Genomic DNA, 223637 nt, shown 5'->3' on the forward strand with positions numbered 1-223637 from the left:
AATATCATGCCATAAATATTCCATAGTGTCATCTTGCCACGATGCTGGTTGAGGTTAAGGAGTTGATCCAGTTTCTGGTTGAGCAATGGACATTCCTTCCACAAAAAATTCCTAATGAGAGGTGAGGAAGGTGACGGACAGCCCGACCACCAGTGCTGGTGAAGCCAGTGCATGAGTCCTCACGAACAAGAAACTTGGGATTTTCTTCTTATCAACAGTGTAAAGGTCAGGCTTGTTTTTGTTTCTCAGCTGCACGTACAGAACAATGTCGGTTTTCTCTGCTGAGCTGTCCTTCCACCTCCTTCCCCTGTAGATTTTGCTCTTAATTTAATTTGTTTGCAGCCCAGCCTTTGGTAGCTGAGGCAGAAACACTGGCAGAGACAGAGTGTGAGACTGGAAAATATCCCAGAAGCGGTTTGATCCTGGAAAATGCTGGGGCTTTTGCTTTTTGGATTGAATGTTGGGCTCTTCTAATTGGAGGGGGTACCTGGTCTCAACTCATTTTAAGAATGATTGGTATTTCTGAAGCACTTTAGGAACTGTGGAATCATAGAATCACAGAATGGTTTGGGTTGGAAGGGACCTTAAAGATCACCCAGTTCCAACCACTCTGCCACAGTGGACACCTTCCACTAGACCAGGGTGCTCAAAGATTTAAAGGAAGCAAAGTAGTGTCTATAGAGGCAGTGGAAGTATTTGTACTCTCTCCCTCCCCATATCACAGTAACTCAGAGGAGAAGCACGTGCTCATTTACTGAAGATGAGCTATAGAAGAGTTATCACTCATCAGAGGAGGTATGGGCTTAATGCAAACAAGAGCCTGAGATTGCAAAGATGCTCCACACAGCCCGTAGCTGAAACGTGTTGTGATACCCCTGGGTAAAGATCAAACTGTAAAGGTCTTACCGACATCTGATTCTCCTCAATTTTAGTTGGATCCAAATCTAGCAAAAGGGCATTTTTTGTGTCTGGTCACAGTCCAAAAAGATATAGCAAAATCACCTGGAGTTACAAATGTGTTGCAGAACCTGTCCCTAATCACATTAAGGGCTCTAAACTGTAAGGCTCGATTGTTTGCCAAATGAAATATTCTCCTCTGGTATTTGCAGAAAGGAATTACAGTCTGTGAGTCATGTTTTTCATTTGGTATTGAAGTGCAGTTTCTGTTTTATGGACCCAATCCTGAGCTTGGGGAAGGAGTCGTTAAAAGGGCTTTGTTTGTTGGGAAATAAGGGTGAGGTGACTCTGTCATCACACCCGCCTTGGGACTGGCATCCAGGGCCTGGGGACTGCCCCACCAGTTGTCCCCACTGGGCTGGTGTCACCTGGCCTGTGTGAAGCTGTGGTGTTGGTGATGCCCAACAGCAGCAGGTCTCAGACAGTGTATTTTGGGCTCTCAGTTTCCAGCTGGGCTTTTGAGCCCTTGAGGTTCACCATGTCAAGCTTTGTTCTGTGGTTCTGAGAGAGAGATCTTGGTGGCTGTTGGATTTGAGGTTGTGCTTAAGTAAATGGAAAGGCTGTGTAGTCATGGGGCTCTGATCTTCAGAGCTTCAGTGACAGCCCCTAAGGTTGTGAAGCTCACTGCAGAAATACCTGGTGGGTCCCCACTGTCCCTCTGGCTGCTTCACTGTCACAGTGGCCACTGGACTCTCGCTCCAAGCTTGAAGTGCCTTCGGCTCTTCCTTTTGGCCCACTCTGATATTAGTTGGCCACCAGCCACAATCTCTGGTCTGGTGGCCAACTGTGGTTTGCTCATGAGCTCCTGGCCTAGTAGAAGGTGTCCCTGCCTGGGGCAGAGGAGTTGAAATGAGATGATCTTTAAGGTCTCTCTCAACCTAAACCATTCAGTGATTCCACAACTCGATATCACCCAATAAACTGATGAATTGGGTGATGTGGAGTTTTTGCAGTGGGTAGAAAGTGGGGAAAGTGAAATCAAAGAAAGGAAAACATTCCAAACACCAAATCCCTGCTGAGAGGAGAAACAAGGCAAGATGGTTCAGAGAGCTCCTGTCCCCCAGCCACAGAGGATGGACCTTGCCCAGACTTTGTAAGTACAAGCCCAGAGCTGTGAGAGCTGAGCCAGCTCCGGGGGCAACGGGGAGATGCTCTTGACTCAAACCAGAGCTGCTGCTAAATGAACTGCCCATCACACCACACTTAATTACGCTTAAGCTGAAGGAAACGCTTGCCCAGAGTCGCCCTGTGTCCCGCGGGAGGGAGAACCCAAACTGGCTTTATACCACCTCATCTTTAGAACTGGGGGCAAGAGGGATGGGCAAAGCTCTGTAATCCCTTGGGAAAAGGGGAGCACACCCCCTGGGCTGCCCAGCAGCCACAGCCTGCCCCCAGCGTGCCCCCTCCTCATCCTCGGGGAGGAAGGAAGCGCAGGGCCAGGTCAGCGGTCGTGCCTGGGGGATTTTGGCCTGGCTTCTTGCAGTGTCTTAATATACCCCAGCTGGCAGCAATAATTGGAGAGTTATTAAATAACTGTCTGCAGTGACATACAATCTGCAGAGCACTGTACCAATTATTTTTCATTCACTTCCCTCTATCTCAACGTGTCTCTATCTCCCCATCCTGCCCCGCCGCCGTTCCCAGGAACAATTTACTGTAGTGATTGGAGGGCAGTGAGATCTTCTCCAACAAAGAAACTACTTTATTTTCTGCCATGGTTAATGCCCCAGTTTAATGAGTCCTTCATATCATTCTCACCACCCTAAATTAAAGGGTAGCCTGTGCAATTAAACTGTTTAGCTTCCAGAATGCCCCTCACAGTTATCTGCAAAATGGGTTGAAATGCAGCTGCTACTAATATTGCTTGTATTAAAACTGGCAAAGGGAAAGCCACTTTCATCTCTTTATTTTTAGTAGTGTGCCTTTACTTTCAATTGAACTAATTATTTGCACCATCTTGTTCCTGATCATTGTCCCATGAGATTTTCCCAGCCAGGAAATATTTCATGCAATACATAACTGTAGATGCTTAGACCTTCACGGCTGTGTCTTTTGGGAATGAGGAGAGAGCTGGGATTTGCAGCTCCTAGACTAATTTATACCAGTACTAATCCAGAGTAAAGCTGTAGTTTGCAGTGGATTTACTCCAGATTTAAGCCTGGTTAGATGATAATTGCTCTTTCTTCTCCTTTATTTTTTAGATCAGAATTTGCTCCTTTTTTCCTCTATTTTTAAGTGTAGAAGTTTAATGAAGAAAAGAATTCCCTTAAAACCCTTCTCCACAGATCTCTTCTTTGCATCCAGAACCTACTGGTGTATTCCCAAGGGTCATATAACAACCTGCATTACAGAGCATCCTTGAGGACCTCCCAGTTCTTTCCATCAGGAGCTGCTTCACCCATCCCACTTGAGATGAAAAATGGCTGCTTTTTAAGAACTTGAAAGAGGTTTGTAACTGCTTGGGTTGGGAGCAGAGTGGGGACCCCCCAAAATGTCAAAACAGAGGCATGAATTGTGGCATAAAACTAGCTCTTCTCTGCTATTTAGCTGAAAAAGGCTCTGCAGCAATCCAAGGAATTCTGTTTGGGATGCGTCTGCAGGGAAGTCTCTTTCTGCCCCAAACCTGTTGAGTTCCAATATTCATTTTAATGATCTCATTTTATAAATAATGGAAAGAAAAACAATGCATTCAATAGAAATGAGATTAGAAATAGGAGGGGAATGAATTACAAATGCAAGAGTCTGTAGTTATTCCAAGGAAGATAAATCTCATTTTAAGTGGTCTCCAGTGAAACAGTGTCTTGCTAAGACTAAAACAAAGTAAATCTGGTTTTGTTGATAAATAGAAGTGTGTGGCAGTGGCAGGGAGTGTTTTCCAACACTCTTTGGTTGTCATAGTATCCTGGGACTAACAATACCTGGAGTTTACTCTTGGCCTCACCACTGTCTCTCTGCAGTAAATCATTTTACACCCTGTGCTGGAATCGCAGCACAAGCTGGAAAATCAAACTTCAGTGAACAAATGTACAAATGACATCAGTGTGTGACCCTCAGTAAAGCTGTCACTGACAGGCTTCTGCCTTAGCAGGGTCATGGAGTTTGAAGTGGAAAGTGGAATTAGTGGCATTTCAGCAGCCCATGCACAGTTTGCTTCAGACTGTTGTGGGAAAGGCTGTTGGTGGGAGATCTTTAAATTTGGGACTGGATCTGGCGTGGTGATGCCTCTTATGTGTCACCCAGTGTAGACATGATGCCAGCGGTGGCTGGAGAATTCTGGTTTGTTTTGGTTTTTTTCTGCTGAGATTTGGTCAGATTTTCTGTCCACATGAGTGACAGGCAGCAGAAAGGGTGTTTGCTCTGCAAATCTCCCCCCAAGTCACGTCTCCATCTGGTCCTTGAGCTGCAGGGAGGAAGGGTCTGAACTGCAAATGCCAGCTCAGCAAGGAGGTAACACCACCACTGTGATCTCACCTGACTGAAAACACGCTGACCCTTTCTATCCCAAACCTGGTGACTGGAAGGGAAGTGCTGGCATGAGCCATGATGGGGTGGATGGGGTGAGGTATCCCTAGAAAGAACATCCACCCAGGAGCTGGCACGCGCCGGGACGGGTATGTAGAGCTGCACGACACAACACCCCAGTCAGCAGCCACGTGGGCTGGAGCTGGAGAGTGGCCGACCCTCCTAGCTGGGAGCTAATGATTCCCTTCAGGATTGCATCATTAGATTCAGACTGAGTCATTATGAGGAGATTTGGGAAAACAAGTCGGAATTCATTACTGAGGAAACGCACTGGAGCTGTTGCAAGGGCCTCCTGTCGAGTGTCGGGTGCTCGGAGGCACGGCCAGAGCCTCACTCCTGGGGCCCAGCACTGCTCTGCCCTCGGTGGCAGGAGCTGAGATCCACAAGATCCATGTCCAGCGTGGGCTGGCAGGATTGTCCTCTTATACCACCCACAGCTGCTCCTGCTGCCTCCTGCCATCTGCTTTCCCCAGGACACCTGTTACAGGAATAAACTGGCCTAGGGCAGGGGGAGACACTGAAATGGTGAAATTTGCTCCCATGCAATCCTGGGTGCAACCTCAGGAGCAGCCTCAGCCTCTGCCAGCAGTCACAGCACTCTCTCCTCTGGTGTCCAGCTGCTGGCAGCCCCTTTGCTCCAGCTGGAGGGATGGATATCTGCCTGCCCTGCTCACTGCCTGTTGCTGCTGTTGTTGGCACAGCTCTGCCTGGGTGAGGCTCTTCTGCCATCAGCAAAAGCATTTTTGACATGTGATTTTGAGGTGTAGTGGAGGGGCTGGAAAAGGGTTACCTGCAAATTGCTTCCTCTTTTGTACAGAGTTCAGCATTTTGTTGGAAACCCAAAAAAAGCACACTGCTGAGATCATTTGTGTTTGGGCTACACCTCGTTCTGTGGAGCTGCCACTGAGCCACAGGATTTCTACCCCAAGGTCACAAAGTGTTGGCTTCAAAATGCTGGATGAACAGCAACATCCTTGAGGAGGGAAGAGAACGTGGTGTGAAGGATGAGAAAGGTTTTAGTGAGCAGCAAGAGAAAAGGAACTTGGGGAGCAATCCAAGGCTTGATTGCAAGTTGGCACTCAGACACTGACATGTCTGATCATCAACCAGCAGAGATCAATTACTCAGGAAGCTTCAACACCTACCAGGAGTGCAAATTAATATCAGCCTGATGACTAAGGAAACAAGGGTAGGGATAGAGACCGGAGTGGATGGATCCAGGACTGTTCCTTGCCTCTGCAGAAAGGTGTTATCCCAAAATTACTGCTGGGAGAGATCAAGCTGTGGCCGCTGAAGGTGAGCTGGGGTCTTTGCTAGTATGTTCATAAAGATGTAAGGCCTGGGTGTTTACTGAAAAAGAAGTCCTTGCAAATAAAATAAGCAAATGTTTGCCCAGAAAGGGAAAACAATGGTTCAGAAATATGTTGAGTGATGGTGAAAATCCTCAAAAATCAAATATGGTGAGGAAACATGACAGTGAAACCCTGCTGAAGTGAGCCAGCTCGTGGGTAGTGAAGGCAACAGAGGACAGACTGCTGAGCATTTCCCATCAGACACTTCCTAGGGACCTCCATGCCACAGCTGCTTGAAGAAATGATGAACGGCTGATCTAAGGTAAAACCTCTACCAGCTCAATGTGACTCATCAGGAATGAAGAGGTTTAAAGGAATAGAGCTCAGAGCATCACAACCTTTGCTACCACTGCCCCACAGGGTGCTTACCACAGGGCTGGCAACAGAAAAGGCTTTGCATGTCCTCACAGCTGCATGTGATGCCAAAGCCACACAGCACAGGTGACAAACTCACCAGTCTGGGGCACTGGAGTGGCAGTTCACCCTCCTCCCAGTGGCTGCAGGCTCAGGATTGGCTCTACCAGGTGACCCTTTGAAATTAGAGCCCCAAAATCAGGTCAACTTTGTGAATTAGAGGTGGTTGCACCTCCAAGAGTGGTTTTTTTCCCCCCAGACTCCTACCAAAAAGCAGCAGCTCCCTGCAGGGTCTATTGTTTGCGTGAGGGAGAAATCAGATAAAAACTTGGTGAATTTGGGTATAAAGGCTTTCTTCTGCTTCCTCAGCAAACAATCTTACTGCAAGTAGCTTCAAACCCCCAGCCTTGTTCTGTCCTAGGTGATGCTTAAACTGTCAATAATCCTGAGGCTGCTGTCACAGTGCTGCTCAATGGGGTTGACAGATTATATCTCTAAAGTCCCTTTATTGGACCTTGTTCCCAGAAAAGCTTGCAAATTGCTCTGATCTTACCAGACAAAGGCGTTGCTCACTCTCGGAGTCCTTGGATATCCTACACAATAAGGTAGGAATTGGTGAGAATTACCCGAGATAAAATATCCCTTACAACATCAAAGTTCCTGATCTCTTAGCTGTCAGCTGCAGGTATGTGAAAGTCCCGACAGGCTGAAGATAGAAGGAAGAGATAAAGCAAAAAGAGAAGGGAGGGGGAATGGAGAAATTCTCTGGATGAAAGGTTATATCGTTGGATTTGGCACAAAGATGTCAGTGCAGCGGGTCTGCACGGCCAGCTGGGGTGTGAGCAGGGCACTGGGCTTTCACTTCTGAAACAAATCAGCAGCAGCTGATATCAGGTGACCAAGGACAGATCCTGATCCTTGTCACATCAGGGGTAAGGAGTAGAACTTCGATGATCTTTGTGAGTCCCTTCTAACTCAGCATATTGCATGATTCTGTGATAAAGGAAGCAGGAGGAACAGCGACCGGGGCACGGCTAAATCATGATCGTACAACCCCCACGTTTTCCCTGTCTCCAAACACTCAGCTCCTGGTTGGTTTTGCCCAGTTAAATGGCTGAAGTGGGTCAGTCCCGAGGGGGATTCACTGGTGTAACACAAGACACCATCCTTTTGCCATCGTTGCTCTGCACATTTAATAATTGACCTCCCTGGGCTGTTCACAGGAGCTGGGGCAGGAGAGCTGGCATCAGACTTCTTCTACCCAATGCCACAGTGGATCACTAAACTTGTTGCAAAAGTCCAGCTCACTGGCAGCAAAGCCACAGGTAAGTCTGAAACTGATTTTCACAAAAACAGAGTCAAAGAGGTTGAACTGAAACAGGATCTGGCTTGTTTGTCTAAAATCTTGCCCTTTCACACCACAGAGATCGGACAGACCTTCCCTCTGCTCACTGCTCCTGCACACCTAATCCTCCTCTAAAACTGTGTTTTAGGGCAGATCAAATACCTTTAGGTTCTTAGAAAGGGCTGGTTTTGGCAAACGCACAAAATACTTTTCTCAAATGACATAAATATCGTATGTGATTTGCTGCCTTGCCAAAATGCAAACACACACACATGCTCTCCCAACTAAGCAGCATTCTTTAAAAGTTAAGATCATTGCTTAAAAAGAAATATAGAGTATTTTATAAATCCAAATTGATCACGCACCGCGTGTGTTGAAAATATGTACAAAAAAATGGAACCCCAAAACTCCATTAAACCACTTCTGAGACAATACATCACTGCACCTTTATATTGCACCAAGGGGTTTAACAACCCTTCTCCAGGAAAATATTTTACTAGGTAACAAAAAAAAAAAAAGTTATTGAAAGCATATATTTGATACTTTTGGCAATTCATTTTACTACTTGCATTTCCAATTCATTGGTATAGTTCATGAAAAAAAATATTTTCGCAGTTGGGTCATGTTATTATTTCTCTAATTTTTTTTTTCTACTTGAAAGTCATGATAGGATTTTTTTCTATGAAACAACAAAGACAGACAAAATCTGCTTGCTTGGTGATCCTGTAGATGTTTTAGGGCCTGCTGGAAATGCAGAATACACACAAACATGCCTACAGGGAATTATGGCATCTTTCTGCTTTTCTGTATAACCAACTTTATATCTGAATAAGTTAAAGTAGAACTGGGGAAGAACCAGTAAGTTGAATCTTCTAGGGAACAAAAAGAATATATAATTTATTAGAGTATTAAAATCTTTTAAAAAATTATATGATTTTGCTTCAGATCACCTGAACTGTCTCTAGCACTCACCTATGTTGTGACTCATCCTCACTCTCCAGCACAGCTCCTCTCCTGGCTGGTGTGAATGTGCCTCTCCAGGGGAAAGCCTGGCTTGAACTTGACCTGCTCACAGGATTCCAGAAGGCAAAGGAATTCCAGGAGAGGAGGAAATAAACATTTCCTAAGTCAGACTGACAGCAGATCTTCACTGCAAACTTAACTTGGGCTCAGATTCCTTTTCCCATCTAGAGAATAACTTTTCACCCAAAGCTGTTCATGCTTTAGCCCATTTTATCTGGCCATCATGGGAATGTGGGCATGCACGGGGTTTTGCTTTCCCTTGGGCAGAAAACTAATTTTGAAAAAAACCTAAACCATAGGTGCAACCCTTCTTGCCTGCCTGCAGTCCATGCTCCCTTCTCCCTCCCCACCTGCCCCTTTCCTTCACATCTCTCCAAGAAGACTTTGACGGAGAGGCTCCGTGGAAGGACCCAGGCGACACGTGCCCTTGGAAGCTCTGCAGGTCTGTTGGTCTGAGCATCCACACAGGGATTTCTGATTATTTAACCAAGCTGCTCCTGGACCATATGTGTGTTCTTAAACCACTACAGGTAAGTGTAACCTTTGCTTTGAGAGAGATCCCGTGAGTACCCGCGAGCATGTTGTGTCCTTGTTTGCCTGGAGAACGGTGATTTCCCATTTTAATTGTTTCCTGTATGGCACATTTCCTTAGATCCCAGCTTCCTGTCAGCTCTCCTCCTCACTGCATTTGTTTCCTGATGTGTGTGTAATTACAACCACAAAAGTCCATCAGCAAAGGCAACATCAATTTGAAAGATTAACGAATCTCACGCTTTCCCTCTCTCCTCCCCCCAAAATTAGAAAGCCCACTCTGTAGTTTCCAGCACACATCTATCATTACACACTCCTGGGTCTCAGGTAAATTAGCAACCTGATTCTTTTCCCTGCTGTCACTTAGAAGAAAAGAGCTTCTTATTTGCCATCCAAGGAAAAGTACAGTAAACCTAGAACTAGATAAAAGGGAAGTAATCAAATATATTTAACTGTAGTCAGCCAAATCCCATTGTTTGTATAGATGTTAGCTAGTGTACTGCAAGAATTAAGGAAGCTTATTTTTTAATAGGAAATAGTACTGCTTGATTGAAAAGTGCAATGTCTAAGCTACTGTCCTTCTGCTTAATTAAAAGGAGATGTTCAGCTTTATGTATAGATAATTTATGTAAGAATGGCAGATATTTTAAAAGAAGTTTCATGTTCTTGCTCTTCCATTAAGCATGTCCATTTGGGGTGAGCACAGCATCCCTCTGGTTTTCTTTCAGAGATGGGAAATGCCTCCTCAGTGTTTCCTTGGATTGTCCTTCTCACTTCTATCTGAAGGAAGTGGGCAAAATAATTTCAGATAAGTCACCTCCTGCATATCAGAGGGCACCACCTCCCCACTGGGTGAAGAACAGCTTACAGGGTGTGGGGATAATGTAGGGGCAGACTGAACATGGTGAAGGAACATCCTGGGATTATCTCATGGAGATTATAACCCTGGAGGGCTGTAGGAGAGCACGAAAGCCTTCAGCTGGTGCTGGTTTTGAAAATATATGGACAACATCACGGCAGTGCTTGTACAAGGGATGCTCCTTCCCTTGGCAGCTGGTTGTGTGGGAAAGGGAGAATGCGCCACCTCTAGACGGCTGCGGTCGGTGGTCGCACACCACCTCATGGAAATCCCTCCAGTGCCAGAGTACACAGAGTGCATGGACCAAGGCTAATCTCATTGGGAAATAAACCCAAATATACCCAGACCCACCTCCTCACCCTCACCCTCAGGACCAAATTATCTTCCGGGTATCCTGTGCAAACAGTGCGAGTTTTGCTGTGGAAATGTTTGATTAAGATGTTCCAACACAAGCACTGAAATTCAGGTCCACGGATTGAGGGAAAACCTCCCCTGGCTTGTACTCTCACCAGCACATAGATTTTCTCAGCTCAGTTTTGTGCTCAGAAGACACTGATTTCTGTGCTAAACAGGCAGGTAAGTGACTGGGACTCTGCAGGGAGCCTGATTTCTCCAGGATGATGAACCAGCTCACCCTGATGTCAATGGGCATAGCAAGACATTATGATCCCAGACTCCACTTTTACTTTGCTTGGATGAAACATCACAGCTCAATGTTGTTTCAGTTCTTTGGGGAGAGGAAGGAGGCAGACAAGAGCCCCCACAATGGTTTTTTACATGCCCGAGTCAAATTACCTTCCCTTCTGCGGGGCTTCTTCTGAAGTAACAGATCGTACTGTAACCAAATATTGCCATGCAGGAAAGCCATTTTCCATCCAGCAAGGAGGCTTCTTCCTTCTCAGCAGCCACTGAAAAGGGCCTTTGTTCTCAGGTTGAACACCTGGAGAGTGTTATCAGCAGTGGCCTCTCCGGGCTGGCGCACTGAGCAGCTGTGACAAGAGCCAGTGGCATTGGCATCGGGATCGGCAGCAGCATCTGGGAGCTGCTGGCACCCAAAAAACATCCTTTTGAGCCATTGCATGGGTAACTCTGGGTGGTTCCCCTCTTGTGGGGACTGGGGAAACTAGTCTGGTCTGTATTTTCCTTCTTTTTCCATCCTAAAAGGAACAGCCTCACTCCAAATGGTCTTTAGACAACCTCAAGGATGTGACACCTCTGTGGGGAATGGAGAACAAGACTTGGGCGTCACCGTTCTGGAGAAGCTGGTAATGTGAGGGGTGAAGGGCTGACTCAGAGCACTGGTGTCCTGGGCACAGGGTTTGAAACTACACCTCGATGAGTACAAGGTGGAACTGTTGCCTGGCATGAGGGGTGGGACATCCAGCAGAGAGGGAATCACCTGATATGACTGAGGACAAGATTGCACAGCAGCTGATGTGACCCTGGGCACAGCTTTCTGCTCTGTCCATACAGTCAGCACTACTTCTGTTTGTGTCTGTGAAAAGACAGTCAGACCCACAGCTGCTCAGAAACTCAAGGAAACCCAGTTCATTTGGCCCATCAGGTAATTCCCTGAAGGCAGAGGGTGCTTTTCCATACACTGCACTGTATAAACCATCACTTCCACAGATGTCAACTTCAAAATCAAAAGTTTTTAATTCTTTTGCTGCATTTACGTGACAAAAAGAAAAATCTGCACAGGGTGAGGAAAACTTGAGAGTCAGAAAGCAGAGGCTGTCAGTGGATGTTCCGTGGGGTAAACTGGAAGCTGAGTCCATCCTGGGTCTGTGAGTGTTTTACCAGTGGCCTCAGGGGGAACTGTATCTGCAACCTGTGAGTTATTTAGCAGGTCCAGATCTACAGACCTTTCTCAGTGTATTGATTTTCCACTGAAGTCACAGGTGAGGCAGCCCAAATAAAAAAAAACAAACAAACAACAACCCCTCCCCCAAAAACCCCCAAACCCACAACATAATTCTTCCTTTCCTCATAACCTGGATAAAATTTTGACTCCTACAAGGGAGTCATACATTGGGGGATTTCAGCAATGCCTCATTGCAGGATGCACAGCTCTGCAAAGTATCTGTTCTGGGGCAGTTCTGCCAAATACCAAGAGAAAATTGCATAACGTGAGAAGGAGCAGACCACAGCTGAACCTTCATCATCCGCAGTGGCAGTTCAGCGTGGACGTCACAAGTTCTTCCATACCCTGTGGCATCGTTTTCATTTTCTTTGGACTGGAGCAGTGAAAGAACAAACATCTCAGAAGGTTCAAATGAGACCTTTGAGTGCCAGCGTTGAGTCCTTGTGAGGTTCAGATAAACAGGCAAATTAACATCCTGCAGAAGCTTTGCCTGGGACAAACCACCATTTCTGTGTCCCTGTTCCTGCGGTTTGTAGCGTAGGGGCCACTTTAAACCTTGGTCTCTGTCCAGGCACCACTACTAGCTCTCCCATGACTTTATGTTTGCATCTCTTTCTTCCTCGCAAAGGGAAAATTTCCAGGTTTGTTCCTTTTAACTTTGTTTGTGGTAGCGCTCTTGACAGAAGGACTTAGTGTCTATTTAGTGTCTTTGCAAGGAAAAGGGAGAAACTTCTCGGTTACATAAAAGTTTGTATCAAAATTCAAGAATCCGGATTAATTATAGAAGACTTGCCTTGTATCATTCAATTTGTTTGAATAGCTTTAAAGATTAAGCAGATCCAAGGCCTAACAGAACCAGAGCCAGTAAGACAATAGCTGAGATTTCCCTTTGAAACAAAATATACAGGTGGTTTCTGTGAGTTTCTGTGTCTATCTGCCCGGCTTTTTTATTTTTATGTCGTATCCAATATCACAGAACCTGGCAGTAGAAATCATATAGCAATTTGTGAAAGCTTGTTGCTGTTCTAGATATCATATAGTCTGTTCCACACCAGCAAAGACAAAACCAATGCCTTTACTCCTCGAGTTTTCATTCAAAAGGATAATGATCTCTGGTAACAAAATATTTGGCAGTAGCATTATTTAAAATGCACAGAGGAAATGTTTGTCCCTAATTCAAGGGACTGTGGTCACACAGTCTCTATTCACTTGGTATTTACCAGCGAATGCCAAAGACTAATCTGCAAAAACCCCGGGAACAGAGTTAAGTTTTATCACACTCCGTCCTTAACCCATCCCATTGTAAGGGAGGAAAAAATAGTAATTACTGAATTTCTTTGTGGCCAGAGAACTTATAAACCGTGTTATACCCAGCAGGCTCTAATGGCTCCTTCGGTAAGTATCTAATTAAGCGGTTGGGGTGTTGTTGTTTTTTTTTCGTTCACCGCATACTTCTGTGTTTTAAAATCCCTTTGCATTAAACGACTTCTCGAGCTTTCCAAAGTTCTCACACGCACAGGAGAGGGAAGTAAGGAAAAAAGTGGAGGGGAGATTTCGGTCGTGGGAACAGGAGGCAGAGAGGAGGATTTTCAAAGGCTAAAGGCAAATCCTCCCCGAAATCTCCATCGAAAACCGCAGCTACGGTCTGCCTGGGACCGCTGGCTGGCTGGAGAGGGGGAAATAAAGCCTTCCCAGGGGGGATGGCTGCGTTGGGTGGGTGGGGGGACACCTCCCCAAAGCCCAGAGCGGTTACAGCACCTCGAGGGCTTTGAACGGTGCAAATGCGGACTTCGGGCGGCTTTGCCGACCCCGCTCGGCATCTCCCGCCCGTCGGTCCCCGCGAACCCCCGTCCTGCCCCGGAGCAGCGCAACGCGCCGAGCGGTGCCGGGAGAACGCACTCTCGGGCTGGGGAGAAACTGCCCCGGGATGGGGGCAGAGGAGCCGAGCATCCACCCCGCTCCCTCCTGGCCTCTGGGAGGGATGCTCGGCTTCGGCGGGGACGGCGGGAGGTGAGAAAACTGCAGATCACCGGCCCGGAGAGCCCGGGGAATGCTACCTGATCCCGGGAAAACTTCCTGCTCCGGGGAAGCGCCTCGCTCCGAGCCACGGGGCCGGTCCCTGCCGCTGCCACCGCGGTGCCAGCGGCCACCGCCTCCCCGGCAGCATCGCTGCTCCTCCGAGCACCCCGGGGACACCCCCGGCCGAGCTTAAACTCGGCGAATCGTTTTTTTTTAAATGGAGCCACGTCTAGATGCCGGAGGTGGGCTGGAAGGGGCTGAGCCCCCGCATCCCGGCTCGGTCCCGCATCCCGGCTCGACCCCGGGCGCACCTGCCCCGACCCCGGGGCTGCGGGTCTCTGCCGGGGCGGCTCCTCCCCTGCGCCCCCGATCGCTCCGGCCCCTTCTCCCTCGTTAGGGAAGTGTTAGAAAGTTGCTGAAGTGCGAAATGAGCCTGCGAAACCTCGTTGTCCTCATTAAACTCTGACAAGGAGGGTGACAAGAAGCAGCGGAGGGGAAACAATGCGGCAGTGTTGGGGAGAGCCCCGCGCCGGGGCAGCCTTTGTGCCCGCACACAAAAGCTCTTGTTTGCATGTGTTAAAGTCCATTAAACCGCGGCAGCCCCAGGTGCAAACGCCAGCCCGGAGGGGCCGCGCCACCTTCCGCGCCCGCTGAGCGCGGCGGCCGCTCCGCGCTCGGCCCCGGCACTGGCGGGCGGCGGGGCCGGGGCACGGCCCGGCGGGCTCCTAATGAGGGCCCGGGGCTGGCCCTTCATTAACAGGCATGGGTGGGTTTTGCTCTCTGTGCCCCCAGATTCGCCTGTCCCCCCGCCTCGCCGTTAGTGGAAGCGACGGGACACAATGTCGCCTATTGTGCTCACCCGAGGGGACACGGATGGGACCCCGCGCGCAGCCCAGGGTCGTGGATGCTGACCTGGTGCCAAAAGCCTGGTGGACAGGGGCCGTGGTCTGTTTTTTTTCCCACTTTGACTTGTAAAGGTACCTTTGGACGTTGGAACATCATCAAATCCTTATAGAAAGTACCCCCAAGCAGAGCTTCCAGCTTCTGGTTCAAACAGCAGAATTCAACCCAGAAGGTAGAAAAGGGAGGAACTGTGCAGAGAATAACCACAAAAAAAAGCTTTGCACAGGTCGAAGCCTACAAAAACAACCTCATCAGTGTTAGTGTTTCATATGACTGGCACAGGGCTTTGTCCAAGAAAAAGTATTTCCAGGTTCTGTTGCAACAAGTCCACATCCCTTTATCCCCAGTGGGTCTGCCAGGGATCTGCCCCACGGCTATTTTAAATTGTGCTGTTAATAGCAATTCATTACAGTTGATAGAACTGGGAGAGTTGCCTTTTATTTTGCAATTAGACATAAAGACTGATCTGGCAAACTCTGCTCTGTGAGAATGCGAGTAGCTCTGCTGAAGTCATCTGGGACTGCTCATATGCTTAACATTAAGCCCGTGTGGGTTTGTAGGATCAAGGTCTGAGACAGGATCATCTTTAAAGATGTTTGTTTACCTGCTCTGTTCTGTGTTTCCTAGATTCGTGACTGTGCTCTGCAAAACCATTTCTCTGGGAAGACCTGGAATGGCTCGAGTCAGCTGGGCACAGCTCACAAGTAGCATTATGAGGGCAAGTGATTCTTCCCGTAAACAAAAATTGTTTGCAGGAGCTTGATTCGGGAAGACATGACGGCACCGGGTACGTTGCATTGCAAACTGTTCAGCTGTGCGAGCCTGTGTGTACTGAGGCGTTAATGCAGAACTGTTGGGCACTGGGCCCAGAACAGATGCGAGGATGAGTGAGAGCAAAGAGACACTGAGGAAGAAGCAGGAGAAGAAAGCACATTTTAGGCTCCTCTATTCCTGTCTGGACAACCGCGGCTTTGGAAACCTGGGCACTGGCCCCAGATCTGTCTTATCAGGAGAAAGTGGGAAGCAACATGATCTGTGGAGAAAACAAACATATTTGTTTTTTTTTTAGTTATCCAATCCTGCAAACAATAGCTGTTTGTAGGCAAATAATCCTCAGGTCTGCATGGCTGGATCAATGCAGGGAGTGGTTCCCATCAGTTCCGTGGTGCCAGACACACTGAGTGGTTTGTAAGGAAACGGGCCCTTGAACTTCACAGCACAGACACTATCTTAGTAGGTTATCATGCACTTGCTTCTGTTCCTGCTCCCACTCTCCTCATCTTCCAATGCTTGGCCTGGCAGGGAGAAGTGAAGGTGAGAGGAAATAGACGTTGTTTTAATAGAAAAGGCTTCAAATCGTTCAGCTGTTTGTTATTTCCCTGCCACTTACTTTTCCAATTTACTTTTGGAGCCAGGCAAGCTAAAGGAAAAGCCAGTCCTTGTGCACAGCCACAGTTTAGTACCTATGATATGCATGAAGAAAATTAATTTGACTGAGGATTTTGCTTCATGAAGTAATTACAGTGCAATACGTAAAAAGGCTGTGTTTTCTCTTGAGCCGCCAAAGTCCTGGTTTGCATCATGAGGTCATGTTTAGGACTACAAATGTTTGCACAAATCGCATCTCACAGAGTCTCACATCACTTCTCCTCACCTTTATTGACAGGATTTGTGGAGGTGGAGAGGAACAGGGAAAGAAAGTCTTCTTTAGCCTCAGATGTGTTAAAATGGAAGCTTTAACCCACAGGGCACAAGAAGGGTGATACAAATTCCTGGAGAGTGCTGAGTTCACAGGGTAAGGCTGCTTCAAATTCCAATACATATCCAATGCCTACAACCCTCCTCCACTACTACCAATGGGGAGGGATTGTAGGCATCAGAATAGCCCAAGTAAGGTTGGGTTGACTCAAAAAAACTCATGTAATGCATACAAATTGCAAAGTATCATCTGAACAGTCTGATTATTTTAATTTTGATTTTGATTTTGATTTTTTATGGCACCTCTCTGAATTCAAATCCTTTTGAATTGCACGTGTATACTTTGATAAACTGCATAGACTTGTCTTGGTATAGAATTTGGTGTGATGTCTTTCACAACTGAAGGCAGCACTTCAGTTATCACTATTTCGCAGCCAGAAAATATTTGGGAAAACAAAGCAAATCAAAATGCTCTGGCAAAGCACATCTCACTGCCTTTACATATCAATTAAACAGTCACTACTGCTACCAGGGAGTCCATAAAATGCCAGTCATGTCACAATTGAAACCGATCCATTCTGCCGCCAACCCATGTCGTGGAAAATTTGCTCAACAGTGATGAAATTTATGAATTTTAAGTTTGCTGAGAAAAATGAACTAAAACCCAAGAAAACTGCCCACAGAAAAAAAAGTTACAGGAATATTAGGTTTACAAAAATTAAGAAAATTCTCAGATTAAAGTCGCTGGAGAGCAATGCCCACTCACCTGCGTGCTCTGCCTTGCCTGGGTGTTTAGGTGGGAGATCTTTAGATCCAGTTTGTTGTACAATCACTGCTGGAGCTGAGCTGAGTTCTGTGTGTCTGTCATCACAGTTCTCGGGCTGTAGGTGACTCACATGGAGAATCCAGAATTATGAAGACCCTTTCTTTAATTCATCGCTGCCTGTCTTCTTTCCTCACTGATAATACAGGGTCAGCATCCTCTCAGAATTGCTGGAAAAGGAAATGGTGCATGTGAAACACTCAGACACTGCTGTCATGAGCACTGTGGAAAAACCACACGGAAATGAATAATTTTGTGCCCAAAGCCCAATTTGAATAACAGGCAGTAAAAAGCCCCATTGCTGCACGTTAAACAAGAGGAGAATAAATCATGGGGGGAGCTGCTCCCTCAGGAGCAGCAACCATTGCCAATGTGGAGTGAGGGGATGCCTGTAGGAAAAGGGTGTGGATAACTCAATTACAGTTCATCTGGATGAGGAAAACCAGGCAAACTCTGGACACTGCAGGCTGTTGAATGCTGGAGTGCACAGCCTCAGTAGCCTTTCAGAGTATATTGTTTCACACACGTATTTATGTTTGTGTGTGCTTGGGCTTCGGGGTATATGGAAAATAAGCAGGATAAGCTTTGGCTCTGTGCCAGGTTAACTGCTCTACACAGCAAAGGGACTGCTGGTCAACTGGAAGCACAGGCTGAGGTCTAGATGCAAAAAAATCATTGAATTGTCAACTGATCAGCTTGTAGAGTCACTCTCAGATGCAAGAACACGTCCTGTAATTGCCCTTGGCACAGAGAGACAGACCAGCACAGGGAACCGTGGTCAGGTCTCATTAATGGCATCAGATTTAGGAGTGTATGTGTCTGATCCAACAGAGGGAAGGCAATCTTTTTTCTGGATGGAAGAGGACACCCTGTCTACTCAGTTTAGGAACTTATGTGAGATACAGCTCTGCAGAGCAGCACAGCTCCAAGGAGTTCACAGCCATCACCATCCCTTCAGCAGGTTAAGGACACATACTGCAGAGATCTCTGCAACAGGAGAAAACAACAGGGTGACTCAGTAGTAATGTGACCTTTCATCAGCAGATGCTTTTCCTCTTGTTTCTGACACATTTATCAACTGCTGCAAACTCAGGTAAATCCCATTTTTTCAGTGCTTCTATCTGAGTGGTGGCATGGCCCTCTAGGAGCACGGGAATGAATGTGAAATGTCTTGCATTTGTTCTTATCAGGGCTCTATTGTTGCTTTTAGGGCATCTCCCACTCAGCAGTCTGGAGATGTGAGTATTTCCACCTCTGTGGACCTGGTATAAGCACCAGTGACAAAAGACACATCTTTCCTTGGTTGGTGGAGTTCCCGTTTATGACAGGATTGAGTTTGCCTAACAAGAGACCAGTCAGTGTCCACAAAACTCTTTGACAATGAAACATTTCACTACTCTCCTTGTGACACTACTGGTGGAAGCATTGCACACGCTACATATATCAGTTAAAGTTTATTATTTCAGCTCTTTCATATGTCACTGACTCACCATTCATTAGCTTCGGACAACCTTTTAAAGGTCTTACACATCCCCGAACCCTGTATATGGAATTTCTGCCTTAGATATATCTCATACTGCACCAACATTGACTCAAAGGAGCAATAGTTTTCCCAGCAAAGTCCTGTATAAAATCTTCCTCATGAGAGATAAGAAACAAGGTCATTTCACATGAGACGGCCCACTGGAATGACTCTTTAGTCGCTGCTTGTCCCGGAACTTCTTATTCATCCTTCTCCTCATCCAGATATTTTGTCTTCTTATTGCAAGAGTATTTTCCACTTCAGCTGAGGGTTTCTTTAGGCAAAATACAGATAGAAATGGATAAATTCTATTAATAATGTGTCATCTCTGTAATGATTTGCTCCTTTGAACTATCAAATTGTTGCCTATAGGGTTGTGATGCATTCTGGTAAAAATAGAAATGGTGAGTTACTAGAGGCCCAAAGAAGTTCTGTTGCCAATCTGGTAACTGTCATAAGCCCTAAAATGGATCAGTGGCCACATCTTTTCCAGAGATAACAGAGAGAAATATTTTCCATCTCAGACTTCGACTTGCACATCCTCTCAGTCACCTCGTACAGATTACACCTAAGCATAGCTTGAATCCAAACTCCTCTTCATTGGGACTAGGAACATGTTGGTATTTGTTTAAGGGATTCTTTGATGCTTTTGTGAGAAATAGCAGTAGTTAAAAATGGAAGGAACATTTCTGCACCAATCATCACCAGATAGGTTTTAATCTGGGCAGACGACCTCCAAGGACATCGCGCTGCAGGGAGCAGGGTTTGATTCAGCAGGGTACTTTCCCTTCTGAATCAGCACTAGCTCTACGCCACTGTGATATCACAGGCTATCTGCCTTTGGAAGCGCCGAGTATTTTTGAGTATTCTAACAGCAAAGTGCTGACTATTGCTGGGGATTACCGATTCTGTGAAACATTTTGTAAGATAACTTCTGGCATCTTGCCACTTGTTATATGGAAAATATGTTGTATTATCTTCCATGTGTGTGGGGGTGTAAGGGTGCTCCTAGTGTCCTGGCCCCCAGCCTGCAGAGACTTACACATATTTTATTCAGAATGAAGTTAAGCAATACATGATGAACTTGTTCAGGCGCAGAGCCTAGATCTGTCACTTCAGACATGTTCCATATCCTGTAGGACTTCTCGAAAGACAGCATCTTTCTCGACGTTCCAAGTATGCTACTATGAACACCACACTGGAGATTGGCTGGGTGGGACACAAATATGTTGGTTATCAGTGTAAGACATTTCTGTGGAAGGCCCTGGTTCTGCCCTGGCGGGCTGAAGTCCTTCAAATGGAATAGTCAGATTGGGGTGGTCAAACTGGTCCCAGACTCCTGTACACACACAGGATGCTGTCAGACGTTGCACGTCAGACATTTGATGTAATGTTCTTCTCTTACTATCAGTCCTGGGAACCTCTCCAGAGGCTCTGTGTGAAGGATGGGGTGTAGCAGGTTGGGGTGAGGATGTCAGGGCACCAGGAAGAGCAGAGAAAGGCCCTTGTTCTGGAGGTAGAGGGTGTAACATGACAACTTAGGGGAGAACTGTCTGGACAGTCCAACACCGTGCCTGGGGAGGGTGGTGGTATTCCCATGGAGAGCCTACAACGGTCCTCCCGTGACTGACTTCTGGGTGCATTTGAGTGGGATGCGAAGGCAGCAGAGAGGGCCCTTCCTCCCCAGACCCATCCCGCTGCCACACTTTAGGAGAAGCCATGGTGGCTGCTCTGCTCCCCAAAAGGAGCCCTGTGGGAGCCCCAAGAGATCCTGTGGAGAGCCCCGAGGGAGCAATGTCAGAGCCCTGCAGAAGCCCTCTGGGAGCCCTTGCAGACCCTTCGGAAATTCTTTGGAAACCTTTTGGGGAGCTGCAAAGGACTCTGTGGGAAGCCGTTTGGGGAACCCTTTGGGACTGAGGGAAGCCCTGTGGAAGCCCTTTGGGGAGCCCTTTGGGACCCTGTGGAAACGCTGAGGGGAGCCCTTTGGAAGTCTCGAGGGAGCCCTTTGGGACCCTGAGGGGAGCAAAGGGGAGCCCTTTGTAAGCCCTTTGACAACCGCGAGGGACCCTGAGGGGAGCCCTTTGACAGCCGTGAGGGACCCTGAGGGGAGCCCTTTGACAACCGCGAGGGACCCTGAGGGGAGCCCTTTGACAGCCCTGAGGGGTTCCCGCTGTCGCGCGCGCGGCGCGCGGGCGCCCCCGTTCCCCGCGCGGCGGCCGCGCTGCCTCGGCGGGGCGGCGCCGCCCGTCACCTGCGGCCGCGCGAGGGGCCGGGGCGGGGCGGGGCGCGGGGCGGGGGCGGCGGCCAATGGGGGGCGGGCGGGCGGCGCACGCGGCGCTCTTAAGGCGGCGCGGGCACTGTCAGCGGGCAGACGGCGCGCGGGCTCGACGGCGCGGCCATGGCCGCCCTCAACGGCGCCGTGGAGAACGGGCAGCCCGACAGGAAAGTGCCGCCGCCGCTGCCGCGGCCCCTGCGCAGCCTGGAGGTGAAGTACACCAAGGTGAGCCCGCTCGCCAGCCGTGGGGAGGTGGGCGGCGGGGCCGGGGCTTGGTGGAGTCCCGGTGGCGGTGAGGTGTTAGGTTTTTAATACAGAGTTTTCACCCTCGGTGTTGTTTTTCTTAAATTCTTTTGTTCTTCCTGGTGCCTGAGACAGTAGGTTTATGGGGATTTGAGGTTGAACGAGCAGGTGACAGTGGCATTTCCAATGGAGCAGCTGTTGCCCCAATCCCTAAACCCCAAAAACTAAACTTTTTTTTTTTTTTTTTTTTTTAAATAAAATGACCCCGCTGAAGCTGTTGTGCTGCCCCAGGTGCTCTGTGCTCCTGTGGTGCCTGACACCGTCTTCCATCCCAACCCACTGTTGAACGCCTCCAGCCCTGCAGTGGTGCTCAGTGCAATCCGATTTGGATGGGGTGAGCCCGGGCAGGGTGAGGAGGGGGGTTTATCCCTCAGGAAGCTGCTTGTTGGAGTTGTGTTCAACTGTCCTTGTCCCGGTCTGCAGCTCCTCTGCTGGGAGGGGGCTCAGTGCCAGGGGTGGATTTGGGTTCTGGCAAGCCTCGAGAAGGACCAGTGTCCAGCAGGACTGGGCCTTATGGAAGAGCTTTGCCATGAGACTGGAGCCATCCTGCAGCTCTAGAAGTGGTGTTCATGTGAGTCTTGTTGGTGACTCTCTCTGTCCCAACAGAGCTCCTCTATGGCCTCTCTGTGGGATGAGGAGTCAGGCATCGAGCCCACGCAAACCCTCACCTCTCCGCTCTTCATTGAGCTTCCCTTTAAATGGTTGCTCCTGACCTTTTGGATTAAACCAAAGGCTCCTGAGCTCGATAACTCCATCCCTCAGAGGTGAGGCTGGCGTGGAGCTGAGCAGGGCTGCAGAAATCCCTGCTCCCAGCTCAGCTGTAGCTCTGCGATCGCTGGGTCGCTTTTTGTTCCACAACAGCCTGACCCTCTGCCTTGCGCAGTGAGGAAAATGTCCCGGCTGGTTATGCTGCTGAGGAGCCTCAACTGCCGTAATTTCAGCTTTGTGGCTGGACTAAAAGAACTGGAGGGGCTGAATTAGTGTGTTACTGTTGCATTTTTGTGTTAAGTATTTAAAAAAAAAAAAAAAAAAAGGAGAATTTGAAGATTATTCCCTTGCAGTGAGAAGAAGTAAACAGCAATAGCTTGTCTGGCGAGGTGTTGATTTGAATTATGCATCCAAAGTAGTGAAACAGATTAGCAATTAGTAGTAATCACTGGACTAGATTAATTTTTAACATCCCAAGTTTATCTGCCCTTTATTTGTGAGATAAACTTGTCATTTAGCAGCAAATTGGATCTGCAGCTGCTGATTGCAGAATGGCGTAATGCTGCACAAACAGCTCTTTCCCGCGTCCAAAATGGACACGGCCATTCGAGTTCTTCCTAAACATCCAAATGTTCTGGTTTTTGTTATTTTTATTGTTGTGAACACTTTTAAACACTCCTTAGGGATCTTATCCTGCAGCCGTGTGTGTTTTAATACATGCAGTTTTGTTCTCCAGAGTTTTGCCAGAGACTCTGTGTGCTGGAAGTAACAAGGTAGTCTCTTAAAAGTGGAAACCAATGTAAATTAAAAGGGGGAGTTTGATGTTTGATCTGATGCTGCTGGTGCATCTGAGTAAATAATGAGCAGCAGTCAATTTTCATAAAACTTCGAGGGGTTTTGTACAAGCTCTGAGTTTCACCAGATGTTTACAGCTGACAGCGTGTTTTCCTCTGCTTAGAGGAGATTTTTATTTTTGGTTCTACCAGTTATGGGGTTGGGGGAGAGGAAAAAATTTTCAACAAAGATCTTTCTTATAAAGCAGCTTAGTGCTTGTCATGGATGTGTGATGGAAGTGATCTGTCCACAGTTCCTTGTCTCAAATCCTGGGTATGCAGCATGAACAGATGATAAATTATTCGATTTGATTTCAACTCCTGGCACCAAAGACTCGGGATATGTGGTGCAATTCCCAGAATGATGCCAGTGTATATGTTACATTTAAAACAGTCTGATCCTGTCACTCTCGTGTTTTACTACTTGTAGGAACATCATTTTCCCACAGAATTCATGTTGAATGTGAAGGAAAGACAGTGTCCTTCCCCAGTCCTCAGTTTATGAGCATATACCTGATGCTTTAATTTTACAGTCATATCTCTCGTATTTATAATGTGACTCTTCTTCATTAGTGAAACGAAGAAAAACTGAATTTAAAATGTGTGAATGTTAAAATGGAGCACTTGGATAACAAAGGTAGTTCAGGAGCATTGGTGTCTTAAGCTGGAGTTAATATTTCTAACATAGTATCTTTTCTTGTGACTTCCCTTGGCAACATCTTTGGCAAAATGGTCTTTTTCTTGGCCTGTGTGAAACAGGTGGGTCCAACTGTGCAGCTTCTACACCAGTTACATTTTGCATGCTTTGTGAAGAAATAGTAAGAAAAAAGCCCTTTCAGGAAGAAAAAACTGCCCAAGGAAAGAAAATTATGACCCAAAGCAGTGGGAATTCCGAATGTAAGAGATGCAACATTAATCTCCTGGTGGTGTGTAGAGACTCATAAACAAGATTGCAAATGTGGATGACTTCCAAAAAAAAGTACTAGCTTACAGCCACTAGCAGGCTACTAATAAAGATTACTTCATCTAATCTTACTTGAAGTATATTTATAAAATATAACACTGCCAAGTTAGATCACAGCGTGGATAAGATGCATGTTGAATCAATTAATTGTATATAGGTATTCATGTTCTGTTTACAGTGAGTAACAACACTCCAGTATTTAATGCATTTTCAGTTACGCAACGCTGGGACTGTTTGTTCTTACTCTGGAAATGCAATATTTTGAAACACTTAAATCTTGTCACAGATGACTCCAAGTGACGTGGGAGGCTTGATCCAGCCTGTGACAAGGCATGGTGGGGTAGAACTGAGCCAGTCCCCACCCTCCTCTGGGTGCTGCCAGAGGGGGGAGCAAGATGTGGAAGTAGCTCAGGGAGGATACAAACGGCCAAGGAATATTGTGCACTGACATGTAACAAGGGGCTCCTTTTGCTTGAACCATGCAAGCTTCTCTTGGTGTCTGCTTGGTGTTCCCATGGAGATGTATTTCAAAACTCACCTGTTTCTCATTGCCAGATCATGATGGTGTGTTGTGTGAGCCCTATCCTCTGCCTTCCTCTTGCTCAAAACCAACTGGGTGCACAAAGTTTGGATAAATGCTTCTGTATTACAATCTCCCTGGCAGACAGACTGAGCGCACTTGACTCGCCACCAATGGAAATCAGAGCTTTGGGGCCTTTGAAAAGCACTTGTGGGTTTTTTTTGTCTACATCAGTGTTTTCTTTCTCCTGCCCATCCCGCTTCCCTTGCTCTCTCTCTTCAGATATTTATTAACAATGAATGGCACGAGTCTACAAGTGGAAAGAAGTTCCCCACCTACAACCCTTCAACGCTGGAGAAGATTTGTGATATTGAGGAAGGAGATAAGGTGAGTGCTGTTAGAAAAGCAGTGCAGAAGACAATTTCCAAAGCACTTCTTTGGAAGTGCTTCTAGGGAAGCACACAGGGGAAAAGCTGGCTTTTAACAACAACATCCATCTGGCCAGACTGATTTGAAGGTCTGGGGCACTGAATGTGCTGCTCAAGAATTACATGGGCTGGGTGGGATCAATCCTGTCCAACTCGTCAGAGGCACTTTCCCTGGTAGGAACTGGCTGCTGAGCACTGTCAGAGGAATGAGATTGAGCATCATTCTTGTGGGATGGACTGGAAGGGAGCAGCCAGCCTGAGGAAACAGTAATGATGGTGTATGCACATCCCTGACAGGACTTGGGCCTTGTGTTGGGAGTGGTTTATACACCAGCTGCACAGCAGCATGTTGGACACACCGAACTGAAACTTGTCTCTTTATAAACATAGTCAGCAAATAACCTGAGTGCCTGGGGGGATTTGAGGTCAGTCGTGCAAACACTGACCGCTTACTGCTGGAGATGTGGTGCTGCTTTTCCAACTGGTATTGTGGGTTCTGGCCTCCTGCACAAATGTGGCAACTCCCAGTTAAAACCAAACCAGTATCTCAAGAGCTCTAGCAGTCCTTGGCTGGCCCTGGTTTGCTGTAGATCAGCCTGGGCTGTAAGAGGATTTGTAACAGTTTGAGGTGAGGAACAATCAACTGTGACACTTTTTGTCCAAAACGTAGGGGCCAACTGGTCTGACCTATGGAAGAGGGCTGGCCCAAGAGCTGGCTTCTTGCAGGGTGTCATGGAAAGGTGACTCAGCTGCTGTGCTGTACCAAGGCTTTGGCAGCTCATTGCTATGGGCAGTGTGGCCATTTCTGAGATCTTTTTCTTTGTGCCTAAGCTTGTCCAACACTTTTGAGGCCCAATGCCTGGTTTCCAGCAAGGTAGCTGCCTTGGAGATCCTTTCCTAGTAGGACTGAGACTAGCTGAGCAGGGGCAGTGTGTTTTCTGGTATTGTACTATGTAGAGTATAAAGCCTGACCCTCTGGAGATGGGAGCAAACTTGCTTAGGAATGCAATGCAGTGTTGTGTAAGGTAGCTGTGCTTTTTTGGATGGCACTAAAGCAGCCTCCAGGATTCATTGCCATGGGGGATTTGTGTATCCATAGGGCAATTACAGATCCAGGCAGAACCAAACATGATGTGTAATTTCTTTATACTGACTGGGTAGGACACAACTGTGTTTAATTGCAGTGGCATGTAAACAGTGGAGTTCAAGCTCTGATGCAACTGTATTTTGATAGGCACAAACCATGACATTGTTATTGTTCCCTGAGCTAAGTGTCTCCTCAAGCACCTACAGAGGAGCATTTCGTGCCTGCCTCTGACTGGCTTAAAGAAAATTGTTATGCAGAATTAAAAGCCCAGTTTTGCAGCTTGCCTCCTTGAGATTTGTCCCTGCCTGGATTTGGCTTTTAGCTTGCAGGAGAATCACTGTAAACCTTTCCTTGGGGTCAGTCAGTGGATTCCTGTCCCTGGATACTCAGCATGGGAGGCTGACTCCTTGGTGCATGGAAATTGCAGGAAAGAATGTAGGGTAACTCTGGTTTAGTTACTGAAAGCCTCTTTCACCCCTTTTTATCATACTTTTTAAAAAAACCCAATAATTGTTTGCTGTAAGTAGGTTTTTCCAAGGAACTGAGTGGGATTAGACCTGGATCTGGATTACTTAGAAAGCAATCATGGGTGAGAACAATCCCCAAATAGCTGTTTGGCTTCTGGTGACACTTGCCATAGGACAGTGGGATGTGGTCAAGCTAGGTCCTCTGAGGCTTCATTTGCCCTGGTTGGACTTCCCTCCCTGGATGTAACTCCAGTCTGCTGGGCTCTCTTCAGGAAGTGGTGAGTTGTATTTGGTGGTGTTTTCCAGTGTCCGTAAGTGCCACCACACTTGTGCTGCTCAGTGCCACCCCAGGGATGTCAGTTCCTGGTACTGGCTCTGGCTTCAGCTGTGCTGTGCCAGGTTTGGCTCTGCCTTCAACAGGCTGGGGGCAGAACTCCACTTTCCAAGCCCTCAACAGAAACCTGCCCCTCCCTGGCCTTGCAGAGTGTTTTGTTTAGGCTGCACGTGAGGGGTGGGAGTTTGGCAGCCAATATCTCAGTGATGACAGTTCAGTCTGGTGTTGAAACTTGGCCAATGCTTTATGAGCCTTGAAGGAGAAGTTTTGTTGTTTGTTCTTTAGTTTACAGAATTGTCCTTGATGGGACAGTTGAGGGATAAAGAAAAGTCTGTGTGGAAAAAGAAGCCCTGGAAATAAAATGGCAGATGTCTTCACTGGATGTTGGGAGGCTTTTTACCTTCCAAAAAGTGTCTTAGTGTCCAACTGTTTGCCAGGTTGATAACAGAAAAGGAATAACTTTCTTCATTAGTCTTCTGCCTCATGGGAGTGGTGAAGCCCCAGAACTTCCACTCTGTCTTGATGTTACCATGTAAAATCAGGAATACCTGTGCCATTTTAATGTTGTTGGTGCTGCCAATAACAATTGGAGACAAGCTTTTTCCTTCCAGCAGCTTGCTGACATCCATCAAAGGCAGGGGAAAGGTGCTCCTTCCTCAGAGTGCCCAGCTCAGCTGGTGGCCTCAGAGCACGGGCAGCGGGTCCACAGCTGTGACTGTCGAGCAGACTCGTTATGGAGTGTCTGTCATGGTCACCTCTAAACAGTTCACTGCCACACATGGGTCTTTGAAGGGTTGTGAGAGGGATTTGTCCACGGTCAGCCTGTCTCCCTCAGACTGTAGTGGCAGGCTGAGGTAAGAGTCCAGCAGACTCCAATGCCCTCAGTAATGATTTTGGATACTTGGGGCTGTTAAGATGCTCTTTGTGGCTGTTTTGAACTCACGTTCAGAAGTTAAGCAATGCAACATGCTTGCAGGGAAGTGGATCAGGGAGCCTCTTTTAATTGAAAAACTGTGACATGCTCGTGCCCTGTGTCAGAAAAGTGCCTTTCCAAAGATGTGCACAGTGGAGGCTTTTTGAGGGAGTTGTAGTTGAATTGAACCAAGATGGTCTCCACTGGTTGTGCTCCACCCTTGTTCTCCTTAGTGAGCACAATGAAGCACTGTGGGACTGAAGCAGAGTGAGGCTTTCTTGCAGGTGTTTTTCCCACTCACAGAGCCACTGGATCTTCACTGTGAGGAAGACACAGGAGAGAGAAAAAAAGGGCAGGGGAGAAAAAGGGAGCAGCAATGAGCAAGACTTGAGGTGGAAAATGGAAGTGGAGGAGGTAGCTTAGAAAAAAGAACAGTGTGATTTTTTTTATCCAGGGGGGAAGGGTATGTAGCTGTGTAACTGGGGGTTGTATCATAATGCAAACACCAAGGTGGATATGAAGGTTTGCAGGCACTTCCAAGGTTGCAGTGCTTGACTTTGCAATCCTAATATTCTCTTAGTGGAGCTTTTTGTGTAATACTCAATGTGTTATAGATCCAGACTGAGCACCAGGATGCACAGGATCTCCTCCTCCTGTGGTTTTGTGCCCCACAATGTGTTCCTGGCACCTTGACAGTTACGAGTCCCTTTGTCACGCCTTGTGCCTACCTATTGCAACATGCCTGCAATGAACATGCCATTCAGACTCCCCTAATGCCTAGTCATAACAGGATGGATTAAGAATGGCATTTTGGCCTTCCTGAAGAATTTCCTTGTTTTTGCTGGTCTCTCAGCCCTATTGAGGCTGTGCAGGCTCTCAGGATCTCACTTGGTGGTGCTACCCCGAGGGTGTTTAGGGAAAGCCTGTTTGCTTGTGTGACAGTGACTGCAGTCCCTGAGCTGCTATTTGTACCCATCATGTCTGAGAAAAGAGACAAGAATGAAGACAACCATCTACAGAAATTGCAGCAGGACTTGTGCTCTCATGTTTCGAGGATGGGGAAGATCTGGGCATGCACTGCAGTCCTCTGCCCACACAGCCATCTCACCCCTGTTCTCTGAGTGCCAAGATGGAGGGAAGACCCTCAGTAGCAAAGGCATTGTGCCACTGCAGACCCAGTTCCCTGCATGTCAGTGCTCCCAGGCTGGTACAGAACTAATTAATTACTGCTAAGGGAAGACTTGTTTAAACCTGACAGGCTTTTTATGTTCCTTTACCTGCTTTGTCACGTAAAATATTGCTGCCTTTCAGCTTGAGCCTTCATTCCAGCAGGCAGGATGGGGAGTACCTGAGTGAGCAGTGGCTGGTGGTGCCTTCTGGCTTTCACGATGTGCCAGTTTGAATCCAGATCAACTCAAGTGGAGTGAGCAATTTTGAAGGCCTGTTGTGCCTGGGGGTGACGGGCTCCAGGCAGGATGTGCCTGTCTGCACTCAGTGGCTTCTCACCACCTCTGCCTTACCAGCACCCTTTGCTAGACCAGAGCCGTTCCGTAGCAGCACAGGTTTCCTCCAATAATTCCCCAGCAGTGTTCTTCCAAAAGGGTGGATTTCTTCAGTATAAATCAGGTTATTTCAAAGCTGTGTAATGTGTTTGTAAAGAAAAGGAGCCAACTTTAATCTAAGGTGCCATTGCCTTGGGTGATGACTTGCTGTTTTGACCAAGAACTTTTTGAGGTGGCAACATGTCTCCCTATAACATTTTTTCTTGGTTGAGCACCACGCATCTCCCCATGAGGGGAGAGTGGCCAGATCTTACTGGATCAGTGCAGAGGCTTATTTCCTAATTGTGTCCAGACAAGACCTGGCATTAGACATAGGTGAGAGCAACTGATGAAGTTCTGTGAGGAACAATCAAGGCTCCTTTCCCACCCTTTTGAGCCATATATTGCAGTGAGGTGCAAGTTCTCCATCAGCTGAAGTGATGCACAGACTGTGCCAGACATTACATACAGCAGGAGCCTGTCCAAAGCTTTATGTGTGCTTGGGCTACAGCCTTGGCCTTGTGGATGCTGGTGGCAGTGTTCCTGTTGATTCCATTGGATTGTGAGGTTGCCCTTGGCTTTGCTTTTTTAATCAATGTATGTGAGATGAAGGGAGGAGTTGAGGGTCTATTGTGGCCAGACCAAATGCATGAAGCTTTGGGGGAGTGGTGCTGTGAAAAGAGAGGGAACTTGCTGCCCACTTGAGTAGTCACTTGGGTAAACTGAGTTAGATTTGGTTGAGAGGATGGTAAAGCTGTAGGGAGATGAAGGGAGAATGGAACCAAGTGTGTGTAGGTGAAATGCCTTTGTCATGTTACTGAACAGCAAACCCTTTCCCATCTGGTAGAGATGTTCTGGAAGTGTTTTAGGATCTAAGAGAGCTTTTTAGTGTGTTAACTGCCATTGGCATGAGTTCCAGGGGGACTGAATGGTGGGATCTGAGCTGTGATTGTTCCCCTAGATAAAACCTTGATCTCACTGGGGGACTTTCCTGCCCACACTTGTTTAGAGGAGGCTGATTCATGTGGGCCAGTGGCCTGTCATGCTTGTTTCTCCAACTCCCCCAGTGTCACATCCTCTATTGGCAGGAACACGATTCTGGATTATTTTATAAACAAATCAGTTACATTAAATTGCCCTTGCAAGACCCTATTGGTACTTTGACCTCAAGGTTGTTTACGAGCCCAGGCCAAACCTGAAACATATTCCAGGCTTGGATTCAAATCCAGGAGTAAAATGGGAGTGGTTTTGTCGGACAACTTGGTTTTAGCCATCACAGCATCAATAAGGAATCAGCCTGAGTGGGGTTTCTGTGCCATTGTCCAGCTCCTTCCTTGTAACCTGAGGTTTTCTTGTGTATGTGGTGCTGCAGCCTGATGTGGATAATGCAGTGGAGGCAGCCAAGGCAGCATTCCAGAGGGGCTCTCCGTGGAGACAGATGGGTGCCCCAAGCAGAGGACGACTCCTGCACAAACTGGCTGATCTTCTGGAACGAGACAGAGTCATCCTGGCAGTAAGTACTGGGAGCACTGATAGACCAGCAACAGTTGGCTGATAATTCAGCTCCATCCCTCTGATGCATCCTCATATACCTGATATTTTTCTTTTTCTCCTTTTTATGAGGGGCAGAAGAGTCTATATAGGAATCATGACTTTCTTCCTCTTTCTGCAAGTTGACTTTATATAGTTGACTTCTTCAAAACTTTAGCTAGTTATTGAAGTGATTACAGATATTAGTACTCAAATTTTCAAAGCAATAAACACACTTTTTCTTAGCTTAACAATCATTAATGTTCATAGCTGTCTTCCAGCTCTTATCTTTTAAAAAAACATACTAAAACAATGAAAGAAAACCAACGAACCAAAACAACCCCAAACCACCACAGCTGACTCAGTCTTTATTACAAAAATGCAGGGCCAGTTTAACACTTGTGCAAATTTCTTCCCCTAAAATGGGGAGCTGGAAAGAAAATTTTTCTCTTGCTGAATATCATCCAAAGTTTAAAATGTGTGTAAGTGGGAACCATTCCTTTCCCTGCTGAAGGTACTGGCTCAGGAAAATCTGTCCATAGCTGTGAAGCTGTGTTAACTTGGACATCTGCACTGAAAAACTATTGCTAATGGTTCCATGGTCCTGTCCTGGAGGAGTCCTGCTGGTGCAGAACAAGGGGATGAGAACCTGAGCTAAAACACACTGCAGTTGGTAGGAACCTTTAGACTCCATGGGCATTGCACATCCTTCCAAATCAGACTCCCAGATCCTCAGCTTAGGGCTGCTGTCCCTCCATAACCAAGCTCTTGAATCTGAGCACTCTCCAGTTCAATGCTGCACTTTTATCTTTGTGGGAATGGCATTTATGACATTCTGTGCTGTTAGAGGTGCAGGTTCCTGAGCCAGGGTCCTGCTGAGGTCAGTAGGAATTACATATGTGGGATGTGCTTAGGAGCCTGTACTTGCATGACTGCTTTGAGCTGAGTTTTTTTCCCCATCACAGTCTCTCTCAACCACATGACAGTTTTCAGTTTCAGCAGGATAAAACCAAACTATTTGGATCTAAAGGCAGTTCTGGCCAGCAAATAAAAGTGGGGGAAAAATGTGTGTGCGAATAAACCCTGTTCATTTTTGCTCACTTTTTGATGTGACTTTAGAGGATCCTGCTTTTTCCATAACCAGAGCACTCACTTCAAGCTTCCTCTGTCCTTCTAGTCTGGGAGGGCTTGTTTGGCATTGCTGTTTGCACTGCAGAACACCAGCCCTTAGCTGCCTTGGCTGTGTGCTAAGTAATGACTTATAAAAATCAGTTGTTTTAGCAGACATTCAGTGGATAACAATCCCAGTCATTCCAAGGGGAATGTCTGTTCGAGTGCTGTTTGGACCCTAATGTCTGTGGAAGATGACAGGGTATGACTTCATGTGTAAACAAAGATGTTCCAATCTACCAAGGGATAGTACTTCCTTTATGGATGTGCTGGCCATTTGTACCAATATCCCATGTAATGACCTGTGTGGAGAACAAAGCATTCCCTGAGCTAATGTCCAGAACAGTGCAAAGGACACAGGCTGAGCCTGGACTTTGTTTAGGGCTGCTCAGCACCGGTGCAGCTTCAGTGGAGCAACTTCTGCCTTGCCTTGGTCTCAGCACAGATCTGAGCCCAGAGGTTACTTCACCAGAACTCTGTGAAAAATGTGTTTTCTATCACTGGACAAAAGAGGCTTTTCAGAGGTTGGGTTTAGGGTTATGAAGTAGAAAAAATAGATCTTTTTTTTCACATAAAAGGCAAATGGGTCTGACTGATTTCAGTGGCACCATCTGGAATGCAGAACATCTGCGTTGGAGGGTCAGTTATGGTGAAGTCATGACTGGCTTTGTTTCTGACCAGTGCCTCAGACCCCCTGTATCCCACCCACACTCACCTTGTGGGGGCTTCTGGAAGGTGACCTTTCATCACAGCCACTGGACAAAGCAACTCCTGCATGGATCAGGGTTATCTGGTCTAGTCTCCCTTCTGCCTAATTTGTGTTACAAGCTCATTCCTTAAATATAAGAGGAGGGAAGAACACCCTGTGTCTTCAGAATAAGACAAAATAAAGCTGAGAAAGAGTTATTCTAAAAGCTTTTTTTTTTCCCCAAGAAAAAACCCATTAATTTGTCTTTTTAACTTGTTTTTTTCAGACTCTGGAAACAATGGACACAGGAAAACCTTTTCTTCAGGCTTATTTCATTGACCTGGAAGGCTGTATAAAAACACTTCGGTATTACGCTGGATGGGCTGATAAAATTCAGGGCAGAACTATCCCAGTGGGTGAGTTGTGAGTTCCTTCAGACCCAGTTTTAGAGCTGGGATGGGATTGGGCTTTAGGGGGTGGGAGGGAGATCTGTGGAAAGGCTGGCTTCTGAAAACCTGCAAAAATAGCCTGCTCTTCCTTGCTATCCCAGGATGCATTTTAAGCAGAGGTGTTTCAATATTCAAACTAATGGAAGAACTATGTCAAGGCCTGTATGGATCTCAGAAAAATAATGGATGAGTTCTTCTGCTGCTTTTTTGACAGAGAAACCTTTTTGGTTTTGAATCCAGATTAATTCTTAAAGGAAACACCCCACACATTATAGGGGAATTTATTTGTAGGTATCACTGAAATAAATTAAGATGCCAGAGAGTGTAAGGACAGAGTTTTCTGGGGAGAATGGTATGAAGGCAGCAGAGCTTGTGCCATTGCAGGTGCCACAGAGATGTGGCAGAGGGTTGATGTGGAATCCACCAGTGTCTCCCACCTCACTGACATTCCTGCATCCACGGTATTGCCGGCTCAGATGTTCAGAGAGATCATGTGGTGCTTTTTCTTAACTTTTATTGAAGAGGAGGTCTGAGATGTTGACTCCTCTCAGGAGTCAAAGCACTGAGCTCTTTGGGGGACCTTGTCAAGTTTTCTGACACTTAAAAGAGGTTTTCAAAACGTTTCCTAGGCTGCAGAGGCAGAGCGGTCACACAGAAAGAAGGCTTTGGTTCAGCTATATAAGTTGAAGTATGGTTTTGGGGAGAACAAATCAAGACAATGAATATCCATGTGGCACAATGGGCAACGTGGTGTATTTTCAAATTCAACCTTTTTTTGTCCCTGTGTGCAGGTGATCACTGAGGCTGTAAAAATGACAGGCACTGCAGACAAAAATTATTCACCAGGAGAAGGACTCTGAAGGGCTGACTGGTTCAGTCTCTGCAGGCAGCAAAGGGAGTCATGTCAGCCTTATAAACAGAGATGTCACCCTCATTCAGAGTAGTGTAAAGCTTTGCTTGCCTGGACACTGCTTGTTTGTCCTGATTTGAGATCACTCCCAAAAACTCTCATTAGAAGTGCTCATGTTCTCTCTCAGATCTTCCCAATAAAACGGGGTGTTCAGCAAGAATGAATTTGAAAGGCAAATGTCCTTCCTGCTTTCTTTTTGAAAGAGTAACAGCAGTATTTTAAGATGAATGGTGTTACTTTAATCCCAGAGTTCTTACCAGAAGTGCAATTCCTGTTACACTGAACATGATTCCTGTACAAAATGGGTTTTAAAACACTCCCCTTCAGGGAGGCAAGTTCTTTGCTTCCTTCAGTGAGACACAACATGAATGAAATTTGTGCTTGCTCTTCAGTGTGGTGAAGAGCTCAGCCTCAATGCAGGGATTTAGCAGAAGGAATTGAATCCCTGGTTTTGAAAGGCTCCACTGTAACCATGAGCAGTGTTTGGCTTTGGAGCTGACACAGGACCTTTACCCAGAGACATCTTCATCCATCTGGGATGTCCCAGAGGCACGAGTTAAGAGGAACAGATATGGGGTTCTTTGTCTAACACAGGTTTAGTTCTGTCCCCAGCCTTTTAGGTGCAGTTGTCTTACACATTTTCTGTGCAGGTGAGGATTTTGACTGTTTTGTTGTCTTTTTATCCTCTTGTCTTGCAGATGAAAATTTTGTGTGTTTCACCCGGCACGAGCCGATGGGTGTCTGTGGAGCCATAACCCCAGTAAGTACCAGTGATGCTGCCCTGCATCTCCCACAGAACTGGAAAAGTCCATGTGCACTCCCATCCTACACTGCAGCCTCCTGCTCCCTGGTTAAGCACAGCTGTTCTGCAGGGAACTCCCATCTCAGTGGCCTGATGTAGTTTCTTGTTTTACCCCCATGCCAATTGCTCTTGGCAGCAGAAATCCCCTGCAGTGGAAGGGTGGGTCTCCTAATCAGACGCTCTGTTCCTCTCTGAGGCTGACACCAGTCACCAGAGACCAGTCAGAGCTCTCTGACTCTCACACTGCTGGGACACCCATCTCGTCATTACGTCTGCTGGCTCTTTGCTGCCTCGTGCTGATGCATAGTTTTGAGTTTTAAATCATATCCATTATTAATAAAGCCTGACTGTTCTCTGAGCTTTCTGGGATTACATCTCACTGAATAGAGTTTTCTTTTCCTTGAGGTCTCATTCTTTGCTGAGGGGACAGTGTGGCTAGTTCTTGGAATACCTCCAGTATTACCATGTGTTGCTTGCTCTCTTTAAACAGACAGCCAGGAAGACTTTACAGCTACATGGAAGACATAATTTGTTCCTGTCTGGTTGTAAAATGCTTTGAATGTGGTATCCTATAAGTCATGAGGTAAATGGTGCTGTGTCAAGATTCTCTGTTTGGATACAGCACCAAGCCTGCCAGAGTTCAGGAAGCCTTTGGACAATGGTCTCAGGCCCATGGTGGGATTCTTGGGGCTGTCCTATGCAGGGCCAGGAGTTGGAGTTTGGTGATCCTAATGGGTCCCTTCCCACTCAGGGTATTCTATGATTATATGATACTTGGATCAATAAGAGTCCATGGAGGATTTTGACCTTTGGGATAAGGAGAGACTGAAAGAAATGCATGTGGGGTGTTGAATGCATGTGGACCCTGGGAATACCAGGTCTAGACCACTTCCCAAAGATGTCTGGGAAAATTCTGCTTTTTCTTTCAGCAGGATTGAATCTAAGTTACCAGTGATAAGAGGACATGGTCTATTTGGCAATGTGAGGGTGAGGCAGAGTGGGAGATGGTCAGTAGGATTTATCAGACATTTGTCTTGGTAACTTTTGCACAGCTTTCCTGGCTGAGCAACAAATGTGACTGCTTGTGAGCAGAATTTATGACTTAAGATCAAAACCTCAGGTTCCTCACATCGATCATCAATTAAAAGGTCACACTTGTCCACCTTTGGCACTCAACAGTGCTTTGGAAACTATCCTTTGAAAAACCTACATGATGTAGGATGCTTTGGAAGGCCACTATACGGGAACACAGTGGGACTTGTAAGGTCTCAGGTTGACCCTAGATCAGCAATAAATACAATAGAAAATACAGAACCAAATTTGACTCAAGTTCAACACTGTGTTTGTAAAAAGGATGATTGGGGTCAACAAAACCACATCTGTCTTCAGTTTACTCAGAACAAATCTTTTCCAGTTTTTTTTTCCCAATTCAATCTCAGTAACACCAACAGTCCGTGGGTTTCTATGTTCCTACTTGATTGAAAAAGATTCTGTCACTGTTCTGTATATGTCTCCCTAGACCAATTAACAGTCCTCCCTTTTTCCTGTGGCTTGACTATATTTAAACCAGTGTTCTTAGCAAGGGAAGTTCTAAGAAAGTGCAGCATATGGCTGATTTTTATCCCAAGGTGATATCATGAGGCAGCCCTGGAGTCCTTTACTGTTATTTTCACCAGCCACTCTGCAGCAGAAAGCTCCTAATGGAGCTATGTCATGCTCTGAAAGTGTAGAAAAGCAGTGTAGCTGTGAATGGCTCAAGATGCAAAGTCAGGCCTCTAAGAAGGCTTAGGAGAAAAAGACAAATGGGCAAATTATGGGATGTGGCCATTGGAGAGGATCACTGAAATGGAACAGACCTGGGAAAAAGAGTGAAATGTTAAAGAATAGCACTTGAGACTAAATTCTGCTTTGTCTCAGGCTGCTGGGTTAGAACAGAACTCATTGCTTAAAAGTTACACTGCTAATTTCTTTGTAAGTGTGAATCTGTGGATTCCTAACATATTTGGCTTCTTTGTTGATAGTTAAAGCCCTTGGCTTGAGTCTTGACAAGAAGTCCCCTTACTGTTGGCCTGCTTCCATCATCCCTGAAGCAGCATTAATTATTTTTAATGAAGAAATCCTTTCTGCTGCCAAATGACCTTTTTGAGATTCATTGTGAGCTACATTTTCCACTTCTTGCTTAGGCTCCAAAATCTACAAATACACATGACCATGAAAGAGATTAGCACAGAGTAAACTGATGTGGACTGGTTCCTAATTCTAAATTAGAAAACTAATTGGAAAGGAACAATTTACAATTTGAAGGGAGGATAAGAGCTCCCCTAGATTTCCATGACTGAACCACCCACTGCAGATTCCTAGTTATAAACCTGGAACTGAATGATATTGTATAACTCCTGACTACTCAGCCAATGCCTAACAGAGAAAAATGAGGTTTTTTTCAATGAGTAGTTGCACCCTGCGATTCCCCACGTACGGATGCTGTGCAAAAGTGATACATCAGGAAACTGCCTCCAACACAGTTTCTGTGAACAGCCAAAATCCTACACGAAGTGTGATCAAACTCCTGTAAAGAATGAGGTCACATCATACAGAAATTTGTCCAACTTACAGGATTAGCGTGAGGACTGCCAGCAATATTAGGGATCTCAGGGGGAAATCAAGGAAGTTATACTCTGTAGTCCAGGCAAACACAGTATTGTAAGCAGACACTTCTCTTCATGGCTTTCCTCCCAGTTCTTTTTCTCCCTGAGCTGTGAGAAGGTGGCGAAAACACTGTGTGGAAGCGAGTAGGTGACTGTGCCAGGCTGGTCTGACCAGTGACTTGTGTTCTTGCAGTGGAACTTCCCCTTGCTGATGCTGGTTTGGAAGATGGCACCAGCCCTGTGCTGTGGGAACACTCTGGTTATCAAGCCAGCTGAACAAACTCCTCTCACTTCGTTGTACATCGGCTCTCTGGTCAAGGAGGTGAGGAAATCTCAACATCCTGTCGAGGTTCTCTTAAGGTTGTCAGCAGAATTTTTGAATTGGCTGTCCAGAGTTTTAAATTTTAAAGATATTAAAGCCTCACAAGGGAAAGTGAGAACAAGCTCTGTATTCAGTGTTTCTTCACAAAGACCTTCGTGACTGACAGTGACTGGCTGGGAGCAAAGATCACAAAACCTGTACGTTTTTCTCCTTTCTCAGGAAGCTGCAGAGAGAAAAAATGGTGCTTTTATTCCTCTGCCTTGTCTTCCCTTCTCCCAAATGAGGGAAAAACAACAGCTCAGTTTTATTAGACAATGGGACAAAAAAGAGTGTGATTAGACAGCAGTGTTGTGTTTGTTGTTTTTAAGTGGGATAATTCAACCAAGACAGAGTGTCCTGGGAAACAATTCTTCGTCATTTCTGTGGTTCATAGAACAATTTAGCTATGTCTGGCCTGTAAAGTCAACTGAAATAAAGGGAAGATCGTAGGTTGGGGTTTTAAAAATGTTGCCTTAGGGCTTGTCAGGTAGGATCTGTTGTGCCCTGTTCATCATACAGAGGGGGTGGGAGGTGCACAGAACCTTCCAGCACTGGTCAGAACATCAGCTTCCTATAGCTATGGATGTGACTCACTGAGGAAAACTAAAGGAGTTGTGGGTGTGCTTTTTCCTCTCAGCTGGAAGTCTGTTTGTTAGGCTCAGTCAAATGATGCTGATGATTTTGTCTGTTCTTGGCTTAGCCTGGGAGAAAACAGAAGGATATGTTGATAATTGACACTTAGGGCTTCTCCATCAGGAAAGGAAGTGGGGAAAAATAATACCAGTGAAATATTTCCTACAATTGCTTGACTTAATAAGATCACACAAGGTGAGTGCAGTTGTCATGGCTTTTAGTGAGCCCTGCCACACTACTGCTTTTTTCACTCTGACATGCAACTCCCCAAACACAGGCATAGCATCTTCCCCCCAAAAAACCCCATTCAGTTCTGGTAAAATTAATGTTTTGAGCTGGAATTCTAAGCTCGCTGTTTCTCACAGTTGATCTTCAAGGCAGAAGTGTAATTAGAGCAGAATAATTTTATTTGGAGATGCTCCTTTCTCCACCCAAAATTAGCTAAATTCTTTGCAGTTTTTCAGAAGAATAAGTTAAACTTTTTTGGTTTTCATCTTTAAAAGGATGCAGAAGATGTTACCACACAAGTAAAGCTACGTGTTGGGTTCAATGAAATAATTTCAGGCCAACCAAAATATTTAGGCTTTCATTTTTGCTGAAAAACAGAAAAAACTTTTTGGCTCAGGATGTCCTGAACCAATTTTTTGCTTCCTTGTGGCTTTGCTGCTTACTCCAAACACCATTACTTGCACAGTTTGACACGCAGTGTTTGCTTGAAAACTCATTAGCCAAGACACAAACTCTATTAAGTGCACTTTTGTCATTGTCACATCTAGAGAAGAAATGAGACTGCCCTTTCAATTTATGAAGGGAAAACTGGGGAAAAAAGGTCTTATGAGGATAACTTTTTGCAAGATAGTACATGAGCAATTGCTTCCTTTTTTATTTAAAAGGAAAAACTGCATTTATTGAGATTTTTATACTAAAAAGTCATAAGAAACAAGGCAAATGTTTTACATTCTGCAATTCCAACATTAGAAATTGCAGGAAAAACAACCTTGTGCTATCAGTAGTAGGGAAGGACTAACCTAGAAGAGCATAATCCTTGAAACTCCAGTAAATCTCTCAGTTCTCCTCGCACTAGAATTTCACCTAAAGTTTTGCTATTTGTCTCTTTTGGCAAAATTACTAGTTGGCTAATCTAGCTTGTAAATGTGGTGGAAACTTGCATAAGTCTGTTACCATCTGCTTTTGTATTCCTGTTTTATTAGCCCCATCATCTAGTGAGGTTTTACTGACTTCTTAATCCCTCTGGCCCCTGAAGAACCACAAACGTCAACCTTTGTTCAAAGCAAACTTTCATTCAGTTACCCCTTGGCTCCAGCTGCACTGCAGTAGCTGGGGGCCAAGTTTGGCCAAAAGACTCACTCTCTTTAGACTTGAAACTGGGATTTCTCCAAGAATTCTTACTGAAACTTGGCATTTCCTAAGCATGGCTGTGAGTTTCACCCACGTCTACTCCAGCTGGTAGCACCCAGCCAGGTTACTGGAAAGTCTGGAAAACAGGGATGTATCTGGTAAGAGCTCCAAGGAGTACAGTACAACTAATTCAAGCTCCCTGAGAAACGAGCTGTGCTCTCAAAATCTCTACAGATCTGTATTTAACCTCTGTTTCAGGTGGGTTTCCCTCCTGGTGTGGTGAACATTGTGCCAGGCTACGGCCCCACAGCTGGAGCTGCAATTTCTACCCATGACAATATTGATAAAATTGCTTTTACTGGATCAACCAAGGTAGGTGATGGATTTCTCATAGGACACCTGCTGTCCCTCTTTGCATTCTCTTCTAAACTGTCATTCACATAGGACTGGACCAATGAAATGTTGGTGATTTCTGTATAGCCAACACCTTTTTCCATCACATTCTGTGGGACAGAACTTCTCAGAAGTGTTTGGTATTTGTCTAATTCAGGTCCTTGTGCTAATCCCACATCTCTGTAAGTTGAGTTTTGCCAAACCACCATATTTCTGTCAGAACTGAATAGGTGCTCTGATCCAAGACAGTGTACAGGGCAGGCTGGCAGTGACTTAACACCATGTCATTGACCTGATGGAGCTTCTGGGCAAGTTTTCCTGCCAGTCCTGCCCTGCAACTGGAAAACATGTCAGTCAGAGCCCTGAACAATTCTTCCTTGGCTTTAGTTACCTCTGAGGAACTTAGGACTTAAACAAAAACATGGCCCCGTGCCCAAGGCTTCCTCTGCTGACGTGGAGGGGATTAACATTTCAGCCTCTTCTGAGACCTGCACAGTAAAGCACCTTCTATTCAGTTTTTTCCTGTAAATAGGTACATCTGACTTGTTTATTAGAGGGGTGGAAGTGAGGCCTCTGCACTCTTAGTCCCCTACAGCCATCCTCTTCTGTACCTACATGGGGGAAAGTGCACATGGCCTGGCCAAGTCCACGGAATTGAGCACAGCTGAGACATGCAAAAAAAATTGCCTCCAGTAATCACTGCTGAAAATTCTCAAACAAAAGATTGCTTAGAAATGTGAATGTTTTTCCACTGACTGCTTTAAATGTTTCTTGCATATCCACACCCCCTGAAGAGAGGCAGTGCCCAAAGAATGGAAATGCTGACACCAGTGGAGGCAGTTGAGGCAAATATAGTCTCTTCTTTATTTCTTTGAGGAACATTGTTCTTGTTGAGCATTTGCTGAGTTCATCCATTCTTATGTCTGTCCTCGTAACTGCAGAGTGTAATCTGAATGTATAATGATGACAAATTACCTTGAAAGGTGTTCTTGGCCGGTAAAGGTAACTCTAAACACTCAAAAGCTGCTGCATTTACCAACACTACCATCTAGTGGCTTTGTGTACATCCAAACTGCTGTGCATATCCCATAGGAAAAGGTGTGTTAAGCCTCTGTTTCTCTACCAGGATCATGGGAACAAACACAAATGCAATAAAGTAAAAGTTAACAATAAGCTTTTACTCTCTTGATAGTTGGTCTAATCTCAGAGTTTACTCAGTGTCATGCTTCTCTCCAAATCCTAGATCAGAAACTTTTAGCCCAGATGAGACTCTGGCTGTGTGAAAACAATGGAGCTTATAGACTCATCCAGCCCACATGGATCTGTTTGGGTTTTTAATGAAAAAGGAGTATCCAGTGGATTAGTGGCAGAAGGAAAATCTCAGCTGCTGGAGCCTGTAGGCAAAAAAACTCCTGTAGGCACTGTGCTTGTCTCCTAATCCATGGGTGTGCAGGAAACACCGAGGGAGACAGATTCTTTGCTAATGCATGTGTAATTTAGAAGTGTTCTCTTCCCCCTCCACCCATCTGTGAGTTCAGCTGCATCTCTGCAGTATTTGCAGCACAATGCTACTGTTTCTGAGCCAGGAAGTGAAGCTAATTCAAAATATATTTTGACTTAGTTTTTAAGCCCCAGCTCAGGCTCGGTGCCAGCTTGGAAATACTGATCTTAAACTCCATGAGAATTTTCCCATCTAGATTTCTTCTTTTCTCTTACTTTATTAACTTACTCCTCTTTGGCCAGCTAGCTTGTAGTAATGCCTCTTGCAAAGCTATGATGCATCACTTATTTCTGCTGTCTCCAGGACTAAGCTCTGAGTGACTAGAGATGATCTGTACTGCTAAGTTCAGAGTCATGCTCGAGTTACAAAGTTACATGAGAAATACAGACCTGTAACTGCCAGCCAGCTGCCCCATGCTTTCCTTGCTCACAGTTCCACTCCAGGGAAACAGTATTTTTAGGCAGTAGTAAGGTTTCCATGTGCAAAGGTAAAATACAAGAAAATCAGTTATAATAGAAACAAATTCAAATATAAGGTCACTCTTAAGAAGTTAACCTGTCCTAACAACTAAAGCTTCCAAATAACTTTAATTCCTACTCTTTCTAACAAAATTAGATGACTAAACTCTGGAAGCAGAGTAAATCCTCCCCTTCAGGAGAGGGTGGCCAGATAAATGCCAGTAGGTGGTCAGAGCAGATTCCTGGGCAGAAAGTGCCATGGCAGAGCTAGTTGGAGTTTCTCTGTTGACATCCTCAGGTGTTGCCTTGGATGGAACATGTCTCAGCTACTCTTGTGTGTGGAGCAGCTCAACCTAAACTGTCAGAAAGTATTAGTTTTCTCCTAAATGTCAAAATCACTGCATGGCTTTTTGGTGTGGGAGTGCTATCAGATAGGAACAGTGAGTTCCTATCATTGACTTGGCAAGATTTACTCTTAGAAGTTTAAATTTGCAATTTTTAAAAGTAAAACCTGTAGCCCTTGGAGCCAGTTGACTGCCAGTGTTGCTCGCTGGGTTGCACTGGGTGGGAAATGCCTTGTTCTACAGCTCTGAGTAGCAGATAACTTCAGGGTACAGATCCTGTAGCTCTCTCACATAGCTCACCCTTTCAGATCTGCCTAAACCAAACCTTAATTCTGGGACTGGTTTTGACCCAGCACAGCAGTAGGAAACTCAGACTCCTTGACTTCTACCTGCTTCAGCCTCCTGCTGGGCTCTTCCACCCTTGTCAGCATCACATTTGGCACACTGAGTTGAGATTTTCAGGGGAAAAAACTCATATCCTCTTTGTGTCTCACTGCTGCAGGTTGGCAAACTGATCAAGGAAGCTGCTTCTAAAAGCAACCTCAAAAGGGTGACATTAGAGCTGGGAGGGAAAAACCCCTGCATCGTGTGTGCAGACGCAGACTGTGAGTATGGGCTGCTGGGTTTGCTGTAAGAGGCTGAGCATGGTGGGGTTTGTGTGTCTCTGCTGTCCTTTGGCAGCTCACAGGGCTGGGGTTTGCCACCACATCCACCCCAAAGCCTGGAGAAAACCTCAGTCTTAGAGCAGGGTACAGTTCTGCATCGCTGGAGCTCTTTCCCAGGGCAGGGATCGTTCCCATGGCCCATGTTGCCTTCTCTGGGGATGGCTGCAGTTGCAGATAAACCTTGCATTTGTATTTCTGCTGTTTGTGTGCTTTCTTTTTGGTTGGCAGTGCTGCAGAGCCTGAGCCAAGCACTGGGGAAAGCAGTTTTCTGGAAAGCAGCCCCTGTGCAGGCATTCCTGTGACAGGAGAGTTTTGTAGGACCTGATCTAATCCAGCTTTCACCTCTATCCTGGCGGTCTGCAGGGCTCATTTAACAAGTTTTGTTGTGATTTTGTTACACTAGGAGATACGTGTAACCTGTGACCATGAAAATAGTTGGAAAATTGTATTTGGGCTTCAGGAAAATATTCTCCACTCTCCTGCTCAGCACAGCAGAGGTTGGAATCAGAGGTATTTGTGCCAGTTGCTAATAGGGAGCCTTGCAAGGACCTGGCCAAAGCTGGCACACTGCTTTCTGAATAGTCACTACTGCAACTAGTCTTTAGGAATCAATGCATGGTATCCAGGAATCCACATTTGAATTCCCACAGCAAGAAAAGCTGGTCAGTGCCTTCAGTGAGTCCTTGTGGAACAAGGTATCAGGAACTATGGCAAACTAGACCTTGAGACAAAAGGCAGGAAGGGGGGGTGGATACAATAAGAGATCTGGTTTGGGGGCAGTGGGAGGCCCTGTGAGTGCCTCCACTGGGTGTGGACCATCCGTCAGCCTTTTTTTGAGGAGTTTTTCCAAAGAGAAAAGAAACACTGGAAGGGTTGAAACTGTGCATGTGGTAACACTTCTCCCTCCTCCTGGGCCATCTTGCAGTGGACTTGGCAGTGGAATGTGCCCACCAAGGCGTGTTCTTCAACCAGGGGCAGTGCTGCACGGCGGCCTCGCGGGTGTTCGTGGAGGAGCAGATCTACCCGGAGTTCGTCAAGCGCAGCGTGGAGTTTGCCAAGAAGAGACTCGTTGGAGACCCCTTTGATGCCAGAACTGAACAAGGGCCCCAGGTAACTGTGTGCCTGAGAACAGTTTATTGTTTGGTTTTTGGTTGTGGTTTTGTTTAATTTTCCTTGTGTAAATATTATCCTTACGAATACGGTCCCAGCAGAAGTGCCGAGGGGTGAGTAATGTATCATGGCTTTATTTTTCCTCTCCATTTTAAATATCAATTAATCACAACTGTTGAAATGTTATGTTGTAATTTTTTTTTTAGAAACACAAATGTATTTAATTCAGTTCTTATCCAGTTCTAAGGAAGGGGCTGTCTTCCTGGTCCAGTAACACAAAGCACGTTGCACTGAGCCATAGCACTGCTCAGAAGAGTTCAGCTGAATGGCCATTCAGCTCCTTGGCTGTGCTGGTGATGACAAGTAGTTAGAGGCCAGGGACTCCTGAGTCCTCAGTTTCCTTCTCTGCTCCCTTCCTTTGGAAAAGTTTCAGCTGAATTAGGAGGAAGAACCATGCCAAGCTGCTGTCAGGACTGGCCTCCTCAATGCTTCCAGAGCCTTCCTCTTAGTTTTTGCATTTGACGCAATCTGAGCTGTGCTGGAGAGCTCTGGAGGAAGGTGATCCTTGGGTCAGATCTTCTAACAGGCCCACTGTTTGCTACCAAAAATAAAGCAGAATTCCCAGAAATCTCTAGCCAAGGCCTCTTGTTCTCAGCACTGCATTGTGAGTTTAATTTCCTTGGTGCTGTGTAGGATCCCTCGGAGAACAGATGGCTCTGGGGACATCTGCCTCCCCTTATCTGGACCTGAATCTGCACATGAATCATGCATGGCATGTCCTCCTGCATGGGGAATAAGATGATGTACACCCCCTGTTCATGCTGAGGCTGCATCCAGCCCTGTAACTGGCCTAGAAAGAGATTTCAAACTGCTCAGAAGTCTGAGAAAAATACTCCTATGCTGAGACTTGTCTGCAGAGATGAGCTGACCCTCAAGCTGTTTCAAGGTCTGCTCTTACCTTCTGTTAAGGGCTGCCAGCTTTGGGCGTTTGTTTGTTGTTTGGTATTTTTTAATATGACATCATCCTAAACCTTATCCAGCAGAAGCAGTAAGTGAGTTATTGGTCCCATCAGGACCATGTTCACCTGGCTGTGCTGACAGAGACCACTGAGTTCATGAGAACAGCCCCTAAATTCACAGGAAGTAATTGTGAGGTTTTAAAGGGTGAAACACCCTGCAGTGGTTGGAACACATAGAACTGGGCTGCTTATTTCAGTTCATCTGTGCTCCCAGCTCTTGCCAGAGCACTCCTCAGGGCACAACTATGGCACAGCACCATCCTCTGGGATCACTGTGGCTTAAGGGAGACTCCTTGCTTACAGAGCTGTAATTAAGGGTAACAGTGAGTCCAATCAGCAGTGTCTGGTCAGATTTTAAATATGGCCCATCTGTCTTCTTTCCCTGCTCTGGCTTACCTGTTACACTTGTAGCTAGGGGAGATAGCACACCCCCACACACCTGAACTCCTGTGCATGCAACTGTCAAAGCCCAAGATGGGAAGGTGTTGAGAGAGTGGGAGGAAACTGTAAATCCCAAAGCTTTTATGTGGTTGCCAGTGCAAAGGAACAACCTCTTCCTCTTCAGCTCTGGTTCCTTGCTCTCTGGAGCCTATGCTGTGGGCACACACAGGAACTTCAGCAGAGGAGAGAAATGATGCAGCGTCACAAGGACTTAAAATACCTTCTAAAGTAGCAAAGATTCACACCTGCCCACAAGTTACTGTTCAAATGTGAAGTTTCCAGTTCAATTTTTTTCCCTGTTCCTGAAGTTACCTGCTTGGCTGTGAGGGGTTTTTTTATCTTGAACTGATGGATAAGGGAAGAATCACCAGGAAAAAATAATCTGTCTTCCTCTTCTTCATCTCTCCCCATCAGGTGCTTCAGATCCAGCCTGTTGCTTTCATTCTCCTTTTGTGTAGGTCAGAGGGAACATACACAACAGCATTACAAAAATGGCCACATGCTGCTGCATAGATCCCACTTTGGGATGGTCACTTAGAAGGCAACAGTGGGAAGGAGTTGGAGCCAACCTTTAGGCTGACAGGGTTTGTAGCCCATGATCTTTTTGGTCCTACATCATCTGTAGGTGATGACAATCCTGTTCCACAAGAAGTTGATGTAAGCTAGTCCTGGAAAAGTGGTCCCATGTGCAGCTGTTTGTTCCTACATTGCACTGCACTGGTTTGGGGAACGGGCTGATTCAGGTCTAATGCAGCCTTTTTGGAAGTAAGGAAGAAAGATTTTACTCAGGTCGGTTCCCTGATGTGCATTACTGTGCACTGGCATGGGTGCTCGTGGCATGGATGTGGGGAAAAGACTCTGTCAGCTGCAGGATTGGGTTATGCTGATATAAACTGTACTGCTCTGATCAAAATTAGGTCAGCTTTAAACAGTATTAAATTTAGACAGAAATGAGGCATGCTTCTGATGAGACCTCTCCAAAACTCACATGTGTCTGGCAGTGCTGACTGGCTGGAATTCAAAGGACACCACAAGGAACCTGTGGGGTGATCAGGACTGTTTGAGCAGAGTGCCAACCCCAAATCCAGACCAAGGGCAATTTTTAATTTTGGATTCCTGGGAGCTGTATCACAGGAAGCAATAAAGTAAATCTGCACAGATGGCAAACTGGTTAACCAGGGCATCATACAACTGGGAACAGCAAACTGCATTAGATGAGACTAATGTCCTGGTGGACTAGAACAGGGATTAGATTAGAACAAGACTAGACTACTTTTGCTCTTTTAGAACCCCAAATACTGGGATTTGTGGACTGTAAGACCTAGTCTACAGGAATAAAATTAACACTAATCATGGCAATTGCTAACCAGGAGTTATTCAGCCTAAAACATATCATTTGATTTATAAGATGGTGAATATTTTCCTTTGACTGTATACATGCACCTCAGGATTAAAGTGTGAAAGTAAAATATGTAAGTAGAAAGGGTCTGTTTCCAATACTGTTGGACCCAGTTGTGGGTTATTTTGCAGGATTACAAATGCTAGAATTGGAAAAGGAAAAACTTCTCCTTGTGGTCTTGACTTAAATGAAGCAAGAGATGAAGATTTGGGGGTTCTCAGATTTTCGGCGTTGCAGTCATCCTTAGAAGCCTCCTTCTCTATTGAATTAGATGAATAAATAGTAGAATTTGCTTTACCAGATCATGTGTTTTTAATAGAAGTCAATGCTTGAACCATAAATAATAGTGGAGTAGGGGACAGAATTTAAACAAGCCTTGCAAGCTCTAGTTACAATGACAAACAGTTCCACCCTTGCATGTCATTTTTACAAATGTTTTCTTTCCCCAGTGTCTTTTCATCTAACTGTAGTTTGCCTTGCAACAAGTTACAGCTGTATAAATATCCTTGTTTTGTTTTCTGTGATGTGAAGTGGATGGACTGGATTGGTCTGGATCACAGACATGCCGGGATGGAAAGCACTTGCAGATATTTTCAAATTATTTACACTTGGCAACTAAGCAACCAGGCAAATAGACAACGTGTCTGACACCTGCCAAGCTTACTGTGTGACACTGTATCCTACATGAGGACACACATTTCCTCTTGCAGTAGCATGTATGAAGTGTGTCCTTGGGTAGCACCTTAACACTGGAGAGAACACAAGCACTTGGTACAAGCTGTCCGCAGTGCATGAGAGACACACACATCTGTGTGGCAGCAGATGTGCTGTTCTCTGTTTTCCCTGTGTAGCAGAAGTACCCCAAGGACACCCTCCTGCAGCTTTGATATTTGTCTAAAAGCATGAAAACTTGGATTGTGTGTGGCCAGGATTAACTAGGGACAGGATATAGTCTGTAATCTGGAGGAGTCAAGTGTGGAACACTCCATGTAAACAGTCCCAACTGGCAACTGGCCCTGCTGAAATAAAAACAGATGCTGAGGGAGGGGGATTGAACAGCACAAGCATCTGGAGATACCTGGCATTCAGAATAACCCCCCAGGCTGCCAGGGCACCTCAAACCAGTGGGTGGAGTCCTTTATTTAACCACCTCAATACATTTGTCAAGCTTTTTGTTAGTTTTACTCTTTTTAAAACACCTCTGTAAGAATTTTACCCTGATTCTCCCTCCCTTGCAGCAATTCTGTTGGTCAGATCCCTTTGCTGAGCCCAGCAAAACCCATCTCAGGCTGTTCTCATGCTGCTACTGAGATAAATCAGTGGTTGAAGAAGGTCTGTAAGTCCTAGAGCTCGAGTGAGGTGAGCTGTGGCAGTGCATATCCAGGACACAAAGGGAGGGAAAGTGGGGAGACCCCTCCATGTGGCAGCAAACTTAGATCAGATTACACAATCACATGCAGCTTCACCTTCTGTTTCCTGTGGCTCAGGGCTGTGCCCATGTTCTGTCTCTCACCCTGTTCGTTGCCTGACTGTCCTATCCTAAACTGGGGTGTTAACTGACCTGGTTTGACAGTGCCCTGCAAACCTGCCCCTGGGCCACATTCCTTGACTTGGTCTCTGGAACCACAATAATAAAGGCGCTGCTGTTTCTTTTCCTTTTGTGTCTGACAGATTGACCAAAAACAGTTTGATAAAATCCTGGAGCTGATAGAAAGTGGGAAGAAAGAAGGGGCTAAGCTGGAGTGTGGGGGTCTTGCCATTGAGGACAGAGGCCTGTTCATAAAACCCACTGTGTTTTCAGAGGTCACTGACAACATGCGAATCGCCAAAGAAGAGGTACAGTACAAGTCACCGGAATTTCATCTGCATTTACCACTGTAAATGGGAAAGAAAGAGGTATGGTTGTGGTTTGAAGTCAAAACTTGAGAGGAGGGTAGAAGTAATCAGTTCTACTGATGAAGTATCTGCAAGATGAGCTTCAGGTTGGACTCTGTGTGTGAGTTGTAAGAGGAGAAGGGAAAAAGCAGAACAGAAAAAACTGTCAAAATGTTTTAGCATCATTTTTTATGCAATTTATAAGTGTCTGTTTGCCATCCCTTCCTAATGCCTTGCTGCTTTCCCTCATTTTCTTTGGTTTTCCAAAAGAGAATTAGCTCTGTGAGTGTGCTCACTGGACAAGAACAAACCCAGATACAAACACAGTAGTTAACACTACTCTAGAGTTTTTAATTCTCATTTCAGGAGAATTTGATATAATGCAAAATATGAGCACATGCCTTACCTGGATAAATGCTACTTTAGTAGTAATGGTCATGGAGGGGTTTCTTTCTGAATCCTTGATTTTAAATATAAATGAGTAAAAATAATGGAAACTGTGGCAGGATGGAGCAATTCTATTTATTCTTTGTCCTAAAATTTGAAGGGTTTTCTAAAGACAAGTTAAGCTTTATGGGAAAAGAACTCTGGGGCCTGCAGCTGCTGAGGAGGGAAGGAATGGCCACTGAAGAACTTCTCTCAAGTAGCCTTAGTGTCTCAAACAATCCCAGATTCCATTCTCATGGCAAAATCCCCTGAGGCTGACCATTTCTTTCCTATATGAAAACATGCTCAAAGCCAGCAAAGTGCAGATCTAATACTCTGGCTTTCATTATTCATCTGCAGAAATGTTGAACAAGCTGCATGTGATTAGATCCTGTGATATTCCTTTGAAATAGAAGTTAATCTACTTTTCATCGTGTTTCCCAATGGAAAAGAAGTAGTTGCCAAAGTCTAACTGGCACTTGTATTTTATAGTTTAGCCTAGTGCTTTTTATGGGGCTGCTTGCTGTTCACTCCTGGCAGGATGTTTAAATGTCTCAGATCTGCCACAGAATCTCTAAGGAACCTGGGAAAGATATCAGTCACTCAGGGCATGAGTTACATTCTAAAAATAGAGGGGAAAAAGCTGAAAATCCCATGACAGGCCTTTTCTTAATGAACTGACTCCAAATCCCAAGTCATGATTCATGAAGCTTATCCAGTTTCATTCATTTGCAGTTTTGTTGCAAATGCATGTTCACCCTTTGCCTAGGATTGAGGCTCCAGTTAAATACCTGGATATCCCAAAACAGACATTTAGAAACCCTTCTGTGACCCTAAAGGTAGCCCAAGTGACAGGTGAGTCTCCATCTCACCTTCAGTGGGGTTCATTGTGCTGTGAGGCCTGGGAAGCCAAGTTTGTGGTCAAACACAGACGTGGTAAATGCAGTGCATGCAAATAAAGTGCACAAAGTGACAAAACCAGAGTAAAAATCAAGGAAGGAAACTTGCAGTCCTTGAAATATGTTAATTGCTAATTGAGTACACTCAGCTTTAGAGTTCAAAAGGAGAGTTGTCAAGGAGTAAGGATGAAGCATTTGAAACTTGTCCAGATCTAACTCTGCTTGTTTTGATTGTTAGAAATGATCCATTAGTTGTTGGATCTTAGCACTATATACAGCACATCACTGTGCTTCCTTTGAAGTTTCATTAGTAGTTTTTAAGAGACTCTATCAGTGACTTTCTAGAAGGCTAGGATGTAACATTTTAAATATATTATCCAAACAAAGCATCTGACTCCAATTACTTCAGAATTACCATGATTACCAAAGGCTTTCCTGTACTAAAGTTTAATTGATATATGCAGATTTTTGGGCCAGTTCAGCCAATTATGAAGTTCAAGAGTATAGAAGAGGTGATAAGGAGAGCCAACAGTACCGAGTATGGACTCACGGCCGCGGTGTTCACAAAGAACCTGGACAGAGCCTTAACTCTGGCTTCAGCTCTGCAGTCAGGAACAGTCTGGTGAGCATTGTGGGAATGGAGTGTGGGCTGGGAGTTGGTTTCCTGGGAGGGGAGAGGGCTTTGTGACTTGCAATCATGTATAAATGCTGGAGGTGAGATGTATTAGTAGCCTGTTTAATTCTTTATTCTGCTCAGAAACAACATCCATTCCTCAAAATAAGGTGCTGAGGAATCGACAGTCTGTCGAGAAATGGATTGGTTTTTCCTTCAGTTGATGTAGTTCTTTGTCTGAACAACCCTGGAAATGTAGGAGCTGTAGTAAATTCCACCAGACGTGATGCCTTTCAAATCCTATGTGTGTGTGTGTGTCGTGATCTTCAGGCACCACCGGCTGGGTCTTTGCTGCACAAACCAGTGTGGACAGTAGATGGCAACACACCACTGTCACAAAGAACAGCTTTTATTGCTTACAGAATTCCTTATTTTATATTAGAATCATTTTAAAGATGGAATCCTGATTTTTTTTTCCCACTCAATATAGGAATTTGATCTGATGTCTGATTTTGATGCACACAAAGGATTGATTTCAAGAGCTGGCACGTGAAGAATCTGCCTCAAATATTTAAGTCAAAATGGGATGTTGGGCTTTGAAGGACACATGTGCTGTACATGGAGCTGCAGACCTACAGCACAAGCCATAGCTGTCCCTTTTCAGTCACTTGATCTTACTGAGGTGCTGAGGAAGTGTCTGCATTAGCTTTTTCTCCCACATGTCTATAGAAATGGGCACAGTGCTTTCATTTTACTACAACACAATTGTCTAATACAGTCCAAATCTTTTTCTATACCTGGAAGCGGATGCTGGGCCTGGTTGTGGGTGTTTAGACAGCTTTTGGAGTAAACATGTTCATTTCAGAATGTGCTTCATAAGCTAGGGAATAGGCTGGACTATTTATTTTAATCACAGCTCTGAACACAGACTAAATTCCTGCTCTAGCATGAATGTCTTTGCCATTGGAGACTATGAAGTGAGATGTGGGTCAGTCTGAGTACCACTCAAAAGTTTTCTGTTTCTGCAACAAAATAAGGTTTTATTGCTAAAATCTGATTTCTCAAGTGACCGAATTGTATAAAGAAAAAACTGACAGATTTCAGCCCTTTTTTGTATTGTTGTTGTTGTCATCATCTTGTTTCTCTTTGGTATTGAATTGTCTTTTTAAAAATTGATGTTTTTATTGTAGGATCAACTGTTACAACGCGCTCTATGCACAGGCTCCTTTCGGTGGCTTTAAAATGTCAGGCAATGGCAGAGAACTGTAAGTTTTACTCAATATTTTGTTTATATGTGGGTGGTGAATAACAATTGTGACTGTGAAAACACTGTTGAATTTGCTTTTAAACTATCAGGCTTGCAGCAGGCTGCAGTGGGAGGTGCTAAGCCAGTACAGCGTGTATGTAAAGCATTCCTTCAGGAGTACCTTCATATGTTTTATAAGCTTTTAATAACTCCAGTTCAGGCAAGTCCACTTGGAAGCATTTTTCTATACTGGTTAGGTTTTTAGATCAAGGGAGAAGTGTGACACCTTGGCTGGGGACACTGGCATTTACCCCAAACCTTCTCCACCTTTCTCTGGTGGTATCTGGGTCTCCCTTGGCTGTTGTATCATTGCTCCTAGTCAGACCTCTTCCAGTGGGAATGAATGATCTCCAAAATCATTCTACATCCCACCTTCCAAACTTGGTGCTAAATTACAGAAGGACCCTCTGTCCCTCTTCCCCAGCCTGACCTGTTGCAGTGGGGCTACCAGACATTTCAGCTCTAATTAGCTACTAAAGCTGAAATTTTTAAACCAAGGTCACCCCATAAGTTAGAGGTAGAGCTGAGAAATTTTCTTAAATCCTAATTTTTTTCTTGTATAGGAGGGAGACAGGTTTTCTTACACCATTCAGCAGACTCTTTAGAGGAATCTAAAGCACTTTTTCTTTCACAAGCCAGATTTAAGTCCAGGAACCACTCCCAGTAGCTGTTCTTGGTGCATCTGCTGCTCTGGGACATTCAGGTGCCTCACTTGCTAAGCACAGCAAATGAATGAATCCTCAAATGGGACATAGATATATTGAGACCTTATGGTTTACTTTGCCTGACTGCCTGGCTAATTAAAGGATGTCAGGGCTTTATCCCTTGGGCAAGGCATGGGAATAGAGCCAGTTTCCACCAACCATTTAATGCAGTGGTGGGCTCTCTTATCAGTATGTTTCTGGAACAAATGCCATGGTAACTTGTAGATAGAAGCTTCCTTTCAGTGAAAAATTAACTTTAATTACTGACTAAGCACTGATTACTGTATGTATGTAGCTGACTCTTCTGTGGCTGCTCATTGCAGCACTCAGTTTTCGTTAGGCAGAGTCACAAGGTGTCACCTTGTGGGTTACAGTGACCAGAAGCATTCCATGTTTCTTTTACAAAAGTTGTATGTCCTTGTGTGCACTCAGCAGTTATTAGAAGTGGTGGGACAAATCAATAGCTAGTCTAAGTTGGTTCAGAACTGTTTTTAATGGCCTGATGTCTCTACAGCAGCTGGCAATGAGAAGTTAAAGTGCAGACATGTAGAACTCTCTTCTCTTAGGGAAGTACACATTAACATGCTACAACTGTTTGTCCCTCTCCCTCCTCTCTCTTCTTTTCCAGTGGTGAATATGCTTTGGCAGAGTATACTGAAGTGAAAACAGTCACCATCAAACTCTCCCAGAAGAGTCCATGAGAACAGAAGGCCTAAAATGCTGACACTCTGAATGTGACACACGGGGGACGTGTTCAGAGCAAGGGGGAGGGGAGGGGTAGGAAGGAAAATGGAAACACCTGTCTTTATTCCTCTAGAAACACTGAATCTACTGGACTCCATTTTATCAACTGGCTCTTCAAAAACTGATTTTCCTGACCCTACTGGCAGTACACTCTTGTACTGTGCAATTCCCTGGCCGTTCGTCTGCCTGCTACCTGTGGCTAAAATGATGGTCAGTCCTGGTGTTTGCAGGACATCTGCTTTCAAACTGTACCCTGAAGGACGTGGACATGGCTGGCATGTTAGAGAGATTGCTGGTACCATTAGCACGGGCTGGCAGACAACTTCAGAGGCATTTGGGTTTCACTTGGCATAGATGGACTCGAGTGGTAGGGTTAGTACAACTTGGCTGGAGTTGGTGGAGTTTGTGTGGACATTGCAGCTGGAGTTTGGAATCTGAGTGCAAGCTTTCATGGAAGGATCTGTAATGAAATTCTCTTTGAAAGAGCTATCTTAGTCTCTATAAAGATACATGCATTCTCCATACTGGTGATATTCTAGCCCTGAATGAGATTTGTGGGAGTTTCCTAGAGGACTCCTTTGGGGCCAGTATTTCACCCAACAGAACTAGACTTCCAAGTATCCTTGGAACCTGATGTTTTGGTGTGCACACACTACACATGCTGCAAATGCAAGTCACTGACTTGCTGACCCTTCTGGCTCCGAGTGAGTCACAGTTGTATCTCAAACCTTCACTACAGCACTTTTTGCAGGAGGATTTTGCACTGTACTTACCTTGATGACACCAGGTTGGATGCTGAGCATGTAGCATGGCAGATACCCCACAGAAAACACCCTACACCAGTCCTGACCTGGGGGAGAGAGCAGAAGAGCTGCAGGAAGCTGTCCTGCTCTCTCTTTCTCTGTAACTTTCAGGCTTTGTGAACATCTCTTTATTTTTTGAGCCAGGGCTATTGTTGTGAGCATAAAACTATAAGCTCTTCTCACTCCTTCTTTATCCTGTGTGAATGTAGCTTAAAAATAGATACTGGAAGTGCAGTATGAAAAGGCAGGTGCTCCCAAGCACCACCAAGTGCTAAAGAGGTGGGTGTACAAGCCAATTACTATGGATAAGCTATGGCTGGACCTAAATGTGCCAGAGCTTTGCAGTGGTTATCCCTGTGAGTGCTGTCATCTCGTAGCCAGCATGGAGTAGTTGATCCTTCACTGAGCAACCAACTGCGTTGGATTGTCTCTTGCTCACAGCTGTCCATGGAGTGGCTGTCACACCAAGTTCATATCTTAGTACCTCCTGCAGTAACTCCTTTGCATGCCCAGACATTATTAGGGGATTAATGACAGGCCACACGCTGTCTTCAGTTCCTGGGTTCACTGCTTTCCCTCCTCCTCCTGACTCTACTGGAGAACCACTGGCAAAAGGACAGCAAGTCCCATGTCTGCGGGAGCTGTGAGTGTGCAGGAGTTAGTGGTGACAGCTTGTTAGGAAGTTCAGGTGATCCCACTGGGATTGTCCTCTGAGAACAAACCCATGGAGGTTCCTTATGGTGTATCAACAGATCTCCAGGGAGCACTCATAAAGATTCCTGCCTGGAGTTTTCCAGATGTCAGTGCTTGAAGCAGAAATGCAGGTCTAACCTCTCTTCTCTGCTGCAAGCAAGGATTTAACCAGTACCTTCCTTTGCTTGGAGATAGTCAGTAACAAGTTCTGTTGCATGAGTGGAGCTTTTTTTGGAGGAGGAAGGAAGGTGGGTGGCGATAAGTAAGGAAAATGTTTGCATGAGCCTAAACTTCCTTATTAGTTAGTGAACGTTGAAATTGCACTTCAACACCACTTAACTTCTTACATGACATACCTCCAACAGTTGTAACGAGGTGCCTGTCCTTCCATGGGATGTGAGACAGGTAAATCTCCCCATCCAGTGACGAAAATGTCCTCCCTTCCCCGTGAAAGGCCAAATGGGAACATTGTACATAAGTTTTTATTTTTGTAAAACACTTAGAGTGCAAACATCTTTTCAGACAAACATTTTACTCTTGCCTACCTGAGGGTTTTCTTGGGCTGCAGCCAGACAGTAGGGAGGTGAGGCAAGCAGTAAAAGGCTGGTTATCTTGATGTATCTCTGATGTATTTTTGATAAACAGTGGTGGAAACTGAAATCATCTAAAATTCTTTAAATCCTACTATTCTGACTTTATGTGTATGATATATATTTCACTTTTTTTTCCCTTATCATGTTTTTAAAATCATGTATTTTAAAAATTTTACATTTTTCAATGTATCTCTTATTGTATAAATCAGGGTTTGACTCTACACACTGAATTTTCTAAGTTATATAACACTAGACACTAACTAAAATAACCCCTTAGAGGGTATATATATTTCTTTCATTGCACAGTTAAGGCTTTCATATGAAATACTAGTTGTTTTTTTAAAAGAAAAAAAACTATATTTATAAATTAGGATACAGTTAATCTAATGTATTTTTATAGCTAAAGGTACATGAAAATGCTATGTTTAAACCTCATGTATATATTTAGACTATGAGTATCTTTTTTTGTAATAGTTCTTGTTCCTAATAAATGTTTAACTTTGTGAAACGGGTGTGTCTGAGGATTCAGTATCTCACCGGGAAACTGTGAGGGAATCTGCACTTGGATTAATTTCTGCAATTTGTGAAGAATTGGCCTGTTTTAAGAGAGTAAAGTGCTAAGTGTGGTCAGTGCTCTGCACATAAAAGCTGGAGTGTGGGTGTGCAGCTCACCCTGCAAACAGCCACTTGTGTGAGTTGTGCCGTTTACTGTGAGTGGAGGGAGGAGGAGAGTGGAGCTGCAGCTGGCAGGGGCACGCACAAAGTCAGATGGATCCTCTTTTCCTTCTGAGGTGAGACCCAAAATGGAAGTATTTGAAGAGATCATGCAGACAGATGGGGCTTCCTGCCTTGGTCTGTCTGCTCCTAGACCCCTTTGAGACTCATCCACCACTAATGTGACTCTGCTAAATGCATTCTCATTCCTGTCTTATTTCCCTCATCTGTGATGTACATAGAGAGCAAGAACATTCCATTGTCTTTCTATTCTCTTCCCATCTGATGTGTGAGAAATACCTCTCAGCTCCTACACAGGCCAAGCCAAACTCCTTGAATTTTCCACTTGCTAACAGCATCGCTCAGAAGCTTTTAGCCTCCAGAAAGGGGAAGACTGGAGATACAAAGGAATTACTGTGAGTGACACAATCAATGGATACTTAAGGAAGAGTGGGATGAGATTTGGGGAGGGAAAAAGGGAAAAGTTAGCTTGAATGTGTGGATGAATTATTGCCTGGGGAAGTTAGAGTTTCCGTCATAATAAAGGGAAAAGTTATTTTAGTGCATTTTCAAACAATTGTGCTAAAAAAAAAAGCTGTAAGAAATGTCTGGGTAAAAGCTGGGCTGTGAGGCATAAAAGGCAGCAGGCTAATTAAGAGGTGTAAAGGGTAACACTGTTTTTAGCTGTGTTAAAAGTTAAAAGATGATGGTATAGGTGTGTTCTCGCTCTCTCTCTGTGGCTGCAGCTTGAGACTGACTGATGGGGACCCAAACACAGGTAAAAGCACCAGTGAAACCTATCCTCTCTGTCTCCATAATCACTCCAGAGAAGCATCCCAGGGATATCTCAGGCTGCCACAGTCATTCAATGAGTGGGCATGGCTTTTTCCATCCTTAAATTACCATCAGAGACCCATTGCTAAGTACGGACCAGGGAAGAAAAAACATCCTCTGTGTTTAATTTACAGAATCCCTGGGAGTAGCAGAGCAAAAGGCACGCAGAAATGGTCTTTTCTTAGTAGGTCCAATGGGTGGGGAAAATTCCAGGCTTGTCCAGGAAAGTTCCAGGCTTGTCAGAGGCTCCCGGAGAGGAACGGGTCAGTGATGGGGAAGGACTGCGCACACCAGCCCAGCGCTGGAGCGCAGCCCGGCTGACTCCTTCCGAAGAGAGAGAGCAATCTCGTTCTGCTCTTCCAGCGGGGAGCAAACTCGGCGCGATCCGGGGAAGGACCAACTTTGGAAGTCGGAGATCTCGGAGCAGCCCGGTAAGGCCGGGCCGTGCCGGGCCGATGGGCAGCGGTGCCCGGGCAGCCACACGGCCGGGGGGCGGGAGGGCCACGCCGGAGCTTGGGGGTCCCACTCCGGCCCCCGCAATTCCCAGTCTGGTTTTTCCTAAAAACCAAAACCCACTCGGCAGGGCCCGCGGGGCCGTGTGGGGGCGGGCGCGCGGGTCGGGGCCGGTGCCGCCCTGTGCCCTCCCTCCCTCAGCGCTCCGGGCCAGCCCTGCCCGCGGGGGCAGGCGAGGGCCCGGCCCGCAGGACTCGCCCCTCACCGCGGCGGAGGAGGCGCCGCTGCCCCGCTCCCTTTCCTGCCGCCTCCCTCCGCGGAGCGGGGCGGGCGGGCGCCGGAGGAGGAGGAGGAGGAGAAAAAGAAGGAGGAGGAGGAGGAGGCGGCAGCGGCGCAGCGACCGCCGGCCCGGGACGCTGGAGGTACCGCGGCTTCGCTGCCCCCTCGGCCACCTGCCCGGCGGCGAGGGGAGGCTGCTGGGGCTCGCCGGGGCGTTTCAGGTGGAGAGCGGGGTGGAGGGAAGGGGAAAGTAGCTTTTTTAGAAAGAAAACGAAAGTTGGGAGGGAAGTTTGCAGGCGCAGGGCGGCGGCGGGCGCTGCCGGTCCGCCCTCCCCGGCCGCCCCGCCCGGCCCGGCGGGCACCGCTCGCTCCCGGGGCTCACCCGGGACTCGCTTCGGTCACTGGAAAGTGTCTGGAAAGGCTTGTGAGACCCCCCGAATCGCGGTGTAGCGCCTGGGCTCTCCCCAGTCGGGAGTGGTGTGGGAGAAAGGGGTTGGGTCGCTGCGCAGAGCTCACCCAAGGATGAAGGATGCGGGTCCCCAGGAGGGCAGGGGGTCCCTGTGCTGGCACCGAGCCGGCCACTTCAGCCCCAGGTTCACCATGACCCTGCCCGGTGTGACGGCAGGCGGGTCTGTGCATTCCCACCCGGACTGTGCCCTTGGGCCTCTCAGATCCGTACTGTTCCCATCACAGGAGGGATTCTTAAAAACAACAGGTGGTTTGAGCGAAGAACTGAAGTTTTGGCAGATTTCTCATGAATTGGGAAGTGATCTCGGACAAACCGCGGTGTTTCTGGGAGCCTGGCTGGGTTTAGGCACAATACACGGGATGAGAACAGACAGGCTGGTGAAGGGGAGAGGAGGTGATGGTACAAGCACAGTCAGATGTGCTGGGGCACTGTCTGACAGCTGGCAGTAGCAGCTCTTGGGAGAGAAACTGGAAATGTCTGAAATGGATGTGTGAATTCAGGTGTATTCTGCATGGTCCTTCTTCTGAATGAGATTCTGCAGAGCTTATAGATTCCTTCTCTCTAAATCAAATCAAAACATGGTGTTTGCACGTGTTACAGTTGAGTTGACCTTGTTTAAGGTAAACTCTCCAGGTTTTTTTTGTATTATATGCACAAAGGTCCTGAAACACAGAAATCCTGCTTTCATGGGCGCTGTGTGGCAGTAACACACATGTAGTTACTTACAGTTAGAGGGAACTGATTGTCAAAACCACACCACTATTTTTCCTGAAAGTTTTTTTTTTTTTCCTTTTACTCTATACAAGGAAAGTTTCATCCTGGGGAATAAGCTGAGTAGAAGGCTAAAAATCAGGAGTAGGATGGTTTTCAAGCCTCCATGGTTTATGCTGACCCCTGTTCAGTGTTTCTTGTACAGTTGCTGTGAGTGCACATGGTTTGTCCCCATCGTAGAGCAAGGAAATGCCTCAGAATTGAGCAGGTGCTAAAGAGAGCTGGTCTGTTGGTGTGTACAGGGGGAAGTGTTTATTTTTACTGGAGCTGCTCAGTGTGTCTGCAGCGAGGGCACAGGGGAGGCAGTGGCTGGAAGCATCTCATCCCCTCCTTGGTCAGGGTTAACAACCTGGACAGCTTTTGGGAGGTGTGAGAACCTCCCTGACACCTCTGCCTGTGGTATCACACCCTTGGCATGGCAGAGATGTGTGATCCCAGCGCAGCAGCTGTGCCTGCCAGAGTGGCTGAGGGAAGCTCAGCCCAGGAGCCAAGCTGATTCCAGTGGGAACTCAGCATGTTACAGGGCAGAATCCAGTCCACCAACATTGCCCAATTCACCAGTTTTTGGGCTTGGATCTGGAATTAAGGATCACCTCCATCTTAGCCTCCTGCAGCACCCAGTGCCCAGACTGTGAGGCACAGGGGTGTGAGTTTTGGTTCCTGCTGCCAAGCATCACAATCAGGGTCATCAGAAGCTGTTTTTCTGTAAGTGCACCTAAAACTGAAATATTTGCTTAGAAACAACTGCTGTAGGATGCAGTGATTTTTAGTGTTGTTAGCTAGTGGTTAAAACACAATGTAAGAAGGGAGGACAGAAAGCTTCACAAAGATTGGTGATGGATCAGCATATTTTTGTATTCTCTTTGGCTTTTGATCCCAACTTAGGAAGCCAGCTCTGCTCAGGGAGAGTTAGGGATGATCTTGGGCCTTGCTGGTCAAAGCAGGAGGTGGGTCATGAGCTCTGCCAAATTAGAGCCTCAAATCAAAACTTCAGCATCACACACCAGACATGAGACGAACCAGTAAGAGTCAGTTGAGGGGCATCATTTTACATCTGAGAGGCATTTACTGACTGAAACTGAAAGCAGAAAATGAGGGGACGCTGATGCTGGTCTGGCACACACTGCAGTCACTTGTAGTTTTAACCTCTGTGTAAAAGAAGTTAAAAGGTGGGTGTGCAGCTCTGAAGAGGGAGGGAGTTGGAATTGCCTGGGAAGACTGAGCTGTGCAGTTTTCTGCTGGCTGTTGTGCCAGACAGTTCAGAAGAAGCCAACCTTTAAGAGCTCCTAAGGGCCTGATCTGCCTCCCTGAATCTGTTTGAAGAAGCCTGATGCTTCCAGGGTAGGAAAGCTCTCTAAAAGGGCTGGGCAGAGAGGACAGGAGATGGTGTGTTTCTCTTTGCCCTCTTTTCATTCCTGCAGAGGATTGTCTCAGTAACCACAGCAGTATTTCTCACAGTCTTACAAGAGCCGTGGTTGTCTTTGTGGATGGGAGAGGTTTTGAGGTTGCATTTAGGATTTTTCCAGCTGCACTGCATGGTTTCAATGCTCTGCCTTTACATCAGCTTGGGGAGAATCTGAAACTGCAGCTGTGACCCCTGCCCACCATCCTCTGCCCAAAGACTGAGCCGCTTTGGTGGTGAAAAATTAAGAACATTATCTTTCTATAGTGGAGAAATTGTTAGTCCCCTCTGCTAATTCATATTATGCTCTTAACAAAGCTATTATGCAAATAATTATATTTATAGTATAAGTGCATTTCTGCAAAACAATATTTAGACAACTGTGTTAAAATGCAGGGGAATGAGCAATTTCTATACTACAATGGTTAATCTGTTTTGTTATTTATTTTTAAACAGAATAAATGATGTTTCTTCAGGATGGTGCTTACTAGCTGTCTCTGCTCCTACATGTACACGATGGAGATCGTTCAGCTTTGACAACATTGTTCAGTTTGAAGTGCTGTGGAAAGTTTGTCTGTTGGACCTTCACAACTGGACCAAGAATGTACTGGTGTGTGGGAACTGAGGAATCCGCTGTTTGCAGGGAGAGCAACATGGATCCACAAAATGGTAAATAGGAGGAATTTTTTTCTTTCCTGTTCAGACTGGGACTAAAAGGTTTTAAGAGAACTCAGCAGCCACTGGGTTTTGATGAAATTTAAAGATATGAAAGATCTTTGAGCCCTAATCTTTGAAAATTTACCAAGGAATTTTACTTCCAAGGAGACTGATGTTCAACTGCTCAGGTGGTAAGAATAGCATTCCCCTCAAGATTGATGTTCTCCAAAAGGCTACAGATTTAGTCAATATATGTATCATGTCTCCCCAGTTCCTAAATATGTTTTACAAGATCTGTGCTTTTTCAGCGTGTGAATGCAAATATGTTCCCAGTCACTGATGCAGAGGGTTTTCAGGGTATGAAAGCTGCTAAAATCAGAGCATCCTTTCTCAGCCTGAACAGATATTCACCTGCTCCAGTTTTACTGTCAGCTTCGATTCAGTGCCTTGCAGTGATTTATTGCTGGGCTGGATCAGAAGGTCTGTGTTTATGTAATCTAGTAAATCCATGGGTGGAAATTCCTCTTTCAGCAGGGACATATGCTTCAGGTTGCTTCCTGTGATTTTTTTTTCTTTCTTTTTTTTTTTTTCTTTCCCCTGAGCAGCCAAATTATTTTTGGATGGTTTCTCTCGCTGCAACCCTCAGCTCCCAGGCACTGCTGCGTTTCTCTGAGTCAAACCCCAGTTATGTTTCTGCAGCAAGAAATAGCCTCCTGGTTCTTGTATAACGGTGTTCCCCCCTTGCAGCAAGTGCTTCATTAGGAGGCAGCATCTGCGTTTGAAGTGTGGGAAGAAGGTGTGTTTGACGCTCTGTAGTGAGTAAGCAGCCCTCAGCAGAAGCTAATGTTTTTGCAGCCTTATTTTGGATTTTATCAGCAACTATGAAGCAAAACCTGATAGTTTATTCAGAGGCCGCCTTGTCTTGTTTGAAGACGTTTCTCACCAGCATCACAGGGAGCTCTGGGAACTCTTTCCTTTCTCTGTATGTATTCTGCTTGTTCCATAATACTGATCTTTCTGTTTGCTTTTGCTTTTGTTAATTAGCATTGTAACTTTCTATAACACTTGGTTACTGAATATTCTTAAAATTCTTGAATTCTGTCCGCTGAGTTTCACTCTGGAAGAAATTATCTCCACTTGAATACTAAGCTACAAACCATGAGAAGAATTTTAATCTGCTCTAACGATTCGAAGGTGTTTCAAATTGCTACATTTTTGTTCTGCAATAGTGATTTGACAAGTTTTCTCACTGTTTAAAGATACAGTAAATAAATTATTTTATGAGTTAATAATGAAGTGAAGAGTGAAATAGTTACATTTTCTGCATTTTGAATTCAGGTTTTTTTCCTGAGAACTTTATTACATGTTGCTGTTATGTAACCATATTCAGTTAAACTGGTTGACTGGGAGCATACAAATCTTAGTGGAAGACTCTTCTATACTGACATGCCTGGGTTATATTGTTTGGCAAACAGCACTGGAAAACTCACAGAGGGATCCTTGAAAAACTTAAGATCTTTATACAAGGCACCAGTATTGCCTTGGTAGATTAGCTCTTTATAAGGATACTGTACATGCTTAAACTCATTGTTATTTCAGGATTGTTTGGGTCCTGCCAAGAGTAATTGTCATCAGCTAACTGGTCCACTCCCTAAGTTAGCTGGTCCTTGTTCTGCATTTGGATCCTGTCACAGGGATGGAATCAGGAACACGGTGACTCATCCGGCCTCCACATCTGAACCTATTGTTTACGTGCCTTTATGAACAATGTGGATGCAGCCTCCTGCTTCCATTCAGAGGGAACTGCTGGGAAAGGGGAGTGAGATCCCAGATCATTTCTTTAATGCTGACGACCTCATTAGTGCTTGCAGAGCCTGGAGTCTGTTTTCTGGGGCAGGAAGGGCAGCTGTGTGGCTGTGAGGGGTTTATCCAACAGTGCAGTGGTGCCAGTGGCTCCGTGACGGGTCCGTCGGAGGCACCTTCCAGCAGGTCCCCTGTGCACCCACTGCCTTGAGCATTTCAAAGCCTTGCAATTTCTAGGGCATTTTTTTTCCCTGGACAGCTATGAAGCCCTGGCCAAATGTATGTGAAGAATATGTTCACAGCATCATTGTTAGTTAGAAAATGTAATTGGTGATTCCAGGGCTCACCTTACTCTCATGTCTCCTCTACTATTGCTCCCGGCAGTGCAGGGATCTTGCCTGTATCCCAGCAGGATTCCCTCTTTCCCTGCGAGTGGGCGAGCTGTGTTTCAGAGCTGGACCCTGTCTGTCCTCCAGAGATGGTGCTGGGCTTGACTTGATTAAGCACCCACTGGTCCACAGCACAGATTTGTCTGGAGTGCAGGATAAGGTTTTGGTTTGGATGCAGTAACGTCTCCCTCCTCAGACCCTGCTTCTCTCTCCTAGATTTGTTCATCTTGTCCTAATTAAGAGGTAGAAACGAAGCACAGATACGGGGGTGGCTGCAGTCTCTCATGAAGCACAGGGCTTGGTTTTTTTTAAACTTGGTTAAAGAGCTCTGCATAATATAGTGGAGGTGACATAATGTGAATTTTATAGGAAATACAATGGAAGCCCAAAGACATCACTGTGTGAATGCCTAGAAAAGCGTAAAGATTCATCTCCTTTCTACAGACTGGTTGGTTTCTTTGAATCTTTTGAAATTTTACAGTTGGGATTTAATTTTTATATGGTTTTCTAGGAGACAGTTCCTCAAAGATGTAGGAGAGCAAACACTGTCTTCTGAAATGTAAGGGCACATCTTTTAAAGAGCTTATCTCCCTCTTATTGTGAATTTAATTCCAAGTTGCAGAATGTTCATGTGCCACTGGTGTGTGTCTCGGAGGTGGAATTGGATTATCCTTCAAACATGCCAGAGGGTGTCTCTTCTCTCCTGCTAAATCTAGAAATGAGCATTGAAAAAGGGGTGTTATCTTGGAATGTATCTAACATTACATAATTAGGGACAATGATGCCAATGATAGCTGCTTAAAATTTTGTAGTAGCTTTACAGATATTAACTAAATGAACTTTCACAACTTCTCTTGAGGCAAATCAGTTGTAAGCTGGTGACTTTCCACTGTTCAGGGAAGCACACATGGACAAGTGCAATATGCCTGGAAAAGAGACCTAAATATTAAATGAGGGAGCAAACAAGTCACCAGAATATAATGACTCAAGTTGTCATTTGGAGTGGACCAGAGGCCCTTAAAGCTGTGCTTTGAAAGTGCTGTGGTGACCCTGCAGCACACAGGGAATTCTGTTTTATCAGAAAGAAGCAACCCACAATGGCTGTGACCTTTGCAACCCCTCCTGGGCCATGGCTCAGATCAGAAATGACTCAGAGGGAAAGCTGCTGCCAGCAGAGCAGCTTCCTGAGTGGGAGAAAAGCCTCCTGTGCGAGTAAGAGTTGAACTGGAAGAGTTAAAGAGCAGTTTTAACAAGAGGGACTTCTCAGGAGCAAGTGCAATTTCATATGGAAAGTTTCACAATGGACTGAGTGGTGATAACTTGAGCTTAGCAAGTGGAACAGCTTGTCCTCCTGGGACACCCTTTGTGCATCCAGCCTCACTCCCCGTTTGCATCAGGGCAGGACAGGTGCAAGTGTGGCCGAGGCCTTTTTGGGGTGCAGCAGTCTGGGGAGGTGATGGGACTGTAGGTGGAAGGATGGAAACTTTCACAGACTCTGCTTTTGCTCTCCATTCTGTGCTCACTGATAGCCCAAGCCTTCCAGCTGCCAGCCTGGCAGTGTGAGACCCACTTCAGAAATAAAAGTCTGCAGGGAAAACATGACTTCTTTATAGCAATAAAGGCAAGCAGAGCCCGCCCACTCCTGGGTGGGCATGGACATGGCCTCCAGATTAGATCTTTGGTGGAGTGTCCTTTGCAGGGCCAGGAATTGGACTTGGTGATCCTGATGGGTACTTTCCAACTCAACATATTCTATAATTTCCTTGCAGTTCTGCACTGTTGAGTTTTTTGCCTTAAACATGAAGGGGAGGAGCTTGCAGTTGATAGTGTGAATAGCTTTGTTTAAAAATCTTTCCTGCTGAGTAGGGGAGGAAGGGAAAAGCAGTGTTGGTAGCACCACTGGTACCACTTTGTTCCCCATGAAATCCCCACGTAAACCTTAAAATCCTCACATCAGCCGGGGCCAGCAGTGAGTCTTGGGGCATGTTGAGTTAGGCTTGTTTGTGACACACTGTGCTGTAGAACAGGGAAAAAGTACTCACAGCCTCTGTCCTGCTTTTTCCATCCACACTTTACCCTGTAGTAACATTACCCTGAGTTTTTTGTGACAGCGTGGGGTGAGAAGGACAAGGAGAGCATCTGTTACGTGATCTGAGGACACAGAGACCTGCAAAGTGTGTTGGTTTTGTGAAGTTCTGTATAATCAGACTAAATGAGCCTTGAAGGTTTTCTGGTTTTCTTCCTGCTTGTTAAGCTGTGAGTTAATTTGACAGCAAACTGAAATGTTCCTATGATAAAAAGAAAAAAAAAAGCAAAAAATAGAACAGGTGTTGTCTGTGAGTTAGTCTCACTGCAGAGTGCCCTGCAGAAGGAGAAGTAGGAAATGCTCAGCAGGAATAGGAAGTACACTAGTAAAGCAGTAATAGGCTTGTATTTTTAAATATTTAAATAAACTCTTCATACAGAAGTGGTGCAATCTCACAAGAGCTGATGCGGAAGGCTGGTCTGCAGCAGAACATGCCTGTGGTTAAACCTGCTCTCTTGTGCAGACTACAGCAGAGCTGTGTGTTGCAACATCTCTCCAAACTGAACCTGGATTATCAAAAAGGGCAGTGAATGCTGAGGCATTTACAGTTTTCCTGATAAATACCATCAGAGCCAGCCTGCTCTTGAACTTGAGGGCTGTAGCAAGGAGGGCAGAGCTGCTGGGAGAGCCACTGGTGCAGTAAAGACCTTGAGAAGCTAATTGAGCAGAGAGTCCAACCTGAGAGCCAGTTTTATTTACAGGCAATAGTAAAAAAATTGATCTTTATCTGAGCTGGATCCGGCATTATCTGCTGCTTTACAACTTTCTTTTTCCACCTTTCTGTTAAAATGTATTTGTGGTTTATTACATTGAAATGTAACTTACGACAGGTCTATCAAGAAGCCTGGGAAAAAACGAAGATGAGGTGATAAGGTTGTAAAGAAAACCCTTTGCCCTTAGAACTTGTACACAGGGACTTTTTTACAACCTTAGTAAGGTGTGATTTATAAGGCAGCTTTCAGGTGAGAGTTGATTCTGGGGTCATAGAACCACTGTCTTCTGTTTCAGTGGGAAAAAGGCAATTGATAGTGTTCACGCCAACTCAGCCCTTACCAGGCCTGTAATTGATTTATTGTTTTGTCAGAGATGTTGTGTGTGATTTTATACTTGCATTAAGAAAATGCAATGAATTATGTTTTTTCATCCTCCCCAAAGCCTATGGGGGGCCTTATCCAAAACCCATTAAAGACTTTGCGCTGACATAATGGGATCTTCAGGGATCCTTACAGCATTAAGTCTGTGATTTGTTTGTTTTTCACTGCTCTGATCGATAAAGGGGCTGCCAGGGCGCTGCTTGGCAGGAGGCAGTGAGCTGGGAGGAACCGTTTGCATTGCAGATGGGGGTGTGGGGGATGGATTTTGTACCATTCAACTCCCAATATGCTGTGTAGAATCACAGAATCGTGGAATTTTTACGGTTGGAAAAGACCTTTAAGATCACTGAGTCCAAGCATTAACCCAGCACTGCCAAGCCCACCATTAAACCATGTCCCCAAGTGCCACATCCACGGGGCTTTTAAATCCCTCCAGGGATGGTGACTCAACCGTGAAGTCTGTCTCTTAATAGGTTCTCTTTCAGGTTTGACATCAAGTCAGGCTGATATTTAATTCCTTTCTTTAATCCAAGTCTGTGTGCTCATTAGTGGGTCAGGAATTGCTTATTTGCATGATTATGTATCACCACAGCAGCAGCTCTTTTATGTAAACTGCTGATAGTTTCACAACAGAAGTGTTTCCATGCTTTGAATTTGTGCCTTGCCCTCACTTAAAAAACCTTATAAAAGAAGTCTTTAAGTTATAGGGAAGACTCTCAATCTTCCCAAAGCCCTCCTGCAGCCAGAGGGGCTCTGGGGGTTGGCAGTTTGTGTTGCTCCAGACAGACTGGCAGGACTTGGGATCTGGAGGAGTTCACACCCTGTATGAGTATACAAGCCCCATTTCTCCAATATTTTATACTCATACAGGGTGTGAGTATGGAGATGCACAGAGTAGTGGGAAATCTGGTGCAGATCCTCTCTTTTTTGGCTCACCTTCTCCAGCTGGAGAGGGCAGCAGATCCGTGGTGAGCTTTGGGAACTTCTTGTCTACAAAGACAAGTCCTGTGTTGTGTCACCCGAGGGTGAGGGAAAGGGTCAGTCGGCCACAGGAAGGGCAGGAGGAAGGAGATGTGTGGAAGGAGCAGGGACCTGGGGTTGGGAGCTGGAGGAGCAGCTTTATTTCCTCTCTAATAGTCAATATATGGCTCCCAAGCATAAAGGTTGGCATTTCGGGTACTGCCGGGGAAAGCTCAGTCCCAGTCTGTCCACAACTCCTTCTCTGTGCCTGGTTGAAAATCATGGAAAAATAACGACCCAAAGCAGTGATTCAAAGAAGAAGTCTGGATAAATTTAGCTCAAATATTCTTGGTATGTTTGTGGTCACTGTGGAAATTGCATCACCACTTGCTTTAATGATCAGAATATCGCATGGCTGCCCGAGAAGGGCTCAAAATGCAAGCTTTTAAAAGCATGTGTGTCTTTGGATTTGCTTCACCTGCAGTTAATTGGTTCGGGGGATTGTTTGTTTTATTCCCATCTTGGTTAAGGAGTTTTTGGACTAGAGGTTACTGCTGCTTAATTGAAAAGCCACAAGGTTTAGAGCTGATACACTCTGCAGTGTGATTATCTGCTTCACATAAAAGTTCTGTCTGGGGAGTAGGATTCAAAAAGAGTGCTGGTAATTGCTGAAGACAAGACCTCCTCCAGAATCTGCCTGCACGTCTTTCTGTCTTGCACATCAAAGAGCCTTTGAAATTGCTTTTATTTTTGCATCAAACAGGAACATAATTTTTTTATTTTATTTTCTTTTGTAGCACTAATGGACAGGATCTCTTTTCAGATCTCATACATAGCTTGAAAAACAAAAAACCTGGCTCCTTAAGTGAGCTTGTAATCCTGGTCACAATTCTCCCATGTTTTGCACCTTGGACCTTTTACACAATGGCAGGGCGGGAATAAAAGCTGTCAAATCAAAGCCATTTGCATGGATTGGACCAGGAGTGCAATGGATCAGAGTTCATCAAAGGCTGGTGTGAAGGGGATGAAATGTGCCTTGCCTCATTTTGCTCTCTCTGCCTCACTTTGCTGTCTCTACCTTGGAGCAGACATCTAAAAATGCTGTGACCTGCAGCAGGGTCATATCATGGGCTGGAGCCTCACTTTCTCCACTGTTTAGTTGGGTTTTTTTCTTTTCCAGAGTGTCATATCCATCCTCCCAGCTCTGCACTTCCCTTGGCTCTGCTGTTGCCAAATTGCCCCTTCAACTCTTTTGATGCCAACCATATCCAATATCTTGATTGCATTTTCTTTTCCTCTGCATGCAACACTTTTACATAAACTGGTCTAGAGTGGTGATGAGTTGTTGTGGTGATGAGAAGTGAGGATAGCAAAGAGTGAGGTGTTTTATTAGGCTGGCAGGCACAGTTAAAGAAGTTTGTTGGACTGTGTCTGACATGCACTAAGCTTGGATTTTGCTGTGTGGGATGTTTACCCCCTCAAATCTCCTGAAAAGCTTCTTCCTTTAGATGTGTCTGCCTTTTCCCAGATCTGTCAGTTTGTTTAATGAAAAATATTCTCTCATTCTCCAAACTTTCCTCAAAGTAGACTGTGAAGCTGCTATAATTTCATGTGTTAGGAGTCAGTGCTTGGTAGCTGGGTTGACTCCTGCCCATGTTTAATGTGGGAACATTGGCTGTAGGACTGGAAGGAGTGTGTGGATCAGTGTCCTGGTGTCACACTCCTAAACATTATGCAGGGCTTGCTTTAAGCAAGTTGACTTGTCTGTTGCTTCTGCTTTTTATAGAAGACTGTTCCAAGCCTCATTTCTCCAATATTTTATACTTTTTTTCTAACTGTCAACTAAAATGTATTCACAGCCTGTACACAAATAGCTCTCCTTCCCTGGTGTCTCCCTCTGGATGTATTTATAGACAGGACTCCCATCTCCATCTAGATTTCATTTTTCCAAGCTCAACAAGCCAAGCTCTTCTCATCTCCATCTTGTAATTAAATCCTCCATTTCTTCCATTTGTCTTCTCCACCTCTTCAGATTCTCATAATCTTCCTTGAACGTGATAAACTGGTGTTGTGCAGGATATTTCACATACCTCTTTAACATTGTCTCCCCTTCTTTCTCCTCTTTGAACAGCCTTTCCAAAATCTTCCTATGTCCCAGCTCTTTCTCTGAAATCCCCTTGGAGGCTTGTTATTCCCAGTAGCATCCCTGGGGCTGAAGGGACAGATTTTGGCGGCTTCTGTGCTGTTATTTTTGACCAGCAGTTGAGTTGCAGTGTCGTGAATGGGTTTTCCACTTAGGAGGGTGTTTACATGTGTTATTAAAGTGAAACATAAGCTTAGGAGCTGCTTTTCCCAACTCAGACAAGCTGTGGGGTCACTGGATGTGTCTTTGATGGAGCCAGTGGAAGACTTGGACTAAGAGGAGACCTGGGCAGAGAGTTGGGCCCATCCTCCCCTCACACTCATACAGGGAGTCCCTCCTGAGCTCCTCCCAGCTGGGGCTAAAAGCATTTGCTTCTTTCTAAACCAAGCTTTAAATACATGTCTAAGGAGGTTGTAGTAGAACAGGGCTGGCCATGAGTTGGTGCCTCCCCAATGTGAATAATTAATGATTTTCTTTTTTAGAAGAATGTTGAGCAAATTGTTTCTTTGAAAGAAAGAAAACGCTGATGCATGGGATTTTTCTCCTTCTGATGAAAGCTTGAACTTAAGGGAAAGTTTCAGAAGAAACCAAAGTTAGCCATGAAATTTTATTTTACGAAGTTCCAAATGAAATCCAATCTTGTTTTGGTTTCATGGCTGTAATATTTGATTCAATTGGACAGCAGTGGTCTCACTAGAGACACCTTTCATCATTTAATAATCCTCTCTTTGCTGCCATGCCTGGAAACGAGCACAAAGAAAATCCAAAAGTGTAGTCACACTTCTGCATGCCTAATGTATATCTTCCAATTTAAAATTTGGAAAGCAAGAGTGGCATAGCTGGCCTTGCATGCAGAAGCATATTTCTGAATGATTCAAGCTGTAGGATGGGAACCAAATCACTGAGGCCAAAAGACAAAAATAGCAACTTTCACTTAGAGCTGAGTCATTCGTATTTTCAATACAGCAACTGGCTCTCTGGCCATTTGGAGCTCTCTTGGTTCCCTCAATAGCTTTGCTTTGGGGGTGAAAATTAACACTGTCAGTGCTGTCTGTGGTCTTTGCTGATGCTTTGGCCCCAAAGAGGGCATGACTGAAGGGATGTGGGGCATCCCCCTGCTCTCTGAGCCAGCCTTTGCCCTGTGCTTGCTGGAGGTCATCCCTGTCCCATTCCTTCCCTGTCCAAAGGCCAGGTGTGTGCCTGCCAGGGGAGATGGTGCCTTCATGAGCCAATCTGACCCCTGAGAAATGTGTTGTGGCCACTGATGCTCCTCAGTTTGAAAAGAATGAACATGTGCATGTGAAGCTGCTTAGACCTGACACTCGTACTCAGAGGAGAGAGTAAAACCATCACTGTCACCAACAACTCCCAGTCCATGGTGCTGGAAAATGGGATGACAGAGTTAGTGAAGGGGTCTCTCTGACCTGGTTGCCTTGCCATGGCTTTGTGCAGCCTCTCTGGTGCTTCAGCAAGGAATAACCAGCTCGCTTTCATTTTAACTTCTTGGACAGTACAAATAATTCCCAGAGTACCGGGAATCTCGAAGTTGCACACACCAAATGCAGGAGATCTGAGCCTGCTCAGATTTGGCAGAGCTTTTCAGCCCCAGCTTAGTGCTGGTGTTGGCAGATGCTGATACTGCCCCTGATCCTGCTGAGTCTGTGTTACCAGTATTTGAGGCTTTTCTGTCCCCTTGTCGCTCATTATCCTGGATGAGGGAAAAATGATTGTGTGAGGAGCTGAAGCCTTTGGAGGCGTCTGTTTTTCATAAATCAGTTCTGGAGCCCAGTGAAAAGGCAGGAGTCCAAAGCATTTTTCCATCCGGGACTTAATATTTTCCTTTTAGGTTGGCGTTAGCAAATGCCTTTTTTTCCTTGCAGGTTAAGAGTGTTTCTAAATAGAAAATTTCCAATGATTCTGGTGATAATTGGTCACTTTGCACAGCTGTACCTAAAATTGTCAGCATGCCCTTTAGGAGCTCCTGTGTGCTTGCTGGAAAATGTTCAATGCAGATCAGCACGTTGTTTGTGTGGTGCTGGCATGTAAACAATTTAAAAATACTTCCAGAATATGCGTTACCAGTGGAAAAAAAATCCCTTCAGTGCTGGACTTTGTGGCATTCTTCTGTGTTTCATATCTGGTTTCTTTTAGGGTTATAAGTTTCCTTTGGGGCAGTGAGCATTGATTGTGAGCTGTGTTGTAGATGCGGGTGGCTTTTGTACTCAGTACATCATCTTTTCCACTGCCTTGGCAGACGGTTCTTAGTGCAGAGCCACTCCTTTAATCAGCTGAAATAATGGATATTTGGGGGAAATGGAACCACAGAAAATGGGCAGAAAAAGTGTGTGGAGGGTTCCCACTGTCCTGGGAAGCTGGCACGTCTCACTTGTTGTGAGAGATGTTAATCAGGGTCAGAAGGACATGGCCCAAATCTGGCACAGTTTCTTCAATGGGAGTACTGAACTTCCCAGATAAACCATCTTGTTCCCTCTCAGTTGAATTTACTGTAACTTTCCATCCTTATCTTCTCACAGGGGGATTTATAAGTAGTTCTGACCGTTTTCTAATCCTTTCAGGGACATTTCATTGCAGAATTGGTTGAGCTGTGTGTATTGTGCCCAAATTTGAGAACAAGGTGTAGTAGATCACAGCCTTCTTGCTGCAGGACCCTCTTTTGTATGGTTCTGGGCCAGGTCCTGGCTGTGGGGCTGTGTGGGCAAGTGGGGAGCACAACTTCCCTCCTGGGGAGAGATTTTGGTCTGTGACTTTATCTTCTAAGAACTGAATGAATGACATGAATGAACAAAATCTTTCAACTTTCAAAAAAAGCAGATGAAACCTTACTTTGAAGTGTCAGCTAATTAGAGAAGGAACACAAAAGGTATCTTTGTTTCATGAAGCATTTTAACTGACTTGGGCTGACTTAAAAATGTATTGCTTTATTTTTTTATTAAAGAACCCAGGGCTTTGGGGTCTTTTCTTCCTGTTTTGGGATGGTATTTTTTCAGTATCTCAAAGATTTCCAGAGGACTGAGAAATTTTTCTTCCACATCTGAATGCAAAGTGCAGTGTAGGGCAGATCCATCATCCTTTGAAATCACTGGAGGCTTCCTGTGGGCTACTGTTCAGTTTATTAGCCTGAAGTTTTTCGAAGCAGCAGAAGATACACGAGTCTGTTGCAGAGACTCAAGAAATAACATGGCTTTCCATTAATTTTGCAAACCAGCTGGGCAAAGCTGCTGTAGGGTAGTATTGAAAAATGTTCAGCGACACTGGTGAGTTTTTAAGTGTTTGGGGGTGTTGGCTTTGAATATTCAGAGCATCTTAAACCTCATCTCTGTCCCATTTTTTATTTGTGCTGTGGCAGCACTCAGAAGTCAAAATGGCAAAAGATTAAGCTGGTAAAGGTTAGCTGTATCCATCTGGTGCTGTTGAGGAATTAATGCCTGAGCTCAGCCCGGAGAGGCCCTGCCCACCCCCATCTCCACATCCTCTGAACCAGAGGCTTGGATTTCGCTGTAATGGGACATGGAGATGAAAATAACTGTCAGGGCTAAACTGGAGTAGTTAATTCAGACAAAGAAGCAGCCAGCCAGCTGAGAGCTGTTCCATCCAGTGGCTGCTGTAGGAGCTGCTGGTGCTGGAGCAGGGGTGGGTGGTTATCAGTCCAAGGAATTAATAGCTTAATTACATTGCTGAATGGGAGTCTGTGTTAGAGCATCATCTGGATTTGCTCCCGTCTCTGGAAATACCTGCACACATTATGACAAGGTCAGTAGTGGTTTTAAGGTTTTATTATTATTGTAATTCTGTTTTGGAGTAAGTTAGCTTCCTGGGTTAAGCATCTCATTTATATCTTTCTCTGCTAAATAAGAATATCCTGCTTAGTTGCCAAAGAACTTACAAAAGGGCTTAATGTAACATTTACAAACTCTGTGAGTCTGTGTTAGAGACAGAGATGCAGTGATTTGGGAAATAAAGGTAATAATCATCTATACAGTGTGCTGCTTTGTTATGCAGCTGTTTGCTGATTCACAGCATTGACCTGCAAACCCTCCCCTTTTAATAATACTGGCATACTGTCAATTTAGAAATTTTAGAGGTTTTTTTTCACCTACTGTAATAACAAGGCCTGTGACAGGGTGTAACTACACATTCCCCTGAAATTCTCATGGTACTCTTTATTGTTAATAAGACATTTTTATTTTGTTTCTCTGAGCAATCTATTGCACTTTAGAAGTGGTACCTTGTACCCTTTTATTGGCAATGAAATAGGATTGCTTTTTTATTGATAACCTCTGTTTGCATTGGGATATTTTTTTAACGAAAAGTAGTTTTGCCCTTAGCTTTTATAAAAGGCTTTTACTGAGTTAAAAGCCAAACTTTAAAGGTGCTTCCAAAGTATAAAACATTGAAATCAAGAGTGGGAGATATTTCCATAGTTGGCTATTTTGTTACAAGCTGCTAAGGAGTGTGAGGAATAGATGAGGGATGTGTTTTTAGTGTCAGCAAATGCCTGCCATTTTCCCCTGACAAACAGCCCTGGGTTTGCTTACAGACATTAGTAGAAAGCAAGAAAAGAAGCCATGGATCTGTGAAGAGGTTAAGCAAATGCAAGGCAGAGATGCAGAGGCTGAATGATTTGGAGTAAACTCCGTGGCTTCATTTTCATTGAATATTTCATTTCATATTACAGGAATATCCAAGGAGTACTGCTAGAATATCATCACTTGCTGTGCTGCTTTGCATATAACAATGTGCATTGTTGTGAGTAATACAGACCCTGTTGTGCAAAGTACAGAAGCCAGTTCCTAAATCTGTGCAATCTAAGAATTAAAAGCACTTTGTTACACCCAGGCTTAAACGCTCAACGTGTTGATGATCAAGTCCAAAGACAGAGATTCAATATTATTCAGCTTCAGTGCTGCTCTCATGTCACATTGTTCAAGGCTGTGTGTGAGTGAGGTGACTCTGTCAGGAAAGCCATGAAGAGCTCAGGTAAAGACCTTGAGATTTGTAGGGTTAAAACCAGAGGCAGAATTTCTTTGGGTTTTGGCCCAGATTTTTGCTAAAAATGACTGATGCATGTCTTGGCAAAACTTTATTCCCAGCCTGCATGAATGCCAGTATTGATGATAGTTCAGTCATGTATCTTGTAAAAATAAAACAGTCTTTAGTCACTAAAATATATTTTTCCTCATTTTTTTTTCCTTCTACTGGTGAGTAAATTAAGATTATAAAACATGCTGTTTCTTATTTTCCACTTGTAGTTCAGAAGTCAATACATCATTTACTAAGTCACCAGGAAGTCTTCTGTGAATTGGGTAATTTATTTGGCGTGATGCAATGGATGGCTTTTGTGTTTTTTGGGAACTTGGGAATGGATGGCCAACCTTCTCTCATTTAACCTTTGAAAGCTCAGGTTAACTTAGACAGGATCTTGTGGGTACAGCTGTTGGCTCAGGGCAAGCTTTTTTATCACTTTGTATCTCACCAGTTTTGCTCTTTTCAGGCTTGTAATTAGTTCAGTCTCAAAGACTATTTTTTTCTGAAGACTTTTGGCAGCTTCTTTCCTCAGGTCTTAGGCAGGAGGTGAATTTACTCTGCAGAATGGAATCATAGAAGGAAGCTTTGATGACAGCTACGTAAGAAACTTGAATGATGAGCAGCATTATCTTTTTGCCAGGAATACTTCATATAAATATATTGGTTTCAAACAGTAGAATTGCCAAAATGTCTTACACTCAATGAAACTTTTATTGACTTCTACTTGATGGATGTTCAGATGCTCAAAGCTGAGCAGTTTTGCTTAGGTCAATAAAAATTTGACAAGACTGAAATTGAGTTTAAGAACTAAAATGAATATCCTGAAAACTCTTCTGGGAGCATATGAACTCCATGGAGCCAGCTGTTTGTGACCTTCCCATTCCTGGAGAGCCCAGAAGTCTGCACCTGACACACATGGACAGGCTGTGCTGGTTGATGGGCAGCCCATGTTCTCCAAGCAGTGGTGGTGGCACCAGTGGTTTTAACTGAGCCATTACACTACAAAGGACTTAAGAAATTTTGAGGGGGCCAAAACTGTAAGAGGAAGCATGACACATTAGCCAAGTTGTTTTGTGAAGTAGTTGTTTGGTAAAACCCAGAAGTAGTCTTGGGATTAAGAGTCTAGCATGGAGAGTTCCTCCTTCCCTCAGTTACGATACATGATCCTACTTGTGCCCCCTGGACAAGGGGTTTGGTGGTTCCCCTGCGCACAGTGGGGCAATTCCAGTAGGAGAGGTGGAAAATGCTCTTTTAAGGAGAGTTCTGGAGTGTAGGATGCATGGGAGGTTGGCTGGAGACCTCTCTACTGGAGAAGAATGTGACACCAGGATGAATAATGAACAGTGTGAATCACAAATCTCTGTGAGATACTCGTACCTCCACCCTCCCTGGCCATGATGTAAAAAGAAAGAAAGATGGCTCTGCAAAATTCTTGAGCAGAAAGGATGTGCCTTTACATCTGGAATAGCTGGAGATGTGAGTCTTGAGTGATAGTCCCCAAAATCAGGATTGAGGCTGGAAAAAAGTAAATTTTGTCCCTCCTTTCAGAATTTTTGTAGGAACCAAGTTAAATTGCTGTGCTCTTGCAGCCCTGGTTTGCAGGGCTTCTTGAGCAGGAAGCTGAGCAGTTTTCCAGCTGTTTTGTATCTCTGAACTGAGGCATTTTTTCCTCCAAGGGGAATTCCAGAGCTTCTCTCTAGGTTCAGGATTTCATCACAGGGCGCCAAACGGGGAGGCTGCATGTTCCAGTAACTGCAGGGTTTGCTTGGATTTGTACTTTTTGATTTTACTTAGTCCAGTTCTGAGTTATTTTGACTGGAGAACTGTTTAGCTTTAAAGAGTCTCCCTTCTCTCAACCTTTAAACAGTTACTTGCCTAAGAACCATTTGCATTTCCTACCTTTGGTGTCATTAAAATGAGAACTAAATCATATGCAGTATTCTCAGAGATCCCTCACAGGTGTGTAGTCTGCTCTGAAAGACAGGACCAAATGCAGGATGAGTTTCTTTTCCCATGTACTCCCTAAAACTGCGGAATTGTGAAGGCACTGCATGAACATGAAGTGAACTCTGAGATGCTGTTTGTTGTGCTGTAATTTAATCCCACTTTCATCAGCCTTGATTTCTGCTCCTTGTCCTTCACACGTTCTGCATCATCTGAGAAAGGTTATTGATGTGGGCACATTTTTAATGGCATGAATCTCTGGAGCCTTCTCTGATGTCTGAGTGATTTGAGCTTCGTTTAAATAATTGATGAGAAGTGTTAGTCAGAATCTATTGGTGAATCAGACTGCATTACTCAAAGATATTTACTGACATGTATAGGTTACTCCAAATTTACTTCTTTTTCCAGGCTACATTAAACTAAGCCCTGTGTGACATATGTGCCTGTTTAAAAAATAAAATCCTTATTAACATATGTGAAAATCTGTGGGCTTAAGGGCTTTATTTAACCTGTTGCAAATAAGCAATAATAATTCACAGCAGGAAAAAGTGAGCATGAAACCATTTCTTTTCAAGTGAAAAATGGGTTTTTTTTCCTCTATCTTACACATTGGTCAGGAGTAGACTTGAATATCTTGGAATTCAGTGACTTTCCTGCAGTTTTCCCTGTCCTGATAGTTGGAGGGGTGGGTATGAGACTTCATGGCTACCTCTTCTTTAGCCACCCACCACAAATGTCTTCTCTAATGGCTTGCAGCTTTTAATCTTTGACATGTAAAAGCTCTTCTGGCTCCTGATGGCATTTAGGAAAAAAAAAGTCTAGTCTAGGAGATTCTCCAGGATTGATTGGGGTGACACTGGGCATCTTGCACAATCTTCAGAGTAAAAATATTCCCAATTTCTTTTCTTTCGTGCTCGTTGAGGTGTATGAAGCTCTGGTTGAAAGCACTGGAGAAGGACAGTAGGGCTTTATTAGGAGTGAAATACGACTGAAGCAAGGCCAATGATACCAGAATTTTCTTACAGGTTGTGCAGATTCCTTTATTGGAGGAGTTCTGCAGGTGCCAGTCCCATGGAAACCCTTCCCTTCCCTGGTTCCTGCAGCAGGAGGGGGACTGTGCCAGGCAGCTGCAGAGTTTACATGTCTATGTGTGTGAGTTTTCACACCATCCTTTGGAAACCACCTCTGGGAGCATTTGGGGAACTCACAGTCCCCCTTAGTTTCATGTCCCTCTGGGGAACTACTTTAACATATTATCACTTTTATCAGGCTCTCTTTTTAATTGTGTGCAGTAAATATTCCAGTGAAAATAATTCAACCCTTTTTTTTTTTTTATTGCCAGGATTCACTGACGTTGCAGCTGTACATGGGTAATGAGCAGGTACTTCTTCCTGACCCCTCTTTCCTATTTTCCCTGCAGGAACTGTGGACATGGGTGGCAAACAGTCCACAGTTGGAGAAGTCTCCGTAATTCAGACCCCTGTGACAGAAAGCATCCAGGATGCCTACAAAGCTGGGGACACCAGCAAGGCCCAAGAGCTGATTAAGCTGTCATGTGAGGAGACTGCACTGCAGGTGGAGAAGGTAGGGTTAGGTTGCTGCTCTTCCTCAAGTTTTATTGGGAAAGAAACCCAAATGCCAAGCTGCTGTCATTTTTCATGGAGAAAATCCATTCAGTATGTGAGTCCCAGATGTGGCTGGTTGTGTGAGGCACTTCAGGAACATACTCAGGGACACTGTTTGCCCTTGGAAGATGAGACAGACCACAGGGAACACTGCATGTAGGAACAGGAGGCTGTGTGAGGAGGGGTGCTGCTGCTGTGGTCACCAAAACAGGGAAATACATTTTTCCCTGTAAAAAGGAAGCAGTTTATAGACTTAGCAAAACATGTATTCCTCCATCAGTACAAAGATGGTTAATGGCCCATGGGGCAGATATTGCTGCTTGTGTTTGGAGCTACATCACAAACTCTGTGCTGGCTTCTGCACTGCTCTGTCTTCAGAGCCCTCGTTTTGAGCCTGCTCTTTGCACAGAGCTGATCTTGGTGTTCTGGGAGAGCACCTGCACATCAAGTCCAGGCCACTTCCAAAATAGGAACTACTACACCCTGTAGCTGAGCTGTGCAAATGCTTTTACTGTTGCTCCATGAAAAATGGATTTACACTCACTGTTCTGTGCCTCAGGCACTTCTCTGTCAAAGCCATACCAAAAAACTGTAATAAACCCCCCAATAAATCAATACAATTAATATACCACACCAATGATTCTAAAGGCTACCAGTGCTTATGACATTCTCAATTAACCACGGTGAGAGCGTGTGTGCATCAGCATGGGCACAAATAAATGGCATAGCTCTGGAAATGCTCTTTCTCTGCCTTTACAGAAGAGTTTCTTTTGCTCTGTTTTCTTTACCAGTGTCAGCTTTTGGGAATTGCAGCAGCATATGGAGATCTGCAGGCGGTGAGGTACCTGCTGAAGGAAGCGTTGGTGGTGTTGCCAACAGAACCTAATGATGACAATGCAGCTGTGGTGGCAGCTTATTTTGGACATAAGGACATCGTGAAAGAGCTGCTGGATTCCCTGCGTGGTAAGGTTGTCTCTGCCTCTCCTCAAGCATTTTGGTAGCTGTGTGCTGGAGCTTCAAGCAGGCATTTATTTGGTTTTTTCACATTCCTTGAAAGGGGAGGGATTTAGTCATGGGAAAGTACGTGGAGGGATCTGATGTCTGCCGTGCTTGAAGAAAATTTCCCCCGTGGGGGAAGAAACACATACATAAAAATATTCCATGTTTGCAAATTGGAAGTGGAGGAAGATGCTGTTTAGACAGTTCATTCCCATCAGCCCTCACAGCTGGGTAACATTCCAGACCCTACAGAGAAATTAGGGGATTTTTGAGAAAAAGCATAATTCCACTGCTGATCCAGCAGTCCCAGGGATGCTGGGAATGAGTCGCACAGCTGATGAGGGTATTTGGGTGCACAGCTGGCACCCTCTTTGTTCTTTCCTTGGCATTCTGTTTTGACTATCAGGGGAACTCTTCCTTTAGAATCATCCTTATATTTTACTTAAATTTTATTTCAGCAATTATTTTACAGCAGAACAGAGACATTTTTAGGCTCAGACACAGTTCTTAAGGCAGCTGTAGGGGCAGGGGGCAGAGCATTGCTCTGAGTCAGGGCCAGGAGCTGTGTTTGGGTCCCCTGTTGCTCTCTCAGTGTTCTGTGGGCTTGGCAGCTGCTTCTCCCTGGGACCCTCCATGGGTTTTGGGTCCAGTGGTCCTGCAGAGCATCTGGGGCAGGTCACTGCCTGGACCTCAGACACTGCAGTAACCACAAGAGCTAAGCTGGCTTCTGCAATGTTTGACCTGCAAATAGGTCTAGCTCCTCACTAAATACTTGCCAGTGGCCTCACTGAGAACAGGAATAACCTGTTGGGAAACCTGCTTATTTGGTGTTCTGTTAGAGCACTGGTAAGCACAATAAATGTTCCAGTTTGGGGGATACAATTAAATGTAATATTTCCTTCAGCCAGAAAGAAGCTGATTAACCTAGTAGCAAAAATTAAATTATATTAATGTAATACACTGAGTAATGAAAAGTGACTTGAGTAGTTTCTGGAAACTTAGCTCGGTTTAGAACTGACCAAATTCCCTCCAACACTTGCTTTCAGGCATTATTATGCAGGACTTTCCAATTGTTTTCTTGGGAAATGACACAGAAACCAATCACAGGGCTTAGGAATAAATTGCATGAATTTGCAATTTGGCTGATGCACTGCAGTGAGTCTCTCTGGAACAGTGAGAACTTCTTGTGGCTTACAGATTAAGTGGAGCCCGTTTTTTGTAGCATGAGAGTGAGGGATTTAGTCCAGTTGTTAAGAATGCAAAGAGCCCTGTAATTTCCTCATGGATAAGCTGCAAAAAAAAAGTTGACATGTAAACTTGGGCTTCTGGATGTTCCTGTAAGTGTTTTGAAGGGGACATGAGTTTGTAAAGCAAACAGAAATGGTGCAGTGAATCAGAGGAGATTTGAGGACTCCTTACTGTTGGCAGAAATAATCTTGTCATGGACGTTTAGTTACATGCACAGAATTAGGCACATCTAGAGGACAGCTGTGTTCGATGGGTAAAACATTAGTTCAGAAAAAAAAGCAGTTTGGAAATGAAGAAAACATCAGCAAATTCATGCAGAGGTCAAAATGTGGTCTTTTAGTTTTAGCCTTACATGACATTTGTCTGACTTTCCTAGGAATTGTTAGTAAAGAGTAAACCAAAAATGAAATGTTTTAAGGGGAAATGAAATTTTTTGTGGCAGACTTCAGGCTGCAGAAAAACAAACTAAACCAGTTATTTTTTGTTGAGTGAAGCATTTATTTTTGTTTTATTCACCCAATAGCGTGAAAAGTCATCTGGTTTTCCCCATCCTTTATATCCCCTCTCATGAACTTGGAAGAAGTGGCCTACCCTGGATGTTTGGATCTAACGTCTGTTGGATCTGGATGCAAAGATAGTCCTGGGCATCCCTTGCCACCTCTGTTGGGGATCAGATGTTTGATTTATCTGCCTGTATTCTAGCTGGCATCCTCAGAACCTTCTACTGTTGCTAGGTTAAACTGGGGACATTAAAAAAATTTGCCCATTAGCTGGGTAGGTAATGAAGAACAGTTAAGCAAAGCTGAAAACTTTGTGCTTAGGGCTCTTCTCTACCACACTTTTGCAGTGCACTCTGTTCCTTTGTCCTCAGGGGCTTCGCCCTGTACCCACACCCTCTGCACAGCCATTACTTGTGGCTGTTTCTTGCACATCACAGCCCTGTGGCATTAACTAAGTCACATGCCATGTCTTTTTGGTAGGCCCCAACACTTGCCAGCAGCTCCTGAACTGGATGCTGGCCATAGCCTGCCAGCAGGGCCACCTGGACATCGTGAAGCTCCTGATCCGTGCGTACAGTGCCGACCCCGAGAGCTGTGCTGTCAGGAAGAACGAGTTCCCCGTCCTCATCCGCCTGCCCCTCTATGCTGCTATAAAGGCAGGTGTGTATTTGCATGCTCCCGAATTTTGCCCCTTTTCTGCAGTGCCTATAAAGAATGGCCTGAGTTGTTCGCAGAGGGGACTGGCTTTCCTGGCTTTCCAGTGGGATAAAGTAAAATAAAATTGGCTCTGCACCTTCTGACTCAGCCAAATGTAAGTCAGCGCCTTCTGAAGTTAGATTACTGTGAATGCTGAGAGGCTGAACTTTCCTTTATAAACTCCTAGGGAAAGGACTCTTAAAAACTAGAACCCTTGCAAGTAAAAGCATTATTGTTATGGACATTCTGGCACACATGCTTGAATTAGGCTGAATAATTTACACTTCAAAGCACAGCTGTGTGTACAGTTTAATAAGACAGGGAAAAAAGAGAAAAAGGAGCCTGGGCCAGCGCTTTTGAACAGTGTCTGTGCTGTCTCAGTTTGACCAAACTGAGTCCTGTCACTGGAGGGAACAGTCTTTACACAGTTCAGTTTCCTTTTTGTACACCCCCATGGTTTTTTTTTTTTCAGAAGTGGTTATTTCTCAGGATTTCTGTTCAGCTCCTTGTTGGTTCATTTACATGAGACAAAGAGAACAAACAATCTGCTTTTCTCTGAAGGGAATGAAGATGTAGCCGTGTTTTTATTACGGAATGGAGCTTTCTTTTGTTCCTACATCCTGATGGACAGTCCTGAATCCAGCAAACACCTTCTGAGGAAGTATTTCATTGAGACAAGCCCACTACCAGGTAGTGCTCCAGCAAAAACAGTAAGTAACCATTTATCTGTCTGAAGAGATGTTATTTTAAAGGGCATCATGTTAATAGTTGATAATTGTCTTTGTGTACCATGTGACTGGTGATTCTTCTTCTCAACTAAGAGCCTTGTGGTTTGCTATCCATTTAGAGAACAAGCTGTCAAAGTGACTTTGATGTCAGAGCTGAATTACAAGATGTAAAACATTAGGCCTTTAAATGGCCTTTAAACAGCCTTGTGCAAGACAGGGTGTGTGACAGCTTCCACGTGGCAACTCAAACACCATTGTGTGGACCAGGCATGTGCTGGGGAAAGGAAACATCCACTTTAATCTCAAAGTCTTCCAAAGGAGAAGCTGGGCTTCTTCTAGCACAGGTTTTCTCTGTGACCGCGGGGTAATCACTTCATCTGGGTTTTTGTTGTTCCTTCTGGTTGATGCCACAAGCTCTGTGCTGTCCCAGAGTGCCAATGTGGCACAGAGTGAACCCTCCTGTGTCTGATAGCTCAGGGACAGCACATACAAATGGGCTCATGAGGTTTTTGGCAATGTGGAGCATGAGCAGAGCAAACTCACATCAGCATCTTTCCTACTTGAGATCCTCATGTAGGATCTCATCCCAGTAAGAGATGCCTGGTAGGCTTCACTGTCACTTGCTAAGGACAGATGTGGCTTTCTGGAGCAGCTTGGTGTGTGATCAGATCATATTACTTGAACTGTACTTGTCCCACAGAAACGTTTTTTGGTGGGACACAGAGGCTGACAAAAAGCAGTTGAAAACTAATATTGAAGACTAATATTTAGCCACTTACAACCTTTTGACCGTTTTGGTAATTCATTTGTGTCTCTCTTTCTCCCACTGCAAAATGGGGAGATTTAAACTCCTCAAATCCCACAACTGTTGGAAGGCTTAGTACTTTGAGATGGATGCTTTGAGATCTACAGTTGAGTGGCATCGTTTTCATGCAGCGTATTAATACCTTTCATTATTATTAAATGTCTTTGATGACAAGGCTATATTCTTTGTACTCTCAATCTCTATTATCCAAATGTCCTTTGTTCAGAACTGAGGAATGTCTCACACTGTTACTGCTTTATAGGGAAGCACGTAGTATTTCATATTATTTACACTGTTACCCAGCGAATTATGATCAGGCATTTTTCATTTTCACCTCGTCACTATGTAGTTTATCCAACACTGAATAGGAACATCAGAGCCCTGAGCTTTCAATAGTTATAGTTTTCATCAGGTCATAAAATTTTTTGCAGTGCAAAGATGTCCCTAATCAGTCCAGTCAAGTATCTGTTTGCTCAGTTTGTAACATTGCAGGCTGTTGATTCTGCTTTGGTGTTAAGTAAAAATAAGCAGAGAGGTTTTCAGAGTTTTGCAAAGTTCTCCATTCTCTGTTTTCCTGCCAAAACCCTCTCACTGGGTTGCTGATGGTGTTCTGAGTGTTAGTGACTACAGGCCACATAAGCGAGCTTGACTTGGTTAGGTTCAATCAGCAGATTTAGAACCCTCCCTGTGCTGTTCTTAATTTTGTTGACAAGTAAACAAAAGGAAGCTGAATCCTAGATGTGGGATAAGAGTTGATAAAACTACATGCCTTTTAGAAGAAGAAAAAAAATCCAACTGGATAATTCAGCTTGAATAAACTTGGAATAAATGTTTGAATCACAGGGAAGAGGTCTGTTTTCCATGTGAATTTGCTGGCAATATTTAACTTAGCTGCTGTAAAAATGACTCAGCTTTGCTGTTGTCACACCCTGAGCGAAGAAGAAGAGAGCAGTCTTAAAACATCAGCTAATTGCCAGAAGGGCCAGGTTTAAAAAGAAAGAAAAAAGCAAAGAAAAAAAACCAGAAACTTGACCTTGTTTTTTCTAGTAGCTGTTTATTTTTAATATGTTTGCTTATTTAATGCTTTCTCTTTGAATTCACTTTGGCAGACTGGGACAAATTCGGGAAGATCTGTCCCAGTTTGTTTGCAGAGCTCAGGTCTCTGGGAAGGGATAGTCACACGCCCTGATAATCTTTTAAAACACAACTTCACAGCAGCTGCAAACAAACAGTCCCAGTGCTTTCTCCTTGTCTCAGAAGGTTCATGAATTCAAGTCTTCTTGTGTCAGTGCTGTGATGGATTTTGCTCTGGGAGGAAGCAGGACTGGGCTGTGGTGTGTGGCAGCGAGCTGGATGTCAGAAAGCCTCTCCTCTTGGGCAGGGCAGACCAAGCACTGAGCATTTCAGAGTGAGCCCAGAACTTCAAAAGGGTTTCTCCCATCTGTGCTATCTCTGAGTGGAAGCACTGCACAGTTGACCTCTGATGGATTTCACAGTAGTGAATGCTCCAGCTATGCATAAAATGTGCTTGGAGAGCTCGTTTTGGCTGCCACACCTTCCAGACAGCCACTGCACCGAGCAGTGCTGCCCTTGCTGAGACAAGAGGAGTTACATCTCATTTTTCTAATATCTGTTTCTCCTTTTTTTTGCCCCCCTGGCATAAATTTATCCCCACAGCAAGCCACAGTCTTGCTAAAGAGAGGAAGTGGTCCATTTTTACAGGAACAGGTAACAAATGCCAAAAAGACCCTCTGCAGTAAAGTGGCCTGGCACAGATTCCAGACTTTGATAGGTGTAGTCAGCATGGAGATAAATGTAAGTTTCCAGTGTGTGCAGTGGGAGATATATTTAATTTTTCCATTACAGAGCTTGGGCTGCTGCATTTTCCCTAGGAAATATTTTACCAATAATTTTATATACAAGCATACAAATGTGTATGTATGTGTGGGATCCTGCTCTCATTTTTTTTTATCCCCTGCCTGGTACATCCTGGTTACATCACCATCAGTATACAGATCTGCAGCAGTCCCACTCAAGATTCACAGCAGTGCTATTGATGGAGGAAGCAGATCACCATCCTCAGAATATCCCACGTATGGCAGGAGCGAGGTTCTGTTGGGACACGTCACGTCATTTAGGAGAAATGCACAACAGCCTTTTTTAATCACCTTACCAGACAGTCTCAGATTTAAGTAAATATTTTTCATATTTATAGTTGATCCTTTGCCCAAGAGCAGCGGGGTTTCCTGCTTCTGCACAATTTCCAGTCTCTTGCCTTCTTCAGTGCATCCCCTGACGTTGGTGTTGTTGAGGATTTCAGTTTAGTCTTCAGGGGTTATATTGAGAAATCCTGCCTTTGGCAAGAGAGGGGAGTCTGCAGAGGTTTTACTTGCCCTTCTGAGGAGCAGTGAGGTGCCTGGAGTCAGGCTGTGCCCAGAGCTGACATCCTCTGTCTGTCATTTGAGCACAGAGCTCCCCAGCTGATTCCAAACAGAGCAGGATTGGATTGATCACCATGTTCTGCACATTTGGCATCATAGACCTTTGGCATCAAAGAAACAGGCTTTCCTAGGAAGATAGTGGGGATGATTAAGTATGAGTTGGGGAGGAAATCCCCTCTGTGGCATTGCTGTCAGGCTTTCTTTCACTTAATTACATTTTCACTGCGGAGTCCTGTTCCAAGTAAACTGCTGAGGTAACTCCCCTGACACCAGGTCACTGGTACCAGGATGTATTTGGTCCACTGTCCCTAAGTCAGATGAAAGGGCCGATCCCCCAGTTTGCAGCACTCAGGTGGAAGAGGCACTGTCAGTCCTTGGCTGTGGATGGGAAGGAGGATTGAGTGGGAAGGAGGGCACTGATTGCTGAGATTCAAAAAGCTGCCTTGGAGGCAGGACACCAGTCCTGCAGCGTTCATAGCAGGTGCTGGATTTCACAATCTCGTCTGTGGTTTGGGGAGGCACTGTCTGAATTCTGCAGGTATCTTTTTATCACGTTAAATACCCTGAGGCCATGGCTCTGCATTTTTGAGGGAAAGGATACATAGCAATCTAGATGCAAAATAGAGGTGGGTATCAGTCTGCAAAGAGAAGCAGCAGAGAGACATGGTCCTGCTTGCACACCATAAAAAAAGGCTGTAGGTCTTGTTATTACTGCCTTAGTCGTGTACTCAAGGACAAATACTTTTTTCCTAGGCCTGGGGATTTTTGGTATGTGTTGCAGGTGAGAGGAACTTACCAAAACTACATACAGAATTTAAAACAAGAGTTTGTAAGCAGGAAGCCTTTAAGACTTGGAAAATCGAGGGTAAAGCATTTTACTGTTTAGTGTCAGTGTGAAGCTTTGCAGTGTAACTACCTTTGGATATTGTGTATTTTGCAGTAGCAATGGATACTCTGCTTAATTTGATTTCTTGTTGCTGCTGGCTTGTAATGTTTTACAGGGATGCCTTGTGGTGTGATGGTGAATGTAACTTTTAAACAAACAGCTTGTGCTTTCTACCTTGGTTTCCCCAGTGATACAATGGGCATAATATTTCCATTCATATTTGCAGGGCTGTCTTGAGACCTCACTAGGAAAGATTTGAAAAGCACTGTGTCTACACTAAGTACAATTGCTGCCAATAAGTGCAACTGTTTGTGCTTACCCTTTGTTCCATTCTCCTACACATTTGAACAGTCTGATCTACATTACTTGGAGTTCTGAGTCTCAAATAACCATTTGAGATAGACCTTTGTTTCTCTTTTATTTCTCTCCCTTCCCAAAATATATTCCTTTTCATTTTAAATCTGGGGTTTAAAGTCTTCAGAGCTAAATACTGAGCATTGGAAAGCAAATTAATTTGCTGTTGGGTCCTTGCTGCCTCCTGGTGGAGAATTAATGATCATTCCATTGAGGCTGTTTTGGGGATGAGTTATGTCAAAAATACCAAGTGTATGAAAATGTTTTGGGAATAGCATTTTACAAATGTGTATTTTGGAACATAGATTGGAATGCAATGAGGTGATCTTGAAAATGAGGCCTTGGGTTGTTTCCTTGCGTCGATGACCACTGTATGTTCATTTTTTCTTCTGTCCAAGCTCAAGCCTGGATATAAGTAGTGATGCCTTTCAGAACAGCTTCTGTTTTTTCTCAAAAGAGGAGAAAATGACTTCCTCGTCTTACTGTCAAAAGCAGCAGAACATTGTCTAGAAAGGAGGCAATGGCCAATATCATGTCTCTCAGAAACTAAAATGTCTTCCTAAATGATACTGAGCAAATTTCTAGTGTTTAGCAATGCTTTACAGGAGTTGTTTGCCTTCCCCTGCCTTTTCCAGGTGTTCCTTTGCAAAACCTAAACCTCTCCCAAAACGGTTTGGCTGCTTGTTGTTGGAAGGTTTAAGGTGGAAGAGCAGTGTCTGGGCATAGATTAATGACTGCAGCAACAGACCTCTTTCTGGAAAGTCATTTCCACACTCAGCAGATCTGTCCCTGTCCTCTCTACAGATGCACAAGGAATGATCTGTCAGAGGCTCCCTGATCCACAGGGCTCCTCAGGGCTCTCTTGGAGCTTCTGTTGGTGTCCAAAGTCCCCTGGAGATGTGGGCAGCAATGCAGACCATGTCCAAGGGGCAGAGCGAGGTTCTGTCAGTGAAGTCTGGATTCAGGATGGTTTCTGTGATCTGTTCATAACATGCTGCTGGTGTGGGGTGGAATGTGTCCTGTGGGACATCCAGCCCCATGAAAACTCACCATTAGAGACTGGGGTGTGCTGGTCTCAGGCAAGGGGCTCGCTAGAGCTGGTGTATGGACTTGGAAAGAAGTCCAGGCCCCCTGCTTGTGTGTGCTTATGGTCTTTGGAGTGAGATCATGGAGCAGATACAGCAGGAGCTGCTGATATCCAGCCATGATTTCATCTCTGAGTCAGTTTAGTTCCTAGAAGCAGATTGGAAAGTGAGCAAAATGTTTATGGTCTGTGCTCTGCTCTGCCAGATTCCCAGTGCTGTAAGACAGGCCGAGAGCAACTGGGACTTCACTAATGTGGTTTTCTCTTCTGTCTTTGATATATGCAGGCTTTGTGTGTGAACTGGTCAAACCTCAAACTGCCCTGGGTGGATCTAGACTGGCTGATAGATATCTCCTGTCAGATAACTGAGCTTGATCTCTCTGCCAACTGCCTGGTCTCCCTTCCATCTGTGATCCCATGGGGCCTGATAAACCTCAGGAAGCTCAGCCTGGCTGACAATCAGCTGACGGAGTTACCCAGTGTACAGTCATCTGATGAAATCATATGTACAAGGTGTGTGCACTGGATGCCTGCAGCAGACTGAACCCCTATGGAGAGCAGGTTCAAATGAGTCCATGTGCTCGTGTGAAACTGTGTGAGTGAAGAGCATACTGCAGGAGCTTCTTGGTTTGTTTTCTGTCTGCTGCAAGGTTTAACTCAGGATTTGCACTTTTGTGTTCTCAGTACTTCCAAGTTAGTTGTCATCAGGACAATTGTAGGGACTTTCATTCCTGTATTGTCTCATGTTGCCTCTGCTTTTCTCGAGTTCTGGTGAGCCCCATTCCTCTAAGACTGAGACCTGAGCTGACTCAGATTGATGTTTACTGGTTGATATCAATGATCTGGTCTGCTGTCTATCCAGACCACTTCACTCCCTGGAAGGGTTAATTTTCTAATTAGGGCTTTATGCTTTGCCTGGTGAGGCACATTTCAGCTGCTTTCATTCAGAACTAAAGCTGTCCTGGTAAAAAAAAAGATGTCTATGGCAACAGGATTCTTTGCTAGCATTTTATTGATGCCTGACTGACTATGTTCTGTATTCACAGGTTACTTGAGGTCGATGTATCCAGCAACAGGCTCTCTACTCTCCCTACTGGATTCCTACATCTTAAAAACCTTAAAAAACTCATCGCTTCCAAAAACTATATGGAGAAGTTATTTGACGAGGAAAACAGTACGTACAGTGCAGTATTTTGCTTACATTTCAAGGCTGAGTTGCAGAGGAGGACCCCAGACTGGTATAACAATGACTTAAAATGAGTATTAGGTGGAGATGCTCAGTGTCTCTCAGTCCTTTGTCTGAAGTACATTAAAAGACCTGGTTGTTCTTTAACCCTTATGAAATCCTTTGGCTTTTATCTAGCAAGTAAGTGTTGTTACTCTTGCTGGATCAGAGTGCTGTCATGCTTATACCAAGTCCACAATGTTTCGTGTTTTCTAGCAACTAATTGGATTGGTTTAAGGAAGCTGCAGGAGTTTGACATCTCTGACAACAGGTTGGTGGAACTTCCAACGGTTTTTCTATACTGCTTCAAGTCCCTAAACATACTGAATGTTTCCAGAAATCAGCTGAAAGTGTTTCCAGATCCCTGGGCCTGCCCCTTGGTAAGTTGAACTGCTCAGCTGAACAGAGTCAGAGGCTGAAAAAGCTGTTGAAACAATGCAAAATATATAATGTGGTGCTTGAAAAGCTGTCAAGTGTTTAAAGGGTGTTCTGTTTCTGTAGAAGTTCCCCTGCCTGATTTGGTTTATGGGTCTCAGATCAATTCTCTCTGAGGTTCTGCCCTGTTCTCACCGTGTTGATGGCCTTGGTGGAAAACTTCTAGAAACATGTCCTATTACATGGATGTATTAGTTTTCTCTGTAGTTCATATGAGCGTGATTGTTGTTAGGATCATTTTGCAGAACACTCAGCCTTTATTCAAAGCTAACTTTGCCCAAACCCATGGCTAAGTAGGACATCTATATCGACCCATCACTGTGATTTCATTCCTTGTTATTGTAACAGAACAGTATACTCTGGTGAAGTGTTTGTTTGTGGTTGAAAAGCAAATGGGGATGATTTTCAAAATAACTTTTGAAATACTTTTTGCCCACCAAAGAATTTGCCCATCAGTTGAGTGGATCTCCTTAGCAAATCCCATGTGCCTGCATGAGCAATAATTTAGCTAGATCAAAATATTTAAAAGTGATTACCTAGAATGAATTTATAAATGCCTTTAACATGTGACAGCTCAGCTGCCTCATTATTTAAAGAGATGATTACTACTCTGTGTGTTTTCTTTTATATTGTCTAGAAATGTTGTAAGGCATCTAGAAACTCTCTGGAATTCCTACCTGATGCATTGACTATTTTCTGGAAAAATCACCTGAGAGAAGTGGATTTTTCTGAGAACTCACTGAAAGAAGTTCCACCAGGACTCTTTCAGCTTGAAGTAAGTGTCATTTCTTCATACTTCACAGTATTTCTCCTAGTACTGACTCAGACCTTGAGGTCCCAGCAGTGGCTGCTGGTTAAGGTGGGGGACTGTGTGCAGTTTTGAGTTGGTGCAACTGCAGAGGGTCTCTGAGCAGCCTGGAACCACCTGAATCACTACATTCAGTCCCTCATCCAGTGTGATAGCTCTTGACACAGGTGTTTTAAGAACTCTTTGGATGCCTATTGTTTTCAGAAATTGGGAGCACAGTTTGGAACAGAACCAGAACAGCATTGTAGCTTTGAGCTCCAACCACTGAAATACTGATGTACTTGAAAATGCTCGCAGATAGTTGTGTTTTTTCTCCATCTGGCACACCAGTGTTGTGTAATTAAGAGTTAGTCTTTCTGTGCTGAGAACAGCATGTTTGAATGCCCTAAACAATGCTACTTGGGACCTTTGTAATCTTTCAGCTTGTAGATTAAATATTTCTTGCCAGTAGATGAGACACAGATCCATAGTTTTACATCAAAATTCGTCAGAATATGTGGTGTCACATAGTTTTGACATGAAAACAAGGCAGAACTTGAGGTTTGCCTCCAAGCTTCCCTTCCAGAAACTGGGGGTCGTGGAGAGAGAAACAGAGGTAAATCTTTGTGCAGAAGTTTCATGCTTTTCACTGCTGGCTCTGTGGAAAGGTTGCAGAAATGATGGATCAGTTTGGATCTCAGGAGTCTTCTGAAAAGGTGCCTTTTACTCCTGCTGGAACAAAAGTACTGAGGGTTGAACTCCCTCGTTTCTCCTCAATGATCCCTGCAGATTTGGCTTTGCTCTCTGGGAGCCATTTGTTTTCAATTGGCATTTCTCCTGAAACAGAATGAATCCTATGGACTATTGTCTCCGAAACTTGGTTTTTCTGGATGCATTCAGAATCATCCCAGTGGGTGGGAGCCACCATGACGGGTATTAAACACTAGATGGTGCTTTGAGGGCACAGTTTTTGGGTGCTGCTGCCCAGAGGCCGCTGAGGGGTGCAAAGGCACCAGTAAAGAGGGTCAGAGACCTCAGTGCCATCCCTGCTGATGGTCTGTTTTCAAAGTTAGCGAGCTTTGGCTGCCCTAAATTGTGTCAGTTTTTGTCCATACGTCTTCATAAAAGAAATAAATAGCAGATATTTCCAGTCCCCTGAGGACTGGAGTGCAGTGAGCAAATAGAAGGTGAAAGTCCATGCCTAGGTGAGCCCTGACTTGGGCTACTCCTTGGTGGTAGAGTTTTTGCTGGTGAATAGGGCTGCACTCACAATCCAGCCCTCTCCAGAAGCAAATGTGAGAAGGGGAGGAAATGGGCAGTAACATGTTCCTACATATAATGTATTATTGTTGTGTAGGAACAGCAGTGAACTGTCTTCTCCCTGGGAAAAGTGGAAAGCAGAGGAGGCCTGTGACTTGAAAGCATGTCTCTGACCTAGACTGGTGGGACTTGTAGTTTAGCACTGCCCTTTGCATGGTTTGTGGAGGAATCTTGAGACTGGGACCAGCTCACAGTTGCTGATATGATGTATATGCTAGAAATGTGGTGTTAAGGGAAGCAGAAACCTCCTCAACTTTCCTGGATGTTGCCTTCTGAAGGAACCAGCCATATGTTCTCCAAACCAGGTCTTAGTTCTCTAGACTAGTTTACTTCTCTTGAAAACACCTGACCCTCCCTGGGTGGAATTATTCCAGTAGGACTCTGGTCAGCTTTTCCACATCATGAGCTGACTGAGGCACTGTAATCTGAATGCTGCAGTTCCTTCCCTCAAGTATAATCTAACACTCTTTTTGCAACTGTGGCAGCAGGTTTGAGAGAAGTTTGTCTACCACTGCCACTGTGTCCCTTCTGGAGGCCCCTTTCTCATCCTGTAAGGCAGCAAAAATGGAGAAGTTAGAGATGAGAGAGAAGAGGCAATTGCTAAACAAGGACTAGACATCTCCAGAATTACAGTCATGAAGAACTAGAGCCAGTTGAAAATCACTAATTTTCCCTATGGAGACAGCACATAAGCATTGAATAGAATCTCACCAGCTCTCACCTCCCTGGAGAGTGGCCTTTGTCAGTGTTTGGGGGGACATGTAACACGGATACAGCTGACTGAGAACGAAGCACCCCAGCTAGACCACACAGGACCGAGTCTGTGCTAATTCTGGAACGTGTAGCCTCCCTTTCCTCCCACCCCCTGCTCAGGGATGTTTTGGGGAGAAGTCTGAGGCATTGTCATTGCACAGCCCCATGCTGGTACTTGGAGAGAGCTCCACACCAGGCGCCGAGGGCGGGCTGGGCCTTCCTTCCAAAGGGAGGTGGAGCCAGTGGAAGACTAGTGATGGTAAAAGCATTGGCTGTCAGGACTCAGTTTTCCAACCCTTTCCTCCAGTGGCTCACTCTGCCTGTCTTCAGTTCTTTTATTTTGCTCCACGTTTCCCAAATCCCAGCAAGGCCCCTCTCGCATCACTAGAGGGAGCATTTTGCATGATAATTCCCATTCCAGCAACTGCTGGTTGTCCATCGTCTCTGTCACGTGGATACCTCATATTTTTCCAATCTAAGAAAAGGGGAGGAAGGCCAACAAACTTTGTGAGACATTGTTAATCCTGCTCGATGAAAAGGGGCATAAACCTTTATTATTATGTGGAGCACATAAAACATTTAACATACTTGAAGCTGAAGTCTCTGCTGGTAAAACATGATTTCCGTGGGGTATAATTCATTAATAGTGCTGTAGTTGTGGCATGAGATAATTCAGCTGACATTCTGCTTATCTCAGTTTTCATGGGGGGAACTTGCAGAGTAAACTTGGTTGGAAACTCTACATAGAAGACTGTTTCTCAGTGGAAAATTGGATTTTCAACCAAATGAAAATGATCATTTGAGCCTCAACATTATTAAGGACAGATGGAAGAGCATAAACTTCACAGATTTGAATGGGAACTGCATTTTTTTCTTTTATATTTCAGTTAAGTGTAAAGGAGACCTCATGTTTAACCTTATTTGTGGTATTTCCAACTGAATCCTGTCTGTATGGTGTTAACTGTACAGCGTCAGGTCAGCTTCACTTGGTTTTAAAATTTCTGTCTCTGGTGGGAGTGGGGAAAAAAACTAGATGGGTAACTTGTATAGATCTTGGAGAGCTAATTTAAATCCTTTCCACTTTATTAGAGATGTAATAAAAACCCAATTAAAATCTTTCCTTGTGTGAAGCAGTTCATGTTTTGTATCTTGATTTTATTCATACACAACAGGTGTAAGCCCACTCTGAACAGCAGTTTGCACACACACACACACACACATATATACGTATATTCTCATCCGTACGTGGCATGCTGTGTTGGTAAATCATACTGTTCTTTTCCATTTGGAAAGGTTTCCTCACTTAAAGTGAAATGTCCTCTTGCATGGGTTGTTTCCAAGTGCATCTGTCAGCAAGTAGACTAATAATCTCCCAGAGCTGAGAGTGGTGCTGCTCCGTGCAGAATATGCTTGCTGGGGACAAGAAGGAAATGTTTGCATGCTGGGCAGCACGGACAGGATGTTCTGATGAATAAGATGTACTTTCTTGGTGTTTCTGTTATTTAATAGCCACACTAAAAAAGCTCTTTCTGTGTGTTTGGTGCACTCTGTCTTCTAACTCCAGGCTGTTCCTCTCTTTAGGCTTTGGTGTCCCTGAAGCTGCTGGGAAATCAGTTAGTTACGTTGCCTTCGCAGGATAAGTGGAATTGCAAACAACTTAAATCACTGGATCTTTCAAAAAACCAACTTGGGAAGTAAGTGTTTCTTTCAGATTTTGGCTGAGAAAACAAAAGCTGAAGAAATAATAGCAAACCCGATCCCTCGTGTAACACAAAGGGTGTCAGGAGAGAATTAATCACCTGCATAGAAGGCATTGATATCCACATACCATGTCCCTCAGTATATTGTGTGTCTGTGACAGTGATGAATTATCCTTTGCTAATTCTTTGGGCATTTAGCACACTATATCATTTATTAAGTGGATAGATTACTGATAATGGCACTTTAATTTCAGAGCATGTAGGAATTTCTTTAACCCAGTGTGCGGTTCATTACTACAAAAACCAGTTTGTGGGGAGCAGATCTTAACCACAAACCATCTGGCTGGACTGCAGTTTGTAGTGTGGGAGGATTGTTTTGGAAAAAAAGAAAAATCTTGAGTTTTTAAATGGAAGTGTAACCAGCTGTAAATTCGTAGAGAAGATTTCCAACCTCTGAAGGATTCTATGATTCTAAGACTGATGTTAAAAAGGTCATCCAATAAAAGAGTGATGTTCTTCTGTTTAGCAATTCCAATAGGGATGTTTAACATAGAGAGTTAAAGGTCCCTAATCTTCTCCAAAACTGCACTGTGTCGTGTCACGCTGATATCTCCTCATTTGGGTGCCTGTCCAACACATTTTTTGGAGTCCTTAGGAGCTGCTGTGTCAGCTACAAAAGACAGATTGCCATTTTTTGAATGTCTCAGTGCATTTCCAGAGTCATGTTGGTGGGTCATCTTGTCAGAGACCCTCTGATGAGGGCAGGGAATGGCAGCAGGTTGGTGCTTCTTGTGGAGCTTCTTCAATTTGCTGTCTGACAACCCACTTAACCTTGACACCCATAAAGCTGGGGGTCAAGTGCTCTCGCCCTGGGAGCTGGAAGTGCTGCCTTGAGGAGCTCTGTTGATTTGCCAGGAGAAAACCATTGGGCCTGGACAAGTGTTGGTGGAGTCTGACTCTGTGATTGCACAGCAGGTTTCAGTCCCGTCCCTCCAAGGCAGATGGGAATGTGTAAGAGGCTGTGCTGTGGATCAACAGCCTTGATGGGGCCAGACTGTCCACCATGTAGTATCCTGGGCATGCAGCTCAATGCCTTGTCCAAGCTCTTCTCTCCAAATTTCACAATTTGTCCCACAGGAGCGACGAGGGATTTAAAACAAAGCGAATTCCCTTTTTCACCACGAAGAACAGGGTGCGTGGTGGCCCAGAGGCAGGTAAGGGGGACGTGGGGAGGCAAGTAATGAGAGTGCCAGGTGAGATGGGAAGCAGCAGGAATCTGTGGAGTTTGGTTGGAAGGAAATCAGTGTAAATTCATCTGGGATTTTAAGTGCAACAGCATTTAACTGAGACCAAATATGTTTAGATAAAATTTTTCTAAAGAAATAGTGTAGCTGGCTGGTACCTTCAATATAGAAAGATGAAAAATGAGTGAAACCTGTTTCTTTCACAGAGCTTTTGTTCTTTTCATGAAGGTTATGCTTTGTAGCCAGAGTTCTGACTGGTATGTTGAAAGGAAATTAACCCATAATTACCCCTGTTACTCTTAGAGTTGTTTCTGTTGCTGACTTTGTAAATGGCACGTTTTCCCCTCTCTCTGTGATTTGCACCCACAGTTTGGGGCAGAGCAGAAGAAATGCTGTGGATTAGTGCACGTGAAATCCCAGAGAGAACAAAGGAATATCTTCAGATATTGCACTGCTTCCTGATCTCTGTGGGATTTGTCTCCATTTCTTTTGTTTATTTGTTTTACTTTAAAGCACTTAGAGAGCTTTCTTGCTCTGGCTGCCCGCAGAATGCCTGGCTCTAAAGCATTGCTTGCCAACTGCAGAATGGGATAGAGCCAATGCCTCCCTGAACACATCCAAGCAGCCCTCAGCTGCTCGTGGGAGGGAGACCCTCCTGCAGCAAATACTCCCCTCATTTCCCCTGAAAATTGTGTATGATCTCAAAGTTGGTAAATGCAGCACATACAGCCATAGCTGTAGGTTAGGGCTTGAGATCCTTACCTCCAGTCTGCTCATCTGGGAGGCAGAAGCTCTACCTGGACCTCCAGGGAAAGCTAATCCTACTCATTTTATTGTCCATGGAAGTAGAGGCTGCTGTGCAGAAAAGTGTTTGTGCACCCTAAGGAGGAGCAGAGGTTGGTCTGCTCTGTGTCACAAGTAGGAAATGCAAATAGAAATGCTGTGACATTGGTGAAGTCCTGAACATGGAACAACTAGAGAAGGAGTCTGAATCTTGTGAATCTGTGCAGTCTGACATATCCTCACAGCTTCTCTGTGAAGTGCTACAGCAGCATGTAAAAATGGGGAGAGGAAGGCAGGAACAGCAGGCAAAGGCAATTAAAACCAGCTTTAAAAAGAGAATTGCTGTCCTAATGGAAATGTCTACATGCTGCAAACTCAGCATAACCCCCTGCATAAAGGAGGAGAGGATGGACTCTGCATTAGTAGCATTTGAAAGCCTTGGCACATCATACCCTGGTGCAACTTTGAGCTGCCTCAGGTGGCCTCAGGTTGCAGGAGGGCACAGAGTAGCCCACCTGGCTGGTGCCATGATTGAATAGCCACAGAGACAGAGCAAAGCCAGCTCATCCTCTTCTCTCTGTTCCTCTGCCAAGTATAGCTTGGTGAGACTAGAGGATGTGGCCAAGAATTTAAAGAACATCAAGAGAAAACAGAAGCTGGAGTACATCAGCTGCTCACAGAAGCCTCCTGGTGAGGGAGGGGGGGGGGCAGGTTTTCATCTGATTTACCAACAAAGCTGTTTACTTAAGTCTAGATTATTTTAAGAGAATAATTTATGGATGCTCACTATACTTGATTGATAAATCTCAGAATAACTTCTTGCACACGCATGTGGCGTTGGTGGTGTTTACTCATCCAAAAATATATTTTCAAGATGGGATTTGTTTTAATTTTTCTACAGTTCTTTAAAAGAAAATTTGAGCTCAAGCCAGAGAAATCTTAAATAACTCATGAATAAATAATTACAATTCATAAACACCTCGAGCTTGCTTCCAATATAGTACACCCCTTTCCACCTGGGACTCTTTGGTGAATTCAGACCCTTGCTGCTATTTTAGGTGGTTGCTCCTACGTGTCCAAGGGGGACTAAATCTGTCTGTGCCTAGGTGCATATTGAAGAGGAACAATGAAAAGTTTAAGTCCGGCGATGAGCCAGAAAGGAAGTGAATTGCATCCATGAATAAGCCTGCTGTTCTCCTAAAATAATCCCAAAGATGATTTTTTATTTGAAAACTCAAAGGCAGACTGTGACACTCTGCCCACACCAGTCAGTCCTGTCACGTATATGAAACACCCCTGCAGACAGTGGGACTCTATCTTACTCCTTTTCTGATCACAGCTCAGGCTGAAAATGCTGTTAATATTAGAACTGGGGAGTTTTCTCCTGAGAAAACCTCTTCCATTTTCTTTTCTTTTTCTTTTTTCTTTTTCGGCTAAGTCTGGTTACAGTTCCTCAACTCTTCTCTGTAAGGGAAGGAGATCTTGGTGGAAGTGGAACTGTCCTGTCCTTGAGGAAGGCAGGGTCTCACATCTCAGGGAGTTGCTTTGATTGACCATGGAGGCAGCAGGTGGTGCTGGTTGTACTTTCCTAATCAGACTCAAAATCTACCTGGTTTTCCTTGACTTCAGGATGCTCCTTGGTAGATAAATGTGACACTTAATGCAGCAACACAATTCATGGCAGCTTTTCGTGCCCCTATCCCAGGAGCAATTTGTGGAGCAAAATGATGCTCTTTGGAACCAGCTGAACTTCCCTTTGAACCTCTCCAGCAGCAGCAACTCAACCATGCAGTTGTTGCTGTTATTACTTGGGTTGCTCCCAAAATACGCAATCTGCTGCTCAGACATGGAGAGAGTCTGACGTGCCCTGAGTCCTTGCAAAGTAAAACAGAACAGAGGGGTAAACGCGAGTGTGTTTTAGAGGCAGCATATATCAGTCTGTCAGCTGCAGTTTGGGTTTTCTTCTCTGTTGTTGTTGACTTTGATCCACCATAAATTACTCCAGGATGCAACGTGGGGGCCTGACCATAAATTCTGACTGGCTTCTGGCTTTTCTCAGGCAATATGGAAAAAACATGTTGAGAACCAGTTGTGCCACTGGCATGCCCTTTCAGTGCCATGTTGAGAACCAGTTGTGCCCTCCATATGCCCTTTCACTGCCAGCTGTTAGGCTGGAACAGGGGCAGTTCACAAGATATTACCATCTATTCCACAGTGCCACTCGTCCCCTGATGTATAGTCGTTATGGCAGTCTTGGACTTCCTCTCTCACACCCCAGAAGTCCTGGACACTGTCACCTTCAAACACAGGCATCACCGTGATATTAAAACATTGAGATGTGAACACAGATGTTTGATTGTCACTGAAGGCCATTTGCTTTTCTGCTCTTACTTCATGGTGGTCCCTGCCAGTGAATGTGACCTCATGTCCTGCCTACAAAGTTCAGGTGAAGCTCTTGGTTCAGAGCCTTGATGCCTGTTTGTTGCTTTTTTGAAGGTGCAATTTGTTTCCTGTCTTGTTCCAGGTCCTTTTTTGGAGTTTCCAGCGTTTCTGAGTGATTCTCTGGAGGTTCTTTATCTGAACGACAATCAGCTGGACTCTGTCCCGCAGTCCGTTTGCCTTCTGAAAGGTTTAACAGAACTTTATTTAGGAAAGTAAGTCTGTGTCCTGGAAAAGCTTTGCAGTGTTATTGCCATGTTGTTTTAGTGACCAGTCTTCTGTGGAGCCCCACCCCAGATGTCCAGTGCTTTTGAAATCAAAAAGCTGGAAATAGTCAGTCCCTTGTTAGAACTGGGCCCGTCGTTTGCTTTAGATAAGGAGGAGGCTGGTCTTTTGAATTGGGGAAGATGATCTAATGCTTTGAACACAGGCCTGGGAATCTAATGTGCCTCTAGTTCATTCTGGCTTTTTGCTGTCTGTTTCTGTACTGTTAGATTCAATAACTCATCATTTTTGCCTTTATTTCCTCAACTATCCAGTAAAGATGATTACATCTGTCTGCCTCAGACGATAGATTGTGGTTATACATCACTTTTAGGATGGAAATTGCTATTAAAGTGCTGAGTAGTCTTATTAAAATGTTAATGGAAGATTTCTGCAAGGAGAGAATAGTGTAATGTGAGAGTCCGTGAGAGCAGCTACTTACACACAAAGCCTGGTTGTTGGTAGATTTATTTGTTTTTGTACAGTAACCCTGGTATCCGAGAGCTTCCTCCAGAACTTGGACAGCTGGCTAATCTCTGGCAGCTGGATATCGAGGAACTAAATATCAGTAACGTTCCTGCAGAGATCAGAAAAGAGGGTAAGGCTGATCCTGTGTATTCTTTATTAAACTGACCGAACATATAATGAAAATCTCTTCCTTTTAATGGTCAAGAACAGGAACAGACAGTGTGTGCCCGAGCCCTTGTTGCAGGTAGCTGGAATTGCACAGGGAAACCTATTCACATTTGCAAGTTTGATAACCAGTGCTAAGCTCTGGCTGTAGGATCAGTTTAAGATAGATCACGTGTTAAAATGATGACTTATAAATGCAATATTTCATTTGCAATATGCACGCCAGATAAATTCCGTGGCTTGCTTCCTCAGTGTGTATATTTTAGGGTATTTAGATGGTCTTTCTAAAGACTGAAATGTTTAGCATCAGCAGTCACAGTCCCATTGAAGAGACTGTATTGTGAGCTGCTAGGTTTTTGGATCTATTACAATACTGTTTTCTTTTTTGTGCCTTTTAATCAGAAAGTCCTGTGGGAACAAAGTTATTAGGAATTATTCCTTCTCCAGCAGTATACTGTTGAAGCCTAAATCTAATTTTAACTGGAAACATAAAAGTAGAAGGAAAAACTGAGTATTTTCCAATACTAAATTAGTATTTTATGTTTCCTTTCAGCTTCTGGAGCATGTGAGCCCCAGCATTTGTTTCTCCTTACAGTGCTCCATTGTGGAGCCTCAGAGCAGTGACCTTTCTCTGGGGTCTCTGTCTCAGGTTTGTCCGCTGGAGGTTTCTTTGTTTATTCTCCGGGTTGTCTCAGCCCACAGCGAAACTGCAGGGAAAATATTAACTCAGCTGATGTGTCTGCAGCAGCAGGTTTTGTGCAGCCCTGTTTCTGACTGCAAACCCCAGATAAAGCCCATTCCCTTCCCCCCCACAGGCCCCAAAACGGTGCTGGCGTATTTGCGAGCGCAGCTGCGCAAGGCAGAGAAGTGCAAGCTCATGAAGATGATCGTCATCGGCCCTCCACGACAGGGAAAGTCCACGCTGGTGGAGATCCTGCAGACAGGGAAGGTCCCCCAGATGATGCACAGCGATGCCACCATACGTACGACAAAATGGGAGCTCCCCAAGCCAGCGGGACACAAGGCAAAGGTGAAAACCAATCAAAGATCTTTATCCTTCAGGGAGATGTTTGAGCCCTGCAGTGTCCAATTTTTGGGCTGAAATTGTGAGCCCTTTTACAAAAAACAATTTCCATTGTCTAGCAAGTGATGTGTTTTTAGACTCATTGCAACTCCTGTTTAATTTCCAGTTTTTTCTAGAGGACAGTTCTGTTTTCCTGAGCACTCAACTTAGTATTCTGAAGAGAGAGAGTGTGTGTAGACTCTTGTGCTGAAATTCTGGCTCTCCTAGCTCGGGTGGCCTTTGGACACTAATTCTGCGAGAGTGTTTTAAATCAACTTCTCAACAGCAGATTGTCCTTTCACTTGAGGCCAGAAAATGGGACATCAGTACCTAAAGCTGGAGTCCCTTGATATGAGAACTGTCCTAGGTGGGGAAGGTGGGTGGAAGGTGGGATGCCTGACCTCTGCTCTGATCCGGGGATGTCTAAGGCGTACCTTAAACACCCAGATCTCAGATGGCTCATTCAGGGAGTGTGTCAACCCATACTGAACTTGTCTGGAGAGCGCTGAATTCATCCAAGCATTTTAGGTGGCCCTGTCCACCACCTGCATGGTAGCCCAAGGATTAGAGCCTGCAGAATTGGTCCTGAGATCTTGTAGGAGCTGAGGGGGTGCAAATGCATGGCTCTCCATTCCCAGATGAGAGCCATGACCACCAGACTGTTTTGGAATGGGAGAAGGAGCCTGCTGAGTTCAGCTATTCTACAGCAAAGAATGCCAGGCCAGAGAGAGAAAGAAAAGAGCAAGCACAGGCTGGCTCCTTAAAGGGAAGACTTTGGTGGGAGAAGGGATTTGTGTGTTTTGTGTTGAAGAGTTATTGAATAAAATAAAAACATAGACAGCATCAGAGACCTGGAGTGGGATCAAGATGCTGAACAGGCTTTTGTCCCTACCTCTGAGTCTCTGTCTCTCCACACACGCACTCACAGCTGAAGGTCTTTTGGATGAATAAAGCAGCCCTTGTGCTAGTTAGGGCTTGGTTTAAACAATATGGAAGTTCTTCCAGCTGTTTTTGGGAGACTTCACACTGGGACTCTGCTGGGAGATCAGAGCCCTGCTGAGACACTTGCTGAAACCTCGTAGGGTAACTTGTTGTGTGGGATCAGACAGTACTTGGACCCAGAGCCCTAAACAGCCCACTCAGTGTTATATGATGCTCCGAGGATGGTGGCTGAGTTTTCTGCTCAGTCACAGGCTTCTTGCCTTCCCAGAGCCAAGTGATTTAGGAACAGAGCTTCCAAGGCATATAGGTGCTTCCTACTGCAGCTGGGAGCCTGAATGCCATTTAAGCAGAGAGCCATGCTCCCTCTTATTGCCGTTGCGGGGCTGCACGGAGGAACGGATGCAGAGATACTTGGAAGAGAGCCAGAGCTGGGGAGGCCTTCATTTACATATTCCCCCAGAAATCTGTGAGTCTGGTTTACAGTGACTGTAATTCTGGCCCATCTCTGGCGTGGCACACACGTCAGAAACCTCAAAGCAGCATGTAGGAGGTGTTTATGAAAGGCCTGAGAAGTTTCCCATCTTCTGATCATCCCTATTCTGCTTGGCTGGGTTCAGTCTGAGCTCAGTGGAAGTGATTTCAGCAGGGGTTTCCTGTTCCCCATGGCAGTGGCTGATAAGTAGCTTCACCAGTCCTGTCAAGTGTGGCACAGACAAGGATGAAACAGTTTCTATTCCAGATGCAGTGAAATACAGTGCTCAGAATGAGATCCTTGTTTGTACTGGAGAATCCCCAGCATTAACTGGAGATTTACCAGCATCAAGGGCACCTCTATGGTTTTAGTAGCGAGTAATTAGTCTTGATTTCCTGTGGGGAAGTGGTAGCCATGCTTAACAATTGCTTGTTGATTTATCTTTCCTGGAGGCACAATTAGGACATTGAACCCCTTCTTGTGTCATACATTATGCAGGCGTAGGTTTATACTTCAGCTATTATCTCCCAGTGATTTACTGCCACCGTTGGATTTGAACACTTCTCTTTGTCTAAGTAGGTTGATTCAGTGGAGTTCAATGTCTGGGATATCGGAGGCCCAGCAAGCATGTCTACAGTCAATCAGTGTTTCTTCACAGACAAAGCATTGTACATAGTGGTCTGGAACTTGGCACTGGGGGAAGAAGCTGTGGCAAACTTACAGTTCTGGTTGCTGAACATTGAGGTAAGAAGTCACTGGTGGGCTCTGGCGGTATCTATTTATCAAGTAGTAGGAGCTCAGCATGCAGATATGTGATATTACGGATTCTTTTTTGGTCTGCTTTTAAAAAGTCCCCAGGCTATGAATTTTGCACAGCTTTTGGAATTCATTTGCCATTATGCTGTAGGCGTATCACTATATTCAATGGTTTAAATTTATCATTTGCTTTGTTCTCCCTCACACACAGCAGAGAACGAAACAAAAGCTGATTTATAAACCCTTGCTAAGTAAGGCTGAACATACTTATTTTGGAATTAGTGTTTGACCACACTGTGCTCTGAGGGGGGTTTGAAGCATTTTCTTTCTTGTGTGGGTTAGACACACATTAGTCTTGAGGTTATATTTTTAACACTTTAGATTCAGGTAAGCCAGAGAGTATTTCCCAGACAGGTCTCAGCTGAGACTCAGAGCTGCAGTGAATTCATTGACATTGATGATTTTTATAATAACATGTACATAATTTTCTGTAAATGTTTATTATTTGGTAATTGTCTTAACATTGCATACATAAAAATGGGCTCTAAGCTGACGCCTCTCAGAAAAGAAACATCTTGTCATTACAAAAATATTGTCTTAATGGTTGGCAGCTATCAATAACCCAAACTATGTAACAAATCTGAAAGTAAAATTATGATATTTCAAAAATATGTGATGTGCCTATGTCCTTAATACATCCCAACAAGCACATAGTAGCATCAGAAAAAAATACAGAGAAAAATGAACATGGTAGGTAAAAGTATGGAAAAATGAGGAGGGCTATGTGTAGACTTAGTGGTGTAAGGAGAAAACCACAAGGGAGCCTTTGTTCATGGTCTTTTACAATAGAATTGGGAGAGATTAAGTGAAATAATGAGATGGTAACTGAAACAAACAATGGGAAGTATCCTAAACACAACAGAACCTGTGGAATTTACTGGAACTACAATGTGCTGTGGGTGTCAGAAGCTGGAAAAACAGACTGGTGGAAGAAAAATCCATCAAGTGCTATTAATTCAGAGATACTGTCTCATGCTGAGGAAGTCAGTGAGCTGTGGGCTGTTGGATAGTGGGAGAACACAGCAGGGCAAACCTCTGCATGTGACCCTATGCCTGTACTCCTCATTAACCTCCAGGCAGCATATTGAGCCAAGTGGGCCCTTTGGTCTGGCTTGGTGCAGGCACCACTCCTATTGACTTTGGTGTCATTTTGGTTGGGAGATTTCAGCAAGAATTGTAAGAGAGAAATGGACTGACTGCAAATAAACATATGTTGCTGCATCTGAATATTTGTCTGTGGTTAAAGTCATTTGGATGGGGAGTCTGATCCCTGCTTGAGCCTGTGCAATGCCGTTGTATTTGGCAGCGTGTTCCCTGAGATCTGGATACATTCCATTGTTGTAATACAGTCATGGAAGGGTTGGAAGAAACCACGAGATCATCTCATCCATTCCTTTGCTCTGATTCAGTATTCAGTAGATTTAGACTTTTCTAGCAGTTTATCTCACCTTTCCATATGCCTCCAGTGAAAAAGTTTGTGTAACTTCCCCAGGTCTCCATTCCAGAGCAGAAGGAGCCTTTTACAGGAAGTCACAGTTAGATCTTCTGGCTACAGAGTGGGTTAACTTTGTCTGGGCAAACATGGTTCCCATCACTGAGCTGACTTGCAGCAACTTAATACCACAGGGCAACTCCCTTTATGTTAAACCCTGATGTAATAAACCCAAGCTGACAGTTTCCTGCTCTGCAGTAGCAGCAGATGATTAAGTTGTGTTCTGCAGAACTTCTGTAATACCCAGATCGCTTGTTGCTGTTGTCAGGCTGCCACGACAGGTTGCCTCTATTTTATATATATATAAACTTTTATTAATGTGTGTGACTCCCTCCTCTTAAATATTATACTTTTCACATGTCCTCACTGCATTTACCACGACGTAATCTGGATGAGATCACTGACAATGTTTTCTCTTACAGGCCAAAGCTCCAAATTCAGTGGTGCTCGTAGTAGGAACACACCTTGATTTAATTGAAACAAAATTCCGTGTTGAGAGGATAGCAACTCTGAGGGCATATGTCTTGGCTCTGTGTCGGTCTCCCTCTGGATCCAGAGCAACTGGCTTCCCAGATATCACCTTCAAGCACCTGCAGTGAGTACTTGTGCCTTTATGAAGATCAGTCACTATTATGTCACTTTAAACAATTTTGAAATACTCGATCTCCTTGGCAACGGGACCGATTTAAGGACTCGTCAGCATTGCATTTCATCTATTTTTGACTGAGATAATGTAGCATAATGAGAGAGAAGGTCAGTGTTGCTCAAGGGTCGGATAAGGCGATCTGAGAGCTGCAAGCTCCAAAGTCATGACCTTGACCAGCCTGTTTACTGCTCCTGCTTCACTCAGGTTTGTCACCATTAAATGGTGATACAGTTTATTAGTCACAAGGAGAGAAGGTGCAGATTGACTAATTAATGCTGCAAAGAGTGAGAGCGTGACTGTTACAGGATGGGAGCCGCAGGGTTTGCTAAGGGGAGGCTGTGTGGGTGTTACCTGATGTGACAACACGGCTCACGTGGCAGCGTTGGCTGGACCAGGAGTGGGTCAGCCCCCTGAGCTCGGCCCAAACTTGTGCCAGCTGAGTACTCCAGTGTGATAATGGAGGGCTGGTGCTGCCTGGAAGGTGGGTGTCAGTCAGGCCATGCAGTCTGACTCCTCTCCCTCCCTTTGGCTGACAGAGAATGCCCTTGGGGAGAGGAGCAGGTCTGTCAGCCAAGGGGTGAACGTAGATGCAGCAGGCTGGCACCACACAGGGTAAAATCACCACTGCCTGGGGCAGGAGCAGGTGGCAGCTGGCAAGTGAGGAAGGGCACTGCAATGTCCCCAGCACTTCCCATCTGCTGCCTGGCAAAGTCATCAGCCACCTCCCACACACTGCTCTGCAGATCCAAGCGCTGTGTCAGGCACCCCAGCTGGCTCTTCCCTTAGGAGGAGTACCAGGGACCCCGGATGAGGATCAAAGACTCACAATGAGGAGGAGGAAGCTTTGTGTTTGGGTTACCTCAAGCCTCTTTTCCGATCACCACAGAGCATCCTAACATGATCTCAGTCATTCTACCTCAAGGGGACTTTCTTACACCCTTGCCACTCATCCTGCACATTCCTCTTCACCTTCCTTTCCCCTTGCATTTTTCCCAGTTGGAGTTTTGCCTGATTTCATCCCTCCTCCCTCCCATGCCCCATCTGGGTGGACCCCATTGTCCACCTTCAGGGGCTCCTCTGAGCAGCTCTATGTGGCCAGAGGAGTGTGAGGAGTGTGGGTGACCCAGAGTGCTTTTTATCAGTGGTCAAGATCCTCCAGCATCCCAGTGAGAACACTCTTACCAGTGCCACTGAGGACTGAGGTTTGAGATAGAACACTCTGCTTTAGAAAAGGATTTTCTGTCTGCCATGGGAACACATGTAGGATCAGTTAGAAAGACTCTTTGTTGGGAAAAGTGAAAAAGAACTGTTCTTATCCAGTCCATAAAAAGACCAAAACTAGTAGGAGCTGGAGAGAGCATGTTTTTAGCTGTTAAAGAGATAATGAAGGCCAGCTTTTAGGATCTAAGCATCAATTCCCAGATTACAGGATCCAGCTGAGCGAGGGCCGGAATGAGGGTGGGGAAAGGTGTCTGGTAGTCATCACTGTGCCTCTTTGATCTGAGGCAGGGAGAACTGGACTTGTCTCCAGAGACTGCTGGGGCACAGCGTTCTCCTCCTCCCTGCAATCCATTCCAGGATGTGTGTGGCACTGAAGGGACAGAGGGGGATGACTTTGGTCAGGCTGCCAGGGACGTCCCCAGAGATCCTTGAGCACAGGGAACAGAACAGCAGTGCACAGTGAATGCAGCACACAGAGCAGAGGTTGTCCTAATACAGATGTGGCCTAATATATCTTTTCCAGGCCACTTGAGCTAAAAATGCTCACTGACAGCCTTCCTCCCATTCAGCTGACACAGGAAATTTAAAGCCACTGATAAGAGAAAGTGAGCCTGGAAAGGAAGCCCATGTGCTGATAAGGTTTGATAATCTTCGCCCTTGCATGACTTTTGCAGTGAGCTCTCGTGTAAAACTCTGGAAGGCCTCGAGGGACTCCGGCAGCTGATTTTTCATGTCACTTGCAACATGAAGGACGTTGGCAGCTCAATTTGCTCACAGAAACTTGCAGGGAGATTGGTGAGAACTGGGATTTCTTTTTGATACTTACCAAAGTGGGCCTTTTGGGAGGCTTAGTGTTGGACTGGGAGGTGAACTTTAGGAGTTAGTTATTGTTGATGCAGGAGGCATGTGAAGTATAAAGATGGCAATCTGGCTTTGGGAAAAGACAGCCCTGTGAGATCCCTGTGAAGGGGAGATGGCAGCCAGTTCATCCCCAGCAGTGATGGCTGTCTGATACTGATCCTGCTGTTTTTCTTGTGTGGCTTGCAGATACCAAGAAGTTACCTTAGTCTTCAAGAAGCTGTCCTTGCAGAACAGCACAGGAGGAGTCAGAATGATGATGTACAGTATCTAACAGATAGGCAAATAGAACTGATGATTGAGCAAACACCTGGAAATGACATCAAAGACTACGAAGACTTGCAGACTGGTAGGTCAGATCAGACCAATAATTTCTTGGAAATTAATATGTGTGTCCAACTGAAATATTCCCCAAGTAGTAAATATAAAGTGCTCTACACCACTGTAGAGGTCACTTTAGAAATTGGCAAGACAGCAAATTAGTAATGGGACTTTGGAGAGGGGACTGGGAAGTTTCTAGGATGGTCTGAGTCTGCTGATTTTATTATTTATTTTTTTAAAACAAGCTTTGTCTCGTTTCTGCTCTGTGAAGAATGAGGGTTGCCATAGTTTCAAGGCTGACTTCTCTGTAGGGGCCCAGTCTTGTGATCTTTACGGAGGCCTTGCTCCACAGGAGGCAGGGAGAGCCCTTCCCTGTGAGGATGGCAGGAGGAGGGTAAAGGGGAGGTATCGTGGGGACAGAAATACTGCCTGTGAAGCAGTGAGATGAGGGGTTTACAAGTGGAGTGTCAGATAGCAGCACTCCTCAGATAAATGTTACTCTCTTGACTTGGCTACGTGCTGGATATATCTGGAATGCATAAAACTGCACAAACTGCCTCATAATCTCATTCTTCTGCACTGTGGTTTCCTCATGCTGGTCTATTGCTAATCTCCAACTCTTTATTTTTTGCAGCAATTAATTTTCTCATAGAAACAGGTACACTACTGCACTTCCCAGACACGAGCCACGGCCTGAGGAACCTCTACTTCCTTGACCCTGTCTGGCTCTCGGAGTGCCTACAGAGGATTTTCAACATTAAGAGCTCCAAGTCTGTAGCTAAGAATGGAGTCATCAGAGCAGAGGATCTCAGGATGCTGCTGGTCGGGACGGGCTTCACTGAGCAGACCGAAGAGCAGTACTTCCAGTTCTTGGCCAAGTTTGAAATTGCACTGCCTGTGGCCAATAACAGGTAAGTTGATAATTAGAGAGACTTAGTCAGACTGGAGAAAAATGTCCATTTAATCAGTGGGTATTAACAGGCTTTGCCACTCTAAGTGGTTGTCTGGACAAGGATCTTGCAATGAGAAAGTATTTGAGAGCGTTAGAGAGGGTAATGGAAGGTGCCCATCCATTTGGGCTGTATTTCCTGGCTTGAGCATCCTTTGGTCCAAACCAGCTACTGTGAAAGCTTTACAGAGCAGGTCTTTGTCCCCTGGGTGCATTGAGGCTGGTGACAGGCTCAGCTACCAGCCCGGAGGGGCAGTGACACCGCCGGGGATGTGGCGATGAGCAGGTGGAAGCTGTGAGCGCTCAGCCGACACAGCTGCAGCCGAGGGAGGATGTGAGGCCGTGGCTGCCAGGCCTGAAATATAGATGGGCTGGAGTCATCTGCTTCCAGTGAAAGGTTCTTCCATTCAGAGCGTGACAGAAAACTTTGGGTAATCAATTATTACGTCAGCCCTGAAAGTAGTAGTATTTTTATTTCTAGTGAAATCAGGAAAGCATAGCTTCAGTAGCAGCATGATTTACTCAGTTTTTATCCTCAATAGGTGTTGATCAATAGTTTTCCTAGAAATAGTCTAAGAAACCTCATTCTCTTTAAATGTTAATCAGTCCTCCTCCCCTCTGCCCCCCGATCTCTTTTCCTCTGGGCAGAGTTCCCTGCGATTTTTCTCTCTCCCATCTGCTTGGCGACAGCCTGTTGTTGGGTTGACGGTGGAACCAGAGTTGTATTGCACTTTTGATGTGGCATTTGCATTTCACTTCCTTGCCCTTCCAGGACAGCGCGGCTGCATCGCCCTGAGCCCCTCGGGAGCTCTGAATGCCAGCACAAGTGCAGCATTCTCTGTGCTGTCATTATGCCTGTCACTTATCCAGTCCCGGATGCCAACAAATTTTCTCAGGCTTAACACAGATAAAGCAGCAATGTTTCTGCTCAGTCCAAAATGCCTTTTGGACTCCTTGTCACTATCTGCCATTTTTCTCCAAGGCAATTACATTGTCTGTGCCTCGGGAACAAGGAAACTGCTTTTTCATGGCCTGCCCAATGTTTTTTTGAGCGATCCAAGCCACATTAGCAGAATATTCTTCCCACTGACGAACTGTAGCTGTAGCAGGTTGGATTAATTTAATGTACTAGCCAGACACAGAGCAGTTATTTGTTACTGTGCTGCTGCAATTATTGTCTAGATTGCCAGATAGGGTTTCTGTGCAGTCAGTAGAGAAAGCAGCTGCCAGTTTCTGTTCTGAAAGGGTGGATGGGGGCATGTTTCACATATTTTCAAAATTTGCATTGGCTGTTGCTCAAGAGCGTCGAATCACCATCTGTGTTATAATCCACTATATAGTTGTGGTCCAGAAGGGCCTCACTGGCCCTTCCTATACTCCTAGACCCTTTCTTGGATGTGCTGAGGAAAATTTATTGGCTGACTTATGATACATCCACTACTTTCATAGAGCAAGAAGTTTTAGTTTGTTGCACTCCACTTTTGTGCTTAAGGTGCACGTAATTAAGTTGTGTTCCTCTTGTTAAATTAGGGTTAAAAGTGAACATTCTTATTGTAATTTATAAGTGAATTTTTTAATAGTTTTACATTCCAGAGATGTTTCATGGAACGGATTATTCGATGGTGTAAGATGTCATCAGATGTTATGGACTGTGACATATGGAGAGAGCTGTTGTCTAATGATGGCTGCTTTTTCTGAGCTGATATTTCAGGTTTTACAGAATACTGCAGCTGCTAGAGAGAAAACGTGAGAGGCTTAAAGCCTTGGATTCTGACCTAGCCTTGGTTCTAGCTGTGTGTCTGGTCTCTGCCACTGTTACTTTGGTCAGGTCCCTTGGCCATGTGCCTCATTGCTGTCATTGTGCCCGTCAATGAGGAGCCCCAGATGCCAACACATTTTCTCAGGCTCAGCACTGGTAAAACAGCAGTGTGTCTGCCTGTAAGCAAATAACATTTTAGATTGCACAGGCATCCTGGGATGTATTTGGTACTGAAGAGAATCACTGTCAAGAGATTAACTGGCAGGTATTGAAAGCCAAAAGCTCATCACTTTTGAAACAGTTCTGGTGTTCCAAGGGGTTTTAGCTTCCAAAATACTAAAGAGCAGGACAAATGAATATTCTGGGCTTACTGGGAGATCTGAAAATAATTTTTTGTGGTGCCCTACACCAGCATAACTCTGTTCCTGATGACTGGTCAGGCGCAGATAACACTGAGTCTCCCCCACACTTGGGCAAAGTACCTGATAATCTGGTTGCAGGAGGAATCTGAGCAAGACAAGGGATTTCTCTGCTGCCATCAGCCTGGCAAAGTGAACTCTTGCTTTGGGAGTTTGTCAGGGATGTGGCAGGGATCTGTCAGCTGCAGTGTGGAACAGCAAGAAACTCTGCTGTGCTGACCCATGAGGTGCTCTTGTTCTGGGGCTGGGGGCACAGCCAGAGCAGCCCAGTCCCTGCAGGCTGGAACTGCATCGCTGCCACCTCCCAGGGCACCTCCTCTCCCCACCTTCTGGGCTTGTTGAACCTGAGCTGCTGTAGGTTGTTTTTTGCATTTGTCTTCTGCTCCACAGCTGTAATCCCCTGCTTGTTACCAGGACACAGTAGTACCAGAGAAAAGAGTCCCAGCATCACAGCTATTCTAATGCCTCTTGTATTTTAATGCATTAATTTGTGAGTACACAAATGCTCACTACATCAATTTTAGCCCTGTCCAAAAGCCCTGGCTGGATTATGTAATGTCTGTTTTGCCTCTGCTTGCTTCCATAGTGTAAATTAATTTCTTCATGTATTGCTGCAGTGCTTAAGTCTAAAAGCTTTTTTATATGCAGTGGGCCATGCCATTAAAAATCTCTTTGGAGACTGAATCGCCTTATTATCCGGTAACAATGTACTCACTGTTACAAGCTGTAGCTAAAATCTGAGCTGTTGAACTTGATGTGTTTCAGCTACCTCCTCCCTCATCTGCTTCCTACCAAGCCAGCATTAGATATCCATGGGCTCTGCCACCAGACCACAAACACAGTCCAAAGGGTCTTCAAGATGAGTTTTGTCCCCGTTGGCTTTTGGCAGAGATTCATAGCCCGGATGTTAATCAGCCTGGCAGAGATGGACCTCCAGGTAGGTTACTGTGTCTCTCTTCAAGCAAAGACAGACAGCTGAAGTTGTTCAGTGTAAGTGGGATGTCTCTTCATATCCAGCTCGCTTTAGTCACAGACTTCAATAGCATTATTTGAGTAAATAGGGAGAGATGAGACTCTGCAATCAGAATCTGATTCTGTTTTTACAGTAGGTGTCATTGAGAACAACAATTGGCACTGGGGAAGAAAGCCTGAGTTCTCCACAGCCTCTTTATAACATGATCCCTGGGAAGGTCTCAGTACCTCCAGCATCTTCCAATTACAAGCAATTGTAGTTCTGCCTGCGGCTCCTGTCCATGACCATCCCACTAGGCCAGACTCTGCTCGCAGTGTTTGCCAGAGGAGATCTGGAATAGCTCCACCAAAGTCAGCTATCTGAATGTCTATGGTTGAAATGGGAACAAAATTACAGGACTGTTGCCTTAATGAGGCACCCTGTTAGTGCAAGTGTTATGAATGTCATTAAAGTAGTGTTTGAAGGTTCTGAGAGCTGAGTGGATTTTGATGTTGTTGCAGACATATGTTTGCAGCAGCTTCTGTCTGAAGCTGTAATAAATACCTGCAAAATATTTATAGTACTGCTCTGGTATCTTCTTAACAGCTCTCCATTAACCTGTGGTCTGTCAGTGATTTACAGAACATGGAAAACATGATACCTGTTTTTGGAAGGTCCTCTGTGTTCCAGGCTTCTCAAACCATGTAATAACTTTACCTCTTTTAACGGGCTGTCTTGGCAACCCCTTTGCTTGCATCCTCATGGGCACTACATAATCCTAGAGCACCTTTCCTAGGAACTTCATCCAGTCCTCGTGAAGGGAATGGAAAGGTTCCCAGGCATCAGACTCGTCTGCAGTCAAATAAATGTTGGAGCAATGAGCACAGGGGAGTTCTGCAGATTAACTTTCTGGTTTTAAAACAGAAATACATTTTGCTCTAAGTGCTGGTTTGAAGTGTCTTGGAGAAGAGCCATCTTCCTCCCACTGAAACAGGTGGAAAAGTTAACTCTCTGCATTGAAGGCAGACTTTATCACTCACTAGAACATTTAGTTCTTTGGGTTTCTGCAAATGCACAATAAATATGACAAATGTCACAGTCACAAAATTAACTTTGTTCACTGATATGAAAGTGTTCTTTTTTTGAGTGGCACGAAAAACATTTCCATTGCTGCAAAACCAATTTTACTACATGTATTTCCATTCCATTGCAAAAATTTTTATGAGCACAAGTCACTTTTAGTGGAAAAGCTACGATAGCACCTGTGAAAGCCAAAAAAAGAAGCCACCTTATTGCTTGATTAAAACATCCTTGAGAGAAATCTCAGCAATTTAACGATTTCTTCGTTTTCTGCCTGTTTCAGCTTTTTGAAAACAAGAAGAACACCAAGACAAGAAACAAAAAGGTGACCATCTACAGCTTCACAGGCACCCAAAGGAACCGCTGCAGCACATTCCGAGTCAAAAGGACTCACACTGTTTACTGGCAGGAAGGTCTGTTCGTTACCTTTGATGGAGGCTATCTTAGGTAATTTGTGTTCCTAATGCAGCATGTGTGACAGGGCACTAATAGAGTGTATGAAACACATCAGCTCAATGGAGATGAATGGGCCTGACTCATGCTGTGTGCTCACTCATCAGGAGAAGAGGAGGCTCTTTAATGGACATAACTCATCTGGTAACAACTGGTGACAAAAATGATCTATAACTGATTGTTTGCCAGTTCTGAATATATCAACCTTATCTGTTATTGCAGCCACCAATTTAAGGAGGCCTGAGAACAGAAAGCGATATTCAGAGCAGGACTCTGCCAGTGTAAAATCATGCATTTTCACATGCAAAGATTTCCTTATCTCAGTGAGTTTTCCACTAAATCCTAAAACTTCACCACCATGTGTCAGTAATCCAGGTCAATGGAGCTGCTTCTGTGCAACAGGGGACTGTGGTTGCATTTGCTCTTTCAGTCCCTGCCAGGATAGGGGGGGACCACTGGTGCTGTTGCATGGCTGGAGATCAGAAGGAGACAGAGACTTTACTGAGTTTCAAAGCTCAGTAGAGGCTTGGACCCAGATACTGCAAATCACAGGCTGGAATCCCAAATTCTGGACCACGGTAGTGGTCATACTATTATTTCTCAAAATACTTCAGGGGTTACAGTTTCATAGGAATTGCGCAAAAATTATGTCAATAAACTTTTCCTAATGGTTTTTGGAATCTTTCTTATTCATATTATTATTCCACTGGAATTTCATTACTGATTTTAAAACTCCCAGCCTTCCATCATGCTGTATGGGGCATCTGTCAAAACTCTCCATCATACTCAGCTCACTTAGGCCAGAGTTTTCTCTAGGTCTGACCTTCTATAGCATTTACCCTCTGTGAGTAACTGGCATTTCTGTGCAGGAATTCTGTTCTGAAAGTCATTTGCAGAACAGACTGAATTGAAAATCACCCTCAAAAGCTAAACTGCTTTTTGTTTTGATGGCTTATGAACTACATGTTATTATGGAACTCAGTTTTCCTGACAGAAGGAAAACTTGTTGACACTGATACTTCACAAAGGCTTCACAGGTCTGTCTTTTGGCTTTCTTACAGTGTTGAGTCTTCGGATGTGAACTGGAAAAAGAAAAAAAGTGGTGGAATTAAAATAATTTCCCAGTCAGAAGTGAGAGACTTTTCAGCCATGGCGTTCATCACGGACCACGTGAACTCTTTGATAGACCAGTGGTTTCCTGGTAAGAGAATCACTGATTTTCTGTGCAGTGTTACGTCTTTTGTACAGAAGGTTCCTTAACAGAGCTCTTCTAGTGCACAGTATTGTGTTTTAACTGAAGACCCTTCAGGCTCTGACAGTCTCAACCCAGTAATATTTGATAAAAACTGATAAACCTGCAGACAGATTGAAGTTAGTTGGCAACACCCTTTGGTCTAGACATTGTGTCTTTCAGTCTGCCAGTCACTGCAGCACAGGTGAAACACTGCAGTTCAAACAGGACCCGTAGGAGTTCAAGAGACTCTTCCAGTGCTTGAAGCAGGGGCAGAATCTGGCCCAAGCATCTTGGCATTGTCTCTTAATAGATAGACCTCATTCTGGCATCAGCTGGGATCAGAATTTGCCCACCATTTCTAACATCCTACAAGTTATAAAATTGTGATGTGAGAGGCAAGAGTGAATGTGGTACCAAGGACTCTGTGCCAAGGTGACTTCCTTGACTCCTGCAGCTGTTTTTTCTGTGCTCAGCACAGATCCTGCTGTTACCCAGCAGGCTGTTTGCAACCCCAAATCACTTAGTTTAAAACCAAAACAAAATCTGAAGTGTTCTTTGTCATCCCACACTGGTCTAGAAAACACTGCCAAAGTCTCTTAATTGGAGGCTCTCTGGAGGAAACAGTGGTGCACTCTCACGTATTCACGTTCTACGTGTTTTGAAGATAAAAGAACATTTTATTTGCCTTTGGATTAAAATAATGCTAACATTAATCACTGAAGCTTGAGAAGAGTCATGACTTCAAAGGTTGCAGTCTGTGTTCACCCTGACTAATTGTGGGCATTTAACAGAGCCTGTCACCACAAAATCCCTCTGTACTTACAGGAAAGGTGTGAACCTCCCAAAGGCTTAATCTTGGTACAATCCACATTTCTCTCATGTTGCCCATGAGGGAGCCCACAATAACTGTGTTCTCAACCTGGCTGCTGCAGGAGAGTGTTTACCCTGAACCTGCACCTGCAGTGCTCAATCTGAGCTCAGCGTGCTGTGCCTCCCAGTCTGCTCTCATTCCCATTCCCGTTCCTGTTCCCATTCCCATGCCTGCTCCCTACCGGAAGCCATCTGGCAGCTTGCAGTCTGGGAAGACAGATACACCCAGCACCCAGGAGGGTCTCTCCAGTGCTTTATTCACATACTTCTAATTTTTGCTGATCCTGAATATATTTTCCTCGCCAGCCCATGCATTACCTGTGCCCAAAGCAGGGGAGGTGTGAGGTTGTGTCCCCAGTCCTGTCTCCCCAGTGCTGTCCCTGCTATCTCTGCATACTTTGGAAAAAACTATTTTCTATTCCAGTCAATGCACTGCTGCTTTCATGAGCGTGACCGTTTTCAGCCAGCGGATCCAGGTAGTGCCTGCAGACATTCAGATGCACTTGGAGCTATTGTTCCTCCTCAGATTCGGGTGAATGATGTTGTTTTCTGTTTGTTTGCTTGCTTGCTCTGAAGCCCTCACAGCCATGGAGAGTGATGGCACATTGCTGATGGAGCAGTATGTGCCCTGCCACATCTGTGCAGCTGCCAAGGCGGAGGAGAACGAATGTGGTGAGAGGATGGAGGATGCCCAGTACTTTAACATGGAGGACTGTGTCCTGACTGCCATTGAACTGGACTACATCACATGTCCCAACCACCCTGACATCCCCGTTTCTCTCCAAGAACTGGTCCCAGAGCTTTTCATGACTGATTTTCCTGCCAGGTAATGTTTTTTGAGGGCCTTTGATTAAATTTCAGTGCACCGATGTAATTCAGTTGGACTCTTTTCCTAAGTTATCTCTGCTAGAGGAACATAACTGACCACAAGAAACAAATCCATCTGCTCTCAATCCCTGCTCTGGCAATTCATCCTAAACTGCACTCCTGGTGTTCAGTGCACTTGCCTAGACAATAGCTGTGTGCTGACCGAGTCATCACATCGGGGGTCCTTTGAGATCACTGTGGTGCAATGTGAAAGTCCCTTTTTCAAGCCACAGCTGTCCTGCATTGCCCAGTTCTCTGGCCAGAGCTTTCTGAAGCTGGAGTCTTTCTGGGATCCCACAAAGGAGATTTTAATGTGGCAAAACCAAAAGGAAGTGCTGCTGCATCACAAGGTTGGCCCTGAAATTGCCTGACTTTTTCAAGGGGCCGTAGGTGAGTGAATTTATAGGCGCCACAAGAGAATTCACACTGAGTCGAGGCTCCTGCTCGGCTGAGGGCTGCTGATGTGTTGGATGTGTGGCAGTCCTAAACAGCTGAAACAGCTCTTCCCTACCCAGAGCAGCACTGCCAAATCTTTAAGCTGCTTAACTGCATTCCCAGATGGGTTTGGTCTTATACCCCTTATTACTTAGTGTGTAGAACAAGAGATCTGACAGCAGGCAGGACAGGAGACCAGGGTCTCTTTTGGTTCACACTCTCTGAGAACTTTCAGTGCCCGATGCAGAACCTCTAGACCAAACTGCCCTGTTGGCTGCTGTCAGAGCTTTCTGTGCTCCCATTGGCCTCTGTTGCTTTCTTGGGGTCATTTTTCTGGGCAGACACCCCATCAGCTTGTCAGACAGCCCTCCTCACACTGCTATCTCCTATAGATTTATTTGACGGGTGCGAGGCGAGTGGAGATGTTTGAAGTGTGAACAGCTGTAAAAGTAGTCTCTGGGAGAGTGGGGAAATGATGAATTACAGCCTGGGAACACTAAGCTGATTTGAATAATCAGGTTTCAGAGTGTGGGGCTGTTCATAAACATCCTGTCCTGCCTCAGTGGAGAGAAGAGGAATGGGAGGTAAATGAAGCAAAAAAAATCGTTAATACAGATAAATGGTACAAGTATCAGTATTTGTGTCATCTGGTTGGAAAAGAAGCTTATGTGCTTTCCAGATCTGTTTGATTCTTGTGGGATAAGTTAGTAAAAAGCCTTTTTTGCTTATTTGCCCAAGTTTTTCTGGGAGAAATCCATTGTACAACACGAGCCAGCATAGAGTACACTGAGATGACCAAGATAGGTGAGGTGATCCAGTCCTCTTGGTAGATAAGACAAGAATCTATCAAGCATTTGTGAAAATGGAAATCACATTAAAAACATGAATTTACACTGTCTTTGAAACTTTAATTAAAAAACCCCAATTTCTCCTTGGCAGACTGTTCCTGGAAAATAGCAAACTGGAATGCAGTGAAAATGAAAACAACGTTCTTGGCCAGGGTGGAAGTGGAACTGTTATATATCGGGCACGATACCAAGGAAAGCCAGTGGCTGTGAAGAGATTTCAGATTAAAAAATGCAAGGGTTCTCCCACTTCAGCTGCAGGTACAGTGTACAGAATTGGTGTTGGGAATCATCTCTGTGATCCCAAGCTAAGGCCAAAGAGCCATTGCTCTCCAGAGTGCTGGCAGCACCTGTTTAAATACAGCTTTGAAATAAATAGCAAAACTGGTGTGTTTCAATGGAGGAGGAGGATGCAGCTTAGAGTTCTGCATGAACACTTGTAGCCTTGAAGGTCACTGACACAGGAGCTTCTCTCCTGCAGATCAGTGGGTGGATTTGTAGGGTGCCAAGGCAGAACCCTGGACTGGGTGGGAGGTAGGATTTCGTCTCATGCTCCCAACCTATCTGACCATGAGAAGTGTGGATTTGCATGGGTTTGCACTAAGGACTTGTGAGTCTCCACCTTTGAATTAGTCTTTTGTCCCATCTGTGCCAGCAGCTGCAGAAAGCAAACTGGGAATTCTTCTGAGCCTGACAACTCCTCCAGGCAGGGATGGGCTCTAATGTCAAGTCCAGGATCCCAGCAGAGCCTCAGTCCATGGACAAAGGAAAGGGGAAAGTGGCTTATATTCTTCATTTTTGTCAGGGGAGGATGTGATGAACTCCTGAGCTGTGGAGGAGGCCAGCTGCTGTCCCAGTGACAAATAACCTTTGGGAAGACCCAACCTTCCTGAGCAGCCTGTGGTGTCCCATGGCAGAAGGACCATTATTGTGATGGGTCTCTCATCTGGCAGGAAAGCCAGGAAACAGTAGAGAAAGACCCCTTCCAGCAAAGGGTCTGTAGTGTGACATCCACACAGAGTCCCTGCTTGGAGAAGCACAGCATGAGTTTTCCAAAGTCATCAGGTGATATATGAGATCAGCGTGTGCCAGACACACCAGAGCCTGGTGTTAAAGGACCAAGGGAGGTTTTGCTTCCTGAGGTACCATATATATCCTGCTTATAGTCAGTGTCTGTTAGTGGCTCATGCATCAACACAAGGATTCAACTTAAAGCCTTGCTGTTGGTATCATCCCACCAGCTGCCTTCCTCCTGCAGCCCTTGCTTGGTGATTGGCACCTTCCAAAGAGTTTGTGACTTAGGTCCTGAGCTGGGCAGTGAGAAGGGGGTTGTGTCTTGCTAGATACCATGCTGAAGCACCTGAGAGCCATGGATGCCATGAAGAACTTCTCGGAGTTCCGCCAGGAGGCCAGCATGCTCCACTCCCTGCAGCACCCCTGCATCGTGTCCCTCATTGGCATCAGCATCCACCCGCTCTGCTTCGCCCTCGAGCTGGCCCCCCTGGGCAGCCTCACCACTGTGCTGTCTGAGAACTCCAAAGGTAAAGCCAGGGTCTCCCCACTGAGAGAGATCACTCTCCAAGTGACAAATGGTCAGCAATATTTAAATTACTGCTTGATTTGCTGGAGGGGATTTTTTCCCAGACTAGGGGAAGTGGGAGGGGTGGAATTGTTCTTAAGCTGTGCTTTTGGGAACCTAGTAAAAATTGCTGCTCATGATTTTCAAAACTACTTTGGAGACCTGGATTTTCAATTTCTCTGCAAATTAATATGAAGTGCATCTTACTTCAGCGCTGCATGGATGGTACTGTGTTCCTCCCCCTGCAGATGGGTGTCTGGCACTCTAAATTATCTCATAAGTATCTTTATTTCTGTTGCTGTCAAATGAACGATGCTAATTCCAAGATAAGTTGAGGCCATCTGACCCTCTTGGCACCTTGGCTTTGTGTCAACTTTCAGTCAAACATTAATTTTCACCAGAAGATTTAGGAGCCTAGAAGTGAAAGAGTTTAAAAAAAAGAATCTAGTAGAACTGTCAGACACATATAGTAACAAAACCAGTGTCATTTTAAATGGTGGCATTGAGTGATGTTTTAAAAGGTTGTCAGTTATTGCTCTGGAGTTAAAAAGAGAAAGAGAAAGGGGGAGGAAAAGGCAGTTATGGCAATTACAAGAGCTGAAGACAGACTGTTCCTTTGTGCCAGGGTCTTCCTTTGTGCCGCTGGGACACATGCTGACACACAAAATAGCGTATCAGATTGTGACAGGCCTGGCCTACCTGCACAAGAAGAACATCATCTTCTGCGACCTGAAGTCAGACAACATTCTGGTGTGGTCCCTGGATGTCAAGGAGCACATCAACATCAAACTCTCCGACTACGGGATCTCCCGGCAGTCGTTCCACGAGGGCGCGCTGGGCGTGGAGGGCACACCAGGGTACCAGGCCCCTGAGATCAGGCCTCGCATTGTCTACGATGAGAAGGTGACTGGGGGTATCTGTGGGGCAGCCCCGTGGCAGTGGTGGGTGGCTGGTGTCATGCCTGGGGCTACATTCCCTTGTCCATGATGGTGGGCAGCACTGCTTTCCCGCTCTGGCCTTCCTTGCTCTCCTCTCCACCCACCAAGGGAGCTTTGCCTGATTTTCCTCTCTGTTTCCGGCTCTAGGTCGATATGTTCTCCTATGGGATGGTCCTGTACGAGCTGCTGTCTGGCCAGCGGCCTGTGCTGGGACACCACCAGCTCCAGATTGCAAAGAAGCTGTCCAAAGGGATCCGTCCTGTTCTGGGGCAGCCAGAGGAGGTGCAGCTCTACAGGATGCAGGCACTCATGATGGAGTGTTGGGACACTAAGCCAGAAAAGGTACAAGACAACCCTCCTGACTCGTGTTTTCTGATCTGGCTGCCCTCTTCAGGCAGGAGGGCTGAGCTTGCTCTTGGTACAGCAGAACACCTTGATTGCCTGTTTACCCCTTCTGCTGATCTGGCCCAGAACTTCTGTTGACTTAAATGGGAGTTTTCTGAATGAAATGCTGACAGATCTGTGGCCTTACACTTCTGTGGTGACTGGAAGGTCCCTTGATGTCAATGGCAGTTAGGCTGTTGATCTCACCAGGGCAAGACGTTACTCATAATTTCTAGAAACAGCTCCAGCATCATGCTGTGAGTGTAACTACAGAGACTTCAAAAACCCTGAGATTATAAAAGGAGGTATGAGGAAGAAAAAGGTTGAAAGTATGAGAAAAGGATTATGCTACATTGCATTTTTCGCTAATTGCAGCTGGGTGTTTCAGAGCTGCTGTCCTTCAGACAAAGGTGGGCTTGTCTCTCAAAACAGCTACACCCTGTCATGACAGCTCCCAAAATCCATAAACTTGAAGAAATTAATAATCAAAATGTGTAAGAGAATGACAGACCAAGCTTTAATAAATAATCAGAGAATTGTTTGGGTTGGAAGGAACCTTAAAGGCCATCCAGTTCCCTGTACTTGTGCTTAGGATCACCTTGATCCAGGTGCAGGATTTCGCACTTGGCCGTGTTGAACCTCCTGTTTATTATGGTTCTTCTATTTCATTTTGTTTGACATATGTCTTTCTCTTTTCCTTTCCCCTCAGCGTCCATTGGCCATTTCTGTGGTAGGACAGATGAAAGATCCTACCTTTGCAACATTCATGTACCTGCTGCCCTGTGGGAAGCAGGCTTCCTTCTTCTGCTCCCAAGGACAGGAGTACACTGTGGTGTTCTGGGATGGGAAGGAAGACACCAGGTGAGGTGGCTCATATTGGTAATTTCCTTTTTTTTCTTTTTCCTGTTTAAGTAAAAAATCCTTCAGCGTCTTCACTTCTGCCTCTGGGAGGGAGGTAAAGAAGGTGAAAGTGAATTTGGGTGAATGCCAAGGGTACGGTGAACACTGTTTTCCCAAACTCTTTTAATTGGGAACAGTGGTTTCTTTATAAAGGATATTTAATGAGCTTAACTCTGCTTCAGTTAATATGAGGAGAAGATTAGGGCAATGTAATGATTCACACACACAGGATGAAGCATTTGCACATGAGAACAGACGTGTTCTGCCTTTCCTAATGAGGCCATTTAACACTAAACCTTTCCTAATTGAGGCTGCAGTTCCATCTCTCTTCTGCAAAGCAATTAAGCACATGCTTAAATCCTATTGCAATCATCGGGAGTTAACCACATGCCTGGAGCTGTGTGTGCATCCAAGTGTGCACTGCCAGTAAAATGTATTCCTACTGAAGGCATGTGCTTAAAATGTTATTAAATTGTGACTGAGATGATGGCATTTTGCTCAGCCACATGTGACCCGTGGCTAGTTAGGTTCGTTTTTATGGATGCTACTGATTTTTATAGCCCCAGTCTTATTTGGAAACATTCACAAACTGATCTGAATTTTATAATAATGTGTTCATTATTTGAAACCATTAAGCTAATGGGAAGGGTACGTGATTTGTTCATGAATTATTTGCTTTGCTATTTGTGGTGCCTGGTCAGTCATTCAGTGCAGATAGTGTAACTCTTCCTGCTAAACTGGTGGAACACATGGCACTCACAGATGTATTTTGAATACGTGGATGATGTCCAAATATTCACAGCGATATATCTCAGTGAATCAGCTTCCTGACTGGACAATCCACTTAGGAGACTGCTGAATAGCAAATTACTTATTTGTGACAGATTTCAGGATGTGTAATTGCTTGTGCCACAGTTGGTAAAACATCTGGGGCTCACAGATGTGGTCATGAATATCCAGTTATTTGTTCAAATACTCAAACTCAAAAAATTTCCCCAAACGAATAAAATCCTTTTTGTTACCAAAAAATATTAATTAGTCAGATTTATAAATTATTTGATCAGGTTACAGATCTTGGCTCTTATTGGGAAGAATCATGCTCTTCTGTTTATGTGCTGGATTAATAATGAAGCCAGATAATAGCGAGGCAGTGAACTTGGAAATGGAGCAGATATTCTCTTGAGAACCTAATGGGCAAGATGGGCTGAGACTTCCCAGCTATTAATTACTGCTGTTGAGCTGGAGCTGTTTGTCTCACAGCTGAATTATAGTAACAGACCATGTACACTGCCCTGATCCTTTCCATGCAAAATCAGAGAGCTGAGTGTAAATCTTCACAGAAGCAATTGCACATCTGCCCCCTGAGGAAGAGCTGTGGCACATCTGCATTTCTCTTCCTTTACAAGGTCCATTTGGAGGGGTGTAGGTCCTTGCAGCATCACCCACATCTGGACAGTTGTGTTATGGCTTGGCCACAAGTGCCATGTACTGTCCTGTAGTCTGTGCAGGCTGAATGTTGGCTACAGGAAATCGTTATTTGCTCCTTTTTCAGAAACTACACAGTGGTGAATCTGGAGAAAGGAGTCATGGAAGTGCAGAGGATGAGCTGCCCAGGAATGAAGCTATGCTGCCAACTAAAATTTCAGAATGCCCTCTGGGCAGCCACAGAGGTGAGCATTGCCTGGGCCTCAGTGCCCCCCTCGAGAGGGGCCTCGTTAGGAGAGACACAAACGAAGAGAGAGAGCCTATTAAATTAGTAAAGCCAAGAGTGGGTGAGACAATGGGCTTCTCAGATGAGCAGCATGACTTTGCATCTGCTGTCTCCAGGTTTATTGTTTCTCCCTGTCACGTAGCTGATACCTGGAACCAAATCCTGCCTCCTGGTGCTCAAAGCAATCGTGGGAACCTCGGCTTTCCGAGGGAAAACTCTCGGGGTTGGAGCAATCTGTACCCAAGGGTTCATCTGGAAAATGTCCTTATCTGCGAGCGATAAAGGGAAGCCGTGACAGAAACCATGCATTTAAGGGTGGGGTTCTGAAAGAGGCCTGAGGGATTTCGAAGTTGGTGGGAAATGGTACCCAAGTTTTGTGTTCACCGTGGAAAATTGCAGCTAAAAAGATAAGAGTGAGAGAGCAGGGCTGGTTTATACCCCAGAGCCCCCATCCACCCATCAAAAAGGGCTGTGTTAAGTGTCAGCCAATTCTGACATGGTCATTTGACACAAAACAGATGAAAAACAGCCAAAAAAAATGAAACATACCTGAAATTCAGTGTTTCAGAGTGGGGAAAAAAAGGACACACTTACTGAATAAATAATTTGTGTTGGTTAATTCACTCCATCCTGGCATGGATGCTGTAACTGAGTGAGAATAGAGATCTTTTTTTTACCATGTAGAAAAATCAATTATTTTGAGTTTTTCTCTTCTTAAATAGAGATAAATTTCAAATATTGTTGTTTTTTCAGAACAGTAAATATAGAAAAATTAAAATTCAAAAATCTTAAAGTATTGTATTTCCACCTTTTGGATCAAAATGGAATATGTTGCTGTTCTCTAAACTGGGTGCTCTTGGTTAGTCTAGTAGATTTATGAGTTGTGGAGCAGATGTAATTCCACATAAAATGTAATACCAGCTTTCCCTGAACTGATGTATTAATGCAAAATAACACACAACATGCTTCAATTGTTGTTTGGGATTTTTGTAGTCAGGGTTGTCAAATACTGCTTTTAGGTGTGGTGATAAAACCCCTATAGTGGTGATTTTTAGTGACTTTTGGATAATGGGTATATTGCCCACAGCTCATTCTTGGGAGGGCAGCACCTGCTTTCTACCCACAGGGCAAACAAAGACTTTCCAGGGAAAACAGATATCCAGATTTTGGGTATCAAAAATATACAAGTAAAAACTGGTTTTGCAACTGATTAGATCCCGTTCAAGTATCAAAATATGGAAAGCATGGAAGGTGATTGGTATTTACAGAATTTTCTGTGCTCTTTCACAGGACCAGAAGGTTTCTGTGTATGCGTTGCAGGGCATGTGTCCCTTAAAGACTCCACTGAAGGGTTTAGACACTCCTGCTACTGTGAGCTGCTTCCTAGTGATGCCTGTTGTCAAAAAGGTAAGGAGCAACCTAAAGGAAAAGGGGCATTAGTGAGACTCAGCTGTCTGCTCCTGGGCCAAGCTGCCAGACTGAGCTGGTGTTGAAGGACTTTGCAAAGCCCAGGAACATTTTGGCACTGGGAGGAGAAGGTTTCCTGGTCTTCGTGTCTCTGCCAGAAAACAGAGGTGTGGGCAAGAACCTGAGTCAGGGGACCAAAGCTGTCACTTCCAAGCCTGCTGGGAAAATAGTCAAAATAGATCAAATTTCTCTGCAAGGAAATTTTCCAGCTCTGTTTCCACATCACTGGAAGACAAGGTTTAGGCTGATCAAGCAAAGTAGAGGGGGCATGAAACAATAATTAGAATAGAGATTTGTTGAGTGCTAATTCAGGATGTGGGTATATCCTGCCTCTTGTACCCTCTGTTTTCCTGGGATGTGTGCTGTTATTTGTGTGCAGTCATCTGTAATATTACCTAGGCTCAGCCACACTTCTGTTTTGGTTTTGAATGAGAACACTGAGATAATACAGCTGTTTTGGGTAATACTGTTATGGATAACATGTATAATTACTCTTATGGGTAATAACACAAGTTATATGCTGTCTATCTAGTTCTGGAATGGCCAGCATCCAGTTTTTGGCAAGAGAAATCTGACATGGGTGCCTATTGCGGGCAAGTCTTGGGAGATGTATAAAAACTGTTTTCGAGCTAAATTACCTCCGGTTTGCTTACAGCCACCTCAAGTGAAAACATATAATTATGTTCCAACATTACTGGTAGCTGTGTAGTCTTTGCAAATGCCAGCAGACTGGTATGTGTCTGAAAGCTCGACGTGGAGCAGCTCTGGGAGTGACAGTGGGGCTGGTTTATACCACAGGCTGGTCCTGAGCTATTGTCCATTTCTGGCTCGTTTGCTTGGACTGCTACATCCCTGCAGACTGAATCCAAGGCAGATGGTTAGTGTAAGGTGTGCTGCTTCACTTCCAAACATGGTGTAAGTAGGACTCAAGTAGGGCATCGATGTGAAGTTGGCACAGGGGTGGATTTCTCCTGCTGGGAGGCTTCATCTGTCGGCTGTCTTTGGCTCCCGGACCTGCAGCGTTTCTCTGCCGTGGAGTTTCATTTCTGATGTGTAAGGCAAATTTCTTTTTCATGCTGCCTGGGGTTTTGTCCAGGACAGTCGAACGAGTCTTTCACTTTCAGCTTTTCCACTGTCACACAGCTTGCAAAGCCATTCCTCAGGGGTTACGAGTGGCTTTATGTCTCCTGGTTTCTATTTCCAGATTGTGGCTTGCCTAGAAAATGTCATAAATAATGCCAGGCCCTACAATAGCAATATTGAGTCTAGACACCTCCCTTCCTCCCCCGACCCTACCCAACCTTCCAGAAATCCACATCCCTTCAGCACACTCCTTCTTAGTTTATTGGACTTACTTTTTCCTCTCTCCTTTCTATGAATGAGTTTGGCAGTGAAATGGCCAGAGCAGCAGCCGTGGGGATGTGCAGACCAGGTTGGCAAGAACTAAAGCAACCTCTTCTTCCAAAAAAATCTGAGTGGAAAGCTTACACTTGTCACACTCACTGTGTGACCAGTAAGCTCTGTCAGCGTTATCAGAGTCATTGTTGTCCAGCGGAGAAGGGAATTGCATTTCCCTGGGAAGAAAACCTTTAGCTGATGAGATGTGAGGTAACTTTTAGTCAGAGAATTGCCGAGGGATGTTGCTGGGAAGGGGAATTCTTTACGACTGCCTTGGGAAGGCTGATCCAAAAGAAATAGCTTCCAAAACTTGGTTTCTCATCCAAAGGAAGCATCATGGAAATTTAAAAGCAACAGAGAGGGGCCCAGAATCCGAAACTCACCCAGCAGGAAAAAGTCTTGTATAATTTAAGCTTTTTGTTGCGTGCTTTCTGTCACCAGTATCATTCTTTTTGGTAAACAATACAATTTTCAGTAAATTTCCTTTCAGAAAAAAACCCAAATAAGTGCACAAACAGGTTAAAAACAGCAAACCAAGATGCTTTCTGACTTAGTTTGCAGCAGTCTTACAAAGAGATGAGGAGGGGAGAGAGAGACCTGAGTGGGTGCAAGGCTCTGGCCTCTTGCAGAAACCTGGAACACATGGAAACAAAAGCTGCATTTAAAGGCTGCAGCCTGCCCTGTGTGTGCTGCCAGCAGTGCCAGACCCCGCAGGGATCAGAGGAGGAGGAGGAGGTGACCAGGCCCTGGTGTCAAGGGCCGTATCATGTTTTTCAGCCTTCTCAGAGTGGCCGTGCCGATGGCCCCGAGCCTTGTGCTGTCCCCGGCCCCAGGACAGGACGTCTGGAGCCAGCTCATCCCTGCACATCCCACACCGTCACGGCCCCGCTCTGGGGCCTTCCTCCTGGCACAGCAGGGCTGCTGGCAGGACCCAGCCTTCAAATGCAGTTTTGTTGCTGCGTGTTTTTGTTGGCTCCTTGCGGAGCCCAAATGTTGAAAATGAATTCTGAGAAAGTTACTTAAGGTTTCTGGAGGCTGCGGCCCTGCCTGCCTTTGGTCGCTGTTGGAATACCCTGATCAGGAGGGCTTTGCCTCCCTGACCACCTGCACCAGCAACAAATGACCTCTGGCAAGTCGGTGGCACCTGTGGGGAGGTGACCTTTGCCATGGTCTTCCGTGAAATCGGTCACTCCCTTGGCTCAGTCACGTGAGAGATGGCAGGTTGAGGCCATTTCTCATATATTAAGCTATTAGGGAGCATCCCAAGGAGGAGAAGGGCCTGGAGGGGAAGCTGTGTGAGGAGTGGTTGAGAGCACTTGGTGTGGTCAGCTGGAGAAGAGGAGACTGAGGAGAGACCTCACTGCAGTTAGAACTTCCTCCTGAGGGGAAGAGGAGGGGCAGGCACTGATCTCTGCTCTGTGGGGACCAGTGACAGGACCTGAGGGAAGGTTCTAGAGTTGTGTCAGGGGAGGTTTAGGTTGGATATTAGAAAAAGGTTCTTCCCCAGAGGGTGGTTGGGCACTGAACAGGCTCCCCGGGGCAGTGGTCACAACACCAAGGCTGACAGAGTTGAAGAAGGGCTTGGACGATCCTCTCAGGCACATGATGTGACCCTTGGGGATGGTCCTGTGCAGGGCCAGGAGTTGGACTGGATGATCCTTGTGGGTCCCTTCCAACGTGGCAGATTCTGTGATTCTGTGATTTGAGTTCCCACTCCCCATTTCTTATCTCTCTGAGAGAGAACAACAGTAGCTGGATAGAAGCAGGTCCCAAGAGCCCTCAAAGCCAAGGCAGAGAGTAATAAATGCCCCAAAGCAAAAATAAATGCCCCAAAGCCCCTGTGCTATCCCAGGCAGGATAGGATTTGGCATCAGTATTACCAGTAACACCAGGCAGGGGTCACTGACTCAGCTCTGCCTGCTTATGGTGCCAACTGCTCAGTGCCAGGGAAACTTGGCCTGTGGAACCCAAAAGGGAATATGGATTCTGTCCTGCAGTAGCTGACACTAATCAGAGAAATCAAAATATTTTTTATGAAGCCTATGCTTGGATAATTCAGCATTTTCAAATCAAATCAAATCAGACAAAATTATAATCTCTGAAGACTTTAATAGTGTCCTGTGTCATGCTGGGAGCAGTTCAGGTTGACATACCCACATTACAGTTAATATTGGATGTTCCCATTTCAATTTAAATTTTCCATTTTTAGGAAGAAATGCCTCTCGTGCGGGGTCCTTTGGACTGAAAAAGCTGGACCATTTTCACCAGAGAAATGTGGGCTGTTCTGCTTTGTTTTATTCATTTTTAAATAATTGAACTCCTTTCCAAAGAAAAAGTAACCCTAGACCCAGGTTGTGCAAAGCACCATGCCATGTTCCAACCTATTGATGCAATTCCCTGGCAAAGCCATAACCAGGAACCTTTGCACCAGATGCACATGGCAGCAAGGACACGGCACTGAGCACTGCAGGTCATTGGGGTTTCTTTTAATTAGAGGTTAGAGAATTGGGACTGGACTGAGTTACAGTCCAAGGCCCATTTCACAACTTTCCACTTGCTTCCCTAGTTTTTCCCATTACAGTAAAATTCTGCTGTGATTTGGATTAGTCATCCAGGGCTCAGCGCTCTCGTGGTTTTACTCATACTTGGTGTGCAGAGAGTGTCTCTTTGTCCAGGACTCTCCATGAGCCTTGCAAACAGAGCTGTCAGTTAAATAACACCCTGCACTATCTGCCCTTCAATAGCTGGAGCAAGTCAACATACTGATTTCAGCCTCTGGGAGTTTAAACAGCCTAGGAGCTTTCTTCCAGGGCTGGCAGAGCCAAGATCCCTGGAAGGGCACAAGGATCCCTGAATTTATGAGCAGCAAGGGGTGACTCCAAGCCCTCAGCCCATCTCACTGCCCTCCCAGGCTTCCCACCATGGCAAGGCTGTGGAGGGGTGATGTTGTGTTGGATCAATTGGTGGTGCTCTGTCAGGTTCTATTTGGTTTGCTGTGCTTAATCCAGGCAGATTGAAACAACAGCAAAAAAGTCCTGGGTAAAAGGATCTTTTTTTTAGAATATACTGCTCTCCAGGGAGGAAATAGAAAGGCCTTTGAGGTAGGTATTGTTCTATCCACTTCACAGATCAGGGAGTTTCTGGTGCAGACCCAAGGTCACGGGGAGTTTTGTTCCCAAGAGATCCATTTCCCAGTCTGTTTAACAGCATTTTGCACCGCTGTGATGAGCTGGAGGAGTCGGTGAGCCATGGCCTCCTCAGCAGCTCCCGCCCATGGGACGTGAGGGCATCCATCGCCGCAGTGCCACGGCCAGCACCTCTGCACGCTGAGGGGCAGGTTCTTACCAATGCACAGAACTGTTCGTGGCACTTGGCTGGGGCTTTGCTGAACTGCTGCTGCTGTGCCCTTCACCAGGATGCCTCTGAGCTGCCAGGGATCCCAGACCCAGAGAACGTCCCTGGGAGGTGCAGTGGTCTGAGAGCAGCAGACATCGGATGTGGAGCAATCACTGGATGCTCTCGTTTGCGAGGATGTTGGCTCCTTTTTGGAAGTGAGCTGGGTTTCTACAGCTGGATTCCAAGGATCATGATGGCTGTCTCTGGACATACTCCAGCTTGAACTTCTTAACCTTTAGGGCAGGCTGCCAGGTCCATCTGTCTGCCCTTGCCAGTAAAAGAGAGGTAATACTGGGTGAGAGGAGTGTGACTCTGCAGCAGCTTCTTGGTAATGACTTCTTTTTATGTTGCTGTTATCACTGTTCTGGGATAAGTTACCCGTGCTCTTGCAGTATACGAGAAGCAGCCAGAGCCTCTGGGATTGAAAGGTCTTGTATTGCAGAGACATAGAGAAGTAGGAAAAAAATCTTTAAGGGTGATGGCACAGAGAGGTTGTGGACTCCCCATCCCTGGAAGTGTTTAAGACCAGGTTGGACGGGGCTTGGAGCAACCTGGTCAAGTGGAAGGTGTCCCTGCCCATAGCGGGAGGGCTGGGACAAGATCATCTTTAAGGTCCCTTCCAGCCCAAACCATTTTGTGATTCTATGAGATCCTACTGTCTCTTTCTTGCAGAACTCATATGTGGTGCTGGCTGGCTTGTCAGATGGACTTGTAGCCGTGTTTTCAGTGTCCCAGGGCATGCCAGGGGACAGCTGCTCCTACCTGTGCTCCCACACAGCAAACAGGTCCAAATTCAACATTTCGGATGACGACCCCCGGCAGAACCCGTACCCTGTGAAGGCCATGGAGATCACCAACAGTGGGGCAGAGGTGTGGTACAGCAACGGCCCCGGCATCCTCATCATCGACTGCTCCTCCATGGAGATCAGCAGGAGGCTGGAGCCCTTCAACCCACCCTCGGTCATCACATCCATCGCCTGCAACTCCGAGTGTCACGGGGAGGAGGTGGTGTGGTGTCTGGACGATAAAAGCAACTTCCTGGTGATGTACCATGCTACCACCTACCAGCTCTGTGCACGCTACTTCTGTGGAGACTGCAGCCCCCTCAGAGACATGTTTACAATCCAGCAGCCCTCGGCAGCCATCCCAGCTACAGCCCCCATCAACCACGGAGCGGTGGAGAACAGCCCAGTGGGGGACATGAGCATTATGTACAGCCCAGAGGTGGGCACCCAGATCCTGAACCACCAGGACTCACTCACAGATTACTGCTCTGTGTCTTCCTACTCCTCCTCTCCTCCCAGCAGGGTAACCCGCTGCCCCTCCAGCCTACCCAGCTCGCCCATGAGCTCTTCCAGTGCACCATTCTCCACAGACTTTGAGGAGTCTGAGAAATTCAATGAGCTGAAGGCTCCCCTGGATCATGATGCTATGCCTGTGGGTGACGACACGGAGCATCTCCAAGCCATCAAAATTCTTCCAGTGAAAGACCTCATATGGATCCCCAGGTAAGCAGGTCCCTTATCAAAGCAACTTTATCAAAATCCCTTGTGGGCTGAACATGAGGTTAACTCAGGCTAATTCAAGATATTTTGCATTCCCAGTGTGATTCACCTGGCCAGAAAGTTGTTACCATTAAGAAACTTTGTTCCCAGTACAAGGGTACATCCGTTTTCTACCCCTTTTTAAAGTATTTGGTGTTGAGCAGAATGGCCACTGGTCTTGCTGGATTGATTTCAGCAGAATGAGAAGGGGGTGGTCAGACTCAAAGCCCTGCTTCCCCAGCTACTGAGGAAACAAAGAGGAGCAGGCAGCTTCCTTGCTCGGACACAACCCTGGCAAGTCCTGTTGCCTCCTGTGGAGCTGCTGGAAACCACTGGGAAGCTGATTTTGCCTGTCACAGGATCTCTCACTGCAGTGGATTCAGGATGTCCCTGTGGCATTGCAGTGCCCCTCCCCACAAGATGTCATGCTGCAGGCAGCTGTGCAGCAGCGGATGGATATCCAACATGGATTTTCCTCAGCTGTCAGCATCCCTATTGCTGAGTATGTGTGACATCTCCCTTGTTTCTCTTCTAGGAGAGGAGGGGATATCATTGTTATCGGGCTGGAGAAGGAATCGGGCACCCAGCGGGGCAGAGTGATCGCTGTGCTGAAGGCTGGGGAGCTGGCTCCCTACGGGTGAGGCTGACTGGGTCACACCAGTCTCCAGGGGCACAAGGGGACTGGGGGGCAGTGAGGGCTCCTGGGAGCTTCCTCTTGGCTTCCAGCGGCCTCTGAGAAGGTCCCAGCTGGAGGAGACACATTTGCTGGTTGCACATAGAGGCATGTGCATGCTCTTCAGCGTGACAGATGGTGAGAGGAATGTACTGTGAGTCTCCAAAATCCACAGAGATCAAGTACCCCCCTAATGAAACAGGCAGCACCGTGAACAATGAGATAAGGTCGGCCTGATCCTGCCTGGTGCTGGCTCCCGGTGCTCTGAGGGCACCTGGCAGAAGGTTGGTGGAGCTTGGCAGGCTCAGGCCCCACGCTCAGAACAAGAAGTGTATTTATGCAGAGCACGGCGCTTGTCTGTGGCTGCATTCACGGGGGTCAGGTTGATGTTCTGGCTCTAAATGAGCACCTTTGTGCTGTGGGCAGTGACGGGCCGGGGACGGCCCCTGGAGCACAGGGGAGAGCAGTTATATACGTTAATTTAAAATGTTTCATACAGCGAAGGAGAGTCCAAGTAAATAAATAACTGCTGGAGAGGTGGGGGTGTTCCTGCTGATCACTTAAATACCGGTCTGGGATTGTACTATTTATGTCCAAACAAATGCAGGTTAAGCAGTGCTAAGGATTATAAATGGTCATTTATTACCACCAGGCAAAAACAACAGGAGATCAAAAGGCTCCTGCCATTCCCTCTACTCGAGAAATAAGAGTCTTTATCAGTTAGTTGGGAGGGGAGTATTCTCTTTATTGGTCACAGATACTCTTAGGTTTGTTTTGCTTCACCTAAATTGAGTATGGAGTTAAGGTGAGGTGACACAGCATCTCACACTTGTCCTGACTGGTGCAGGCATGATGGCCATTGACTCTCCCTGTTTTACCAGCAGGATAAAGAGCAGGATAGTGCCTGACTGCTTCAAGGGCAGAGCACAGCAGGGAGGAGAGGGGGCTTTGTAGGGGCAGTTTGTGATGAAAATCAGCTGCCAAGGACAGCCCTTGTGGGCAGTGCTCCCATCCAGAGGCCTTTCTTGGGGATCAGTTTGGGGCTGGCCTTCCCCATCTGCAGTAAAAAGAGCCCAGCAAGGTTGGACTTGTGTCCCTTGGACTCTGCAAGGGTAAAAGTGTCATCGTCTGCCTGGCCACCTCCCTCAGGGGTATCTGCAGGACCAGCTTCAGTGAAGACCATGAAGGGAAGCACGTACAACATGATGCTGTCATGCAGGGTGACACCTGCATGGACCTCCCGGATCCCTGGCTGCTACCATAGCCATGCCTGCTGCTCTGGGCTCAGGGCTCAGACCCTGAGCTGGCAGAGCCAGGCTCCATCCCACTTCCATGCTGTATTCCAGGCTGTGGAATCTCTCAGCAGCCTGTTAGCTGTGGCATGATGGAGCTGTTTTGAAAATGCCCAGCTGGCAGCAGGCACGAGAGTGTGTGGATTTAGCAAATCAGGAGATTACCAGCAACTTCAAAATGCCATGGCAGACTTAAGCCCTCACCTGAATGTTTAGGCATCTGAATCCCTTTAAAAACCTCTTCCCCTATAACTTGGTTTTGCTGTGACACAGCTTCTGATCCCCCTTTGTTATGTTCTCCTTGCTCAAGGATTTGCAGCTTATGAAAAGATTGGGTAGCTGGAAGGGAAGCTCGCGAGCTGGTGCTGCACTTGCAGAGCTGCTTTTTGCCCTAATGCCCTTCCCTGCTCTCTTCTCCCTTCCCCAGGACGCTGGTGGATGCGGCTCTCGTAGCAAAGGACACGGTTGTGTGCTGCTTTGAGAACGAAAACATGGAGCGGTGCCTGGCTGTCTGGAGGGGCTGGAGTGCCAGAGACTTTGACATTTTCTACCAGGCCTACGAGGAGCTGGGAAGGCTTGAAACCTGCATGCGCAAGAGGAGGTAGTGCTGGTGGAGCTGGGACCCGAGGCTCCACGGGAGACGGAGGCGTCCTGCTCCAAGCACACCCGGACTAGGAGACACGGCCCAGAGAGGCAGGGGATGAGGGGTGATGGGGGAAGTGTGCATCTGGTTTGCTGCTAGTGAGCACTGCGGGGTTCCCGGGGCTGGAACCCCATCAGGGCTTTTGGGGAATGAAGAAACGGGTGTGAGCAGGGCAGGGATGAGCTGAGCCAGCTCTCCGCTCTCCTGCTCCACCACAGACTCCCCTGCAGAAGGCGGAGGTGGCTGCAGTTCTGCTCATGCCTCTGTTTCCAGTTTGTTCTTCCCCATTTTAAATTCCTTCCTCACCTTCAGCATGCCCTGGCTGTTGCTGCTGCTTTGATCATGTGTATGTCAGCCAGGAGAGCTCCGTTAGCTCTTCCCTGGGAGCCTGAGCACGTTCCAATCCTGGCTGCCCGCTGGCCGGCAGTGAGGGGCACGGTGGGCTGATCCACCCTGTTCCCAGGGGAATGCTGCTGCTGGAAACCCTGCACTGTGGGGCTGCTTCCCGCCTCCCTGCAACTCCGTTGGAGGCTACTTCAGGTGTAGTCCCTGTGTACAGACACCCAGGTGTAGGAAGCAGCAGTAAGCTGTGGCTGGCCACTGCGTTTCTGGTTCCTAAAAGCTGTTGTGGTGCAGTGTTCCTGTGAGGGAGCCCAGAAAAACCTGCCAGGAATGCTGCACCTCGAGTGAGTGAGCTGGTTCACTGCACTGCTGCAAAGTCAACTGTCAGTGGAGCTGATGGAAAGCAAAGCCACTGGGTGTGACAGATACTTCTGGTGTAAGAGAAGGCAGCCCCGTGATGGGGAAGGTTCATAAGCTGTCTCTGCTCCACTCCTCTTTCTCTTGGGAAATGCACTCTGGAGCAGTGGGAACACAATAAGCTCAGTTTGCCTCTGTGTCTGTGCAGCTTCCGCCCACCACAGCTTGTATTTTATCTTCATTAGTGGCCTGGGATGCTGTTTTGGCTCTGAATCCAATTGCACTTAGTTATCCCAAGCATGTACAGCAGTGTAAAAAGTGAGCCTGGCTATGCACCCTGTATAAAAGTGTACAGTTTGAATTTTGGACCTTTTTTTTTCTTTTCTAACCCAAGGAACTTGTGTGAGCATCGGCAAGGCTGGCCAAGGCCGAACGGGCAGGTTAACCCTCTGGTTCACATTTCTGTTGCAGGCTGCTAAAATATCCTTCTTCAGAAACAGAATGTATCTTAAAATAAACAGATTCCTCCAAAAATGACACTGCACTAGTGGCATTTTTTATTGGCAACCCCATCCCTGCTCCAAAGCCCACTGCCCCCCAGCCGGGTCAGGGAGATGGGAGGGAGAGAGGGGGATGGCAGCTGGGTTTCATGGGACCCGTGAAGAAGCTTGAGAGGTGCTGCAGTGGTGGGTGCGAGTGTGTCACAAAACCTCCTGGGACTAGGGAGAGTTGGTTCCCAAAAACGGCTGAGATCCTGAATGTTCCTACCCTGGAATCAGAATAAAATCCCCCCTTCAGCAAACCTGAAACCTCATTAGGCACAAGGCTCCATTAAGTGAGCACTGCACGTGCTGCGGGAATGAATCTCCAGGGGCAGAAGTAAACAGAAATTAAAAACAAAATTAGGAAACTCCCACCGGTTCAAACAGTTTGAGATTTCAGTGCTTATTCCCAGCTCTCCTACCAGCAAGGCCTGCTCTCCTGATGGCTGGAACAGGTGAGGAGCATCAGCCATCCTGGGGAAAGGGATGGGGTCACAGCCAAAGGCAGGAAAAGCCCCCAGAGCCCGGGAACAAGGGGCTGCCCAAGCCCCAGCCGTGGGTCTGGGGGAGCTGTGCTTATCACAGTCCTCACTGTTTCATTTCAGCCGCTAAAAATAAGCCCAAGCAGGGGCCTGGCAGGGGGTTATTCCTTCAGCTGACCGAGGAGAGGCAAGAAAAGAGCTTGGGTTTATTTTGTCAACATGAGGTTTCCCTCAGCCCTGTCTGGGAGCAGCGGGAGCACATGGAAGGGGCTCGGCAGTGGAGGGAAGCGGATGCTCTCAAACGGGATTAACCCCCTCTACCAGCCCCAGCAGTGGGAGGGTGGCGGTGCCAGGGCAGTTAACTGCTCATCAAGGAAGCTGAGGGAGATGAACAACAGGATCTGCTGGCACAGGAATTAATTGAGCCATCAGTGCTGGAGCCCCAGACCCCCCCCCCCAGCTTTGCCCCTTCTCCCAGCTGCCTCCTGCGAGCAAGGAGCCACACGCTAAAACTAAGATGATTTCTAAGGGAGGTGGGGAAAGGGGCAGCACTGGCTGCTTTGTATTCTGCTACCAAAGGGACAGAGGAAATTAGTTTTCTTTAAGCAAACTTTAAAAGGACAGGAAATATTGTGGCTATTTCAGGCTGCTGGCCTGTCCTCGGCTTACCCCGTCTGGCAGCAGTGGGATGGGAGCTCCGTCGGGATTTGGAGGCTTAACTGAGGTGGATGAGGATGGGGCTGGGGATGGAGATGGGGATGAGGATGGGGACTGTGATGAAGATGAGGATGGAGCCAGAGATGGGGTTGGGGATGGAGATGGGGATGAAAACGAGGAGAAGGATGGGACCAGGAATGGGGTTGGGGATAAGGATGGGGGCTGGGATGAGGATGGTGCCAGAGATTGCACTGGGGTGGAACACCCATGACGTGGAACACCCAGTGATTCAGGTTCCTCAGGGCCATTATGGTCCTACCCCACCACACAGAACCATCCTGGCAAAGCCAACACTGGCAAAGCCAACGCCAACCCAGCAAACAGCCTTTATCTGCCCTTATCACAGCCCGTTTGCTTTGGAAGTTTGTTTTATCGTGGAATTATTTTAAACTGTGCCCTCTGTGTGGGCCCTCTTGGTGAAAAGTCAACAAAGCACCAAGGTGTTGTTATTTGTTTGTTTTCCTGTTCTAAAACAGTCAGTGAGAGGTGGAGCAGGACCCCAGCAAAGTCCTCCCAGCACCCCCAGCCATGCAGGGGGGACCCCCGATTTCCAAGACACTCCAGTCCAGCATGCTGGAAATGTTGGAGCTGATTCAGGTCAATTAAAGTTGAGGTTTTTATTGAATTAAAGTGTGAAAGTAAACACAGCCAGCCCGGTATTTGGGCTGGTATTTTTTTGATGTTAATTCAATTTTTTTCACCTGGCTCATAAATGTGATTTAGAAGGTGATAGAGATTCCTGGGCTGGAGGAGAGCTGGGAGATGGGTTTTGGAGCTTGGAAAGGACGTGGACACATTTCATGTGCCTGGGAAAGCATCAGCAGCAGGTCTGAAGTGAGGAATAAAAGTGCTCCTGGCAGCAGCAGCCAGGTAAAATCCAGTAAAAGAGTTGGGAAAGGATTCCTCATGGGATGTGGCTGCACTGCCTTGCCTGGGGAGCCCAGGATGTCTCCAAACTGCCCATGCCCAGGGAGGAGGTGGCTTTTTTGGAGCTCCAATTGAGATCAAACCCCCTGAATTTGCTCCAGTCAGTGCAATAACTCACGCTGGCAGAGGGAAGACCTGGGCACAAAAACATTGATTTAAAACAGGTCCCACAGGGGCAGTGTCCCACCAGCCCAGGGATCACCATGGCCAGAGCAGAGGAGGAGCCCAGTGGGACCTGGATGCATCTGCCTCGGGCAGGGCACTGACCTGCTCCTCATTTTTAATGCCTCTGCAAGATTTTCTTTCCAAAGAGCTCCCAAGTGCTGCTGGCTGTGCAAGCAGGGTATTTTTAGCAGGTATTCATGCGAAACAGCTCAGGCCAATAATTTGCAATGTAAAGTTAGAGCTTCCACAGAAACTCAGAGTAAGCAGATTTGGGTCAGCGGGACTTTCTGCTGATTTTGGTGAAAGGAACCATCCAGCCTGGTCCAGGGAAGTTGTGCAGGCCCGGAGCTGGTCACTGAGTTTTCCAGGTAATAAATCCCACTGTGAGTAAAAAAACTTGAAATCCTTCCACAGATGGTGACTCTGCAAAGTTACAGACAAATGTTTCACCTCTTTCAGTGTGTCACATGGAGCACAACGGTCACTGAAACCACTGTGTGAGCACTTTCCCAGGCCTGTGCTCTCCCTGTCTCCTTTGCCTCTTTTCACCATCCTTGTTCCTTGAGCAAAGAAAGCTGCTGGGAAGGAAGTGCTTCTAAAAAACTGGTAATAAATCCAACTCCCCTCGCCAGTGTTGGCTTTAGGCTCCTTTGTTGGTCCCCCTGATGGTCACCTCACGGGGTGACCTGTCTTGGTAACTGAGGGAGCAAAAATCCCTGAAGGGTGAGGGTGGTGATGGGTCATCCCAAGTGTTTTTCACAACACTGTCCCTGGTGGGAGGTGGCCACTCCCACGGCTCAGCAGACACAAGGGACCCCCAGGGCCACCAACATGCCAAGCACAAACCAATGTGGGTGAGAAACTCCCGTGAGCTCCAGGAAAGTGGGAATGGCAAAGTTTTTTCTGAGCTCTGATTGGCAAGTTCATCCTTGGCACGGGGATGTGGGACAGTATTCGCCTACATGGGTGCTCAGAGAAGGTGAAGGGTTTAAATCCAAGTGCTGAGGGGCTGCAAAGCTCTGCTTGGGTGGGAGTTTTATTGCTGTGAGGATGCCCGTGGCCAGCACAGCATCCAACCCGGATTACCTACACCAGAAAAACGAGGGAAAGAAGTGTCTCACATTTTTAATTGTTTTAATGAAGAAGACAAGCATCTCAATAGACAGCAATGCTCAGCACATGACTGGTCACCATGTTCTTCAGGATTTCAGGATGGAACCATCTCATTTTCTTCTACCTAGAGGCAAACCCTCAGGGGTTTCCCAGCAACAAGGGGCTTCTCAGCATGAAGGAAACTTCTCTCTAAACCAAACAACTGGAGTAAATTGCAGATAAAATGTTCCAGCCCCAGAAGGGATTTTTGTGAAGGCTGGGTTAGCACCTGATCACCGATGGCTTCCACCTGTCAATCTCCTTACAACTGGAACAGCAAATACCACTTATTTTATTATAAAATGGGTTTTATACAGTTAGACTTTATCACAGAGGGCTATAATTGGAGATTTAACTTTAAAATTGATTCCTTTTAAGCTGTGAGTCCATAAAATACATGACCAGTGTGAACAATGTGGGGCCTCAAGAGCTGCCTGCAAGCTTGGTGGAAAAGTCACTTTTAATACAGATTTGGTAACAGAATTAGAACTGCAGCAACTGAGCAAAAAAAACCCAATACCAGATCGGTGCTGGTTATTAAATGGCTTTTTCCAGTTACATACATTCTGCTTTTACCAGCTGTTGTGGGCTAAAAAAAGTCCTACATAATCATAAATGTTAATAAATACAGTACCAATACAGGGCTTTTTTTCCCCCCTCTCTTTTGGTGCGGTTCTTTAGGGTTCCTATTCTTCAAGCTCTTTTCTGCAGCCACAAATACAAGTTGCTTTTTTTCCCCTTTCCCTTGTGTGAAGAAACACTTCTGCAATCCCTAAGATTCTTGCTTTGGGACTTAGTTTTTACATAAAAAAGCCTCACGCCAATACTGAACAACTGGCAGAGCTATTAAAAATAAGCTCTCAACCCACTTCAAAATTATTTTTACTGTGTTTTGAATACACAAAACATTATGACATCATTCAGCCTTGTCACTGTATGCATTTGGAATCTATAGCTGCGGATATTTTCAGACAGCAAAAGTACTTTGAATCTTTTCATGAGGAAAAAGTCAAAACCAGGGGATGGCAGAGCTCAACAGCGCTGTGTGCTGAAGTCTAATGAAGAGGTTTGTTCTCCCTTTCTCCACAGCCACAGGATGTGGCATTAAGTTTATTCCAGAGGCCAAAACACAACGAGAGGTCAAAACCCTTGGAAATATGGGAGATCCTTTTACCTGGACTTCCCAAAGGTATGTCACCTCTGCGCTGTGCCTACGCCGGATGAAACGATACGGACTGACCACGTGAGCAGCTCCAATTGCAAATAAAAAAAATCTTTATTGCATCTTAGAAGCAAGTCTTAAAAAAAAAAAAAAAAAAAAAAGAGAGAGAAGGAAAAAAAAATTCCATGCACTGAATTCATCCAAGTACCTACATCCTTGGGACTGTCACCAGAAAATGATGAATATTGTAAGACACTGACTCTACACTAGCTGCAGTTTGTACTCCACACGTGTGAACAAGTTATTTCTTCTACTGGAATAGCAATTGCTCTGTAAGATCCCTTCAAACATGGCAACAACCACCTAAGCATCAGCTTTTCTCCATTCCTTCACTCGCCTCCACTTCCCAAAGAGTAGGCAAAGTGGAACGGAGGGCAATGAGACGAAATGGTGCTGGAGGATATGATAGAAAAATATATTGTTCACTGGTTTTTATTTTTTGTTTCTGCTGAGCAGGATATTTACAGGTAGGTAGGTCCCAAGAGATCATCTGCTCAATGACAATTTCCATACACTGTCTAAGTGTCAATGTACAGGGTTCCCTTTCTGGCTTTAAGGCACTTTATTTTGTGTATTTTTTCTTACCTTACTAGGTGTTCATTCACAGGGATCACACTTTCCTTGTATTCGGCCTCCCCATCCCCAGTTCCTCTTAGAATACCAAATAAATTCATAAGCTCACTGAAGTGATTCCAAAAATGTTAAAGAAATTCGGGGGGGGGGGGGGGAAAGAAAGATTCGTGAAAAAATATTTTAGAAAGTAATCTTTGGAGATCATTTACTATAAGTATGATGTACACTACCTTATCAGTGAGAAGATGCAATACATTCCTAATATATATATATATATTTACACACACATATATATATATATAAAATATTAAAATGACTAACAGATATTCAAGGAAAGGTCAAGAATCTAAAACAATGGATATTAAATAAATTAACGGTCTAGAAGATACAGAAAAAAATAATCCCAAAACAAAACTAGTAATCAAATGTAATAATTGTTCCCATTAACATCATGTAATTGACCGAACAAAGTCGATGCGATCGGGCGCAGGACACTCGGTGCAGAGGAGTTTTCCAAGTTATTTTCAGGAATCTTGGACTGTTCGCTGCGTGCTGCCGTTTGGCTGCAAGAGATTTCCATTTCCCAGCCTCTTCCCCTCCCACATCACACCTCAGCATTTCCTGGTCGCATCGCTCAGCTCTAGGACAGCGGTTGAGGACAATACACAGAACCCACCACGGATTCCTAAAACATTCCGTCCATATATGGACCAAATATAAACCACAACAATTTCTACAGGGACTAACCGGATCACGGGTTGTGCTTACTTCCTTCCCTCCCTTGGAGTCGCCTGCCCATAATAAGTGGAAGTGTATTTTTAAACTGAAATAATCAGGAAATAATTAGGAAAAACCCCCTCGTGTGATTACCACCCTTCTCATCGCCACGGCGGTTTGGTTTGGTCTAACACAAACTGAAAATTCATGGCTATGCTGAACCAAAGGAGCAGAATCTTTGCACGGCAGCAGTCACACCAAAACATTTAGACACAGCGTTTTGTCACTTGGCTTTGCACGCTCAGGTCCCAATTTACAGAATCCCAGCAACGAAGACGGCAAAGGAAACGGCAGGAAACAATCTTTTGTTCATAAGGAAATTCTAATTCAAGTCAGATTTCCGCTGATTGGTCAGATAACTCTTAAGCAATTATTTTGTTTTGTCTGAAGGCAAATATTGATCACAGTTTTGTTCAAAACCAAAAACACAACAACAAAAAAAACCCCAAGGGCCTTGTTCTTCTCGAAACGAGCGCTTTGTAAGAAAACAACGATGATTTCTAAAATATATCCTGTGTGGTCTTTTAAAAGTGAATTATCAAAAAACATTTTCCCAAAAATAAATTAGATAATTAAAAAAAAAGTCTTTTCCAGCATAGCTGGACATTAGGCTGTCCTCACTGAGCCATTAGTATTGCTGCTTTTCCCAAAATTTGGGTCATTTTTTTCAAACCATATTTCAGCCAGCTGTTGCGTGGACCCATAAGTTGAAGCTTTGGACCCCAAGCACATTTTATATTGTTTTGGATCAAGATTAGGGTCACAAAAAACAGGGTGATGCACGTGGACTACTCCAATTTCTTGGCTTCGGAAAATTTTTAAGCCAGATTGAATGACTTTGTTAAATAGATCTACATCTTCAAGGCCCCAACCTTGGATGGAGACATCAAAGCCACCTGCTTGAAGAAGATCGCCTTTGTAAATACAGGTGATACCAAAGCCATAGTTCCTCCAGAAACCTGTTTTCTGGGTGAAGGCAAAATGATTGTCACTAGGAACCTTTCCACTATAAACAATCTTTGGATCATACTGGCTAAAAATGATGGGAAAATACACTTGTTGACCCAAAACTGTATTGGCTCTACACCGCTGGAGGAATTCTGCAGTAAACACTAAGTCAACATCACAGAAGAAAAGTAAAGACTCGTTCTGGAACTGAGAAGATCCGACTTCCAGAGCCAGTGCCCTCGAGAACTCCCCTGACACGGGAAGAACCTGCATGTCAGCCTTGGGGTACTTGGAGCGGTACTCCCTCATCAGATCGATCTGCTTCGCTCTGTCAGGGTTGGAGTTGGAGTTGAAAATCAGGACAACCAGCTTGACATTCTGGTTTGGAATGAGGCACGTCTTTTCAAAATTCCCCATGAACCTTGCGAACATGTCAAAACGCCCAGAGAGAGGAATCAGGATGTTGATCTTCTTGTCTTTGAGCTCCTTCCTCTCTGCTTTGGATCTGCTGAGCTGGAAGGGAACGAACATCTTCAGCGAGTTGGAGAGGAAAGACAAGGATCCAGAATCTTGGTTGATTTTGCTGGCCAGCTCTTTGGCGTCCATCTCTTCGTGCTCCATGAACTGGATCTTGCTGAACGTCTGCTGCAGGTACGCGTGCCTCCGGACAGGGACCGTCATCTTCTTCCCCTTGTGCTTCTTGTACAGGAGCAACAAGTCCAGAACGTACTCTGCTCCATACATGGGGTTCACCCTGCGATAGCCATACTGTATTTCCTTGAAATCTATGATCCTCCCCCGGGTCTTAGCGTTGGCATTGATCATTTCCATGACCTGCATAACGATGTCATCCAACGCTTCATGCTGAGATGAGTCCATTCCTCTCCGCGGGGGTTGCCCGTCGGCACCTGAATACAAATATTTTCCTGTAAGAAACTCCCATTCCAAGATCTCTTCCCGGTGGCGGGGCTGGAATCGCATGAAGGAGGGCGGCATCCCCAGCTGCAGGTCTTCTTTGTGGATTTCAGTGTTGCTGTATTTGCTCATCAGGACGATCTCCCGGTGCAGCTGCACAGTCCGGTGGCGCAGCTCCGCTATCTTGCGGCTCAATATGTAGCTGTGAAGCCTGTACTGGTACGGGGGGTTCTTATTGGGGTGCAGTGTTATAGCTCGGTGTATTTTGCTGTTCCTCAGGTCTCGGATGTAGCCCTTTTTGTTCTTCTCATAATTCTCGTAGAACAGCTGCTGCATCTAGAAGAGAGAGAGGAAAAATTACAGTCCCGGCAGTGCGGTCCCCGTGAAAGTCAGCCCACGCAACCCCGCTGGGAGAGAATTCCTCCTCGCTTGCAGGGCCAGAAGGCTTTCTGAGTAAGCTGTTCTTGGGTTTAGGCACAGGTTGTAGCAATACCAGCTGCTATTCAAGGAAATTAAGAGGATTATTCATTGTAAACTGGTGAAAGAAACATCTATCATGGATTTGGGATTAGTACAGCCCATTCTAGAGATATCACCATCGGGCAAACAACTGAGCAGTAAGTCGACTGTAAGCTCATTTTTTCACAACAACACACCATCACCAGGAAAAAACACCATGAAGTGTTCACTACAAAACTCTTAACTATTTGTCTGCCTCCCATTGTTTTAATAATAATAATAATAAAGAACAATAAAAAAAAAATCCAGGGATAGGCATTCAAAATCCAGGTTGCTGAATGTTTTAGTCAAGATGCCAAATACATTATTTCCAGTGCTGCAATGCAAGGCTACAGCTGTCATTTTAAAATGTCAGTAAAGTATACCTGAGATTCCTAGAGTTCCAGAAGGCAGGTAATACAGGATGCATGTGTACACTACGATAAAAACATCTTATGGAAACTGCTATTTCAAAACAAGAAGACAGAGAGCTGAGATTAGATTTACAAGCCTTAGGAAAGCAGACAAACCAGCTCTCCTGTTTTCAGTAGCACAGGCAGTAGCTGATAGCATGAAAGAGAAATCACGATGATAATGTGGAAAATAAGCTGAAAAAAAAAAAAGGAAGACAAGAGAAAAAAGCCCTAGAGGCCAAAGGTATATACCAGCTTAGGTAAAGGAAATTTAAAAAGATCATGATTCTATGTCACAGCACAAACATCATCAACCTGCCGGAGGAGCTGGCACTGCACCTTCATTCAATATTGGACCCAATCGATGTTGCTGCCAGTAGAATTTGCTACAGGTAACACAGTCAATAAACCACGAAGGACTGTAAAGGGCTGTAAAGATTAGCAAAGAGCTAAACCTAAAACAAAAACCAGCGAGAATGGCTCAAATATGACGGCAATTAAACCGAGCACTAAAGGGAAAATCACCGGAACAGAAACCCTCCCTTTACCAGCTGCTCAGAGGCAGTGCAAGCCCTGTTTTATTAGGCCTTCGGTTGCATTTTTCCCATTATTGTGGACAGACACTGAAGCTAGGAATAAACTTACACCTGGATTTAATTGCTGCTATCTTAACACACCAGCTGTGTGCACGCTGAAAGCTGCCACTCGGCGCATCGCTGCCGACAGCTCGGGAGCAAGCTGTGCCTACTGGAAGCGTGGATTTTAATCTGAACAAATGTAATTCATTGCAAAGGAGGGAGGGAGGAATTTCAGCCAGATTGAGAAAGAAAGGACATTTATTTCATGGGTCACCCCCAGCCCCCCACCCCTTCTTTCCTGCTCAAGTTCACCTTCTTCCCGCTCTCCCCCAAGTGATCCCTGCTGTGTGCCTGCTGTCTGGGAGCAATCCAGGCCAGAGGATAGATGGATCTGTACAGCAATGCAGCCAAAGGAGAACATCTTGGCCATGGCCTCTTGGCAGGCCCCAGATGAGCTGCCTGTCGAGATGCATAATATCCCTTTAGAAGTCATGCAAGATTTAAAAGCGCGCTACGGGCAGAGGTCGCCTGGTCTAATCCTACGTTCAGCAGAGTTATCCAAACGAAGCATGTTTTTCCACTCACCCAAAGATGTTCTTCATTTCTATCCCCATATTGTTTCCTCTACTAATAACACTTTATTTTTTGGTCACTTTGAACCTCGCTGTTCCTGTGAAGGGCTCTAGGAGACCTCAAATCACACCCACTTAGGGTCAGTCCTGTGAGCACAATTTATTACAGTGGAGAGCTCACACGGGAAGAACAAGATCAGCCCAACACTGCAGGACCCACATGGATATTTTACTGACTCCACTGATCTATCCTCTCTCAAGCTACATATATAAATAATGAGAAGCACTAAATGCATATGGCAATAATTTTACTGACCTTTTAACTACAACTAAAGGCAGAGGCTTTCCCAGGAGTATTGTGACATTAGATAAAAGTTCTTAAATCACATCACTATCTGATTTCCATTATTTAAAGGAAAATTGACAATAGGACTTAATTTCAAATCTTGTTTTGAATTTATAAGAAAACAAAATCAAGACCATGCAGCCTGAATGCATTTACTCCAAAATTGCTACCTAGGGCATTCTGAATTAGCTGCAGGAGGAAACCATGAGAAGCAGAAAGACTTTTAGATTACACAACGAAGTTTTAATAGAATACCGATGGGTAGGAAAATGTTATGAAACTTCCCAATGGAAGTAAAGATAGGAACCTCTAGCAAATGGCCCTAAATAAAGTTAAGAGGCATACTTTGAAACTGTGCCTTGCCCCTCAGGAGTCACTTTTTAGGTACACTGGTTAACTTTGGAACTTGTAATACTACATCTTGCCTCTTCCAAAAACTACCTTGCTTCAAAAACGGAACTGAAAATAAAACATATCTCAGCAAGACTTTACTGGTGCTTCAACACAGAGCAATTCACAACCAAAGCACCTATCAACAGCCACCTTTCTCCAGCCAAAAAGGTGACAACTGCCCAAACCCTGCGCTCCAGTCAATCCTGCAGAGCAGTTAATGAGAGGCACCACAGTAGCCAGGCTTCTATATAATCCTATTTTTCACAAGAATGCCTTGCAAGGCTGGCATGTTCAATATTTTTCCTGTGAAGTCTCCCCCTCTCCTAGTCCAGTGTCCCTCTTGTCTCCCTTCATTCTGCAAGCTGCAGTGGGCACGGGATGTGCCAGCTTCCTGCAGCTCCAATCGCCCATCTGGGAGCCAAGGTACACTGTCAGGAAACACAAAGAGTATTGGAAGGGGTTAATAAATTCCCTGTGGAGAGTACAAGGACTCACAAACTATTTTTTCACAGCAGCATGAAGTGTTGTACACAAAGTCTGAGTGGCCAGAGGCCAATGGAGCAATTTAACCCTTCCTTGGCCGAGGTGCCCGTGGACACTGACCCAGGGCACAGAAGCCCTGGGATGCTCATAGGCTTTTCTGCACAATAAGAAGTGGTTGTATTTTCTCACCCACATCTACAAACTTGGAGGAAATGAGCAGTTCCCTCCATGCTGTTTGACAGCTCCTCACCAACATCAACTTGCTCAAATCACTAAGACAGTACTAACATTGGGTTCAGTGACTAACAAGGGCAATGCCCAACTATCACAAATCACTGCTAACATAATTTCTACCTTATGTGGGTCCAAAACTCTATGCTAAATATTACCTATTAGCACACACCAACTTCCAACTCCACACAATACTGGAAAGCCATAAGGAAGACAAAAAAAAATCATAATTAACTCTTGTGTACATCATTAATAGCGGGGTGCAGGAAGGCCACAGAAAAAGTAATACCTATAATTTATTTGCTCCTCTCATGTAGCAGCCACTAAACACATACGTGGGGAGCGACACAAGCCCAGCACACGCACGTCTCCAACAGACATTACGTGCAAACCTCCCCATGCCTGTTACCAGAGCTCTGAGAGCTGAACTCCTGCAAACTCTTCTTTTAGTGAAACAGGTTCCTCTATGATTCTTTTCAGAAAAAGAACCTTTCATGGATATTAATTTTGCAATGATTATATTCTAAGCATGCTTTATTCTAGTGCGGAGCACTGAGAGCGTAGGGATACAAAGAAGAGCTACTCTTTATTGACCACTATTTACTCTAGACCTGTTGAAGCCTTAAAAACCCTAATGTTCCCCAAACCATTAGAGACTGAATGTTTAAACTGTGGTACAGCTGTTGTGGGCACTGCTGGCTCGTGTCCAAAAGACCAACTGAAAGGAGAGAGTGTTATGTTCTTCGTTTTAAATGAAGAAGTCTTTTGCAGGCCAAAAAAAAGTGTACTGGAGAAAATGGACTTTAAAAATAAGACCAGTTTATGCAGAAACTGGCCTGCAGCCACGGATTAGCCCCCGAGGGCTTTCTCTCACAGCTCCAGATTGTACTACCAAAGCCCAGAGAACGCAGCCCCACAAGTCTCATGAAAAGCAATCATGGACAGGACATGTTGTATGGCAGGTTTCAAAATGCCCAAGATGGGCTTTAACTACAAAGGCAAGCTAATTAAAATATGGTTAATGTCACCTAGTGCTGAGCACCTCTGTCTGGAGGGGATGAGCATGTGGTCCCTCTCCACAGCCAGTCTGGAGCTGTCCTCCTATGGGAGTAACACCGGTGCTGGGACAGCCCTGCCCCTGTCCATAGCTCTGCAGCCAAAATAGGCAAGATGCTCACCTCCATCTTCTCCTTGCTCCTCCTTCCACAGATGCAGCAGAGGTGGTGTATTGGGGGCAGGTCCTGTTGGCTGGTTGAAGTGCAACCACTTCCCAGGGAATTGCATGAAATACTTGTAGCTGCCCTCACACAGCTTTGGCACTTTGCAGTTATTAATCACAACAGATCATTATTTCCTGTTTTTTATGTCATCAATACAGCTCAACTGATTAAATACTTTGCCAAGGGAAGGAACAGTGGGGCTTTGTTTACTGATGACATCCCTGTGGTGGAGGGGGAGACTGTAGAGACCCTCTGGATACAGCTCTGGGTATTCAAGGTTCTCTCTGTTTAAATCCTGATACTTTATGTGTGATCCCACAGCTAAACACTGACATGACTGAAGCCACTCCTTCAGAGAGTTATTATGGTGGAGACAAACACAGGGAAGTAATGGATAAACACTCATTTCCACTGAACTTGGCCACTCGTTCATGCCTGTAACCTCCCCAGTTGCCATTACAGGAAAGGATGCAGGAAACGCCACTCGGCACTGGGAGATCAGACTTCCCTCTCAGCTGGCAAGTGAAGCCCTGAACTCTGGAGCACGATTAAATGATGTGATTCCTCAGACAAGTTACTTCTCACACAACATCCATCATGTGCTGCTGGTTCACATTTGCTTTGTTTCATAAAGAGGGGCAAGAAAATCATCCCGAGCAGCCAGTACTCAAAATTTCCATGGTAGATTACTAGGGAAGCAGAGGCAGATCCAGCTGTGACCTCTGGGTGCAATAACTCCAGGCATGCTCTGAAGCAAGAAGTTTATTTTGTACAGCACAAATGCCTCTTCTTATATGATCCTAAGTGAAGCAGTGCCGGTCTCGCTCAAGAGCCTCGCAGTGCCTTCTGCACAGCTCTCCTCTCCTAAGTATTCCAGAAAGGAAGCCAAGCACTAAGGCAAGTTTCAAGCACAGCAAACTCAAGGTCATTGAATTCCCAAGGAATCTGTGAATTAAGAGAGTTACTGCTGGAGTTCAAGCTTTTGTGAACCATACCAAGTAGCTGTTTAATTAAACAACTGTTCTTCTCCCAATCCTTTCTTGTTTAAGCAAGTAGAAGAGCTTAAAAATTACTTATTCATTTACAGTTTCTCAAACCAAGTAGCCTTTAAAGTATTTCCAGCTTGGCAACAGAAAGAAGAAAACCTGCAAAAATGAATGGGTTTTCAAAACTGGCATCGAGTACCTCGCCTCTGACCCTGAGCTTGACGATCTCATTACCCAAAACTTACACGTGGGAGCAGTCCAAGGCACTTGGGAACTGAGATCCTCCAGCTAGGAAGCAGAGAACTTCCCTCCTCCTGGCCCTGCATTAAACTGAGCTTCATCCTCCTGGTCTAGATGAAGATACAGAAACCAGATAAAACAGAATGTGCCAGTTTAGGATATTTGGATTTAACTGTGCAAACCCTAAGAAAGCTGGATGTGATTGCGAGGTCTTCTTCCAAAAGGTTCTGATTTTGAAAGAAACAAAAACAAATAAAACACCACTAAATATTAACAAATGTTCTGTGCTACGCCTATTAAGAAATCAGAACATCATAGGTGCTAATGACTAATTGTCATTGTGATTGCCTGAGAAATGATTCTCAAAAGTTGTTTCTAGCATAATTTCCAAATTACGAGTTCTGGTGCAAACTGCTGTGCTGCACAAGGCTCGCCCCTTGCTCAAGGCTTTGACCCATGGGGCAAATGATTCAGCTTTCCCTCCTCAGCCTCTGTCCCAGATCCAAACAAAACCAGGGATACAGTGACTCGCCGCTGATTTGTTCTTTTAAGGGCCAGACTCAGGGATGATGCCAAATTACTTGCCCACCCAATATACTGTCTCAGGATTTCTTTTCCTTGCTGTCAACTCCACACTTTTACTCTGCAGTACAGGCAGAGTACAAGAAAACTTGGTTTTCATTATGAATTTCAACAGGCCCATGAAAGACAGAGCCACAGCCTTGGAAGTCTGTATCTGCTCTTTCTCACGAAAAGTGTTAAGATTCCAGAGGAGCAGCACATGACCCTCGGAGGGTAGTTTCTTGGAGATGATGAGCAGAAAGCTTCTGGCACCCTGGCCAATATTTTTTTGGATGCTAAAAGCAGAGTTACAGGGTTGCAGTCTCCTCTGAGCAGGGACTACAGAAGAGAAGACCCCTCCTGGACTGCTGTGTGATTTTCCACCATGTGTTTTCAAGAAGCAGTAATGTAATCATTTAGAAATACTTCTGTTCATGGAATTCAAAGATTCTTATTTGGGAGCTACTTTCCATATCCAGTGGTTTTGTAGGAGTTGAGAGCCATGATGGATGATGAGCCTCTTTGGTCCACTTGGCAAGGCCACCACAAGCTGCTGCTTTACAAGAAACCCTCTGCTTGAAGAAACTTCAGCTGCAGCCCAGGCATCCACTCACCACCTCAACATCAGAAATCAAGCCAGAGCAGTGCAGCCTCTCTGCCAGACTGCATGGGGACAGCAGTGATCCTGCACCACACCCCAGGTCTCCAGGTCTCTGCCAACACCAGGTTCAGCAGGAAGCCTGGGGGAAGGATTGGCTCCAGTGGGTCTGTCTCCAGGATCCATCCCTTTCAGCCTTGCCCACATGTGCCCACCAGCACAGCTTCCTTCAGCTGCAGGATGTTTCAGGAACCTCCATCCCTGAGGAGGAACGTGGAGCCATGGAGAGCATGGAGACAATGTCACAGCAACAGAACCGAAGGACAGGACTGGAACAGTCACATCAGCGCAAAGCTCTGAATCTCTCTTGAGCCTTCACAGGAGATTACTGTGAATTTAATTAGGCAAAGATTCAGCCTCACAATAGCAACTGCTGCAGCTCTTCCCTGCGTGTAAAAAGGTGGGGGTGTATTTTAAAACACAGACTCATTTTCAAGACGTTCATCACTTCCGGCTTAAGCAGAACCATTTTAGAAGAGGAGGGACACAGCCCCCTTTTTCATGGCAACAGGCCATGCTTGCTGTTTCTGATTCCTCGAAAAGACTTGGGTCAGGAATATATCTTTTGGAAAGGGGCGAGAGGGGAGCTGGGAATGCTGAATAAAGTCCCCAAGACAAGGCCAACTGCTGAACAGCCTGTGTCAAAGCTGCAGCCCTTCAAACCTGTGGTGCCAGGACAGCCTTGAAGTGACAGAGCCTCTTCCACAATGGCATTTATAAATCCATTTGCTTTATGTTTTCCTAATAACTGATGGTAAAAGTGTTTTGTTTTTTTTTTGCCAATTGCATCAGTATCAGCTAATGAAAATTGACAGAAAATTGGAAATATTTAGGATTTCTAATTTCTCTGCTAGTGAACCCTCCTCTCAGCTGCCACAACAGCCGCTCCGTGGGGGCTGCTGTGTTTTGCCTCTGCCAGGCAAGCAGTTGGAAGAAGGGATGTTGTTTAGGATTCACTCTTGAAACCTTAGCCCTTTCCAAACTGGTGGTGGCCTGTCCCTAGGAGGTGGCAGCTGCACACCACTTCTTGCTGGCGAGGGTATCTGAAACACAGAGCAAGCCAGCACTTAAATACACTCTGAGAGTGGGCTCATTCTGCCTGCTTGGCCTCGCTGGATCAACACTCAGCTCTGTTTGTGTCTCACTGGTGACACCTGGTTTGGCACAGCACAAGGGATAAGGTGATGGTGAATTTCTGCAGTGTCAACTGGATGGCACAGCCATCTCTCCTCCACGCTTGGATTTCAATGAGTGCTCCAACATGGTGCTCTCTAACTGCTTTTTCCAGGGTCATGCTGAAGACATCCTTTGTTGGCCATTGCCGAAGGCTGCCCTGCTCCCAGCAGGAGGGGATTTGGCAGCATGAGGCAAGGCTGGGTTTCCTGCCCAGGTCCAGCCTCAGCAGGACACCCCTCCAAGGCATCCAGCAATGAAATGGGAACTTACTCCATGATCCTCTGGCTGGTTCTCCTAAATCAAGCTGGATTTAAAAGAATATCTATCTCCTTTTATTCCCGTTGGTAGGAAATCAGAACAAGCTATGGAGTTCCTTACAAACTCCCACAGAGCTGGTGCCCAACAGTTTGTGACGCAGGCAGATGGTTTTCCGCCTCCTCTCTCGCCAGCCCGCGAGCTCAGAGCGCTTCTTCATCTTCCAAATGGTTTTTCACCCAGAGCCACCATTTCTGGAGCTGGTTTGAATACTGTCTCCAAGGGCCTGGATTCAATCACCAGCTCCTTTCACACGGGCAGCAGCACAGGATGACAGCTTCCAGGGCTCACCAAAGCTGCACAGCATTGTTCTAAAGTGTGGGGATTAACCGCGTGCACTTTTTTGCTTTTTTCACCAAAAGAATTGTTTAGTAATTGCTCAGAGGAGGGGAGGGAAATAAAGTCACAAACCCTTGTTTTATGTGGAGAAGCCACATGTTTCAGCCAGCCCACGAGGGTCCACAGCTGAGCCCTGGCCCGGGGATAACAGAGCTGTAGAAGGCAGTGATGGTAACGAGCACTGTGCGGTAACACACACGGAATTTCCACAGCGAGATGCCACGACTGCGAAAGCATTTCCCCAGTGCTTGTGTCACTACCACGCAGGACTTCAAGCCTGCCTGCTATCCTGAGGTTAAAAGCAAAACCTGCCCTTTGTCTCATCACTGGAAAGCATATGTACATCATCCCAGCGTAGACGTGGCACTGCCAAAACCATTCCATGACAAGGTCTCTGCCTCACAGAGTTCTGCCATCTAAATGATGTGCAATACACAGTAGTTTGGTGATAAAAGATACAGCTCCTTGATCAATGAAGGATCAGCTGTGGAGGTTTGCCCTGTGCTGATTATCAGAGGGATGATAATCTCTTAAGAATCTGACTTTCATGCCCTGTAAGCCAAAATTCCCATAAATTGTGCATTAATAGCTTTAACTACAAGTTGAAGCACAAGGGATAATATATTTTAAATTAGGCAATTTTTATGAGAAAGTAGTGATTTACTAATGCAAACCAGAGCCTCATTTGGATAGGGTTGGCAGGGTGGGTGCAGATTCAACACCCCAGAAAGAAAAGTGGTGAAAGAAGGGAAAAGAGATGAAAGAAGGGAAAAGCACGGCTGCACGTGCACAGGACCAGCCCGTTCCTCTGCAGTCTCATATATACTCTGAACCAGAAGAAAGGCAACAACTTTCTAGGCAGCCACAGTTTTTATTGTCCTCCTGTCAGTGGAACAACTTTCTCATTATTAAAACGAGCTGTCAGGCAGACTGGCATTTCCCTCCTTGCCGTGTCCAAGTCAGCCCGTTCGTTCAAATATGGTTAAAGATTTCACATAGTGTTGCTGGCTAACTGTATATGGTCTGAGGTTTTCTGGAAGTTTGCTGTCTGGCACAGTTTGGAAAAGTAACAAGCAGAGTTACTCTGCAGTGCTCTGTAACCAAGTGCCTCTTGCATTACACACAGTCTGTCAGAGCGAGGGATTCACCTCCACACGGGTGTTTAAGCCTTGCTGATGTTCACTATCCATCATCCAGCTCTGACAAAAAGAATATTTAGCTGCTGCTTTTGTAATGCTCTAAATTAAAACAGGAGATGTGGATCCTGATAAATGCAGTTATGCTGAATGTAAATGCATTAGCCACTAGAAATGGAAAGGAAAAAAACCCCACTGCCTCAAACACTCCCCAGCCTGGAGAAGGATTTGCTACTCACACAACACACTGAACTCTCTTCTGAACATTAGCCATACATACAAGGAGTTTTTCGGTCCTTTAGTAGGGTTTTTTTTGTTCCTCTGCTTCCAACCTGGAGGACACTTCATTCTGCTGGCTGCAACCAAGCTGCTGCAGGTGCAGTTTTGGGAGAGTGGACCTGGCTCCAAAACTTGTGCCCATTACCTGCAGCCACTGTGGCTTGGTCTCTCCATCCCTCAGCTGCCAGACTGCAGGCTGCAAGTCTCAGCTTGCACCCAACTGGTGTTTCCTTTCCCTCTCCCTTGACCATTGCAGCCCTTCCAGATTTGTAAACCAGGTATCTTGAAGGAATTTATCATTTTCATTAGTGCCTTTCCCATACCCCATTGACACTTTTCACTCATCTGGGAGACAGGGGCAATGGGAGATCTTCTAGGTGGGTTTGCCTGCTGGTCCTGTTGCTTCAGGAAACCTTGTGGGTGCTCAGTGCTGCTGAGCACAATGGAAAATGGCAGGGAGGGAGGAAAAGCCATTGCTGAGAAAGCAGAAGAGCTTTAGCCAACAGATGGGGAAGGCCGGCGGAGTTTGCAGCTTCCTTCACCAGACAGCAATGCCTTGTCTTCTTATGACCCATTTTTAGTTGCTGATCAAGAACATATCAGGGATTTGACTCATGAATAGCAAACGACTTGTGCTGGGTTTGCCAAAAAGCCTTCTCCTTGCTGCAGGAAGGCTGGGCTGCTTTGAAGTAGCTGCTGAACCAAGACAATTTACAGCCTGACAGCTTAAAGCTGCATTGAAATGGGCACTCGTGTCCTCGGGGTGTTATAAATCGCCGCGGTTCAGAGGCAGGCGGGCACCGGCCCGGGAGGGCAGGGTGCATGGATGGGGACTGTGTTCCTCTGCTGTCCCACAAAGGCACATCCACGAGGGAGCCAGAGCCCTTCAATGGGGCTTTCAGAGGGACACACAGGACTACTTTCTGCTGCATTTTCCTCAGTACTCTTCTGAGATATACTTGTGTCATCTGAACTGCAGGTTGTTCCTGAGCTCAGTGCGGTTTTGAGCTGGAGCTAATAAGGGTTCTGACGTGCACCCCATGAACAAATAGGTGCTCCCAACTCACAGTCGGCAGCAGGCTTGGAAAGCACTACCGAGAGCAAATTTTGGGAACAGGCTCAGCTGGAGGCAGAGGGATCCACTGATGACTCAGCCCTGGGGGCTGCACCTTGTGTCAGAAAACAAAGTGGGCACTGACACACCATTTGAGTCTTAAAATAGCAGCACTGTTCAACACAACTCATCTAGCAGGGAGGCACCTCGAGAACTCAGGGTGGGAGGAAGGCTCTCGCTTCACTCAAGGACGTATGTCAAGGACATCTGTCAGTCACCACTCTAGAGCAACAACCTGATTTGGGATGCCCAATCCAGCATTAACAGGATTCTTCTCTACAGCCTACAGAAAGCTTTGCATGTACCCCAGGATTCTCACCCTCACTTCATGGCTGTTGGGGGTTTTTCCCACCAAAGGTCCAACAGGACAGTGTGCAGGCTGCTGGACTGTGCTTTTCATCAAGCCCTGCCTCTGCTGCCTTTGCCTTGTCTTGATGTGAACGCCAAAGTCAAATACAATCCACCCACCCAAAACAGATGTTAGAAACCTGTCTGTCTCTCTTCAGCTGTCCTCTGAGGTCTGGCCTCCTGTCAAATGCCTGAGGGGATAGTTTTCTTTTTCATTTTTAAGGCAATGATAATATGTTCAAAGGCACTTTTTTTTCTGTTCGGAGAAGACAAATCTACACCAGGTCCAGAAGTGCTCCAATACACACCAGCAAAAAACAAATCTCTGTCTCTGAGAGAAGTCTGACTTCTTGACTTGCAAAATAATTGTTTCCTACCTTCACAGAAATTTTTACAGCTAATTCAGTAGTGCCACAGGAACACAGGTGACAAATTTAGTCAAATCTGTTCAGCGTGCCATCTTTTTATTCAGCATACTGTCAGAAGAGAACTTTTATTTTCCCCTCTGGAATGACATTTGTTTCTACAGGTCTTTAAGCCAGAATAATACAGAGCTGATCTCCTGTTCTCCATGGAAACAGTGCATCGTTGGATATTTCCCACAGATAAAAAAAAGAGAGGAGCAAAGACAGAGGGAGAGTAGAAGGGAAAAGACACAAGGACGGATCAGAACAGAAGAGGTGAACTTACAGTAGGGCTGTGTTGTCTTAGAGTGCTTTTAAGTAAGCAGCTCTTTTTGGGTACTGTGTGTCCTAAAAAAACCCCAACACGTAACAGCAGCCTGTGTTGCGCAAAGATGAAAGATGGAAAGCATTATGCTAACCTGAAAACGTGGCCCAGGGGCCTGGTGCATCACTGACTGTTTAGTATTAAAATTACCCAGAAAAGCACCGAAAAACGCATTGCAGGATATTGAAGAAATCTATATCCGGATATTAAAACTGGTATTTGGTAAGAACTGCGAGGAGTGACGATCACAACACAGGCAGACCATGGGCTTAATGAAGCCTAGGAAATAAAGCACCATGACTGATTTGAAGCACGTTAAACCACATACAAACCCCACTAAATCCATCAACTCACAAGGGTACTTCTTTGCCTCACTTCGGAGGGGTGAGGAGACAAACACATGTGATTTACACAACATGCTGCACTGCTCACTGCTTTACGCTGATTTTCAACAGAAGTACTGCCTGTTCTTGAGGGCTGGGGTTTCACACTCGGAGGATTTCTAAGAAAAAGGTTTTACTACTGGGACTGAAGGCCCAGCACACCCGGGGCCTGCCTGCTGCTGCCCTCCCATTATGCAAATCCCCGTCCTCTGACACAGGATGAGTGTCCTGTGGGTTCTGTGACCCACTGGTGGGGTAACAGCGTCATCCTAGCAGATGCAGAATGATATCTGCAATGAGCTAAGAAGTAGGTCAAAGCCTTCCCTATCATGAAAGTCCAGCTCCCTGGGCTTCTTGCAGGTTGGATTTTTTCCCGTGGTGTGGCCCTCCTGTCCACTTTGAATGGGAGAGAAACCACCCAACCCATTAAATGTCAGCCTCTCCAGTTCGTTAAAGGCGTAAAGAGAAAGTAAAACAACCCCACAACATCAAAAAATGCACATCAAAACCTAACCCTATCCACAACACCCTTCTCCTCTTCACCCTTCAGACAACTCCCACTGGTACCGAGACTGGAAACTGTCTTGAAGGGACATTTACCTGAGTTGGTCTGCCCTGCTCTGGTTTTGCTTTGTGTGCCACAGGGGAGCAACTAGACAGGGATCAGGTGGCTCATGGGCATGAGAAGGTGTGTGGTAACAAGAGCTGATGGCTCGCTCGAGGTGCCAGCTGGAGCTTTCTGAGCTGCAGGGGATCATACAGTTCTGCCATGTTACATAGGAAGTGGTGCAATAAGTTCTAGCCCATAAATTTCCTTACAGGAAAAGAGATGTACTGAAGACTGGAAAAGAGCAGAAGACAGTATGGGGTCATAGTTTATGGGAGTGGCTGAGAGCACTGCTAATAATTTGTGCCCTGAGTGTTGCAAAATGCCAGAAAGAGTGAACTGTGTGAACTCACCACAATGCAGGCTTGTAAGAGATGCACTAATTCATGTCACTGCTGAATCATACCAAACCCTAATGTCAAATACACTCCAAATCCACTGGTAAGTTAGCCAGCTCTAGATTCAGCTTCTTTCTTCACTTCCAAGTTACAGAAACCATTACCCTGACATAATGGTTTGGGTTTTAATAGCATGAATCTTTTGGCCATAACCATGAAGAAAAAACAAAATAATAATAATCTGTAAGCCTCCGTGGCAAACACAAGAATGTAATCTTGATTCTCTTGCCCACTAAATAATTATGCTTAGCTCAGGCTAAAATAAAAGTCTAAGTTTTGCTTTCTGTTATTAAAAATACAAGGAAGAGATCAAACTGTCCATATAAATGGAATTATAAAACCAAGCCATATATAACCCAGACCAAAGTATGTAATCAGAACATAACAAATGGAGTTTAATACTCAGAGGAAACCACAGCTCTGGAAGACATTTAAAGGAATATTTCCATTTTCCTAGGTACTATATCAGGTTCTTGGCCAGACATTTCTGATTGCACTGTACTAAAAATATAGCCCCAGTTTCAGAAGACAAAAATTTTCAAAGCATGACGAAATGTGAAAGGTAATTGCAACGCACCGCTGAGCTATTTTATTACATTATCTAACATCTTTAAAGAGTAGATTAGCTCACAGTGCAAACATTCTGGTTTCCCTGATGTTTGAGTGCTGGCATCGACACAAGCAGAAGGAACAGCCGTGCCTGAGGACGGGGGAGTGGTGCTAGTGAGCTTCTGGAGCAGCTTCCCTCGGCACAACGGGCAACGCTTTCCATCCAAGAACTACGTGGAAGAGCTACAGCCCCTGTGTAAAGGCAGTCCAGGAAGATGCTGGGAGAGGTGTGATGCCTTGCCAAGCCCTCCTCAGCAAAACTGAAATAGCCAAACGTTTATCAGCACTGTGTGGGTCTCACTGCTGACATAAAACCAGGGGGAGCTGGGATGAAAAGCTGCCGAGGGCCTGCAGGAGCCCACAGCCCACAGAGCACTCACTGGTGGTCGGGAGCTGCCTCCTCCCTCAGCTGCCTTCATCTAACCATGACTTCTTATCTTCCCAGAAAGATAAGGGCACAGTTCTGATGTGGCAATATCTTAAGAACTAATATTGACCCAAATTAGAGATACTCAACTCTTACCAAAAGTGAAAAAAGCACAGTTAGAAACAGCAGCTGTGGGGAAAACAGAAGGGACTCACTATACCTGCAACAAATAATTCACTCCAGAGGATTTGTGCTGCACAAATCCCTGTTTACCTAGGAAATCCTTATTTACAATGGCTGCAATTGCATTTTCCTTCTGCTCCCTTTGCCCTCCCACCTGTTCCAACAAGGAGTGGGGGGAGCCCTCCCGCAGCACCTTCATTATTTCCCCCCCTCTTCTTTCTCTGGCTGGTCAGTCCAAGAAATAGTTCCAGTTATGGGACAAAAAGCAACGAGAAAGAATAATCACTAACCAAACTTTGCTTCCTTCATGCAGCCAGGCTCTCAAAAATTAACTGTTCCCCTCCTTCAGCACAGGGAAAACCTCTAGGGAAACAGCATGCAGGTGGATCCAGTATGGCATGGGATGTAGGGAATAAGCAAACGTCTCTCAAGGAAGGAATATAGAGGAGAAACATCAAGGCCTTTAGTTAAAAGTAGACAGTAGCTGTATGTTGCCACCATCTAGTATATGACATTGCAGTTTATTGCTCCATAAAAGTCAGTTTTAAGTTCAGTTTGAATCCTGAAAACTGTCTGCAAGCAGCAATTTAAATGCAGGGTTTCAAACGTGACGTTACAAAACTGAAGACTCATTTTAGACAAGACTGAATAAATTGTATTTTGAATGTTGTTTTTCTAAAGCATGTACAGTCTGCCATAAAAACTAGTGAGAGAAACTACAGCCAGAATATGAGGTGTCAATGGTCAAGCATATCCTCATTAGAGGGTGGCCAAGTGATATTTATTTAAAGTGTTACGCACTGTGAATTAAACATTTATATTGTATCACCCAGTAAAATATCTGAACCTCATTCTGGCAGCTGTGCAAATTCTACCCCGACTGCACTGACGACTGACTGTACTTCCTTTGACTTTCATGCAGTCTCTCTTCTCGTTTTAAGAGAAAAACCTAAAAATCAAGAATGCCAAAAATGCAAACATTCCTGTATCACCCCACGGTATGCAAAAGGAGGACGAAAGCAGATCAAGACATTGTGTTTATTAAGGTCGCAGATGGAATTACAGCATGATAATTAAAGTCCTTGAAGACTTGGCAACCTCACCCTGTGACTCTTCTAAAAGATCTGGGAACACAGACCTTCCGCTGCCGGGTCGGTGGCCTAAACAGGGACCATATTAAACAAAATCTTGGAGATCTGACCATCAGTTCCTTTCCCCTCTAAGGAGAGAATGAGCCTCACAGATTTTGGCTCAATCACCCCTGCAGATCCTCCTGCCCAAGGTGGCTAAAGCTGGAGATGACAGTCCACAAGAAACTCATCTCAGCCTGCTATTAATATTTCCCCAGTCTGAAAAGTGTTTTGGCATGGTTTTAACAGGACTGCAAGATTTATTCCATTCCAAATGCTCTTTGGACCACACGGCAGAGCAGTGCTGCTGTGTGTCACTGTTCCACTGACTCAGCTCTTGAAATGTGCCACTTTTTCTGCTTCAGAACAGGACTGGAGAGCAGAATCAGCCTCTGCAACTGAGGGACTGCAAAGGCATATGGAAAAATACAAGAACTCTAAAATCAGCAGAAACAGGGGCTAACGACACCGACTTCTCTTGGGCAAAGCACAATCAAAAGGCACGTTCTGACAGACAAACATTTACTTCAGCACCTGGCGCACAAAGGAATTGTCACCACAGTACTGCCCATTGGAGGGTTTACTATGAAGCAGGAGTAATGGGGTGGGAAAGCCATTTACAAAGGGTAGTCCCACTCTGAACACTAGGTGTGGGCAGTTACTATCTGACAATATGGAAATAGGCCTCCATTATTGATTTAAAGGTGCAATGAGATCCAAGAGCTGAAAACAGGGGCACCACACTGTCAGAGAGGCTGAACTTTTGAAGAGTTTCGCCAAAAATGGAGAAAGTGGGCAAGATAATACACTACTGCCCAACTATTCTGACCTAAAAATTAGATTTAAAACTTTTTTTTTGGAGAAAATATACTTTCAATACAGTTTCTGGGAGTTGTTGCACAGAGCATCCCCCTTGCATAGATGCGACCATCCCATCTGGACCAGAAACACTGAATTCTCTTTATAAGTCATTACTTTATAATTGCCTTTATCTCCACTTGTTCCCACCACTACAGCCCTGTATTAATGAACTTTTATTTGAGAGCTTCAGAAACTGTCCACCAGGATCAGGGAAGATTTGGTGTTGTTAAATGTATTCGTGGTAGCAAAAGATTTAGGAGGAGGAGATCAGAGGGGCACATGGGGGTTTTACTCTGAGAAGCTTCTGAGCCTCTCTCACCAGATCAAGTCCCATGTAAGATATAGACTTTTTTTTTAAGAGGTTTGGCTAGTTACTATGCTGAAGGTCACTGCTGGTCAGCAGAGCTGGTGTCAGGAATAATTCCCATGCAGGACAGATGGGAGACTAAATCCTTCCCCCAGAGCCTCTCCTGCTGCAATGTGGGATATGCCTCTCTCTTAGGACCACTTAAGTATCTCTCACCTAATCAATCATTGTCTGTGGAGACAATCAGGAATTAACCTCTCTCTTTGTCTCTCCAGAGCAAAATTGGATTAGGCTGAAATTCTTGAGTTAATACAGACATACCTGGGTGAAACTTAACAGCCCGTGATGCACATGAGATCAAACGAGCAAAGTCCAGGAGGGGACATGAACTAAGTGCTCTACAAGCTACAACTCTCAATGAAAACATCACCTGCTTTTCCAATCGCTTACGCTCCGGGCAGGAAAAGTGGATTCAGAGCTGTGGCTCCGATTCAGATCCACGGATCTGTCCCGGCTGCAGTGTTGCTCTGCCTCCCTCCTGGCCGTGGGGAACACGGCACAGCAGTGCCAACTGCAAGCATCCAATTTCCTACGAGGAATGGCGCAGCAGCCGCCAGCTCCGGGCACCGCCGTGCCCCGCACCTCGTGGAAAAGCCACTGCCAAACAGTGCGCTGAGCCAGGCGCCAAACGCTGCCAGGAATCAGCCACTGTAGTCACAGTCTCCCCATCAACGTGGACAGGAGACTCCCATGAACCTGCCAGGACACAATATTCCTCCAGACACCGGCAAATCCAGTGGCGCATTTTACGCCGCTTCGGTAATGACACTGGTTTGGAGAGAGCCAAGCCTCAGCCCTGAAGGATAAAGTACTGGAGAGCAGGAACTCCAAGTTAAACTGTGGGCACAAAAAGTGACTTGGGATTAAGCAGCGTTTTGCTTTGCTTAGACTATTATCCTGGGTGGAGCTCAGCAGCTGGGCCAGATATCCCTGAAAGGCACTTTGCCGTGCAGTACAGCTGGATCCTCCAAGTTCTGTCGGCGCTGGAGACGAAAAAACTCCTAGTTTAATTCTAAAAGAGCAGTGGAGAGGGAATGCTGACTCAGGATTTTAGCTTTTTCTCCCTATGCCCCACCACATCCCAGCAGTGCTAGAAAGGTGCTGTGTTCCCACACCCACAGCAAGAGGATAAGGAACAAGTAATTTTTTTTGGGTTCAGTGAGACATTCAATGAGAATTTGTGTCGGTGCAATGCTCCAAACCTCACCAAATTGTCATTAAAAAGCAGCCTGATTTGTGTCCAGAGAAAACCAGCATTCCCTACCAACTTTTCCCCTCTTGGAAGGCCTGCCAGGAGTGCACGATGCCTGAACTGTGCTGAGATATGGGGAAGCTCAGCAGACAGTGGGATGAGCCTCACTAAATGAGAAGCAGCAGGTTCGGAACCGGGGGGAAGGGAAAGGAAGGGATGAGAGAAGGAAGCAGATTACTGGCTGTGGCTGAGGCTATACTCATTACATGGAAAGGACATGAAAGGCTTTACTTAAAGTGCCAACGTCAGTTCAATGTATTTATAAGGATTCAAACAAGTCCCACCGGTGCAGAACAGCCCGAAGAAGCTTTGCGTTAGTGCAATTTAACGGCTCTTTGTTCACTTCAGTCAAAAAGCAGCGGATTTTGGAGAGTCCCTGGCCAGGCCCTGCACAGCTTCCAGGACTAAAACAGCCATCGCTGGAGAGTGCACTGAACTATGGTGGGGCAGCTTGAATTAAAGGGCATTGTAAAATAAATCCTCTGATAAGGGCAATTAATGCTATCCTAATTATGTCTTTTCCCATACTCCCCACTATTCATGCTGGCTGCCACGAAGGCAACTCCTCCTCCCAGGCAAAAATAAGAAGCTACAAGCGAGGTGGGGACTTTAAAAACACACTTTTGCCAATTTCTTTTCAATCCAGCGTACTGAATACAAGATATAAAAAACCACCCTGCAGCCTTTTGTTCTGGGATGTATTTCTATTACTGGCAAACCCATTAGGCTTGAGGTTTTCTTATTTTATCTTTGCTTTCAGTTTTTTGGGGTGGGATTTTTTTTATTTTCTTTTTTTTGGTAATCAAAATGGCAATAGTTTATTATATGCTTTGAGGTTTCCTGCACACAGAAAGAAAAAAAGGCTGTGCTACTATTCCTGTCTCTAATTCATCCCTTTTGCTTGCTCTGCTGTGGGCAAGACTTCAAATCATAACCAGCAATTTTGTCTGCCTCCTACTTACCAAAAATTACTGCTGCACCCACTGGTGATTCACAGACACACATGCACACACGTTTGGTACCAGGACACCCATCTGAACCAGCAGATGCCTGGCAGCTCTAACTTTTGTTCATTAAAAAATGAAAGCAAGCCAGGCTAAAAAGTCTCCCTGACAAACTAGTGGAAAACACACATGTGTTTGCAAAGGAGTTTTAGGCTGATTAGTTGGAATAATATTTTCAAACCAAGAGGATGATATTGGAGCACTATACATCCTTGAGATATGTTATGTGAAATGTATCATTCTTTGTCCGAATGGATGTTTTCAAAGGCGATATCTGGTTATTTCTAAGAAAGATATGGAAAGGGAGAGAAACCTCTCCTGCATCAGTGTATTTAAACAGAACTCCAGCTCCAGTCACCAGGATGTCCCTCAACCTGTCTAGGAGATCACCCTCCAGTAAGGCATGGCTCAACATCCTCCTCAAACACGCTGAGGCGCTGCCCAACACCGAGCTGTATCTCCATCTTCCACACAGTATCTGCAGAAGAACACGCTCATTTGCATCCCCAGAACAATAGAAAAATTAATGAAGATGACTGCAATTCACAGAGCCTTGTGTCTGCAGCAGTGGAAAGGTCAAACAAATTAAGGCTCTGAATTCTGGGCAGAGATCTCAAGCTGGCTCTCTAACATTTGCAACACAAGGGAATAATTAGAAAACATCCATCAGCTCCATTTCCGTTGGAAAGCCCGTTACTGTTAACATGGTGATGAGCTGTCCTCTGCATAGCGAGATCTGCTGTCAGATTATGGTCAATTACTTCTCCTCAAGTATTTCAACTCCCAAACAGAGACTTTAACTTCCTTCAGCTCTCAGATCTCAGACCCGCTGACCACACACAATACCCCTCGCAGAAAGAGCATCGAAAACCCCGCCAAGCCAGTGGACAGGCTGAGCCCCTGCAGGAAACCACTGCAGCTCCCAGGGACAGCAAGGAGGGGGAAATGGTCCCTGCATTAAAACAAAAAAAAATCTCTAGGTGCTTTAAAAAATAATAAAAGGTTCGCAGGTTTTCCACGCTGAACACACAAACCCCACACCACCTCCCTCCTCTAGCTGTGAAGTCATATTCCAGCACTTAGTCCTCTTTTACAAGGAAGCATCCAGCTGAGCCCAGAGGATGTTTTTGGACTGGGGGACAGGAGAAATGCAGGACACTGCAGTTTCAAAAGCACATTTTATATGAGCTGTTCCATGTGAGAGTTTGCACACCCAAACGCTTCACTCCCCACAGAGCTGGCACAAACTTATTTTTAGCAGACCAAACCAACCTGTCCCCGCTGGGATGAAGAAAGCTGCTCAGAAGAGATCTGCTAGTTTGGCTCTGCCTTGGAACTCCAGACTTTTTTACCTCACAGCTGAGGAGGAGACTGCCAGTTTCTGGAAATCTGGGTAGGGATCCATAAACCTGTGCAACGTCCCCAGTGACACTGCGAGAACAGTGCCAGGAAAGATTTCATGGAGGAGCCTCAGCAAAGGAGACAAAATCCCTTGCCTGTCACCCTGTTGTGCTGGTTTGGGCTGGGATAGAGTTAGTTTATAGGGGGCTGTATTTTGGATCTGTGCTGAGCAGAGTGTTGGTAACACGGGGATGGTTCCAGTTACTGAGGAGCAGAGCTTAGAGAGTCAAGGACTGTTCTGCTCCTCATCCCACCATCGAGGAGGCTGGGGGGGCACGAGGAGTTGGGAAGGGACACAGCTGGGCCAGCTGACCCCAGCTGACCCAAGGGATATTCCAGACCATATGGCATCATGCTTGAACACACAGAGCTGGGGGAAGGAGGAGGATGAGGGGACTTTTGGAGTGTTGGCATTTGTCTGCCCAAGTCACTGTTAGGCACGATGGAGCCTGGCTTTCCTGGGGATGGCTGAACACCTGCCTGTGTTGGGGAGTGGGGAAGAATTCCTTTGTCTGCATGTGTGGCTTTGCTTTACCCACTAAACTGTCATTATCTCAGCCCTCCAGTTTTCTCACTTTTACCCTTCCAATTCTCTCCCCCATACCAGCAGGAGAGTGAGCCAGTGGCTGTGTGGGGCTAACCACGACACCTGGCAAGGAGAAAGACATGATCTGAAGATATATTTAATACCAAAGTCTCTTCTGACCCAGGAGAGCTCTTGCAGATAAATCATGAGGGAAAATAGAGAGGAGGGGCCCATGTGAAGGATTTCCCCATCGTGCTTGCTGCCATGCAGGCAGTGACAGGACAGGTGAACCTGCTTATTACATGGCTCAGCTCTCTGCTTTCTGTGGGGTCTCTGTGTCAATCATGAGCTTGCACTGAACCAGTATCTCCAGTGATGCCCTTTATTGCCCCATTTGAGCAACCTGGTCCAGTGGAAGGCGTCCCTGCCTAGCCTATAGTAGTGAGGCTGGAGTCCCTTCCAGCACCAAATATTTCACCATTCTATGTTCTAAATCTGCTTTCCAGCTCTTGACAGACACAGGGATCAGCAGCAGAGTCCCACCTGGAGTACTGAGCAGCAGAGAGGTCCAGATCTACCTGGATCCAGGAATCCCCTGAATGGTCACCTCCATTTGGCATCACCCCTACGCTGAAATGGTCACTCTTCAGCCCACTTCACTCACTCCCTGGCTCAGGAAAGCTCACAAGTAATACACATTTTTTTATTGTAGCATGGCTGCCAAGGCTAATATTGATATCTGGCCATAATCCTTCCTAACCCCACAGAGGGCTCTGGCAGATCAGTGTGTTGCAGCAACAAGGTTTAGGGGTTAATGGGTGCTCCATAAAAAGCTTGCCTTTGGAAGCTTCAAAACGTGTTTCTTCTCAAATGTTATGACAACCCCCCCCCATGCCATGCCCTTTCCACGCTGTCCATCCCAGCAGCCAGATGTTGCACTGCCCTTGTCCCACTTCCCTGGTTTGCATTCGTGTTCCTTTCCCCCCATTTTTCTTTTTAATTTAATTCAAAATGTTTGTAAGTCCTGGGTTTCCTGAAGCTCCATTACCTAGAAATGGCACCAAAAGAAAAAAAAAACCCAGACTTTTCTGGTTTTGGAAATAAAAATGTTTTGGCTGCCAAAGAAAAGAAAGAGTTACACCCATGTAAAGCTTTCACTTAGGGAGAATTAATACAGCCAACTGTTTTTGGATGGACTGCTGGGTAACTACAGTACAAAAAACAAAAACAAAAAAAGGCAAAAAGAGTCCCAAGCCCTGTCCTCTCCCATTAGACTCACTCCAGCTTCCAGCTTCTACTGGGTTCCTGTTCAGAGGGAAATCCTCCGTCACCTCTGTCTAGACTCCTCACCTGAGTTTTTACTGGAAGAAGTGCTGAGATGCACCTTCCAGGACCGTAAACCTCTCAAACCACACATGCTAGAACACACATACACGCTGTATTTTATACACTTGCAATATTTTATAGACGTGTCTCTAGCATCAACCCTAGTGAAATTCCCTGCTGTGCTATTTCCTTGCTGACCACCAATTCAAACATTCCCATCCACAAAATGCTACACAAAATGCCCCTTTAAAATAAAAGTTGCATGTGCAGTTCCTAGCATGACTTACTCTACATACTATAGGATTCTGGCTTGATCCCTGTCACCTCCCACAGAGCCAGTTAAGCTAAAGATCTGTCCAGAAGGACACGTAATCTTGCACATAACACTGCTGAATACACAGCCAAACTATCCCAGCTAAACTCCCAGCCTGGATAATTAGAGATTTTATTCCTCTATTGTCCAACTGCTGATTTCATTACAGACTTTATGAAATCTCTCCTTTAAATTCCCTGATACTCATTAGCAATAATTAAGCAATGATGATACAGAAGACAGAAATAAGAGGTTAAGCAGAAGGGAGTGGCTTTTTTTTTTCCCTTTTAATAAGTCCAGCGCCAACGTTCATGAGCCAAAATTTTCACAACTGCCCAGCAAAAACATGTGCCAGGGGAAAAGAAAGGCTGGAGAAATCAGGGGGTTTTGTCTCCCTCGGATCCAATGCTGAGTGCACATCCCATTAGCTTGTTTTAGACTGTGCTAAGTAAGAGGATCTGCTTCAACATCTCTCCTTATGTTGACTCACAGCACAACAGGGACATGCTGCTTTGCCACCTTGACATAAATGACTTGTATTAGAGCAGGACAGGCTGTCAGAGGGGCTGACAGGCTGGATTTCATTACTCATTTCACATACCCTCTTTCCTGCAGCACTGACATCCCTCACCTCAGCAGTGCAAAGGGTCTCACTGCTGCTCTCACATCATTCTGTGCTTTCTTCTGTCACCTGCTCCCCAGAAACACAGCAAAGGCATTTTAACATGGACTAGATCAGCCACTCAACCCTTTCTTCTGGACAAAGTGGTGAGAAATAGAGGATTCTCTCTATGGATGTAACTCTCTCCAGCAACACAAGCTGAAGGAAACACATTAAAATGCATCACTTGCAATTAAAAGCATGCTGCTCGAATTTTTCCACTTAAAATTAATAAAAAATTCAGCTCCTGAGTACGTATCCCTTCCTTCCTCCCTGATTTGGAAGCTTCAAATTCTGAATAATCATTATTCTGAATAATTTGCCCACAGGCACAGCTCTGAGACTCCTCACAAACTAGGACATCTCAACTGTATTCAAAATTCCCAAGTGCTGCTCTAACTTGCTTATCGAATGTCTTGAGTCCAGCAGCAGTGGAGACAATCAGTCTATGCACTGGTGGCTCAAGTATCGCACACTGTTGCTCAATTTTGTCCTGGGTTGTATTTTTTTTTTTCTGGTTTCCTTCAAAAAAAATCAAACAGCTGTTCCAGCAGACAGCTCCCGGATTTCCCTGGATGTGCGTCAGTGGGATGATGCACGCTGCTCCTTCTCAATCTGGCGGCCATCCTTCAGACAGAAGGAAGTAAGACCGTGGTCATATCTAAGCTACTGAAAATCTTGGACATAATCTGCAAAGTAAGCCAGACAGACGGCTTTCCGTGCTTGTACTTTCTAAAAATGAATCACGAAAAGCCACGACAGTGGATAGAACGGTTTAAGCCAACCAGTCAAAAATAAGCCAGAGCAGAACAGCACTGCCAACGTTGCTCCACTGTGTCATTTCACATTCAGGAAGGTCTTACAAGCATTTGCAGAGCCTTAAATTAAGCCATCAGCACCAAAGTGGACAGTCTGTGGACATTCACCACCACTGCTCACTGAAGCAGCGTGGTGGATATCCAAGCTCTGCCTTCCTACAGTCATATTCTCCCTAGTGCCTTTAACAGCATATTTTCAAGCACAGCTTCACCTTTAATTAATGCAAGATGTACAATAACTCTGCAACCTCTTCCCTCCCCAGAAATATTCAGCCTGAAGGTCAGCTTATCAGTTTCATATTGAAAACCCAAGACGCAGCCAAGAGTCCAAGATGACACGGCCAGGGCCACAGCGAGCAGTGGAAACTGTACAAAAGAGATTTACACATCTTAGCTGGAAAATTCCAAGAGCAGCAGTATCTGTTCTGGGCCCACTGCTTCCCACAGAGTATGACAAAATCACACTGAAGTCAATGAAAATTTGTCATATCCTGTGAGGGAAGAGAGACAGAAGGGGAGAGAGAGCTGTCGGTGTGTCCTGATGAGGTGCAGCTGATCCAGGAAAGAAGCCAGACCCCAGATAAACTGACATCAGCTGATAAACCCTAAATGAAACCATTTTGCCCCAGGCAATATTCTGACAGGGCTAAACCACATCCTTAGCAGACACCTTCTTGACCACACGCATTGCTGGCGTGCTGAGAAATGTGCACAGGAGTTAACCTAAAAACCTGTCGGGTGTTAACCTGACACACACAACAGTCTTTGCCTACCAGCACTACAGAGGGTCAAACTAAGTATCACTGACAAGCCAGGAATTTTTGCCAAGACTGCAATGGAGTATCTATGTTGCATGTGACAACAAGATCTGTTTCACTTCCTCGCCACCTCCTGCCTAAAAATTCAGCCCAGACAACAACATCCTAAAGCTGTCCCCAATGTAGGCAAGCCCAGAGAAGGTGTCTTGCTTCTATTCCTCACACACCAGCTCCTACTTGACATTCTTTCAGAGTATGATTAAAAAATCCATCCCACCTAACCCCAGAAGGCTCACCACAACTCAGGTTTTAACAAAACTCAACATTAAACCCTCCCCAACGAGAGTCACATTAAATAGGTGTAAGTGGCCAAACTTTTAGGCAATTTGGCCACGCAGTGACAACCCAGATGTTCCCTGTCCGTGCCTCCCTCGCTCCCACCCACCTCCTCACGGCATTAGTCATTCAGAAGACATCAGAACAAAGCCACATTCAGGCTCGCCAGATCAGGTTTTGTTTGCTTCAGGACCACAGTGGTAGACAGCTGTTGCACATTTTTACCCTGAAGTCTGAATGAGTTCCTCACAGGACTCATGAAACTCTGATCAGGAATGACCTCTGAAGGGCTCCAGCCCAATCTCCTGCTGGAAGTGGGGCTACTGGCACAGCTTTGTACCCCGTGAGCTTCATTATGTGGCTATTGCTCCTTGTATCAACAGGCAATCCCAAAGAGTTTGGTTCTGTCACCATCACATCCGCCACTCAAATAGCTGTAGGTGGCTGTGAGATGAATCCATAACTTCTTCACCAGAGGAAACAAGTCCAGTTCACTCATCTCCTCCTTGGAGGACATCTGTGACTAATGGGTCTTTGGCCACCTTGGTGGCCTTCTGCTAAACCCTCTGCAGTTTCTCCACCACCTTTTTGAGCTGAGGGGATAACATTTTAGATGTATCTCATCAGTACCAAGCTGAGGTGATATGAGCTTCCCTCATCCTGTCGGCCAGGTTTCCAGTGTAGATAACAATAAACGAGAACAGTTTGCTTTGAAATATATTCTTTGTATGATCCCCCCTCTATCCTTCCTTGGCCTGAAGGATCCACACAGTTAAATCCCCAGTGATATCCTATGACACCAGGTTGAAGCATTTCTCCTCTGTCACCTGCATTCCATATTTAAGAAGTGATAAATATGCACACAAATATATGCATAAAAATCTAGGTAACACAGCACTTCCCTGCCTTGAAGGTGAAGGTAATGTTAAGTTTACTGGCAGGCAGTCACTACAAATGCAAAAGTAACATGACAAGATTAGCAAGTGCCTTGCACTGAACCAGTGCTCTTTCTTGCTTAAAGCTAACTGTAAGGGTATTAAATATATATAAAGCCTAAGGGTTATAAACAATTCAATTTGGAACAATTTTAATTTTAGACTATATACAAATTGACCTTCATGTAATCAGAGAAAAAGCAGGGCAGTTTAATCCATAATGATTTTTTTCCCCTATAAATAGGCATTTAATCAACAGAAGACAAAACATGGCATCCTGGAAAATCACTGAAATTATCAGATTTGGCAGGCAAAGCCCTGATTTCCTTTATTTTCTGCATTAATTTAGGAAAAGAAAAGAAGAAAAGAAGCACTGGACTTCTTTCAGAACAGCTGTTCACCTTAAGGGGGATGTAAAGAGCTGCTGTTCCTCCTCACACCCTTTTTTGTGGAGAGTTTCACACTCAGCAGCACAGCCAGGACCAGGTAACATCTCAGCCCCTTTGCTCTCATGGGCTACTTCACCTGCTGAGAAAGGAGGCATAACCCTCACCAAACTAAAACAGGGAAAGGTTGGAGCTTTTTGGGATTTCCTTTTAAATAACTAAAAATTCATGTGTCAAATCAAGCTGCAAGGGGAGAAAGAGGAGTCAAAGTTACTGTACACACTACCAGGATCACAGAATCACAGGATCTGTCAGGTTAGAAGGGACCACAGTGGGTCACCTTGTCCAACCTCCCTGCTAGAGCAGGGTCATTGTTCACCTTTATCCTACACTACACCCCAGCTCAACCCTTTCAGCTGATGTCCTACAAAGTTCTGTTGAGGAGAGGAGCAGAGTCCAATGGTATGCATGGATCAGCCCTCCTGAAAAAGCAGGGGAACCCACAGCTGGAGAGGGCAGATTGAAGAAGGGATGGAGGTGGGGAGCACACACGTCTCTCCCTCCTCCACCATGCAACCTGTTCCTCCCTGCAGCTTCTCCTCCACTCCTCAAAGCAGGCTCGGTTCTGAGTCTGGCTGTGCTGGGAGGTTGTAAGCCCTGTCATCCTGGCACCCATCCTGCCTTCTAGGGAGGGGATGCTGCACTGGGAAGGCTCAGGCACTGAAGGCAAAACTCCAGTGTCAGCCCTGCACCACCAGCCCCAGTGCAGGGGCACCTTCTTGGGCAGTGAGTGTGCTGCTCCCTAAGCACGTGCTGGATGTGCCCCAAAGGGATGTGTCTTCACCTCAAGCTCATCCCAGTGCCCTCAGGACATCACCTCTGAGGGCTCCGTGCACCAGGGCCAGGCACCAACCCCACAGCTCCCTGCGAGTGCTTTGTTCTCGTTTATGGCTTCTGGGACAAACAGGTTTAAAGTTCTTTTACCCCCGTTTTTAAAAGAAAAGGGAGATGCTGACAATGCAAGTGACCACCCAGGCTTTCAAAGCACTGCAGGAGGCCAAAAAGGAAAGTCACCCATCAAGCTGCTTGTTATCCTGATGCCTCTTTAGAGGAAAGGCAGTTCCCACAATCAGCCCTATTTACTGCAGGCTGCAATTTTGCCTGGATGGCAGGACAAACTCCTGGATACCGCTCTAGCTGCACATGAATGCATTTGAGGCAATATGTAAAATTAATGAAGACAGGTTTTGGGTCTCTCTCCCGCAAACGTTCAATGTCCATGTGCTGACTGTCAGTTTTAATGGACTCACATGACATGTGTCAGTGTGGAACATGCCCAGCCTGATTGGGAAAAATTGTGTGTCTTATGGGGCTAAAAGAGTGGCAAACCTGTAACTTTTTAACGCCTCAGCCTCCCTGAAGACCACAAGCCCCAAGAACAAGAGCAGTTTTACTTGGCACGAACAGAGATGACTGAGCAAGACAACACGTACAAGGATGCCAAAGGTTCCAATCTCCACTGAAAATCTCCGCCCTAGTAAGCCAATGACAGGGAACATATGGCTCCCAGCCATATTATTTGTTCTAGTTTATTATGCATAGCACAATACAGACAGTAACAAGTGCGAGTCAAGATGTGGCCTGTTAAACGTGTTGAAAACATTTACTGGGCCAGTAGCAATGAAAAGGTTCCCTACCCTTGTATTACACAGATAGAGGTTTACCACACACAGCCCCAGTTTGAAAGCATTGCCCAATTTGCAGCCAACAGCCCCAAGTCTCAAATGTTTTATGAGCAAGCAACTTGGACTCCTTCTCTTCGATACGTGTGACGTGTCTCGCTTCAAATTTGCAACTGGAGTTGCATTCACACATCCAACAGGCAACGGCTGATTGCACAAGGATTGCAAAAGGGTTGCGTTTTCCAGCCGTTACCAAATGGCAAACTCCAGTCCCAAGGCCATTTTAGAAGCTTCAGTAAGTGTAACAGAATGAGTCAGGCCGGGAGGGACCTCTAGAAATCATGAAGTCCCACCACTCAGCTCAAGAGGGCGGTTTAAGCAGCTCCTCAGGACTCTGTCCGGCTGACTGTTGACTGTCTCCAGGGATGGAGACATCTCTCCACAGCCTCTCTGGACACACAGTTCCCATGTCTGACCACCCTCACAGTAACAAAGTTCTATACTATGTTTAAATGTAATTTCCTGAATGCCAGTTTGGACCCACTGCCTCTCAAGACACTAAGCATCACTGAGAAAAGACTGGATCCGTCTTCTTTACCACTCTACCAGGTATTTATGCATGTTGATGAGATCCCCCCACTTCTCCTTTCTCCAGGCTGAGCAGCCCCAGCTCTCTCCATCTCTCCCCACACACCAGATGCTCCAGTCCTCTCACACCTTTCTCAAGGTTGTCACTGGACTCCAGTATGTCTATGTCTCACTTGTACTGGAGAGCCCAGCACTGGACCCAGCACTCCAGATGTGCCACATCAGGACTGAGCAGAGGGAAAGGCCCACAGACCTCCTGGCAATCCTTTGCTCAACACATCTTTGCTGCTACCCATCTTTGTGCAAGGACACACTGATGTCTCACTGTGGAACTCTCTGCCCACCACGTCCCTGTCCTTCAGTGCTGCTGCCACCTGGCCAGTCCCCTGTTATACAAACTCAGTAAAGTTACAAGACTTCTTTCACATCTACAAGACTTCTTTCACATCAAACCCCCCACCCTGGTCCGTATTTGCCCTCACGTAGCCAGAAAATCCAAATGCAAACAGCTGACTCACCAAACACACGGCAAACCCCCAAGTATGCCCAGAGCCTCACCCACTGCACTGAGCTATCAGAAAAGGCCACCAGTGCAGACACCTGAAAGGTCCTTTTCTTGGTGGGAGGCAAATACAAAGTTCAGATCAGATATGATCAGAAAAATCAGCCTAATCTTGTAATGGGTGTAATTAACGTAGTCAGCGTAATTAAAAGCACTTTGATGCATTGAAGGAAGAGCACGTGAGGAAATAACACTGCAAAACAACATGTAATGACAGTGTTAGCACAGCAATTACTGTTTCCAGGTTTAAAAGGCAACAGGAAGGTAACAAAGAGTGAACCGGTCAAATCAAAGCTTGAGACAGCACATTAAAAACACCCCTCAAACAACCTTAAAATTGTCTCGCTTCAAATTTGCATTCTCTCTCCCGGAGAAGATGATTACAACCTTTTGATCTCTGCAAGCAAGACAAATTATATTATCATGATTAAAAATTCAGGTCCTTCTGCTGCATCAGTAAGTAGGACACCCAGAGAGTCCATCACTGTGCTGGCCCCCGTGACAAAGGTGCACAGCAGCATTTCTTTCCTGAGGTATCTCAGTTTCTGGACACAAAAGAGTTAAAATCATAAACTGCCATGATTTAAGGGATGCTCAGCTCCTTCACCCAGAGTGCAGAGCACCAGCTGACCAATGCAGGAAGGCCAAAGGCAGCTCTCCCAGAGGTGAAATCAAATTGCACACACACATTATTTGATTTCTGGCAGCACGTGTAACAAAATTAAAATTAAAAGGGGAGGGGGGAAATCAAGTTAATTTTACCAAAACCTAATTGGGAAGGTAAACCAAACAAACTACCACATCTCTCCTTTTCCTTTCAATAAAAGCTCCCTCTGTCAAAGCCCTAACATCTTGTCAGTGCACGCCAGCAAATCCATTTAAAGCTCAAACACAGAATTTTATTCTTTTGCAACCGCACAGCCAAAGAGATCATTCTTCCTTTGTTGTGCTGGAAGGATTTGGGCTGAAAACTGGCAAGAAACAAATTTTAAAGCTGGGTCACTTCTTCCTCCCACCTTTTCATGCTGGTAGGGTCTTGGTAGCAATCTTCAGTGTGAGTCAAAGGGGATTAGGGAGAGGTTCAGGAGCAGCACAGTGAGAAAACTGGAAGAGTTACCTTTAATAATTACCAAGACTTTCATGGTGTTACCATAGGAATTAATCCTTATATTAATATTTAAAGCATGAACAAAGCAAGGACTCTGGAAGACATGATGGGGGGAAAGTGGTAGCAGTTCACTGCAATGCACTAATTGTAACTTAAGGGGAAAAAAAAGATACCTTGGGACCCCTAAGGAAATTGTGCTGTCTGGATAACAGGGTGAGCTCAAAACCAGAGCTGCCTTCTTCCCTTGCCATCTTCTTGAGTGAGTAGCCAAGCCTACCTAGATTTTTACAAGTCTCCAGAACTGAACTCCTTCCTATACAGCTTTTTGGAAATACACGCCAGCAACACAGAGCACTCTTGAGCAAACCATATAAATTACAAGGCAATGAGATGTGAAGAAAAGAGTTCTTTCCAAATTCTGCAGGGTTGTTCTGAGTAAAGACAAAGTTTGGCACCGCATCAAGACCTAAAAAGGAGGAAGGTGTCGGACCAAATGTAAAACTGTAGCTTAAAAAGATTAGAAATATCAGACATCCCCTCCAGATCATTGCTTCACAGCAAGCCCAAACAGCACCTTCTAAAGTGAAGTTGGGCAAACCTCAAACAGCCACAGAAGCCAGAACTCAGAAGACGCAGCAAGGCTGATGAAACCCAGCCGGGTGTGTGTGCAGGAGGAGCTGCAGCACTGCTGCCCAGGGCTGAGTGCACGTGGCCTTAGTCAGCTCTCCAGTTCACTTATCCCTCTTTTCAACCAAGAGGCTGGTGAAAGCAGGGAAGAGGTTCTGCTTGTAGTAGTGTTATGTGAACCTACCTGACACCTCTGCTCTGGAGACAGGCTGGGAGAGTTGGGGGTGTTCAGCCTGAAGAAATCTCCGAGGAGACATGAGAGCCCCCCTAAAGGGGCTTTTGACAAGGGTCTGGAGTGACAGGACAAGGGGGAATGGCTTCAAAATGACAGAGGGCAGGGCTAGATGGGATATTAAGAAGGAATTCCTCCTTATGAAGGTGCTGATGCACTGGCACAGGTTGCCCAGAGAGGCTGTGGCTGCCCCATCCCTGGAAGTGTTCAAGGCCAGGTTGGACGGGGCTTAGAACAACCTCGGAAAGTGGAAGGTGTCCCTGCCCATGGCAGGGGGGTTGGAATGAAATGATCTTTAAAGTCCCTTCCAGCCCAACCCAGTCTATGATTCCACGACTGCTTTTAATAGAACAAAATTCTATGTAAGTGCTGTGACACGGCAAATGTACTAAAAATACAGGTCATGCAAGATGCACAACCACCAGAAAGGTGGGGGTTTAGACTAAGTCTCCCTTAAAATCCCATTACTCCAAGAGAGCTTGCAGATTTCAACACCACTCCATGCAGGAACTCTGATCTTCAGTCTCCTTTCCCCTGCCAATTTTCCTCAGTCTTTTGCGTTGCGTTTTGTTTTTTTTTTTTAAAGAAAACTGCACACCAAATGCTGCATTTCTAAACATTACACATTTATTCCCTGCTCTACCAGTTTGTTACAAGGCTTCTTCTAGATTCATTCTCAAACCATTTTAAACATTTGGAATACCTCCCATGTGGGGGAAGAACACAGAGCTCCTAGTCCCTGCACAGACAGCTCAGAAGTGGAAAAATCCTTTTAGCAGTCGTTTGGATATTAAAAAACAGGCCAGTGCACAGAAGACCTTATTCCCTTCAACTTGTAACAGAAGGTGAATATTTCCTTTTCCCTGGCATGTTTGAGTTCTGGAGCTGTATGGTGGCCTTGAGAGATGAAAACAGCTCACTCAAGAGAAGAAATAAGATTTTTAGCTCTTACAGAGGTTAAGTGCATGCAAATCAGATAATGTGGTTAAAGTGAATTATCAAATTCTTCAAAACCTCATGTTGCAGAATACTGCAAAGAAGTTTGGGGGAGCAAGCATGGAAAGGACAGGAAGAGTAATAGCTAATAAGAGAGCTCTCCAGTTCCAATTTCCTAAAGCTGATGTCCTGAGTACTGCTATGACAGCAAAAATAACAAGTCTTTTTTTTTTTTTGCCCTTTCCCTGTTAGCAACAGCTATAAATGTCATCAACAGCACCAGCAGGAAACCTCCACAGAGGGTAGGATGTGAAGAAATGAGATGCTTGCTAGTTTTAGAAACCATTAAATTTGCCATTTCCACTGAACTCCTACAGTCACTTCTTCCTGCAAAGTTCAGGGACTCACAAAATAAAAAGGCCATCCTGGCAGAAAGAGAAACTGCCTCTGCACTGGAGAGCGAGTGTGACAGTCCTAGCCATCTCCTGGGGAGCCTTCCCAGTCTGCTGGCATCAGGACTGGCCACTACAGGCAGTGGAAGAGGCCAAAATCCTCTGGGGGTCAAGAGGTTCAGAAACTGAAGACTAGGTCCTCTTTTTCTTAAAAAAAATACAGGATGATTTCAGAGGAAAGACCTCACTGTCCAAAGGACTCTGCTCTCAAGCTCCCATGAAAAACCCCCCTCCTCTCTCAGATGTCTAAGAGAAAGGAGCACATTTCTGGAGATGTTATTTTCTACCTTCAAACAGGTATTCAGCACCACTGAATTCAGTGAATTAACTTTCTGTTTTCCTCACAGATGCTGGATAAGTTTATAAACCCTTTATATTTAACTCATAAGCTTGTGTGAAATTGGAAGTCAACAGGACAGAGAACAGAATATGAGTGACAGAAGTGGCTGTGACAGTTTAAAGAGTGCTCCTTTAAGGTCTGGGGACTTAACAGATCAACTAAGTGCTGGAGAATTATAACTAAACCTAATTCTAGCAAACGCCTTTTGGAGGACGAACCTACTGCTGGAAAACAGCGGCACCTCAAAGAGGCCTGTACGAGCAGCAGGAGAAAAATTAGATGCTTCCAGCTTCTTCAAATACTGCAAATTGCTGCAGTCATGGGGTGTTTTTCCCTGATGGTGGGACAGCAACACCCAGATTGACTTGAAATGCCTCAGCTCAGGTACCAGGTGCAGTTTTACTCTGGGAAGAAAGCTACAGCAAGTGTTTCTTACACCTTCCTACTCAGACCCTGCTTTCACACCGCCCTGCAGACACCTACAGGAAAACCATTATCTGTGTGCCTGTAACTACCCACTTCAAGGGGAAAAGTGAGGTCTGTCAATGGGCTGCCAAAGACTCAAAATAATTTTAAAAGGCAGCAATGTCACCGAGGCCACTGAAGAGCAGAGCACTGGGTGCTCAAAAGCCAGATCTTCACGAATGCCAGGTAGCCAGACCCAGTTAATACATGTCTCCATTCAGCTGGTTAAAAAAAATGTAATTTATAAAAAGATCAGCTGGGCTGTCTCATGTACCATGGATTCTGGTACACTGTCACTTTGACAAAGATTGCTTGTTAACACAAAAAGCAGTGCAGCAAGAACAAGAATCAGCTCCTCACAGTGTCTTTAATTCTCCTGCAGTGTAGTTATGGAAGGGAACAAACCCAGGGCTGCACTAACCTTTCCATGTTCTCCCTTCCCTGCATGTTGTGAATATGACCAAATGCTTTTTGTTTTAAAGGTCAGAATTTGAAACAAGAATGTTAATGGTCTCATGATCCTTAAAGTAGCAATTCTAGGTTCACCTGCAGAAGTATTTGAGAAACAGTGGTTAAAAACAATTTTTCTCAGCTAACACTAAAAACCAAGAACTCAGCCAAGAACCTGAACATTGCACTGTATCCATGTGTTTTGAAGGAGGGGATGCTCTCCCCAGCACACCACCTTGGCACAGCCCTTCTCCCCAAGGACAACAGAGCTGGAGCAGCCAGGTGCAGGCTGGACTCCCATCCCTTGCAACATGTCCATGGTATTTTGGGAGCTGTTTTATTGATGTGTTCTGGAGGGATTATCAAGTCTGCTGGCAGCAAATGCTCATCAAGGCACATCACCTCGTAAAGCAGGCGAGTAACTGCTGCTATGTTACATTAGGAGCTGCTGGCAAAGAACACATTTCACTGATTCCCAAAGACAGGAACGTGCAGATATCTCGTGGAAAATAATGAGTTTGGTGAGTTCAGTGGACAACAGCAGTAAATAAAGCAAAGATTCCTCCAGAAACACATAACTGAGCTGCAGGTAACACGAGATGATGATGCAGCAGAGGCTGCAGAAACCAAAAAGCCCAGCTGCATTAAAAGGGAGGAAAGCAAAGCAAACATCTGCTGCAGGACTAGTGCTTAAATAGACACTACCTAGACTTCAAACTGAGAAGTTTTCAATAACTGAAACATTAAAGGCCTCTGTATTGTCCATACTACTTTACCACCCACTTAAAAAAAAATCGGATAGCATTTCCAAATCCATCTTCATGATTTAAAGGCTGCTCAGGAGTGTTATGGAAACCCGCCTAATTCGTCCAGACAGTTTTGACAAATCCAAACCAGTGTGTTTAAATGTTTAGCGAGGAAACATTTTTCAGGAGATTTTATTAGACCAACAGATACAAACAAGGAGCCCGAGGGGCTGGGAGGGCAAAGAGACTGACAAGCTTTCAAGATCTAAGTCTTCTTTTCCAGTCTGAAGATGGGCTGTTGGCCTGAAAGCCTTTCTGCTCAGACTAAATAATACTAAAAAAAACCCAGAAAACTTGGCTCCTCCTCTAAACTTCCCTTCATTTGTACACTTGAACTGTCAAGGCTTCAACATTAATTCTTTAAATGACGAATATACCTTTGGACGGTGTTTTTGAACACACCAAAAGGTTTGCAAATCCCTTCTTTAAACAATGAGAAAACTTAAATCCATGTATGGAAAGAGAACAGTGTCATTTCTTGCCAACCTTTGCTTCCCTGTCCCACAATGCAATGTCAGCAGTATCACCAGCACGTTAGACTAGCTGCGTCCCAAGCCTCAAGCTGTGAACGTGCTGGACTGCCAACCACTCTCAGTTCAGTAGCCAGGGAACACGAGAAGATGTGTATCCCTCCAGACTCTGAAAGCTTCACAGAAAAAGCCCTTTTTCTGCTGCCTTGCAGCGAGGTTGGGTTGTGGGAAGCAGCTCTTACAAAGCTTGTCACCACACGCAAGACGCACTGGAACACGCCGCCATCCCCAGCGAGGATGAAAGTGGGAATGCACAAAAAGTCATTTCAGAGTTGTGTTGGGAGAAACATGACCTCAGTGTAATGTGCCTCTGGAATTTCCTTACTGCACCTGGGGACTGCAGCCTGCAGGAGCAGTCACTGTCTTCTTCTCATGGCTGCAGGGCCACGAGGGTGCTCAAGGCCCCGAACATCTCAGCTGCCCCTGGCTTTCTGAACCATTCTGAGTCATTCTATGTGTATTGCACAGCCTTTTAAAGGAGACGGTTGATCACTGTGGACATTTGAAATGCTGTAATCTAATCACCACCAAGGACAGCTAATGGCTGTTTTAAGGATGTTGCTAGATATGAGAAGCTCACAGGGATATCCCCCAAAGGTAACTCTTAAGAGGATCACAGGATCCTAGAATGGTTTTGGTTGGAAGGGATCTTAAAGATCATCTAGTTCCGACCCCCTGCCATGAGCAGGGACACCTTCCACTATCCCAGGTTGCTCTAAGCCCTGTCCAACCTGGTCTTGGACAGGGATGGGGCTTCCAGGGATGGGGCAGCCACAGCTTCTCTGGGCAACCTGTACCAGGGCCTCCCTACCCTCACAGGGAGGATTTCTTCCAAATAACTAATCAAACCTTGCCCTCTTTCAGCTGAAAGCCCTTCTTCCATGTCCTATCACTGCATAGCCTTGTGGAAAGTCCCTCTGTAGCCTTCCTGTAGCCCCCTTTTGGTACTGGAAGGCTTCTAAAAGGTTTCCCCCAGTCTGTCTCTTCTATGGTTTGATATATTCTGGGAGGGTTTCACATTACAGCCACCACCACTGACGACGTGCTTGACTGGCAGGAATACAGATACACCCTCCTGGCCTATTACTCTTAGAATTTGGTCACCCTACCCAAAAAAAGCAAATTATGGTCCTGCCAGGGGATCCTCTCCAACAGTGAGGCACGGCTGGACAGCTCAAGCAGCAAGAAAACATCAGCACTGTGACAAGTGGCTTCTGCGATTCCTTAGATGAAGGAGCAGCGACCACAGCGAGCTACAGCTGAGGGACTGGGAAGGAAACCCAGGGCTGTGCCCATCCTTGTGTCTGGTCTCACACCCTTGCAGTTCTCAGAAGGGTTTGATCTCCCTGCCAAGCAGCCGTTTGTGATTCCAAGCCCGGACGCGGAGAGGCTGCCCAGCGTTACGCGGCCGGCCGGGCATCGCGCCCGCGTGCCACACAGAGCCAGCTCGGACCACAGCGCTCCAGCCCAGCCCCTGGAAAGCTGGGACACAAAAAGCCAAGGCTGCAGCACATCCAGCTCTGAGAACCACCTCTGAGGGCCCTCACCAACGCACTCACATGCCCCCTTCAGAAGGAGCTGGAGAGCGAGAGCCGGCGGCGCTGGGAGTCTGTGCCAGGTAAAGACAATCTGCAGTCAGACTCGCCACTGTTAAATGCTTGGAAGACAAGCACGAAGAAAAGAAACTGAGGTATTTTAAACACCAGCTGCCTCCATCCCTCCCTTAAAAATGAACCAAAACCAAGGCCAAATATGAGGACTTACAGGCTAATCTAGTACCTCAAATAAGGTCAATTTTCCACGTGACTAGCATTTTAATACTGTATTAAATTATATATATTTTTCACTGTACCCCTTAGTAAAAAAGCCTTAAATAGATGCCTGAGGTCTTTTGGGCTGTTATTAACAGCAGAGACAACAGACTTTGAAACACACACCCTGCAGGGATCTCTGTGCACATATCCAATTACGCACAGTTCTGCTTCCAAAGTTTTCTCCTGATAAGTGTCTGGAATAAACTGAAATCTCTTCAGCATGCAAAACTTCTGGGATGAATTTAAATGAGCGTCTTCAGCATTTTATGAACAATCCCTTACAAAGAGGAAAACTAAAACACAAGGTTCATTGTCCAAAATAGGCTCTAGGTAAGGTTTTGTCATAAAATTCCTGTATGACTTATGGGAAATGTCCATTCCATAGAATGGAAATTGGAAATGGAAACTGGACAGGTATAAGAAACTGCTTTCCCATGCATCTAATAAGCCAGATGACAGACTGTTTAAGTGGTATTACAGACTGGGCAGAGCTGTCTCAAACCAGACACAATGTCCCTGCCCATGGGAGAGCAGGAGATTTGGGGAGCAGCCAGAAATGCCCACTGTCAGGAAGAAAAGCCCTGTTTTACTGTCACGTAGGCAGGACCTCAAATCATGTGCTAGAGTCAGAAAAGGGTGAAATGAAAATTAAAAAAAATTAACAGAAAAAAAAGAAAAATAACTTGTCAGAAGATACTTTATTGCCATGGATCCCGAGCCAACTGTACAACAAGGCTTTGCAGCAAGCAGACAGCTCTGCCAGACAGCTGTGAGAACTTCACACTCAACAGACAACCAACCTCGGCTCTAATCACCACCTCCAGTGCTACTCCAGGAAAGATTTGCTCAAAATCTGCAAGTTAAAGGCAATTCTGTTTATAATTTACAGTCTTAGGATGGCCAAAGGCTCTCTGTTACCCTAGAGGCTTGGTAACAATATGAAAAGAAAAAAAAAAGCAGCCAAGAAAACACAGACGACAACAACAACAAAAATACGCAGCAAAAACCCCAACCTCTCTCTGACCTCCAGACTTAACAAGTCAAAAGTAGGGTGACACACAACAGGCAAGTACAGGCAGAGCAGAGAGCACAAAGCAAAAGGTGAGGTACAAACGTACACACCTGGAAAGGACACACAGAGGAAATGGGGCTACAGACTGACAAAAACCAGATGACATCTAATCAAGGAAAGACAGATCCTTCCATCACACTTCATCCTTTACTGTGGTGGTCTTGCAGACTGAATGTGTTAAGTCCAGACCCTGTCCAAGACACTGCTGTTCAAAATATGGAATTCAGGTAAGGAACAAGTGATTTCCCTAAGCTTGACCCTACAGAGACACAATATCACACTTTATTGCCCCAAGCTTTGCATTTCAGCTGTGGCAAAAATTAAGGACAGAGGAAAGACACCACCTCACATGGGTGCACACTCTCTAAGAGAGTTTATATGCTGATGGTTTAGCAATCCTGCCATGTTTAATCACAGCTGTGGTGAAAGGTAATGTGTTTTCCCATTATGGCTTACAACTGGGAAATATTTATGGAATGAGCAGCATGTTAGTGTGTCTTTATTTCCAGCAGTTAAATGAGGCTTCTGAGAGTCCTCCCTAATATTGTGGACATTTGTTTCATTGCATGAGACTTGTGCTCCAGTTTAGGATTAAACTGTCATAGGGGGATTTACTGATTTAACTGAATACTTGCTTTCTGAGAGAGAAATTCCAGTTGTCTGCTTCTCAGCTCTATCTAGCCATCAATACAAGCCAATTTCAATTTCAGGTTTCCTGGATTGAAAGAAAAAGAGGTGAAAATAAAAATCCACTTTTTTCATGAAAAAAAAAAATAATTCAGCCAAGACAACAACAACAGCAAAACCAACAAAAGAATCAAACAACATTAAAAACCCCCCATATTTGGTTCTTCCTAAAGGTATCGAGAAGTCTCTTCTGCTCAGCCTTTATTACTTCCAGCTTCTTTAAGCACACAAAGTTGTCAAAGTCTGACATGCAGAAGGGACTCTTGCAGGCCTGCCTTTTGTCTGCTGTCCAAACTTGTTCGATCCTCTGAGTGGCTGCAGAATGGAAATGAAGCCGCAGCTCTCGTGGCTCAGCCTCTGCCGCCCCGGGCAGATGAACACCCATAAAGCACAGGAAGGCAAGTTCCCTCTCAATGGAGTTAATCAGATCAACAATTATTTTCCACAGTGTCGTCATGTTCAAGCATAAACATGCTTATCTTTGTGCTTAAGATACAGCAAAGGCAAAGCCCTGCTGCAAAAATCCCTTTTTCATGTCTGATTCTGTTGTGGGAGCCATAATCCCAGAGTAGAAAAAAGGATTAAGAACAAGGACTAACTTCACTCTGTCCTTAAAACTCCAGCATTTTGAAATGTGTATGGGATTGCAAATATTAGTAAAATTTAGGTGAGTTTTTTTGCTATTTAACTTTCCGTAATTAATGTAATACTATTTACTCTAAAGGTTGCAGGCAAAGGAAAAAGGACATTATCAAGTTATATACTATAAACATACCACATTCCAACTACAAAAATCATTATTAACAACAAGTTTTTAAGAGACTTTTCAATACTGTTTTTCACCTAAACAAGCCTTCCATTTAAATATTCATTTCCATGATCTCAATTCAACAGCTATGATGAACTACCAAATCCTCCCCTTGTTCTACACAAGAAACAGAAAAAAACCCCACAACACAAACAGAATGAGCAGTGCAGGGTTGGAATGAGCACCAGCTTAACTTCCTTGGAAATACCTACAGCTTCAAAGGCAAGATAAGGTCATTGGAATATCAGAGGTAAAAAAGACTCCACAAAGACATACTCCTCACCTTCTGAAATAAGTGACATCCAAGTGTCCACAAAATTCTTGGGAAGTTAATTAGCTACTACAGGAGTGCTCAAATCAAAAGCCATTGTCTCTGTCAAAAGCCTAATTAAAGGGGTTGGTTTAAAACAAAGTACTGATACGGACTCATACCCAGGAAATCACTTTCTGAACAAATCAAAAGTTCAGGGAGCCTGAGTGAAAGTGCTCTGCTCTCCTGTCCATGCCAGTGCTTAAGGGGTATCTGGATTTTAATGAGCCACCACTTCAGGTTGGATTGGTTCAGCAGGTCAGGTCCATCACTGCTTTGGGGTAAGTGGAAAGGCCACTCAGGTTCAGGAGCAGCCCAGGCCTCTGTGCTGAGGCCAGCTGGGGTTTTCCAACCAAACACACAGGTCAAAACCCAGCACTATAGGTTAGGCACAAATTAACCTGCCATGTGACTCTATTCAAAACATGGAAAGTTTTCCTTCAGGAGGGAGAAGAAACAGAAACCTGATAAAAACTCCAAGAGCCAGAAATCCTGAATCATCACTACTACTGATCACCCAAAGAAGGAACAACCTAGGCACTGTTCTTAAACCATAAGACATCAGTAGAGAAAGCAGGTGTGTCTTTCCACCTTTCCCACCTGCAAACATGTAGCCCTAGGCCAAATTTCTTTAAGAAAGGCTATTAAGTCAAATATAAAAAGCTCTTGGCTTCATGTTGCATTGTTCATGTGTTCCCTTTCTGCTGCAGTGCCCTTTGGAGAGCTGTAAAGGACAAGGCAGATTTAAAGACAGGGAGGAGGAGAGAAACAAGACAAGGCATTCTCATTAAAAGCAACCCAACCCCATCTATAAATTCTAAGTTCAACTGACAACTAGATTTAGCACTGCACTTTGGTCAAGGACATTTTCCACTGAGCAGCTCGTGTTCCCAGGACACGGAGGAGGAAAGCACAAGATCTGTTGGTGAGAACCAGGAGACAGCACGTGCTCACCCACCTCGGTACCAGGTTTGGGCACTCATGCCAAACAAACACTGCTTGTGCAACCTGCCAAGGTCCAGTGAGCAGGGAACAACTGAAGCCACTGCCCTGGCATTTCTTAGGATTTCCCTGTACAGGAGGGTCCCTTTGGTCTGTTATCTCCTAGCAATCTTTCCTATCTGAGCAAACATCTCAGAAGCACTTGCATAAGCTTAAGGTTGATATTACTGGAATACACCCAGTCAGAGTCCGTTTCTTTTCCTCATACCAAAAATAATCCTATACCATGAAGCTTCATTAACCACAACCAACAAATGCAAAGCACTAACCTTTATTAAAGTGCTTTCACGTACCAGCAGGAAGGGCAATACTTGAACTTGCATTAGCAAAGGGAGAGGAAACACTACAGATATTACCTTCTCCTGCCAGCAATTAAAGAGCCTCTTCATGGAAAAGCTGCTCTTTACAATGTTTGCCCTACTTAGCATTAGCTCTCAATTAGTAAGAGGCAATGCTCCAGAGGATGGTAGGAATCCAAAGAAAAATATTAACAGGTAGAGAGTAGAGGCTGAAGGCTGTTAAATGAGCTCACAAGATCCTCTGGGTGGTAATAAGAGGGGGGGAAATGGGTTGAAGCAAACTAAATGCTACTTCTCAGTGCAGAGCACAGCAGTGAAGCAGAGCAAATCCACCACAACAAAAAAAAAATGGTCCACAAGACATCTGGTTGCAGGGAAAGACTGAAAAGCACCAGAAATTAAAGTCTGTGGAGAAATGGGTACGTGGGAGAAGATGACCCCAGCACCAGCAGTACAATTTTTCAAGAGTAATGCTTTTTAAGAGACCAACATCACAAACAGCTTAAACAGCAGCAGTGACACGGCTCCATCCAGGGGAGGGAAAGCTCTGGAGAGGGGCCCATCACTTAATTATGGAGGAAGAAACCAAAAGGTGACACCGCACAGGTAAAAGCCTTCACTCACATTCCTCGTGGAAGAGAGAAGCTCACAGAGCTGGAAAAGAAGGGTCAGAGGAACAGTTAATGTATTTAATCTCGTTGCATCCCACTGGTGCAGTGAAACCAGATGACACGCAGCCAGAGTTCGTGAGCCAGCTGGAGAACCATTTGGGCAACTCAGTAAGACAGAGGCGGCACCAGAAGGAACTTAAGAATATAAATGCAGAGCCAGAATAAAGGCCCACCTGGATTATGTCTGGCCTGATAGTGGGCAGTTGTGAATTCCTCTGGGATGTGTCCAAGCAGCAGGGCAAATACAGGATGGCCCCTACCCTCATACTGTTTTCCAGCTACAGCAGTCGAAGAGCTTCCTGAGCTGGAGATTGCATTTGGACCGTTATGTTTAACAGCCCCTGACAGACCATCTCACAAAAGGAGAAACATCCTCCAGTGGGAGCTAGAAAACCATTTAATCACCAATGCAGCAAAAAGGCTGTTGCTTTGGGATATATTAATGGTATCCCCACATTCAGGGCCGGGGAGCCAAAAATCACTCGTGTACTCCAATACTGCACCTTCTGAGGATGTTCCTGGTAGAAACTTGGCTGCAAAACTAGGAGAGTTAGGGAAAAACCCAGCACAGCAACAAACTACCCAAGTATATGTCAGACTGTGTACAAGGAAGAGTAATGTCATGGGTTTGAAAGGAGCCAAGGTATGATCTGCTAAAATGATACAAAGATTTGTAAAGCACTAATGAAAATGTGAGGGGACCAGTTAGTGTAGTTAAGGTAGTCTTCTCTGATCCTAAGGCAAGACAATACTTGGTGATAACAAAGCCAAAAAACAGATCAAGAAAAAAGTCTTGGGTTCTCCCTTGAGATTTCAAGGGAGAGGAAAAGTAAAGTTTATAGACATCATCTCAAGTCTCACTAATCTTATCTACTTCAAAAACACCCTGCCCCCCTCCATTTAGGAGATTTCAGGTTTACTGCATATTTTCCTGTTACTTTTCCCAGCTGCAGGTCAAAGCCCTTAGCAGGCACCCAACACTTCACCAACCCCTCAGCAAGAAGGTATCTCAGAAACCTGTGCACCCAGTTACTGCACATTTACATCTCCATTTATGCACCAATGTGCACAAGATAACTGTTCATTTCTTCAACTGTGTGAGTACCAAACCATTCAGCTGGACAAAATACTGCCTGAACCACAGCTGTGTTTTCATTTACACCTGCCTTATATCCTTTGATACACTTAACAAAACAGATTAGATTTATATTTGCTCTGCTCAACTGCTATATGAATAATTTAAAAATGATCAATGGACTGCAGTTCTCAGATTATTAACATTTACTGAAAAACAAATGCAAAAATAATAAAAATTGAGTAGAACTGGAAGATTTTCAACAGGAGCCAGTTTAATCAGCAAAAAAAAAAAATTATTTTCAAAGCATAGGTCCATGTTCAGTATAATGCTGATACTGTTCTGGGTTGGTTGTTCTTCAGAAAACACTTCCTGCACTATGGAAATCAGGTTCTTCAGTCATTATTTGCATGTCTGAATTAACGCATGGCAAGTGATGCAGAAAACCTAAATGTCTTTATCCAGGGGTTGCAAGAAAGTATTTCTTCAAATTACAAGCACCTTGGAGAATTCAGTATTATATGTGCATTTTATAAGAAATGTCACTTATTAATGTATGGAATAACTTCAGTGATTTTACCTACCTAAGAGCATTTTTCATGTTCATAACTTTTCATTTCTTTCTTCCACTTAATTTAACCTGCAAATATCAAACCTAATATCCTAATATTGCCATGACAGTGCTAATCCCTCCCTCTGCCAATGGAGACAGCAGGCAAAACAGATAACAATTCATAATAAAATTGCTTCTCCTACCTCTCCAAACACAAAATTTGCTCCCTAAATTCCCATTTTTTTCCCCAAGACACAGTACCTGCAAGGCCTTACTGACATTTCCTACCAAGAGCAGATCTGACATGGTTAATAAAAATCACACATTTTACATCATACACCCCCAGTATTTATAAAGGACTTTATGCATTTCAAAGGGAGATTCCCAGCTCAATAATGGAAGAGTCATTACTGGAGCCTAGTCCTGCAAGAGCCCAAGACACTGAGCTTTAATGTCATGCCAATCTTATGCACAGAACAGCTATTTTGGGTAATTACAGAAGTTGTAATAATGCCTTTGGAGTCCCATGAAGTTGAGCTCACTCAAGACATGTAGTCTTGCAGGCAGAAGCTTTTTCAAACGAGATTCAATTTGTTTTAATGAAAAGCTGAACAAAAACAACCTTTAGACCATAGTATTTTATTGTAGTACTTGTATGTAGTCACATACAAGATCTCTAATCTTTAACTGATGTACATCAGCATAACCCTGGTATCTGATCAAGTTACACCCATTTACATCAGAGGAAAATTCAACCTTATGCCAGGTCTTATTTAGAAGTAGCTCCTGTAACTCACCTGTGTTTCACTTTCAGTATAAATATATTAATTACAAAATTATCTTAAATGTCATCTGATACAGCACTGGCTGTTTTGAACTGGGCATTTTATTAGAGCAGAATTAATTTCCTATTGTGTATACATCAAAGACAGATCAATCCAAATCGACTGAGATGTGTCTGTAGGAAGTTCAAGAGAAACATTTGTCAGTGTGAGGCCGTTTTTGCACGAGGAACCCCCTTCCTTTTGCTGCAGGACAGGTGAAGGGTGAAGGCCTTGATACAGCCCATGAACCTGTGGATCTGAGCTGTTCCTCCAGCTCATTCACGTACCAGCTCATGGAATGTGTCTTGACTCTCCAAACCTACACAGAGGTTGTGGACCACATTTTTGTTTGCTTGATGCCTCAGGATGTTTAGGAATTTTGGCTTTTCGTACTGGAAAGCAGCACAAGGACCTGCACATCTCCCTCCGTGGGGGTTCCCACGTGTGTATTTTGTGCTGGTAATGTGAATTTTCAGGTGCACAGCGGCTTCACCCTTGGAGCCAGTCAGTGTTCTCCTGAGATGAGAAGACTCCTCTCTCCCTGGGAGGGAACAGTCTGTTCTACAAGCAGGCAAAAAGCAGTGAAAGCCAGCAAGAAATCAAAAAAAGTATGACAAAATACTAAAAGCTTGTTAGCTGGTTTTCACTGACGTCTTCAGTGCAGCCTCCACGTTCTCAAGTCCCTTCTGTTAAGCGGGCATGATTAATTCCCCTTCAGTTTTCCAAGCCTGCTTCTGCTTAGAAGCCAATTTAGCAATTAAATTAATCGGCAAATATTTCTTGCCAGAGAATAAAAAAGAAGTTTCACTCGCCTGGGCAAAACACAATTCCCAAAGGATCTGAGAAGTTAATGAGCGGAACAGTCACAAAAAAATGTAAAAACTGGCAAATCAGACAGCCAAGAAAGAGACAGGAAGTGACAGATTTCAGAAAATACCTCTAAAGTAGAGGAAATGAGTCGTCCTTTAAGAAGAAATCATACATATAAGGCACGTAAAACAGAGTATTCTTTGTAGACTTGACTGAAGAAGGAAAACAAAAAAAAAGGAGATTAAAAAAAAGACACATCCGGAATAGCACTAAAAGCAAGGCAGCTTCAGTGGTCAGCCTCTTCTAGTCAAGACAGAAATTTGCATCATTTTAAAAGCAGTGGCCAAAACCTATCGGTAACAGAAAAAGTGGGAAAATAAAAAAAGGAAAAAGGCAACTAAATGCATGGAGAGGAGTGACCTGAGCCAGTATATGGACACACAGCTGCTCATGTTAAGCAAAGGGTCTGCTTCATGCCCTGCAAGTAAAGTCCTGAGGGTGATAGTCTTGAATGGATAAAAGGAATTTTTTAAAAATTACAATATGGATAAGCTTCTCCTGGGAGAGATGTGCTGAGAAGAGCCTTGGGTTGAGTTTCTACTCAGGTGAAGTTCTCCTGGACTGAGAGGTTGCTTCAGTGAGTTACTGACTGGAGGCCTCTGTGGTAGCCAAGGTGTTGGACACACAGTTTGGGGAATAAATAAAGATGCACCTTTATCAGAGGCATGACAGGCAGTTCCCAGGCTCACAACAGCAAGAATTACCCAGCTGGACCCACTGAGGTCATGGATACCCCACGCACCAGGTCAGGGTTGGGACTGGCAGCAACCTGAGGAAGGTGTTAAGGGCTTTGTTGAGTGACACTGACATTTTAAAAAGGAAACTCAAGCTAAGTACAGCCTTGCTTATGTGACATTAAGTCTTCCTTAAACACTCATTTTTTACAGCTAGTTGCTATAATGCAGGAAATGTCACACATAAAAGAGCTTTATGTGAGTGCAAACACCTTACAGGGCAAATTTAACCTCTGAGATTGTGTGTTCATCCCTACAAAAGAACATTCATTGTCCAGATGTATTCAGTGAGGTTTTGCTGGAGAGGAGGGGAAATGCAAACTAAAAAAAAAAAAAAAAATCTTCATTGCATTTTATGACTACAAAAGGCATTTCTAATACATTTCTGTATAAGAGAATCACAGAATATTCCAAGTTGGGAGGGACCCACAAGGATCAACTAAAATGTTCTCTTTTGTTATAATGTTATCTCATTAAATATAAATTTACCTGGACCTGATTCTTTACTTTTGGAATGATTTGTCTTTCACAAGGTAGAGAAATTAGGCTAATTAATAAATGTGAAAGCCTTCCGCCACAAGGATTTCCCCTGAAAGGACTCTAACAGCAATTTCAGCACTAAACTGCTTCAAGCAAGTTCACTGCCTGGTTTTCTCTGGCCATAAAGGCAGCAGCAGTTACACTGAGGAACAAGCCTGCTACTGTAATACATCACTCATCACAGCCTAACTGGCATGATAAAGTGTTTGCTCGTGAGGGGATTGTGTGGCCAGTCCAAACAAAGACCACTTCATCCTGCATTTCCTCGAAATCTTTTTTTCTGGAAGAAAAAAAGCTCACATCCTGAGCTGTGCCTATGGAGAGTGCTGGGAAGCCTGAGCTGCTCCCCAGCCTCCCTCTTCCCCCACAAAGCAGAGCTGCCTGCCCTGTCAAATAACCACTCTGCTGCAGACATCCCCTACGTATTTCATTCAGTTATAAATGAAATAATGTTATAATCACTTGGGTTTTTATTACTGGTACCTTGAGACACTGCCAGCAGTTCCCTCCACCAGTTTGCTGAGTGGATGAGATTTGCAGCAAACCTAAAGCAATCAAGCCAGCAAGGTCGTCTTTATTGCAGAGTGAGAAATGAAGCCTGGATGAGCTGCACGTGTTACTTCACTCCTCGCCCTTCTCACTTCCCTGCTCATCCCAACAGCTCCAGCTCTTGAAAGCTCAGGGGGAGGTGATGTAGAAATGCTGGAAGAGCATCTCCCCACCACTGACTGCGGAGCACCTTCTCTCTTCAAGGAGCAGGGCTGCACATACAAGGACATATAGAGATATATACACAGATATATCTCACATGCACATGTGCAAATCTCCATTTGTTCCAGCATTTCCCCACAAATAGAAGAGAGAGAAACAAACAGAGTGGTCTTATCATCTCTGTGAAGTATTATCCTGCTAAATTTGCTGTGGTTTGGGCAAGCAGGGATGTACCCAGCAGCAGCTCCGGTTTGAAGTGCACAATCCAGAGATGAGCATGGCCCAGTGCTCTCTGCATGTCCTTCGGTTTTAATTCTCCTTCAGATCTTCAGAATTTCCTACTTCCACTGACACTACACATCAGTGAGCTTCCCAGGCTACCCTGATATGAAAAGCAAACCTCAGCCTTGACCTTCAGCCGAAGTTCTGGGGGGCAGGAGGGAGGGTGTGTTTGGCCACCTGACAGATCCTCCTGCCCTTTTGGGACGTTGGTGTGACATTTGCTGTAGTTTACACTCAGGAGATTTGCCATCTCAGCCTAGTTAACCTGTACATTTGAGTTCCCGCTCTCAAAGCCAAAAGGACACTTGCCAAAAGCTGGCATGGGACGGAAAGTGCCGGCCTTCCCAATGCTACATGCCTTGTTCAAACCTCTCCTGATGTCCAAGAGCCACAGGATGGCTTATCCCCAGCCTCTGAGAGTCTGCTGGCCCTCCTTTGGTGGCTGTGATCCTAGGCTCACACCCAGCAGAGATCCTACAGGAGCTCTTCATCCCATGGGAGAACCAACGTGGCCACTCCACACTGGAAATGATGAGGAAAACAGGGCAGATGAGAACTAAAGGGGATACAAAGCAGCCAGCTTGACCAAGAGGGCAGCTAGGAAGCTCTCCTAAAGCCCAGACAAGAAGTTCTCTCTTTGCCAAGTTGTTTGTCTAAACTGAATTCGCTTCAACTGAAAACATCATTCAAAATATCTGCATCTGTTTCTGCTCACTTAATGCTGCCCATGGCACTGTGTGGTGCCCTGCCATTCACTGCTCCTCTCTCAAATCTCCTGGCATGTGAGCGTTCCAGGGCAAAGGCTGGAGCACACAGTGCTCTGCACTTCCTGCACAGCTCCCAGACTCCCAGCAGGGATACAGCAACCCTTACGGGATTACAGACTCCACATCGCAGCAGATCAAACACAGGAGGAACTCTCTCCACACTGCAGCCTGTCACCTTCAGCCCAGGATCACTCTCAGGGAATGAAAACCAACCCAGAATGGATCATACATATAACCACAGCACACAGGCCAACATGCATCCTGCCCTAACAGGACACAGTGCCAGCAGTTTCTCTGGCAGGACGGGCTCAAATCCACCGGGCAACTGGATCTAAGAAGAATGGACAATCCCACGGTTTGTTTGGAACATTATAGAAGACACAGGTTGAATATTAATCAGAAAGAAAAAAGTACTGATCATCACCATATCAATGGGCTCAGTTTAGCTTTCAGGGCTCATTATTGTCTGGTGTGAGGTGCAGGACTGAGTCTGTACAGATATTTCCAAGTTTCAAAGTTATAGCTATGCTTTTATCCCCAAAGCCTCATGTAGAAAGGACTGCAGCAAATCTACAAAACACTTGAAGATTTAAAAAACAAATAGAAAGAACACCAACCCTGCAATAGCATTGTCCAAGTGACAATGCTCAGGAACAGGGTCTGGAATATTTTACAGTGATTCTGTCACATTCCAGCACATACAAGGATGTGAACATTTACTTTAGCTAACCACAGAGTGCATGAGCATGCAGCAATATGAAAAGGGGTGCTTTCCAGTGTGTGGCAATCGGGGGAGTCTAACCAGAATATTAAGAGCCAGCCATATTTTACTATTATTTACCATCGAGGCACCACAAGAGCCACTGCAGCTCCTTTCTTCTGAATATAATCATCATATTGATAAAACTGGCACCCATCCCAAACTGGACACGGCTTTTTTGTCCCACCACACAAAGAGAGGCAGACACAAAGACAACCAGTGACGTTATATTGGCTACCAAAGAAAACAAAATCCAAGCCACTGTTCTTCACCGCACGCTCTCTGCTTGGACTCTGAGGAGTCACTTTCAGACCCTGTTTTTGGGTAAAGGGTTGACTGTTTTTGCATGGTAACCAGGCATGAAATTACACCAGCCAGAATGCAGGCTGCTCAGTGTTTTTCCTGTGCTGGCCATCAGTCAGGTGCACAAGTGCTCCCACTTGGATTTAACTTGGATGCCACGCCAGAACACGTCCCACCAGCATCACACTTGTCACTTCCACGCAGAATGGTTTTGCTGGCATGTGGAAGCAGCTGAGGCTCAGAGCACGTTGCCTTCTTGGCAGGTGTTCTACCTTGCCTAGGGGAGACAGGCATAGGGGAGTTCTACGTCTAGGCAAAATAAGATTATTGTAGCCCATCAGATATGATTTCCGGCTTTGAGGATTAGAGCTGTGTCATAGCGAGAGCCAGGGAAAACAGCTGGTTGTTCCTTAGCTTGCACCTTGTAACATTTTACTGCTTAGTTGCATTTATTTTAGAAATTTATATCATTTCCTTGCTGAAGGCATATCTCAGTCCTTCTCTGCCCACCCCCACCACATACCCAGCTCCCATACTCCTGTTAGAGAAACCGCAACAAAGGTTAAGCACATTTAAGGTTCACATTGTCCTCACTCCTTAAGGAGACAGTTTCTTCAGCAACTGCAAGTGATTGCTTCTCCTCCACTCTCAGCACTCCCCACCTCAATTTTGTCACTCTTGGTCCTCTGCAGAGGTGAGCACTTGTAAAATAGCTCCCTGATTTACACAGGCAGCCAAACTCTCCCTCATGGCAAGAAACTGGTGCATTTTGAACAGCAGTTACAAAAGGAGCAACATCTGCTCAGTAACCGCTCGGCAGAGCGTTGCACAAGAGCACTGACTTTAGCCAGCCTGATATTGCAAATGCCAAAGGAATCTGGTTCCCTCGTATCTCTCTGCTCGCGGGACCTCTGTTTAGAATATTTGAAATTACTTGGACTCCACCACATGAATAAGACCCCCCTGGGTTTCACTCTGACTCTCTTGCTTTCGCCACCTTTCACCTTCAAGAGGTTCTTTCCCATTCCTCCACTTTGCTCCCCCTCCAATCCCAGCAAAGAGCCTCATCTGCACCCCTGCAAGCCAGGCTCCCCCAGTTTTATTAAGATATAATCTTCAGTGATTGCTCTGGGCCATGGTTCAGAAAGGCTGATGGAGAACTGCAGGTTTGTCTGCAGGGCTCTTTGCTTCCAGCTCAATTCGTTCCCTCTTTGATGCCCTCAGGGAGCTGAAGCACAGCATGCTGATTATTTCTGCAATTTCTGCCTGTGACTGTCCTGCACCTAAACTGGCGGGGAGGGGACATTTCCTGAGCCCACTCCGGGAAAAGGCCCACTCCAGCAGAAAATTCGGTTCTCCCTCTCCCTCCTGAAAACAAGTCTGCTCCTGCCTCACCTCCCTTCAGCCCTGACGGTGGAATTTTAATTGAAGTGACTGGTGAAAGAGGGGAGGGAAGGTGTGGTTTGGCTGCAGGACACAGAGTCAGGACCTCTAACGCTCTACACCTTGCCCTGACGGTACCTCCTCATGTGCCCTGGGGATAACCCCGTGCCACGCAGGGAGAGCTGTTGTTCCACAGGGTGGAAGGAGCATGGGAAAGGTTTGCAAAGCTCTTTGATGCCGAAGCACAAAATTCTAGACCCGAGGTAACAGTTCCCTGGGAGTGCTGGGAAATCAGGTTCCTCCAAGTTTCCCTGCGAGCAAGGTCAAAACCACACTTCAAGTTCGCTCGAGAACAACAGCCAGTCTAAAATTAAGTTGAAAAGTAACTTCTCACCCTCTTGTGAAAGAGGCCACAAAAAGCCTAAATGCATCTTCAAAGCCAAAGCAGACCTTCAACAAAAAATACACCCCAGAGAGGGGAGCAAGCACAGGCACATGTTCCAAGGCAGAGCTGGGCATGACACCAGGGCCTGGGCAGGGCAGAGCTGCTGCTCTCCAGGGACAGGGACTCTGTGGTGGAACATGCCATGGACCCACCCCAAGTCACCTTTTGCCACACTCAGATACCAGATTTCACAATTTATCCACCCTGATGGAGCAGAAGAGAAGATCAACACCGAAGCAAAAGAGCTTAACATAAAACAGAGCACATCCCTCTCGTGCTCTTCCTCTGTCCCGTGAGACCCATCTCATGGTAATTTGACGAAAAGTTATTTTTCCACCCAAGCTCTACTTTAAGTCAGGAAGCCAGCAGTGACAGCATGAGAAAGTTATTTGGGAATGGAACTGAAGAGCTGTCAGATAGCTTTGTGGGGTTAAAGAAAACCAACTTAGAAAACCAAACACAGTGGCCAGGAGATGGCAAACCTTAAGATGTCTGAAGGCCACAGGAGACAAACTCAGAGATTCCAAACTCACCAGGACTTTGTTGGCTTACAGAGCCTCCTCTCACTCCCTCCCCTACATTTCAAAAGATGAGTGTGCATTTCTGGGTTGGACTGGTTTCAGCAAAGTCTTTGTGAAATGAGCATGAGGACACGTGCAGGAGAAAAAAAAAATATCAGAGGAGGCAGGGAGAAAATGGGAAAATTAATCCAAAGGCTGCAATGAAGTTCAAAAACTTTAGGAAGTCAGGGTTTTTTTCCAGTTAAGTGCCCTGTGAAGGACAGGGGTCCCTCTGTGATGGTGCATACAATGTCTTTCAAGCCAGGTCTGTCGCTGGAGCAGAAATTCAACACACTTTTCCCCAGAGAAAGTTCTATTGTCCTGCAGTCACATCGCCAAATTCAGATGTTTAATTGGAAGTGTGAAACAGAAGGATTCCAGTCTGTTTTTAAAGAGAAAATCTCCAGGCTACCACTCCATCCCATAACTAACACCAGCTTTGTTCAGGGCAGGACCCAGCACAGCTCCCTATCCTCAAAAGGAAAGGGAGGCAACATATAAACAACATATCACTGTACATCACAGCCTCAGAGCTGCATACCTCAAACAGCAACCAGTGCTAACAGTCTGAGGCACCTCGACAGATGTATAGCCAAGCAGCTATAAAAGAGCCTTTGTGCTGGCTGAACAGAAACAAGGCATTTTCTGTACGGGAGACGGCCCTGACCACCTCGCAGAATAAACGGGGTTACACATTTCACACTTCCCCTGCACCGGGAACCGCGAGGGCAGATGGCACAAGGCAGACGCCGCGGGCTGGAGAAACGACCTGCTGGCTCTGCAGGGCCACCTCAGGGATCTGGAGGAGCCACCCTACGACCACAAGGAAGGTGGCTTTGCCCTCGGCTTCCATCTCCCCCGCTCGCAGTCCCCGCATCAGAACTGCACGGCTTGATTTAAACCTGAGCCAACCCGCAACTCAGCAGAGACTTCTCCGTGCAAGAGATCACCACAAAACACCTCTGATCCACCATCCAGAGCTCCAGACAAAGGCTTTTCATCCCAGTGCTTCAGCACCCAGCTGCTATTTTGTATATTTTAAAATACACTTTTCATCTTCACCCTAGTTTCCAGCTCTGAAATTAGGCTAATTATTTAAGGCTGCAGGAGCCATGGTGTTATTTTTGGCCTAGAAAAGATAAGAAACCACGTGGACAGTTTCTCCTCAGTACAAGCACACACAGCAGCAATACTACGACTGGCAAACTTCAGGATTCAGCCAAACACATTCTTCCACAGGATCAGAGGAGGCTTCCACTTGGGCCCAGTAAAACACAAGCAAGACAAAGTGCAACTGCAAAAGGTTCTTGCAGTGACTACAGTGCACATTTCAACTCCAGGGAGTCAGAGAAGGGGGGAAAAAAGATTACTTGAAAAGGTCAAAGAAAAATTGCTCTGTCCAAAACCTGGAAAAGCCACAGTTAGCAAACTTTCCCAGGGAAGCAAAAGACCTGCTGCTTTATGAAGATTAAATCTGCTATTGTCTCACAGTTGTTGAATGTTTGCTTTTTTTTTTTTTTAAATAAAGTTGCCCTTGGCCAAAGATGTTAGGAAGTGTCTTCAATAGGAGAAGGCTATAAAAACAAGTATGCCAGTTTATTATCTGTGATGAGGTTAAACAAACAAGGTAAGATAAGGTGAAGGTAAGGTTTCTTGATAAATCATCTGTGATAAGGTTAAGCAAATGTCCCCTTTGTCAGGACAGGGAAGACTCACATGCAAGGGCAGGATATTTTTGCTGACCTGGACAAGGAATGCAGGAGGTGAATGTTCTGGAGTCACTCATGTTGGACAGGACTGTTTTTAGTGAAGCATCTGGTCTGAAGACTGTAGGAAACCATTAAAAAAATTGGATCAGGCATTTAACCCACCCTGCACCCATACATTAAGGGGGACTGGAGGAAAAAAGCCTTATAAAAAACTCAGACCTAAGATACAGTTACCCACTGAATATCTGTGCAGAATTACACATTATATTAGTTTTCAACCCCCACCTACTAAGAACTTTCTCAGTCCTTATTGAGGACAAAGAACATTGCCCTCATGCAGAGATGCTGAGGAGTGAACTCTGCTGTCCCCTGGGCAAGTGTTTTCTCTCTCTGTAAGACAGTAACACATAATAAAACCTACGGTTATAAAGGATTAAGGCAGCTCAGTTAATACAAACTAGCACTCTCTCCTGCATTCCTCGCTAATACAGTGGTGACATAACCAGCCAAAACATGTAGCCTTAATTCAAATAAGGTTTAAAGAAGTTACTGCCAAGTAATTACACCCATTCAAGGCCCATGAGCAGAGGAACCTTCATTAATACCCTGCTGCTGCTCTCAGAGCACTTTTCTAACCAGTTGCACCAATCTGAAGTGGCAACCATGGACAAGAGCAGGCAACAAGTTTTCATGAGCAAACTTGTGCCTGCCTTTCAGGATGCACACAGTCTGAGCAGGGCCACGGGGACAGCGGGCAAGGACACAGCATCCAAATGCTGGCTGCCTGCTCAGCAAGGCCGGGGCAACCCTGAGGCAGAGGAGCTTTCTGACAACGTCCTTCTTTATTCTTCTGTTAACATGCTTTTCTTCGCAGCTGGAAGAAGGTGACAGTGGCACTTCTGGAGCTACAAGCAGCTTTTTACCACCCGTTCCTGCTTTCTAATGAACTGCTGGCTGAGTCCAAACTACGGGTTCCCATTTATTTCATTGCTAATCCTGGCCTCTGTCTAAGAACCTGTGCTTAATCCACAAAGAGTATCGGATGCTTCTGAAGGCTGCTTCCAAGAACAAAAATACAGCACTCAGCTGGAGCTCCCTAAAGCCATTCAGTAGGAAGGATTAAACCCAGAGACTTGGGTGGAACTTTAGATCCAGTGGGCATGACCCTACCTGTGCTCTCTTCATTACACAAGAGCAAGTCTTTGCCTTTCCCTAAACCTCTTTCTAAGCTAATGACTCTAAAGCACTGGCTCCAGGAGACTCATCCCACAGCTCTGCACAAACATTCAGGGCTCCCATCCTGCACTGACGTGCTCTCAGCTATAAACCAGGACGCTAAAGGAAGCTGTCTGCCCTATCCCAGGACATCAGATCACCAAGCACAGAAGATGATCACTGAAGTTTCAGCTGCACTGAAAGTGGAAAAACTGCTGGGCTGCTCACCTGGAAAAGGGAGCTCGCTGTAGTGGCTGTCCTCTTATCAGCAACACTTCACATCAGGGCACAACACTGCAGTGTGGACAAAGGATAAATGATAATTGGACAGTTCCTACTCCAAGAGTCTTAAAAATGGTCCTTAATAGCTTGGGCCCTTAATAGCAATATAAACGATATGCAGGTTCTGATTCTTTTCCTGAAATCACCATTACCACACAAGCTGCGAGTAACAGACATGAAGTTCAGTCAGTTCTTGAGAATTCATCTGAGAAAAATCTGCCACAACTTTTATTTTGGCTTCTTCATTATAGCAGCACTTTTAACTTGCTCAAGACACAACTAAAAAAAAAACATTGACACTAACTTGTTTTCACAGTAGAAAGGTACTTTTATGTAAGAAACTAACCAGAAATAACCAGGACTCAACTTGCAGTTTTGCAAGGACTTCCAGTTTTAGCTAAAACTTCAGCATTGAAGAAAACAAAACCAGTTAGTTCCCCAAACTCTTCCAATTAAGTTCCCAACTTCTTTGTGACACATAAAGGTCATTTTGGTCTGGGCATGCAGGAAGATAATCCCCACCCTTCAGGCAATTGGGATTTCTGGCAAGATTTTAAGAGGTCTCCAGCTGATAACCATGAAAGTTCACACCACCAGGAGTCCAGATAAGCTTTTAACACAGGAAATTAGTGTGAAAATGTTTTAAGCATTTTAAAGATCAATTAAGATGGTGTAACAGTCCAGCAAAGTAGAATCGAGTTCTCTGCTTCAAATCAGATGGTTTTAGAATACAAAACAGCAGCTCTTCAGCTGGGAGGTGTCTACAGGAAATGAGGTTAGACAAATGCAGGGTAATTAATCCTCTGTGCAGTCAGATTAGGGACTCACACGGTCCACAGGGCCATCACACACAGTCCAGAGCACTGGGCTAAACTGCTACTTGCCTGCTGCAGGTTGTCATCTTCCATCTCCCCTGGCCCTCCATGAACCAATGGTTCTCCCACCAGGGCCCAAAAAGCCAAGCTCCTTCCTGACACACCAGGTGCACTTGGGTACAATGCATGGGAAGACAACACATGCAGTTTTCGTTTGTAATTGCAGGTGCAAGCTACAGAAAAAGGAACATGCCAGCACTCCAAATGCTTTTTGCCTTTTGCCTTGTCAGCACCAGGGGACCACAAATCCATCGAGGACAGTGACTTCAGGAGAACCAAAAGGCAAACTGGCAACTCCTGGGCCGGGGTGAGGAGTCACCTGGTGTTAACGGCTCTTTTCAATCTCTCTCCCAGCACCAGCAGCAGACCAGTGACTGCCAACAGTGTGAACTGGCAAAATGTGATTGCAGGGATCAGAAATGCATCCCCAGACACTGCCCTGGTACACTGTCAGCCCAGGGAAGCGCTCACAGAGCAGCTGCTCAGTGCTCTCTCAGGAGGGTGAGCCTGATAGGAACTACTTGCTCCAAAAGCATTAAGAAAGCCCTTCAAAACAGGTTAATGCTACATACCACTGTGGCTACAACCAGCCTAAACCAGCTCTGGATAATTATTTGTGTTGATCCATTGAAAGTTCAAAAGCAAACAACGTTTTACATTAAATCTGGTTTTTTTAAGTAACAAATAGATACCCCACCATATCCATACATTTACAAAATCCAACTTTTGTTCCTTCTCTGTAATAATTCAGTTGGTTTTACTGAAAAGATCCCAGTATTTCTCAAAACACCATACTCCAAGTATACTACACTGAAGGCATTGGAGCTGTGTGTTCCTACCATCCTGTTGGTGACATCAGCTAAGTTTATATTAAGCCCCTTCCCCACATCAGCACTTCATTTCTATTTCCCATCACCAAACAAGTCTGGCTTTTCTCTCCCCTGCTTACAGGCTCTGACATCTCCATGCTGCTGGTGCTTTAAGCTGCTCACAGGACTCAGCTATAATAGACTGAAGGGAGAAATGCAAATACTCTCTCCAAATTAATACAACTAACCCCCCCTCCCCCAAACATCCAGGTCACAGTTACCCTCTACATATAGACCAGCTAATAACTTCCATACTGAGAGCCCCAGATGAAAACACTTCATGTCCCCTTTAGTGAGAAAGACAAATTTTTTTAATTTACTTTTTTGCTGTCGAGTCACGTATGACATTTACAGAGATTCTGTTTATACAGAAACCATGAAGTGGTTTATTCCCCCACCCTTGTATTTTATACACAGAAATAAGCACTAAATAAAATGGAAAAAGAAACTTGCCAACTCAAAATTTGGTCAGATTTAACTGACCCATGGGAGATAACTGACTACAAACGTAATATTGGGTTTGGTATTGATTAGATTTGGAATTTAACAGTGTCCTTCCGAGGTGTCCAGTCAGGTGGGATTCTCCTGCAAGAAACAGTGCAGCTCTGATCACAGCACAATGTTGTTTCTTCCAAGTCTCACAACTCCAGCAAGCTGTAAAGTAATAATCTACCCTGTGGGATGGCTTTCCCATCAGTTTGAAAGAAAAAAGTACAATAGAAAGCTTCTACTCTGACTTACCTCCCTCTGCCTATCCCCACTGCTGCTCAACAGAACAAACTCAAATCCTCAACTATCTTCTGAGTGCCTTAATTAAGAAACTGGGATGATGAGCTATTTTACTAGAGTTCTTTGTCCTGCCATGCAATGAAGGATTAGCCTTTCCTGACTTGTCCTCAAGATAACAACTAATCCTGATGGCTCTCTCAACTCAACAGGCCGCACAGATCCTAATTTATAACCGAACCACTGCACTTCACAACAACAATAATGAGGAAAAAAGCAATACTTCTGTTTGCTGGATTCATGACTGAAGCTTCCTAAGAGTCTGCACGACACCATCAAAGTCTTCATTTCAGCAACCCTCAGCTTAGGCATTAGGTCAAGTCACCCAGCTAACTAAGGACAGATTAACCGTGTGCTCACAAAAACTAGGTCAGTCCAAAACAGTCTCTGTAGCCTGGAAAGGCATCTCTGTGTAAGCATGAACCACACAGCCTTCCACTTTGAAAAGGATGGTCTGCAGAAAGGGAGTGTGATCCAGACTCAAGTTTTGTTACACTTGCTCTTGAGTTCTGTAACACAGAAGAAACCTTTACCAACCTGAGTTCAGAAGTCACTAAGAAATAACTTAGTGATGTCAAGTTCTCCCTCTTCGAAATATCTGGTTCTCAAACACTCAACTATTTTTCTGAACTGAAAGAGTCAGGTCAGGACCTGGGTGCAGACCCAAGATAAGTCTCCTTACTCCAAACCCTCCTAACCCACACTTGGTTTCACAAGCCCAGCCTGCAGCCTTTACTCTCTCCTTTGACCTCTCTGCCCTTCTCCTCAGCAAACACTAAAATTAGACCACAGTGGTCAAACCACGCTGCCTCTCCCACTGTCCTCACAGTGACTCCCTGTCACATCAGTCACGTATTTTCAGTCTCACACTGACCCCCACACATCACCTGCTCTGCCCAGATAATGCTCTTCTCTAGTCTTACCTGTCTGTCCTCTGACAAAATGCCATTCCTCATTACCTTCAATTCAGGGAGCTCAATCTCCATCCAGCCCCAGAACGCATGGCCACCCACTTACAACTTAATCTGAAGCCAAAAAGACATCTCAGAAGCATTTTGAAGATAAAATTTAGTGCTGGAAGAAAGATGATTTATAAACATCCACTCCAAAACTCTGGGCACATTTGTGTCCTCCCTCTCTCACACATGATTTGTATCATAGGTTTCTTGAACGAAGAGGTGCAGTGGGCTGCACACGCAGGGAGATAAGATATCTGTGCTGTCAGGGTTTGCCAAGTTCCTATGCTCTGACTTGGACAAAAAGCACAAGCTTTGAAGCCAGGACAATACACATATATTAGAGCATCTGATTTCAGAAGTGCTGCTGGATGCTCCCACCACCAAGACCAGTCTGGACTCTAAGGCGAGGGTTTACAGAGCCAGAGTGACCAAACATCACAGTCCAACCCCACTGCCCTCAGTGTCTGCAGAGAACCAAGGTGCTTCAGAGCACCCTGCCCAGCACCTCTTCACATCCTGCTCTGAGATGCTGCAGCAGCCACTGCACACAGTGTGCCACACATGAGCCACCTACAACAGGATTAATTTCCTTTGTTTGATAATGAAGAAAGGTTTTCTCAGAGGATAAAGCAAAGGAACTGCACATTAGCTGTTAGCAGCTGCACCTCTTCCCAGTGTTTCACATCTGATCAATCACAGCAGGACTTTCATCTGTTTTTGACTTCTGGCTGTCTTACTGAAAAGCCATAAACTTCAGTTTTGCCCATGGGAGAGTCCATTCCAGAAATGGTACATTCTGGCACTGCCAATGTACTTGGCAGATATAATGTGCACTTTAAGGGCTTTCCTAACTTCAGTGAATTTCACAGTAGCAATTATCTTCAATTACTCCAGATGAAAGACCACACAAAATGTTAATTCAAACCCCCCTTCTCCCAGAAGCCCCCTGCTATCCCCAGTCACCACTGCCCTACTTTTTCCTTCACCAACGCCCAGAAGGTTGGACCTTGATGCTCACGTTTCCTGATGTGATTGCTGCCTTTGTCATACCTTCTTTTCCATATATATCATAAAAAAATCCTGTCTCATTTCAGGGTATTTAAGAGTACTTGTGCCACCTCCACACAGACACATTTGGCTGCTTCTTACCTAATTTCTCCCACAGCCTCAATGAGAACAGAAGGAAAACCAGAGAAAACAACTGGGCATTTACACCAGCAATTAGAGGTAGAATAAGCCACTCTGTGAGATCCAGCTCTTTCTGCTGCACTGCAGGACACAAAGCAGCATCACCCAAAAGCAGTGTGTGTCAGAAGAGCTTTATTAGTGAATAAATTAATGGGATATATCAGCACTACCTTGATTTTTAGCAGCTACGAAGAGCTTGTATTAAAGTTGTGAAGATATTTAACATAAATTAGAACAATATTCAGCAGAAGCTATGAAATAAGACTGAAACAAAACCAAGCTACACAGCGATGGCTTCGTAATTCAGGTGCATTTAGAGGAAATATCAGACTCAAAATGAAAACTGAGGTCAGCAATATGTTGGGATGGTTTAAATCACAAATGAGAGAGCTTGTCTTCAAAACTGAAACTTGTTCTCAGGCTGAATTGCCAAAACCACAGATGGCACCACATGGCAGTGTAGGAGAAAACAAAACTTCTATGTCCCTGTGATCCATGCAAGATGAACTGGGAGAACTACTGGTGAAAGTCAAGAGAAGGAAGGAGACTTAAGTATGTAAATTTTTTCTGAGAAAAGTACGCAGCAAGTGTGCCAGAGGTCCAAAATACCAACATTCACTGGAAATGCAGAATCACTTCACTTCCAGAGTAAGTTCAGTACAAGCCTTTGGTCCTCCCTAGGAGGAATGACCACACTCTTACATTGCTTCACAGACCCTTGAGCTCCCTTCTGTAAACTTCTGAGATTTCACGGCTCCATTCTTTTCATTACTTTTTTCTTCCAGTTTGCTGCATGAAACCTCTGGCCTTGGCTGCTCCACCCTATAGAGCACTGAGTTTTATAGCTATTTGTCAAACAGCAGCGACAGCCTCGGCTTTGTTTTTACAATGATGATAATCCTTGCCCTAAAGAACTCACATTTAACGGGCATGTCTCATCAGTGACTCACTCGACCTGTGTCAAATAGGGCAACCGCTACGAGCCTGGTCACAGGAGCCTAAAATCCATCATGGGCAGCAAACTACTCCTGAAGTAGCAGCCGGGGGGGTCAGATGAAGCTCCCCAGAGTCCAGGGAGCTTCAGTTCTCAAGCTTGCACAGGCTGTTGCTGCTTCTTTTCTGGGGTGAGATGACACAGGAAGTCCAAAGAATCCTGGTGTCAATTCCTCTACTGTATTTGCTGAAAAGCTCCTGACGGCAGGAAGAGTGTGAACAAATCCTTACAAGTCTTGAAACGGGCAATAACCGGTGCCACTAATGAAGTGGTCTAAGAGGCACCGCGGAGAGCAGAGCAGTGACAGAAACACAGGAAGGGGGGGAAAAAAGGGGTTTTGAGACAGACTGCTGCGAGCAGAAAAAACACACAGAGCCAGGCCTGGTGATGCATTTGGGCACAACACCAGGGCCAGGGCCAGGGAAGATGAGCAGCACAGTAAAGACATTGTGGGATCCTAAAAATCGGAGAAAGGGGGCAGTGACAGTCATGTAGATGAGTAAAACGGTTCTGGGCAGGGAGCCCACCACAAGAACAGTGCAGGGGAAAAGCCACCCGCAGAGAGGTCCAGCAGCGCATTCCACGTTTGAGATGCTGCGGACTAAAACCAGCGAGCTGGGGGGTGACTGAAAAGCCCTGAGCAACTCGTTTGTGCTGCCACTTGAGCCTCTCCAGAATAGGAAGCGCAGGCTGCAAAGGAGAAGTTTGAGGTTTGGGTTTTCTGAGGCCAACGCCGCTTTGTTTGCTGAGCCTCGTGCCGTCGCGGCTTCCCTTTCCATGGGAATTGTGAGGGATCTGGTGGCTGTGCCCCAGCAGAGCAGGCACAGATAAACCTTCTCCTCCATCAGGAGCTCACTGAAATACAACGCTCTGCAATTCACTTCCAGTGGCCTGTTACTTGATGTTCGTGAACGTACAAGACACGGAAAATGTCGCTTTTACACCAGGCTTTCCCAACACAGCTGTTACGACAGCTGTGTTACTTCACACAGCTATTGCTTTATCTGAAATAAAATACCAGGCACATTTCATCTAGTTGTCTGGGCAATGAGAGGACCACATCAAAAAGAAAAAAAAAAAAAAAGGAAAAGATGACAGGTTTTTAAATTGGAGAGTGGACCTACTCCTTGCAGAAGCAGAGTGCCTTCATCACTGAAACTCTTCCCTCCTCCCCAAACAGCTGAGCCTTAACATCTCACACTCTTGGGTTACTTCTGAACATCCTACACTTTATACACCTCACACAAACCAATTTTAAGTAATTCATGGCACTCAGGAGAATCCAGCACTAGGGATAATTTAACAGAAGCTGATCAAACAAAACTGATTTTGGGAAAAGCCCCATCTATTTCTGTCAGACAGCATTCCTAGTGCAGTTGTGTGCTGTCATTAGCTATTTCAATCCAACATTTGATCATACTGAATTTAGGAGAGCTCTGCCAGTTTAAGTAGAACCAAAATGTTAACCTTCAGTAACTTAATCAAATGCCACATGGTACAGGCACTCACAGCAGAAGTTATTTCAACTCTGAATGTCTAGAGAAAAAATTTTATGTGGCTAAAAACTGTGGAAAAAGTTACTGACTCCTTACAAACTTCTAACCACAATGTTGGCAATACATAAACTAGTTCCAGGTCTGAAAGCAAGGAACGTGGAGAGACACTGTTAGTCCAGAAAATCTCTAGGCACAAAAGATATGAATGAATTACTGCAGCTGGAAACCTCCTTCCCCTTCCTCAGAGGCTTTCCCGTCACTGAACTGTGAACTGAAACAAGGCAACAGCTTTCAGGGGCAAAAACTCAGTGTCAGAAGTTGAACACAAGTCTTTGCCAGTGAGAGAGCGGCTCAGCAGCAATATCTGTCATCGTTTGTGACCACAGCTCCTGTCACACGGGCAGAAGAATCCCCCTCTTCACCACATCTCATAAGAGGACAAAGTGGTAGTTCCGTCAAGTCATAAATGTTAGTGTACAAAACCTGTTCACCCTCTCTTCTGCTTTCAGCTTCTCCCTTAGTTCTATGACAGACCTACTGGCATTCGCTCTGGTGAAACTGCAGCTCAAGCCCTGTAAGTGTTTTCAATCAGACAGTCTGCAAACACCCAGGACTCGATTCAAAAAGCCCAGCACACCCAGGCAGGAGAAGACCCTCTCACCCCTGAGAGGAGCTGCCAGTCCCCAGCAAACAGCAGCAGGAGACTCTGCCACAAGCAGGCTGGGACTCTCAGGGGTTTTTTTTCCCCCAAAATGCCAAAGTTGCAGCCATATCAGCGTGGGCAGACCATGAGTTTTGGCTCGTCCAAAGCCATCACCAAGAGTGGTGGCTTGTCTCTGCTGACATCAAAGACCTGCCAAGCAGGGGGGGCTGCCAGCGAGTCCCCAGGGCAGCAGCAGATATGGGCTATGCAGGGTGACAGTGCCAGCCACCAGGAGACATCTCTAGTTTGGGAAAAAACTGTCAGTGTCAGGGCAAACATCTGTCAGCCTCACACATTTCCACTGCGGTAAGAAACACGGTAATTGTATCATCCATTTTCCACGCTCGCACCATGACAAGCTAAAGAAGATAAAAGAGGCTTGGGCAGTCAGGACTGCAGGCAGTCGTGGCCATTTTGATTTAAGCTTATTCCCTTTCTGTCTAAATAAACATATCTGTTACGAATGATGAATGTTCCTCCCCTATCCCTCATGTGCCTCGTGTCCAACTCTGTTTCCCTTAGCGCTGCACTTCCATATTTCCGTAGGTCTTTCCTGACACTTCTAGGAAACAAAGAGCGTAGAAACTGTACAGCTGGGTGGTCAAGCTGCAAAGGGAGGTGAGGGCTGGAGGAACTGCTATGTACAACAGCACTCCCCTGCTGCAGCCTCTCCCACCCTCCCCTCTACCTCCCCCAAAGCACGCTCCTCATCCTTACCTCGTAGGACCACACGCACTGCACTCCCGCAAACCTCCGCACGCATCTCCCCACCTCCACGTCCTCGTGGGTCGTGTACATCTCCCGCAGGCACTCGCCGATGTGGGGCACCATCCTCCGCAGCACCTCCCGGCTCATGATCACTCCTGGCCCCCCCATGCAGAAGTTCTCGCCTGGTTCCAGCGCCAGCTTCCCCATCTCCTCCGTGGTGCCGAGCCCGGTCTGTCCCAGGAAGAGCGGCTCGCTGCTGTTCAGGCTCCTGAGGAAGTTCTCCAGTTTGTCCCCTTTGATGTAAACGTCGTCGTCAGCCCTCATAAACCATTCGTATTTGTCCAAGTAGTGGTCATGCATGTATTTGAGCATCATGAAAGATTTCTTCTGGGGTGGGTAAGAGTCGTCTACACCTGGAAGCGGCACGATGGGGATGGGAATAGAGGTGTCCGAACCCTCGCTGGAGAAGAACTCGACCTTGCCAGGAATGGTTTTGGACCATGTTCTAGATTGAAAAAGACAAGAAGGACTAATTAAGTATGCAAACCAGGGCAGGCAGAGAGTGCTACCAGAGACTGTACCTCATCTGCTTTACAAATTGTCTTTATAAACGCCTTGAAAGGTTATTTTTTACCACACAAATGAGGACATGGCACACAGAGCAACTGATACAACACACAGAAAGTTCTGCTATGACAAGCATCTGAATATCATTTTTGCACCTCCACGTGTTAGAAAAGTAGTTGATAGTAGCAGTTCACCAGTGGAAGGCAGGATTTCTTATGCACATTCAGTTTTGGACTAACTAGTATTGGCCACAAAATACAGGGGGGAGCCAGTATGGACAAACAGTTCACATACAACTGGATTTAACACTTCCAAAGCTTCCCTGCAAGTTATTCAGCATCATTTCCACCTTCCATTCCATCTAAGCCTCTCCAAAAGCTCAAATGTGCACTCAGAAGCACTGACTTCCAGAGAGTAAATTCACACGAACTTGCAAGGAATCGGTATCCCATGGAAAAGCAACCAAACAGCAGCTTCTCCAGATGCTGCCTGAAGAAGCAAAGCAGGGAACATGGAGGAACAGTAACCTCAGGCGGGTTTGCCCATACCAGTCAAGTCCCAAAAGATGCCTGTAAAACATGTAACTCCCACAGTAACATGGTGCTACCAACACTCACACCTCCAGCAGCTTGCCAGACACTTCATTCCAGATTTTAGTGAAGAGGAACATCACGGAAGAGGAGTTTTTTCTGCGCAAAGCAGCACAGAGACAACATCTGCTCCACACCTTCCGTGCTCCTCTGACAAATCCAACCCATCTGCGTGGGCAAACTGGGTCACTTATATGGCAGGAAGAGCTGCAGGGTGATTCCTCAAGGCAGACTGCAGAACACTGTCTCCTCCAGGGAGGATATTCAGTCATGTAACTGTTATAGCCTTGCCCTAAAAATTATTAATTTTAAGCTTTCAGTACCATTTTCTGAGATTCTATCTGGGGGAAAAAAGCAGAGATCACATATTCCTCACAGAAAACTATTTTCACTGGTAAACCAACAAGTTTTGCCCCTTTTTGTATAGGGGGAGAATATTTTATAATTATATTTGGTGACTATGCTCAGAATATAACCTAAAGGTGAATTTGAAAACACTTTCAAGGTAAAGGACACAGTATTCCCTCAATGCATCACTGTCACTGACCAGATGCCTCTCAGCACAGGTTTCTTGCCAAAACCTGAGCAGATTTTGGGCAGCACAGACCATCTGAAATTTGAAATCTCCAGATTATCTGTTGTGCGAAGTCTGAAACACAAATATACTTCAGAAGAATTGTTCCTTAAGCTCCACCAGAAAATGCAAAGGTATTTAATTAGACCTACGTAAACATCAACTTTGACACCTTAACAGTTTCACACTAATTGAGCTGTGTGTAATTAATATCACCCAATTACTTTAAAAGCTTTGTCTTCTGGATTTCTTACTGCCATGGGTAGTGTTTCGTAGGAAAAGTTTAGATCCCAGCTTCCCAAAGAGCACAGAGTGAAGCAAATAGGAACATTCCCATTGACTTCACAGTAGAGGTGATGAGGTTTTTAATCATCAGTCATGCAATTAATGCACAGTACTACTGGTTATAAGTCATATCCTGTTAAAGCACGGAAAGCTGCCCCTTTTAAACGTGACATGATCATATCTTGACCTTTCACTAATCATTAAGGAAGTTCTGCTGTTTATTTTCTGACACCCACACTCAACATACAAATCATCTACGGCTCTTCCCATACCAACCCCCAATCTAAGTTTAAAAGACTTCTCTTTGTTAAAGGTACTTGATGCATTCCAATTTTAATCTCACAGAAAGAAAAGGCAGAAGAAGCTACTGAAAAATTTCATCCACTGCAACCAGTTCCCAAGGGAGCTTTGGATGGACGCAGGACTAGTTATTAGCTAAAGTCTTATGGAAATTTCTGTTTATTGATTTTTTTGTTCAAAAGCAAACAATGAATTTTCAGACATGCTCTCCATATCTGGAAAGATCTGCCTTTGTAATGAATACAATCTATGGACAACATAGGGTGTTTTCTATCACTCCAGGCTTTAGCTCCTTTCTGGATTCATGAGGATTTGTCTTCAACTATTTTTTTAATTTTTTTTTAAACCACCACCCATTTTGTTGGTTCCCAGCTTAAATTTACTCCCTGCTCTCCACCTAGGTACCCTCACCTCAGGACCCACAAAGTATTGTCAAGAGAAGAATTCCCACTCAATGGAGAGGGAACAAAATGCATGTACATCCATAAACCCTGGCATGTTTGATTCCCAGCCTTCTCATTGCCCTAAACCCCTCAAATTAAAGCCAGTTTGAGCCCATCTTTCCGTGTGTCTGCGCCATACTTAAGTTTCACATTAAAGCAGGAGTAAAACAGAGAGTAAACCATATATTCCTCATATGTGAGGAGCACAACACAGACAGAAAGACCAGGTCCTAACAATAACCACACCCCAAGGACCAGTGTGCGACCTGGGTCGGCACCAAAACGTTACTTCAGCCTTGGGATCTCACGTCAACCACATCAACCACATCGACCAAGCCCCAGCACAGCTTGACTGAGCCTTTGTTCACTTCCTGCAACAACACAATTTCTGGGATGAGACAACTCGACGTGTTATTTGTGACTGTGGCTTTGAGCATTTGTTCGAACCCAAGCAGGCAAAACACATTCCCACATGGAAAAATGGCCCGAGTGTCTGTGTCAACGCAAGCACAGCTCGGCAGAGGCTGAAACAATGGAGTCACCACGGGCTGCTCCTCACGTCGGAGCCGCAGCTCGCTGCGGCCCTTTTTTGGGGAGAGAATACACAGAGAACAGTTTGCTCAGGCAACATGTTGTTGCACTCAGCCAAAGAAGCCAAACCACAGACAGCAAGATGAACTGCGAGCACGTTTTTCTGACCCCAGTTGATAACAGCAGAACCGAGGGCTGGTAAATGCAAGGACCAATTCTGATCAAAGCAGCTTTTAACTTTTTTATCTGACATTGCAAAGAATCAGACCTGGCTCGATCACCAGCAACTCCACAGATTAATGTGTTAACACCTACGTTTCTTGCCTGTCCTCCCACCTCCAGTCTCGTTTACCATGTCTGCTCTCAGGTTATGGGCAGCAACCTGACCCCTTCAGCTCCTTAGCACAGAGCTCTTGTCTCAACATCTCCCCACCTCTGTGGCCCCACCAGCACCCACTGACATTGCTTTCCTGGTCAAGGGTTCTCCAATATAAGACTTGCAGGTTGTATCTGAAAAAGAACTGTATGTTTGATAATTAAAAAAAAACAAGGGAAAATGTTTCTATTGAAACTTGATGCTCTCTTTCCCCTGCACTGCCCTGTCACCCTCAGCTGTTTAAAGGACATGTGGACACAGCATTTCTGCCACCAGACTCCTGCATCTACATCTGCAGAGAACACCTTGGCTGCAGTGATCACTTGCTGGTGGCCTCAGTCAGCTCAAAGCCATTTTGACTCTGTCCAAGGAGAAATATCAGGTTCTGAATACAACTGATACATGTCCTGAACCGGTCATTTAAAAACCCAGCAACTGAACTGCTCTGACAGATCCCAACCTTATCTCCTCCATGTAATCTGAATCTGCTGCCTAAACAGGAGGATGTGCATGAATCAGGACAGCAAGGCTCTCTATTACCTTCCCCAGGAGGTAAAACACCTGCACAACAGTGTGTGACCTGGTTTCTCTCAGTGCAAGAGGTACAGAACTCTAACAAAGCAGAAGCTTGTCTTCTGGCAGGAAAATCAAAGTGAAAATTAAACAAACACAAACAAAATCAGTAACGTTTCCCAAGGAGAAAGTTCTTAGCAGAGGACATCAGTCTCCAGTACTGGTGGCTACCAAATCAATTTTATCACCCCTCAACTGGTTTTGCACACTGGATACCCTACATATACCCTAATCTGAGCAAGTCACAAGCAAACTGGGTGAAAAGATTTTATCCCAGCTGGCACAGGTATTCACAAAATACAGAAAACTTCGTGCACACTGAGTGTGCTAAAAACCCCCAATATCTTCTAAAAGGTGACCACAACTATAGTCATCAAATGTTGTCGTAAGTTTATTTCTTCATTCAAAAAGAAGCTCAAAAAGCATAGCTTAAAGTAGGAAAAGCAGAGATCTTGAATGTTTTATTCTTGAGTTTCCAGTATTTATTATTTATTTGTATTACCTAGCTTTGTTATCAGCTCTGCAGACTCGGCAGAAGCACAGTCAGTGGTATTATGCAGACAGAGCTCCCTTTGTAGAGACCCAAGCTGAACACTACGACAAAAAATGGTTTTTGTCTGCAGCTCAGGAACATCCCTTAGAGGAGATCAGAGAAATCATTTAAAGTTTTGAGAAACAGTCATCTTGTATAATTACGCTGAAGAAAATCATAATTTGTGAAGAACTCAGCAAGATAACAGACATAAAAGACTTATGTCTTGAATGCAGCTAAATTTCATGTTGTATTAGGGCTAGTTTTGCATAACTTCAAGGTCCCATCTTTCCAGCAACACTTGCTGCAGGGGAAGCAATGAACCACAGCTCAGCCAGGAGAACTGAGCATGGAAACCAGCACACTGCTCCTGCACATGACCATCATGAGAGGTCATTCCAAAAAAAGCTGTTTGCTAAAATCTCCAGATAGGTTTAAAAGACCTTGTCGTTAAGATCTGCATTACAGAATTCAGATTTTGAGAAAAAGCTCCTGTCAAGTTTTTGCAGGGCAGCTTTACCAAAGAACCCAAGCAGCTTCTACAGCTCTTAAGAGAGTCCTTTGAACTAAACTCTTCCAATTTAAAGTGATGCCAGTTTTCTGCCCGTGGATATCCAGCCACCTTCCTCGTGGAAGCAGGGACAGAAATGGATCTATCACCCACAGGCACACCAACAGTCAACGGGTCAGGGGAAGATCAAAGCCCAAGTGTCCCAGAGGTTTGGGCCGTGTGGTTATTGTGGGGTGTGTAGGTGATTTTGTTGCTCCTTATCTCCCACGTACCAACGCCAGCTGCTCTCACTGTATTTGTTTCATACTGTTCCTTAAACATTCTCACAAATTTTAGGTTACTGCTCGGAAAGCCCAAGTACATCATGTTTCTGCTGGAAGGTACAAGGACAGAACCGAGTCCTCACTATTGCAAGACTGGTACAATTCACACGTGAAGTAAAACACATACAGCGATGTCACGATGTTCAAAGTCGCTTCACATGACCCCCAGTGCCACCCAACAGCCTCCACCCAGGCTCTGAATTCAAAAGCAGCACAACAATGTGTTTTGTATTACACTTCTGCAGCAGCTAGTGCAGGCTTAGACAGATAATATGAACTCCTTTAGACCCCAAATCCTTCTGGTTGCCTTTCACTTAAGCCTTTCCAAGCACTCAGGTATTTAGATTTCAGTGCACACTGTTTTCTATAAGCCACCACTACCAGTGTGGCAGCAAATGGAGCCTCCAAAGGGCATCCTTCTGCCACAGGAGAGGGATGGCTCAGCACAAGCCCTGGGCATCACTCATGGTCTTCGTGGCACTGGAGGGTGCCGTGGGGACTGTCCCAAACCGAGTACTGCGGCTGTGCTCCTGCAGAGATACTGCCAAAGGCCAGCCACTGACATCTCGCCATTAACTGCATTCACACTACTCTCCTGCCACGTTTCCCGGGAAATCTAGTTGCTACGCAAAAAAAAAAAAAAAAAAAAAAAAAAAAAAAAGAAAATGGGTTAACCGCCTGATATTTCTGTTCCTGAGACAGCAGACTTAAATCTTCTGGGAGCCTGCTTATTCCCATCCTCTCCTTCCCGCAGCTCTTTTAGGACAACTCCCCTCAACTGCAAAGCCATTAGCACATATTATTGCACTTTCCCTGAACCCCAGCCATACTTTAACTCCTTCCTGCCCGGCTCTTTTCCTGACTATTCCTTGTCCTGTGATGTGACACCGCAGTTCCTGCTGCTGCACTTCACCGGCCTCCTGGAAGGGCAGCTCTGCTAACCTGGCTGTCAGATGCAATAACCGCTGAGGCTGCAAACCTGCTCTGCGAAAACCTGTAGATCTAAAGCTTATTCTCTGCCTCGTACACTACAAAAGCACGACTGTTTCAAAGAGCCAGCTGCTCCCGAAAATCCAGCAGGCCTGATTTGCCTTGCAGTGGTCATTTTGCTCATGATTGATGTTCAGGAAGTGGATTGCTTCCCCTCTTTTAGACCCTATCTGGATTCACAGCAGCAAGGATCAGCAAATGCTTTCCGCTCTGGTCCCTTTTAGCTGTGTCTGTAAATGGCCTTTGAGCCACAGCAATTTGGAGGTATTCAGCCTCTGAATCCCTAATTCCTTTCAGCGTGGTATCAAGGCTCTGCACACGCTGCCACCCCGGGAATGCCTTGCTAGCAGCTTCCCATTTCACTGGCTGTGCCAGCGATTCAGCTCACCAGGATGCTTTGTCAATGTAGTAATCCCAGCAATTGTCTGCTTGAGTACTTCATGGCAATCAAAAGCCATTTAAGATTTCAGGTTTGTCTTCCTCTTCCCCCCTCCCTACCTTCCCCCGAAGATGTCTTCCTGTCACCAGGACATTAGCTCATTTCTTTCACCGACAGAGGTGACAAAAACGAATTTAGCCCTACCACACTGCTAAGTGTCTCTTTATCCTCCTTTCCAAGAGCAGACATCATCTCTAGAGGTTAAACCAAAATAGCTGTGTGGCAAAAAGCGATACTCAGATCTCCTTCTAAGGGCTGAAGGAGCCCGGTTCCATTAGCTGGATTTGTTAAGTTGCATCTTTAGCCATTGTTTTGTGTGAGCAGATGTTGCAGATCTGGTTCTGTAAACCCAGCTCTGCCACAGTACGCGACTGCTCAGCGAGCACGGGCAAAACCAGGGATGAGAATCCTTCCCACACCAGCAAAGCGAATTCCTCCCCAAATAACATCAATCTCTGGACAATATTGTGATAAATTTCCCTTTCTTGAATTCTTGACGCAAAATCTGATGGATGCTAGACAAGCTCTTCTGCCAGAAAACCTGTTACGTGATGTTCCAACACAACTCCAGCCTCTCTGTATGTAAATGTAAATTACACAGCGCATGAGATTTGCAATCCAAAATGCTCCATCCCACATGGTGATGAAAAGAACATAACCCTGAAGAAACAGATTCTTTCACCCATTTCAAAGCACCAATCATGCTCTCCCTGTAACTTAATTATAGGTCTAGTACTGAAAGAAGGAATTAAGTTTCCATTAAAATCATAGTTGGTGGACAATATACCTCAGATTGCCCAAATTAAGCAATTTTACTGCATTTGGTGCTGATACAAAGAGAGATTTCCTGGAACCAGAGCTGGGCAGAGGAGGAGATGGAGATGGTCCATCATACACGGTTTTGCCATCCTGTACTTATTGGCCAACAGGGCCAAGTACTTTTCAGCCAGGGCAGGCAGGAGATGGAGAAGGGTTTGTTCCAGCACAAGACTAAAGGGGATGTTTTATTAAAGATCCTCTCCAGAGCTCCTGGCTGCTCCTCCGACAGTGCTGGCTGTGCAGTGCTCAGCCAGAGCTGGGGTTATACCCGAGCTCACATTTTAGCTCTTAACTCTTTCAGATTTCCCAAGCCAGGCTTCCCGCGCAGCCTCCCAGCACTGCCTGCTGGCGCGGACGCCAGAGCAATAAGCATATTCCAGCATATTTCAGCAGAGCAGAGTGTTTCACCAAAGCCACAGACACGTCTCTCACAGAGGAGATGATTATCCTGATGCTGCCGAGGCTTTGGACAGAATTCCTGTTAGCACTCACGGCCATACCCAGCTACAGCTGGAGACCACGCCGCGAGCTACAGCAAGCAGCACAAAGATCGTCCCTGCTCCAAAAATAGGTGTGCTCAGGTAACAAGCACTCGGCTCTGAGCCCCCAGTTCCTGCATCAGCTCCACTGGCCCAACGCTTGGAGTGTTTCACCCAAGCTGACTTCCCTCATCCAAGCTCGCTCACTACCTGGTCCAGCCTCAGCAGCAGCTGTGGCGAGCAAAGGTGGGTTTTACTCTTTGTTCCCAGATGCCTTTCCTGGGTCTCATTCCCAAGCACATGCTTTTGGCTTGGTGCAGTGGTCTTTTCTTCCCTATCCAGACGGTCACAACGGTCTCCAAACTTTATTACTGCTCCCATCAGGCTGTCAGCTCTCCCCAGAAGCAGCAGCCAAGGACTGCACCAGCGAGGCGCAGCCGTGCCAAGGCAGAAGCACTGAGGGACGAGGCACTTTGACGCCCATGCCCCCTTCGGTGACCAGCGGTCGGTGCCCCCTCGCTGTTGTGGGGCATCCTGACCCTCAGGCAAAGCCGCTGGGGCCACCTGCCAGGCAGCACTTGGCTGAACCAGACCCTGTGAGAGCGGCAATGCGACTCCCTCGACCCCTCGCATCTCCGCCGACCTGCCCGGGCAGCGGAGGAGCGCTCGGGGCACTGATTCTCCTGCACCCCGCACCCGCCCGGACAGCGCCCCGGGGCTCCCTCCCTGCGCCCGGGACGGTGCGAGGAGAGCCGGGGCTGAGCGCGCCCCGAGGATCGCGAACACCTGCCTCGGGCAAGGGCGAGCGGTCCCCGGGGCCGGCGGGGACATCCCGGCTGCAAGGGCATCCCGGGCCGGGGGCTCGTCCCTCGGGGGGACCGGCCGTGCCCAGAGCCCAGCCCGGCCGAACCGAGCCGAGGACAGATGAATGGGACAGAACCGAGCCAAACTCAGCTCAGCTCAACGTGGCCAAACCGAATCGAGCCGAGCCCAGATGAATGGGACCGAACCGAGCCAAGCCCAGCTCAGCTCAACGTGGCCAAACCGAGCCGAGTCAAGCCAACCCGACCCCAAGCCCATCCGAACAGACCCCAGCCCAAAGCAGCCCGCCGGACCAGAGCCCCGCCGAGCCCTCCCGACCGCAGCCCCTCGGCCCCCTCCCCGCCCTCTCACCGGTGCGCGGCCACGGCGCGGCTCCGCAGGTACTTCTGCGCCGTCATGACCCCCACGAAGAGGAAGCTCTGAGCCGGCGGGCCGGGGCGGCGCGGCGGGGCGGCGGCGGCGGCGGCGGGCGGCGGGCGGCAGCCCTGCGGGCGGGCTCGGTGGGGCCGCGCCGCCGCCGCCAGCTCGGAGGCGCGGGGCAGGACGAGGCGCGATGCGAGCACGAAGCCCAGCACCAGCCCCAGCAGGACGCTGAGCCAGGCGCGGCGGCCGCGGCCCGCCATGCCCGCCCGGCCCCGCTGCTCACAGCGCCGCCGCCGCCGCCAGCCGCGCCGAGGCGCCCAGCGCCGCCATGGGGGAAGGGGCAGGGACGGGAAGCGGAGGGAGGGGAGCGGGGGGCCGCCCGCCTCCCCGGCCCTGCCCCTCGGCACAGGCGCCGTGTGCGGCCCCTGGCCCCGCCCGGACGCCGCCGAGGTGGCGGGGCCGCCGCGGGTGCAGCCCCCGGGGCCGCCCCCGGACCCCGCGAGGGGGTCCCGGTGAGGGGATGGGATGGAGGAGGAGGAGGGGAGCGGGAGCGGGAGCCGCGGTGGGACCGGCAACCGGCTCGCAAAGCCCCACCCTGGAGCGGGACGTCCCGCCCCGTCCCTGGAAGTGTGCCAGGCCAGGTTGGACGGGGCTTGGAGCAACGTGGTCCAGTGGAAGGTGTCCCTGTCCGCGGCAGGGGTGTTGGTGTGACATGAACTTTAAGGTCCCTTCCGACCCAAACCAGTCTGTGGTTCTATGACAGGGGCCAGCACCTTGCCCCAGCATCCCACACAGGGGACAGGGACCCTGACCCAGCATCCCACAAAGGGGATAGGGACCCTGATCCAGTACCCCACACTGGGACCCTGGGACTGGCACACCAGAACATCAGCCTAGCTGCCCAGATCAAGAGGCTGAGACAGAAGCCCATGGGTGCCCAGATCTGGGGACAGGGACTGAGACCCTGGACATAACTCCAGGACAGGCATCCCAGCACCCTGCGCCAAGACCCCAGGGCAGAACCCTGGCTCAGGGGCCAGGACTGGCACACCAGCCCTTCAGTCCAGGATGGGAAGGCACTGGGACACTGGGAGCCTGACTCAGGATAGGCGCCAGGTTGGGGTTCCTGCTGCCCAAGCCCCAGCCCTGCCCCACGGCACACGCAGAGCCGGAGGGGAGGCAGGTGGGGAAAAGCAGCCTTCCAGCCCGTTTGCCTGGCACTGATGCATTCCTGCAGCATATGCCCTGGTGCCAGGGAGTGAAGGCACAGGCAGCCCTCCGTTTTTTCCCACCTTGCTAATTAACTCGACCAGAAATAGGTCAGTCTGTTTCCATCCGCAGGCTACAGCGACTGCTCAAGAGTGAAGACTTTATTGAGCGAAGATTTCTTTTTCTTTTGTCCAAACTGACTCTCCACGTGCTTTTCATCTACAGAGCGCTTCAGCTTCAAACACTGCAGCCCCAAAACCTTCGTATTTCACAGGAAAAAAACCCTCCAGTCTTAACAGAAGAAACTTATCAAGTACAACCCACTGACCTCCTGCTTATCATTGTGGGTTTTTTCCATTTCCTGCCCACTTCGGCATTTCCAACTGCCATTTTGCATTTTATTTATATCATGATGTCATCCACAACAAGCTGAGAAGAAGAAAAGTCTCGGTGTAATGGCAGCCTGCTCTTTTGAGCAAGAACAGTTGCAAGACAGGAAGCCGTTAACAAATTAATACTCTACATTAATAAAAGCCAAAGAAAGCCATACCTAAAATATTTTTATGATCCATGTATCACAAGTAATTGTATCACTTCTGGGATTGAGCAAGTAATAAGACAATCGGCTTTTCTAAAGAACTGGATGACATGTCTTGAAAACAATGCTTTTGTGGGGGTTTATTGCTCTTCTAATGGTGCAATCCTCATACCAAGGTCAGCACCGGTGAACTCTTGATGTCAGGAGCAACAAAGAACAGAAAGAAAGTCCCACCACAATTTATGGTAATAAACAACCATAAAACTAAAGATAAATAGAAACTAGATAAGAAATCAAGCAATGAATAGGAAAAAAAGAGCAGTTTTCCTTTTGGTTGCCCATGAGCAGAACACAGAGGTATTGAGATGTGTGTTTGTGGGAAGGCAAAGAGAAGAACTAAATGGTGAAAGAGGGAAAGGAAGAACAAACTGGAATACACGAGGTGGGTCAAGTGAGGGAAGGGCAGGAGCACCACTGCTTGGCAAAGGCCAGCTGGACTGTCCTTGCCACCCCCTTCCCAACCACTACTGTAATTCCTTTCTATTTCCCAGGGTTTGCAATGCTTCACTATTATTTCTAACTACGGGTACCCTGATCCCTTTCCATGAAGTCTGGGATTATCCTCAGCCTGTGCCGCTCTGCACATATGGATCTTTTAGTCCACTTTGAAAAGCTTCTTCACCAAACTGCTGCTCCCCTCTCCCCACAAGCCTAAAATACAGGACACCAACAGTCGTTCAAGCTGAAATAAACAGTAAGGCCACTCCTTTCCAAGAGAGGCACATGTGGCAAGTCCATAAGCAGGAACAGGATTACACTCTGTGTGCTCCAAATCAGCTGTAAAAAACTCCTGATTCAAGGGAAAGCCACTGTGGCCTATGAATTACAGGAAAAGGCAGAGCTAGCGTGGCTAAAAGGCAATAAAAAAGAGAAAGGTTGGGGCTGGGGCTGGGGAGCTGTCAGTTGGCTTCTTCCCACAGAGAAAAGAAGTTAGTCATCAGAACTGAAAACTCCGTGCAAGTTCAGCACACATGGAAATGATGAAGCAGAGCAGCACACTGCCCTGTTAGATCTCCTCAGCCCCGAGCTCCCCTTCGGCGTGTTCCCACCCCCCTGCACCTCCACAGCAATCACAGTCCTGGAGCTATTCAATGCAGGGGGTGAGAACACTTGGGGAAGGAGCAGGAGAAGGAAGGGGCAATTTCCTGGTGTCACCTGGAGAGGAGGCACTGTCAGACTTCATGCTGTCACCACACGAGATCACACCCCTGGCTGTAAGGGCAAAATGTCCAGCTATAAGGAGGGGGTGGCACCTGGGAACACCGTGGTGCTCCCACAGCACATCCAAGTGCCTCCCTTTATGTCACTTATTGTGCCAAACTCACGTTCCAAAGTGCTGGCAGGCAAATGCCCCTTCTACTGCTCCTGCCCCCTCCCCTGCTCTTGCATACAGCAGTTGCTGTTTCCACTATTGGAAAAAAAAAAGGAAAAAAAAGCAGATTAAGGGAAAACTTGAAGAGAATAGCTTAGTTCTTCCAGTGGAAATATAACCCTGCTGTTACCTGCCTAAGTATGTTTTTAATCTGGATGGCAGAGAAGGGTCATACTGCATAATCACCTTTAAGGGCCTTCCCCTATTAATACAGCTCTTAGTCTCAATAAACAGTTGACACTATATATTATGGCTCCTATATATTAAAGGCATGGTATTTTTCTCATCTAACACTGTCTACAAGCATAAGCACATTTTTATGCAGCGTGTTTTCTATTCCATGTGGGATGGCTTAAGGAAATATTCTGAGGGCTCTCCAAAATCTGCAGAGGATGCACATTGTGTGTGCTCATTCTCCATGTTCCCATCCCACTCACTCCAGCGAGATTAGCACCCGGACCAGCCAGCAAGAGCCCACTTGACAGGCCCACATGGTTTAGATTCATAATCAGATTAACAAAACAGTAATCCTATTTTTAAACAATGAAAAAGCCAAGTCCTTGAGGCGGTGAGTTGGTGTGTGTGTGTGTGTGCATACAGAATAGATCTCATCCTTTTGGACTAAAGAACCTTAATACCAAATGAAAAAAGTTTCTTCCACAGAGGAAACTCTGCCCTGTAGAGGAAAAAGGGACTATCTTATATTATACCACTTCTTTCCCATTGGTTTTGATCTCTGATGGGCCCACTCCAATACTTGCAGGATGTACCTTCTACAATATACACTCTTTACCACATTTTAAAATAATAGTTAAAGAAGTGAACTACTTCCCGAATGCTCCAGAAACTTTAATTATGAATGTTCCAGTACTTATACTGTAAAAACTGCCCAGGCATTGGAAAATGAGCATATTTCATGTACTCAAGGTAGCAGACTCATGGTGGAAAAAATCTCACTGGGCAACCAGCAGCATTTGTCTCTGTCACAGTATTTCCAGTACCGTTGCATTTTCCCAAATGATGCAGAAACTCCTTCCCCAGCTCCAGAACCCACTTCTTTTTCTCCCTCCCCATCCTCTTCTGGTCCTGCCACAGACCAGACCCAGGCTTTCCTCTCAGCCGAATGACTCAGAAGGTGCCGCTCAAGGGGCTGAGGGAGAACTGTCACCACTCGCTCCTGCTCTAAGCCGGCCCGACATTGCCATCGCCCGGCCCGGCCCCGCAGTGCAGCGCACCCGCCTTCCCGGGGCCGAGTTAGGACTCGGGAGTTCTGGGAGGTGATGGAAACCCCTCCTGCTCCCCACATAGCCCCTCAGGCGTCTGCTCAAGCCTCCAGGTCTCATCGCCCGGGTGGCAGGAGAGGCACTCGAGCTCTGCAGCACGGAGGGGAAGGTGATCTGTGTTTAACGTGCTGCCGCCAGATCTGAGTCAACAAACCACTGGAAAAGTCTAGAACGTGTATTTAAAAAGCAAACATCAAGATGTGATAACCTAAAATGCAGAACAGCTGAAGAAGTGGCAATTACATTATCCATGAAATGGAATTTACAGGCAGTGTGACCCCCTCTAGTGTGAGATGAAGCTTTAGGACCCAGGTTTGGCTTTTTCAAAGTGTATCTTTTAGGCCAAGCTAACAGTAACTCCCCATTTTAATGCAGAGCACTGGAACTAGACTGAAAGGCCGGGTATTTCAGGATATTGATTTTCCTTCCATTCTCTTTAAATATAATTTTCTAAGTTCTTTTCCCTGCCATTCCTGCATGACTGTTACTCACAGAACCAGCTCGGAAGCTCAGCTTGGCAACCAGCACACAGAGAGAACCTTGATCAGCAAACTGTCAGTAAACTAGACACAGACGGAGGAATGAAAATGTATCAGTGGAGATCCTGCTCTGTGCTGAAAGTGCTTTTCAAAACACAAATGATGACAGGAATAAATACATGAGAACAGCAGCTGCCCACCTGCCAGTGCCTCGCAACAGAAACCTGCAACGAAAATGTGCATTTCCCCCCCAAAGCTGAGCTGAGGGGACCTATCCCATTGCAGACATCAGGTTTTCATAAAAAAAATAACGGAAGTTTTTGAAGCTGCTGGCTCTGGAGCTGGGAATATGGGCAGGGTGTGTGTCAGGCGTGGAACAGCTGGCTTGGAAGCTCCCACAAAATCAGCTACAACGGTGCAGCCGGGCCAGGACACCACCCAGCCAGCAGCCGTGTGCTTTTCCTTTGTGGTTGCAGAGCTGTTTCAAAAGCCAAGCTTTCATTCCACAAAGGAAGGAAGGGGGGGAAGAAAAACCCAAGGCTTCAGCCCATCCAAGTCTAGACCAGCTCTCTTTTACAGCTGGAAATTATATAGTTTCAGTGTTCAGCAACAGCGTGGACAGAAACACACTGAGCTCCACTCCTGGCTAAACTGATCCCTTAAAGTGGCTCTGCCACTTTTGAGCCTGTACAAGGGCAAAATTCATCCATCTGATGCAGAGATGTGTGCTGATGTGCAGCCAGGCTTGCAAAAACACAATCACCCATAGAAGGGAGCAACCTGGTTGATCAGGAGGCAGAAAGAACAGCGTCAGGGGGGTTTAGATGCAGCCAGTAACCACAGGGCTGCTGGTAAAATGTACAGGAGACTGTCAGGCTGGATGCCATCCTCCTTCACAGAGCTCTGGAATGTGAGGTCATCTTCTAGAGAGTGGAATAAGACAAAACCCAAGAAAAAACACCCTAATTTAAACACCTGAGCTGAGTATCAGCAGAGTCTGAGCACGGCCCAACTCCTTTTTGAGTCAAAATAGTACAGACCTGAATAAAACACAGCAGATGAAATTTGTTAGTACTGGCATCCCACACCTGCATTCAGACTCTGCAAGGGCAGCTGTTCCTTGCAGATACAGGTGTAATTATCATTTTCATTCACACTGATCTTTGATTAACACACAGATAACTCTGGAATGCCTGGGAACAGCTCTGCTGACAGATTCCCTGATTGCCCTCACTCCCCCAAGTCCATCTTCTGCTGTCTATTAAAAATTTCCAGCATAAGCAACATATTTTTTTAAAAGCCCAAGTACACAATATCTCTCTTAAAATCTTTCCCTCATTTCACAATGTTTTTGAAAGGCATAAATAAAGCCAAATAAATTTTAGGAGTGTGACAACACAGGGTTTTTTTGTTCAGTTTTAACTCCAGTGCTGTATCTCTTGATGAATAGTTAAGAGAACTATGCACAAACCAGATTTCATCTGCAACTTAAAGAAAACAAAAAACTCTGCTCCTCCAGCATATAAATCATCCAAAAGCAATAAAAAATACTTAGCTGCACATTTTCAGGAATTTTGTGCCTCTGAACGCTTGCTTGATCTAGGATTTTTCAATACCCAAAATACATTACTCTTCAGCGGTTAAATACCATTATACAGCTGTTTAATAGCCTTGAATTAACTCTTAAGTTTGTTACCCAGCTTCTTCCAGATAAAGGTATTTCCAGAGCATCTGCATTAGTAGAGCAAGAGGCTTCTTGCATAACTGCTCTAGTGGGGGGAAAAAGAAATCTCCTGAAGGCTTTTTAATATGATCTTTCATAATTCAAGTTCTTGGGAATTCATACCAAAGCAGGAACAATGGATTCATTAAATAGTTCACTTTCACCTAATGCTTTCTGCATGCTTCACTCTTAAGCTATAAAGCAGCAACCAACCACCTTTCCATAATGTTTGTGATCAAGGGAGAGCTTTCCATTTGAAGTCAGAGGAAAAACCCTTCCATCCTGTGCAGGTTATGAGCCAAGAAAGAACTTTTACAAACTGAGGTTCTTCCTCCCACACTGTTTAATAGCTTAGAAGTGTCGGATCAAGAAAAATTTAGGAACTTGAGGATTAAAATTAAAAAAAAAAAAAAGGGGAGAGAGAAGGTTGAAGTTTCCAGAAACATGTAAATCACTTCATTCTTACTGGGTATGTCCTAATAAATCTCAGAATTGGGCAAAAAGCCATATCCCTAGTCCTAGCCAGAAGCAAGTCTTGAGTCACAGAGAAAGATTAGCACATGCTCAGTCCAGACCTGCTTATTTCTTAAAATGTTTTTACTGAATTAAATCAACCCATCCTAACCATTTTATCAGCACAAGGATTTCTGCTTCATTAAGACAAACCTCCCCCAGCTGTTTTTCTGAAGACAACACATCAGTCTGTTGCCTGTTTCCCCAGCACAAGGGGAAGATGTCCCCCAAGGCAGGAGTGAGATTACAACTTAGTCCTCTTTCCT

At 45.6% G+C, this 223637-nt stretch overlaps 3 protein-coding genes and 5 long non-coding RNA genes across 14 annotated transcripts; 4 read left to right on the plus strand and 4 right to left on the minus strand.

Annotated features, from left to right (window-relative positions):
• Window positions 1-5098: 5098 nt before the first annotated feature.
• On the plus strand, window positions 5099-8663 carry LOC135421030 (uncharacterized). The gene is made up of 2 exons (XR_010433838.1): window positions 5099-7510; window positions 8476-8663. It is a non-coding gene; the product is annotated as an uncharacterized LOC135421030 (long non-coding RNA).
• Window positions 8664-11575: 2912 nt separating this feature from the next.
• Window positions 11576-20861, minus strand: LOC135421029 (uncharacterized). Of its 3 annotated transcripts, none has more exons than XR_010433836.1 (3): window positions 19815-20861; window positions 17194-19046; window positions 11576-16024 (listed from the first exon to the last, which is right to left on the minus strand). It is a non-coding gene; the product is annotated as an uncharacterized LOC135421029 (long non-coding RNA). The 3 variants fall into 3 exon arrangements; XR_010433837.1 differs by having other exon boundaries at window positions 16120-19046; XR_010433835.1 differs by having other exon boundaries at window positions 11576-19046.
• Window positions 20862-21125: 264 nt separating this feature from the next.
• Window positions 21126-56186, plus strand: ALDH1A3 (aldehyde dehydrogenase 1 family member A3). Its single transcript, XM_064669183.1, has 13 exons — window positions 21126-21272; window positions 24658-24762; window positions 30518-30658; window positions 32820-32949; window positions 34591-34652; window positions 37533-37661; window positions 39951-40064; window positions 42891-42993; window positions 43979-44163; window positions 48694-48858; window positions 50687-50844; window positions 52026-52100; window positions 53474-56186. Exons 1-13 carry the CDS (start codon window positions 21171-21173, stop codon window positions 53544-53546), a joined length of 1542 nt encoding a protein of 513 aa, XP_064525253.1. The 5' UTR covers window positions 21126-21170; the 3' UTR covers window positions 53547-56186.
• LOC135421039 (uncharacterized) lies at window positions 54346-58029 on the minus strand. The gene is made up of 2 exons (XR_010433842.1): window positions 57945-58029; window positions 54346-57784 (listed from the first exon to the last, which is right to left on the minus strand). It is a non-coding gene; the product is annotated as an uncharacterized LOC135421039 (long non-coding RNA).
• LRRK1 (leucine rich repeat kinase 1) lies at window positions 57547-134526 on the plus strand. Of its 5 annotated transcripts, none has more exons than XM_064669178.1 (34): window positions 57547-57657; window positions 61057-61269; window positions 78143-78306; window positions 79139-79310; window positions 81575-81754; window positions 82352-82500; window positions 88375-88601; window positions 89135-89262; window positions 89530-89693; window positions 90386-90523; window positions 94190-94302; window positions 95446-95522; window positions 98860-98989; window positions 99524-99636; window positions 100487-100701; window positions 102728-102892; window positions 104879-105051; window positions 106998-107118; window positions 107371-107530; window positions 108137-108413; window positions 111395-111566; window positions 112945-113108; window positions 114176-114315; window positions 115795-116044; window positions 117460-117626; window positions 118709-118906; window positions 119570-119847; window positions 120030-120224; window positions 120976-121127; window positions 122719-122836; window positions 124168-124284; window positions 129811-130646; window positions 131218-131319; window positions 133075-134526. In XM_064669178.1, exons 2-34 carry the CDS (start codon window positions 61203-61205, stop codon window positions 133250-133252), a joined length of 6000 nt encoding a protein of 1999 aa, XP_064525248.1. In that variant the 5' UTR covers window positions 57547-57657; window positions 61057-61202; the 3' UTR covers window positions 133253-134526. The 5 variants fall into 5 exon arrangements, with proteins under 5 accessions (XP_064525248.1, XP_064525247.1, XP_064525249.1 ...); XM_064669177.1 differs by lacking the exon at window positions 57547-57657 and adding an exon at window positions 57912-58101; XM_064669179.1 differs by lacking the exon at window positions 57547-57657 and adding an exon at window positions 58098-58179.
• Window positions 134527-137939: 3413 nt separating this feature from the next.
• On the minus strand, window positions 137940-216688 carry CHSY1 (chondroitin sulfate synthase 1). The gene is made up of 3 exons (XM_064669182.1): window positions 216183-216688; window positions 206687-207182; window positions 137940-142745 (listed from the first exon to the last, which is right to left on the minus strand). The coding sequence occupies exons 1-3, from the start codon at window positions 216452-216454 to the stop codon at window positions 141153-141155; spliced, it is 2361 nt and encodes a 786-aa protein (XP_064525252.1). The 5' UTR covers window positions 216455-216688; the 3' UTR covers window positions 137940-141152.
• LOC135421038 (uncharacterized) lies at window positions 147891-148464 on the minus strand. The gene is made up of 2 exons (XR_010433841.1): window positions 148375-148464; window positions 147891-148088 (listed from the first exon to the last, which is right to left on the minus strand). It is a non-coding gene; the product is annotated as an uncharacterized LOC135421038 (long non-coding RNA).
• Window positions 149613-151500, plus strand: LOC135421037 (uncharacterized). Its single transcript, XR_010433840.1, has 2 exons — window positions 149613-149988; window positions 150877-151500. It is a non-coding gene; the product is annotated as an uncharacterized LOC135421037 (long non-coding RNA).
• Window positions 216689-223637: the final 6949 nt, after the last annotated feature.

The sequence above is a fragment of the Pseudopipra pipra genome, chromosome 12 (assembly GCF_036250125.1).
Source record: "Pseudopipra pipra isolate bDixPip1 chromosome 12, bDixPip1.hap1, whole genome shotgun sequence".
In the NCBI taxonomy this organism is placed as follows: domain Eukaryota; kingdom Metazoa; phylum Chordata; class Aves; order Passeriformes; family Pipridae; genus Pseudopipra; species Pseudopipra pipra.

Excerpts from the sequence above, each read along its gene's own strand:
- ALDH1A3 (XM_064669183.1), top strand. The coding sequence starts at position 21,171 with ATGGCCGCCCTCAACGGCGCCGTGGAGAACGGGCAGCCCGACAGGAAA. Across the intron at positions 40,065-42,890 it reads CTTTTACTGGATCAACCAAG|GTTGGCAAACTGATCAAGGA; the intron begins GTAGGTGATGGA and ends TCACTGCTGCAG. Across the intron at positions 44,164-48,693 it reads GAACTGAACAAGGGCCCCAG|ATTGACCAAAAACAGTTTGA; the intron begins GTAACTGTGTGC and ends TGTGTCTGACAG.
- CHSY1 (XM_064669182.1), bottom strand. The coding sequence starts at position 216,454 with ATGGCGGGCCGCGGCCGCCGCGCCTGGCTCAGCGTCCTGCTGGGGCTG. Across the intron at positions 207,183-216,182 it reads CGCGCCGTGGCCGCGCACCG|AACATGGTCCAAAACCATTC; the intron begins GTGAGAGGGCGG and ends TTTTCAATCTAG. Across the intron at positions 142,746-206,686 it reads AGTGCGTGTGGTCCTACGAG|ATGCAGCAGCTGTTCTACGA; the intron begins GTAAGGATGAGG and ends TCTCTCTTCTAG.
- LRRK1 (XM_064669178.1), top strand. The coding sequence starts at position 61,203 with ATGTACTGGTGTGTGGGAACTGAGGAATCCGCTGTTTGCAGGGAGAGC. Across the intron at positions 90,524-94,189 it reads CAGGACTCTTTCAGCTTGAA|GCTTTGGTGTCCCTGAAGCT; the intron begins GTAAGTGTCATT and ends TCCTCTCTTTAG. Across the intron at positions 99,637-100,486 it reads TGCAGAGATCAGAAAAGAGG|GCCCCAAAACGGTGCTGGCG; the intron begins GTAAGGCTGATC and ends TCCCCCCCACAG.